At 39.1% G+C, this 288,358-nt stretch overlaps 1 protein-coding gene and 1 long non-coding RNA gene across 2 annotated transcripts; one reads left to right on the forward strand and one right to left on the reverse strand.

Moving 5' to 3' along the window:
* Nucleotides 1-43,445: 43,445 nt before the first annotated feature.
* P3H2 (prolyl 3-hydroxylase 2) lies at nt 43,446-194,082 on the reverse strand. Its single transcript, XM_047875443.1, has 15 exons — nt 193,430-194,082; nt 78,064-78,216; nt 76,944-77,133; nt 70,751-70,882; nt 68,533-68,675; nt 68,107-68,196; nt 65,814-65,854; nt 64,474-64,568; nt 57,946-58,073; nt 57,286-57,381; nt 56,669-56,819; nt 55,680-55,797; nt 54,610-54,685; nt 48,963-49,103; nt 43,446-44,463 (listed from the first exon to the last, which is right to left on the reverse strand). The coding sequence occupies exons 1-15, from the start codon at nt 193,904-193,906 to the stop codon at nt 44,371-44,373; spliced, it is 2,124 nt and encodes a 707-aa protein (XP_047731399.1). The 5' UTR covers nt 193,907-194,082; the 3' UTR covers nt 43,446-44,370.
* Nucleotides 63,258-97,417, forward strand: LOC125175132 (uncharacterized). The gene is made up of 3 exons (XR_007155663.1): nt 63,258-63,538; nt 96,895-96,968; nt 97,262-97,417. It is a non-coding gene; the product is annotated as an uncharacterized LOC125175132 (long non-coding RNA).
* Nucleotides 194,083-288,358: the final 94,276 nt, after the last annotated feature.

Below are 288,358 nucleotides of genomic sequence, written 5' to 3' on the forward strand. Positions count from 1 at the left end.
GGCACCCATTCTCGGTCAGTGTGTACATTCTGAGGGGTCTGTGCACATTCGGTATGGCTAGATAAATGGTTTGAATATCACCCCTGCTTCTATGGGTGTTACCACAATGTGGTTGTGGTTGTTGTTTGGGTTTTGGTGGCCATGTATCTCTTGAAAGTGTTTCCTGCACAGTGATCGTTTTACAGTTTTCTATCCCAACTTCTAAGTAAAGTGTTGAAAACATACTAAGTATTTGGGAAAGATTTGATGGATTTCTTTCAGTTATAATACACAGGAAAAACAGTTCTTATGTTGTTCTTTCCCTAAATGGCTTTCAGAATAAGGAAGGAAAAAGGTGAAGAGATTCAAAGCTACATGGCATATTCAAAGTTTATCTTCATACACATATTGAAGGTTGTCTTTTCAAACACACTACACAATGCAATAGCTACTGTTTGGCTCCTGTCTGTTATAGAAAGGAAAGAGCTGTGATGGTTGGGGGTTCCAATCCCCAGCTGGGGTATAACCCTCAGATTTCAGATCTCACCTGCTCTTTCCATCTTCCTCTGGATTTCTTCCCAGAGCTTGAAACTCCACTGACACCTACTCTAGCTTCTCCTTGATTGCCCATTGGCTTACCAGAGATATGCTTCCTATTAAGGAAAAAAAAAAATACTTAGTATCAACAGAGAATACCTTAAGCCTTATGGTGTGTATAGAAGTGAGCTTTATTTTTCTTTTTTAGCATACATAGTATTTGTACTTTTAAAGGTATGAAAAAATTTAAAAGTAGTGTGATACCTGTCCATGTAACTACACCACAGAAATTATGATTGTTAACATTTTTTTCATAATTGCTACAAACCACTGTGTGTGTATACTTATAAATCAAACATTTTAACAAAGTTAAGGCTCCCATGTTTACCTCTCATCTACAAACATCTTTCTCTATGACATATTCTCATTACCTTGGGCCAGGAAAAAAAAATCCATATCACAAATTTAGATCCAATCCATTTTTATATCACTTTCCACAGTACAGATAGGTGCATTCCATAGAGACAAATAATAGTCATAAACATAATCATAACATCGGCTACTATTTCTTGAGGCTTATTTTTACAACAGATATTTCTGCCCTCATGCAGTCCTGTCAAGTTAAGGGATGACATTGCCATGTTACGGGTTCAATTCGAATTTGTTACAGAGGTCTGAATATTTGAAATAATTTGAACAAGCCCATGCAGAGAGTAAGTAGAAGGACCAGGAGTGAAATACCACTTTCCTGACTCTAAAATCTTTGCTCTTTCCTCTGATTCTTGCTGCCTCTTCTGAAATGGTTGAATAAAACTGGTGTCAATGCTTGAAAGGCCATCATTTCTAATGTGTTCTGGGTTCAAGGATCAACATAGGTGTAAGACTTAGCCCTTGTCCTTCAGGTGCATATAGTCTAGAATTTAGGGAGAAGGTAGTTGAAGATGAAGAAACAAACAAATGTCAGTAAGGCTTTGCAGGGAGAGATTACGGTATGAATTACTTAGGAGAGTAGAGAGTAGAGAGATGCTTTTGATTAGAGAGACCTAAGGCATTGTTGGAGAAGCAGCATTTGGACTCTCTTGTGGGATACGTGTCACAAGCAAAATCGTAATAGCCTAATAATATAGGGAGACTGTCAATAAGTGGCTTTCATTAAGGGGTCCTGCAGGAACGGGTCCTGCAATGTCACATTTATATATGACCACGAAAGAGAGGCCACTATATCTACTTCAGGAAACTCTTGCCCCTAAAGGATAATAGAATTTTAGAAAAAGTCTGTTTTCCTGCTGCTCCATAGCTTAAACATTTAAAAATTGCTAATGGGAGAGCACCTGGCTGGCTCAGTCAGTAGAGCATGTGGCTCTTGATCCTGGGGTCATGAGTTTGAGCCCCACATTCAATGAAGAGCTTACTGTTTTAAATATTTTTTATGTGTATTTATTTTTGAGAGAGAGAGTGAGAAACAGAGTTTGAGCAAGGGAGAGGCCAAGAGAGAGGGAGACACAGAATCTGAAGCGGGCTCCAGGCTCAGAGCTGTCAGCACAGGGCCCAACATGGGGCTCAAACCCACAAACGGTGAGTCACCCAGGCACCCCCAATGTAGAGCTTACTTTAAAAAAAACATTGCCAATGGGGTAGCCATCCTTCAGAACATTTGGACAGTTGCTCAGTGACTCTTGGATCAGCTTGCAGTCTTTCCACTTTCCAAGATACGGGGCAAGGAGCAGGAAAGCTCTATGCCCTGGGGAGAATGCCACGTGAGGAATCACCAGTCTTCTGCACCAAGGCTAGCCGATACAGAAAACACCCAATGTCCGTACTAACACTGAATACCACTGAAAGAAAGACAAAATCATAGAAAACTGACAATGGTGAGCTGGTAGAGACCACCTCATTCTACAGTAGGGACACACCATTGCCCAGGTAACTTGAGTCAATCTCCCAAGGTCACACAACCAGTCAGTGATCAACCTAGAGCAACTTCCCAGGGGACTTCTTCATGTCCACTGCAGTACTCTTCCTATCACTCCATGGTAAGAGCATTCCTAACTACTTCTCTGACTTTCTTATGCAAAGCATGCCCCCATTTGGCTTAAGCCAAACAATGGTACTCTATCAAGACCCTGAGAATTACAACGCAGGGTATTAGATGAGGGCAATCTTTCCTCAGTGTTCCTGTCTTCCATGGTAAAGAGGCAAGTTTGTTCTTTCCTAAACTTTCTTGATGTTTGGGAACCCTATCTGGGCCTCAAGAGAGAAGGCCTAGCCCAGTTATCTGATGAAGTTAGCTTCTGTCACTGCATCCATATCCTGCTGCTCCTATATTTCGGTTGCAGGCACAGAGATGACACAGGAGAAGGTCAGTTCTATGGACCCAACTGGAAAGACAGTTCACTCAGAACTAGAAAATATCTGCATTGTTCAAAGGCTTTAAGTATTCATGCTGTTCTAATACAGCCAAAGGCCTGCCTTGAAAGGAGACCCAGAATGCTTTTTTGTAGCAAAGTTAATCCCACTGAAAGTTTCTTCAATTAAAGCAAGCTCTAAGGGCAAAGAAATAGGCAAGTGAATTAAGCCTCAGTGACTCAGCCCTTCTTTCCTCCCTGTACTTGTCTACTAGCCAGGAATGTGGGGAGGAAATGAGTTAGGTCAAATCTATGCTTGAGCTCCAGGAAGCAAAGAACTAGGATCTATACACGCCCAAGGTGATTCTTCTATAAAATGCTATTTCTTTACAGTGGATCTTCCCTAGCATTTGGCTCCAAGGAGTAAAAATCTCACCTTTACAAGTCTGGGAAGAACATGAGTGGTGAGAAAAGTATGGATGTCTAGGGAAAGGCAATTTAGGCGTGGCCAAAGTAGTCTCATTTGCACTAGGGGGGAATTGGGTGAATCACTATCTTAGGTTAGATTCTCTACTATCAGAGCCAGAACCGAAAAAATTTTAACATACGAGTGATTTGTTGACAAAGTGCTCCGAGGGAAAATGGCAAGAGAGTGGGAGAAGCAGGACAGGAAAGGGGAGAAAGCCAACCAGGCAAGGGTGCAGTATTGGGCAAAGTCTCAGGCAGAGCAGCTTTATCTTGAACTTGGAGGTGAACTCTGGAATGTTAGGTTGTCTCAAAGAGGTCCCAACCTGAGGCCATGGATTTTGAGTTTCATAATCGTGTACCTATCAGTTACTGGTAAAGGGCAATCCACGGAGTATATAAACTTCCAGGCCCTTCCAGCTACCATGTTTTCGAATTAAGGGCCCCATAATCAGACTAGTATTCCCAAAACGGCCACAGTTTCAGACTGTTGGAAGTGAAATATTCCAAAGGCCAGGGCATACATTTAAGAAAATAGGCATCTTTTTTTGAGTTTATTTATTTTGAGAGACAGAGTGCAAGTGGTGAAGGGGCAAAGAGATGGGGGGGAGAGAGAATCCCAAGAGGCTGCGCGCTGTCAGTGCAGGGCACAGTGTGGGGCTCAAACCCACAAACTGTGAGATCGTAACCTGAGCTGAAATCAAGAGTTGGAGCTTAACCCCCTGAGCCACCCTGGTGCTCCAAGAAAAAACGCATTTTTTTAAGTCTGCAAACAAACGACGAACAATAATGCTATATGTTAACTAGCTAGAATTTAAATAAAAACTTGAAGTATAAATGAAATAAAATACCATTGGTAATTCTGGGTGCCCAAAACAAAACAAAACAACAACAGCAAAACATTGTGCTTAGGGTATCGAGACCTTAAACCAATGGCATGCTGCCAGCTACATTCCCCAAAGTTTTCTTTTGACTTAGAGATTTTTGTCCAAGAGAGTTAGTTGCTTTCAGTTACTAATTTGCAGGCACTGAACTAATGCTCGCATACATACACTTGTACGGCATGGTGGTTCCCACATATAGCATATGATAAAACAAGATTACTGGAGCTTGGCAGTCCCGGGTTTAATTCTTGATTCATCCTTTTGCTAGCTGAGTAAGTTTACAAAAGTTACCTCACCACTAAGTGATTCAGGGACGAGGGAAGTGGTTATGAGGAATAACCAAGTACAGCATTTAATCACCCAGTCATAGCATGTGGGTAAGATCTCAGTCAATATTGGTTCTTAAGAATGATAGCAATAGTATAGAATTGTTGAGTTGCCATATTATACAACTGAAGCTAATATCACAATATATGGTAACTATACTGGAATTGGAATTTAAAAAGAAAACAGAATGATGATAGCAATAATGATATATTTTTCATTTATTTATTCATTTGTACAACAAGTACCAACAGGCGTCAGAGCGTCTTCCAGGCCAGGACTTAACAGAGGTGTTAGACAAAGGCTTTGACCTCACAGAGCTTACATTCTAGTAAGAGAAATTAATAAGAACACAAATAAGTTACTACTACAGTGTCAGTTACTAATCAATGCAATAAAAAATACTGAAGCTAGACAAAAATAAAGAGGAGTGGTGGGGTGGGAGATGGAGGTGATTATTTGATGCCGCGGTCAAGGAACATGTCTTGGGGAAGAACAATTGAGCAGGGAATGAGTCAAAGCGCTGAGCCGAAGAAAGATCTGAGGACAAGTGTTTTGGGAAGAGACCACAATAAGAGCAAAGTCCATGGATGGGAATATAGTTGTCTTGTTAAAGAAATAGGAAGAATCCAATGTGGCTGCAGTGGGGTGAAGCAGGCCAGCAGTACTAGGAAATCAAATCAGACAGTGGCAAGGACCAGGCCAGATCATATAGAGCCAAGTAACCCATGGTAAGAAGTGTGATTTTTATTTATTCTGACTGTAATAGGAAATCAGTGTAGGGTCACAGTGACACAGACAGTGACAAATCTGAGTTACATTTCTATTATTTTTTAATATTTTTACATTTTTATTTATTTTAGAGAGAGGCAGAGCACAAGCAGGGAAGGGGCAGAGAGAGAGGGAGACACAGAATCCAGAGCAGGCTCCAGGCTGTGACCTGTCAACATGTAGCCCCGACGCAGAGCTTGAACCCATGAACCGCGAGATCATGACCTGAGCTGAAGTGGGCAGCTTAACCGACTGAGCCACCCAGGCCCTCTCCTGATTTACATTTCTATAAGGGTACTCTTTTCTCCATACGCCCACATAGGGCACAGGAGCATCTATGCAAATCACTTCCTAGGGACAACACTGGACCTCACACAATCCCCAAGATCAGTGAGTAAACTAAACTCTAATTGTAAACATGGGTCACTCATTCATTCGCACGTTGCTATATTGCCTTTCAGACAATAATAGTAATGATGTGTAATATTTGCAAAGCAAGTCTACATAGACAATCTCTAACATCAAGTTAAGGCTGCACCATCAAAGCATCTTTAATGTTTAGCTTCTCTTATGTTTCTGGTTTCCAGCTTGTACCTCTAGTTTCTCTGCCTTTTTGGAGTATTGTCTCTCCTATCCAACTGCTTTAGTTTGATCTTATGTAATAAGGCTGTCTGGTTTGCTACAAGGAAAATTGCACACTGTTGGAAATTAATTTTTTAATGCATTCCATTTGACAGAAATTCCCTCTATCCAGACACTTGTGATGGCTCCTCACTGATTACAGATTGAAGTTCAGTCTTTAGCTGAGTGTTCTACACCTGGACCAGATGGATGTCTCCAATGTGCCTTAGCTAGCTATGTTCTAACACACCTGCCATAATATAGCTATTCTCCAGTTTCTCAAACACAACACACATAGTTTTACTACCACATCATTGTTTGTATCTATTATTTGTCTCAGTCTTATGCTTCTCTCATGGCCAATTTCAAGTCCCACCCCTCTGTTGTATGGCCTTTCCTGACAACCAACCTTCACTAGTTATTCCCTCATCTGAATTTCTGCAGTGGCTACACTTAGCATATAATCCCTTGGGTTACTTCTGATATTCTAAAGAACACACTTATCTCTATGGGCCATCTGTGATCTTCTTGAAGATGAGATCACATTTTACATGTCTTTGTACACCAAGCCCTCTGCGTATATCACTTGACTTTCCCACCAAACTCATCATGTTTCAGTCATGCTAATTTCACACCTCTTTCCACTGTCAGCACACCTGCACTTTTTTATTTTCCTTTTGTAGAATGTACGAATCTAAGCCCACAAACCTAAATGTGTAAGAAATTTATTTTCCTTTCTTGTTATTAAACTTTGACTTAATTTCTACTTCAAGCTCTACTTTTGCCAGTATAGAACAGTCTCAGACAATTCAGGCTCTGTTCTTCCTTTGCCTGGTGCTTAGTCTAAGTTGTATTGGTGGGGACGGGAAGGTGTGGTAGGTGCATTCAGTCAACTATCCAGTCAGATATTCACTAAGGATTCCATGATCCCATTTGGCCCTTAACCATCCATGAGTTACTTATGAGAGGTTTCTTTCTGTCATGCCAGTGTCCACCCCTGACCCTCAGCTATCTCCATACCAGGCTTAGAAACATGGTAACCTTTCTCATGCTGTTTAGGGCTCCACCTACCAGACTCATGCACAGCATTCATACTGAAGTCTTGCTACTTTTCCAGGGCTCTGTTCTTAGAGCAGGAAGTACAGCTCCTTTCTTCAGTGCCCACCAATGCCTATATTCTCATCTCTTGCACCTCATTAAGTATGATTGAGGAAAGCCTCTCAGGGAAGAACAATAGAATAGAGACTTGAATGAGTCGAAGGGCTGAGCCCCAGAGAGATCTGAGCAGTAGTGTTCTGGAAAGAAGCCATAGTCAGAGAAAAGGCTCTGGATGGGAATATATTCTTGATCTCTTGGTGAAGAAAACTGCTATGGTCTGAAGGAAGCCAAATCTTATTGTTTTTCAAATATTTTGTCCCTGTCCAAAATCTCTAAGTTACTCTTAGAGATTTATAACCCGAATCCAGGAAAACACTAACACATCATTTCTAATTCTACCTTGAAACTTCTCTATCTTAAGTCAGCAAGACTAGAAAACCTATTGTTTTGATTAGGTAGGTATGTGAACATATGGATGAACTGCTGGGAAAAAAAATGATTGTGGGTATAAAATGTTATGTTATCACAATTATTTTAATAAGTACAACACATTTATCTTCCACTTAACCCATCAATTTGGGAGTTAAGTTAGACTTTTTCCTCTTACCCATCAACATTGGTCTTGTGCATAAATCCAATACCAAAGATAGCTCTGTGGCCTAAAATTGGGTCCAATATTAACACTAAGCCCCAGAAGATTCTGCTTGAGAGAAAGGTGTGAATAATACATGTATTATACATGTACATAATTCAAAGTAGACGGAGATAAATTTTAAAGAGAGAAGACATAGTATGATCTAGACATTCATATGAGGAAGAAATTAATCCCGTAGCATAGCTTCTTGTCTTCTGTAAGGCAGACACAACTGCCTACATATTCAGTAGGCATTTGTTGTTCATGATGATAATGACCTTGGTGTCCATTTGAAGATGAACTTGTAATTTTCTGTTTTTTTCTTAAAGCAGGAATCTGGTGTTGTTTATAGTGCGGAGCATAGTATCTTTTCAAAAGCCCACTGCTTAGAGTTCTACAGATCGAGCACTGAACATGGGCACAGCATTCATATCCTTGTCTATAGATATCATACACCTGTATATTTTTCACAGCAATTGTAGACAGCGGGAAAAATAAAGTGCTTTTTAAAAAATGTTTTATTCTTATTTTTTATTTTAGAGAGAGAAAGAAAGACCACAAGCCGGGGAGGGGCAGAGAGGCAGAGAGAAAAAGAGAAAGAGAGAAGGAGAGAGAATCTTAAGCAGGCTCCACTCCACACTCAGCACAGGGCTTGATCCCATTATCCTGGGATCATGACCTGAGCCCTGGGATCATGACCTGAGCCCAAACAAGAGTTGGGCGCTCAACCAACTGAGTCACCCAGGCACCCCAAAAGGGCTTTGTTCTAACAAAACTCGCATATAATGATAATTCTTCAACAGGTAGAAGTAAAGCATCTTGAGAAAAGGACGGCATGTTATAATTTACACAGTTGCCGTATGGTCTGAGGGCTACTCTTCTTCCTAAGCATCAAAGCTCTCTAGTTTGACCCTCAAAATTTACTTTTAACAATCACCTGAGCTCTTGATTTTATTCCTACCAGCAGACATTAAGAATACACCATGAGCCATACTTTAGTTATAAATTAAAAACTAACAGAAACAGACACCAGGGACCCCTCACTTTTTCTCTCCTTCCACAATCATATATTAATCTATTTAAGTGGCGCCTGGGTGACTCAGAAGCTCAAGCATCTGACTCTTGATTTCGGCTCAGGTCATCTCACAGTTTGTGAGTTTGAGCCCCACATGGGGCTCTGCTCTGACAGTGTGGAGCCTACTTGGGATTGGATTCTCTCTCTCTCTCCCTCTTTCTCTGCCTATCCCCTGCTTGCACTCTATCTCTAAATAAATAAAAAAAATAAAATAAAATAAAATAAATAAAATAAAATAGAATTATACAAAACATGGTATTAGGTAACTACCCAAAGGAGCCAAAGTGAGATTCTAGAACTGCATCAGACCTTGTATTCACTCCCAGAACATTCATAATCTGATTTACAAAATAACCAAAGACAAATAGAGCACTATGTGATGAAAGGAATAACTAGTACAGACTGCTTGGGAAGCACCGGGAAAGAAGTGACTAGCTCTGCCTGAGGAGGTGGGAGAAAGCTTTGGTAAGGAAGTCACATTTGCCCTAGATACTATGGAATGAGTGGGGACTTTCCAGGCAAAAAAGGGAGGGAATGCTTCCCAGAAGAAAACAGAACCTGCCTCTCTCAGGGAAGTGAATGTTGCCGCGACAAACACTAACTGAGGCTGGATCTTGGGGTGCGTGGGTGTGGACAAGAGTGACAGAAGGCAAATCTGGTGAAGCTGGCTGAAGGCCGCTAAGATCACAGAGGGGCCTGTCCGCCAGGCCCTCGAATTTGCTATGAATAGAGAGCAGCGGAATGTAAGCCTGTAAGGGAGAAGCTTCGGAAGCTACTGGAAGGAGTGAGGCCCTCTTGGAGCCGAGTGTGAGAAATGTCTCTCTGACAGCCTTGTGGAGACAGAGTGGAGGAGAAGAGGGGACTGGTGAAGGTACTAGTCGAGGGGGGAGAAGAGGGACAAACCTAACTTCGGGAACCTCCTAAGAACCTCTGCCCTTGCAGGATGTGGTGGGAAAGCCCTAAGTGTCTTAAGAACAAGAATCTCACTCTGACCCCCGTTCTGTCCATAGCACCAAGCAGCTCGGGGTAACCGTTTCCTGTATGCCATCCACTTCTGATGTCCACAAACAGTAGAGATGTTTATGGCCCATCTCTTCGTTACTGGCTTTTGTAGGATTGTGCTTTTTTTTTTTTTCTTTCCAGCATTTTCCTCATATTTGGAATTATTCTTTCACAGGTGTGCTTATTTGACCACTGTCTAATGATCCTCCCTAGACTCTAATTTCAGCAAGATCAGCAGTTTGTGCCTGTATTTGGTCATCACTGTCTGTGCAGGTGAACAGGAAGCCTGGCATGTAGTAGACACTCAATAAATGTTTGTTGATAGAATATTGACTGAAATACTGAGAAACGGTTGAACTGACAGCATTCTGCTTGGGAACATGTTTGGCTTTTCTTGTTTTTCAAAATGTTAAGCAAAACATTCAGTCTGTGATTTAATTACTTTTTAATCAATTTTTCCCTTTCAGATCCCAAATTTCCTTTCAACACTGCATGTGAGCACTAGTTCAGTACATTAAATTCTCACTCTGAGACTCACTTGAAATGAGAAGCAAATTTGACCAAATTAATTTTATTCTCTGGACTTAAAATTCCCAAATAAAATTATACCAATGGCATAGCCTGCCTTTGATTATCAGTATTTCCTTTTCTTTCTTTCTTTTTTAATTTTATTTTCTTTTATAACTAAAGAGGACTTTTTTTTAACCTAGGGCAAGCAATTTTTCAATCATGACTTTAAATTTGATGAGGTTCCATTAAGAAACTCCATGCATGTCCTACATCTAACAGGCATACACATAAAGAGACAGTCAAAGCACTTCATTAAAGGCAGAAAGATTAAGGCAAAGGATTACACAACAAAACCACCCACATTCAGTTTTGCAAATCTAACAGCTTGAATCATCACCCGACAGCAGCCTGCATTCCGTTCCAACTCGTGGCTTCAGCTTACTGCTCAAGACCCAAGAAAGTAAAATATTAGTATTGGTGACCAAAAAGGCAGGTGTGTTTCTCTTTCCTTGGTTATTCTTAGCGCTGGAGGCACCGATTATTTCTTGTTTTTGATTTAGTAACACATCTCTTGGGAGGTAATTAAAGAACTGGCACTAATCTTAAGATCACCAAAGAAGAACACTCGATCCTATCGCTGGCTTAAGAGTCTCAGAAACGAGGGTTTCAACCAGCCTTACCCGACCCCGCTGACTTGAATCAACAGTACCCTCCACGATGTTCATCTCATTCTTTACCAGACTCTTCTCTCAAATACATTTTTCTCCTCTTCTACCTTTATTCATGTTGTTGCCTTAGCAGTGGTGCTCTCCTGGAAATCTAACTCGTTCTTTACCTGCTCCTTCAAATACTACCTTCGTGTTCTCCAATATCATTCTAGGCAAACTGTGTTATTCCTTTGTCTTCTTTCCTACAGCACATGGTTTATGCACTGTTAGCCAGTCTTCCTACTCTCAAGTATTCCACTCATCTGTTCGTTATTTACCTGCTATTAGACTGCAAGCCTCTTTAAGTCAGAAAAAGTCCATATGCATGGCCCTACCTACAATCCAGTTAGTGCCCTAAATAATGTTGATAGGTGATACTAAGTGATGAATGAATGGATTCTAAAAGATATTTGAGGGGCACCTGGGTGTCTCGGTTGAGTGTCCGACTTTGGCTCAGGTCATGATCTCGCAGTTTGTGAGCTCGAGCCCTGCATCGGGCTCTTTGCTGACAGCTCAGAGTCTGGAGCCTGCTTCAGATTCTGTGTTTCCCTCTCTCTCTGTCCCTCCCTGCTCATGCTCTGTCTCTCTCTCTCAAAAATAAATAAACATTAAAATTTTTTTTCTTAAAAAGTATTTGAGAATCTTTACAATACTAGATAAAAGTACAAGAAGATAATTAAATTAAAAACAAGAAATATTTGCTATAAGAAGAAATAAAATACAGAGCAAGGTCAATATAGTTATTGTACTTGAACATTAAGTGAACATGAACTTCCTGGTGACCAGTGGAAAAAGAGAACTAAGGATTACATTACTCACATGACTTGCTTAGGAGTCAGAGGAAATTGGAATTAGACCAGTCCTCACAAAGATTGAGATTGAGCCTCAAGTTATCACAATCCCTCAGAGACTTGAAATAATCTACCTAACATCTATCTATGAGCTAAAAGAAACTAAATACCCTTCAGAATAAAATATATATATACAGAGACACAATAATTTTAACACACAATGTCAAGCAATCAATTCAAAATTACTAGTCAGGCCAGGAATATGGTAAAATAATGGGGAGAGGGGGAAAAAAACACCGTAAAAAAATTGCCAACAGGTGAATCACATTTAAAAAAGTATTTTCTTAAAAAAATTAAAAAGATTAAAAAAGGATTTTCCAAAACTGACAAAAGGAATTAGCCACAAACTCAAAAAGCTCTGTTTTTTAGTCAGGATAAGTACAAAAAACAATCACCTTCAATCACATTAGAGGAAAACAACTAAAAAAAAACAAAAATCAGAAAGAAAATTTTAAGAGCTTCCAGACAAACAGACACATTTCTTTCAAAGAAGTAGAAAACTGATAAGGTAGCTCTTCAAAGGAAGTGAAGAAAGCCAGAAGACCAGAGAATGATTAGTACTGGAAACAAACTAACAGTCTAAAATTTTACACCAATGAAAGTACCTTTAAAAAGTACATTAAAAACAGAAAAAAATTCAAATAAATACTGTAAAAATTCACTGGCAGCAGACATGCACTAAAAGATACACTAACAGGCCTCCTGTGGGCAGAAGGAAAACAATCATAAACTCAAGTGCAGGAAGGAAATTATCCTAGACAGAAATGTCAAGAGGAGAAAATAAAAACACTGGGAAAAGTAACTATGTAGGTACGTAGAAATGAATACCATCATATAAAACAATACTGGTAATATAAGGCGGGGTTTAAAATATATTAAAATACTTAACATGTATATTTAAAAAGGCTTAGTGGGGAAAATAAAATGTTAGTGGCCTCAGTTTCTCACATTTTCTGGAAATGGACAAAACACAAATTTTGAGTAGGCACTAATAATTCAGAAGTTCATGTTGTACTCCCTAGGGTAAGCACTAAAAGAATAGAAAGGTAATTTGTAACTCAGAAGTTAATGGAGGAGAAAATAAAATGATAACTTTAAAAACGATTAATCAGAAAGAAGACAGGCAAAAAGAAAAAAAAAAGAACAGATGGGGCAAACAAAAAAACAAATAGCAAGATGGTAGATTTAAACTTAAAAATATCAGTGATAAATTGTCTGTAAACAAACCACATATTTCAGAGCTGATAAAAATAAAGATCCACATTCAATTTATGAGTCACACCTTACACATAAATATGTAGAGAGGTTAAAAATATAAAAAGTGGAAAAAGATATAGTATGCAAATATTAACCAAAATTTACCTAATCTTATTCTATTACTATCAGACAAATCAGGCTTTAAGGCAAAAAGCATTATTGGAAGTAATAAGACATAAAAATTGTAACAATTATACACCTGTCTGTACCCAAGAGCAGTAAGACTACAAACTACAAACTATAAAACTACCGTCAATGTGAAAGATTTAAAACCTTTTCTCAGTAACTGATAGATAAGCAGACAAAAGTCAGTCCAAATAGAGGTTTGAACCATATAATTAACAAACTTGACCTTAATATCTCAAAGTATTAAAATTATAATATAGGATATGTTCATTAGAAAAAGATACTGCATAGTATATGGTTCTATATTAATTGATGTCCTTCTCACACAACTCATGGACTAAATGAATAAATCATGATGTAAATTACAAAATTCTTTAATGGTGTACAAAAATTCAGCATATTACAACTTGTAGTATGCAGCTAACACTGACAAAAGAAAAAATTTGGCTTTAAAGGCATGAACTAAAAAAGAAGAAAGGCTGTACATCATAATTTAAATTTTCATCTTAGGACACTAGGAATATAACAATATTCCTAGTCATATAGGCATTCCTAGTCAACAATATTTGGATTCCTTGGCATCCAAATGCCAAGATGCCATATGAAAAGGGGTTTTCCCAGGAATAAAAGTTTGGTTGAATATATTTAATCAGTATAATTCATATTATACACAGAATAAATGAGAAAAGATTATCATTTAAACAGATTCAGAGGTAGCATTCAACAAATTCCACACCCATTCATGACAGACTCTTCTCAAATTAGCAATAGAAGACAATTTCTTTAATTTGATGAAGGGCGTCCAATGGAAATAGAAGATAATTTTATACTTTATGGTAAAGGAGAAACTGACAAAACTGTACTGGTTATAAAATATTTGAAGAAAACTTTTTTTTTTTAATTTCTGCATATAAATTGACAACAATGAGCTTCTGTTGTAGTTAAAGCCAAATGAACACTTTATCTACTTCACTGGGAATATAAACTGATGTAAATCAATCAGGAAATCAGCTAACCAACATGTTCGAGGAGACTGAAAATGATCATTCCCCTTGACCTAGAATTTTCACATCCTAGAATCTACTAGAGGATCTTATCATAGTTATAGGCAAATATTTATGTGTAGGAAAGTTCACTGAATCATTTGTTTTTATTCATAGAACCATATATTGAACCTGAACTTTAAAACCGTGGTAATTAAGGTTCCTTAAACTTCCCTTCAGAGAACACAATTTACCTCCAAAATTATTTAGAAACTCAGTTATTCCCTCCTCTTTCCACAGACAGAAAGGAAAGGTGTATAACAATTTTCTTACTTGTCATTTTGTTGTTGCTGTTGTTTATTTTTTTTTAATTTATTTAATATCATTTAGTGTCAAATTGGCTTTCATAAAACACCCAGTGCTCATCTTAACAAGTGCCCTCTGCCATGCCTATCACCCCCTTTCCACTCTCCCCCACCCCCCATCAACCCTCAGTTAGTTCTTTGTATTTAAGAGTCTCTTGAGGTTTGCCTCCCTCCCTCTCTGTAACTTTTTTTTACCCCTTCCCTTCCTCCATGGTCTTCTGTTAAGTTTCTTAAGATCCACATATGAGTGAAAATATATGATACCTGTCTTTCTCTGATTGACTTATTTCACTTAGCAAAATACCCTCCAGTTCCATCCTTAAACTGACAAAGTTCTCTCTAGGTGGCAAGACTGGTTCAGGGAGGCTCACAGCTCCTAAGCAGAAGGACAAGTATGCTTCTCCAGGAGTTTCAAAGAGAACCATCTTCTATGAAAGTAGAAGTAGCTTGGAGTAGCTTGATCAAAGTTTTTGTCCATTCAGTTCAGTTAAAGCATTGATGTGACAAGTGCTAACCAGAAGCTAAGATCTAGATTTTACCAGTTGCACTTTCTTGGTTAACATGAGGGTCCTTTTCTCTCCATATGCTCTTGGGACCATTTTGTCTCTCTTCTTTAAATTCTAGGCACTATCTCAACATAGTGGCTTACATTTTTAACTAATGATTTTCTTTCCGTCATCTTAGGGTGTTTACAGATATGTATAGTCTATTGAATAAAATAACTTTATAATTTTATAATATCAAATAATATATCACACACACGCTAATTTTATAGCATTGCTTATCACTTAATGTGAACTGTAGGCTCAAAGAACTCAGTATCTATCCTCGGAGGTATTAAAATTTTTCTGGAAATCTTACTCTAAAATTATAGCAACAACAAATGCTAGTAATCAAAATAGTTACTAAGGAGACGTTGGTCAAAATGCAGTATTATTGTAGAATAGAATATTTTTCATACAACAGTTATGTTTATGAACAAAGACTGGGAGAAATTTTCACTATTTTGTATGGTAGATGCTCAAAAATATTTGATTTCTTATTTCATGTATCTTCTAATATCAGCATAATACTACATATACAATTTGTATGCTGCTTTTTTCCATTAATCGCCTTGAGTATATCTGTAAACATTCTTTGAAAACATGACTGTCAAGGGACTATATGATATTTCATTATATGTTAGTAAAGAAATTCAGACTAACTACAATAAAATATATCATGCTGGTCTCAGGTTAAATATATAGCCAACGTTTTCCCAGATTCTACCATATTGTTAAAAAGTATCAAAAGGATTTTCTCTCAAAATTCACATCTGTCTTGAAAGAAAGAAAAAAAGAAAGAAAGAAAGAAAGAGAGAGAGAAAGGAAAAAAAACCCACTGGGAAACAAATCTCTAACTCTCCAAGGCCACCAAAGAAGACTCCACTGTCTCTATTATAAAATAATCATATTTGCACAGAATTAATTGTACAGAATGAATTTACAATGCCCTTTTCTACTGAGCATATTGTTAGAAACTTACAATAACCTTGTTTCATTGGTGTGATAATTAATCCCACTTTAGGAATGAAAAACTGAGATCAGAGAAGTGACTTACCCAAAGTCACATGGATAATTAATGGTAGAAACATGACTCCCTTCCTCTGACGATAAAATTCAATCGATGTTTTTTTTTTTTTCACTATTATCTTGTGATTTGCTATGGTATTGTTCTATATTAAATAGAAAACACCAATAATGGTTTTGCATAAGAAGCATAGAGCATTTCTTGACTATGCAGAACCAGTACTTGTATATCAACGTAAAGACTTACGGTTTTGAGGCAGTTCTGGTTTTTACCAAGTTTGTCTAGCTGATCCTCAGACATATTGAAATTCTAGGGGGAATATTTCTAATGCCTCAACTGCCATACATTCAGGAGTGTTGTAGGTTCTTGCTTTACAACAGAACTGGTAGAAAAGCTTTAACAGATTGCTGAATCGTATTCTAAGTCTCAGTGCAAGAAGTCACTACATTGCCAATCCGATGATGGACAGCACTTTGAAAATTACACTATGCGATGCTTCTCTAGCTTCAATGGCCATAAGAATCACCTTAAAGAGCTCTGAAATGCAGATTCAAATGTACCATCTCTGATTGACCATATCAGATTCTCTTCGGTTTGGGTTTAGAATCTGCATTTTAACAAGATCTCCAGATGGATTTAATGCAGGTACTCATTAGAAACAGTTCTCTGCTAGATTTATTTTTAATACGGAATGTTTGACAAAGTAGGAAAAAGGCTTCAGAGTTCAAGCATTCACCCACAAAGATTAACTTCCGCATAATCATGTCCTTTTAAGCATGGACACCACTGTCTAACTGCTGTCCATCATTCACCTCAGGGAGAGCATTAGCTTAAATAGAATAAGGTGTCCACTTAAAAAGAGGATGTTGGCTGCAGACTAGCTGTGTGACCTTGATACCTTCAGTAAAATGAAGGGAATCATCTACCTGGACCAGTGCACACAGCAGTTATGGCAATGAGATTGGATATAGAAGTGAAAAAGCTTTGAAAACTAATTCCTACAATGAAAGGTTATTCATTGAATTAGTTCTCAAACTCTGCTTCAACCTGGGAAATCTTTCAGTTTCTGGCGTGTAGGCATTAGCAATTTTTAAAAAGTCCCTAGGTGGTTTCAAAGTGCAGCCAAGATCAAGGAGAGTAGATTAGATCAATCTTGCATTTTTACCTTCTTGCACGGTTCAAATTCATTAGAAATTATCAAGCATTGATAAATTACTGCTATAAAATCAATTCATTGGATTCTTGGGACCAACTCCATTCTTACCACAAATCAGCGATGTTTTATGATGGGCACGGGCACAGCTGCCAAACAGCCCATTTTCTCATTGTCTTTTCTCATAGTTTTAGGTACTGACTGAAGTTGGATTAAGGAAATTGGCAACCAAGTCAGTGGAGTCTTAGGAAAACAGCTGCCATACTGTATATTGCCACAGGGGAGAAGATCAACCCTTCATTTCTGGGAACGCTTAGTCACAAACCACATGTCATCAGCCTTACCAACCGCTCAGTTCCATTTCCCTTCAGGTGAGACTGAGTCACTTTTCTAGAATGATGACAGCAATAGAAGATGGCGGTAAGAAGAAATGTGTTACCAACACGAGGATAAGGATAGCTTATCTCATTTAATTTATTCCATGTACATGCCTCTGGGTACAATTAGTTCAGAAAACCATTAAATTATTCAGGCACCAGCCTAGATAAGGTCCTTTACCTCATAAAAGATTCATTTAAGTTTAAAGGAGGGAATGGTTTGTTTCTGATAGAGATCAACACATAATCCCCAGCCCTATCTTGAAATTAAAAAGAAGCACCATGTGACTGAAGGAGCGTGTCCAACCAGAATGACCTGGCAGGAGAATTTGGTCAGCCTTCTGAGAGTTTCAAAGACCACTAGGACTTGCAGCATTGCTCCAACCTCCTTTGTGTTCACCCCCACCAGAGCATCAATTTTACAATCCACCACCCTTGCTGTTCTGGAAGCTTGCAAACATCCCCAACCCCCTCTTCACCACCACCACCACCATTAATTTGCATTGCAGCATCACAAAATGGCCACTTTCTTTTCCATATTCTCTTAAAATTTAATTCCTTACTAGGAATGTGAAGAGCTGACATTGAGTATAGTCTTAATCCAGCTACATAACTGTTAGTAGTTTACATGTTGTCTCTGAGTCTCATTTTCCTCATCTGTAAAATGGACCCAGCAATTCTGATTCAGTAAGGTATTGGGAGCCTTGACTGTCATGCTAAAGTGAGGAAGCCACTTTCTAAACAATAAAACTGTTCCAAATGAGCTGATTATTATCACTATCAAGACATCCAGATGCCCAAGGAGTTTCTCTCTCCATTTGGAATATTATCCTTTCATCTTGTCTCCTAAAGAGGCCCCAGTGTGTCAGGATCTGAAATAGAATGACACTTGTCTTCAGAACGCTATGGCCTCTTTCGTGCAAGGTGAAGTTAGTGCCCTGTAGAACAAGAACTTTGGATAATGTCAGAAGATCTGTGGCTTACTCTTTGTTGTTATTACTAATTTAAGTTTTCTGACTTCCTATCTTCTCACCTGAGAAAATGGGGATTAAAAGATCTATCTGAACCACCTGTTTTAGGATTTACATGGGAAAATGTATATGAAAGTGCTCATAAATAATATTTTAAAACTATGCAAACATCAGATTACCATGCAGGATAATGGTTCTTAAGCATGATGATTCTGCTTAAGGATGACCAGACCAATCTCTGACATAATCATTTCAACTATTTGGATTTGGGTGATTATAATATTGAAGTTTTAGGATCCAGATCTGGGGTGGTGTAGAATCAAAGTCAGTCACCCTTGAATAGTTCCAAACCCGCCTTCATGGACTGACATGCATACCTTCTGTCTTCACCAAGTCTGGGTTTCTCCTTCTTTCCTTGCTTCTAAGACACACTCCTCATTCTCCATCATCTGTGTTAATCTCTTCTTCTCTGACATTATTTTTGTTTTTTCTCCATGAAAGTAATTTTTAACACAAGCTTTTGTCTTTAATCTTTTTATTCTTCTCTTTCTACACCTTTTTTTAATTTTTTTTTTAATGTTTATTTATCTTTGACAGAGAGACAGAGCATGAGCAGGGGAGGGGCAGGGAGAGAGGGAGACACAGAATCTGAAACAGGCTCCAGGCTCTGAGCTGTCAACACAGAGCCCGACGCGGGGCTCGAACTCACACTCACAGACTGCGAGATCATGACCTGAGCCGAAGTCGGATGCTCAACCAACTGAGCCACCCAGGCGCCCCTCTACACTTTTGAAAAAGAGATGCTTACTTAGTTTCATAGCTTTGACCAAATATGCATCTATTAGGAAGATAACAGCCCTTGTGCAATACACAAGTAACTTCTAAATCCCTGTCTTTAGTATTTTAATTTCTCCTTATTTCTACTCCCACAATTTAAACTCCCTGGTAGACATCTAGAATTTCTGTTAGCACTAAAATAAATAAGTAAATGAAAGTGTAAAACAACGCTCAGGATGCCTAACCCGAATCTTCTCCCACCCTGACTTTTTTCACCTCTTGCTCTTCTGTTAATGCTCCTACAGTTTTCCAGGCTGTAAATGCATTTTTAATTTAAGTGGTTGCCAAATTTTGACAATGTCTCCTCCATGATATTTCCCAGACACATTCTTTCCTCTGTACTCCCCCTGGAAAAAACTTAATTATATCATCGCTACCTCTCCCTCAGATTACTGCATAGACACAGTTAGATCTCCCTGGCTCCAGAATCTTTCCATCTTATTCATCCTAGCCAGATGCTGTCAGAGCACTGTTCACAGCAAACTGGGGATAAAAGTATGATGATTTGATTTGCTGATATTATCTCGAAATTTTTTGCATCTTCGTTCATGAATTTTAACTACCTTTTGATACATAAATTTGAAACTGCAGTTGTAACTATACCACGAAATTATTTCAAGTAGTTTGCAACTCATTGTGGATGTGTTTATCCACTAGCCTGTGAATAACTCGGGAAATTAACTCTCATGCTTGTTTTGGATTACTCCAGAATGCAGCAAAATGTGTGACGTAGAGTAATACATTAATAGATATTCATTCAGTCAATTGACCAACTGAATGATTTATCATATTATAATTAAGTACATTTAGACCTCATTCTATGCCTAGAACTGGGTTAGCTAATGGGGACTCAAAGGTGAATAAATCTGGACTCTGTCCTAATGGACATCACCTGATATTGTATGAGTCACAATAACTTAGAATTATTATAAATGTGAAAAATATCCTAATTTCAGAGTATTATAAAAACATGCCAATCAGCAAAATCCTTGTTTCAAAGCTAATCCTCTACAATAAAATAGCAAGTTTTCCAGTAGGTATTCAGGTTATTCAAATAGCACAAATTATAAGTGATTATATGTATCTACTACAGAAATAAAAGGATTAGAGAGTGAAGTTAGTGGGGGAAATGAGTGTGGGATTTTTCTTTACATTTGTCATCACTCATTTCAATTTAGTTCTTTCCCAATCTTCCCACTTCACCACTGACTTTCCTCTGAACTCTATAGGAAACAATGACAGGGATACTCACAATATGGGTAAAGTTCTGATAAGTATTTGCAGCAACAAAGGTATGACAAATGTCCATTGTTGGTTTTTGTAATTCAAGGGAAATAAAGAGCCTTGTCACGGAAATCTGAAGAATAGAAGCAGAAAGAAAGTAGTTACTTAAGAATTAAAAAGATAATGGGTGGAGCTAGCTGGTTATAAAGATATGCCTTCATTCAGGATGTCATTTGCCGAACAAATGTTTACCAACTTCTTAGTGTGTGCTAGGCCTTATGCTAAGTACATCAGAGATGAATAAACCATGGCCTTCATGCCTTCATGGAACACACAGTCAGTGGAAAAGTGTAGGTATACACATAGACAGCTAGCAGTATCTAGCATCACAGAGGTGCTCTGTCAATACTTATTGATTGAGCATCCGTCACTTGCCAGATACTGTTCTAGGTGCTTGGGATATAGCATTAAAGCAAACAGACAAAAGTCCCAGCCTCCAAATTACTTCTCTTCTGACAGGGGAGAATTTTAATGGTACTGAGAGAGAGAAATTCTAATGCAGATAAAATGGGAAATACAGGTAAAATATTACTCGTGTCCTAGGAATGAGAGCGCAGTTACGTTGAATTAGGGAGAGTCAAGGAGGATGAGCCAGCAGTTACAGTCCCAATTTGTGTTGTTTTCTTTTCTTTCTTGGAGATTCAAAGGAAATGCAATTCAAGCAGAAAAGAACAGTGAGTCACAGCCTCCATGAGGCAGGCAGGTGCGTGTGTCGAGGATTGTCAAGCCTTTATTGTGGCTGGGTGGGTTGGGTATGTGGCTGGGAATATGGAGACACAAAGTTGCAGAGTTACCTGAGAACCTAGGGACATGAAGTGCATGACTATATAGCTTGGATTTTGTCTTAAAGGCAGAAGAAGGCTATCACTTCTCGGCCTTTTGACTAAGGACAAGTGTAAAGGCAGAAGAAAGCTAATGGAGATTTTGAAACAGAAAAATGATGTTATCAGAATAGTGTTTTTAGGGGGCGCCTGGGTGGCGCAGTCGGTTAAGCGTCCGACTTCAGCCAGGTCACGATCTCGCGGTCCGTGAGTTCGAGCCCCGCGTCGGGCTCTGGGCTGATGGCTCAGAGCCTGGAGCTTGTTTCCGATTCTGTGTCTCCCTCTCTCTCTGCCCCTCCCCCGTTCATGCTCTGTCTCTCTCTGTCCCAAAAATAAATAAATGTTGAAAAAAAAAAATTAAAAAAAAAAAAAAAAAAAGAAAGATGGATATGCTATTGTCACTGAGAACAAGAGAAAGGAATTGGAAGCCAAGGTATCTTTCTGTTCATTTAAAACACCAAAGGGGTGCCTGGGGGGCTCAGTCAGTTAAGCGTCCGACTTTGGCTCAGGTCATGATCTCACAGTTCATGGGTTCGAGCCCCGCATCAGGCTCTGTGCTGACAGCTTAGAGCCTGGAGACTGCTTCAGATTCTGTGTCTCCCTCTCTTTCTGCCCCTCCCCCACTCTGTCTCTCTCTCCAAAAATAAATAAACATTAAAAAAAATAAAATAAAACAGTGAATAAACGTGTATGTGGGCCTGTTCTAATCTAAGAACCAAAGTTGATGTTGGCCTCCATGGGCTATGCCTCAAAGCTTGTGATCTTGGAAAAGGCACCAAGATACTGGAGAAGAATATTCTGGAAAAGCATCAACGCCTACTTTGACCTTTATAAAGTTCTACTTTCTCTAGGCAATAAAGTAATCATTTAGGAGGATGACTTCAGAGTCCCCACCGTCTACTGAGTCATGGGCAGCAATGGGTCCATGCCCAGAAGAATGTGTTAATATGATGACTCTACCTCTCTGCTCATATCTGCCTCAGAGAAAAGGGAGGGCATTGTGGTCTCCCAAGTATCTAGCTCCTTTTCATCTCAGCAGTTGTTTCTGCACCTTATTATTATTATTTTTTATCTCTTTAGGCTGAAAAAATAAGAGGGAAGCATGGGGAATGAGTAGAAGAGATCACAACTCTGCTCATGATGGTTATTCTCAGGAGAGAGAGAAATGGAATGGAGGGAATATAGACAAAGTAGTGACAAGCATTTAACTATCTCCCAAGATGGCAAACAGGAAAGTTTACACCTCCTTACATACGCAAGGCCAGAGTAAGTGGGGAAATAAGAAAAACAAAAACAAAAGATAAAACACAAAGAATAACAACATTAAAAAACACACAAACACACAGATGGCTGTTGAGTGGTTCCCAGCCAGCGTAGTGTAAAACTCTACCAAATAATTAAGTTGGCAGATGGAGTGGAAGAATCACCCAAAGCCAGCTTAGGCTAGGCTTCTGACAGCCTTGAAGAAAGAGCATTCTAGAGCCTTGACTGAAAGGATATGGATGGAGTTTTTTGGGGGGGTACCTCATATTGTTCAACTCCTACTTTTCCCCCCTTTCTTTCTCTCAGTTCACTGGACTACTTTACGAATACCACTCTTCCGGTGGGGTTTAGGTGCAGAGAAACTTCCATGACAATTTTAGAGAATGAGATGGCTATGGAGTGCTATAGACTATTTAAGAAACAGTAGTAACTTTCAAAAGCTGGATCATGTACTCTTTGTTGTTCCTATCAATTTATGCACATTTGTCTTTCTGGTATGCTTTTCAGTGTGTGGTGAACTTATAGTCATTCTGTTAAGACCCAGTTCAGCTTTAACTCCCATGTGAAGTTTTCCTTTTTGCTCTCAGCCTAAACCTCCTCTGATGTTGTAATTCCATGACTTTTGTATATATTTTCATTTCTAAAATTGTAAGGCATTTTACTATTTTATGGTCTATCTTTCCCTCTAACTAGACCTGAGGGCTAGGGCTATCTGATTCATCTCTGTTTTCCCCATAACAAATAACACAGCCCTTGATACATTAGGGGCAGACAATATACACTAATAAAATAAACAAATGAGTAAATGAGCTGATTGATCTCTTCCCTTCTCTTTCTGTCACTGTACATGTAACTAGTACTTTCTTGAGCGCTTTGAGGACCTGCCACTCCCGTGCACTATTTTTGTGGCTGGTCCCGTGGGAATTGGCCTGGCCCTTGCCAGATGCATCTTCCCTTTATTTTTTTGGCTGGAGAGTGATCAGACCTGGGTGTTGGAAGTCAGCTCTACCACTGAGTCACAATGCCTCTGGGCACTGTGGTTCTACTCCGTGTGAAAGGTCTTTCTGCAGCATTCTTACAAGGTGAGTTTTCTAATTAGCTTTCCCTTATAAGGTGCCAGAGGGGACGATTGGTCAGCATTGGGGCCCACAGATGGAGAAACAGTGGCCAACAGACTTTGCCTGAGGCTAATGGGTGGGCTGAGGCCTCGCAGTTAACATGTGGTGAGAATGGAATGACTCAGTGCTCTGTTTCCCACCCTGGGTGTCCTCACCCAGGAGCTCTCTTCATTTGGCCAGGCCTGAACCTCAGGAACATGGAACAGAGTGATGTGAGTCTATGACTGAGCTGTTGGCTACATTCTGCATTGGTACAGGGATACGCAGGCTAAATGACTTTGTCTTTAAATGGCTAGAAGGGTACAGGATGCTTCACTGAGTAGCCTCTGAGTCCCCTAAATTCTTTGCTTGGGACTACTCCCCAGGAAAAGGGTACCGCAAGGCCTAAGAATCTATAAAATGGTAGAGAAGCTGAGTAATAACTGAATAATGTAACTATTGTTATAGCACAACTCTTATGCATTATACAGCCTTATGAAATATGATGTTTAACTAATATCTCTTTAGCATAAAATTAATAAGTTGTTTGGAGTGTCTGGGTGGCTCAGTCAGTTAAGTGTCTGACTCTGGACTTCAGCTCAGGTCATGATCTCATGGTTGGTGAGTTCAAGCCTTGAGTCAGGCTCTGCGCTGGCAGTCAGGAGCCTGCTTATGATTCTCTCTCCCTCTCTCTCTCTCTCTGTCCCTGCCTTGCTCATGCTCTCTCTCTCTTTCTCTCTCTCTTTGTCAAAATAAATAAAGTTAAAAAAATACGTTGTTTTGTGCTAAAAACTGCAAAACATGAAAAAAAAAACAAAAAATAAGTTTACTTATAATCCCACCATTTAAAAATAACTACTGATGGAAGCCAAATTGGCCCGGTTGTTTCAGTATCTGACTCTTGATTTTGGCTCAGGTCATGATCCCAGGGTTGTAGGATTGAGCCTCGAGTCAGGCTCTGCACTGAGCATGGAACCTGCTTAAGATTCTCTCTCCCTTTGCCCCTTTCCCCTACTCTCTCTAAAATAAAATAAAATAAAATAAAATAAAATAAAATAAAATAAAATAAAAAACTACTGTTCAGTTTAGAGATTTCTACTTTAGATATTTTTGGCGTATTTCTTCATAGCATAGAAAATGGATAATTATAATCTTCATTTTATGGGTGAGGAACTAAGCCTGTAAGGTCCCTGGAAGAGTAGTTTAAGAATGGAAAGATTAAGTCATGTGATTATTTACTGTGATACTGGCTATATCTGAAAATTTCTTTTGATCCTCAGTTTTTCTCTCCAAAGAAGATAAGAGATTTCAAAGCCAATGTCAGTACTAGCTCAAAGCCCTAAGATGAAAGCTGATTTTTATTTTTTTAATATTTATTTATTTTGAGAGAGAGAGGGGGAGGGAGGGAGGGGCAGAGAGAGAGAGGGAGAGAGAATCCTAAGCAGGCTCTGAGCTATCAGCACAGAGCCTGATGCAGGCCTTAATCTCATGAACTGTGAGGTCATGACCTGAGCTGATACCAAAAGTTGGACACTTCACCAATTAAGCCACCCAGGCATCCTGGAAAGTTGATCTTTAAATTCTGAATATTAGTGTGATGGAAAGTTCATATATATTCAATGGACAAAGACACAAGCTAAATTCATCTTTAACTTTAGACATGTTACCAGGGAACCTATGAATTAGGGGGTTGTTTTATGGATTAATTATTTATCTGATCCACGTCTTTTTTTCATTTGGTCCCAAATTTTTAGATCTAAAAAGAGGAGGCAGGAGGTACCTCAAAAGAAAGTGAAAGGAGGGTATCAGCTATCATTTTGATCCAGGAAATAGCCAATGAATGGATCATGACATCATTAGCCCCGCACTAATACCTCCAGTGTTAAAGGTAGTTTTCTGCATTCAAATGACCTGACATCTCATGACTTGAACCCCCGTATTCTGTGGGGCTCACACCCTCTCCTCTGATGCCCAGACATCATTGCAAAGGAACACCCCCTGAAATAGGCGAAGTGTTAAGGAGATAGGAGGATGTCCACTCTCAGTCAGAGGAATGACGCCCAACTTCAGTGCATAGGTCTCCAGACTGGGAAAGTGGCAGACGTAGGAAAAGAAGAGGATTCCCATTCTCTTCTTTTCATTGCTGGTCTGTGATCTCTTGAGATTTTTTTTTTTCTTTCACCAAGTATTTATTTTGGCTAGAAGTTGCATCCTATTTAGGAGGAGCTTTGATTCTGAGGTTGGGGTAGTGGTGGGGTGGGGGCGCAGAAGAACCAGGGTAGGATGTGGAAGCAGAGGGCCAAGCCTGGCAGTGTTGGCTTTGTCCCGGGCTCTGGGCTCTGGGCTCAGGGAGAGAGAAAACTTTTCCATCTACTACTTGGTGTACATCCAAGTTTAAGGTGAAACGCCACAGGCTCTCAGGGCAGAAGTTCCATTCAGTAATAAAGGCCAGGCGTTAGCTGGGACGTTCCTCGTGTTGTATCATATTGCGGATTGGTAGCAAAAGACCGAGAACACATCAAGTATATAATTTATAAAAATACCCAAACACCGATGTTTTAAACCAAACTCTGTGTAGGAACAGTGACGATGATGATGGGGGTGATTATAATTACTACTATCCAGCGTGTTCTGTATGCACTTGACATGCACTATTCTGTCTACAGCCTTACAAGGATCAGTATCACTTATACTGTTGCACAGGGGAGGAAGATGATGTTCATAGAGAAGGTGAGCAACTCTTCCAAGATCACCCAGCCAGCAGGTAACTTGGCCAGAAGGTCGGGTTTTCATAGTCCGTGAATTTCCTTCCATTACTTGCTGTCCCTGGTTTTGTGTGTGAGCCTAGCGTTTTGGTCTGTTGCTGCTGGAGCCTCTCAGCAGAGAACACAGGGTGCAAAGGCTGGGGTCTCTGGAGGCTTCCACACCTAAAGCACCAGGGCTACTTATCTCCAAAGCCCTCAGGAGCAGATCCAGCTTCACTGGGTGGCAGAGATGGATGGCGTTTTGCAGCACAGGCTTGCAGCCTGAGGGAGAGCAGGAGCCCCAGTAAATTACAAATTATTTCCTAAGGTATCCAGGGAGGGAAGAAAGGCAGGGGCGGGGTCCCAGACTGAAGGGAAGAAGTTGGTGGGGGAGGGGGGGCTGGGTTAAATGCTGGAGGCCCACAGCTATTTCCTGTATCTGTCAGGGCAGATCAGAACTCACTTATCTTCCTTCAGCCCAAAACAAGTACTTGTTCTATTATTATTTAGAAAAGAGATTATCTTTAGACAAAAGTGGCACCAATATCCTGCCACCCTGATTAAAAGCAGGATGAACATGAAATGATTTCTCGATCCCTTAGGTCCCATGAAGCCAGCGTCCCCCAGGGAAATGGCCCTCTCCCAGCTGTAGTCCAGCTCTCCGCTTTTGAAGCCGCCTCTAAACCTGTTTGCATTCAGAGCTCCAGCAAGATGCGTGCCCACGCCGCAGGCTGGCCCAGGGAGGCCGCTCAAGCTGAGACCGTGGCTGGCTTCCCAGGGGCACAACCGCGACAGTTAATTACATCAGCCCAATTAGCAGCGGCACCCACCTTGTGCAAGCAAGGCTCACCTGCAGTCCGATCCATGTCTGGAAAAGGGCCCTGGGGCCTTGGTGGGGAGGTAAATGTTTAGCAGTGACCTTCCCTCAGAACCCTCTTGTCTTGGAGATAAGTGAGGGAACTGGAAAAAGACCAATCTCTTACACCACAGTCGGCTAAGCAGCCTGCTGATCATAATGGTTTTCAGATCATTCCATTGGGTAGGAACACAGTCTTCCCTCAGAACCTACTGAATGATCAGAGGTGGAGCTTTATCAGATTTCTGCCTTCTGTAATGAGGCCATGTTTGCCCTGCCTCCGTGGAACACGGACCAAGGACAGGGCCCTGTCGGTGGAGGTGGGAGTTGGGCCAGGGAATAGCACAGCTGTTTTCCTTGGAGCCGAGCTTTCGCTTTCCACCCTCACAGGGAATCAGAATCCTGGGCTCAAAGACAAAACCTAATCGCCCACTAGCTGCTCACTTTGAGTGAGTTGCTTCAATTCTCGGATTTTAAGCAAACTACAATGATGGAGAACACAGCCGGGCTTGGCTGGGAGCTGGAGGGGTGTGCGGTGGGGAGGGCATGGGAGGGCCTTGGAACAGTTCTGTATCGCAATGGAGGTGGCAGCGGTAGAACCCGATGCATTTGTCAGGACCCATAGAACTGTACGCTGAAACGAGTGTGTAAATTGACAACATACATTAATTTCTTTTTTTAAGTTTTTACTTACTTTTGAGAGAGAGTGAGACAGAGCGCGAGTGGGGGAGGGGCAGAGAGAGAAGGAGACACAGGATCTGAAGCAGGCTCCAGGCTCTGAGCTGTCAGCACAGATCCCAACGTGGGGCTCAAATTCAGGAACTAGGAGATCATGACCTGAGCCAAAGTTGGATGCTTAACTGACTGCGCCCCCCAGGCACCCCAACATAAATTTTAAAAATGTGATGAACTCTTCACAGGTCAGGTGCGAGGATAAAAATGATAAAAGTTTTGAGAGTACCTAGCACAATGAATGGCCCATATACATTCTAAATATATATAGCGGGTTTTTTTTCTCTTCTTTCAGAGGATTTTTTTTCCTCATCCATAAAATGGGAATTAAAATATTACTTCTTATAAACCTAACAAGTCTTTTCTTCTTCATAAGTCTGGTGCCATGATAATATTTATGAATGCAAATACTTTGCCAAGGCTCAAGATATAGCAATTCATTCATTAATTCATTCCTTCCTTTACATTTTTTAAATTTATTTATTTATTTGAGAGATATAGAGAGAGAGGGGGTGGTGCAGAGAAAAAGAATCCCAAGCAGCTTCTGTGCGGTCAGCACAGAACCCAATGCGGGGCTCAATCTCATGATCATGACACGAGTTGAAATCGAGTTGGATGCTTAACTGCCTGAGCCACCCAGGCGCCCCCATTCATATTTTGTAAAGCCTTTGTTGTGCTAGGTCCTGTTGGAGGTACTGCTAGATCAGCATAATAGAGCCAATCCCTGTCCTCATGTAGTTCACAGTCTAGGGAGGGAGACAGAGATGAAAACATCCGTGTAGTGAGTGCTACATGTGTGAAATTCCAGTGGCTGTGGAAACATTTCTAAAGGACATCTAATACAGACCTTACTTAAATATTTTCTGAGATGAGATTTGGAAGACAAGAAGGAGATGGGCCCAAGAAGCATCAGGGGAAGAGGAGGGGAACTGTAGGCTGAGGAGACTATACGTAGAAAGATCTGGAAGTGAGGGAAACCAAGGCCCATTTAGGAACAGCGCATCTTTCAGTCTGGCTGGGGCTGGTCCAGTTTGAAGATTCAAGTCTGGGCCCAGGGATGGGGCGGGGGTGGGGAGCACTAGATGACTATTAAGGAGACTTCTAATCCCATGAGTATATGTTTCTATGACCATCTTTGGCTCCCTCTTTGCACCCACTTGTAGGCAACCAGGGCCTTCATCCCCTTTTCCCTTTAGGCATCTGGATCAGAACCTAAGAGAAGTATCTCCCTTGAGGAGTATGACATTGTAGTTTCCCTGCATCTGCCTTTGCATATCATGAGCTCCCAGCCGGAGGTTTTCACCACCAGGTGGGAGGTGGAAGGAGTCATGGGAGGGATTCAAATCCTCTAAGGCTGCAAGATGATGTCAACCCAATTACCAGAGATGGCACTATCTGCTTGGAGGTGGCCCTCAGGTATCTGCACCTGTGTGGATCTGGGTGGAATGCTTTGATGTGACACTTGGCTGGCAGAAGTTCTGTTCCTCTCTGCCTCTTCTTTCCTCTCCTGGAAAGGAAAGCAGCATCAGCACTGGGACAAAGTCACAGTTACCTTAATAGCAGCTGCAAGGAAATCGTGCAGCTTTGGGTATTCTGCTGAATTAATGCATGAAGGCAAGGACTGTTGTTCCGCTATGTTGTACCATGATGGATAGACTACTCGATAAATAATTCTGGGTCATTTGTAAGAAGCCACTTCCCCCAGCCCAGCCCCTAGACCATCTCAAACTTCGCTGCCCTGGTGCCCTCAATCCTTCCTCTAGAACCCCTGTGGCAGCCTCACAGTCTAACAACTGATGAGTTAAAAGTTGCCATGGTGGGCCTCCCTCAGACCCTGTCCCAGCATGTTATTTGTTCTGATTGCTTAAGGGACACTAGTTGCCATATATTGTAAATGTCACCTCTCTAAAAGACAAGACAACTGGACAAGTGACTGACTGACTTCCCTGGGCAAATCATTTCTTCTTTCTGGGCTTCTTTCTGGGCTTTAAATAAAACAAAAAATTATTATCCTATTATTAGGTATGTGGGGTTTTTAGACTTGCTGATTTCTATGCTTTTCCCTCTATGACATTCTATGCTTTTGTAAACTTATGTAAACTCCTGAAGAAATTCAGCATCCTGTATCTGTGGTCTAGCTAGTTGCAGTAGTCGTCCAGAGGAAGGAGTTGATAGTCTGCCTCTGATCTGAGTAGGAACTTCTCAGAATCATAGATTCATAGCACTTTCAAGCTGGGGGCAACTTGGAGTTCACCCAGAAGGCTATTTGGAATGTGCCCCACACAGTTTTAGGGAGACCACAGAGGAGGATGAGGGGGGCAGGTGGACAGGGCTCCAAAGTCCAGACTCCTGCTTCAACCCAAGAAGCCTGATTTTTCCTGTTTTATGCAGTCATGTTCCTCTTAAGATTTTATTTTTATTTTACCTCATACAATTTTAAATTGTATCAAGGCAGTCCTGGGTGGATCAGTCAGTTAAGCATCCAACTCTTGATTTCGGCTCAGGTTGTGATCCCAGTTGTCGGGGGACTGAGCCCCGTGTCAGGTTCCATGCTCAGTATGAAGCCTGCTTAGGATTCTCTCTCTCTATCCCTCTGTCCTTCTCTCCTGCTGGTGTTCTCTATTTCTCTCTCTCTCTCTCTCTCTATCTCTCTCTCTCTCTCTCTCTCAAAAAAAAAAATGTTTCCATGTCTAGGGAACAAATCCTAAAATCCTTAACTCCAGGCTTAGCAAACTGCTCTCACTATGGTTTTAACCTCTTTGAGCCTCAATTTCCTTGTCTGTAAAATGGAACTAAAGGTACTAGCTTAAAAAGTTTGAGAGCACAAGGAAACATTCAACACAATCTCTGGCATTATCTATCGGTTGGATATAAATCCAATCCACGTTTACTTCCTTGAGGTGGAATCCAAGTTCCCAGACTGCTCTGAGAAGACTGAGGAGAATGGTAGATACACACACACACACACACACACACACACACACCACATAGAGGTACACCACCAGGAACTGCCAAGAGGGCATTTCAGAAGTAATAATTACACTTGCAACACTTGCTATCTCGGTGTTACCAAACAAGATGACAACAGCAAAATCTTATTCAACCACAACTGCAGAGGGCGATCCTGCTGATAAGCACCGCAACATGGTGGGTTCAGTTACTGCAGAATAACTGGCTGACCTTCCTGGGTTCAGGTTTGTATCCACAAGGTACAGGAGAAGCTGAATAACCGGTCTGGTCCCCCACACGCAGGGTGTGGCGGCTGTAGCACTCTAAGTGTCTCCTTTACATGAACTGCTCCAGCCCTTTCCATCGTCTTTCCAAGTGCCCTAAGATGGCGGCCCACTTGTTTGTCCCACCCAAGGCAGTGTAGCAATAGAGAGAAAATATGTGCATCTTGAATTACTTCCCATTTCTGAAGGGCTGATGCATTTGAAAATGGAACAGCCTAGAACCTCCTAGAATCCCTCTTCTGTTAAACCCTCTGTTCTCATATGACTAATTTGAGAATCCACCCACTCTGGGGGCCATTTGGTGGGTGTGAGGAAAGATTTGCAAGCAGTGCTCTAATCACAAATTGTATCAGTGCCGGGCTTTGTAATCTCATGGGGATTGGCCTGCCCTTGGTGTCATTTTCCAGGCTGCTAGGGCAATTTGTCCCTGGGGTGAGGTACAATGCTAGCCCCATAATAAATTGTCTGTGTCAGCTCAGCTCCATCATTCGTCTTCTTGACAATTTCCTCATGTATGGAATCCTCCTGTCTCTCGTATATATATTTTTATCACTTGTAACGTGCACAACGCTTCTGTTTGCCTGTTAATGTTTCCTTGCTTTCAAGCCCAGGTTGATAACAACATTGGAGTCTGCTGCTTCCCTAGCACTGACTGGTAGGTTGGGAGAATACCACTATTTGTGGTGTCCTTAAAGAGCACCGAGTCCAAATCCTTCATTCCACAGTTGGAGAAAATAAGAGCTAGAGGGAAAAAGCACCCAAACCCAGAGTGGCTACACTAAAACTCTGAGGCTCCGTCAGCTGCCCTCTCCACTGTGTTCATTGACTCCTTCACTGAATCACGTATGCACGCTTTCAATAAATATTTCTCAAGTTCTGCTCTGTGCCACATACTATTTTAAAGTCTGGAAGTACCGTAACGAATACAGTTCCCGCCCTAGAAACTACATTTGGAGAGGAGGGAGATAGGCAGATAAATTAAATGAGGTGAAATGTAAATAGGTTGTAAGTGCTGTGAAAACAAACCAGAGAGGGGATTTCAGCTGTAGGAATTCAAGCATAAAGCAAGGTCATGGAACACCTCCCTAAGAACATGAGCTTTGATCCTGATTGCTGGACATGAAGGATGAGCCCTGTGAACACCTGAAGGGAGAAAGGTACAAGCATCAACAATGTATGCAAAGGCCCTGAGGCAGGAGCATCCCAGGCACGGTCTAGGACAGTAAGGGGGCCAGTGCCACTGAAGCTAAGTAAGCAGGGAGTGTAAAGGAGGTGAGGGCAGAGAGGTAACTGGCTCAGTCTTGTGGGCCATTGTAAAGGCTCAGCCAGTGAGATGAAAAACAAGTGAAAGATTTGGAGCAGAGGAGAGACACAATCTGGCTTACGTTTTGAAAGGATGACTGGTTTTTTCATGGCGAATACACTGACAGGGGGACAATGGTGGAAGTAGGGAAGTAGTGGGAGTTAGGAAGCTGCTGTATTCCTTCAGCGGAGAGACAAAAGTTGCTTGGACCAGTGCGGGGAGAGACGAGGTGGCACTAAGACAGCCTCTGTGGAAAGCAGGGAAGATGGCCACTTAGTAATTAGGAAAGTGAGAAGGCAACAAAGGTCAGAGCCGGACTCCTCAGCAGGGAGACTGAACTTAGCCCAGGGCTATGGCAGGTCAGAGGAGGCTTCCTGGAGGAAGAAGCATCCAACATTAGAGCAGACTGTCCAGGTTTCTCTGGGGCCATCCTGGTTTTAGCCTCAGCTTCTCCCCCAGGAACGGGTGACACTGACCCACAGTGAGAGTTTCCTGGTGAAGCTGGGGGAGTTGGGAGCTTGAGAGTGCTCCGTGTAGAGAGAAAAGATGGCAAACATCTCAGAGGCAAAGGGGGGGACTGTATTTGGGACGAGATAACCAGGAAGAGAGGGTGTAGACAGGGGCCCCGATGTGCACAGTTCTGTGAGCCCTAAGAATAAAAAGGCCATAGGCTTTGTTTTGATGTCAGCAGAAGGGTTTTGCACAAGGAGTGGTAACACTAATAACTTGACAGTTCTATCCCTCACTTCCCTACTTGTAAAAGACTTATTTAAAAAAAATCATTTCTAAGTTTTTACTCAAAAGTGAAAAGCAATGGGGCGCCTGTGTGGCTCAGTTCGTTAAGCATCCGACTTCAGCTCAAATCACGATCCCACGGCTCAGGAGTTCGAGCCCCGTGTCGGGCTCTGTGCTGACAGCTCAGAGCCTGGAGCCTGCTTCAGATTCTGTGTCTCCCCCTCTCTCTGCCCCTCCCCTGCCTGTGCTCTGTCTGTGTCTCAAAAATAAATAAACATTAGAAAAATTTAAAAAAAAAGTGAAAAGCAAGAAATCAATAAACAGAGTAGGAAATAAGTTTGTACTCAGCTGAGTGTCCAGCAGCTACTAGGAGTCCTCATGTCCAGTAAGGTCATGCTCTCTATGGAACCAGTTTACTTTTCCCCCTCATCTCTCTATTTGCATCAATGGCATTCTTTTCCTAGGCTCGAGAGCTCAGACTCATGATTTTAATCTTCTTTCTTTGGTGACTCTGTTAGCCACCAAGTCCTTATTTCTTTTTTCTTCAATATGTTCTCCTTAGTCATTTTCCCTCTTGTCCCATGGTCCCCAGCCTGATTGGGGCTGTCCTCGTGGTATGCCTTGGCAGTAATGGGCTCAGGTGTGTGTGTGTGTGTGTGTGTGGTAGAGGGGAGTGGGATTAGACCTCTCTGGGTGCAGGGAGTAAGGGGACATGTTGTCTACAGGGAATTCAAAACCACCATTTTAAAGTCAGTCTGCTTTGTTTTACTTCTACAAGAGAGGAATTAATGACAATGACAAAATCTCCCCGCTGGAACAGAGCACTGCCATTTACTCCCCAGCCCCAGCCTTGATTTCTGTAACAGTTTCTTCGCTCGTCTCCCTGATTCCTGTCCTTTTTCTTCCATTGCCTCGTATGCAGCTGCAGCGTGTAATACCCGTGTCTAGCTTCCCCAAACCTCAGAATCCTTCCTGAGGTTTACAGGATCAGCCCCACACCACACAGTCTAGTCTAGCTCTTGGTCAAGCCCTCAGTAACCCGAACCCAGACTGACAGCTGAAACTGATCTGCTCTGCGTCCCAAGCTCTCTCTGCTGTGATGGCCTGTGTCACAAGAGCCTTGGTTTTCTGCTTCATGAGCTGGGATGCAATCCAGTTTGGGATCCCAGCACTGCCAGAGGCTGCTGTGTGACTTTAAGCAAGTCACTTTCCCTCTGAGGGACTCAATTTTCTTATTAATCAAATTAGGATAACAACGTGGGTAAAGCTAAAGTCATAGGATTGCAGTAAGAGTCAAATGGCATCATGGTTGTGAGAGTGGCCACCCATGTGAGCCATGAGGATTTCGTTTTTTCTTTTTTTCTTATATCTTTTTAATATTTTTATTTGAGAGGGGGAGGGAGGAGAGGGGCAGAGGGAGAGAGAGGATCTCAGGCAGGCTCCATGCTCAGCACAGAGTCTGACACAGCGTTCGATCCCACAACCCTGGGATCATGACCTGGACTGAAATCAAGAGTTGGTTCCTCAACTAACTGAGCCACCCAGGCGCCCTGAGCCATGAGGATTTCTGTAAGCCATAGGGTCAGACTTGGGACAGTAGCTGCCAGGGATACAGTGCTGTTGATGGTCAGGACAGCGGGTAACTCTGCTTTGACAGTTTGTTTCACGTACCCCCTTTCATTTTTGCCATTCTATATTCTACTCATCCTTGAAGGAACGGCTCTAGACCAATTCCCTCAAAAAATTCTACCTTTGCTGTTTAAGCCTGCCGCCATCTTGTTCTCTTCAAAAACCACCAGAACATACATCCTCTGTGTTCACACAGGTCCCCTGCGTATCCTCTCATATCACATCGTCTTCCCCCCGAACTTTAAGGGCCACCTCTTAGGTTTGTTTAGCATCCCTCTCAATATTGAACACATATTCGATGTTAAATTGATACTTGTCAAAATGAATGAATGAATGAATGAGTGAAGGCATCCTACTTTTTTTCTTTTCTTTTTTTTTTTTTTTTTTTTTTTACCCCTTAATGCAAAGTATGCTGATAGTGCCATCTGCTGCTAAGCTTTGATTCTGTGTTTTCTACACCATGGAAATGAAAGTGAGAGAATGCTTAGTAAAAGGACTAGAAAAAAAATTGTGCCTTCCAACGAGCTGGAACAAGGACAACTAAGAAACGTTGCTGAAATATCCCAGTGCATGAGGCTAGGGCATCAGAGGACCAGATGAGGTGGGCAGGGAAGCCAGGATCTCCTTCTAGACTGGGGGCTGACAACTAGTTTGGAATTAAAACAGCCTCTCGATATTGTATAACCAGTTTCTCCTCCCCTGTGCCCCTGCCCCCAGCAAGAAGCGTGCTGTTCATGGCCAGAGATAATTTTTAAATCTAACTGTATGAAAATTAACTTAGAAGATTTCGAGATGCTTCATGGGAGCATGCATTAAAAAAAAATCATGAGAACTGAAAAAGCACTGCTAGAGAAATTATAATCATATTCATTTTTCTTCTTTTTACAAAACTGTTCTCCTGTAGTAAAAACAACGGTTACCTTTTAACGTTTGCCTGCTGTGTGTTTGACATTTTCCTTCTATTGTCCCAATTAAATCTGATCACTCAACAGATCGTTATTACTACTTCTTTTATGGATGAAGGCATCGAATATGAGGGGACAAGAAATGTGTCCATAATCAGAGAGCTGGTAAAAGGCTGCAAATATTCCAAGTCTGGGTGGCACAAAGCCTGCGTTCTTCCCAGCTATTCTCCCCTGACTCTGTTGAGAGTGCTCTGGATGGACCAGGAGTCAGGCGACCTGGGTTTAAGTCCAGTTTCTACCAGCAGCTTTTGGAGTAAAGTCGGATAAATCAATTTCTTCTCTAGGCCTCAGATTCCCCAACTCTGAAAGAAGGGGTGTAGGACCAGATGCTCTCCAAACCCCTTCCAACCTGGAGCCGGCTATTTGCAGGGGCCTTTATTTGCTGAATTATAAATACAGAACTTTATTGTGTCTGTGATTCTCCCTTGAGTTTCCACCACAGGCTTGCTTGATCTTCCCAGTCTAAATAGCTCTGGACAGTTCAATGTGGACTTGAGAAAAACAATGACCCAAAGAACTCTGTGCTGAGCTTTGCAGGCCACTCCAATCTCAGTCTCATTTTCTGTAGTTTGTAAATCACGCTGCATGTAAATGACACTTTTCTCCCCGCACAGAGTTCGAAGCATGATGTACATTCTATGCTTATTCTGAAGGCAGTGCAGTTTGAAGCTTTCAGTATGCCAATTTGTCACCTGTGACATATTTGACAACCGGTCTTTAGTTGTAAGTGCCTCGGTAGGCAATGTGTCCCAGGTTGATGGGCACACCTCGACAGAGCAGAGTCCCCAGGAACAGAATCTCCGCATGGTGCCGAGCCTTTGAAGTGTCTCACTGGTGCTTCAAAGCAAAGTTCATGGTACAGGGAGCAGCATCTGATGTACTTGTATTACCTGTAGAGACAAAAATCATTACACAGATGCCAAATGTCTGGAAGAGAAATCTGTACCCTGTGCTCAGCCCTGCGGCCTGGAAGTTCAGAGGAGGCTCAAAGAGCTCCCTGCGAGGAACCCAGAGCATGTCTGAGCAGAGCTTTCATCACACCTGGCACACTCAGAGTAGTCGTGGCAACCATCTGGCTGAGGACAGTAGCCTCCTTCCAGATTCCCACTGGGGTGTGAGGAGCGGTGAGTCCTGGGGTCAGATAGGCTCCTTACAATTCCGCCTCCCTCCCACCTCTTCAAAAGAATGGCCAGAACTGCAGCGTGTCCTTAGAGAATCCAACCACTTAGTTTTCACTCGGGAAGCTGACATCTTTGTGACTTTGACTTAAGGCAAAGTATTCATCTATTCCGGGCTTCCTTTTCCCTGTATGTGAATAACGACCTTGTCTACTGGGATGTTGCAAAACAGTGACCACAATGCTATAAACGATGAAGGAAAATGGAACATTCCTCCAGGAATCCAGTCAAGGGAGGTCCAACAATGCCTTCATGCCTGTTTTTCACTTGTACAAAGTACCTAAAAGCAGAATACATTTCAAACGAAGACCACTCAGAACCCAATTTGCTAAAACATATTGTCACATCTTTATCTTAGATGGGGGGGGGGATAGTTTTTATTTACTTACCAATATGAACTTTAAAGAAGTATAATTCTAATTCATATGATCTTGTGAGAATATCATGTCCTGAAACTCTCAACTTCAAATCCAGTAGAAATACTGGTGTCTGTTCAGTAAATGTGGCTAAACACTGGAGTATCAGGAGACCCCAGCATATTCCTCTGACCAGAAGCCTTGAAGTTAGCTTCTAAGCCTCGGGGCTCTATAATTTATTTTAAATCTAAGCAGTATAATTACCTAAGACCTTCAAAGGCATTTGCAAAGGTGAATAAACCAAAAACAGGTACAGAGAACAAACACAGTAAGTATGATTGAACACTTATTGAAGGAGGTCCTATTGCAGCCCTTGGGTTTGAAATGAGGCAAATAGGTCCCATTAACTCCTGTTGGAAATGATTTGCTTCCAAGGATTCCCAAAGCCTCTGAAACCCTGTGCCCTGCTTGTCATTGGAAGAGATGTCCTTACTAAAGCATTGCACAGCTTTCTGGTTTTGCTAACACCTTGACTAATTTTACCAAATGCTTGAGGCTTTTCAGACAACACACCTGACTGTCCTCAGGTGGGCTGGGATATGCTCATTATTCCCATTTCTAAGATGAAAGGTTAAGAATTTGAGTGAGTGGATTGGCTCCAGGGCATGTGAGATCAGATGCATGGGAGTCCAGATTCGTGGACTCATGGGCAGAAGGAAAGGCCACTGGAAGAGCTCACTGAAGGAGGGGGTTTACTTCAGCTCCCCCTGACACTCACTGCTCCTCTGCTTTTCAGGAAGAGGCATGGTCCTAGGCGGCTTCACCCCACCCACTTAAATATACCTCCTCACAGGGTAATAAGAAACAACTTTCTTATAAAGTGGTATTTATTCAGATTTTCACAGCATTCATTAAAGTGCTTTCCCAGGGCAAACTGCAATAAAGATCCCATTCCGCGCCCCCTCCAGAACACCAGCTTTTACGTGAACTCTTTTTCTGACAGTTTAACATTTCAGAACCCAAGAAATCATCCGGGCGACACCCTGTGCTTTTTCAGTGGAGGATACTGTGCTGTGATGAGAGGTCACGTGGTTCATTTCTGCTTATTGGTGGCAGAGTCAGTGTCCTCTGAACTGGTGCCTTTATGGTGAAAAAAGGTCTCTGCAACCACTCCCTTCTCTCAACTCACATGGCCTTTTTTGTCCCTGTTTCTATTGAAACTTTTTATCTTATTTTCTGTTTTTAATGTTTATTTATTTTTGAGAGACAGAGAGAGACAGAGCACAAGCTGGGGAGGGGCAGAGAAAGAGAGGGAGACACAGAATCTGAAACAGGCTCTGAGCTATCAGCACAGAGCCCGACGCAGGACTCAAACCCACGAACTGTGAGATCATGACCTGAGCCAAAGTTGGAGGCTCAACCAACTGAGCCACCCAGGTGCCCTCTATTGTAACTCTTTATCACAGCACTTCCTTCATTTTGCATTGTTTCATTTGTTTACATCTTTTTTTTTTTCCACTTTGCTTTGAAATCCTTAAAGGAAGGGATGAGATCTTAGTAAATTTTTTTGAATAACTCCTTAAACCCACCATGGAGCAGCCACTCAAAACTGTCTGATTAATGAATTCAGGGGCGACCAGAGCTCTACTCCAACCCTCCCCCGCAACTGTTCATTTTCCCTGTTTACAAAATGAAGATTGCACTGATGTGTCTCTCAAGATAATTGTGTAGTTATGTATGATTGCCAAGTGCTTCGAGTCCATAAAAAAGCTTTATAAATGCCAGCCATGATTACAACCCTTTGAAACAATGGCATATGTGATTTACAAGTGGAAAAAGATGAGACATAGCAGGTAATGTGTCTTCCTCAGTCCTCTTTTCTACCCCCGCCCACCATGAGGTAGTAATTCCGAGGTCGAAGCACCAACTTGGGAGAAGAAGGGAAGGTTTAACTAGAAGCTGAATAGGGTTTCCAAAGCCTAGGCCATCACACTACCATCGAGAAAGGAGGCACCTAAATCTAACCAAAGGGGTCAAGGGCAAGAGTCCCCAGATAGATGAATGACACCCAGTTCATTGTTGGAGACTGGAATGAAGAAAGCAGGTGGGTGGCCCTTCCAGAACAGACGCCTGAGGAGAAGGACAGATAGAGTGGAAAGGCTGTTAAAGTCTGCTCTTGTTACCTTCGGTTCCCCTTCCTCTCAGGTGTATCCTATCAAGTGGCTAGAAAAGGTATGTTGTAGAGTGAATGAAAGGAGCATTCAGACATTCCTCCTGGCAAATATGTGACAGGAAAAGAGAGGGCAGGGACATCTTGTTTGGTTATTTTTCTTGTGGGCCCTTAACAAGATTTTTGAGGGCAGAGGTGACTCCCATGCCAACTTTTCACATGGCTGATGCCATCCATTGCAAAGCAAGCCAAGATCCATGATCAGATTGTTCCAGACTTGACGTTGTTTGGCTTCAAAGGTCGATAGGGGGCACAGAGAACGTGGTGATTTTCCATGGATAGGCTGTAAGGGGAAGCTCTGACAGCATCAGTCTGCAGCTCCAACCCAGCAGTGAGCTCAAAGAGTGCTTGACGTTACCTGTCTCAGTGGGTCTGGGGAAATCAACCAGGTTGATCAACCAAACAAACAGCCCTATGTCTCATGCGGGAAACATCAAATTATCTGGGAGTAGGGGATTTGTGGGTGGGCTGTGGGACTAGGTGGGGAGGTCACTTCACATTGCAGGCTTCTTGGCAAGAGGAAGAGAGGGATTGTTACCATGGGCCCAATCTAACCTGTGGTCTGGAGTGTTTGCCAAATGGCTCCTGTTTCCCTGAAGAGTTCTGGATGTGGGAACATTTCAACTTTCTCCCACTTCTCAGCCACACCACCGTCAGTCACCCCAGAATGTTTAATTATTTGGCAGAAGGGACTGGTGAGGTGGCCCCCATCATCTCCTTCCTTGACGTCAGTTCTTCCCTGTGGCGGTCTTATGTGAAATCATTCAGCATTTGTACTTCAATTAAAATTCACAGGTATATATTATTAAACGGTAGTGACTCATTCTGTGGCTTTTCCTCAGCTGAATAAGCGCCAAAAAGTGCTATGTACGCAGTAATGATGAAGACTGCGTTAACACTAAAATTTCTTGTCAAATAATTTTTATTCAGGGCTCTGAAGAAAGCACCTTGCACATCCAAGAATATCGCTCTGTCTCGTGTCAGTGTTTTCTCAAGAAGAAATTGACCTTCCAGGTTCTTTGTGCCTTGGAGGAAGAGGAAAATGACCCCTGACTGAAAGAACCCTCTCTGTGAGCTTCATGAAGGCAGTGCCTGGTACATAGTGTTTTTTTCAAAAGTGGGGCTGATCTAATCGAATTATGCAACCTGCACTCGATGTATCTCTGAGGAGAGAAGGGGAACATACATCGCTCAGCAGGAAAATAGGAGAGGAGCAAAAGTTCAGATTTTCTAAACATCTTACTTTTCACGCTAATGTATTATTTTATATTTAATACACCTGGAAGAATGGCCAAGGGAGCAAACAACCCCGTTAATTTTTCTCCCCTACTGTTCAATTTTTTTAATGTTTATTTATTTATTTTAAAAAAATTTTTTGACTTATTTTTGAAGGAGAGAGAGAGAGAGGCAGGGGAGGAGCAGAGAGAGAGGGAGACACAGAATCTGAAGCAGGCTCCAGGCTCCAAGCCATCAGCCCAGAGCCCGACGCAGGGCTCGAACCCACGAACTGCGAGATCATGACCTGAGCTGAAGCCAGACGCTCAACCGACTGAGCCACCCAGGCGCCCCAATGTTTATTTATATTTGTGAGAGAGAGAGACAGAGTGTGAGTGGGGGCGAGCAGAGAGAGAGGGAGACACAGAATCTGAAGCAGGCTCCAGGCTCCGAGCTGTCAGCACAGAGCCTGACACAGGGCTCGAACTCACGAACAGCGAGATCGCGACCTGAGCCGAAGTAGGACACTTGCCCAACTGAGCCACCCAGGCGCCCCTCTCCCCTCCGGTTCAAAAGGCTGTGCTTCTACCTGAGACACAGACATTCCAAGCTAAGTGATCACAGCCTCCAGTTTCCCTCCACTGCCGTCCATTTCCTCATCTGGGAAGTGGCATAATGATCTGTACCCAGAACACGTCCTGGGGTGCTAGTGTGTGAGCAAGCTCTGCTTAGAAGCATCCAATGCAATAATACGGTGAAAATAAAAGCTTTGTGAAACTGCAGGCTTTTCACCCAAAGGAGGCATGGTCATCAGACCAGTGGTAGTTCCCCAAGAGGTATAGCCGCAGAGGCCCGGACATGAGGTCATAATAAGTGGGCGGGCCTTCCAGCTGGGGCTGTCTCCAGCACATACAGCATTTCTGAGTGAATCAGAAAAAGGCACCGCTTCTAGATCGACACAGCCGTCCAGGTCCATAGACTGAGGAGTAAGTACCATCTCGGGCTAAATCGAAAAAGGCACCCCTCCCTGTAGTGGACGCCATCCAGTGCCAGCATTCAAGAGTCCGCACGCCCTGGCCGGGCATCCTCACATCACTTGACTCAGCAGCCCCGGCTCAGGTTTGTCTCAAGTCATCTGATGACACTCCCTAACTATCTGAAGAAAATCGTGTATGATTTGATGCGGAGCAGATTAAACAGTAAACGCTTTAGTGGATACATGATGTCCCAGGTGTAAAACGACATGGGCAACCTGAAAAACAGGAATCACTCCTCCGTGCAGTCAGCACATGGCTGGAGACGTGGATCCACACGACATCTATGGAGGCCATCACCCACTTTTTGCAGGGCCGCGTCTCAGCATCAGCGCCCAAGTCCCTGCCCCTCCTGGGGCTCCCGCAGCACCCAGGAAGTGGGAACTACGAGGAGCCAAAGACTGTTTTCTTTGTTGATGCCTTGTTGCCAGAAAACAGAAATTAGATCTTGCCCAGATTCTCCTATCAGCAAATCAGAGTGCCAGCACATGCTTCTCAGCGAGACAGCAAGCAAACAGAAATCTACCTTTTCAAAGCTCAGGACGTTTTAGCCCTAAAGTTGGGTTTAAAGTTCTTGAAATCAGATGTGTACATAATGAACCCATTCCCGATTCTCCGAGTGTTTATCGAAGTGAATCTGATTGTATTTGCACACATTTCTAAGATCGTCTTGTTTTTGTCTTTTATCTGCTTTGTAGTTTGAGTGAGAGGGTGGAGGGCATTTGGAAATGATTATAACCAATTATGTCGCTGTCAGAAAAGGCAACTGAGGCCCAGAAAGGGAAAGACAGTAGCTCTAGGTCACACAGGCATACTTGATCCAGCTGGGATTATAATCTAATGCTCCTTGGGCTCTCCCAACTGGAGCTTAGGTGGGAAACAGACGGCACATAACTCACTATGACTCAGTTTTTCAGTCTCAAAGGATGAATATGCTTATTGTCAACCACGATCATAAACGGCGAAAGAGTAAATGTGATTTTCAGAAAACGTTTTGATCTGCTGGCTCACTTAAGAACTACTCCTCTACCAGTGCCCATCACAGGGGCAGAGAATCTCCCACTGGTTAGCGGCACAGGCTCCCCTAGGCCGGAACCACCCAGGGGTCCACCCCAAACAGTGTCTCTGAAGAGCTTCCCAAGAATTCTGGCCGCGGACCAGTGGTTCTCCGGACTAACACCGCTGCTAACCATTTCTGTTCCTTCAAAAATAGTGCTTCCACTTTCCTTGGGGCCCCAAAGCACCTGCCAGCACAACTAGTCATGGCCCAATGGTGTCCCTGGGCTGTCCGCAAAGCCACAAAGCCATTCCATGAAGACAAACCAAACATTTGGGAGAAGACAAATAAATGCCAGATGTTAGAATAAGGCTCCCTGTATTAAACAATCAGACACAAGCACAAATCTGTGAACTGGATAGCAGCAAAGATGAGGGGACACCAAAATACATGCAGGTGAATATTGGAATCAGTCAGAAATCCATCTTTCTTACGAAATGCCCCTTCTGGCCAAAGGACCCCACACTCAGGCAATGTGTGGGCGGTGCCCTGATTCAGGCAGGATTGAAGATTTTCTTCCTAAGTCACCGGGGTGAAGAGTCCTTCTACTTCAACCCACTGAACCACCTTTTAAAAGACGCAAATCTGAGGGCAGTCCTTTCTGGAGCACTGTGGAGGATGAATCGAAGCTTCCAGTGTCACTTTGTTCTCAGGTGAAAATACCAGAGCCAATTAACTCCACCAAGGCCCTGCGAAGGCTGGGGCCCTCCGTCTTCTGCCGTGCTTTTCAGAGCCAATCAGTGACGCATGAGGCAGTGCAGACCCCATTGGGGGCTCCTCAGACTCCAGCTCATGGCTGCCAGGACCGGGAGAGGGTGTTGCTCAAGGGCACAGGGCCAGAAAGGCTTCGCGTCCAAATCACACGCTAACTTTAGAACTGGAGCACGCATGAGAGGTGTAGTCTCGCCAAGAATGCGCTTATTCTTTCTGCTTCAGCTTTCGCATGTGCAACAAACGAGGTGCGTGTGTGTATGCACATGTGTGGGGGGTTGGGGTGGGGGAGGGTTGATGACCCGATGAAAAACCAAGATAGACAGACGGAGGGAGGCAAAGCAAGCATCCTCGAGAACAAAAGGGGGCTCTGGTGACTCGGATTAACCTGTTAATTTATACCATGGCTCTGTACAAAAATAAAAAGGTTCTCATAAGATTAACAATTTAAATAAATATCTGATAGAACTTTTTCTTTCCTCATTTTTATAGCTCATCTTTGGGGTTGATATTCAGTTCATGCTTCCCATGTTGTTCTTGATCCAGAATTGCGATCACTTCATCGGCCTGTATTCGCTCCTACAAAAAAAAGATAATTTACACATTTCTATTACAAGAATCAGAATCAGCCCCAGTGGCAGGTGCTTCCCAAACACTTCCAGGCATCCATCTGTGCATAGATTGGTGCTAGATCCAGTTAAAGACTAAACCTCATCTCTGTCCCTTGACTGGTGCCTTCTGCTGACTGCCTCATGCCCTAAGCAATTACTTTCCAAGATTTCTCTTTGGCCAAGAAGTCTTGTGTATTCAACTGATCCATACCCTTTCTACTTTGTGGTTCCATAGATGTCTCCCACTCAGTTCTCAATCCAGTGTTCAGGCTGGGTCAGCGTTTTCTGCCCCACACACCTATGCTGGTCCTCCACACAAGTTCTCTCTGTCAGTAAAGACTGCCCCTCCTCACCATTTGCCCTAAAAGCCCAGCCATGGTTCCTTGGATCTGATAAATCACCTACTCCCCTCTGTTCTACCTCCTGTTTCCACTCCTTTTCAGTGCACATTACTGCTGCCTTAGTTTAGAGCAGGATTTCTCAACTGTGGCACTCCTGACATTTTGGAGCAGATGATTCTTTGGTGGTGGTGGTAGGCTTGTGCCCTGTAGAATGTTTAGCAGCATCCCTGGCCTCTGCCCACTCCAGGTACCCAGCAGCACCTCCCTCCCGTCTCTAGACATTGCTGAATGTGCCCTGGGAGGCAAAATTGCTCCCACCTCAGAACCACAGGTTTAGGCTCTCTTCATCGAACTCAGCTTCCAAATCATATTCCCATTTCACACTCACTCACACATGCTTCTAATGGGCCTTCTGCACTTTAATTCAGACCCTGTCACTATCTGGTTCACAGCTCACATTTACTTGGGTTCTTTTTACTTGAATTTTCAGGCCTAATCTTCTTGATGTGCTTATAAGGAGTTGCCCGAGTCAGAACTTTCTCTCTTCATTGGTTCTCCTTGCCTTCTCTTTTCACCTCACCTTGTTCTGTAACTTCCTGAGTTACCTCAAAGTCCCCGAATGCAGCACTCTCCAAGAAATCCCTTGCCCTAGTCTAGGTTAAAGGTATTTCTGGATGCTTCCATCATATCCTAGGCATTCCCTTCCCCATCCATTAAACCGTCAGCAGGCCCAGTTGGTATACTTCCAAATGGCACCTGCAGCCTTCCATGTTCATTCACCTTCTCTATCACTATTCTAGCCCACAACATGTAGGCCAGATGCTTCCTTTCTTGTACGTACTAGAGTATGACAATGTCTTTCCTATTCTGTAACTTCCTAGGTTGGGGGGTAAGTGGGGAGCAGAGGAGGGCACATGGCTTCCCCACCCCAGTTAGAATAGAATTCATGATTCTTAACTAGTTTGTCCTGACTCCTCCTCCTCTGTGTCCCCTTTTCACACCACTGTCCATCTTGCATTTGCCTACCATGTTCTGGCCACTCTGGATTTCTTGGTGTGTTAACCACTCCAAGCCATCTCTGATCTCTGGGCCTTTGCAACCTGGTCTCTACCTGGAATACTCTTCCCAGGACCTTTATCACAGTTGGCTTCTTCTTGTCACTCAGATGCCAACTCACATGTCACTTGTCTGGAGCACCCTCACGACTTGTCACCTCCCCTTTAGTCTCAAACCAGTTACCTTGCTCCCTCTTCCACACATCATTTATCACCACCTGGACATCTCTCAATTATTTCCTCTTTTCCTTATTTTCTTTTTCCACTAGAAGTTAAGTGCCATGAAAGCAGGAGAGCTCGTCTTTTTGGTCATTCTTGTATTTCAGGTGCCCAGAAAACCCACTTACATTTGGCAAGGGCTCCGCTATATTTGATGAGTAAACACGTGAGTGGATGAAGGGTCCCTTCTCTGCTTCAAGTATGTCTCTCTCAGCTGCATGCTAAATGCCATCTTTTCAACGAAGCTTTTCTCGTTTCCTCTTTATGTCCCCTAACATGTGCAACTGCCCCTAATAATTCTTACTGAACTTTACCTGGTGTTTTAATTACTTTAGCTCTTGCACTCAATCTTCATTCTGACCTCCAGCTCCTTGAAAACAGGAGTATGTCTTATGTAGTCCACGTTGCCTATTGCTGGCCCCTAGCACAACGCCTTGCGCAGCAAGTTACGGGAAAACTATTTGGTGGCTTGAAAACAAAGCCCTTTTTCCATTCAAGACCTCCGAATTGAAAATGACGCTTACATGAAGTCAACCCAAAGGACCCAATGTACTAAATAACAGACACTAAACCGCTGTGATGCTAAGATGCCTGAGCGCTACTTCATGAACGTGGTAACAATAACTTGCTGCTTAACAAACTGATGTACAAAAATGGCACAGACTCTCAAATCTGACTGCCACTAGAGACATCCCAAATTATATCTCTCCTGAACAGAAAGAAGTTCGTGAGCTGGAACTGCGTGTACAGGGAACTGAAGCTTCTGATATTGTACATCCTTAAGAATTTATGATGCTATCCACTCCTTGGGAATTGATACCTTCAAAACAACCTAGAGCACGTGCAGAGATCTGCAAGCTCTGACGACTCCTCCATAGGCTCTCCCTGCTCGGGGATTTAGTCTGAGAAGACACACCGAACTCAGGACTCTCAAACTTTGTTGCATGTTAGAATTGCCCGGGGAGTTTTAAAGCTCCCCGCCCCAGATCACATTCTGTATCAGTAAACGATCCCCAGATCCCCAGAATGTCTGAGGATGGAAGACAGATGCCAGTAGTTTGTAAAGCTCTCCGGGTGGTTCCAGTGCGGAGCACAGCCTGAGAATCCCCTAGGCTCAAGAGGTTCTGGTCATTCCCTCCTGTGACCACTAGATGCCGCTACTGCCTGGGTTCTGGAGAAGTTTCCCAAAGCTCTCTGGGTTAGGAAGGAGCCACAAGAATTTTCTTTGTATTAGTTTATTTTGATAGAAAATACCTTGGAAGAGAGGGCTGGGATACTCAGGAATGAAACAGACTGAATGTCTGTTCAATTGAACACTAAAGAAAGGAAGGAGTATGATGATGTTCCAATAACATATGACCCTCCCTGAGTAGGGATGACTGAGTAGTCATCTGTCTAGATTCCCTGGTGCAGGAGTCTAGTGGCGGTGGAGTGAGGGGGGGTGGGGGGGGTGGTGTTGGCATTTCGGAGTGGAGAAGCATGAGCAAAGAATCACACCTGAGGGAGACTGTTCGGTGCCCCCTTGTAGTCTTCAGAACTATGTGCTCTGCCCCCCAACCCTGTCAGGACCACTCTTTTTCCTTTCAGTGCCTGGCTGATGGCTATCATCTTGGTCAGGAGTAAGCTTCTTGATGCCCCCTACAAAACCCACACTGCTGTCTTCAATCTACTTCCTTGTTGACTTCTCCAAGCTCCTCACGGTCACAGACTATGTTCTGTCACCCTTGCACCCCCAGGGCCCCTAACAGAGTTTCCCGGGCACAAAGTAGATCTTCTGTAAATGAAGTATGTGAAAGAACGCTTACAGAATGTGGCCTAAAAACCGTGTGAGTCAGACTTGATGGCAAAAAAGTATGAGGCAGAGGAATTAATTTTAAACAGTTTCTGACTAAAGTGGATCCAAGCAAGGTCTCTAAAGAGAAAGTTGGACAGAATGCCATTTTAAAGACTAGAATTTCAGAGCTTGTCAGTACTCGGGGCTGGAGGGGATGGAAGACTACGAAGTTTCTGTTTCCATTTCAGCATCCCATGGCAAGCTGTTGCCGAGGCTTGGGCTGGAGCCAGTTAGTGACAAGGAGCTTAGTGCTTCCGAAGCATGCGACTCCACCAAAAGGTCGTGACAATTTGAAAGTCATTCCTATGTTGAGCCAACATTTTCCTCTCATGGGCTTTTACCCATTGGTCTCATTCCTCTGAAGCCTCACAGATAGAGACTATTACCTCTGGTCAGGGCATCCAGAAGGACGGGATCACGGTCCCTTATTCAGATTGTCTCCTTCCAATGTAATAATAATATTTTAATAGGTAATGTTTAAGTTAATAGTAAATAATAATAAACTTCCAGGTTCACTCATCATCTTCCACACGTCTCATAAATTATTCAGTGCTCTTTTTAACGATTTGTTGAGAAAACAAATCAGTTTTCTGGTGCCCAGCAGAAAGCAGTTCCTTTCTCCTGAAGCCACAGTTTGTAACTAAGCTCAAGACAAACTAGAGACTGCCAGCTATCACTCTGATGTCTATTTCCACAAACATTCACTTATTAGAACCCATCTGATCAAGAAATGCCTTCCGAGCCCCTCATCTTTCTCTCAACCTCACACTACAGGCATCGGAGGTATAATTGCTTCGTCATGGATCTGAACAAGAAAATTTGAGCTTGCTTGGAAAACAGAGGCAGTGTTGGAAACCAGAAATAAAGGACTCTGTAATAACCTGGTTGGTTGATTGATTTTTATGATCTCTAAGATCCCTAATGGGTATGGAACAATGAAAGGACTTTCCTGAGAAACCAATCCAGGAAGCAGGTCTTCGGGCATCTAATTGGCCTTCTGAGTGGATCACATACTCACCAATTCTCTATAAAGTGGATCCAAGGTAAACCACAGAGCCACAGCGCACCTCTGGCCCTTGGTGACTGCCTTCACTCCATGCGGATTCTCTCCTCCGGAAGAGAAACTGATCATACGCCCACACTTTGGTTTGATAGAGGCCTGAGTAGGAAAGTGAAAATTAGACTCTCAGTTCCGTATCATGGGAATTCTACGACCCCTTTCTCTACCCTTCTATGGGATTATTTAGGTCAAGTTTTGCATCAAAGTAATGGAATCCTGGGGTTGAAATAGACATGGATTGGTTCAATTTCCTCATCTATAAAGCAAAGATGAGTTCAAAATAATATCTAATTGAGTCACAAAATTATTCAGGGAGAATGGCTGGCATACTCCATGGCACAGAGCAAGTGTTCAATACATGCTATCCTATGGCCGGCAAACTCCACGAAAACAAAGTCTCTTTTATTCCTCCCCACCCCTACCCCCACCCCGCACCCCCGCCTTGAGTGCTAGCACAGTATCTGGCATAACGTAGATGTCTATTTCATATTTGTGGAATTGTTGGATGACAAAAACAAATCAAGGGGACATCTAGAGTGTGGTAGATTTTTATTATTGATCTAGGTAGGCTTTCCACAGGTGCGCTCCTCCTCTGTCCTTAATTGTACATTAATGGTTTGTGAACTTTTCACAATACAAAGATTTTTAAAAGGGAAGTCTAATTTCATATGATGCTTTAATTGCCATTACAATATGCCTGTCCAATGGTCCTCAGCACGTGCTTTAATCTTTCCAGTGATGAGAACACTCTGCCCCTTGAGGACACCTAGTCCATGGCCTCCAGGGCTCTGAAATGATCGACACAGTCCTTCCAAGCTTGTGCGTCACTCAGGTGAAACTGTTCACTAATGTTTAAGTAGAAGAGGGTAGGGAGAAAAGGGACACTGCTAGGGGAGCCTAAATGTTAGATCAAATGAGCAGGCTCTCCAAATCGAGTGAACTTAACCAACACAATATAAGGGGCTTTGCTTCTGTATTTTAAGAAGTGCCTGATGTCAGTAGAATTCATTTTTCTTTTTTGAGAAACACAGAAACATTACTTATTCCATACTACAGCTTAGAAAAGTAAAGTAGGGGTGCCTGGGTGGCTCAGCAGTCAGTTAAGTGTCTGACATTGGCTCAGATCATGATCTCATGATTCACGAGTTCGAGCCCCACATCGGCCTCTGTGCTGACATCTCAGAGCCTGGAGCCTGCTTCAGATTCTGTGTCTCCCTCTCTCTCTCTCTCTCTGCCCCTCCTCCACTCTCTCTCTCTCTCTCTCTCTCAAAAATAAATTAAAAAAAAACATTAAAAAAATTAAAGTAAAAGAAAAAAATGTTACCATTCTACTATTGGATAAGAGGGGCTCATTTTAACTAGTTATTTTCTGAATACATGCCCATTAGAAGAACTTTTGGTTTCCTTCACCTTAAAATGGGAGGCTATATTTTTTCACTGCCAGCTTCAGGAGGAATATTTGCAAAATTTCCTGAATTCCTTGGATACTACCTAACACAGGTACCCCTAAACTATAACCTACATATGAAAAGGTGGAGGGAGGTGTATTAAGGAGTCAGAAAGTCTGAGATATGTGTGTGTGTGTGTGTGTGTGTGTGTGTGTGTGTGTGTGTGTTAAAGGGGAGAGCAGAGAAAAGCAGTTGCTGGTTACTCTTCTATTCACAGTAATTGAGGAGTGATTTGTTTTTTCCTGGAGAGAGTTGATTTCGTAAAATGCATTAAATTTTTTTTTTTAATATTTATTTTGAGAGAGGAGAGAGAGAGAGAGAGAGGGAGAAGGCGAGCAGAGGAGGGGCGGAGAGAGAGAGAGATACAGAATCCGAAGCGGGCTCCAGGCTCCAAGCTGTCAGCACAGAGCCCAGCCTGACATCAGGCTCAAAGTCACAAACTGTGAGATCATGATCTGAGCCGAAGTTGGACACTCAACTGACTGAGCCACCCAGTCGCCCCTAGAGAGTTGATTCCTTATGCAGCTTCATCAAGGTGACTTTTCTGAGGTAAATCTAGAGAGTTTGCTAGGTATTGGTGCCCTTGGCATCAACCTGATTTCATTTTTCTGGAGAAAGAATGTGTTTTACATTTCCACATAGAAACAGCAACATAAATGATACTTGGAACATATGAAGTCCAGTGGAAAGCCTTTGTAGACACACCGCTTTGAGATCTAGTTTCCAGTTTTCTGAGTGGCTTATGCCCTGGCGCTGGTAAGGATTCACTCAACCACACGTGGTCCCAATGCTTCTGTGTGATTATCAAATGTCAGCAGTAACATTTTACAATATTGAAGAAAGTGTGTGGGGACAATTTAATGCTTTCTCCCTGATGGAATGGGGTGAATTGAAAGTACTTTTATACATGAAGAACTTGGGAAAGTGTAGGAAAAGAAGCTATCAGCTGCCTGAAGCATTTGGAATTGATTATAGGCGTGTAGGCTCACAGAAGTCTCTACAACTAATTTTATCAAATGGAGAGCGTCACCTGTTACATATCAGCCACGTAAAGGAATAAACAATTTTCATTTGTGACATTACTTTTACAGGTAAATATGTTCAGAAATTTAGATGACTGTAAACATACTTCTGGCACACAGTTTCATATTGAATTTAACTTTTCACGAAGCAAATAGAACTGATTAAATTTCATCTCTTTCAAACTTGCAGAGAAACCCAAATCCCAAAATACTCATGTTTTACAAACATGCTGCTGTTGAAAATAATCCATGTATCTTCCAAGTATGATAAAAGAAAATGCCTTTTGCTTTCCATCTAACTGATGATTAAAAGTCAGAGAAGCCTTTGTGTTGTGCTTGTAGATGTAAATCTTTAGCCACCATTTAGTTATTCATGCAGTTCCCAGACTTTTCCAAAGTAAAAAACTTAGAAGACTTTTCTTCCTTATAAAGCCCTAAGTTGGGCCATTTCTCTGCTTCAGTTTTCCCTTCAGAGTCAAAGAAACGAAAAGTAACACTATCCATTTCTCTTTATTTGAGCTGATTACCTAAGAATTTTAATTACTCACAAAATGCCTTAAAAACTCCACCATATGTGTTCATCTGAAGTAGAGTTAATCTGTGAAAATGAATCTGTCAACTTGGAGCTTTTGAACCAAAACATTGTTTAAATCGATTTCTATTCTTTTTTGGGGGGTAGTGGTGGTTAGATTCAGTACTTTTTAAAATAGTTACAACTTTCTGTTAAAAGTATAGCTACATTAAACAGCAGTATTATCTGCTTTCACATCTTTAAAAGGCAGAATTACAGGGGCGCCTGGGTGGCTCAGTCAGTTGAGTGTCCAACTTCAGCTCAGGTCATGATCTTGCGGTCTGTGAGTTCAAGCCCCACGTCGGGCTCTGTGCTGACAGCTCAGAGCCTGGAGCCTGCTTCGGATTCTGTGTCTCCCTCTCTCTCTGCCCCTCCCCTGCTCATGCTCTGTCTCTCTCTCTGTCCAAAGTAAATAAAAATTAATTTTTTTTTAAAAAAGGGCAGAATTACAGTTAACCTTGCATTCGATAATTAATGAATGACTGATTCTCACATTGTAGTCCAGGCATCACTTACTTTCAAACATTGAGCATTTCCAAATATGGCCACTAGATGGAGGAGAAGTAAAGAAATCTTTTCAACCACCTGTCTGATGTTCTTTCCAACTGTGTGAGATGCAAGCAAGCATTTAAAAATTTGTTTTAGTGTTAGCAGAGCTCAGAAAACAAATGCTTTCTGCACAGAAGCTTTTCAAAAAAAAAAGATAATTTTGTGTCAGGATTATAAACAACCCGGATCATCAATTTTGATTTAATTTCCCAGATCATGAAGCATTAAAATACTCTGTTGATACTTAAGCTGTTACAAAAAAGTGTGAGTCATGATAGCCTTTTAGATATACATCATTGCATGAAACTGCATGAAATAATTTTTCTTAATTATTCCAATGTTTCTGGACAACCTTAACCACAATTTCCATAGGGTTCCCCCTCATCTGCTTATACCCCAGTAGGTATGCCATGAATGATATATGGATGTTTCACTATGAGTAAAGGGTACAAAATAGGAAAGGAAAAACATAAAATTCAGAAAAAGTTGTGGAAATAGCTTGAATAATGCAAAATCCTTGAAGTTTGTCAGATACATGCCTCAACTATTTAGATTTTGTATGGAAGAAAGATATCATTTACATAATCCATTTACAATTCAATTATCTCTTCCCTTGGAAAACATGTTTTCCTACCATGGTGTATGTGCTCTGGCTTAAAGTCCAAAGGATGCTGGCTATATGGCCTATTAACTCAGTAGACTGGTTTTCCAGAGGCATTGATTTGCTTAGGAAGATGGTGATGGAAATTAACTGTTGATTTTTACCTATGAAGGCGTATTTAGAATCTCATCCAAAGTGTGTGTGTATGAATGTATATATATATATCAATTTTCAGGTATAGGTTTACTTACAATCATATATATACATATGTGTGTGTGTACACACACACTCACACACACACACACACACACACACACACACACACACATTTTGATAACTAAAGGTCTAGAGCCCAATGCTCAATCCAAGCATATAGAACACCACGTTGCTTGAAAGCTATTCTGTAGAATCATTTGTCTAGCCCTAGGCATGGATGACTTAGAAATTGGTGTTTTTTGGGGCACCTGGGTGGCTCAGTTGGTTAAGCGTCCGACTTTGGCTCAGGTCATGATCCCACCGCTTGTGAGTTCAAGCCCCATGTGGGGCTTTGTGCTGACAGGTCAGCCTGGAGCCTGCTTCAGATTCTGTGTCTCCCTCTCTCTTGGCCACTCCCTCACTCATGCTCTCTCTCTCTCTCTCTCAAGAATAAATAAAACATTAAAAAATTAAAAAAAAAGAAATAGGTGTTTTTATGCTTCCATCAGACTAATATATATAATATATATACTATCTATATACATATATATGTATACTATATGTATACTATATATGTATACTATATATATACATATGTATATATGTATACTATATATGTATATATGTATATATATGTATATAATATACTATATATGTATACTATATATACATATATATACATATATGTATATAATATATATAGTATATATATGTGTATATATAATATATATGATATATATATATGTGTGTATATATATCTTCTAGTCCATTTTACAGATGGGCAATTTAAAGAATATATATGATTGGTGATTCCATTTCTTTTTTTTTATTAAAAATTTTTCTGAAATATTTTTATTTATTTTTGAGACAGATGGAGACAGAGCATGAGCAGGGGAGGGGTAGAGAGAGAGGGAGACAAAGAATCTGAAGCAGGCTCCAGGCTCTGAGCTGTCAGCATGGAGCCTGACACGAGGCTCGAACTCATGAACTGTGAGATCATGACCTGAGCTGAAGTCAGATGCCCAACTGACTGAGCCACCCAGGCACCCCAGATGGTGATTCCATTTCTAACATTTTATGATGCATACATTTATTGGACCCCTTTATACCTCTTAAATTCTCAAGCTCAGATATTTGAAATCCAATAGTCTGTGAGTCCTCGGAAAATGGCAAGATTGAGATAAATGCTACATAAATTTGCCTGCATAGGTTTACTTACAGTCACAGTCTTGGCATCCATCTCAGTGAATATGAATTCTCCTCCTTCAAAGTCATCATTCATATATAGGAGAGCGCTATAAGAAAAAAAAAGAAAAAAATGTATACTATTATATGTTTACAAAAGCATCATCACAGAATATTGACAAATGGTTGTAAACTGACAAGCCTGATTGGTAAGTTTCTTTTGAACTATACATTGAAATGACCGACTTTCCTAACCCTAAAGAGTAAGTAAGGACAGATATAGTTTGGGCCCTACCCCCGAAGTATTTATTTGTTTCACTTATGCTAAAATTTTCATTCTATTTTAAACTTCAACTCACATTTCACTTTTTCCCAAGAACACCTAACTAGATTTAATCTACCCCTTTGCACCTGCCCACACTACTTACAACTCTCTTCTTCCCTTTTATGCTTGTAACTCTAAAGGATGCATTTTTCCCCTAAGTAGCTACAGAACTCCAGGAGGTGTGGTCTTGCCTTGAAGATAGGGGGTGCTCAAGAAATGTTTTTGTCTGGAGCACACTGCAGTTAATAATTAACACACTACTATATACATGAGGACTGTAACTCCTGACAATTCTCTTTACACACTTACATAACATCCCATTTCTTCCTCTGACTTTCCAGTTTCTTATGTATAAAAGGCTGACCTAGGTAAGTGGCATTGTAAGATCCCTTTGTGCATTGAGATAGCATATCCCTGTCTTCTCAGACTGAACTATACATACGACAAGGGATATGTTTCGGTGAAAGCCAAACGATCAAATAAACAAAACAAAACAAAACAAAACAAAACAAAAGAAAAACCCTTTAGTTTTTACATTAAAACAAAATAGGCACGTTGTGGATTAAGATGCAACAAAACGTGCTTGGAATTTTTTGGCAAAAATATGAGATGATCACGTCACTTTCTGGTTGTGGCAGCTGCTTCGGGAGCTTATTTGAGAATCTCTGCCTCACAGAGCTGGATATGATGACAAGCAAAACAGATCAGTTTTCTAGTTTCCATGGGTTTTTGATAACTGTTGGGCAGAAGCTTGCTTTAGAAGCTTGTGCTGGTTGTACCTGTAGTCCCGGAATGTGTAGGCGGGAGGCTCCTTCCAGCATTCATTGGCCTCAGGATCCAACAGGCAATTGTCAGCATGGATGGGATGACTGAGGTCAGTTCTTCTCTCCTGCTGACCTGCCAGAAAATGGAAGGAGAGAATGGCAGGAGAGCAGTAACCTCTAACAGCAGAGCTGACAACCGGACTGTCTTCTCCTATCGCTGGTGCCTTTTGGAAATTTTTGGAGACATAAGTAGACCCAGATAGATTTAAGAACCAGATAGGCAGTCAAGAGACTGGTCTTGGTTTGGTGTAAACTTGATGTAAAACCTTGGGCAAGTCGCATCTGCCTGTTCTGCTATAAAAGTTTCCTGACATAAACATACATAATTGAATTGCCCTGCATTCCATGGGTTGTACTTCATGTAGGGCAGAAAAAGGGGAGGGGTGAAATGAAAATGAAAAAAAAAAAAAAAAAGATCCAGCTGAAAGTTCATATGTTAAAGTCTTAAAGTCTTCTCCCATGACACTGTCCCTTCCCTCCTACTCAGGAGGGTGTGGAAGAGAAGATCTAGGGACGAAATAATGACAGCAGGGAGTGAGGCAGTCTCTGCCTTTTTAAGAACATATCTTTCAACAATCCCTTCATCTTCCATGCTTCTACTTAATGCTTTTGGATGCAAAGGGGGACCGTGATTTCCAGGTTCCTGATTCCCTGGAAGGTAAAGCCTAAAGCAGAAAAGTATTTCTCTGGGTGACTTTAAGCTACTTGCTTAAATGGACTTGAAAGGAAAGATAGGCAGAGCAATGGTCGTTTGGAACTTTAGGTGACCAAAAAGGAGTAAAAGAAGGAAGGGAAAAATAAGGATTAGCAAGCTTCTTCTGTTTTAGGAATTTGGAACTTTGCTAAACCATTAGTCTAAACTGTAATAGAGCTTTGTGTTACATTGTTTTCTTTCTCATGTCACTGTGGGTGGAAGAGAACAAGTTCACACTCTGGAATCTTACCAGACAGGGCTGTTCGGCAGACCATGTGTGTATAGGAAAAATACAGGGTTGAGTTCAGCATGAAATAGGATTCTACAATCTTTCGAGCCTTCTCGCTGATGTCATAAAACAGACGGGCACTCTTCAGTGGGACTCGGCCTTCATAACCAAACTGAAGAAAAATAAGAACACTAAATAGCACTGGGTTGATTGGAAGACTTGAGAAAAACAGACACCAGGTTTCAGTAAGGCAACAGAGGGATGGCATGTCTGTGTTGACTAGTGGGAATACGATTACATGCTTGTGGATTTGGGTTAGTAAAATGAGCCATTGAAAGTCACTCTTCCTAATCACAGAGGGAACACTGAAAGCTAATCTCTTCATCCTCTCTCCTTTAGAGAACTTTCCTCTTTCTCCCCAATGATGCCTATTGAGGTACAGGATAATCACGTGGTTCAGTATGATTTCACCATTGGACCAGGAGCTCCCTGAAGACAGGGGTATTGTATATTATCTGTCAGTTGCAAGTTGATGAGATATAAAGTTTGATAAATTTGTGACTACATGAAGGGATCTAAAACAGAAGGCCCTGGGTTGACACTTAGGAACCCAAGCCCAAAAGAAGCTATGACTGTACCTTGAGTGCTTTCAGGACAGTGGCACCTTCAAACTTTTCATTGGGCGTATGGGGTGAAGTTTTCCCTCTGTATCCATCACCAACGAGCATGATTCCCTGGAAGCAATACACAAGAAGATGCTTTATTAATAACAACTATGAATTAGTCAGGTCTCCATTTTTTTCCTTGACTGCCAGGAAGCTAAGGACCAAAGTCAATACTCAGAACCATCCCTATTTTGTACCACGATGCTGGTATCATTAATTCTTCCAATCAAAAGAGATATTTTTATTTAAACTTAACTCTACATTTTCCTTACAAAATATCACTTTTTGTAGAAATGGGTAGAATATAAATGATTAATATATTTGTTTATTATCGATTAAAATAAAGAGATTCTCCCAGTGACTTTATATGGTAGCCAGGGCATGTGCTGAATGGGTCTTGTTCTAGGTATGAAGCCACTAACTACCCCAGATCCATTCTGTGTTCAGATCTAGACAAAAGTAAGATAATTCCAAACAAGGCTATGAAAATGCTCCCACAGTCAATGTCCCTGTCCTAAAGAAAGTGGTATTTCAGATCTGGTTCCTGACTCCAAGTGAGCCCAGGACCAGACAACTCCAGGGCTCATGCCAGGCCAGCCCAATATCAGGCTCCCCTCCCTCTCTGGTCCTCACACTGGCCACGCTGTGGAGCTCCCGGCACTGTTCTTCCGACAGGACGTTATCCAGGAGAACCCGCTGGGTCCCGTTCAGCTGCTCTGAGTTATAGACAAACGTGATGTTCTCGTAGAGCAGAGGACCACCTGAAGGGACAGAACACATTGTCTTCTCTGTTACCTCTGTTCCCAAGGGGGTGAGCACACAGCATCCAACAGTTTTCAATGTGAAATTCATGAGACTCCATTTGCCCATGAATGCTTAAGAAGGCAAAGACAAATTGGAAGCCTGATAAATTCAATATGGATTCAGGAAAAAAGACAGATGTCCGACTGTTAGGCTTCTCCATGGCATCACAATAATATTAACACATTTGTTAGTATTTGGGGTTTGAGAAACCATCTTTTCACCTGATTCCAGTGATGAGCCTGTAAAGTAGATTCTGAATCTCACAGGATTCTCTGTGATGACTCTGAGAAGACCTTCCAGAATTCTCTGGGCAACAGCACCCACCCTTCTCCACAACCCTTGGTCCATAATTCTGTTACACCACATGCAATTACTTGATTACATGTTTGTGCACCCACACATGAGATACACACCTCAGTCTCACTTGTTTGTAGAGAAATGTCTTCACTCCACAACTCAGCTGGTAAATCCATCACCAGAACAGTCACACCCAAGCCAGCCAACTCCTTCCCCGTCTTCTTCCACCACTTAACTGACTCTAGATGGTCTTATTTTTGGAATATTTGCTTTTCTCTGTTCTCTGGGAAAATCTTTATATCATTTTCTTTGCACAGGAAGGTTTCCTATAGCCACCTGCTCTCTCCATGAATAGAGCCCACATCTTTATGAAATTAGTCCATATAGGCTTTTCAGAAGGTGATGCTCTGGGGTTATGTTTTAGGTGGTAACTTACAAAATCTAGACCTGACAAAGCCCTTTCCTCACAGACATTACGACTGAAGGACAAAGCCTCTGCTGGTGAGGAAATCTTCAGATGTATCAGAGTACAGCCCTCTTGACCAGAAAACCGAACAGAAAAGAAAAACAGGTTTTTGCTCTTTATAGTACTCCAAAGGGACCTGATGCAGGTGCTGTCAGTAACAACAGTTTGGCCTGGATGGAGGTACTGGGGGGTGGGGGAGGGGGGGCATGGCTTCTCCCTTCTTCCCCCAGTCAAGCAATGGTCACCAACACACTAAAACACATCAGTTAAAGAAGGAAGAAACCAGTCGAAGTTTCTGTCTATTCTATTTCTTGAAAACAAAACCAGTCAAAGTTGGGCAAACAACAAATTCATTAGTCTAGTTAGGATGAAAGAGTCCCCACAGCCCACAATTAGTGAAGAGACAGTGTTTCTCAATCTTCAGTAATACACAGTTATCTGTTAAGGAAACGTCCCCTAAGGAGGTGCAGGGCTGACACATTAGTTTGCCACAATTTTGCTTCCGTGCTTACAATATGATAGAACTATGAATGGTATATTTATCCTCAGAGTTTCCAATAACCATAATTCCAAAACTGATTCACAACATTAAATAAAAGCAAGACCATAAAACCAACTACATTCAAGTTAATGATCTTAATGAAACGGTTAGTGTTATTTTGCAGAAACAAGAAAGCTACCTTCCATGTGAATATTCTACTAACTGATCTGGCCCAGGTTCTTTTCAGCCAGCATTCTTCATAGTATTTTTGGTGTGTAATGACTCATTCCACTGCAACTTTTCTCTGTTGAAATTACTATGAAATTGTAGTGTTCCGTGATGAATTTGGGCCTTTATCTGGTCCTAATACATTACTTACCAGTTTGTTCTACTTCATTTCTCGTCAGCCTTCAACCACTGAAGTATTACGAACTGGTGTTGATGTAACAGTAACTGCCCCAAATGCGGTATGAAATCTCACGGTAGTACTTGGTTATAAGGTCATTATTTACATGACCCACTAGGGGCCACATCAAAACTTATAAATACAGAATTTCTTGGATTCCAGGAATATAACCACAAGTTATAATTTCAATACCAATCTTTTGGATGAGTTAAAAAAATATGCATACATACACAATTCAGTGCCTTTGTTTCGCAGAAAGTTTTTGATGAAAAAAGAGTTTCTTGATCAAATGTGTTTGGGAGCACTAGGTTACATAGGATTTAAGAGAAGTTCTTAGAACTTTTAGTATCTACACAGGCATTATGAATATCCTGAGTATCAAAACAATATGAAGCAGTTCTCACCATTAATCTTACCCTGCCTTCCTTCCCTCCCTCCCTCCCTCCCTCCCTCCTTTTCTTTCTCCCTTCCTCCCTCCCTCCTTTTCTTCCTTCCTTCCTTCCTTCCTTCCTTCCATCCTTCCTTCCTTTCTTCCTTTGTTCCTTCCTTCCTTCAGGCAGAAAGACTCTAAGATGGCCCCCTAATGATGACTGCCTCCAGGAATTCATGGGTTTGCATAATTTGCTTTCCTCAAGTGTGGGTGGGGCCTTGAACTTGCCTCTAAGCAACAGAATATAGAAAAAGTGATGGGATGTCACTTCTGTGATTGCATTGCATGAGAATGCAACTTCTATCCTGCTAGCAGACTCAGTTTATTGCCTTCTCCACTTGCAGTTTGATGAGGCATGTGGCTGCATTAGACAGACTCACGTGGCAAGGAATGAGGCAACCCCCAGTCAACAATCAACTAGGAACTGCACACCTCCATCCACTAAGACTTTCAGAACCAAATTCTATCATCTGAGCTTGGAAGATCATTCCCTAGTCAAGCCTTAAAGAGACCCCAGCCCTGATCAACTACTTGACAGACCCTATGACAGACCCTGAAGCAAGGGACCCAACTAGGCTATCCCCATATTCCTGACCTCAGAAACTGTGGGAACTATGGCATAGTTAATGCATGTTATTGTAAGCTGCTACATTTGTGTTATTTTTTTGTAGCAATAAAAAAACAGTAGACCCCCCACACTCCCCGGCAGAACCTCTTAACATAAAACACAGGTTGTTTGAGAAAGGCTGCTCCAATCTCTACAGCTAACATTTGTTGCCAAATTGAGGCAGTTTCTCAAATATCTGGGAAAGTAAATTGGATATTCCACTCCCATTTAGAAATTTAAAAGAGGGGCGCCTGGGTGGCTCAGTCGGTTAAGCGTCTGACTTCAGCTCAGGTCACGATCTTGCGGTCCGTGAGTTCAAGCCCCGCGTCGGGCTCTGGGCTGATGGCTCAGAGCCTGGAGCCTGTTTCCGAATCTGTTTCTCCCTCTCTCTCTGCCCCTCCCCCGTTCATGCTCTGTCTCTCTCTGTCTCAAAAATAAATAAATGTTAAAAAAATTTTTTTTAATTAAAAAAAAAGAAATTTAAGAGATGTTCTGTCAACAAGCAAGACAATATACTTGTAGGTTTGCTGAAAAGCATTTTCTGATATAAAACCCAAATAAAAATGGATGACTGAATAAGGGTTTAGTGAGCTCAGTTGCTTTGTACTTTGTCCTATTTTTTTTTCTTTTTCTATGCTGAGAGTGTATTACTTTAAATATAATTACCTTATTTTCAAATATGGCTTTAACAGTTACTAAAACTAAAACATTTAGAAAAATGTCCACCATTATCAAGTGCTCTATAAGTATTTGGTATTATTATGTTGATTATTATAGTATTATCATCAAATATGCCTGGTATATTGTGTTATGTTTTGACTGAGGCATCTTAATAAGCATAAAAGAGTATATTTTAAAAAGTGCTCCTGGGATATCGACAATTCACCCAGTCATGCCACGTGGAACACACAAAAATCAGGTGAAGAGACAAAATGCAGCATGGAGTCTTAACTCCCTACACACCAATAGGTTCAGGCAGAATCTGTTCTAGATATCTGCTTTTCATGTAGTTAATAGAATCGCCACTAAGCAGAGAGTTTTATACAGAGCTTTCCTACACATGCGTGTAACAGAAAAACAACCAACTACCCAACTATTAACCAAGAGGGAAAAAAATAGGCAAAACAAACCCTGCTATCCAAAAATGCACATCTAGCAGCCTACAAATGACTAGTAGCACACCAGACAGAGGAAAACATTGAAATAAAAATAAAAATGTGGTCCAATAAGTTGTGGTTCCTGGGGTCTGATTTGATGGCTTCAGCCAACTCTTAACCACAGCTCAAGGAGATTTAGTTAAACAACTTAATTCTCCTCTCATTCATAAAGTATGTGCCTGGCTCTGACTCTCCGGTTACAATAAAGAGGGATCGTCTAGGAAAATATTCCTTTGTGCTCACTGCCTGTGGCTCACATGGCAGGAAGAAGCATTTGACCGTAAATATTACAACATCATACAAGTCGCAACAGGGATGTGCTGAGTAACAAGCCCTTATATGAGCATAGCCCTTTACGGTTTACAAAAGACTTTTCACACTGGTCTTCTGCAAAATGTTGCAAGGCTTCTTTCACAGCCAAGGGTCATACAGCCCAGAGACACCAAGTCTTTAGTCATCCATCACAGCACAGCACATCAGACTAGTTGATCCTGGAAAGTGGGACTCCTGATTCCAAGTTCAGTGTTATTTCTACTATACTGACTGGGATTATTATGGAGCAAGACCTTTGGAGACTGGTATTGAAAGGAGAATGGGTAAGTGACAGATGGTTTTAGTGAGAGGAGAGGCACGTTCCATGGAGTGGTGTCACTCTGGGATGTCGTCCTGGGTCACTCCTGCAGTGCTTAACAGCCATCCAGTTGGAATACTACTAAAAACTGTTAGGTAACCAGAGTAGATGACGAGGGCTTTGTGGACGATGAGAAAAGCTGAAACGTATTCTACACGGTGAAGCATGCATCCTTTCTCGCCTCCCTGACATCTTTCAGCCAGACTAAGATATGTAAGTGTTTTCTGGTTGGGAACTTTGCCTTGCCTCTGTCTACCACTACCACTGATTTAGAAACTATTTAGATCTCCAGTGATTACACAGAAGGCTTTCCAGTGGTTTCCCAGAGAACATCATAAGAAGCGGTAGTCCGTTCAACTAAGCAAATTCTAGAGAAAGGACAGAATTTGGTAGCCCAGCCAATCACGGTCTCTCTCCATCCTTTACAGTCTCCCACTCTACTCTTTATACCAGCCTTCCTAGTCAGGTTCTGGACATCAGAGTCCCTGGTAGCCAGAAAAAAATGCTTTGAAGTTTGGCAACTATCCTGGAGGTTCCCAAACATCCACAGCAAAGTGCTGGCTTATTGGCATGTACTTCCTGGGTGATTTCTCAGCTTAAAAAGCAATGTGAACTCTGGCTGACCATGAAATTCTCTGGCATTTGTAAAACAGCTCGGGCTTTGTGGCTGCAAACTGAGGTCCAGGTCAGATTAGATGAGCATATTATCCTGTTTACTGCCTCAAACTGACTTGGAAGCTAAGGAAGGAAAGGGCTGGGAAATGTGAGAGCTAGAGAGAGCCAGAAATTTTCAAATCAGCTAGAGGAATGTGCTGACATACTCTCTGGTTGGGGAAAGGAGAACTGTACTTCTCAATGCAGGTTTTTGAAGCCTTCTTATCGTGCACGTATTTAATCAATAAAGGATACACTTTGGATATCTAGACACTTCTATGTTCCATCTCCAGGTAAGGAAGGGAAAATGGGCTTTGGGTTCAAATGCCTGGGTTCAAATGCCTCCTCAACCTGTTAAGAGCTGTTGAGACACCAGGCGAGTCACTGTATCTCTGTGAGCCTCAAGGCTCTGTGAGCCTTTTCTTGCCTGTGAAGTGAGGACACTTGTCTCACATGAGATGCTTTCAGTATTCAAACAAACGGTGGGTAAATTTGCTTGAAAAATTCTAAAATAGATAGCTATCATAATAATTGTTAAGGGTCACAACTGAGTACCATCACTGGGACCAATAACTTATTATTATAACAGTGTTTAGCTCCATTTATAAACTACTTTTGACAACACTCTATATATGTTTGCACTAATTTTGAACTGATATAAATAGGCATATGATGTTCTGCTCTATCTCTGTGCCTTTGTTCCACTTGTTTTCTCCAGCTGAACGGCCCCCTCCACACCTCTGTCAATTCACTAGAATCTACTTATCACTCAGAGCCCTGCTCAAGCATATGTGCCTCAGGCATCTTAGGTTAACTCTTGTATATCTATATGACCTGCCTCTTCAAGTTCCCCTGATGCAGTCTATTCTGCACTATCTAGCACTCACTCCCTGCACAACAGCAGGAAGCCCTGGGAACAGTCCAAGCCTCAGGTACTTAACCGAGGGTCCCAATGATCATTCAATCCCTGCCCAGCTCACAGGATTCCTGCGGGAAACAGATGAGGGAGTGACCTTGGAAGCACTTATATTGAAAACCAAAGGCAATGATACGCAAATCTGAGACAGTCTTGTTTTTAAGGCTTGCTTTCAGAATTTTATAAATGTCCTAGCTTAGTCCTAACTCGTTACTTTCCGGAAAAAGTGGGCTCTTCCTTAATTTTAGTAAGAACTAGCCAAGTCTCATCTCCTTTCCCTCCTGCTGTAAGTAAAAGTGCACAGATACTTACCCTCTCTTAAGTCTCGATCTATCTTGGGTGATGATTTTTTCCCCATTGACAATCCATGAACTTCTGCCCCCTCCACGTTCACTCCTGAAGGGACCCTGCCGTTAAAAACAGTTGGAATTGAATTTCTCACTGCATAAAGATGCTCAAAGACAAAAGCCACCTTACTCAGGTAGTCTGTGACTCCATATTGTGTATTTTTGTTTTGCACAAGTCCACCTGTTTTTCAGGATCAAATTAACTGCCACTGCCTCCATGAAGACCTCTATTTCCTCAAAGACTGTGCTCTATTTCACTTCTCTAAATCTCCTTAGCACCTTTTTTTTTTTTTACAGTTAATTGTATCCATAACTTTAGCCCCTTGGGATTAGACATTAAGTCTCAACAGAGAGAAAAGAATTATCGTGTGAATCTTTGTAATGTTCAGAGTGTTTTATTTTTGTCTGGAGCAGAGTGCATCACTGAACAATGAATGAATAGAAATAAACCGAGACCTAGTGTAGTGATTCTCGACTATTCCAAGAAAGAAGACACAAGTTTTAAACTTGGCAAACATCCAGATCATAGCAATGATGTCCTTTCAATATTCATGGATTGAATAAACCCAAATACGCAGGTGCACTCTTAGGTATCTTCTGATAATTTAGGCCACCCAGAGGTTGAGGCCTTGAAGCCTAGTGAAAGACCACAGAATTTTGAATAGGAAGATCTCAATCTGCCAGCCCCTTGCAGTGACACTCTGAGAGAGTCCTTTGCCTTGTCAGAACCTCAGTTTCTGAATTTGGAAATGAATAGGATAGACCATGTCATCTCAAACACGTAACTCCAACGTTCTAGGATTCCTTGAACTGTTCATAACATATACATTGACTTTTCACTTCTATCATTTAGAAAAACGAGGTCCCTTCACTTCTGGTAAGATTAGCTCCACCTAATATTTTAGCTTGCAGTGAAACTCTTTGAGCTTCTTGCTTTCAAATGCAGTAAGACAATTCAGCATTAACAAGAAAAAAATTAAGCTCAATTCTGTTAATAAATCACAAATAGCATCCAATTTTCTCTGATTTAGAATCACAGAATATTTCGCCTTCAGGAATGACCTGCTCCAACCCCTTAAACTGGAGGAAAAACACAAGACTGGGAAGGAAGATAAATCACTCAAGGTCACACAGAAGTACAGGAAGAGCTGGGACCAGAAGGCTGAGGAACTAATTCCCAGTGTGGAATCTTTTAATTATGTATTTTTGCCTATTCCATAGAGACAAGGTCCTTATACTGAGTATGAATCTAAGTGTTTCTCCTCATCAAAAATAAACAGATTGTGTTCTGAATGAAGAACTCACCGATTCTCATCCTGTCGTCCTCCATATCGGATCCAATAATTCTGTTTTAAGTTAAAAACAAAGAAACAAACATAAAAACCACTTCAGTAGCTTTATCACTAAAACATAACTCACAAAAATAAAATATACACTTAAAACACTCAAAAGACCTAAATCATTGGGAAACTTGCACACTGTATAAAGATCCAGTAAATAACTTAAACAGATTAATAATAAAAAAAAAACAGCTAAAGTTGATGCTATTTTGGCAAAGACAATATGCTGCACAAATGGATTTTTCAAAGTAGCATGGAATTAGCCTAAGTATTTATATTTTTTGTCCAAGAAATTATTTGGAATTTGGTGTCAGGAAGACAATTACATGATCATTTAGTCCAACTCCCTTATGTTTTTTGAACAAAACAAACACACAAAAATGTACAGCTTGATTAATCATCTGTGTAGGATCATAAAGTGACTTTTTCTGAAGTCTCTTGGGAGAATGAAATTTTAAGAAAATAGTAAGTAGGGCTGGTTATAAGCATGTTAAAAATGTTTATTAGAGGGGTGCCTGAGTGGCTCAGTCGGTTAAGTGCTGGGCTCTTGAAGTAGGCTCAGGTCATGATCTCATGGCTCCTGAGATCGAGTCCCATGTCGGGCTCTGCACTGACAGCGTGCAGAACCTGCTTGAGATTGTCTCTTCCTCTCTCTCCCTCTCGCTCTGCCCTTCTCCGACTTGTTCTTATTCTCTTACTCTCTCAAAATAAGAAAAATGTTTATTATATACCTTAAATTATCCTAATTTTTTTAATGTGCCAGTAAAAAATGACATAACAAAGACAGAAATGAAAAAAATATGTTACAAATAGGATATATTACTAATAGTGCTTTAAAATTTTTTTTAATGTTTATTTATTTTTGAGACAATGCAAGAGACAGAGTGTGAGTGGGGGAGGGGCAGACAGAGGGGCACACAGAATCTGAAGTGGGCTCCAGGCTCTGATCTGTCAGCACAGAGCCCATAATAGTGCTTTTTATAAACATATGATAATGTACATTATATAAAGAACTTATACGTAGTTAACCAACAGGTAAGCAAATAAAAAACAGGTATGCCCAGATAATTCAAATCAGAAGAAAAGTAATTAATAATAATATGTGAAAAATTTATTTTTGCTGGTCATCAAAGGAATACAAGTTAAAACAACAATGATATACCATTTTGTACCTAAGAAATATGAATGATTTTAAAATGTTATTTCCCATTGCTGAGATGTTTGTAGTAAACTAATACTTAAAAAAAAATTGAGAGAGATAGAACACAAGAGGGAGAGAGAGGCAGAGGGAGAGAAAGAGAGAGAATGAGGAAGAGAGAGAGAAAGAGAGAGAGGGAGAATCTTAAGCAGGCTACATGTTAAGTGTGGAGCCCAACAAGGGGATTGATCCCACAACCCTGGGATCATGACCTGAGCCAAAATCAAGAGTCGATGCTCAACTGACTGAGCCACCTACGCACCACAGTAAACTGGTACTTTTATGAATTGCTAGGACCAATGAAGGTATGAGAAAACTCTCTTAGAAAAGCAATTTCAACAACTTTAAAACTTCTCATATCCTTTGATGGCAGAATAATCCCACTCCTGGGAATTTATTCATAGTTCAATACAGAGAAAAATGCTTCCTGCATTAAATATGGTAGGAAAAAAGTCAGAAACAAAACAAACGCTCAGTCTCAAGAAAATCGTCATTCATTGCATGTCAATTCCACATATGCAGCTAAAAATGATTTAAAAAGGTATAAACATGTAGAAATTGCTTATGAAACCTTAAATAGAAATCAGAACAGAGATCTCTCTGTACCACAGTGCCGGTTCTGCAAAAAGCGTGTCTTCACATGCAGAATGACCGGAAGTGAACACGGACAAGTGGAGGAAAGTCAGCACAATGAATAGTACAATGGAGATGGATTTTGTTCTTCAGCAGGGATTGAAGTCTTTTAATGGTTAAAATGTATAAGAGAAATACAAAATGTTGCATCCAGAGTTCAATAAATAAAACCATCAGGTACAAAACACTTCTCCCCAGAAAAGTTTGCTTTTGACTTTGAGTCTCAGTGCTATGGAGATCTATTAAAGTCTTTTAACATTTAGCATACACATTGAATAAACATCCCCCCCCAACTCCCTGGGTTTTGTTAATGTAAGGCAAGAGATTAGAATTTTCAGTAATTGAAGCTGGGAAATAAAATCATAAATAAGAAGTCCCTCAAATAGTTCTCTAAAGAAAACATTTTCTTTTTCCTCTTTGCTCTTACTGGCTCTGTGTATGAAAATCCCAGACCCTCTGCAGCTGATTTTATTAGTTCCGATTCCAGTTTATGACGCTTCACAAACATTGCCAAATCCTAGAGGGAAAAAAAAATGAAAGAAAAGTTTATATTTAAATAACAGTTAAGAAATATGATAAATGTTCAAGTGGAAATATTTTTCATTAGACAGTGACATATGAGCTAAAAAAATATGCACAGCTACAAAAAAAAAGTCTCCATCTCAACAGATTTTCACAAGCTATCACATATGAGAAAAATATGCTCCTGGCATTAATAAGCAAAGTACAAAAGAACTGGATTCTACAACACTTACTGAATTGCTAGATAGCTTTAAGAGCGGTGCTACATTTTTACCAGTTCTGCCCAGTGCCTCTCACAGAATGCAGTTTCCTCTCAGGACATTGGTCTCACCTCTCTGGCCTCAATGGATGCTGGGTCACTGCTGTCATCTAGCAGGCTCTCATAGTAATCCACATTGTCTAATACATCCTCATCATCCGGATGGAGGAGAAGATAAGCTTTAGCACACTCCAAGGCTTTCACATATTCGCCAACTGAAACGCCAGAGAGCTGCAGCATTAGAGTTAGCCTACGTCCATCTAGAGGATTTTTAAGAAATCTAGAAACTGTTAGAGGTCAGCATTCAACATGAATAAGAGGGAAGACAAGGTAACGCTGGAGAGCACACACAAAAATAGTCACCAATTAAAACAGATTCTCAAATACAGACAACAAACTGATGGTTGTCAGAGGGGAGGTGAGGAGGGGGATGGGAGGAACAAATAAAGAGGATTAAAAGGTACAAACTTCCAGGTATACGATAAATAAATCACAGACTTGAAACGTACAGCACAGCAAATACAGTCAATAAGATTGTAATAATGTTGTTTGGTGACAGATGGTGACTACACTTATCATGATGAGCCCTGAGTAATGCACAGAATCGTTGTATGCCTGAAACTAATGTAACACCATATGTTAATTATATTTCAAAAAAAAAAAAATAGCCACAGACAAAAGGAAAGACATGATTTCAGGTGTTTAAAAGGTACTATCTTTGGTCTGCTTTGGTGCTAGATGTTTTGAATCAATTATTAAAAGTTTCCACCTGAAGATGTTTGCTACAACTTATATCATTTAATAGAGATAAACAGAGCAGAATTTTTGGGAGTTAATTCTGTGTTTGTACTGAGTTTGACAACATGATATCTAAAACCAATTTCAGCAACCATAAGTCTATTGATTGCTTTTAAACATAAGGAAAGATGCTCAGTCTCTCTTTCTCAATTAGATACATAGAAATTAAAACTAATTTGAGATAAAAAAAAATTTCACCTAATGGATTGGTGAAATATCTAAAATTTCCCCAGTATATTCTATTGATGGGCAATGAAAAATGTACTCCATATGGAAGAAAATGTGGCAACATCTATCAAAATTTTAAATGAATAAACCATTCAACACAGCAATTATACTGCTAGAAATTTGTCCTTTATATATATTTATGTGTGAATGTGAAATAACTTACATAAAATGTTATTCATTTGATCCTTGATTGAAATAGAAAGCTGTAACAAACAAAACAATGCCCATGAATAAGGAGACACATAAAATAAATTATAGGACAATGATATGCTGCTATAAAGAAAAATGAGTGAGGAAGATCTCCATGTACTGACACAATTAGGTCAAACCATATAATATTGCCAAAATTTGACCATTTTTGACTTAAGCAAATGGCAATTTCATAGGCCCAACTTACTAAAAAGCTTTAAAATCTGGTGTGTATATATATATATGTGTGTGTGTATATATATATATATATATATTTTTTTTTTTAATTTTATGTTTAAATAATCTCTACAGCCAATGTAGAGGGCTCAGACCTACAACCCCAAGATCAAGAGTCACATGTTCCACTGACTGAGCCGGCCAGACACCACCAATATATATTATTCAGTGAAGAAAACATCGTAAATAACAGTATAAATAATGTGCTACCTTCTATGTATAAGAGGGGGAAATAAGTTGGTGTGTGTGTGTGTGTGTGTGTATGTGTATTTCAAAGAGATAAATCAGAAACTGGGTCATAGGGCATGAAATTGGGTTCCAGGAAAAAGGAAGAGAAGGAGGCTTTTATGATATTTAGTCTTTGGACCTATGAATATATGACTTTTTTTAAGTTTATTTATTTATTTTGAGAGAAGTGCAAGTGGGGGAGGGTCAGAGAGAATCCCGAGCAGGCTCCACACAGTCAGAGCAGGGCCCAATGCAGGGCCTGATCTCAAGAACTGTGAGATCATGACTTGCGAGGAAATCAAGAGTTGGACGCTTAACTGACTGAGCCACCCAGGCGCTCCAATAAATTAAAATTAAGTAGAAAAATTCAATTTAAAAATCATGTAAAGTGTCAGCCTAGTATAACTTGCAGGGCATTATCACAGCATTTGCCCACTTGTGGTTTCACCTGCTCTCATTGGCCTGAGCTGCAGTGATGTGAGTTGAGAGCAAAAACATATTAATCCCCACTGCCTCAATGGTAAACTGAGAAATACAGAAGAAAATGCAATGTTTGTAATGGTGAGCAACACCCCTCCCTCAAAGGTCTTCAGGATAGTCCATGCTTTACCTCGATAGTAGGCAAACTGTAGGTAGTCATAATGCAGGGGAAGAAAGTTCTCAATTGGTGAGAGGCGGCCAGGGCGGGTGGCAAGCTCCCTGACACATTCGTGCTGACAAACCAGCACCTGCATATAGTGATCTGGAAGACAAGAGAAAGAGGTGGGTCCCTCCTGTCTGCCAGAGTGTCCAGACTTCAAGGTCAGAGCCACAGTTAATAATAGGGCATTCCTCACCTCACCACACTGCTAGAGTGACCTCATTATTATCTTCATTTTATGAGCAGAAATCGTTTTCACCAAGGAAGTAAGTGACTTGCCAAGGCCTCCTGATCAGTGATCACTAAAGTAACTAATAGTAGATTCCAAATCTTCTTGACCCTGATCTTTTCTCTGTACTGCACTCTCCCCTTCCGTGTATCTTTTTTCTACATCTCCTGAGAGTGACACAGGCCATCTCACCCCACCCATGCCCTGCTGCTGATGTATCTTTCCTGTTTAATAACTCTGAGGCCTCTCTTTGGATACTGGCTGGCCTGAAGTGTTCTGGGTGGAGATCGGATGTTCAGATCCTGGTCATGCTAAGGAACAGTTGAGAGGAAGTAATTGCCACACAGTTTGTGTACAGAAGAGAAGCAAAGATGCTTTTTCTCCTTAACATTTCCAAGAACTTTTCCTAAAGGGGAAATAGAATATATATATATATATATATATATATATATATATATATATAATTTACATCTATTAGTCAGGAACCTATTCCACTCACTTACAAAAGGCTCTATCACTTCAACATTGGAAATTCTAATACTATAGGGACTGGTAAAATAGGATAAGGAGGAAAACTAAAGAATTTGGATACACACTCTGACTCTTTGTTCCCCTTTATTTGCTCCCATCCTTCTCACTTACAAATAGGATTCTCCAGTGTAGACGTTGTCACACTCCCTCTAGCTCTAGGCTCTATCTCATCCAAGCATGAGCTGAGGAAACACAAGTGGCTAATGTCCCAGAGAAGCAAACATTTCCTACATTTTGCCCCAATTATTTTTGCAATGAAGATGGAGACAATCTTTTCCAGATAGAAGAGAGTTTATTCATGCTTGTGCAGAGCAGATTCTCATGAGAATGACGATAAAACCTTCTGACATTATGACTTTATATTTTATTACCACAAATATCTCCTTTCAAAAAGGTTCTCTGTTGGGTGGAGTTTGGCTTGTATCTTGATGACTTGAAGAGGGACCTCAGAACACAACAAAAAGGGTGTTTTCTGGTCTGTAGGAAAATGCACCAGTTTTTGCACAGTCTGGCTAACTCAACCCAACGTGGCACAGCAAACAGAATCCCTACAGCCCACTGGTTCTTAACTACAGTTGGAGGCTGGGAGGGAAAGAATGAGTTCTATTTGTTTAGCATCTTATAAATAAATAGCTATATAAAAATCCAATAAATAGTTGTTTTATTTCTTAGGAAAACAACAAACAACCTTCAACTGTTTTGTTCTTAGTTACTTGGCCATTGGCATGTCTCTTACCTTTTAATACCCACTCCTCCTAATTCCCAATGACAAGCAAAAGGGAGAGGTGGAAAACACACCCAACAAGAACTCCAAATCTGAATGGAGGTATTTTTCAATGTAAGATATAAATAGCAACAAAATGAGAGTGATGCAAGGATATTCTTTCGAGTTTCAACAAGCACAGTCATAAACAACTGCATTGAGAAGCCATTTGTATTTTTCTCCAATTTTTAAAGTTCTTCTAACTCTAAAAATTCAAATATTCTGACTTCCTAAATACATTCTGTATTTTAAAAGCCAGTTTCAGTCTTAATTTAGAACAGTTTTGAAGCAGGCAAGAATTTACATACAGCTATGCTGTATTTTATTAGTTGTATTTATTTTCTCCTTTTTATATCACATGTTATTATACAATTATTATGTTTTAATAAGTTTGAGACCTAAGTCACTTGTGTGGGAATACTTTTTAAAATTTCCTTCTCATAACAAATTGGATATGCATCGAATTTCCTAAAAGACTTACCATATTTCTGTAATATACAATATTTGATTGAGTTTTAGGAACCATGCCTTTTTAAATCACTTGTCTTTACTGGAAGTGGGGGTAATGTTGGTGATAGGTGTAGTAAGCATTAAGAGCCTACATTAGGAGATCTCTATTTTTTTCCAGCAACCAACATTTTATGATGACCTCGAGCAAATCATTAAATGTTTTTCTGTAAGTATCAGTTAGTTAATTTTCCTAGATCAGATGCAGGACATTTGTGAGACCTCTTCAGTAGCTATTAATGGAGGCAGGTGTAGAGGACATTGTGGGGGTGGAGACAGGATACATATCCTCCTTACACTACTATAATAAACTATAATAAAGGAAAAGGATTTCCAACAATTGAAATGTGAAACACATATAAAACTGACATTCAAATGAACAGTGCTCCTAGGTGTTGTATGGAAACCAATTTGTCAATAAATTTCATAAAAAAAAAAAAAAAGAAAGAAAGGAAATGCTGAGGGCAGGAGATTGAAGGATATGAGTGAACCTAGAGGCAAAGGAAGGTCAGCTTCAGGGGCTAAGAAGAGATGGGAGGGCTCTGCCATCAGATGTTAGCTCAGTCTCTACCTTTGTCTCTGAGACAAAACAGGCCAATTCCTCTAAAGCCACAAACTACCAAAACTCAACCCATACCAAATAACATTAAGTCGAGTAGCTCTAAAACTATTTATAAAATTTGAATTTATAGTTTAGAAACCTATCAAAAAAAATCTCCAGCATTCAGATGGTTTCACTGGAGAATTCTAGAAAACATATAAAGAACACCAAATCTGCACAATGTCTTCCAGAATATAGAGGGAATGCTTCCTGATTCACTTTATGAATGTAACATCAAAACCAGACAAAGACAGTAGCAAGCAAGCAAGCGAGAGAGAGTAAACAAACTATAGACCAGTATCAAAAATATAGATACAAAAACCCTTAACAAAATGTTAGGAAATAGAATTCGGCAGTATATAAAAAGAATTATACACCATGACCAAGAGGGATTTATTCTAGGATGAGAGCCTGGTTCAATATTTGAAAACAATCACTGCAGTCCCCCATATTGACAGGTAGTGTTGGTGGCATCCAGGGGACTCCACTAAGCAGTGCCTAGGATGTAGGTGGGGCCTAGCAATTTTGGGGAAGTGAAAAAATTAGTCTGTATGTACATGGCTTGTGTTCAAACAAAATAAAGTGCTACACTCCACATGCATAGGTGACTCCCAGGTTTCACACCTAATGCTTGTCTCTCTGAGAGCTGGGGCCACTGGAAGCACAGGGACAAACAGGAGAAAGGTTGGCTTGAGGCCCCAGGTGCTAAATGGGACAGTCCAATGGCCCCAAGAGGAGACTGATTCCAAGAGTAGAGTCCAGGAGTGAAGAAGAGGAAGAGAACTTGGAAAAAGTTGGCAACTGAAATATAAGAAAGCCCATTCTGGAATTTTTGCTTAGGAACTCTGTGTTTAAGCTTTGAACTGCATCCTTATAACTGAAATTTGAACTTGAAAACATTGGCCTGACACCATGCATAACATACCAAAGGTAGAATCAAGTCTGATAACTAATAAAGTTCATCTCCATATGAAAAAAAACCAAAAAAAAAAAAAAAACCAAAAAAAAAAACCAAATGAACAGTGCTCACAAAAATGTAGGCAGATGACTCTGCCAGAGGCCTAGCAAAACAAAACCTTTGGGGAAAAAAATCCTCAGTAATTCAGATATTTTTGATGATTTTAGGTGAATTGAGTTGGGTTTTGAGTAACTGATAATGAGGCAAAGAGTTCATCCAACAAATTGATTTCCAGTGTACTTCTTTTTTTCTTTCACTTTTTTTAATGTTTACTTATTTTTGAGAGAGAGAGAGAGAGAGAGAGAGAGAGAGAGACAGAGAGCGCACAAGTATGGAGGGCAGAGAGAGAGGGAGACACAGAATCTGAAGCAGACTCCAGGGTCTGGGCTGTCAGCACAGAGCTAGATACAGGGCTTGAACTCAGGAATCAGGAGATCACAACCTGAGCTGAAGTCAGACGCTTAACCAACTGAGCCACCCAGGCACCCCGATTTTCAGTCTACTTCTTAATCTGAATTTTAAAAGATGTTTCCTAAATGTCCCTCTCAAAGACCTTAACAATTTATGACCTACATGTTCAAAACATAGAGTATGAATAACCCTTTTAATCTGCACTGTGAAGATGGAAAGGTCATTTCCTTCTTTTCTCCCTCCCTTCCTTTTTCCCTCCCTCCCTCCCTTCCTTCCTTCCTTCCTTCCTTCCTTCTTTCCTTCACTCCTTCCCCACTTTTTCCCTTCCACTCATTGGTTTAAAAATATTTACTAAGCACCTACTATCTGCCAGTCAGTATACTTAGGTGCTGAGGACCAAGCAATTAACAATACAGAACATTAGGCAAGTAATAGAGGAAAACAACAAGTTTCAAAGTCTGTGAGTGAAAATGAACCTAGGAGTGGATCAAAGACAGAAAAAGAGAAAGGATGAAAATATACACAAGTGCACAACAATAAGGATGAATGTCCTTATTAAAGGTTTCGGATTTTATTTCAAGTACAATGGGAGTCTTTGGCAGGGGGGTTCTGTGAACATACTTTCATTTTTTAAGAAGACTGTTCCGTCTGCCTACTTTTATATATTTATAACTTGGAACACAATATGCACTCAACAGATATTTGTTAAACACTTATTATTGAATAAGTTATCCTTTGCCCATTTTTCAATTATGTAGACCTAAAACATATGAGTTCTAGAGTAAGATAAGCCTAGGTTTGATTCCCAACTTCACCTTTTTTGTTGTTAACATTTATTTATTTATTTTGAGAGAGAGAGAGAAAGGGAGAGAGAGAGAGCATGCACAAGCAAGGGAGAGGCAGAGAGAAAGAGAGAGAGAGAGAGAGAGAGAGAGAATCCCAAGCAGGCTCCATATTGTCAGTGCAGAGCCTGACTTGGGACTTGATCCTATGAACCATGAGATCATGACCTGAGCAGAAATCAAGGTCAGATGCTTAACCCGCTGAACCACCCGCTGAACCCAGCCACCCCAGATTTCTAGCTTCACCATAATCACATTGCTATGAGGTATAAATTCCTCAGACACCTACAAGAAGTTGTTTAGAGGATTAAAAGATATATAAATATGTAAAATGCTTTCTATATTGTAACTGCTATATAAATGTTGCTTATTATTATGACTGTCAAAAAATCAGAAATAAATTACCATTACTACTAATAATTTACAGGTTTTACTCAAATATTATGAATATTAACTATTTGCCTCTAAATATTTTGCAACTTTTTCCCCTTGTATTTGTAATTCAGCTTAATTTATTGTATCTCTTGTATTATAAATCTTATGTAAAGTCTGTCTTTTCATATTTCTTGTCTTTTGTCATGCTGAGAAGTGGTTTTCTTCTCCTTCCATTATAAAAATATTCTTCTGCATTTTGTTCAAATAGCTTTATTTTCATACTTACATTAACATAAATAGAATTTATTTTTGTGTTTTTGCATATGCTTCCCATCATAAATGGTTAACTAGCCAATCTCCCCAATTATAATTCATATTACCTATTTTAAAAGCCACTTGGTAATATATTAAATTTTCATATATAATGAAATGCTCTTTTAATTAATTGAAGAAAACTACACAAAAGTATTCACTAATACGCTGTTTACAATAATGAAAGCCTTCAACGTCCTTAATATTCATCAGTAAATGAACCAGTCAATTATGCTTTCCACATATATTGGAACATTAAACAGCCATTAAATACAACAAGGTAGATCTACATGTACTTACATGAGAAGAAGTCCACCTACATTGTTAAGCATAAAATAAAACAAAAAAAAAACAAATATGCTGAAAATCAGTACCCATAGTATTGTCTTATTTTTATAAAAAATGAACTAATAATTATCGATAAATACATAAACATTTACATATGCATCTGAAAAAGTTTGGGACCATAGTCAACAACATTTAAACTAGGTAGATTTATTTATTGGAGATAAGATGGGCTAAATATATCTTCCATTTTTTGCAACATATACTTCTGTATTATTAGAATAGTTTACAGATTGCATGTAGTATTTCCTATAATCAGGAAATAAATAAAGGGAAAAGTAAGCTTTACCTGCAATGGCTTCATAGAGGCCAGCTTTGTACCCTAAGTACTCATACTCTTCGAATCTCTGAGGCCCCTCACACAGGGCTCTGCACTCCGTATCTTCACTGAAATATTCTCTTAAAGCTTGTTCAAAGTACTTGATAGCTAGCTCAAAGTCATCAGCCTCATAATGTTTAACTCCTGCACTGTAACTCTCCTGCAAAGAAGCAGAAAAATATTGGGGTGCTTGAATAGCAGGATTTAGACAGATTCAGGATCATTTGGGCAGGGGGCACTACGCTCTTGTGCTGTGGAAGAATAATGAAGGGTTGTACTGGAAGACAAAAGGTAACTTTCATGGCTTCAAGTAATTGTAAATGAGATGGGAGTTACCAGCAAGCTGAATGCCGTGGCACCAGTCAATTTCATATTCTTCCTGAGCACGTGCAAGACAATAGTTTCTAACCCCACCTGCATGTAGCTATGGCCATGCACCAAAGGCCAGGGAGATTGATGTGGGTGGCTGTGACGCATCCACTTTCCAGGGCTGGACAAATTTAATAATAATAATAATGATGATGGTGATGGTGATGATAATAGGCTTCTGAAAATCTTCTCTTACCCTATTCTTCAATTATCTTGGAGGTCACATGTTGAGAATGGTGACATCTCCAGTTGAAAAAAAAAAAGCCTTCAACTTACTGTGATTTTAAGTAAGCTTTCACTTAAATGAATAATTACATAGCTTTAAAATAATCAGAATTTTAAAAGTATAGGTATGATGGAAAAGCACCTGGACTGGGAGCTGGGAAACCACAGTATGACCTGAACAATTCACACGGCTTCAACTCCCATATGTAAAATCAAAGGGTGGTGGGGGCACTGACGTTCAGAGAGGGTGACAGATGTTTATATCACATTCTACTTTTCATCATATCTTACTTATTTTCTAAAGGTATTTTCATTTTCTCTCAATTTTTTCAGCCCTGATAATGACAATATTTCATCTGAGAACTCTGAAAGTATAAAACTATCACTGTATTGGAAACCGAGACTCAACCTGAAACCCCCATGCACAGGAATCTGCTTTGAGTCAAATGAAACTTAGGAGCACCTTCTGATTAGGGCAATGGTCCCCAGCGCTCACCAGATGTGGTTTGGCTTCTCGGTCTACCAACTGGAGTACTTCAACACCGGCCATTGTTCTATAATTCTCGATGTTCTGCTGCATTTCCATGTGCTCAGGGTTGGCCATAAAAAACGTGTGGGCTGCTTCCACTGCCTTTTCCAGCTGGTTAAGCTACAGAGGGAAAAAAAAAAAAAGAACCAAATGAAGACAAACATTTCTAACCCAGCTCGGTACTAGCCCAAGGACTAACAGCTAAAGTGGCAGGGCCAGGTTCTAGTTCATATTCACTATACACAACCCCCATACTGACAAGTGAGAGGGTAATAAACAGGGCTCCTAAAATGAGATGTGGCAATCTGGGCTTTGGTGAAAATTGATACACATGCTCTATTCTAAGTTCATTCTTTTTCTGCTCTTTGCTGAGCCATCTGCATTTTCAGGGAAATTGAATCTTTATGCTTCTGTTTGTTTCATGATTGATCAAAACAGAAAGCTGCCAGGGCACCTGGATGGCTCAGTCAGTTGAACATCTGACTTCAGCTCAGGTCATGATCTCACGGTTTTTGAGTTCGAGCCCCACGTAGGGCTCTGTGGTGACAGCTCAGAGCCTAGAATCTGCCTTGATTCTGTGTCTCCGTCTCCCTCTCCCCCTCCCCCATTCATACTCTGTCTCTCTCTGTTTCAAAAATAAATAAAAACGTTAAAAAAAAAAACACGCAGAAAGCTGCCAATGTGGTGCCACCTCTAATTCATATTTTTGACATTTTTATCTTGTATTTTTCTCTTCTTTTCTTTTTGTTCCTTTTGCCTTTCAAACTGACAATGGGAGTATAAACAAACCTATGACTTTCCAGAGGATGGGAATGCATATACCTCTCACTCCATCAAATTTGTTATCCTGCTCTAGAATGTGAAGAATACAAAACTAAGAGTAGTAGAAACCAATGCATAAGAAATGTTGAATACAGCACATAAAACTTTCTACCACACTCCTTTTTGATTGAAATATTTCATTCCAGACATATAACTTTGATTCTCATTAATATAAAAGAAGAATTTTTAATAACCACTCCATAGACACCACAAAATCCTCTCCTAAACCACACAATACATTGCTCTCCATGAAACGCAATGATGCATTTTTTTCCAAGAAAATAGGATTAAATTTACTCAACCTGAGACATTTTGCCCTATGCTCTAGACACAGAGAATGTCTAGAGACAGATCTGTTTGTTCCATAACAGAAAAGTGAATATTCACATTAGCAGTCTTTTTCATGGCAAAATTCAAATTATGTTTGATCTGTTTTGGAGTATGGTGACATGAAAATGCATTGTTATTAAAAAGTACACAAAAAAATCACAGAACAACATATAAGATTCAATTGAGTCTGCTTTTGACAGTCTTGCTACACAGATATTACTAAAAAAGAAGTACTGAGTTCCCAAGTCCCCAGCTACTGCCGTTCCGTGACAGATAATCTTAGTCCTAACCACAGAAAACATAAACTGCCTTATTTTAAGACCTAAGATCCTTAATTTTGTCTAATAATAGTAAAATCTCTTTTCCTCTTGAATGTGCCTACTCTTAGCTATTGGCCTTCCTTCCAACAAATCTTGTCTTGTCTGCTTTCCCTGTCCCCTTTACCTTTGTCCTCAATTCTGTACTCACAGAATGATTTCGCTTGTCACTAATTTGGGATGTGGTTTCTTTCTTAATTTACATTTTCTCAACTTCTCACATACCAACACAGATAAATATGAATTGTATGGACATCTACACAGTGATGAGGATATAGATATAGAGGAGTAGGTTCTAAATTGGGTGTGGCTACACTTATTGGTCAAGTAAACCTGGAAAAAGTCATTTTAAATATTTGTGCCTTAGTTTTCCTTTAAGACAAACAAAGTTCTCCTGTAAGACAAAAACCCCATACCACCTTCTACTGCATAGGATTTTGGGAGGATTTAATTGTGTAATGTATATAAATGTGCTTCATAAATCACAAAAATCCTTAAAAAAAAAAAAAACAGGGGCGCCTGGGTGGCTCAGTCAGTTAAGCATCCGACTTCGGCTCAGGTCATGATCTCACGGTCTGTGAGTTCAAGCCCCGCGTCGGGCTCTGTGCTGACAGATCAGAGCCTGGAGCCTGTTTCAGATTCTGTGTCTCCCTCTCTCTCTTCCCCTCCCCCACTCACGCTCTGTCTCCCTCTGTTTCAAAAATAAATAAACGTTTAAAAAAAAGAAAAAAAAAAAAGAAAAAGAAACCAACAACAGAGAGGGAGGCAAACCATAACAGACTCTTAAATACAGAGAACAAACTGAGAGTTAATGGAGGGGAGGCGAGTGGCAGGATGGGCTAGATGGGTGATGTGATTAAGGAGGGCACCGGTTGGAATGAGCACTGGGTGTTATATATAAGTGATGAATCCCTGGGTTCGACTCCTGAAACCAATGCAACACTGTATGTTAAGTAACTTGAATTTGAATAAATAAATTTAAAACAAAAATACATATTTTAAAACAAAAATTAAAAAATAAATAAACAAAAATACAATTTATAGATGATCTGTTTCAAAGATATAAATATGTATTCAATAATGATGATATAATCTATAGCTCCCACGGACACATAATTTACGAGAATATAGTAAGGTCTTTGTGGTTCGTGGAAACTATCTTTAGTCAAGAGTCAAACTATAAATTATGAACAAAACAGATTAGCACTGACACACTCTGATTCTATATAGCACAAGCCATTGGAGTTGACAGAACATAAATAAATATTTATGATTTTTACTTTCCTACCTTCATCTTCGGCTCAGGCTATTCCACTGACTTAGAGAGTCTTCGTCCTTGGTCTTTTCTTACTGAAATCTAACAAATCCCATAAGGCCAAGCCTAAAACCTGTCTTCTCTAAGAGATCCTTTCTCAACATTCCAGCAACAGGCAAGTACAACAATATCATCTTATCCCTATTCCTCTACAAGCACTTATCAGACTCTTCTGTGCTTTGCGCCTGAGTATATTCGTTTTTTTTCTGGTAGAGCTCTTTGAGAATAGGGGTCATATGACTTCTTTTTGTTTGTTTGTTTTCCACCTACTTTACATATAGAGGATGTCTATGATATGTCTAAAAAAAAAAAGGAAAAAAAGAACTTCTAACAAGTCAATCTTTTACACACACATCAAAGAGTGTATTACATGTCAGTGTGCTTCCTAAGCTCTACTGTATTAAAAGGATGTCAGTTTAATAACATTTCTGAAGTCATCATTCACACTGAGAGCTTCAATACTGATTAACAACACTGAATATGATTCAGTAGCTCTGAAAAACTGATGTTGACAAATTGGTTCTTTTTCTTAAATTTTGCCACATTGTTGTTTTTGTTTTTTCCTGTTTGATGATTTCCCCATTTATAAGCCAGTATTGAGCATAATACCATCTTCACCAATATAAATATTAAGAAGATCTGGGATGCCTGGGTGGCTCAGTCGGTTGAGCACCCGACTTCAGCTCAGGTCATGATCTTGTGGTCCGTGAGTTCGAGGCCCTCATCGGGCTCTGTGCTGACAGCTCAGAGCCTGGAGCCTGCTTCAGATTCTGTGTCTCGCTCTCTCTGCCCCTCCCCTGCTCACGCTCTGTCTGTCTCTCTCTGTCTCAAAAATAAGTAAAACATTAAAAAAATTTATTTTTGAGACAGAGCATGAATGGGGATGGGGCAGAGAGAGAGGGAGACACAGAATCTGAAGCAGGCTCCAGGCTCTGAGCTGTCAGCACAGAGCCCGACGCAGGGCTTGAACTCACGAACTCACGAACTGTGAGATCATGACCTGGGCCAAAGTCGGACGCTCAACTGACTGAGCCACCTGGGCGCCCCTAAAAGAAAACTTTTAAAAAGACTTGATAACTTAAGGTTTAACCATAAAACTTATTCATGAACTGGCCATGACTTTTATTTTTTTTTTTTAATTTTTTTTTTTTTCAACGTTTATTTATTTTTGGGACAGAGAGAGAGCATGAACGGGGGAGGGGCAGAGAGAGAGGGAGACACAGAATCGGAAACAGGCTCCAAGCTCTGAGCCATCAGCCCAGAGCCTGACGCGGGGCTCGAACTCACGGGCCGCGAGATCGTGACCTGGCTGAAGTCGGACGCTTAACCGACTGCGCCACCCAGGCGCCCCTGGCCATGACTTTTAAATCATTGTGAACCAGTTCAGGAAACTGGAACTGGCTTCCAAAGTCTATAAAACAAGTCATTATTTTAACTGGAAGCTTGATATCTTTGTACTCAATTTTAGAAATTAGATATACACATCTGAAATGGTAGGAAAAGTCCAAGTGAATATGTGTGTGCTGCATATAATGCTGTATTTTGGGATGGAGATTATTATAAGGCCTTGTAAGTACTAGGTTTCAACTAAGGCATGATCGTCGAAACAAAGAAAAAGCAAACTGCCCTTAAAGGCTCCACATTGGACCTCCTTTAAGACCAAAATAAAATAAGCCACAGGAGAGGGTAACTCTATACATTAGGAAGAAAAAAAAAAAACCTGCAGAATAAAGAGCAACTGAGGAAAGGGGAATGATCTGACAACAAGATGGTACTTTTCAGGGAGCCGACCGCCCCACTAAGATATGAGAAATTCTGGCCAGAAATGCGTTCAGGACACACTGGGTCATTTCAACTCAGGCTGTGAAGTGAACATTTTCTCCTGCCAGCCCAGAAGCATGACTGTACGTGGCAGTCATTCTGTATGGAAAAAGAAATGAATGCTGATTAAATCAATGCCCTGCTGACATTCAGAAGTTACTCTGTCCACTGGTGAGTGAATGAAACTCTTTTGACTCACTAATGGTTTTCCATAGCTAGTAATAAAGAAGCATTTCAAAAGTATGCATTGACTATTTAGAAACCTTCAGTAGCTATCCATTGACCACAAAAGAGATTCCAGAAACTATGTACTATGACATTCAAAACCTCCAGGATTTGGCCCTAACTAAATTCCTAATATAACTTCCTCATCTCTGCCATATGTAAACTTTTCCCACCAAAGTTCTAGAGGAACTTCTAAATGTTTTATAATTTACCATCTTTCTATTCAAGAAAATACACAAAGGCAAAGCACTCCAGTCATTGCCAAATTCTTCATTTCATTCATTCACTTATTCAGCAAATATATGTTTTGCATTGAATCAGTGCTAGATGCTGTGATAGTTGATGAGAGTATCTAACAGGGTCAAAACAAAGACTCTGCTTTCTACGTACTTACAGCCTCATCCCAGGGGACGAGGCTAAAGTAAGTCATTAATGAACTTAAATTCACATTGTGCTGAATGCTATAAAGAAATAAATGAACAAACCATACTATAAGAGCTGCCTGGGGTTGGGATGGAAGCAGGACTCTATTAGATAAATTAGTCAAAGAAGGTCACTCTGCAATGGTATTTTTCAGTTGAGATCTAAATGTTGAGAAGCCAATCATGTGTAGAACAGGAGGAAGAAAATTCCAGGCAAAAGGAAGTGAACTGAAAGGGCCCTTTCCTGGCAAAAGAAAGTCAAGTGGAAAAGGTATTGACATGTTTTTAAAGCAGAGCAAAGACTAAAGAGAGACACTGGAAGAACTGGAGAAAGAGAGATCATGGGAGAGTTTATTCAAAGTGCAATAGGGAACCATTAAATAATTTTAAACAATATCTGAAACACATTTTAATATAACAATTCAGACTGATGTGTGGAGAATAGATCTTTGGTAATGAGCAAGAGAACATGCCAGTAATTCAGGTGAGAGATAATGCTTTTACTTTTAAAATAAAAAGAGGACAAGCATGGGTCAGTGCCCTGTCTTTTCCCCTTCCATTCCTTTCTCTCCCTCTCCATTTTGCCTATTCTTTCTATAGTGATGTTTTTCAATTCAGACACATAGAACAAAGCAAACCATTCTAAACTTCCCAAACATAGTTTAGGGGTCATATGTAAGCTCCCTGTCTTCTGAATTAGGAGATATATGAAGCTCAAATAGTTTGAATATGAAATTTAGGACAGCTTGTAAGACATATGCAAGAAAGGCAATTCTAAAGCACATTTTAAAAATGTAAGAATACTGTACTTCTGAGATAGACTATTTAGAATCGCTTTCTATCTTCTGAAGCCTTTTTATGCAACCGGGATAAATCAGCAAGCCCAAAATAAGTAATTTCCATTCTTCTACTCAAACATTCATATTTCAATAAAGAAGGGAACTCTCTCTCTGCTTTCACCACCCTAACTTTGGGAATGCATCCAACATCATGCATTTCATTCTGATGAAGTGCTATATTTTTTGCCTTGGCTCTTTACTTAAATTTCACAATATAGCAACTTTAGAGAATTTTTAACCCACTAGGAGGTTTCTTACCGAACGACAAGCAAGTAAGTTGACACTGAAGGCATTCTGTTTCTAGGTCACAGCAGAATTTTTAAGTTTGAGTTAGCAGCAGAAACACACTGGCTGGAGGGAAAGGAAGTCACTCGATAATAGCATGCACATCATGCTAAACACTGAAAATTCATTGGCTAAAAGGCATAAACATCCTTTTACAAAACAATAAGATGTTTTGTTTTGTTTTGTTTGTTTCATAATGGTGACACCAGACATTTTTGTAGCATTTGCTAATATCTCCAAATTTACCTCAAATTTTTGCCAACTCAAAGTTAATTTTTCTTTACAAAACCAACTTAGCAAACAAATAATTTTTTTTTAATTTTTTTTCAACGTTTTTTATTTATTTTTGGGACAGAGAGAGACAGAGCATGAACGGGGGAGGGGCAGAGAGAGAGAGGAAGACACAGAATTGGAAACAGGCTCCAGGCTCTGAGCCATCAGCCCAGAGCCCGACGCGGGGCTCGAACCCACAGACCGCGAGATCGTGACCTGGCTGAAGCCGGACGCTTAACCGACTGCGCCACCCAGGCGCCCCATAAATAATTTTAAAAATTGAACAACATATTAAGAGAATAGTCTTAAAGATCCATTAAGTTTTGAAACAAAATTCAAAAGCATTTTTTTAAGTACTGGATTAAACTAAATCCTATGGATTATAGTATTTCAAGTGTAAAGGCCAGGCTGTTTAATAAGAATTCAATTTTATTTTAGAAAATTCCTAAACATTTCCATATAATGTGGTCAGAATTTGAGAGATTCAAAAAACAGCTAGATGAAAAACCACTTTGGGGGCCCCTGGATGGCTCAGTCAGTTGTCAGTTAAGCGTCTGACTTCTGCTCAGGTCATGATCTCGAGGTTTATGGATTGGAGCCCCACACTGGGTTCTGTGCTGACAGCTCAAAGCCTGGAGCCTGCTTCAGATTCTGTGTCTCCCTCTCTCTGCCCTTAGGCTGCTCATGCTCTCTCTCTCTCTCTCAAAATAAGTAAACATTAAAAAAAAAAGAAAACCACTTTGCATTCTTATTTCACAGTTTCTGATGGTGTTACTATCCTTTATGTTGTTAATATAACTTGTAAAAATACCAATGTGTTGAATTATTTTTATACTTTAGTTTTTTATACTTCAGGAAGTAATTGCTTCCTTCTCTTGACAAATTTATAAAATTGATTTTACCGAGGCGCCTGGATGGCTCAGTCAGTTAAGCATCCGACTCTTGATTTCAGCTCAAGTCATCATCTCACTGTTCATGAGATCGAGACCCGTGTCAGGCTCTGCACTGAACACAGAGCCCACTTGGGATTCTCTTTCTCCCTCTCTCTCTGCCCCTCCCCTGCTCATGCACACATCCCCCGCCCCCCGCCTTTCTCAAAATAAGGAAATGTTTAAAATGAAAATAAAATAAATTTTACCAGATATTGAAGACTGTATAATATAGTGCATTGCCCTTTTTGTTCTGACTACTAAGAAGCTCTGAGCTTAATTTTATTCTCATATACAGTAACTGTATTATAGTGGGTTTCTAGTATATTGGACTGAAACTGGTATACTTCCCTTTTATCTTTGATTTTTTTTTGTTTTTATTCCATTTCAAAAATCTAATAATATAAATAATTACCTTAGGTAATTCAAAGTCCTTTTGGACACTGGAGAGGTATAAAAGATAAACCCCCATGGTAAGGGAAATTTCTAGTAATTAATTCTTCCCTACATCTTAATGTAGAAAATGTAGAAATTTCTAGCTTAAAAAAATACATATTAATTCACAGGTTAGGTGTTCATGCTAATGTAGAAAATGAACTTATCTCTGCATTTACAGAATGTGAGTTTAAAATGTAGTCATGGTTATAAGTAAATATTTATAGCTTTCAAAATGCTATTTGGTAAGGATTAGATGGGAAATGGCGTTTCTAAAGAGTAACGTTTTCTCTGTGGAGTAAGTTGGAAAGGAAGAATATGCATTTTTAAAGCATTTTCTTTTGCCAAACTGCTTATACTCTTTCCTTCAATTACTTATGGTCCTGGGCCTGATTAATAGACTCCAGCTCTTTCTGAACTCTGGTAAGTTTCAAGCTGATGTTTACAACTTAATGTTAAACACTGACTCTTGAGTAGCTACAGTCAAATGAGGTTGACCTCATGAGCCCAGGGCAACAACAGATCCTATCAGCTAAGTTTGCTAGAAGGTTTCTTATCTAAATAAAAACCATCTTTCAGGGTAAGGAAAACACTAAAGTGAAGAAGCAGTACTTTTAAACGTACCATTTCCGATTAGAAACTATTTAAAACAAAAAGCCCTCGAAGCTTTTGAAAAAGAAGAAAACCTCAAAATATTAGCCAAAAAATATGTGTGTGCTTAATTGGACAAAATCCCTCAAGCCATCTGTGTACTGTATTGTCTAACTCCCTAACAAGAGGATAGCCAAAGCTTGGATGCTCTCTGGGTAAGGAGAGAGTACTGTCTTAGGGATGGAATGTGTCACAGATCCAATGAAACTAGTGTGTGTGGCTTACTGGTATGTGCCTGTTGTTTTTTGTTCTAAACATTAGGACAGGGTAAGATTGAATAACTGGGCAGGATCTTAACCTCTGAAGTATTGTCCAGAAGTCTCCCTTGAGGTGTCAGAGGATGACTAATGGTTACCGAAAAGAAGGTTTTGGGCCAAGACCTCTCTGACATTTGCTTCCTGCTACTGTTTTTGGAATCACAGCTTTATTCCTCTTTAGAAATTTCTTTGGAAGGCAGATGTCACTCATTTCCTGTTCCAGTTTTGCCAACGTCTCATGGCTATTGCAGAAGTCATCATTTTAACTGGTAAAGAATCTTATTTGTGTCTTGATTATAAAAAAAAATAAAATAAACAGAAATCCAGTGTCCCCCTTTGTGAGCTCAGAACTGGATTCCGTTCCTCTAGGATCCCCATGTTGATAAGCACAATCTTGTTCATGAGGTTGTTAATAAGAATTTACCCTGTGTATTGTTGTATAGTTTACAAGGCACTTCACAATACTACTAATAAAAATAAAAGTAATAAAAATGATCATTTACTGTCTACCCAATTCCTATTGTGACATTCTTCAAAAAGCTAGAAGAGAAGCCTCCTACCTCACGTCGGGCCCAGGGAAGAAGTACCTGATCATTATTTACAAGCGCACATTATAATACAAACAATGAGCTGTAGCACCACATAGAAGCCAGTGCTGGGATAGACTGAGTTGCCCTTAATGAACTTCCTGGTACCAAAACAAATTTTGTTGTTCTAACAGTTCACTCATGCTTTGCTTCTGCCTGGTTTTCATTATGATAAATGGAGATGAATGTTGTCTTTCCCTAGTGACCCATTAAAAAAGCTCTCGCTGGCCATCACTTCCCTGGAGCCAACAGCCAGCTCCCTAATTGCTTACTACCAGAGTTATGTCTCTGCAATCAGCAGCAGCCGGAGCACATTCCCCCTCCCCAAACTGTACAAAGTTGCAAAACTTTGACTTCATTTGTCAAATACGATTGCAAACTGGCAATTAACTATGGATGTGGGCTTTGCCCTCGGAAGATAGGCTTTAAAGATCAGCAATAAAATAGCTTCATGTAGACTTGCCGCTGACCTTTCTGTTTTTGAGACTATGAAAAAAAAAAAAGAATTTCAAGACTTTTTGTGTGCTTGAAACATTGTTTTGTGGAATAACAAAGTGGGTATAAAATGCTTGTCATGGGCAAGGAGGGATGGGAGCCCCTAGGACTGAGAATCAAAACCCAGGTTTACTTCCTATTTCTCTCACAAGCAACTGCCTTTCCTGAGTGGATTGCGGGTGGAGGCATACAGTCAAGGAAAAGAAGTAATAAATTGGGCCTTGCTTTGTTAAAAAGTGTAACAGTACTAGGATAACATCGGAGATAGCCTGGCAAAACTGATGACTTGGGGAGAGCTTTAGAGTTTAGCGACCATATAGGAAAATGCTGGCATTGTAATTCCCAACATCTCCCTTCTACTTTGTGTTTATGAAACAAATTTAACATTCCACCCAAGCCACTCCACTGTAAGAAATATAAGAAAAGCAAACAAGCAAATCAAAAGCTTTTCCACTTGTACGTTTTTGGTATAACTATGCCACATTCCTCTTTGAAATACAAACTCTCTCTAGCCCCTATAAGGGTGGGGAGATTTACTTCAAAATGTATTTCAAAACCTTTACTTCACCTCATGTTAAGGAATGCACCATGGCTGAAAGCCAAAGGGAGTTTCACTCCAGAGACCCCTCTCGGAGGGCTCTTCAAGGGGAGACTAAGGTCCCTTCAGGTATTCAACCCATCAAGCTGACTAATGGGTGTTCCTAACCTGACAGGCCACATGTTCTTATTAAAGAGGTGGTTTTGATGATAGAGTCCTTTCAGTGTTCCATAAGTTCCTCTGGCATCACACCTGCACTTTTTAAAGCATTCAGCCACAGCAGTAACCTTCAGGCTGTATTGTAAATTAAATATCCCGGCCACATACACAAGCTAAATTATAAACACAAGCATTTTCTCTGTACCTCAGCCAACAGACTATACTGGAAAGAAGTTCCAGTCCATCTGAATGTCTGAGGAGGTTAAAGCTTGGAGAAGTTCACTTACTGACTGAACTTGTCAGGTAGCACCGTTTCTTCAGTTACTTTTGTGGTACTTGCATTGGTCTGTGGATATGAACTTCTATTAGCAATAGGTAAGCAGGGCCAGAAAGGCCCTTTAAATTATTTAGTACCACTGCCTCAAGTAGAAAAAGGTTGTGAATGGAAAACGAATGGCAAGACTGTGGTTAGAATCTCTTTTATTAAGATGTTCATAAACATGTGTTTGGGATTTTAATCCCTGTTATTTCAAAGTAGAGGCAAATTCATATATATCTGGTCTATGTAACAAGCGTTTGCTGATCACCCCTGCCATAGAAAGAACATGATAGGTGTTCTGTGAGGATATAAAATATTTTCAGTATGGTCCTTGATCTTTTATTAAATACAGTCCAGTAGGTTAAGAAGACATACACAGACTATTAATATCAAGAACTAAGTTTCTACAGGATTAGAGGGCAGAGTAAGTGGTAACTGGCAACACAGCACTAGAGAAATTGAGAGACATTTGAAATCATAGTTGCCTGGGAGGTTCAGGGAAGGCCTCATTGAGAAAGTGGGAATAAGGCTGGGTGATGAAGAATGAAAACCATGTGGATGTCTCAGATGCATCGCTAAACTGGCTCATGTGTAAGGTCTAGATTACAGAGTAATGGGAAAGAAAGGTGAACAGGGCTGTATTATGGGGCTTTCTGAACACTAAAGTGAGGTGTTTCGATTTTTACTGTTGGAAAAAGAGAAACAGATGTACCTATGTGTGTATGTATGTGAGTGTAGTTGTGAACATCTCCCCTGCCTCATTCCAAAAAGGATTTGAAAAATAAAAACCATATTTGAGGTAGCAATGGAAAACTTTTTCTTCATTTTTATTTTATTTTATTTTATTTTATTTTATTTTATTTTATTTATTTTATTTTTTTAAAGTAAGTTTAGGTTCACAGCAAAATTGAAAGGAAAGAATGGAGATTTCCAGTATCTCCCTTACCCCCACATGAAGATAGTCTCTCCCATTATCAACACCCCCGACCAGAGTGGTATATTCGTTACAACCAAGAAAAATACACTGACACATCATAATCACCCAAAGTCCACAGGACTCACTCTTGGTATTGTATACTCTGTGGAATTTGGAGAAATGTATAATGACAGGTATATATCATTACAGTACCGTACAGAGCAATTTTGTGCCCTAAAATCCTGTTCTCCATCTATTCATTTTCCCTGCCCCAACCCCTGATTTATCTACTTTCTCCACATAGCCTTGCCTTTTCCAGAATGTCATATAGTTGCAATCATATAGTAGCATGCTTTTTCAGATTGACTTCTTTCACTTAGTAATACACGTTTAAGGTTTCTCCATGTCTTTTCATGGTTTGACAGTTTATTTATTTTTACATTAAATAATATTCCATCATCTGGATGCACCACAGCTGATTTATCCATTCACCTACTGGAAAATATCTTGGTTGCTTCAAGATTTCATAATTGTGAATAAAGCTCCTAGAAACATCCACATGTAGCTTTTTGTGTGTACCCAAGTTTTCAACTCCTTTGGGCAAATACTAAGGAGCAACACTGCTAGATGAGTATACTAAGAACAGTGTAATTTTGCAAGACACTGCCAAACTTCTTCTGGAGTGGTCTCCCCATTTTGTATTCTCACCAGAAATGAATGAAAACTCTTGTTGCTCCATATCCTCACCAGCACTGATGTCAGTATTCTGGAACTGGGTCATTAACAAGGTGTATGGTGGTATAGCACGGTTGCTTTTTTTATTTCCATTCCCCTGATGACATATGATGTGGAGGATTTTTCCATGTACTCATTTATCATCTGTACATTTTATTCGGTGATATGTCTGCTAAGGTTTTTGGATCATTTTTAAATTGGGCTGTTTTCTTATTTTTGAATTTTAATAGTTATTTATATTTTGGATAACAACTGTTTATCTCAAATGTGCCTTTTGTGAATATTTTTTCCTAGTCTGTTGCTTGTCTTCTAATTTTCTTGACATTGTCTTTTGCAGAACAGAAGTTTTTTTTTTTTGTTTGTTTCTGTTTTGAATGAAGCTCAGCCCTAAAGTATTTCTTTCATGGATGGTGCCTTTAATGTTGTATCCAAAACTTACTGTCATACCCAAGTTCATGCAAGCTATCTTCTATAAGTTTTACCGTTTTGCATTTCACATTTAAGTCTATGATCAATTTTGAGTTAATATTTGTGAAGGACATAAATTCTGTATGTAGGGTCATTTTTCTTTTTTCTTTTTCTTTTTTTTTTTTTTGCATGTGAATGTCCAGTTGTTCCTGCACCACTTGTAGGAGACATTGTTCTATTGTACTGCCTTTGGTTCTCTGTCAAAATCCAGTGGGCTATTTATATATGGGTCTATTTCTAGGCTCTTTATTCTGTTCTATTGAGCTATTTTTCTATTCTTTTGCCATCCCACACTATTTTGAATATTGCAACTTTATAATAGATCTTGAGGTTTGGTAATGTCAGTCTTTCACTTTCGGTCTTCTCCATAAATATCGTGTTGGCTCTTCTGAGTCTTTTCCCCCTCCATATAAACTTTAGAATAAGTTTGTGGGTAATTGTAAAATAAACTAGGATTTTGATTGGGATTATATTGAATCTATAGAACTGACATCTTCTCCACTGACTGTCAATAGTGAATCTTCCTTTTCTATGGACCATGGAATCTGTTTAGTTCTTTGATTTCATTAATCAGACTTTTGTAGTTCTCATATATTTCTTGTACATATTTTGTTATAATTACACCAAAGTATTTCATTTTGTGGGGTGCTAATGTAAATGTTTTTGTGGTTTTTCTTAAAGTTCAAATACTACTTTATTCATTGGGGTATATAGGAAAGTGATTGACTTCTGTACATTAACTTTGTATCCTGTAACCTTGCTATAATCATTTATTAGTTCCAGGAGATTTTTTGTCAATGTTTTCATATTTTCCACTAAGATGATCATATCATCTGTGAATAGTTTTATCTCTTTCTTCCCAATCATATATCTTTTATTTCCTTTCCTTGCCTTATTGCATTAGCAAGCACTTCCTATTAGAAGCTGAAAATAAGTGGTGAGAGGGGGCATCCTTGTGATCCACCTGTTTACTTGTTCTTAGAGGGAAAGCTTCAAGTTTCTAACTGTAAAAATGATGTTAGTTGTAGGTTTTTGTTATATTGACTTTATTAAGTTGCAGAGGTTCCTCTCTCTTCCTAATTTACTGAGAATTTTTATCATGAATGGGTGTTGGATTTTGTCAAATGTTTTTCCATATCTATTATATATGATCATGTGATTTTTTTTCTTTTTTAGCTTGATGTAATAGATTATATTAATTGATTTTTGATTGTTGAGCCAGTGCTGCATACCTGAAATAAATTCCACTTGGTTAAATGATTAAGGTATCTTTATGTCCTGGAATGTGGTCTATCCTGGTGAATCATCCAAAGAGCTTGAGAAGAATTCTCCTGTTTTTGGATGAAGTAACATATGGATGCCCACTATATTTAGTGCACTGATAGTGGTATTGGGTTCTACTATGCCCTCACTGACTTTTCTACCTGATGCATCCGTCTGTTTCTATTAGAGGGGTGTTGAAGTCTCAAATATAATAGTAGATTCATCTATTTCTCTTTGCAGTTCTATCAACTTTTGGCTCATGAGTTAGATGCTCTGTTGTTAGGTACATACATGTTAAGGATTTTTATGTCTTCTTAGAGAATTAACCCCTTTAACATTAGGTAATCCCCCTTTATTATCTATAACGTCTTACTTTGAGGTCTGCTCCTCTTTTTAAACATTTTTTAATGTTAATTTATTGTTGAGAGAGAGAGAGAGAGAGCGAGCATGAGTGGGGCAGGGACAGACAGAGATGGAGACACAAAATCCAAAGTAGGCTCCAGGCTCTGAGCTGTCAGCCCAGAGCCCGATGCAGGGCTAGAACCCACAAACTTTGAGATCATGACCTGAGCCCAAGTCAGACGCTTAACCGACTGAACCACCTAGGTGCCCCAAGGTCTGCTCTTCTTGAAATTAATATGGCTACTCTTACTTTCTTTTAATTAATGCTAGCATTAATCCAGACATTTACTTTTAATTTATATGTGTCTCTAAATTTAAAGTGGATTTCTTGTAGACAACAGAGCACTTTTTTATTCACTCTGTCAGTCTCTGTCTTTTAATTGGTGCATTTGGACCATTAAAGTTGAAAGTGACTATTGATACAGGTTGATGAATATCCACAATATTTCTTGCCCTTTTGTTTTGTTCCTATTGTTCTCACAATACTGAGGGGGCTTCTATGACTGGGTCCCCCTGGACATTTTAACTCTCAGAATTGTCCACACTGAGCTTACAGCAATTGGTCAATTAGAGTTCAAGTTTCCCTACCCCAGCACTTGTTCCCACAGTGATTTCTACTTGTGAGCCATTGCTCTGTAAGCCATAACAACTTGTATTCACCTATCTCTTCAATCCTGAGGGCAGTGATTTGCCTTGTGTCCCCACCTCTTTTTTGGATCCTAGAATAGTTGTTGATTTCTCAGTCCGTTCAGCTTTTTACTTGTTGCTAGGATGTGATAGCAATATCCAAGCTCCTTCCTTACAGAACAAGAAGCTGTAAGTCTGAAATACTTTAAATTTCTCAGAAGGAAGAAGGGTATGAGAATAGGAGTATATTATCAACTTGATATCTTCTCTCTTTGAAAAGATTGGTCTGGTTGTTGCAGGATAAACTGGGAGTAAGGGAAGACTGGAAAAGAGGAAAAATTTTGGGGCAACATTATAATACTCTCTCACATAAAAAGAAGCAAGTTTATTATCCTAGTCAGCATGGGCTACCATAATGAAATATCATAGAATGGGTACCATAGACTACCATATTTGTTTTCTCACAGTTCTGGAGGCTAGAAAACTGAGATCAGTGTGCCAGCATGGTCAGGTTTTATCAAGAGCACTCTTATGGTCTGCAGATGGCTGCCTTTTCATTATGTCTTAACATGGCAGAGAGAGTGTGAAAACTCTCTTGTGTCTCTTCTATAGAGGCACTAATCCTACCATGACAGCCCCACTCTCATGGCCTCATCTAAACCTAATTATTTCCCAAAGGCCCTATCTCCAAATACCATCACACTGAGAGTTAAGGGTTCAACATATTAACTTGGGGAGACACAATTCAGTCTATGTATTAATCAAGAAAATATAAAAGTTAAGGATATCTTTAAAATTTCAAAGCCAGTCAATTAAGAACATGATAGAATAATAATGGAAATCACTATTTTTTAAAGGTGGTTCCAAAGTTTGATTATGGGATAGAGAAAATAATCATTTCATTTTGAACTAGGTTACGTGTATTATAATGCAAAAGAGTACATCTTAGCACTGAAGAAACTTGACTGGAGAACTGATGACTAGAGAGCAGTTGGAGTGAGCATTGGGCAAAGTCTACACTTGAGGCACACCGGAGGTCTTTGGCCCACATAAAGTGAGACTTCCAGACTTCCAAAAATGAGAGCATGAACAATTATTATAATTGGCTCATAACAACCTAGAAAGACAGGGGAAAATATCTGTGGGTTTGTAATTAATCTTTATCTTGTTAAGAAGTATATTATCCTCAATGGCCATAAGACTTATTTTTAAAAAAAAGCTTTTATAATTAACTAAGTGTAAGATAAACTATATTAAAAGCTAAACGTATTTATTTAGGGTAAGGCTTTTTAGACTTTCAACTACTATGATAGATAATTTCCATGAGTCAGATATCATATCCTACATTTTTCTAACTTTTTTGACCAAAGAACCATCCTTCTGCTTCAGTGTCTCAAAAGACTAATCAGCTCTCTGAGACTCTACTTTGTTGTATACATACACATGCATATGCCCACACACACGCTCTGGGCAAACTTTGTTAACTTTGATGAAAGAATGGCTTTAGTTGTAAAGTCATCATGTAAGTGATCCCACAATCTCAAAGTGCTAAGACTGAAATTGTCTTTAGACATAATTTGGTATAAGACTCCCCATTTTGCTATACTTCTATAAATAAGATAACTAAAATACAGAGTGAGATATTTTTCCTTTTTTAAAAAAAATGTTTATTTATTTATTATGAGGGCAAGAAGGAGCAGGGAGAGAGAGAGAGAGAGAGAGAGAGAGAGAGAGAGAGAGATTGAGCAAGAGCAAGAACCCCAAGCAGGCTCTGCGTTGTAAGCACAGAACCCCACATGGGGCTCAGTCCCACCAACCATGAGATCATGACCTGAGCCAAAATTAAGAGTCAGATGCTTAACCAACTGAGCCACCCAGGTGTCCCAAGTAAGAAATTTTTGTTAGGGCCACATGGATCCTAATAGAAGTGTTGAGCCCCACAACCTGGCCTTCTAAGTTACTGATTTTTCTAGTAAATTTCATTGTGTCTGAGACTGAGTGGCCAATCCTCCTCATTCAGCAGGAAAATAAAGAGTGTACCATTTTTGACAAGTGCATATAAAAAACTCACACCCAAAATATATCTCTCCAAAAATCATAAAAGGAATACCTTTCTCTATGCCACCCAGAATAAACTAAATTAATGCTGCAAAGTAGGTACTAATAAGTACAGAAGAGAACTATGAGACTGTGTTCAAATGAAGAGACTGGTTTGAATTGAACCACAGCCTAGAAAAATCATATCAAATAGACTGTAAAATTACATTCAGTGGTTTAAAAAACTCAGGCTTTCTGATTTTGACTTTACACATACTGTGGATTTACATTGGCTTCCTTCCCCTGGAAATGTTATATTGTAGTTTAGCAGCTGGATGTTTGGTATGTACTAGAAATAGAGGGCCACTATTATCTTCTATAAATGGAGTCCAATGTTCCCATTTTGTCTGCAGAGGGTACTATAAGCTTTGTATTTCTAGGAACTGTGAGGCTCAGGATACTCTACTTTGTCTTTCAGTTCAACCTGACCAACATTCAATTAGGGTCCTGTGCTCGGTATTGGGTAGGTGGGAATGGTGGACAGAAAACTGTGATAATTCTTGCTTTTTAGCAGCTAATCTGGGAGAAGGGGTGAGAAATCAGAGGGGAAAAAATACCTATAATTTGGGGTTGAGTAAGGGACCATAAAAAAAGTAAAAACAAACACTGTAAAGGTTCAAACTAGGAAAAAGCACCTCTAAATAGATGGTTTTGGATCTTGGAAGTCTTTATGGAAATCTTACAAATATGGCTTTTGTAATAGACCCTGAATGATGGATGGCATTTCAATAGGCATAGATGCCAGGAATGGCATACCAAAAAAAAAAAAGTGTTATTTGCGTGTGAGGATTAATTTGTTGGGAGTGCAAGTGTTCAAAGTGGGATTTGGAGTAGTCAAGAATACTTAAAAAGTAGGCTGGGGCCAAAGTGATGTGGGTTTGGAGCTAAGAACATATTGTGTCCCATTTGGGGGAGATTTGAAAACCTCAGAGCATTGGAATAGTCTGAATCTTTTGAAACGATCTTCCAGAAACATCACTATGTCACTGTAGAGGAGTAAGTCTACTTTACTAAGTTATATTAGTAACACAGGATGGTCTGCAGCCAGACAGATAGAGTTAATCAATCCTTCTGAGCTACAGGTGCCAGTACACCTGACTCCCTGCAATCCGATTTCCAGCTGGTCCTGAATCGTGAACATTATGGAACCAGACCACGTACTCACATGTCCAGAGTAGTTGTCAAGCATGCCAATAAAGTGCGAAACTGCCACATTTCCCATTTCTGGAAGACCCACTTTCTGTTAATCTAAAGGCTTTTATGTTTTACAGACTCCATAGCAAGTCCAGTTTTCAACCAGAAAGAAATCTCAGCCAAGTCATGACAAGGAACATATCTTCCATCCGTGAGTTGTCACCTCTGCAATCCGATTTCCACCTCTGCTCTTTCAACCCCGAAGAACATATGGACCTATTAGAAAATAATCTAAGCAGCTTTCATTCTTTTCATTTAAAAACATTCCCATGATGGAATTCTCACTTGCCTAGTGGAATTCTCACTTGCCTCTACCTGTAGACAGCAAGGCAGAGATAGTCTGTCACTTTCATTCCTCTTTGCCACCTCCCTCATGTCAGCAGAAGTCTCTATGGGAATGGCTATATGAACTGACAATTATTAACCTTGTGCTTTCCTCTTCAGGAGGAAAAGAAATCAATAAGAGATCAATCATGCTGAGATCAATAAGAGTAAAAGGGAGACCAATGGGAGCCTAACCCTTCCTACTGCCAGCTCTCATGGAAAAGAAGCTAAGAGCAAATGCCTGGATGTGACATGCATATTCTCAGAGGGAAGAAAGTATGTATGGATGTGTGTACCTAAAATAAACAACAGCCATCTACTGGTTATTTTACAAAGAAAGTTAACATAATTTATCTCAAGTCATTGTCATATATAGATTGGGCAGATATTAATATCCCATGAGAAAAAGGAAGCTCGGGGAAGCTAAATAATAATAGTTGAGCATATAGTATTCCAGAGACCTGAAATAAACATATATTACTACATGCTATAGACTGAATTGTACTCTCTAAAATTCATATGCCAAAACCCTAACCCCAAGTACCTTAGAATGTGACTGTATTTAGAGATCAGAACTCTAAAGAGGTAATTAAGTTAAACTGAGGCCTTTAGTGTGGACCCTAATCCAGTTTGACTGATGTCTTTATAAGAAAAGGAGACTAGGACATAGAGACACCAGTGTAACTGGCACACAGAGGAAAAGACCATGTGAGGACACAACCAGGTGGCAACCATCTGCAAGCCAAGGACAGAGGCCTCAGAAAAAAACAATCCTGCAGACAACGCTGATCTTGAACTTCTAGCCTCCAGAACCATGAAAAAATAAATGTCTGTTGTTCAAGCCATCCAGTCTGTGGTATTTTTTTTATAGCAGCTTTAGCAAACAAACACAGCACATTTTAAACATAAAAATAACAGTGAGGAAGAAGTCAATAACTTCATTTACAATTGAGAAAACTAAAAACCATAAGGAATTGAATCTGACTCTAAACCCAGTGATGGCTTATACCAGAACTCAGGCCCATAATCTCTCAGCTATATTCTCCCAAGTGATAAACTGATCAAGACAACACTAGCAACCTAACTAGGGTACTCTAATTTTTTTTTTTTTTAATTTTTTTTTCAACGTTTATTTATTTTTGGGACAGAGAGAGACAGAGCATGAACGGGGGAGGGGCAGAGAGAGAGGGAGACACAGAATCGGAAACAGGCTCCAGGCTCCGAGCCATCAGCCCAGAGCCTGACGCGGGGCTCGAACTCACGGACCGCGAGATCGTGACCTGGCTGAAGTCGGACGCTTAACCGACTGCGCCACCCAGGCGCCCCTAGGGTACTCTAACTTTTAATTCAGGTTCTCTCCACAAAAGTATCATGAAATTACCTCGGTAGACCCATTGGACATTAAAACAGGATGGGAAACAAGATTAAGAAAAATCAGAGTTCCAAATGAGAATTAAAATACATCGTTTCTTTTATTATTTCTCAGGATAAAACTAAAAATTTCAGGGCAAATTAATCTTCTCTCCTCAGCATTCTGGAGTGGTACATCTGTTTTTATTTATGGTACTTAAACCTCCATTTTGGCTTATTCCAAAAAGGAGTTTGATCAAGACTCTCTTCCTCTAAGCATCTCCTTTCATTTTATTGTTAGGTAAAAAGTTTCCTAACATAGAAAACTCCCAAAGGGAAGATACTTTCCTGGTATTATTTTAATGAGCTGGTAAAGTTCCTGAAAAATGCTAAAAACCCATAATACCAGAGAAGTCTGCCTGGGAAATGTCATCTTAATTTTGTGAAGCAGAATTTCTAAGATTCCATATAAACTGATCTGATCAAATTAACAGTGACGTTTGTAACAACAGGGATGGACTAAATTACAGCACAATCATATGGTAGAATATTATACGCCCACTGAGGATAATAAGGCACGCAAAGATGTTCATAATATACCCTTGAAAGAAAAAAGCAGACTGCATAGTAGTGTGTATGGTATGAATCCATTTATGTAACAGAAATTCACTAGAAAAATTTTATGGACCAAATGTTCATATTAGCTGTGTTCAAGCAGAGTCAGGGAACTTCATTTAGGGCTTAACAATTGTTATTTTTTATTTTGTTTTCTAATTTTCCAAAACAGGTACATGGTATATGGGTGTTTTGAAGGAAAAGAAATGAAAGTAGAATGAGAAGTAAGCAAAAGTCTAAGTTGATCGTGATTTTCTGAATAAAGAAATATTTCCTTCAAGGAAGGGTTTAATCTTGGAAGAAGGTGTGTTATTGTCACCACTGAATTTGATTTATATAATTTAAATAACAAATTCTGAAAAAGCTCTGTGTGTGTGCATGTACATGTGCGTGTGAGCGCATGCGTGCACATGTGCATAAAGGGCATAATGTCTAAATACACAAAGAACCATTAGCTGAGGGGAACATTCTTGTAAACTCCTAATCTCCTTAGTCTATTTACTACATCGAAGCCAGAATGATCCTTTCTAAAATACAAATCTGATCTTATCTTTCTCTGATTTAAATTTTCAAAGGCTCCTCCACTGGTATGAGGAGAAAGTTCAAATTCCTTAAGTGACTCATAAACTCCTGCCTGACTGGTCCTGGTTTACCTGCCCAGACTCACCTCACACTATTCTCTGTTACTTTCTAAACATGGGCCTGTTAACTTTTGTGTCAGTTCCATTCATCTCTCCTCTTTCTGGTTACAGTGCTCCTTTTCTTGGGAAATTCTTCTTCCAAATCTTTTTCTGATTAGTTCTTATTTATCTTTAGTGGCTTACTTAGACATTGTTTCCTCTGCTATGTCTTCCATGAATAACCAAATCTCACATGCCAGATAGATCCGTGAACTTGTCATAGTACTTCCCTTGTATAATCATAATTACCCATTGACATATTTGAGCACTCCATTGGTTCTCTGGAGGCAGAATTCTGAAGACTTTTTTTTTTTTTTAACCAGCATACAGAAGATTAAGAGATATTTCAAGGGGTGCCTGGGTGGCGCAGTCGGTTAAGCTTCCGACTTCAGCCAAGTCACGATCTCGCGGTCCATGAGTTCGAGCCCTGTGACGGGCTCTGGGCTGATGGCTCAGAGCCTGGAGCCTGTTTCTGATTCTGTGTCTCCCTCTCTCTCTGCCCCTCCCCCGTTCATGCTCTGTCTCTCTCTGTCCCAAAAATAAATAAACGTTGAAAAAAAAAAAGATATTTTAAGTGAAAGAAAGAAAGAAAGAAAAGAGAAGAGGAGAGAGGGAGAGAGAGAAAAGAGAAAGAGGGAGGGAGGAAGAAAGAATAAAGTCACTTGTAGAAAAACAAAACAGAACCATCTTCTCTTTTTTAATTTGAAGGGATGTTCAATTCACAAAAAGTTATGTTTCTGTCTCTCTGACTGGTTGTTGTATTCCTAGTGATTAAGCCTCCTTGGCACAGCTTAGGTTGTCAATAAGAACTTTATCAGAAGCTGTTCATGTAGTTTTCTACTCTTCAAACACTTATTGTCATTGTGGGCTAGCACTGATTACACCTTAGGCACACAGGGCACGAGTGTGTCTCTGCATATACATGTATATAATAAGAGACTATAGCATTGTGAGGGCTACAACCAGTAAATAAGCAGACAATAATCAGACATTGAGTTAAGTGCAAAAAAGAGTGATGTGGTAACACACAGAAAGAACACTTAACTCAAAATGGTGGCATTTATTAGGTCGACAAGTTTCTAAAATTATGGTAGCCTGTTAAAATTATAGCACTCTCCAGATAACTATTTTTCAAAAAGAGTTTGGTTATAAATTGGAACTAGTAGGTCGTTCTAAAGAATTTAAAAAAAAAATAAAAATAAACTAATGGTAACGTTGAGGATCTGTTAGCAAACCTTGATTAACTGAAAGACATCTACTTAAGTAGGCATAGACTTACAACCAGCTACGGAACGATGAATTCATCAGTGGGAAGACAAACAGATCTGTCTTCTAGCCACGTGGGATGGGGCAAGGGTGAGACATGTTATAAGAGAAAAATAGACAAATAAAATCTGCAAATTCCAAAGGGAAAACAGATTCTCCTTGTAAATATTTCCCCTCAGGACTTCTGACATCCTTTAGGGAAATGATAGTTTTAACAACCCTGGCTTTCATGCTGTTGCGTTTTCAAATATCTTTTCCAGAACCAGAGGGTAAATGGAATGGTCTTGGCTGCCAAATGCTGATGGCTTGAAATCTTTCATAGAGAAAAAAAAAAGAGTCAATTAAATCATCACCTCATAATTTTTGCATATGAAATATTACACAGAGAGACCAAGAATTTGGTGTGAGTAGGATATCAGCAAATCTGATTTGATCTTATTAAGAAAGGAAAAAATATATGTGCTATCTTTTCTTCATATTTTTCTCCAAGAAAAATACTCTTCTGGGGATTTACTCTCTACTGGGGGGATGGGGTAATGTTTGGTGGCAAAATATAGACAAAGCATAGCTGATTTATGAGAAGCATTTATTACTTACAGGTCAGGAATTAGGGAGAGATTCATGAAGACTATAATAGTTGTGCTGGTCTTTGGAAAAAAAAGATGTGATTTGGAAATGAGGAGTGGGTGCTCACATAATCAAAGGTTTATTAAACTAAATGAATGAATAAAGTAAGTCTACTATTATATAAAATGAAATAAAAAATGAATACCTATTTCATACTTTCATGAAGTTAGTGAATTCCTTGTATTTTCTTGTCATTGGAATTTCTCTAATTTTTATCCAAATTTTTATTATTTCTGAGAGAAAAGTAGACAGGGCACCAACAAGCATGGCTATGTGAGAAAGCATATCATTGGGGAAGGGGAAGTGAGACTGCATAAAGGAGGGGACATTTGGTTTTAATCTTGACAGACGGATAAGATTGACAGCTGAGGATGGATAGAAAAAGGCATTGTAGGTGAAGTAACCATGACTGAAAATAGCATGCTATGTATTGGGAAAGGAGTTTCAGTTGGCTGTAACTGAGGCTGACCATGGGAAAATGGGAAATTGGGCTAGAGAAGAGGTTTACATTGTGAACATACTTGAATGAACATAGACACCAACCCTGACCTGCAACATCTTTTGTGGCTTGAGTCAAAACGAGGGGCTCACTGTCTTCTCTGCCATTTTGGAAGGTCTTGTGGCATTTCCAAGGCCTTGGCCTTCTTTATATATCATTCTGATCTGCATCACTCTTTCCAATAGACAGCATCATGCCCTGAAGCTGATGTCTTCAGAGGTACAGAATATTCTTTACTAGACATATGAGGAAGGAGCTACCCATGTAATGAGGGAAATGTGAGACAAAAGCCATAGATTCTAGTTCTGGTTCTGCTGGCATCTTGCTGACCAATCAATATCTCTGAATCTGCTACTTCCTCTGCTGGGTGACTTCTGGCTTGCTATGTTTACATATCTAGATTATATAAATTCCAAGAATGATACAATCAAGTCAACCCATTTTAGATGCTAAATTAAAAAATTTTTAAAGGATGCTTCAGTATATAACAAGCCTTACCCAGACATCCTTTGGCTATCCCTACCTTGCTTCATTCACTGAAGAATAATTCATTCCTGTTCCAGGATCTTCCTCACATGTCAATAAGAGATTGTATTCTACAGCAGAAATAGCAGTGATCTAGAAGTCAATACTTCAATCTTTTGGATATTACTGGAATGAGCTAGGGTACAACCAGTACCTTTGGAAAACCCTTTGGTTAAGATTATGATTGCTATATTCTTGCCGGGCCTGAAACTCCGCCCCAAGGTTAAGTCTACAGATAAAAAGTCCACTGGAAGTAAGCAATTAGAAAAATTTGAATAGAGAAGTTTGTGTGTGTGTGTGTGTGTGTGTGTGTGTGTGTGTGTGTGTGGTGAGGGGAGGTGGGGTATTTGCATTCTGCTTCTTGATCGAATATTTTCCCTTAGAGTTCAGGCATGATGGTAGGTCTCTATGATATGCTCCTGCTCTCTACTTTGCTGGTCTTTCAATCCTCTGCCTCAGTCGCTGGTCACTACATGTATGGCTCATTTATCCTGAAGGGAGAAGAAATTCACAACATAGATCATTGATGGGATTTCATATTCTGTTGGATTCAGTATATGATAAATCCTAATCTGTCTTAATGTAATTGTCTCATGTGTACAAGGGGAATAATAGCAGTGCTTATTTTGTTATTATTTTATTTTAATTCTTAAATCCAGAATGTAATTTGTAGAAAAAATGACAAGTTTGTAAATTACAAATCTAATATATATTTAATACATTCCCACTGCTTTTTCCATTGAATCTCAGAGCTCAAAAAGATCTTAAGAGTCACCTGTCCAAATCTCCATCCTCTGTTCTGTTGCTTAAATCCTCTTCAAAGTTCCATCAATGGTCATGTGACTTCTGACTGAATACCTCAGTGACAGGAAATTCACTATCTTCCTGAGCAGCCCATTCTAGCTTTAGAAAGCTCTGGCCTTTCCAATGCCCTTGATTGTGCTAACTAGAATGTGTCTTAGAACTTCTAGCAACTGGTCTTCAATCCACTGGTCATGACCATTCCAAATAGGTGTAAGATAACCCTTCAAACATAGGCATATTGAATCAATGAGTCTTTTCAGTAGAAAATGTTGTTCCTTTAAGAATAGTTTCATCATGGGCTTCAGATGTCTTAGCTCTGAAGGCAGATAGGTGGCAGCACTCTCTCTCATGGAATCTGCCCCCATCTTCTCTCTGTGTGTCCCTTGCTTTGTTCTTTAGATCCTTTCCAGCTGTCCTGTCAGTCAGGAGTGGTCCCTCCATAGTCTAAAGAATTTTGTTCAAGGAAGTAGTGTATCATATGGCAATGTCATTTCTTGTTCCTTCATAAATCAGACAGCCATGACTGCAGCAGTGAAATTCTACTTAGTAGTATAAATTTAAGCCACCTCAGCTGCTCTCTCAGGAAAGAAAAAAATTTTTTTTACTGTTGCTTCTTTAGTTACAGAAGCTTGGGGATCATCCCAAAAAATATTTCAAAAAGAGGCATTATTTCCAAAGGCTAAATAGCACACACATGGGATGCGAAAGATCTGTTGATTCTGTAGAGCCAGCAACAGCATGGTAAATATATCTGATTCCTGACAATAACCAAAACAAGTCCCTAAGACAGCTTGGATAATGGGAAATAGATTTTAAAAGAAATTATCCTCTGGATTTCTCCTTAGCACATTCATTGCCAGCAGTACACAGTTATGTGTTTGTCATGGAGCCACATCTCTAAGCCATGATGCATTGTGCAGGTGGTATGAGATATTGTATGCTGAGGGTGCTATGGCCCCTGTTATTCTGGAACAGAAGGCACGTTTTGTTTGTGGATTCACAACCAAAAATTTAACATTATATCTCTCCAAAGCCTATTTCCTGAAAGGTTTCTCTCTTTGACTTGAATGATCTTGTCTTTGTGATTAAAGCCAAATGACTCAGGACATCGGAATGGTGCAAATTGGCCCTAAGAGAGCAGAAAAGTGCTTTAATGCCAGAGAAAACTTGCAAATGCCATAGACATGCAACCTCATTTATACACATACACATTAACCTAAGCACAACAGATTTGAACAAATCAGTGAAAATAAATGTGTTTAGCTTATCTTTCCTATGAATTGTCAGGGTGTGACAATACAGTGGTCAATTCTACAGATATTTATGGACTGACCCTCTTATTATTTCACATGTAGTTGTTCAATAATTATATGAAACTTTATCAGAAAATTTTCTACTCAGCAAAGAGAATTTCTAATAAGAGGGAAGCTACTTTAAGCAAGTTATGCCCTTAGACATTGTGGCCTGTCATACTGAACTATTCACATTTTCTCAGTTCAATATCACTTGCACACCGATGCAGATTTCTGCAATGTAATAACGATAATAAAATGGTTACCATGTATTGTACCACTGTGCTAAGCACTTTAAATAAATTGTCATGTTTAGCCTTCTTAATATCACTCTAAGGCAGGTGCTAATAATCTCATTTTGGGTGAGAAAACTCAAGCTTCGATAAGGATTTCAGGCCTTTCTAACACTACTCCTTCCCACTGCTAGTTTATTTTTATGTAAGCATAAGGAAGGAAAGAACTATAAATGGTTGTGGATATATGTCTTTATGTATCACTTGAGGTTGTTGCGTTCCTCTCTGTAAATTGTTCATTGTTTTAGGACAGAGTAAATATTTTTAACTTTTCCTCTAATACAGACATCTGCACACTTCTTATGTGGTAATGGGCCAGACTATTATAAAAATAGATGCAGAAACCTTAGTGCCACTGTGACTTATGTAGGAAGAAACTACTGGATTCTATACCACTCATCCCTATCCAAAACACACATGGGAGATTTGGAATACAGTTTGACCAAGTCCTCGCTTAAGAAAGCCAAGATAACTGTCATTCATTTCAATAACTGGGAAGATTCAACACAGTCACTTCTTTGACCTCACATTTAAGGAAAGGATAGTTAGACAAACAGAGGAGAGGAAAACCCAAGGGGCCTGGTCCTTCCAGTGCCTATGAACACAGACTCCTCTAAAACAACAGAGATCAATGGTACTGATGTTACTTTTAACCACATGTTCCCCTGGAATAAATACCAATTTTTAAGCCAAAATACTTAAGCCCAGAAGTACAATGTGAGTATTCTATATTCAGAATACTTGGAGAGGTTAAGCTTAGTTTCTAGAACTGAAAAATTGTCAAAATACTCAACAGTATTGGTTCAATGATTTATTGATTTATTCTTACATGAAAATGTTCCTCTATCCCTACATCCATACATATCGTGATGCTTACAGTCATTTACAATACTTTTAATTTGACACTTTGCAATAGTAAGCAGACAAATGACCTGAGTCTATCTTCTACTGGCAGAACCTCAGTCAAGTAGCTGTACTGCCCTCTTAGTTTTGATAACCCCATTGATGAAATAGCAATGATGATCCCTGCATGGTCTACCTCAAGGATTTCTGTAAGGAACAAATGGAAGATATTACTGAGAATGAACACACACACACACACAGACACACACACACACACGCATATCCACAAACCCACAACTAATGTTGCTATCATTATTTCTATTTAAGTATGTCTTCTCTCCTCTATGATGACAAGAACCTGTCATATCTTTCTTATTACCTTGAGTGTTTAGGAAGGGACGCATTCCCTGGATGTTAATGACAGTGACAAAAATAAAATTTAACATGCCTTGTCCAGTAGACACAATTCTGCGAGTAGTCACCATCACTGGCAGCAGGAGGTGGCAGAAACCTGCTGATTAGGGAAGGTTCACAGTTGGTCTACTTCCATAAAACAAGTAAGAAGCTACCAAGTCAGTTCAAAGTCTTTTCCATTAGCTGCCACCTCCAGAAAAGCTATGGCATTCAATACCAGGTTGCTGGTGAAAACAAAGGGAGTGATTTAGGAAGCCCGCATCAAGTATCTTGATAGCATTGGACATGAAATCAGCACACAAATGTGTCATCTTGATAATGAGAACGTCAAAGAGACTTAGGAAAAATTAAAATTAATTAAAATATTATTTGGGGGGAAGACCTGGAAAACTTTCTTAATAACTAACTAAGTTCGCCTCTTCTTTTTTCTAACTCATCCAAATCCTTCTTTAAAGCAACTTACTGGATTCCCAAATATAGCATGAGCAATAACTCTAAAGAAGCTGTGATGAGCCCATCAAGGACTTTCTCTCATAAGCATCATTTTTTAGAGCTGAGTAGGCCTGACCTCAGGTCTCATCTTAAAAGTCAGAGCTTTCCCCTTTCATGAAAGCCTGCTATGTCTGATCAGTCCCAGATACATAGCAAAGATAAATAAGGCCATAGTTAAGTATGGGTCTCTAGTGTGAAGTCCATCCAGGGGTGGGGTGATTTTTCCTGTGCGTGGTCTGGCTGGGCGGCTGCTACAAACACATGTTGATTATTTTAAGTCTGCTGAAGTGCCTGAAGCCTAACTGGCCTTTCAGAAAAGCGTTCTAAGGAATCATTTTCCAAGGAAGAGTGGACTGCGTCAAAAATGCAAGACAAAAGGAAGCAATGTCTACAAAATCCCAGTTAAAATGCTAGAGCAAAGATTGGCTGGTTATAAAACTGGAAGGAGTTTTAGGCATCATTTAGTCCAAATCCCTCAATTCTATAAAAGAAGAAACTGAGACCCAGAATGGGAGAATGATTTTCCTAAAGTCACTTGGAAACCTCAGTCCTCAAGACCCTAACTAGGGATCTTTGCCTTACACCAGGCTAGAATCCTCCAGATGGTTAGCCTAAACAATGCCAAACTACAGGCATCTGGAAACTGATGCTTACACAACACCCAACATGAAATGTTTCCAAATAATCAAAAGTTGCAGTTAAAAAGTTAACATAACAACAACAACAACAACAAAACACTTGGGTGATTTCAGAGATTTCATACCATTTTTGTAAATGCTTTAATCTGGTGGAGAAATAATCAGAAAAAAACAAGATTGATTTCCTTTCTTATGCATCTTTGCAGCTTATAAAATAATAATAATTTGCCTCTGGCTCTGTTTATTTTTTGGCATTTCTTAAGCCTGGAAAAGTAAAATTAAATTGGCCTATTTCACTTTGTTTTTAAACTCTTCCTTTTTTGAATTTTTTTGTTATTGTTTTATAACAATTAGATTTTCAACACTGTTTTAATGCCTGAATCCAAAGAAAACACATTTTCTCTTTTATAATTTCCTTTTTTAAAAAAAGTGGCTTTCTCTTCTTTGTAAAAATTTTATTCCTGCATTATGTATAAATCTTTCCCATCCACAGTTTTTAAAAATGAAGTCCATACTTAAAGCTCAAATTGTACAAATCTGTAATATTCATTCCAACAAATGTCTATCCCCTAGCTCTCCATCTGCTGCTTGTCCATCTCTCCATGCAGCCATTCATACATCCAACTGTTCATTAACTTTCTTTCTCTTAGCCTGTTTACTTAAAAATGAGATTCTTGAAAATTCTTGCCATTCTTTTCTCATAGTATTGTTATAACGAACTGAAATGAGAATAGCTCTGTAAACTGAACAGATCATATAGACATTCATTGTTCTATTATCTGGGTCTGGTTTTTCTTTTTCTTTCTCTTTTTTTTTGTTTTAATGTTTTTTATTTATTTTTGACAGAGAGAGAGAGAGAGAGAGAGAGCATGAGCAGGGGAGGGACAGAGAGAGGGAGACACAGGATCCGAAGCAGGCTCCAGGCTCTGAGCTGTCAGCACAGAGACCGACTGTGGGGCTCGAACTCACAGACCGTGAGATCATGACCTGAGCCGAAGTTGGACACTCAACTGACTGAGCCACCCAGGTGCCCCTGGGTCTGGTTTTTCAATCAGTGAAATGCATGTCCTTAGGAAAAGCTGAACGAATATTTGCCGGGTGTTTTAAACTGCAAAATGAAAAATGTCAGTGAGAAGAGAATCTCTAAATTTTTATTTCAAACATCAGTACTTTCCATAAGTCAAGCAGTGTTTTAGGTGATTTACAAGCACTAACTCATTTAATTCACATAACAATCTGATAAACTAGGGACTATTGCCAGTAGGTAATATTATCAATGCATCGTCATACCTATTTGGGGAAACTGAGGTGCCGAGCGCTGAAAAGAAATTGCCCAAGTTAATGGGGTTAGAAACAACAGAGTATAATTCAAATGCAGGCATTCTGGCTCAGAGGCATGTGATTTTTAAGCTATGATGCCTAACTAAACTCCTGCTACTTAGCTCTGGAGAGAGAAATGACCAAATAGGTAATACTTTACTAGAAGTAGGGATGAAATAAACGTGCCTTGTGGTATTATTCTTCTGTATTCTTCCATAAAGACAACCCCCCAAAAAACGGTATCACAACCAGCTAACCCCCCCCATGTAAAATACAATAATCCATCCTTAACCAATGTTGGGGAGAATGGCTGAGTACCTGAAAAGTATTCGAGTAAATAATTCATTCTGACCTTATAATGTAATATCAGGTTATATGAAGGAGGTCATTACTTGACCTATAAAAGTGCCTATAAGTATTAATGATATTTTCACTAAAATAAAATAGATCTCCATAGTAGGTACTGTTAATATTTAGTGAATCTTAAATGCACAATAGACTATACTACTAATTTCATCCATCATTCCTCTCAGGATTTGACTTTGCTGCTTTTCCCCCTCCCACTCTGATCCTTCTCCCCATGTTGGTACATGTGTTCTGCGCACAAGACATTCTCTGTGTTGGGTCTAAGCATCCACCCTCCAATCTGACATCACATAATACAGTTCTCAGACCAGGTTTCTTCCAACTTCTCTACCCACATTGTTCCCTGAGGCCCCTGTACTCTATTCCTTGCCTTTCATTTGAGGTGGCTTTTCTATTCCTGTCAGCAGGTTCCCTCTATTTGCATATATTTCTAGAAGAGTGAGTCATATTTCTCACAATTCCCATCATCTGGAACCCAGATTTACAGTACCATACCCAATAAGAGAGAAATGTTACCCCTATCCTCAGAGGGATAATTATCATATTTAGCAAGAAGAATTGGAAAGCCATCTCACCCAGGATACCCCAAAGCAAAAACAGGTGACTGGTATTCCCTTTGACTCCTATTCTTACAGAATGAAAAGTCAGAGTGAAGGACTTAATGCAAAGTCAGGATTTGGAAGAATGGAGATTCATATTTGAAGAGCTTTTCCAGCCAAGCTCTGGAATTCAGAAACCTCCATTTCTTCTTTCCAGTTGACACACCCAAAGGGGAATTTTCATTGCTCCATGTTTCCATGTTGAGACGTCCTCACAGTGAGTGGCGTACCCAAATGAGCAGTCACAGCTCAGACCAATGGTATTTTTGACCTAATCTTTGTAGGGCCCTGCATAAGGTTTGGTACTCAGTGAATACCTCCAGAATTCATTGAAATTCTATGATTCTTAGAATGGGGACCTTGTGTTCTGTTGCAATTTTATGGTGATTTTTATTTTTGTTTGGTTTTCTTTTAGTTTCCTTATAAAGCCTATTCTTTAAAAGCCCAAATGTATCTCTGCTGATATGAGAGAAGAAAATGATGATGTATCTGGACCTTGGCTAAGAATGTCTAGGGAGAGGAGGGAGGAAGCAAGAGAGAAATTTCCAGGAAGCAAAGAGGAAGGTAGAAAGCTTGAAATTACCACTTACTCATGAAGTCATTTACAGGCCTTTTAAATTTTTTAGGTTTTTGCACTAAAGTGCTGGCCTGTGCTTCATAAGTAAATATTTGATTATCTCTTAAGAGCCGGAGTGGGGGGCAGTTAATATTTATTGAATGTCCATGGTAAATGTGGCATCCTACAGGTATCTCATGTATATTATCTGACTTCATCGAGCTCTCAATATCTGAATAGGAATTCATGATCCCCATAGCTGGGATTCAATTCACTATGAAGTCCTTATACCAGAAGTAGACCTGTTATTTAATCTCTTACCAATAATTACAGAAAATAAAGTCTTAGATCAGAGAAACCCAGGAATTTTTAAAAACTGCATACTGTTGCCTGCATTTATTCTTAAATAACCCCAACCTGACAATTTCTTTTGATGAGGATTGTATATTCATGTGCCAAGTTGAGGTCAGTCTCTCACAGCTGAGAATCTTCTCAATTAAGTAGCTGTATAAAAAAGATAATTATATAAAAATACTTAGCTTTCTTCTATTCCTTTAATAAACATTTAAATATATAATAGGAAAAGAAAACCTCTACAGATGATACAGACAAAACTTTAAGACAATGACAATTTTAAGTTATGTGTTATGGCTACATGAAGAAAACTACAAAATTTCACGAAGAGAAAAGATTTAATAATTAGAAAAATACGATTCTCTTAGAACTTTACCAAGTGATTCTGATGTTCACATGAAAAAATGAAAAGGCAACACAGGCAACATTTGGAAAATAAAAAAGTAATGAGAGAGAATTTGCTATAATGAAGTCACAGTAGTTAATCGGAGTATCAGTGGAACAAACTAGATAGCCCATAAATAGAGTTTAGAACAGAAAGGACTTCATATAGGAAAAGTGAGGTAAAAATGCTCTCAAAAGATGAGAACAGTACCTGAAATTAATAAATGGTGTTAGGAAAATTGGTTTTAGGAAACATCACTTTGATCTTAGCCCTATATTATACTACTAATAAACTATGGATGGGTTAAAGGGTTACATGTTTTATCAAAATGTTTTATCATATTATATATTTTAAAAAGCTAGAATAAAACACGTATGAATATCTGATACCTGCCTAAAGATTATATCTTATGCTTAGACCTGATGGAAGACACTACAAGTAAACCATAAATCAATTAAAATACTAAATGCCCTAAAATAATCAAATTATAAAGCAACTAAAATAAAATATTTCTGATTTCTAGATAAGAGAGAATTTCTCATGTTTAAAATTAGAGAGGACATTACAAGGAAAAAGTCTGTCAATGTTAACACACATAATCTAATAAAATAAAGTCAAAATAAAGCCTTATATACATTGAATGACATACCCATGGTGGCAAAAATATTTTTAAGCAAGTATAATTTAATATCTTAAAATACAAGGGGATTTTATATGATCAGATAATTCACAAAGGACAAAACGCAGACGGGTATGAACATTCCCAATTTCAGCAAAGTTCAACCAGAAGTAACTGACCATTACTCATTACAAATGTCAAGGTCACTAAGGACAAGTGTTGACCGAGAAACTGTCACAGAATTGAGGAGGCTGAGGGGACACAACTAAATCTAATGTGGGGTCCTAGACTGGATCTTAAAGCAGAAACAAAATGACAAGAGTGGAAAAACAGTCACTGATGTTCTGGACACCTATGCCCAAAGTGATGGAGGATGTCTTTTGTCCCTACATTCTATTCTGAAGTGGATTTGTATAAATCATTCCTCATCTCTTCAATTCTAGAAATGTTTATGGTAGAACTTCCTGGTCCACATGGTTCATTCTTAAGGATAAAATAATTCTTTCGAGTCACTATAATCCTGTGGTCTGGTATCAAAATGCTGATTGATCTGCTCAAGTCCCTAACAGAATACGTGGATTGCCTTAAGATTCTGAGGAGATTCTAAATTCTTTTTCCTCAAGAAACATGTGAAGATTCCAGTTGCATAACTTCTGTGATATATCCTCAAGAAGTTCGGGATAAAAAATCAATATTAAATTTCTTGGTAACAGTGCAAAAAAATTTAAAAAAAAGGGAAGGGATGAAGGAAGGAAGGAAGGAAGGAAGGAAGGGAGGGAGGGAGGAAGGGAAGAGCATTGGCTCACATACACAGAAGTTAACATTGGATACTGACTTAGAAGCCACGAGAAAGAGTAGCATAACTTTAACATTTACATGGTACATTTGGAGCTTTGGATTTGCAAGATCAAAATTTTAGGCTTTCTTATTTCCTCCAAGAAACATTGTCTACAATTAGATTAATTGTCACCAGATTACAGAGGGCACCTAATTACTAAGACAGACTATTAAGTTTTCACTTTTTTTTGTAGATGTGATTTAACTGAGCTAGCAATATTGTGATATTTTCCTTTTATTAATTAAAATAATCAAAATATAAATCTTTATTAAAAATTAATATTAAATGTGTAAAGGCATACAGAAGAATTCATTAAAGAAAGTAAATATCTAGTCCAGTTTGGTAATTTTCTCATACTTCTTTATAGCAAATCACCTGGGTTTTTGTTTTGTTTTGTTTTGGTTTGGTTTGGTTTTGGTCTTTTAAAATCTTTTTTCTACTGGGGCTCCTGGGTGGCTCAGTAGGTTGAGGGTCTGACTTTGGCTCAGGTCATGATCTCACAGTCCGTGGGTTCGAGCCTGGCTTTGGACAGCTTGGAGCCTGGAGCCTGCTTTGGATTCTGTGTCTGTCTGTCTGTCTGTCTCTCTCTCTCTCTCTCTCTGCCTCTCTCTCTCTCTCTCAAAAATAAACATGAAAAATAATTTAAAATCTTTTTGCTATTGATGCAGAGAAAACCTAAGATGCTTTATCTCACTAGTTGCTGTGGTGCTTTTCAGTGCATGCTTTCTGGATCACCTGCATCCATTCTGTCTGTTTCTGGAAGGAAAATTTCAATTTTCATCTGCAAACCATCTCTCAATCCATGTTATTGGGATGTGGCACTTGGCTCTAACTCTGAAAGTTCCTGAGGAAGAAAAACTATTCTTATCGAGTTACCTACACCTGGTTTTCCTGCCTTTTAATTCCCATGGTTTAAGCAATTTACAAAAGACTGCAGAAACCATCTAGTCTGAAATCCCATGTTTTTGATGATTTTTCCAAGCAGAAGGGAGCAATATTACTATTCTATCACTCAAGATAAATAGGTCCTCTCCCTTTCAACAGTGTTGTTAGTTTATAGTCAAACATTCAGTAAACATGAATTTGAATACAATGCCTTAGCAACCAGAGAAGCTAGTATTTTCTGCCTTTGGATATATATTTACTTTCTTGACATAGGTCTCCCTACAATTTCAAGCTCATGTTTAAAAACACTTTCTGTAACAATATTCAAACTGAACACAATGTTCTAAAAAGGTTTAATATGGTCTCCTATCAAATGCCAGCCAACACAAGATTCAGCATGATGTAAAGGGATCTAAAAATTTTTATGGACCTCTTCTATAAATAAAATTGTGCAGAAGTCTGATTAAAGAGGTAGTTGGTATACCAAATTACATGTCAGTAATTATCCTCATAATTTCAATTTCAAGTCGGGTTTAGTAATGTTGGAGACACTCAAAGAAAGTGAGAGCCAAACTAACATTCTCAGTGCTGGTATTCCTTTAGGTATGTTAGGTACAGCCTATAAGTGATGTAATTTGAATACTGATTTGCTTCAGAAATTGGACATCAGGTTTCACAATAAACATAGGAATTCAGCAGTTTCTACAAGACTGCACAGTTCCAGATATAAATGTTAAAAATAGGGAAATAATCACATATTCTCCATGTGATTCCAATCACACATATAAAATATTTGAAAACAGAAAGAAGCCAGACTCAAAAACCTTCACACTCTTTGATTCCATTTATAGACATTCTGGAGTTGGCAAAACTTCAGGAACAAAGAGGAGATCAATGGTGATCAAGGGGGCTGGGGGCAAGAGAGGTGTAGACTATAAAAGGGCAGCATGAAGAAATTTTGAGGGGATGATGGAACTGCTCTGTCTCTTAATTCTGGTGCATTTGTTAAAAGTAACAGAACTCTACACCACAAGGTGCAATTTACTGCATGCAATTAACAATAAATAAATACACTCGGTGTTATATGTAAGTGATGAATCACTGGGTTCTACTCCTGAAACCAATACTACACTGTATGTTAACTATCTTGAATTTAAACAAATACAAAAAAAAAAAAAAAGATAAATAAATAAATAAATAATTTTTAAAGATTTGGAAATATCTGCCAGAATGACTATTTTTCCCTTGTTTTTAATGTGGTTCTTTGGCAATTAAGAATAGTTGGTAAAACAAAGCGCTTGGCATCAGAAGACAAACATTTGAGCCTTGGCTCCTGCATAATTTGTTGAATGACTTTAAGAAAATGTATTAACTCCTCTGGGTCATTATATATAAAACAGGTATCAGGATACTTGACACCCTACTCACCCCATTATATTTGGGAATTGGGTGAGTTACCCTATATAACATCCAATCATAGATAACATTAAAATTATCAAATACTATATGAATATAAAGTTTATTGAAGATATATAAAAAGTTTTAACTTTCTAAAGACTACAGAATCTTAAATCCTTAAAGAACATATTTTCTGTTTTGAACACTTGATTCAATTTGCAGGATATCGTTTGTGTCATTCTGTTTTGATCTACCAGTTACAATCCATGTTATCAATTTTTTGTCACCCACCAAGGATCCTATACATTTTCCTTTTATTTCTGCTATCTTACTGATGCTGTTTTCATGCCCTTTGCCTTAATTTACACTAAAAGACAGCAGGGTGGGAGTACTGAGCTATTGATAGCTCAAAGTTATCCCCATGTGAACAAAAGGCAAATGACCAAGAACCATCTGTTGAGCTTGAGGGGGTTTGGGGAATTGAAGCAAACCCGAATCTCACATTGGAATGTGTTATTGGACTTTTTCCCTTAACATGTGCTGCTAATTAGCAGTGAGATTTGGCGTGGGGGCAGGGAATGAAAGGTACAAACAGGATATATGCCCAACTGTTAGGTACTTTAGTTTAAGTAATATATAGTAAGCTGCAGTAAAGAGTCCCTGAAACTATCAGTGCTGTGACTATTTCCTGTTAATTATTTTATTCTTTTGCAATCACTGTCTGTCCTGTTCTATCTCTGAATCGGTTGGCTTCCTATTTTTCTACCTCCAGAACAAAATTTACTTCTGAAAGTCCTGGTTGTTGTCACCACCTCCCTTTTGCTGTTCTCAAATATTCACTGGTAGGTAGTTTCTGTTTTTTTACTCCATGACTCTCCCTTTTCTTCCAAACTCTTTCTCATTTTTTATTTTGTCTCTGATTTCTCATTTGAGAAGTTTGTTCTTAACTAATGATGCATCCTACATATTTAATGGATCCCCAAACAACAAATAGTAAATGATGTATATATATGTGTGTGTATATATATACATATATGTAAGTACTATATATATTTATACTACTTACACACATATATATACACATATGTTTATACTATATATTTACATGTAAATACTAGTGAAATCCCATCAGAACAAACTCCAAGGGAATGATCCAATTATTTTGCACTTTGGAATTGTGTTGAATGATTATTCTTTAATGACTAATAACATTTAAAGTGGTATATCATTTTGTAGTTGAGAAGTTGCATCCTGTAGATATAATTATTTCATGCTTAGTATATTCTATGAGATTATTCTTTTTTATCTCCACTTAAAAAACAGCAACATTGAGTCTCAGAAACAATTCTAGCAGTTTCTAGCAAATCTGCATGATTGCATGGAGACAAGGCAGAGAATTCAACTCATAACCTTATGTCAAATCACATTCATTTATTTTTTACTTCTTCCTCAGTCTCATTCTCTAAACCTATCTTTGATCTTTATTCAAAGAAAACAAAATTAGTTCTCCCAAATTCCCTTAGTAGCCTCTGCCACAGGTCAGGGATACCCTTTGCTCTGCCCTAGAGTTGTGGTCGACCTGACCCCACTGTCCCCACTATGATGTAGACCAGGCAATGACCATGGTATATTAGATACTTATATTGATTCATTTAAAGACAAAGGCCTCCAGATACATGGAAAACCTATGAGCTGAATAACAGTCATTGAAAAACTACATTGACAACATTGGCAAGATAGGAAGGATATATTTACTTGGTAATATAATGAAATTTTCAACTAACAAACAAAAGTTATCATGGATTAGCAGTTGTAGAAGCCCAAACAATTTAAGACAATAATAGTTATCTTTGTGTTGCATATTATTAATTATTTACTTCAGCCAACCATATACCCCACATCTTTTGACTCTCAGAAAGGGAGTATCCACAATTTTAGAGATAAAAATATTGTAGGTCACACACATGAGAGGTCACACTGCTAGAATGGAAAGAATTAAGGACTATAATTTACACTTTTCCATCCCAGTTCTAGGATCCTTCCACCAAACACTATCTTCCCTAAAAGGGAAGCTAATTATAAGCCAAAATTCGCATTAGCGATTCTTAATATTACTGGATTATTAATTTTAGAATCTATCGTAAGCTTTAGATTCTTCCCCATAAAAATGATCATGTATATACAAATGTGCATATAATTTGGGGGACTTCATAGATCCCTGAGCCTCAACAAAAATATTGACTCCAAGGAAGAATCACTACTCTGAATAGAGATTGTAGAAAATAATAAGATACTGAGAGCTCAGCTTTTAGCAAATGGACTTTTTTACTCTCTCTTAATCTTAATCCCTCAGTCTCAATACCTCAGTCTCCCACACCTATGGATCCTATTTGCATGATACTGCTTTCTTCATATAGTTATTAATCAGCATGGTTTTAAAGTTATTTTGGATGGCTGATGCTCATTAATCATTTGAAATATGAATGCTGATTCTATGGTAAGGCATTTTGTTAAGATCAAGTCATAGCAATCGAACTATGGATACTATGTCTACTCTTTTTTTTTTTTGCATCTGTTTTAGTGTCACATGTTGCACTCAATGTTTGTTCAATGAAATATGATTTTTCTTAAAAATTAAGACAATGGACTATTCCCATAGTAGTGTGAGGATCAATATCTGGGTTTAAATAATATCTATAAGTTGTTACCATTTATTTTCATAACGAAGCCATCTTCCAGTCTGTGCTAAGTTTATACTTCTCCACAGATCTCAAAGACCTCCAAATCTAAGAACACGCCTGAGAATAGTTAGTTCACACTGATGATAGAAACTATCCTTTTGGGAAATAGGAAAAATAAAACTGAATTAGAGTCGGTATTGAGATATGTCTAAACCCAAGAGCAAACTAGAGCAAATATTTATTGACAAACACTCCACAGTATGAATTTTATTCTTTTTAAATGTTTACTTATTTTGAGAGAGAGAGAAAGAGAGAGAGAGACAGCATGAGCACATAGCAGGGGAGGGGAAGAGGGAGAGGCAGACAGAGAATCCCAAGCAGGCTCCACACCCAATGCCGAACCCAACACGGAGTCCAATGCAGAATCCAACCTGGGGTTCAATCCCATGACTGCGAGATCACGACCTGAGCCGATATCACAAGCCAGGCACTTAACCAACTGAGCCACCCAGGCACCCTTCCACATTATGAATTTTAAAACTTCAAATACTCCTGCTGTTTCAACAAAACCACAGAGAGGATATGAACACTTGCCCAGGTGGCCAGGTGTACCAGTGTGATAAGACTCCCCTTGCCAAAAATTTCCCTTCTTGCCCTCCCCTGATTATGATATGGTGACATTCAAATACACCAATGAAATCCTTTTCTGCCTTCTGTTTATGTACTCCACCCTGACACCCAATAAAAGCACTTGCCCATGGGTCCTCGCTCTCTCCCTCCCTCTCCCCAACTACTTAATACAGTCAGCTTCCTTGGTGCTCCCCTCTCATTACAGGCAGTAGGTCTCTCTCTCTAGGATCTGTGAATACAACACTTTAGTTTCCTGAACCTCATCCTTGTCCCTTCTTATGGTTTTACTGGACTAACTGTCTCCTACAAGAATACAAAACACACCCAAACAGTTTCATAAGGTGCTCATCCCCTATACTAATGACAAGACCCAGCACTAATGTGGAATCCTGACTGGTCCCAAGTCTCTTAGAGGCTATGATGACATACAGAACCTGTTGGCACTAGAGCTGCTGAGGCCTCTCCTGACCCCCTGAGCATCCACTCCACCCCCAAACCCTAGTTATGGCCCTGCAGTATTTCAATGCCCTCTGGTGTCTTCTGGATAAAAATCTAGATATAAACAAGAAGAACTCACTCCAGAATGAGGAAAAGAAAAAGAAAAATGTGAAAGACACAAGCAGGAATAGAAGAAAAAAAAGTCATCCAAAATAAAAGCTAAATGTTTTTCAGTTTACATTCCATCTAAAACTCCAGGGATGAAATAAGGATAGTACCTGGCATTGTAGCCTAAAGAAAGTTGTTCCTCTAGGATGCGTTAATCACTGAAACCAGAATTGGAAGTAACTGAAAAGTCATTTATTTTTTCCTTAAGACAAGCCAGATACATACCGTATAGTTTCCTTCCCAAAGTACATACAGTATTTATCATACTCTGAATAGAACCATATGCCACAATAATTCACATTATATAGACAAGACAGAGGTTAAAAATTTAGAAAAATAAACTAAACTTAGTATGCTTCATTATAAGCTTTTTTTTTCCTTTTTTTTTTTTTTTTTTTTTTACAAATGAGCATTATAAGGAAGGAAAATTTTATGGTACATATGATGGTTGAATTCTCCACTAATTATAAGGCCTATCAGATTCCTTCAAACATCACTGCCAATTATACATCAGTGGCAACTCACAGTTAAATGAAAGCACATATTTAATTTTATTAGGAGTGATCCTTCACATTAGTATAGTGCTTCACAGTTTGCAACATTTAATGCCCCTAAATCTGATATTATAACTTTATAAGATATAGCATATATTATCTTCACTTCCTTACTTACAGATGAGGAAAAGGGACCCAGAGATACGAGATTACTAGCTAAAAGTCTTACAAATTTAGTGGAAGATACCCATTGGATCACTCCACTCATTCAGTTTAGAAATATGTTAATCTCATAATATGTCCCAAGAACTACAGTGGAAATCACGGATACAAAGATAAGAAGACACAGTTTTGCCTTCCAGATGTTCTGAGTCCACCAAAGAGCATAAAAGTAACACACATAAGACTCTCATGTAAAGTAGACTGTGGTAAACCACCCACCCCACCCCGCCAAAGACTTCCAAAATAGCATGGGAGTTACAGGAGAGAGGAATTGATATAAGAAATTATTTGAGGGGTGCCTGGGTGGCTCAGTCGGTTAAGCATCTGACTCTTTGGATTTCGCTCAGATCATGATCTTATGGTTCATGAGATGGAGCCCCACATCATTCTGAGCTGACAGTATGGAGCCTGACTGAGATTTTCTCCTTCTCTCTCTCTCTCTCTCTCTCTCTCTCTCTCTCTCTCTCCCCCCCTCTCTCTCTCTCAAAATAAGTAAAAAAAGAAATTATTTTGGTTGATTTTCTATTGAATTGGAACTTGTCAAGTATAGAAAATGAGACTTATTCATTCTTATTCCCCCAGAGTCTAGAACACTCTGTAGGTATTCAGCATAGGTTGGTTGGAAGGAGTAAATACAGTGAAGGCATGAAAGTTGTCTGCTTCCTGTATTTCATTCATATGATATAGCTAAAATGATTACTATGTGTTCTAGGAATAAGGAACAGGAACAAAAACTCACTGAACTACTGACAAATGAGAAGGGTGACCACAGTTGTATTAGATATTTTGTGAAGGGATATTCAGCCTTTTAATTCTTTCTACCTAATGATTCAATATGTGTGTCATAATGTTCACTGTAACTGGCACTGCAGAAATTTGTCTTGCAAAAGTGCATGTGACAGCATGTTTGGAGACTGCCAACTACAGAACAACTGCATGTTTGGCAGCATAGATTTCAGGGAGAGTTGAAAGTTCTGGGATGGGGCTGTTTGCAAAGAATTGCCAGAACATTTAAGTAGTTTTCATTGGGTCTATAAATGATTATGCTGTTCAACCTCGTACTCATAAAGGAGTTACTTCAGGCTTGTAAAAGAGAATGGCAACTAATGTTAGTGAATCTGTCCCTTGCAGAATAATTTTGGAAAAGTAGAGCTAAGATTCAATGTGGACCGTGGTCTCTTAAGACATGGTAACGATTCTGATTCCAGTTCCACTATGTGTGGTGGGGGAGAGAGGGGGTTTCCCTGCACCAGCAAGCATTGCTCTGACACCAGCTGGGTGTCTTACAGTTCAAATGAATCCCACAGGTTAAGGGATCAGCCCCACAAGACTGACCTCATTGTCCCCCATGTCAGACATCAGTTGTAAGCCCAGGTTATCACCTGTGCTTCTGACTTACAGTCTACATATCGGAGGTCCCAAAGACCGCCTCCTCAGGTTAGATTATTTTGCTAGAGTGGCTCTCAGAACTCAGAAGACAATTTTACTTACTAGAGTACTGGGTTATTACAAAAGGATATAACTCAGGAACAGCCAGATGGAAGAGATGTATGAGGCAAAGTGTGGCACTTTCATGCTCTCGGACTGTTCCACTCTCCCCAAATCTCCATGTGTGCATCAACCTGGAAGATCTCCAAACTCTATTCGTTGGGTTTTTATGGAGGCTTTATCTTATAAAGTTATAATATATAATAGGATTGATTCAGTGACTAGCCACTAATGACTGGTTCAACCTCTAGCCCCTTTCTCTTCCCAGAAATCAGGGGCATGGGACTAAAAGTTCCAGTCCTCTAACTAAGGTTGCTTCTCCTGGCAATCAGCCCCTGTCTTTAGGTGCTTTCCAGAAGTCATTTCATTAACATAAACTCAGTTTTGGTGGAAAGGGGCTTGTTATGAAAAGCAAGACACCCATTTCACCTTTATGGCTCTGAAGTGATTATAGGAACTGAGGAAAAGAGACCAACTATTATAACAAAAGATGCTCCCCTTGCTCTCATCAATCAGGAAATTCCAAGGGTTTTGGAGCCATGAGACAGGAACCATAGAGTAAGACCAAATATTTGAGAAATATATATTTGGTCATCTAGATAACCAAATATATATTTCTCATAAATCATAATATCACCAGTAGAATCTGATCTGAATGGTCATCTAAGGACACTCAATGTATGAAATAAACAAATTCATATCTATCCCTTATGAAGAGTCAATGCTTTCATCTTCCTGATCACGATAGGTAAAGTAGTATTTTTCTAGGAGTGGTGATGGTTTTGACTTAAGTCATCCACATTGTTTAGTTTTTTGTCCTTACATAAAGTGGCCCTGAGTTAGAACAAACTGAATTATTATCTGCGGAAAAGCTACTGGTCTTGTAGATAGATTGGATACATTTCCATTATACCACACACAAAAAGTGGGCTGACCAACATGTGACCCATTCAACAAATATTTATTGAGCATATACTACAAAGCTAATATGTCACAGTCATAAATTAAGTTCCATATGGTGGGTTATGTGACCTTTAGGTAAGCACTAAAATCTGTGCTCAACACAAGTTCTTCATTTGTTATTTTCATATCCTGTTTCCTTTAAGCTTTTTAAGAGTACATTTTCACAAAGAGGGTGGGAGTGAAGAGAAGAAAATTCTACTGCCTAATCAGCAAAATGTTTAAAATCTCAGTCCAATAACAGGTCCTAAGAGGTTCACAGCTGGCTTCAACTTAGTGCAATTACAGAATTAAAACCAGTACTTTTGTCAGAGCCTGCTCAAAACTTTCCATGCCTGACTTGCAAATGCTGAAAGCCACTAATAGCTATTCTGCAACCTGAAAGGCCCCAAAGACCTAGGTCAACAGCTCAACATCTGGTCTGGCCATTGTTTGCCCTCCATTAACATTTTAAAACTTAAATAATTTCTCTCAATTGCTTTTATGTGACTTTAGATGTCCCCAAGGACAGGGAGAGGGACAAACTGCCTTTATTGGCCACAAGGACAATTTTTAATTGTTAAGTGGAAAGCAGTACTGTAAACAGAACTTAAAAAATTCATGGTCATGGGAAGTTCAACTTTGTGATATTTCTCAACATGTAAGAAAGTAATTACCCCATTTTTCTTACCTGGTTTGGAATCTCCCTCTCTCTCTCTCTCTCTCTCTCTCTCTCTCTCTCACACACACACACACACACACACACACAAATACATTCCCCAGACGGAAATACCTTAATGATTAAAGTCTATAATTGCCTGTATCTTATCTGGCAATTAGCTGTTTTCAATATCTCAAACTGGCCCGTATTGTCTGAATGCAATGGTAGAGGAGTAGAGATGGGGAGGAAGAATTTTTTTTTATTTTGTTTAAGACCTAGCTGGAGTAGGATCCCCTGATGTCCTGCTAACCTGACAGGAATAGGAATCTCAGATTCTGCACCGTGTTGGTGGTTGTGGGTCATCAGCATGTTGGATGCTTTTTTTTTTTAATTGATCCAGTCCAGAGTTTGTTGCAAGTTTCCATGAAATTGCAGTGTAGACAGCAGAAAGAGCATGGTATTAGAAATCAGATGATGTGATTACAAAAATTTTTACTTGTTCACTCTGTATGTCCATGGTCAGGATGCCCTGCAAATGTCATTTTATTACATTGTATCATTGTTGCAATAATACTGTAATACTATGTTGTAATATTATTTTTATTATTATCATTATTATTATAAAAATGTAAGAAATTATTAGATTTGTGAGAGAAGATTTTAAAGATTAATTTAACCTCCTCCTTCAGAACAACAGTATGGACAAAAATGCCATATTTTCTATTTTGCACCATTTGCAGTTCCTAAACTAAATCTTTTGGCCCGAATTCAAAGGAATGGTTTTTATTTTACACTGGTGCAGTTACTGTTCCCTTTTAAGGGTAAGTGGGATTCCAGTACACTGACTGTCTTAGTAACAAGAAGCTGTGAAAATGCGTCCCCAGAGCTCCACATTCTGGAGAATACTGGTGAACCCTTGTATTTGTTTTTCACTCAAATAAAATAACACTTAGGTAGGAAGCCAGAGTAGGAAAGAAGGCTGATCGATTCTAACACTGAAAATGAAGGCAGATAGATATTTTCATTTGAAATGTATCCATTAGAGATGGTCATTACATTTTCCTTCCTAAAATAATCTCTAGTAATAGAATAGAGCTGGATACATAGCATATTAGCAAAAGGTTGTGCGAAAGTAAACATAGGAAAGTGCTTGAAAATATACAAAATGAAACAATTTCAAAACCATTCCTATATCATCACTATTATAAGAGAATAAACGTGTGTGTATATGTGTGTATGTGTATGTATATGTGTATGTGTGTGGGTTAAGATGTAGCATTACATTGATCACATTTCTATTAACGATAGTAAAACCTCATCTGAGTCCTACTGCAGATAATGGAAATGCAGGAAGTTTTCTTCCTCTAAGAACTAAAGCAGCAAATCAAAATTAAGGCACCAGCTCTCTATCATCCAGAAGGCCTGTGGAACTCACTGATGCCTGAGATGATGAAACCATAGTGATGAGTAAAACGGTGCTAGTTTGCTCTGGGTAATTCACAGGTCTCAGCATCGTCTTACTCTCCTTGAATGAGTTACTGTTTGATGTTGGTGGAAGGGAAGAAACCAGGATATAGGAAGCCTGGGAGAGCTTGGCCCAATTTAATTATGCAGGAATTTCCTATTGATTTTTAATAGGAAGGTATTATGCTTCTATCAAGCCCTTCTACTGTTCTTGATACTAAGCAGGTGCACGTCCACCATGATTCCGAATGAGAATGAGAATAATGGTACTCAATCTGGACAGGCTTCCACTAATCCTCAGTCAGGAGTGTCTCCCCAAGTCAAGTCGAGAATCCTGGACTTGCAGGAGGCACAGTGCCTGGGCTGAAAAGCAGTATAGAGGCCACAGAAGCCCATTCTTCTCATGGGGAACTACAGCTCAAAGATGAATGCCATGAGGGTGGGAGGTTTCTACAAGGTTCTTGAGGGTCAGTAGCAGAATCAGAGCTAAAACTCAGATTTTCTGACCCTTAGTAAAATGTTCTTTCCACTACACTCACAGTCCTCCTTTAGATCTCCAGCAAATGCAGAAGAGGAAGGAGTTAAGAATTTGACTGCTAATTAATCTAATTTGACTGCCAAGTCAGCAAGTTCATTTTAAAGGAAGAGGAAACAATAAAAGGAAATTAAAACAAACTAAGCTTTGAAGCCAACGAGACCTCGCACGGATTCCCAGTTCTATCAACTATTGGGCAAAATACTAAGCCTTTATAATCCTTACTTGCTTATCTAAAGTTTAACTAAAATATACATATCTGTTCCCTTTCTAGTTTCTTGGACATTTTGCTTTTGGTAAATAGTAAATAGCAGTGCCTGGGGAAGATGTGAAGCCTTAAAACAAATCTATGGCCTTGCAAATACTCCAGGCAATTTCCTCATGTCTGTTTGTACCTCCACTGCCACTGGACTGTCGAGGCTTTATGGGAACCCCTCCGGGGATAAGGTGTTCATTGGAGTAGATGTGGCTGTGTTGCATTGCAACCATGTAAAATCCTCTCACGGGTACTGGTTCTGACTTCTCCAGCTATTTCTAAGATGCCCCATCTCATTTCCACCTTACAGTCATTCCAGAACTCAAAGACAGTTCTCAAACCATATCATCATTCCTCCAAGTTGAACTTGTCCATTCCTTATAGCAAAATGAATTCTGTCTTTTTTCCCCCCTTTGGCAACTATTATGGTCTATGCTTAGTGTACAGTGTAGGTCCAGGATAAGCCACTGATGACACAAAGCCAACTCGGCATCCCACCAAACCATTGAGATGGGACACTTGGAGGGTAGTCAATAGATGGCAATTCGTTTACCCATCTGCCCAAATGCCCAGATGGCATTTGATTACCCAGAGGTAAGCCAAATATTTGTATAAATACCTGCTTGAATTTGCGCCTCCATTTGCAACAGCCCTCTCATTTACTATGTTAGGTTTACATTTACTAAACCAACTTCAGCTAGAGAAGATATTCCCTCTGTAATTTATGAGCATTAGCAAAGCTACTGACGGTGGGTCAAGGTCAACCACTTAAATAGTAAGCATATGTAAATAAATGAGTTGTCTGCTTTTATCTAAGTGATATCTGGTGATATTTCCAGAAAGAAACAAAATCCAGTCAACTAAATTATTTCATAATTCAAATAATACTGACAATGTAGGTGGTCTTAATGCCTTGAGATTCAGACAGAAAACTACATTCTTACAAGTGACTTCATAAAAGCAAATGACATTTGGGGAACCTTTCTCCTCTGAAACTAGAACATGCACATCTGAAGAAGGGAAGTCATAAATCACAAGTATTTATTGTTTGATAATCATGGAAGTGTCATGCTCTTGTTTGAGTTCTAATTTGCTCGGTGTCCACTCCCTGGCTTGTTGTACATCCTTTTATGTCTGTCGTAATGAGAGCTGGTGAAGTCTTCTGCCGTGTATTTCCAATCAGAAATATTCTTAAGACACAATTATTAATCCATTACCAAAAATTGCCCTAACAATATCCTGATAATGCACATAAGTTCATATCCTCCTAGCTGAGAGCAATGTAGACAACAGGGAAAACAGAGTACAAAGTTATTCCCTGCATGCTATGATATTCAAAGTTTGAAATTATAATCCGCCCATAAAATAGTGCTATATTTTGAACGCACACAAGGTGGAGGAAAAAACATACCTTAATTTTTTTTTCCTAGCAAATCTTCCTTAAAATCAGGTCTTTGTTATTAAAATAGGACTTTTGGAATGTTATCTGGCTGAATTCCAGGCAGAAATCCAATGAGAACAATAGAAATATCTTGCTTTACTGGACTTCCCAGGTAATAGTAAACACTGTGCAAACAAGTATAAAATTAAAAAGAAAATTGTGTTTTATTTTAATTTAGTTAGGATTTTGCACATCTGTTAAATAATACACAGGGTCAATCAAGTGTTTTCAAAATAAAAGTAGAACAAAAGTACCAATAAGGGAATGAATAGGTGTCCAACTCCATTCTCAAGATTTTGATAATTATCAGTTAATACTTCCACAGAATTAGGCAGAAGTAGAAGTTACCCCCCAGATACTCACTGCTTTCTCACCACACTTCATAATCCTAACATATGACATATTAGTTTCGGCTGAACCAGATGCCAAAAGGGAGAGATTTTACAGTACAGAAAAGTCAGTGCGGTGGAAAGATACAGAAAATCTCAGCCAAGGCACATTCTCTCGGCTCCCAATTCCCTTACAGCTGCCACACCTCTTCTTAGAATTCGTCACACACAGAATACAGTTCTGACATTTGTCTCCCTTGTGGTCCCTATAAGAATTCTAAGACATTGATACATTCTACTCAGGATTGGAGCATCAGACACCTCACCAGGGACACTTGATTAATTCTGCAAAGCCACACATTTATCAACAGAATATATACATACAACTTCCAAAAATAATATTATAAACTAGCTTAAAATAAAAATATATATAATGAGAAAATACAGTGTTAGGAGAAAGGTCAAAGAAAAGAATATACAGGGATGAGTAAATAATTGTATCTGAAAAGTAAATTGGGATGCATCCATTCATTCAATAAGAATGGTGTGCAGCTGGGGTGCCTAGGTGGCTCAGTCGGTTAAGTGTCTGACTTTGGCTCAGGTCATCAGGTCATGATCTCTCTGCTCATGAGTTCGAGCCCCAAGTTGGGCTCTGGACTGACAGCTCAGAGCCTGGAGCCTGCTTTGGATTTGGTTCCCATCTCTCTCTGCCTCTCCCTCACTCACACTCTGTCTCTCTCTCTTTCTCTTTCTCTCTCTCTAAAAAAAAAAAAAAAAAAAAAAAAAAGTTAAAAAAATTAAAAAAAAAGAAAGAAAGAATGGTGTAAAGCCTTACTAAATGTCAGATGAGGCTCCTGTCACTGTGATATAGTGGAAAACAAAAAGGGAGTCTTGGGGCACCTGGGTGGCTCAGTCAGTTAAGTGCCTGACTTTGGCTCAGGTCATGACCTTGTGGTCTGTGAGTTTGAGCCCCACATCAGGCTCTGTGCCAAAAGCTTGGAGTCTGGAGCCTGCTTCAGATTCTATGTCTCTCTCGCTCTCTGCCCCTCCCCAACTCATGCTCTGTCTCTCCCTCTCTCTGTCAAAAATAAACATTAAAAATTTTTTAAAAAGGGGTCTCTGTTTTCAAAAAGATCCAGATAGAGTTACATAACTAAGAAAACTGTTAAATCACTAAGATTATTACAGATATAACTCTTCAAAATAAAAATTAAAATTGGATAGTGAGATAGAGTAATTTGGGGAAGAGGGGATTCCTTAGGGTCCTTACTCCTCTCTGAGGAGGTAATAACTGAGATGGGACCTTAGTAACAAAGCCTGGAGACAGAAGACTTGGGAGAAAATATTCAAGGCAAAAGAAAAAGGATGCCTTTGACATCTTTGAGGAATACAAAAACTCTTCTGGTTTTTCCAGAACCTGATAATATATGGCTAAGCCTTGATAATCAAGCAAGGTCCAGAGCAGCAAAGGCATGTAGGCCAAGGTAAGAAACTTGGATTTACTTCTAAATGATAGGAAAATTAACGCAATTGGGCATCACAATTAGGTCTGAGCCTCCTGGGAGCCAAAACCTCTAAACTTGCTTCTTCCTCAACAAGGGAAAATAAGACTGTCATTGTAATAAAAGGCATCTGGAGAAAAAAAAAATCAACTCAAATTTTCTTCTTCCCATTATCTTGCTTTCCTGTTTACTGGATTGTATCCTTCCCCACCCCACCCCCAAATTCCTTCATACATTCTAGTTCTAATCACAGTGGAGAGAAAGAGAGACAGGGAGACAGTGACAGAGAGAGCTAATATAAACTAAATACCGAAGTGTCATGGCCAGTTTCATATGTCCACTTAGCTAGGCTACAGTCCCCACTCCAACCCGGACGTTTGTGAAGGTGTTTTGTAGATGTAATTAAATTCCACAACAGTTTAAGTAGATTATCCTAGATAACAAGTGAACCTGATTCAATAATTTGAAAGGCCGTAAGAAAATAATTCCTTCTTCCTTAAGGAAAAATAAGTTCCTTCTGTAGAAAGCAGCTTCAGCTCATGGCCAAGAGTTCAAGTCTGCCCTTCCTGATGGTCTGTCCTAAAGATTTCAGACTTGTCAGGATAGCACCCCCCCAATCATGTAAGCCATTTATTTGCAATAAACATCTCTTAATATACATCTGCTTCCATTTTTCTGGTTGAACCTGACCATACAAGATCACACTTATTTTAAAGTAATATCTTAAAGATAATCTGTGCCAAACACCAAAGACATAATGATAAACATACTCCTTCACTTCTGAGATCACAAAATATGGATTCAATTTTGTGGAAGATGGGCAAAGGAAGGCTAAACCCATGCCAACCATACACTTTCTCATACTATTCATCCCTTCCTTCCTTTTCTTCTTTCCCCTCTCTCCCTCCTTCCCTTCCTTTTTTTCCTTCCTTCCTTCCTTTTCTTCTTTCCCTCTCTCCCTCCCTCGCTGCCTTCTTTCCTTCTCTCTTTCTCTTTCCTAAAATCACAATCACTCAAGAGTTTTCATTTGAAAAATGGATTCAGTTAAGAAAAATGGTTTGAAAATAACACTAGATTTTGCTTCCTTTCATTAGAGATCCTTTTTACCTAGTAGATATGGGCTCTGACATTCATAACTAAATACATTAAAAAGAGAGAGAGACAGGAAAAGCTAAAATTTAAGCTTGGTACCAAGTCGTTGGCCTATTTTAAAGCTAGTACTTTTCATATCTTTGGCTAGCTGTACTGAGGTTTCTATATGTAATATTTACATAAAATATTCACACCAATATTCTCTTAGAGCAGCTTATTAGATTTGAAGACTTATAGTATCTGATTGGACTACAGGGACAAGAGCTGAAGATCAGCTACAATGTATTCTATATTCCAGAAGTGTTGTTGTGTTGCTGTTGTTGCTGTTGTTGTTGTTGTTGTTGTTGTTTTGATCAGCATAACATTCACAAGTTAAAAAAAAAAAACTTCTGTAAGAGACAGGAAAGGGATTCTCCTTGCTGCTTCCCAACTACATGTCATCCCATAGAAGCTTCCAGAGGAATAGGAAAAACAGCTTTGCAGGTGTGTGCATATGTGTGTGGATAGCATTTCAAGAGCCGAAAGGCTGCCTGTCACAGCTGTATTAGAATTTGCTTCAGATTCTGGTTTCAAATTACAGAAGACGTGAGTAAGGGCACGTCCGTGACTCAGTCCTCAACCCTTGCCAAAGTAGTAGTTTTCTAGAAAGAAAACTACAGGAAAAAAAAAACCCAGAAAGTCAGAAAACAGAAGAGGAAAAGAGAGGGCTATACACGTTCATCACTCCTGCTCATAACTAAATCCTGACGGTGTGATAATGGGCACAGGGTCAGAGCACTTAGGAAAGAGAAGCATGCATATACAAGGTCTACCCAATGTTTCAACAGACACACGGTTATTTTCAGTCACATTAATTAAGTTCTGTGCATGGTGCTTGCACAAAAATAAAACCAGATGTTTAAGATATGATTCAACCCTGTATTCTCTCACATCCCTCCCTGCCCTCCCTCACCACTTTCAAGAAATTGGCTTTTTGCCTAAATGGCAGAGAAGGGAAGGGGAGGAGAAAAAAATAATTCTGGGGTTACGGCCTTACTTTTCTGTTGATGAGCAGTTGATGATGTGTGGTGAATATATTTGGCTTTCATGACCTCTCTGAGGGAGAGTTAAGAATTGTAGCTTTCTTGAGGCATTTGGGATCCTTAAAGCATTATTTATTCATCATGCCATTAATTTACCAACCTTGACGAAAACTATGTTTCAAAATTGTCAGTTATATATAAACATGCCTTAAAACCCACCCTCTGATACACACACACACACACACACACACACACACACACACACTGATCAACACATGAATGTGTTAATAAATATGTAGAGAATAGTTTTCATGGAATCAAAGCCATCAGATCTACCTGCTTTAATTGTATTTCTCAATGTGTGTTCTGAGGATATCTGTTTCACAACATGTGGACATTTTTAGGACTTAAATAAATTTGAAACATGCTGGGTTAAACCAAGTAAATAGGTGTCTTCGTTGTGGGAATTTCAGAACAACTAATATGCTGACATCCATTGTGAATATCCATGGGAGCAATATTTTGTGTACTATCTCTCAAAGCTAGTTGACTAGCTGTGAGAAATGCTTATCTAAATGAACCCAAAGTGTTTGTACAGTCTCTGGTTGAATTTTTGTGTGTGAAGAAAATCACTACTTTCCAAAAAAGTCTACTCTATTCTACAAAAGATCTAAGTCAAAACATATTTTTTCTAAGGTTGAACCATAATCTCCCTCCCTATCACTACCACCACTGCCTCTGATTTTGCACCTTGGAAGAATGAAAAAAGAGTAATGTAATCCCTTTTTCCTGTGATAGCTCTTCAGACATATGAAGGCAGCAATTATATTCCCACACAGTCTTCTATTCTGCAGGAAGAAAAATCTCCAGTTCTTAAATGAATGTGTCAAATTACACATTCTAATCCTCTCTGTTTGTATGTCTTCTTTAAGAGAAGCTACCCAGAAGTGAACATGGAAATTCTAATATGCTTCTTCAGATCCAGTCCTAGATCTCATTAGTTTTTGTCTGGAGGACATGTCTTATCATTGATTCCCATTACTTTACTACAACTTTTGGGTCTTTCTCCTAAGCTTTGTAGCTAAGTGTGGTGTATATGTGAGTTTTTTGGAAAATGTTAGAAAAAGTTGGCTGGATTCCAATTGCCCTCCATCGCAGAGACTCTGCTGTACAATAAGTGGGCTCTCTTTTCTGTTATCTTACCGTTATTTCAGTTTTAGGCAAATGTTATCACTCTGGGCTACCCCAAAGCTTACTACTAGCTAGAGTCCTTCTTCTGGTTTAATAGTGACGCATTATTTGACACCCTTCAAGCAGTTACAAACCCACATGTAATACCAATCAGAAAACATTTCTCTAGCTGGTTATGAATATTAGAATATAATGAAGGACACTGTCAAACGTCTTTTGAAATTAAGATATTAATCGGTAGCAATTTCCTGACCTGCAAGCCCAAGTAAGCAGTTCATAGTTGTAGATAATGTCATTTATATTAATCCACATCTATGACATCAGTAATAATATCTTCATGTGACATGATATGCTATGAATGTTGTGGGTACAGGATGAAGGTAATCAAAACTGATGTAGGTGCAGATTGGGATCTGAAGGAAGCAGGCTGTCAGTAGCTGAGTGGTCACTTTGAATGACAGAAGAGCAAGGATGCTATGGAAGAAAATCACCTTAGTCAAGATGATAGGCAATCAGTACATAGCAAGGTTTTTGTTTTCGTTCTCTATAGTAAAGTGGGAAACGGGGGCAGGGGAATGACAGAATTTTATGGCATTAAAATTACAATGCCATTTCGCTCTTTGCTCAACTAATGCAATTTAATATGAAATAGGTTACATAATTTGCTTAACCTTCTTTACCACTAGACACACTTAAAAAAAATGGATACAAACTGTGGGTGTTCAGTAGCTGCACTAATGAGATGTTACCTAAATAAGAGCTGATTTTGAAAAATTATAGTTTGGACTATATTCTTTTAAAAAATTACAAGAAGCAAAAGAAATCTGCCACTTGGCAAATTCAAGTGCCTAATTGCCGCTGATAGGCAAAATCCCCAACAATTCAACTGAAACACAGAAAATAATAAAAATGTGCAATACTGGTTTGCCATTTTAAGAACAAATATTACTTTCAAATCATTTTCCCTCCCCAAGATTTAATCTGCCAGGTTTCAGCCCACAGTGAATTCTTGCAGCTGGGTTAGGATCCCTCAAGAAAGGGTGTTCAAAGCAGAAATGCTGAGGGAAGCATTTCAGCCAAGGGAGGCATTTCAGCTGTGGAGGAGGATGGAAAGTTTCTGAGCACAAGATTTTCCTTTCTCAGGCCTGGGAATGCCATCTGAAAGTCTTCTGCACCCATTTGTTCTAGTGAGTCTTCGACAAGAGTCCGATCTTGCAACCAACCAACACACCACACAAACAAAAAACAAATGAGAAGTTCTAAAAAAAAAATAGTTCATGAAGGAACACCGTTGTGTTCCTGGTAGTACAGATGCTCATAAAGATAAAGGGAAAATAAATGAGAGGTAGAATAAAATCAATAGACTCAAAATGATCACCACAGAGTAACAATCTTGGCTAATGTTTATTGAGCTCTTGCTCTGTGCTCAGCACTGTTGTTCTCCCCAGCAGGGAAGTAATATTATATCACTATTTTACACAAAATTAAACTGAGGGCAGAGAGGCTATTAATTAGACTAAGAATATACGGTTATGTATGTGTGAGTGTATGTAACTAAATTATCTGTGTGTATACACGCTTATATGAGTGTGTGTATGTACATATGTGTGTGGATGTGTGCATATGCAACCATACATATAGATCTTTACTAAGATATGACTGATGACTGATACATTGTACAAATTAAAGAATGCAATTTGATGAGTTTTGATACATGTATTCATTCATGAAAGAATACCACAATCGTGATAATGAATATATCCATTACCACTACAAGTTTCCTTGCACCTCTTTGTAAAATCCATCTCTCTCCCTTTGCTCATTCAGAGGCAACCACTGATCTGCTTCCTACATTTTTATGTTTTTTGAGGTTTCTTTTAATTCTATAAAATGAATTAAACAGTGTATACTTTTTTTTTTAGAGAAAGAGAGAGAGTGCAAGCAGAGGAAAGGGGAGTGGGAGAAAAAAAGAAAGAGAGCGAGAGATAGAGAGAGTCTTAAGCAGTCTCCATGCTGTCAGCACAGAGCCCGATGTGGGGCACGATCCCACAACCTTAGAATAATGACCTGACCTGAAATCAAGAGTTGGATGCTCAACCGACTGAGCCACCCAGGCGCACCCCAGCATATACGTTTTTATGTCTTCTTTCACTCAGAAAAATAGCTTGAGATTCAACCATGTTGTTGCACATCTCAGTAATTTATTTCTCTGTATTGCTGAGTAGTATCCCATTGTATGTCAATACTGTAATTTGTTTCACCATATACTTATTAATGGATATGTGTTTCTAATTTTTAGCAATTACAAATAATGCTGCTAAAAACATTCAGATAAAAGTCTTTAATTTCTCTGATGATAGTAAGCAACTTTTCATATACTTATTTGTTAACTATACATCATCTTTGGTGAAGTGTCAGTTTAAATCTTCTCCTGTTTTTTAAACTTGGTTTTCTTTTTACTCAGTTATAAGTGTTCTTTATATGTTGTAGATACATGTCCTTTGTCAGATAATATTTTGCAAATACCTTCCTCCAGTCCATGGCTGCCTTTTCATTTTTACAAGTGTCTTTTGAAGAGAAATCCTTTGAAATTTGATGGGGTCAAATTTCTTGCTTTTTTTTTTCCTTTTACATTTTGTGCATTTAATTCCCTATTTAAGAAATAATCACCAAATCTAAAATTACTAAGATTTTTCTACTATATTTTCTTACAGAAATTTTATATTTTCAATTCTTATACTTTACTCTGTAATCCATTTCAGTTAATTTTTTTTTTTTTTGAGACAGAGAGAGACAGAGCATGAGCAGGGGAGGGTCAGAGAGGGAGACACAGAATCTGAAGCAGGCTCCAGACTCTGAGCTGTCAGCACAGAGCCTGATGTAGGGCTTGAACTCACAGACCGTGAGATCATGACCTGAGCTGAAGTCAGACGCTTAACCGACTCAGTCACTCGGGTGCCCCAGTTTCAGTTAATTTTTGTATATGATGTGAGATAAAAGATTGAGTCTTTTTTTTTTGGGGGGGGCATATGGCTATCTAATCTTTCTGTCACCAAAAATCCTTTTTCCACTGAATTTCCTTGATACCTTAATTGAAAATCAATTGACCATGTATGCAGAGGGCTATAAATGGACTTCATTCTCTTATGTTCTCAACCACTAACACTACATTACACTCTGAAACCACTAATGCAAAAGTGAGTTCACTGAAATAATGCCTAATCGGAGTCCCTCATCCACACTTTAATTTCTAAATGTTTACTTTATTATCAAGAAAGCTATTTAGGTAATGAAAGAATCTGGCTTATATAATTATGGTGGTCTAAAGAAGATCAGAGTCAGAGGAACTACATTATGAATAATCTAAAAGTAGGCGCCTGTTCTCTGAGGATCTGGTGAAGTCATCACCTGCTACTCAGAATGACTTGAGAGCTCATCTCAGAAGGGACATCTGGCTGGCTTTGTCTTATCTTTGGGGTGTGTGTTTAAGGGTGGAGGAAAAATCATAGAATTGCAGCCCTGGGAGAGATGCTACTGACTCACAGTCAGCTGTTTGCACTAGGATCTTCTTTATCATGTATAATATCTTTACTCTTCATCAAGCTTGGATTGGATCCCTACAGTGAGGCCAACATCATTCCCTCCTCTACCCAAAGCAGCCCATTCATCTATGAACCCTGCTTCAAAACTGGTTCTCACATTGTACAATTTCTATGATCCTGAAATTTTCACCTATCAATCCAAGTTTTGTAGTCCCACAAGGATTCTTCTTGGCCACCAGGCATGTGGAGATACTCTCAGGTACTGCCCTAATTCCCCCATTCCACCCAGTATGATGGGTAAGAACCAAGAGAACTAAACTTAATAGTCTTCTCTCTTCACATGATAGAGCTATATGTCCCATACTATCTCATTCTCTAACTTGAATAGTTTTCCTTCTTCAATATCTACCTTAAATGGTTAGCCCAAAACCGAACACATTTCTCTAAGAGTGGTCCTGCAAGCAGTACAGCAGGAAAGTCAAATATAATGATATTCAGACTTTCCCAAGCCCTCTCCCCTTCCTCAGCAGTGGGGGGGGGGGGGGGGGGGGCATGGGGAATACACACCTTCCTTGCTTTCTGAAAGAGGGACCTCAGTCAGTCAGGGGATTCCATATGTTCCCCAGTAAAAACAGGATGTGTGACAGGAACATTACATGGTAAAGAGAACACAGACCTCTGTGCTCGTAAACAAGCCTTAATAGTGCATTTTAGAGTTAGGAATAATAACAAGGTGCACATAATATACAGTCTCATTTTTAGTAGTCTTCTTACTCATCCAAGTTTGTTTTGGTTTGGATAAAAACTAGAAATTTCTCAACTTGATTTTTCTTCAGCCAAAGAGTGACGTTATATTTAATTTTATAAAACCAAGTCTGAAAAACTGAAATTTTTTTTTAAGTCTTATTTTAGAGAGAGAGAGAGAGAGAGAGAATGAGAGAGAGAGAGAGAGAGAGAGAGAGAGAGAGAGAGAGAGAGAGCATGAGTGGAGAGCAGGGTAAAGGAAAGAGAGAATCTCAAGCAGGTTCCATGCTTAGTACAGAGCCCAACCTGGGGCTCAATCCCACAACCCTGGGATCATTACTTGAGCCGAAATCAAGAATTGAACACTCAACTGACTGAGCCACCGAAGCACCCCCATGTTACTGTGTTTTAAATTACACCCTTTTATTTGAATAACAACCATGATAACAAAAAGATTTTCAATTCATGTAAAGAAGACTTTAGATGATAAGCAAAATGTAAGAAAAATTTTGGGATAGGCACTCTTGCCAGATAGAAAATGTTATTTTTCCCATTCCTTAGTTTCACTAAAAACCAAAATGCCCAGTATTTACATATGGCTATATGGCCATATTACAACAGACATTTGTTTTCTTATAGTTATAGATGCCAGAAGTCATCTGTATTTACCCAGTATTACAAGCTATCTGTTACATTACATTTCAAGAGTCAGGCAATAGTCATATTTCACAAACCAGTCACATTCTCTTGAAGGAAGCTGAAGAATATTATGTGGACACTGGAGCAAGTATGAATAAAATAAACCCTGGTTTCCAAAAAGGCACACAGAATATACTATTATTCTCAATTTTATGTTCCTAGTTTTACTGATTTATATTCTGATGGATAAAATAATCTTTATAAACCAATTACATAGAATACAGCTCTAAAAAAAAGAGCCTCTATCTTGTTCCTTATTGTATGTACCATAGTGTGTAATTAGGTCTAATTTGTTTGTTTATATTGTAGACTAAAAGTTGGTGTTCTCCCCAAAATTCTTACATTGAAGCCCTAACCCCAAGGTGGCTCTATCTGGAGATAGGGTCTCTAAGGAAATAATTACAGTTAAATGAGATCTATAGGATTAGTGTCCTTATAAGAAGAGACATCAGAGAGTGTTCTCTCCCTCTCTGCCTCTCTCTCTCTCCTATCTCTAGCTCTATTCCTACCCCTATCTCTATCTATCTCTATCTCTATCATCTCTATCTCTATCTCTATCTCTCCCTTTGTGTATGCACTGAGGAAAGACCATTTGAGAACTGAAAGAAGGTAGCTGTGGGCAAGCCAGGAAGAGGGTTCTCAGCAGAAATGGAATGAAATGAAGCTTTGATCTTTGACTTCTGGCATCTATAACTATAAGAAAACAAATGTCTGTTGTTTAAGCCACCAGCCTACGGTATTTTGCTATGCAGCCCCCTACCCCCCCCCCCAATAGACCAATATGAATTGTTAAGTGGCTGTCTCCCCAACTAAAGTATAGGCAGTCCCATCAGGGCAGCTACCACCTCCCTTTGGTTATCAACTATATTCCCAAGTACTCAACACAGAGACTCCACATAGCAGTTGCTCAATAAATATCTACAAAAAATTATGTAACTTTAACTAGATTCTTCTCAAATGAAATTTGGAAATTTTAAAAATATTCTCATTCTATTTGATATTGGGACTCTATAAAATGGTTCTGCAACCAATTCTGACATTGGGATGGAGGGCTCCCCCATACCAACACATAATTCTTTAGACACCAACTTGGTGTCCTATAGTTCAACTCAATTCTGCCAGCATCTACCCAAAGACAGCATCAGATTCCACAGGTTAAGGGCTTAGTCCCTCAAGATTCCACCACCACCACCGTGCCCCGCCCCCCGACCACCACCCCATTTCAGACACTAATCTCAAGTTCAGGTGTTTACCTGTGCTTTTGCCCTACTGCCTATAGATTGGAGGTACCAATAATCCCCTCCTTGAGTACAATTATCTTGCTCGAGTGGCTCACAGAATTCAGGCAACCTGTTTACTTGCTAGATTACTGATTTATTATAAAGGATACAACTCAAGTATAGCCAGATGAAAGAGGGACATAGGGAAAAGTATGTAAGAATGGATATAGAGCTCTTATGCTCTCCCTAGGTATACCCACTCACCCCACACATCCATGCATTCAACAACCCAGAAACTCTAGAAACCCAGTCCTTTTTGGATTTTTTATAGGAGGCTTTAATACATAGACATAACTGATTAAATAATTGTCCATTGGCAATTGAACTCTTCTCCATTGACTTCAGACTCAATTATAGCGCCTCTCCCCCTCCCAAGGAGGTGAGATTAATTATTCCAACCCTCTACTCACAAGGTGGATTCTCCAGGCAACCAGTCCCCATCCTTAGATTACCAAAGGACTTCTAAAAGTCATCATATTAACATAACAGAAGACCATTTTGGCTTTTATCACAGGAAATTCCAAGGTTTTAGGAGCTATCAGCCAGGATCCTTGGACAAAGACCAAATATGTATGAGAAATATATTGTGGTCATCTGAATGACCAAATATATATTGCTTATAAATCACAATATTGGACACTGAAAGGCCAAATCTATAGGGAGCATAATTTCAAGAAGGCATGGATTAATTCATCTGGGTTAATTCATTCCTCTTTAAGAGACTTAAACTCTAACTAAACTTGTAGGTACCAACAGAAATGACAGAGACTTTTCTCTAGCAGCAGGCAACTGGGATGCCTGAAACATGCCAGAACAGAGTCTATTTCCACAGGTCCAGGAGACTGGATTAAAGAAACCCACACAGCTGCTCAGGCCCCCCCACTTTTCCTGCCCGGGGAATGTCCTCAAATCTGAGCTCTGCCCAGACTCTGCTCTATCTTACACAGGCTACACTTCCCAGGCCTCAACTGCTCAGACAGACCGCCCCCCCGCCCCCCCATCCTTCACCACAGACTAGAAACATGTCTTTGGAAAATGTGACCTCATCCCGGGTAACTTGGGTTCATTTATAGCAGAGAGGCCTGATGGAGCTGCCAACCTTCAGGCAAGGGAGGAGGGGGAGAGGGGAACTGGAGCAGAAAGAGATGGAATTCAGCACCACCTATAAATCAATTTTGAAAAGTTCGGACAATTTGACTTTATTAAACATCTTCTTATCCTGCTTCCTTTTACACGCTGATGGGTGGGTTAGAGTCTTGCTCCACAAAGAGTGTGATCCTCAGACCAGAAGCAAAAGCATCACCTGGGAACTTGGTAGAAATGCTAATCTCTGGCTCCACTCCAGAGCTCCTGAATTGAAACCACATCTGAACACAATCACCCAAGTGATGTGTATGCACAAGAGAGTCTGAGAAGCACTGGTTCTCAAGGTTCAGAGAGAGGCAGAGGAGGCTAAGTCCCTGGGGAAATATCTAAAACTCACCATTCAGGCCTTGCTGAGGCCTTTGCTCTCCCTCACAGTTCTCTCCAGGGGCCCCCTTCCTCAGAGCTGCCCCTTTTCTCTCCCCTGGGGGCAGAATCCTGTATCCTGCCTCCATCTGAAGCAAATGCTTGTTCTTTTAGGGGTTTCCTACAGGTGTCCTATAGTGGCCATTGATGTGGACACTGAAGAGGAAGAAAGAAGCTGCCACACTTTACCTCACAGGTCTCTCCCGTAGGAGACAAAGTTGTTGAAAGGTGGGCCAACCAGAGACCGTGTGGCGTGAGGTGTTTGTTTTAGGCAGAATTTTTCATTCATCTACATTTCAGTACAAAACCAAACTTCAGCTATTCAGATCACCTCAGCAGTTGCTGACTTAGAATCACTTAGGAGAGTGCATATTCTCCTACATGTACCCTTAAGGGGCCTGCACAACGCCTTGAACAAAGAAAATTTTAGGTCATGTCTGTCAATTGGCTTGTTGACCACCTAGTCCTTTTCCAATAAGATGATGGTAAGTGATATTCTGTGCACAAGTAGCACTTATCAAATTTCTTACGGATTTTTTTATTTTAACCAGAGAGTAAAGATCATGGATATTAATAATCCCCTAGAATGTAAAAGTATGCCTTGAACACAGGCCAAAACCGTCAGGACCCACAGGAACTGCAAGAGACAGACTCTTGGAGTTTCAAACATGGGTCAAAGTTCTGAGATGGAATGGGTGGTAAATGATCCCAAGAATGCTAGAAACAAGTTGGTAACACAGTTGGAGTGAGAAGAAGGGGTGTGGCAGGAATAGAAAGGGTGACATGATTATATCAACTTAAAAGAGCAAAAGAGACTTAATTGCCTCGACAGCTTCAACAACATGCTTGAAGCTGGGAGAAGACCCCTCCTCCTCCATATCCCCGCTTTACTGATACGGACAACAAGTTATAGGGAGGATGTAAAAGGGTCAGCAAAATCCAACCTTCATTTGAGCTGCTTCTGTTATTTTAACCTTGTGCAAAGGGTCAGAGTGTTCTTCCCCAATAATAAAAGGATGTTGAGAAAAGACCAGAGAAGGCACACATGCAAAGAAAACTCACCAAAGGTGAGATCTCTTTCAGGGAGAAATCTGGGTTTTACCAGAGAGTCTTTGTAGTGACATTCTGTGGCTTTCTCCTTCTCCTGCTGTGTTACTAGCTTAATGGATTTGGAAGGAGAGCATTTTTATTAGCTACCAATGAAGAACATCCAGTTGTGGAAGTTCTGTGTTGATAACCACCTCTCCGGATTGCTTGCTGGTATCCACCATTTCCCTGGGACAAAAGCTGAGCCAGAGAGGAAGCAGGCCCAGGCAGGTAGCACCTGCTTCCTGGCAGCTGGTGAGGCTGAAGTGGCTTCCTACCCCGTGCTTCTGTAGTCTTGTGGGCATGCCTCTCTCACCACCCCCCCCAAACATGCCACATTAGCATATTAACTGTCTTCATGGCTGCCTCTCCCCACTGACTGTGTGTCCTTTGAACAGCAGGTCTATGCCCTCTGCACGTTTATAAAGTTAATGCACACAGTAAGTGCTCAGTATGCGCTTGGCCAATGTATCAGGTAAAGACAATTTCCAGGAGTAAGGGACTCTCAGCCCAGCTGCACCAGGCAACACCAAAAGCATATACTGTCATCCAACACTAGAGAATGGAAAAGTGGAAAGGTCACTGTTCTCAGTCATGGAGGCCGTGTCCTCCCCTGTATCTCCAGCCATGGTGTCATCATGAAAGAAACAAAGACCAAGGGACTGAGAGAGCCATTGACTGCAAGAAACGGAAAAAAGTGACATTTTGTTATTCATCATTATGTCCTTATTTCACTGCTCTACTGCACTCCCAAGACCATTCACGTACACTGTATCACACCCTCCAACAACCCTGGCCACCTTCCATTAATGCTGATGTCCTTGTCCTGCTAGCACTGTAGGATGTGAAAAACAAACTGATGCCAACTACAAAACCAGGACAAATATATTCTTGAACTTCCTTTAGTATCCTGCTAGAGCCCTAACCACACTCCCTTTATCACATATTCTAGTTTGTAAGCCTAACTGACTTCTTTTCATACCATGAAAGTGCAGGTTTCTGCTCATCAACAGATTTTGTAAGGCCAAGGAATGCCATCATGATTCTAAGTTACATTGGTAAATTCTACAAGGCATGGTTCCATTTTTAAGAGCAAAGGTAAAGGTTTTTTTTTTTTTTTTTGACAGATCAATGAAGAAAAAATTCAAAGTAATAATCTTGGATTACTCAGATATTAAGGCTTTGGACAAAATCAAGAAACTTCTTTTAAAAACTGGGTATATATAAAATCTGTTTAGCTTCAGAGTTTTGAACATTTTGATGTGACCATTTTGCTGAAATAGAATCCAATGCCTGAAACAATGCCTGAGAAAACTACATGGGTTTTGTAAAAAAAAAAAAAAAAAAAAGCTGGAAATTTTTGCTCTTAAGCAGCTTTTGGAGGGAGGCATCAAATTCACTGAAATTCACTGCTTTTGAGGTTCTCCAAATGCCTGAAGGTTAAGGGAAAGAAGCAGCTATTTAAAAACTACAGTAACACTACCACTAATAAACTATAAAGCTAAATCCTAACCCAAGGCATCTATTTTTAAATTAGGCTTAAGATGTGTAAGGAAGTTCATATCTAACTTGTAAGTCATTCAACAACCAAAGCTGCCAAGTTTCTGAAAGTTACAAGTGAACACAAAATCTATTCAAGCTCACATATTAATTTTGTGGGAATTAGAGGTACCATGAATGCCAAATCAGAAAAATTTCCTGGATATTTTAAACAGTCAGTGAGTCATGGAAGTATTTCCCTCTCACTTGCTCTAATTCCAGCATTTTTTTTTTCGGTAGTTGTGCGTGCTTTTGGTCAAGACATCATTTCTCTGTTGTTAAGTAACTGAATGATACGTTGTACCTTAGTCACAATAGCCTAGTTTAGACTATGATCTCTATTTCCTGAGATGTAGTATATCCCCAAGGGACAAAGCAAAGATTTTACACCAAACTATAATTTGTGCCATTTTGTCCCTCTGTCTCACAAATGGGTGAATCTGATTATAAAAACTTGGGAGTTTTTTCAGAGTGGATCAGAAGCCAAAATCTACCTATTAACATGTTAGCAATGTAGGGAACAGGAGAGAGGGATGGCAGGAATGATTACCTGAACATCTTGATTTTCCTATGCTATACTGAGTTCCTGCTTCATTCCTAATGGTAGGACTCTTAGCACATCCAGTGCCAGTGTTTCTTTTTTTTAAATTTTTTTTAAGTTTATTTATTTTATTTTGAGAGAGAGAGAGAAAGAGCACAAACAGGGGAGAGCCAGAGAGAGGGAAGGAGAGAGAGAATCCAAAGCAGGCTCTGTACCATCAGTGCAGAGCCTAATGCAGGGCTCAAACACATGAGCCATAAGATCATGACCTGAGCTGAAACCAAGAGTCAGATGCCCAATGGACTGAGCCACCCCGGTGCCCCAGTGTCATTGTTTCTGACCATGAGGCATTCATAAAGGCATTGGGCTGGAATCAAAAACAAAACTAAAAAAGCTTCTTTCACTGCTTGCCTTTCTTCTTACTTCCCCAACAATTGCCTGACAATCCCTTATCCATTTTATTTCCTTAGGCCTTAGGACGGCACTCACATAGTATGCCGTGTTTGGGAATTTACTGTGTACAAATTTCAACTGAGGGAGATGTGATGTTTCAAAAGGACACATATTTCATTGAAAGGCTGATGAAAGGAGCTTATGGGTAGATTTCATTTAATGCAATATGGTTCTATGTCCTTAATGAAACACTCTGGTGATGAGGTGGGCGGGCAGGCAATGGCTCAAGGAAAGGTCAGGAATTAAAAAGACCAGCAGCAGGATGATAGGAATGCAGATCTAACCACAAAATTCAAAGACAGAAATAGATCACCCAGTTTATGTTTACCAACCCCTCCTACTGTACGTAAACAATACTAAGCCTTGCAAAGTCTAATTCCACAATGTCCTACAAACCATTTCTTGTTCTCCCATCTTCTACTTGAGGCCACCAGTACATCTTACTCTTGTCTCCTTCCTAATCATTGGGCAAAATAGTGCCTAATGAGTAAATATACTCATGTATTCTTCTCTTGAGAAATCTTTAAGGATTTCTTATTGCCTTTGGAAGAAACAGAGTATGATGGAATGAAAACAACATGTGTTAAGATTCATGCAAGTATGGATTTGAATCCTAGCATATCACCAATTGACCTTGGGCAAGATTCTTAGTCTGATAGGCTTCAATGTTTTTTTTCCTTTGGTAGAACAGAAAACAACAACTATTCATGGTTGTGAGAATTACATGACAAAAAAAAAAAAAAAAAAAAAGAAAAAAAAGAAAAATGTCAAAATGTCTGGTGTACTCAATAAATGGCAGACTTTCTTTTTCCTCAAGGTCCTCCATAATATGCCAATTTTCTTTTCCAATCTCAGCATACTTTTACTTCTCAATGTGCACTAAGAACAAAATGATGCTCTTTTCCGCAAAATTCTCTACCCCACCCACCCACCCCCTCCCTCTCCCCCTTCCCAACCCCTCCCTCTCCCCCTCCCCCACCCCCTGCCTGGAATGTCCTCCAATCCCTCATCACAGGGATCCTGTCAGTTGTATTCAAAAGCTTCTATCCTTCAAAGTTCAACTGAAATACTATCTTTTTATTCTGGAATCCTTCCTTATTTCCTTGAACCTTAACCTTTCCCTGTGAAGCTCATAGCTTCTTAGGTTTATCTGTCTTTTGGCACTTCCTAATTCTGTGTCCTATGCCATAAACATACGCACATGACATATCATATCTCCTCATGCCATAATCCTTGATACAAACGTCACCTTATTTAACTCTCTAGTCTCAAAATGTTTTACAGGCCATAACCCATTTAACAAATTCAAATGAATAAATAAAATAATTTCTCACTCCCAATAAGTAGCTCTAATACCTGAAACCCCACAAGCCATATATCACCCATTGTTCTATCACATTATGCAGAATAGCTATATTTGTATGCCATGGACTTGATAGGTTTCCAATAATACTTACTGATTAATGGTATGAGTATCATGTGTGAGCATTAAATTTTATTTTACTATTTTTAAATTTTTTTTTAATGTTTATTCATTTTTGAGAGAGAGAGAAACAGAGACTGATTGGCGGAGGGGCAGAGAGAGAAGGAGACAGAATCCGAAGCAGGCTCCAGGCTCCGAGCTGTCAGCATGGAGCCCAACGTGGGGCTTGAACCCATGAACCATGAAATCATGATCCGAGTCAAAATCGGATGCTTAACCAACTGAGCCACCCAGGTACCCCATGGGCATTGCATATTAAAGCAAAGCTAGACTATCTGTGTTGAAATCCCAGCCCTTCTGCTTACTATGTGGCTTTGGGCAAGTTACTTAATCAGTCTGTACTTTGTAATTTGTAAATTGGGGCTAATAATAGTATCTTGCTCCCAGTTGAGTCCTTATTTCCATTATTAATACCAACATCTCTTATATCTGTAAACCCTACCTTCCACCCCAACCATCAGCAATGACTTCAATAGGGAGCAAGACCCAGAAGGAATGTACTAGTGAGAAGAGAATACCAGCATGAGAGAATACCAGAATAGGTACGTGAAGGCAGGCATAGTTGGAACCATGTGCAAATCCTATTGCATAATTTTGTTTATGTTTAGTTCTGAGCTTCCATGAAGAGGATCCTTTATTTGTTTAAGGAAGTTATGTCAAGCTATTCTGTTAGGGTAATATATTGGTACTAAACCACATTCTCCAAGGGATGGTTTGTGAAATGGCTTATTTTAAAGTTAAGAGAACTACCTTTACAGATTGCTTCATAACCCATGAAAAATGTGCCATGTATGGAATGTAGCTACTGGTAAAGGACAGGCTGCTTCTAATTAGTCAGTGAGAGACAGTCTGCAGATAGCATGAGATGGGAAGTAGTCAAATGTAAAACAGTAATTCTGACATGAGAGACTCAGAATTAATCACTTCCATGTCTGAGCCTAGAATCCTACTTCGCGGGATGCCAAAGGCAAAAGCAAATGTTTTGGGGACAAAGGTATTTTGCTAAACTCTTGCTCTGGTCCGTGCATTTGACTAGTATATTGTAGTACTAACAGCTGTCCTCTAGCAGACACTGCTTGACGGAAAAAAAAAAAAAAGTTATTTTTAGAAGTCATATTTGCAGTTGCTTCCAGGCTTCTGTTTTGCATTTTTAAACTTGAAAAGTTCTGATGGCATGTTTAATGTTCTATTAAATACCAGGTATATGTTTTATTAGAGATTCAAATAATAACGTTCCATTAAAGTTTCCAACCTTGATGTTCAGTGACATACAAATGTGCCCAAGTCTCCTCCCATCCATTGTCATGATTGTTTTATTATAATTAGTATTACTCATGGAGTGAATGAAGCTTGTGTAGCGACCAGCAGACACTCTCTGAGCTGCCTCTAAAACTCAAGCCCCGTCACCCAAGGAGTGTAGGGAAAGAGACTGAGGAGAGAAAAGCAGAGACCTTAAAGAAGACTTAACTATTTTCTGCAAGGAAGGAAACTGAGGTGCCTCCATTCTTTTTTTTTTTTTTTGTGATGAGTTAGATTTGAGACTGCTTATATATTCAACTACACAGTTGACTTTAAATTTACACAATTAAGTTTAAACTGACCCTAAATAAACATTAAAACAAAATAAACTTAGAATAAACATTCTCAATAAGAAAATTCTAGGACACAATTAGGTCATTTGGTTTCTGATCCTTTCTGAGGTGTGAGTCACGAGACAAATCAATGCTAGATGAGCTGGATATGGATATTCAGAGAGGGGAACAGACAGTTTTAAACAGGCACATATTTTGTAGCTTGATATAAATACAATTAACAGCTCGTGTATATTTCTAGTCTTTGTGCATTCCCATATGTATATATTTATTTGACCTCTCTTTATTGAGATTCAGAGTGTGTCTGGCTCTCTGATAGGCACGAGGAATAGGTACAGGGCAAGCACATTCCCAGACTTCACTGAAGTAACCATCTAAATGTATATATTTTAAAAACACAAAGATTGTCCACATTTTAAAAAGATAAAATTCTGTACAGTTTTGTAAATCCCCATCCCCCTAAATTAACACAGTATCTTGAGCATGTTCTTGGCAGAGGGAAGTAATAGGATGCCCATGCCTAAAAACCCCTTGTCCCAGAATGCAAGATGTCCAAGGTTTCCAGAAGAGTATTATGGTCTCCATTACAGAATCCAATTTCTCCCAGGGTCAGCACAGATGTCAGTATTTCAGAGTTTGTCTAGTTGTTCACTAAACCTACATCCTTTTTACCCTGGGCACAAAGATAGAGTATATTTCTCAGCCCCTTTGAATTAATTGTGGCCACAAGACTGACTTAGACAATGAAATATGGATGCAGATGTTTTATGCCATTTCCAGCCCTGACCCAGAAAAGCCTCCCATGTAATTGTGGACTCTTTCTCCTCTCTTTACTGGCTGACAGATGTCAATACCCAGAATGACCTTGAAAGCCATTTGTTGAAGATGGCTGAGGAAAGTACTCCCCACGACCATCCACCACCACTTGAATTTTAAGTGAGAATAATTCTTGTTGTTTTAAACCACTGATATTTAGGAGTTTCTCTTTTATAACAGCCAGAGTTATATCAATAAAGACACAGAGATTATTTTTTCTGTACCTACGCCATTCTAACTGATGGCTTGCTCGTTCTTGCTCTCCCTCTCTTCAGCCAAAACCTTGGTCAACACAGCATTTGAAAAGAAATATTGTTTTTTTTTTATAATGCTATGTCCTTAATTTTATATAAAATGCCCACACAATATTTGATTGTCATATCTGCCTTTGTCACCAAAGGCAAAAGCCTTTTTGGGTTATTACAATAGCTTCCATCCATCTTCCATCAGTCTGTCCTCCTGCAATCAGTTTCACAAATCTGACAGTCAAATTCCTTTGCTTAAAATCATTTAAGACCTACCATCTATAATATAAAATTCTTAATATGCCGTTCAAACTCATTCACAATCTGGCTCCAACCTATATCTCTGGCTTTGTCTATTCAGAGCTTCCAAAAAACAAAAAAACAAAAAACAAAAAAACCATAGAGCCCCTCATCTGTGCTTTCGCTTATGGCATTCCACCTGTCTAGAATGTCTTCCAAATGCCTCCCCTTCTTACTTTTCAAGATCCAGTTCAAATGTCACTCTGGATAATGTTTTCTTTGACAGTCACTAACTGAAGAGTAATTCTCTCCACTATATTTTCAAGTAGTTTATCTTTACATTTAACTATAAAGTGTGTGAGTGTGTGTGGTGGGGGGGGGGGTTGTAGATGTCTCCATTATCAGATCCTTGGCTCTTAGTAGACATGATTGGAGTCTGAGCCATCTTTTCACCCAGCACAATGCCTAATATATGGCATTCAAGAAGTATTTATTGAACAAAAAGTAAAGGAAGAGAAAAGAGAAAGAAGAGAAGGAGGAAGAAGAAATACAAATTATTTTGAGGTTCTCTCTATATTCTAGAAACTTGAGGTCCATGTTTCTTCCACAGAAGCAAAGACACAAATACTTGTGTGACTCTATATCCTTTCACTAGTTATTTCCCTCACTACCCAAATAAATGAAAAAAGAAAGAATTAATGACACAAAAACTCCTAATGACAAATCCTCAGTATCCTTTCCATCATTCTGTCATTTCAATCTCTAGGGTTTTTCTTTTGGATAAGTAATGATTTTGCATTACTCTCTGATATTTAATGTTAGTCTACATGTGGGATGGACACATTTACCTACCATAAGTATATACTTATGATTCTTCCCACCCATAAGTATCTGATAAAAAGGTTTCTTTTTAACTATTTGTGAAAGATGTCTAAGATAAATTTTATAAATCACTTATAAAATCCTTTCTCAGAACTTGAAAGAGAATATACTGTCAGCAAACATTCTGAAAGATCTTTAAGAAGGAAATTAACCTAGTTGAACTGCAACAAGCAATTAAAAGTAAATCAACAGCTAAATAACAAGAATTGGAAAAAAAAACCAGCTAAATAACAAGAATTGACAACACTGTCCCATCCTCTGAAACATTATAAAACTCCAGATACCATAACCAACCCTACTGGTCACTCTGTGGGTCCCCTGTTGTTCTGCCCACACTGGGGTGTACTCTTCCCTGCTTGTCACTCTGTCGGTCCTCTGGTGTTCTAGCCACACTGGGACCCTGCTGGACACACACAGATGTTGATGGGAATTTAGCTTCATCTTTTTCTCACACAAAAGTTGTTTGGTCTTAGACATACCAGATTTGGTAAACTGGGCTCACTCTAAACCCTAACTGATGTCAAAACTGAACTAGTTCCTATTTTTTAGCATTTCTCAAGACCTGGCAAAGCCACATAGAGTAATACTATGTGCGAGATTAGTTTTCTTTGGAAATCTATTGCTTGATCAATACAATATTCCTGGAAGGAAGATACACAGACAGGGCTGTTTTATAATGGGCAGAGTTGCAATTTCCTGAATGAGAAGTCTCATCACTTAAAAGGATCACCTATGCCTGCAAAATGAAATAGAATAATAAATAAATAAATAAATAAATAAATAAATAAATAAATAAATGGGTTATCTATTTTGGTCAGGAGGATGACTGAAATTTGCTGATCTGAACAATGCATTATTTTTTCTTTAGCAACAATTTTCAGTTCTCCTACGTACTGATGCTTTCACATCCAAAAAATTGAAATTAAAGTATAATTTCTAAGACTTTTATCAGAAAAAGTTCCAAATATTTTTTTTTAAAAATCAACTGATTTAATCCTTTATTATGACTTTATAAACCCTTGCTATATATGCCATCCCATGCCCAATGGTATCCTGAGAAACTATGGAAAGAAGGTACTTCATGGTGAAGAGTTCAGTGGCACTTTAATTATTAGTTCCAACAAAAACTCCATTCTCTGGTATATTGCCTAAGACAGCTTAACCCATCAGTGCCTTCAACATAATAAAAGCTCAAAAAATATTTGGGTGAATTAAGGAATGAATATCAGCCTCAATGTGGTTTGGCCCCAGACCCTAGAGTAGTACCCTCTAGAGAAAATACACCAAGAAGAACAAGAAAGTCTACGGTGACACACTCTTGGCTTCTCTTCTGGCACATTGCTAAGACTTTGGTTTCCAATGAAAGGAAACTGCCACCCTCAAAATGGGGTTTAATTAGCTCACCAACCTCACTGAGTTAGCACCTTTTGACTTTCACCAATGTCAAGGCTAGAGAAAATTGAGGATACACAGTCCCTAGAAATCTGTTCCTACTCTCAAAGTAGCTATTACATACTTGATGGGACATTTTAAGCTCCTTCCATAAATAAATGTCCCCTTCACCTACCCTAAGCTCCAACCCGACAGAACTTCTTCCCTGTAAAATTTGCAACAAGTTCTTTCCTGCTTTGCCAGTCTTTATCCCTGTATGTTAAAATTCTGCGTCTCTAGAGGTGCCTGGGTGGCTCAGTTGGTTAAGCATCCGACTTCGGTTCAGGTCATGATCTCACGGTCTGTGAGTTCGAGCCCCACATCAGGCTCTGTGCTGACAGCTCAGAGCCTGGACCCTGCTTCAGATTCTGTGTCTCCCTCTCTCTCTGACCCATTCCCCACTCATGCTGTGTGTGTGTGTGTGTGTGTGTGTCTCAGAAATAAACAAACATTAAACAAAATTTCTAAATTAAAATAAAATTAAAAAATCTGTCTCTCTTTAATGACTGAAATGGTCTGGCACTTGCAACCCTCAGAGATCTAGCAAAAAAGAAGAGCCAACAAAGAAGATAGAAAACAGTCTGTCAAAAGAAGGAAATCTAGCAAGAATAAGAGAAGGGAAACCTAGAGAAGTTAGGGTTCCAGACACAAGATCATGAAAGTGAAACACTGCTGTCAGGTCAAGAAAGCTGGAGGCAGATAGCTGACCATTGGCTCTAGCTAGATGTGGACCACTGAGGACATTTATGAGCACCATTGCAGTGTGGTGGTGTAGCCAGAAACCCAATTAGGATGAGTTGTGGAGAAAAAGGGGGAAGAGGCAGAAGAGACATCAAGACCAGACAAGTTTTGAAAATTGTGATATTGGAGAAAAAAGTGAAGCCAAAGGAGGTTTATTGTTTCAAGATGGGTGCTTTAATGTAGGTTTATGAACTGATAGCAATCACCTTGTAGCTAGAAATATACTGATGATGCAGAAGTAAGTAAGTAAATAAATAAATAAATAAATAAATAAATAAATAAAATTGCAAGCATGAACTCCTTTGGAAAGCAACAGGGAAGAAGCTAGATCCAAGGTACTAGTCAAAATTTTAACCTATTAATCTTTATAGAGATTTATTTTACTTTATTGTCTTTTTTTCATATTACTATTACTACTACTACTATTATTATTATTATTGAGATAGAAAAGAAAGCAGCATGTCTATATACCTTCAGAAGCTAGTGGGCTGGAGGAATTGATGGTGAGAATATGAGATTACTCTCATCTGATGACATCTATCTCATTTTTTTAGAGGTCATCGTATATTACAAGCTGTAGAAGAGGTTCTGGAAGGTATCTGGTTCAATTTTTGTCTTGCATTTGGAATAACTAAGTCCTAGGAATATCAAGTTCCTAAAGTTACAAAAATTGAATGTGTCCTCTGAAAGAATATGCATGATTTGCCTTAGTCATGCTGCCTCCCCTATTCTTCTCCAGCATAATCAAGAGCTGTAACCAAGAGCACCCAATCCAAGGAGGGAGTGCTAACAGTTACAGCAAGGAGGCAAAAGTTTACAAGATAAAAAATCCTGATTATCTACATAGCCATTTCTCCTCCCCACATTAAACACTCTTTTTTCTAACAAGCCATATTAATAGCCAGTCTTCTCAAAAAAAGTTATCTTTAGTAAAAACACATTGCCTGAAGCAGGAATTTCCATCACCTCAAACTAGCCTCAAATTCCATGCTTTTGCTATAGCTTTATGTTTTACATTTGTATGTTGCCCTCACTTCTTTAACTTCTGTTAATTGAGTCTAAAATGCTCATTGTTAATCTGGCCAGAGCAGAATATCACAATCAAATTATGTATACACTGCTCAAGGTCTTTTTAAATGATTTAAAAGCAGAGTAAATTATATCAAGGAAAATAATTTATTGGAGAAACTTTAGAAAGTAAAATCATCTTGGCTCTAATTCTGGATTCTAGAACATTTTTTCCACTAGCTTCCAAGAGATACATCAAATCTAAGTACCTAATTTCCTCAGTAAATTCCAACATGTTCCACAATGACATATTTGCACTGAAATTCATGAACTAAGCAAAATCCCATGACACTGGCTTTAGCTATCGTGATTTGTTTTAGGCATCCAGACTGTATCCAAATGTTTACAAAGTAAATGCTGAAATAAGTGTCCTCTGAAGGGCTTATACTAATTTCTAAATCCTTCTATTATAAACCACAATAAACAGGCTTTTTTCGTACTAGTCCCTAAAAGGAATCTTACATCTAGAAATACTGAATTAAAATATTCAATAATTTTTTTTCCTGGCAAATCAGTTAAATCTACTTACAGTTCTAGGGACATATGAATCCAGTCTACTTCTATAATTCCTAACTAATCCTAATCAATGGGCAAATGTTGGTTGAAAGCTACTATGAATTTTTATTAGAAAAGTCAAAAATAGAATAATTTGATTTATTCCAAATTATCCCAATGAGAATTTTAAAAGCACTACTGGGCTATTTCACTACTTTCCATTCCAGGAAAGATTATAGTTATCATCTTCTTGTAGTATTCATGGGTCTTTCTAGGCACATAAATGTTGCAACAAACAGTTGCAAACCTGAAAAAGTTATCTGAGTGATTAAAAAGGTAATTTATTTTTCTAGTATTTAAAATTTATTTCAAATTAGTACTGGGTAAATCTTCTCATCTCAGATTTGAGTTTGGGTGATAATTTAAGGAACAATGGTGAATTAGGGAAAGTATGTGCAAGGTTAATATCCTTCGCCATAAAATAAATCCTATCATATAGCAATGAGAAAAATAATCAGGGGTTCCTGGGTGGCTCAGTCAGTTAAGCGTCCAACTCTTAGTTTTGGCTCAGGTCATGATCTCACAGTTTGTAAGTTTGAGCCCCACATCAGGCTCCTTGCTGACAGTGCAGTGCGGAACCTGCTTGAGATTTTGTCTCTCCCTCTCTCTCCCTCTGCCCCTTCCCCTCTCACTCTCTCTGTCTCTCTCTCAAAAATAAATAAATAAACTGAAACAACTGAAAAAATCAATACCTCAATAAAATGGACAAAAGACAGGAACAATGATCAATAAACATATTTAAACATTTTTTTTAACGTTTATTTATTTTTGAGACAGAGAGAGACAGAGCATGAATGGGGGAGGGTCAGAGAGAGGGAGACACAGAATCTGAAACAGGCTCCAGGCTCTGAGCTGTCAGCACAGAGCCCGACGCGGGGCTCGAACTCACAGACCGCGAGATCATGACCTGAGCTGAAGTCGGCCGCTTAACCGACTGAGCCACCCAGGCACCCCAATTTTTAAAGATTTTTCATATTGATAATCAAAAATGCATATTATGACAAGATGAATTTTTTTATCCATCAAATTATCCCAGTTTCTTTTACTTAAATATAATCTAGAAAGCTGGTAGTAATTCTAGGAAACATGTCTCAGCTGCTGCTGTTTAGAGTATTAAGTGGTACCAACTTCCTCAACAATGATTTGGCAATGTGTTTCAAATGCCTTAAAGTGTGTGTATTATTGATTTAGTAAGTCTACTCCTAGGAATGTACTTTAAGGAAATGATGAGAAATGAATATTTAAATAAACCAATGAGCATTAAGCAATATTTACGAGAGTGCAAAATTGTACACAGCTCAAAGTAGAGGAAGTGTTTGTTAAACACATTATAATACAGTCATATGATAGTTACATTACAGCCATTTAAAAACATAAAAGTTTCATTTTATACATTTTTAATTAATAAAAGTTAGAAAAAAACCACGCACCATATGATTCAAATTTTGTTTAAATGTACATATGTATTTAGTGGAAGTGTACCTAAAATGGTACATATTGAAGTGTTAGGAATGGTTAGGTATGGGAGATGATGTTGAGTGAGCATTGATTGCTTAATTTCTTATTTGTACTTTGCTTCTCTGTATTTTGCAGATTATCTGCAATGAACATGTATTATTCCAAAAAAAGTAAATATTATTCTTAAGCCACTATTGTAACAGTCTCATATCAGAGTGTCTTCCTGTACTATTTTTAAGCTGCACTTATATCACTCTGCAAACAGCAAGAACAAAATCACATCATATATACAGAGACAATATAAACAGTAGCTTATAATCAACCCTGTGGAAGGCTGATTATCAGAATTTCCATTAACACTACTGGAAAGAGAGATCTAGAGTTCTGAATGGAGCGTGGGTGATGGTAAATGGTCTTTGTTAAAAGGATGCATACGTTGCAACTTATGAGCTGTGCACTTTTCTGTGTGTACGTTATCCTTCAATGAAAAAGATTAAAAATATTTCCAGCCATTGAATGCTGGCTATTTCCATGCAGGCTCACAGAGAGTTAGAAGGAAGCCCACGAGGTCACTCACCCTAACCTCTCAGCCCACTTCTTCAGAGCTACAGAGAAGAGATGCCGCAAAGGCTTGGATGTCATTCCACTGTCAGATAGGTTTGATAAAACCTTATTTTTCACAATGAACCACAAACAATATGCCTTTTTTCAACTTCCAGTCAAGTCTGAGCTAATCAACTACAGACATGCTTGACTGTAGATGCTAAGAGGATCATCAAGTGCTGAGGCCCGGCATGCACTCCTTCATCTGGCCTGAGAACTGTCGCTGCCCCCACAGCTCTGGTGGCCGTGAATGAAGGACGATGACAGCAGCGTGGCCAGAAACTATGGTGTGGTCAAGAAAAGTAGGACACATGCAGAGTGGGGCCAGAATGTCTACAGCTTCGCTGATGGCAAACTGAATTTCTGTTTCAAAGCCAGTGGTGCAGTGGCATATGGATGCCCCACAAATGGGAGCGAAGGAAGAGGTGCTTGTGATAGTGGAAACACACCTCACATGAGCTACAAATAAGACTGTTTGGTGAATCGTATCTGCAGATGTAGGAACCTTGCCTGAACTTTTAAATTGACAAACAAAACTTACAGGGAATATTGTTGAGCACAGTTTACTCTTTGTGGATGGATCAGTTATTGAAACAGATCATAAAATGAATGTTTATCATTAAGTTAAGAAACACTACTGCACAGACAAAAGACAGGACACTTAACCTACAAGTTCGGACACTTGGGTTACTCTCGAATCTCCACAGAAAAGCTATGTTACTCGAACTAAAACATTCCATCTTCTACTGTTTCAATTTATTCATTAAAGTATAATTGGACCACTTCATCTTAAAATCTCACTCATTACAGGGAGTCCAAATCTAAATTTAAGCACTATGATTCTAAATTTATAATCTCACACTTATGGCTTCCTTTTAAAGAGAAAGAGATGTCTCATTTTTCCAAACACAATTTAACTCTCACATTTACAAGAGGTCTATCTGTATGAGTATTCTAGAACAATCACATCTCATTACAGCGACAGGGGAAAGATGAAAAGAGACAGTGGTGCACAACTGAAGGCAAGCTAGTGTCTCCCTAACCAGCATCTCTTTTGTCAACTCTTGTTCCATGTCTTTTTCTCTCCCTTCCTCACACACAGTCTTAGGACCCTTCTAAAATAAAGAAAGGAAAGATGTGAAAGTAAACAGAGAGACAAACGTACAAAGAGCATCAAACTCTCAGACAAGTAGAATGACTGATCACAATCACTTCCTTCTAAAACCTCCTCTCCTCTAATTTTGCACAAGCTACTCTCCACTCACACTGAATGAGGACACCAGACAAACAGCACTTCCTCCAGATACCGCTCATCCACTCCGCTATCACTTGTTAGTCCATAATGTGGGCGATCCTTTGACAAATACAGAGGTAAAACAGAGAGGGACTCTGTACCCAAGGACCTCACAACCTAGCAGTGAATACCAGAACGTGAAACAAGTTACTGTCATGCAAAGCAGAAAAAGAATCAATGCACTAAGAGGAGGACACAAAGGAAAGCATTCTTCCAACTTCAGGGGTCAGAGAAAGCTTCCTGAAGGGCCTTAAAGAAAAGGTAGGTAATTGAACAGATTTACCCATGTAGAGATGGAAGGGAGAGGCACCAGGAAGAGACAAGTAGGAGAGAGACTGGGCTGGTACTTAGGGTACCTGAAAAGAAGTAATGGAAGATCAGGCTGAATGATAGGATGGGTCAGACAAACTCGAGAGCCTTGAATTCCAGGCTAAGGCAGGCAGACTGTTTATGCTGTAGAGGGATTATTACAGATTTTGTATTAGAGGAACAATATGACTGAATATGCACTTTGCAATGATTCATAGTTTAACGTCTCCAAACTACTTATCAGCCACATTTCAGAGAAAATCCCCCAAGGATATTTAAACCCAGCTTAGTCTTATACTGCTTATGGTAGCGTCAACTGTTGCTCTGCATGGTATTAGATGTGAATTAAACAGATTTTATTTCATCTATTCAGTTCATATTTCTTGGACAACAGTGGTATCTTCCAACCATTTTAAGACATGAATTATATATATATATATATATATACACATATATATATGTGTGTGTGTGTATATATATGTATACATGTATATATACATATATATACACACACACACATATATATACACACACATACACACACATATATATGTATATATACACATATATACACACACATGTATATACACATACATATATATATATGTTAAAATTGAAGCAATTAAGGACAAGTGTCCTTAATTTTGAGATATTTATGTTCTTTGGAAGGAGCACACTCTGGATATCAACAGCCAAGTGCTCCCTGCTTCCTGGAATCTTGACAAGAAAGAGGATGTGTTTGACCACAAAGTATCAAAAGCCAGAACATTCCCTGAAGTTCTTTTCTGGCTCTAGAAAATGGAATGCTGGGCAATTCTAAAATATCGTGACGTGCTACATTAATCGTGCAAAGATGAGGTAGCTAACATAGCTCCAGCAACATCCACTAGAGCATGAAATAAGTTACTGCCATGCAAGGTAGAAAAGAATAAATTCACCAAGAGGGGTACACTCTTACAAAGTGACAGTGTCTGCTTACAGATCCACATAGTCTCCCATTTCAAGTTTACCTTGTCACCCACGTAGGTGGAATAAACAGAAGTTGTTCCAGGTTGCTGTCACCTGTCTGTGGTCCTGGAATCAAATAAAGCTGAATAATCCAAAAGGTGTTATAATCCACAATTTCTGTCCTCATGTGTCTGAGGAGAAAGGAAATTCACAGAAAAAAGATGACAAGCTCAAAGCTACACCAGCTGCTTGGTGCAAACACAGAAATCAGCAATGAGGTCTTTCGACTACAGGTAAGGACACACCATCCTGTCTTCTCTTGTAAACAGTGTGAGGAAACTTGACTTTGACTCAGCAGTGATGATTCATTTGATCAATAATTTCAACTACCTCAAAGGAACTCCAGAGACAAGCAAGCTAAAACTCCCCTTGGGCTTAGTATTTTTTTTTTCTCATTCTGAATGGTGGTTTAAAACACAGTACCATCTACATCCAAGAGGCACTAAAATTTTTGAAGCGTCCGATACCTACTGTGGAATCTTTAACCAGGAGTCTGTATCTGAAAAATATAAAAATTAAAGAGAGAGAGAGAGAGAGAGAGAGAGAGAGAGAAACAAAAAAAGAGGTAGGAAAACTTTCCTGACTGTTTTTAGCTCTGGTTGATTCTGACTCAGCCCCACTGGCATGCGTGATTGAACGTTTTGTGTATAACACAAATTCCAGCCCAGTGCCCTCCATCCGACATGTTCTCATTCCTGAGCCTGACAGCACAACTGGTCTCCTAGCAACTCTCAACATTTTCTTTGCCTAGTCATCTGTAGCAATTGGCTCTTTTTCATGGTTGTCCTTCTCTCATCTCCTGTCCAGACATAGGAAAAACTTTCTATGCCAGCAAAGGGGTCTTGAGGTCTGGATCCTGATCTGGAAAATCAGTTGAGATTGAATTTCTTCTCTCCCATCCTAGGTTTCTCTCTCTCTCCCCCTTTCTCCTTTCTCTCTTCTGTCACACACACACACACACACACACACACACACACACACACACACCAGCAAACAGAATGGTCTTGCAATCTTCCTGAGTGATGGCGATATTGTCTAGTACAAAAAACAAACAAACAAACAAACAAACAAAAAACAAGAAATATGGAATCCTCCTTGCCTAATGGGGAACTTAGGAATGCTGCCTCACTCTTTGGTTACTTCATCATGTAAAAGGGGATGTTATATACCCACCTCAGCTAGTTATTGTGAGGCTCAAAAGACATAAGGAATGATAAACGGTTTGAAATGATAGAGATTTCAGTTATTACATTAATGGTATTAATTTTAACACTAAGAAGAGGAGATACCCTTTAGACACACATTTAGAAAGAAAAATAGAGGGGGCCAGTAATTACTGGAAAACCAGTAATTGTTCACTTAAGGTTTGACTCCAGTCATAACATGATTAGAATTTATCCCTTCTTCATCATCCAAATTTCAAGTACTGATTGCATCTTACAGAAATAGGAGACCAGAAAAAACAAAATGTCATTCAATCTAACAATTTTCAAATGACTCAAAACTGCTCCTGTTGGCCCAAGGCAAATCAATCAAGGGTCCTTCCGATTGCCTCCAACATGGCTTAAAACCTCATGTGAGAACTGACAGAGAGATACTCTAAGTCCTCTCAATCCTCTTAAGATACAATAAAGTAGGGGAGCCTGGGTGGCTCAGTCAATTAATGTCTAACTCTTCATTTCAGTCCAGGTCATGATCTCATAGTTTGTGGGCTCAAACTCCACATTGGGCTCTATGGTGACAGCACAGAGCATGCTTGGGATTCTCTCTCTCTACGTCTCTCTCTGCCCCTCCCTTGCTCTCTCTCTTTCAAAATAAATAAATAAAAATTTAAAAAAGACATAATAAAGTATAACTGGAGTTTGTAGGTAGACAGAGTAGAGAAATACCTAAGGGGGAAAAGAACTTAGCAACTGTAACCTAGCTCCATGAATCCAGAGATCAAGGGTTCTTTTCTTTGTTTACATATATATTTTTTTTAAATTATCACTTTGTTTTCATTGCTTAGAATAGGCTCTACTACTTGGGAACATTTCAATAAACATTTATTGAAAGATGAAAAAATTCTGTAGTCAGGGAAGTCAAACTGCTCATTTTAGCAGTTTTGATTATATTTATGATGAGTTTGACAAAAACTAATGATTACTACTAGTAAACTAGAAAATACATGTCTATTATTTGGCACTTACAAGATCTCAGTAAATGGAACATGCTGTTGTTTCCTCTTCTACTACTCTCCAGTGCAACCATCATTCATTATCATCTACTTAAAGGCAAGTGGTTAGGGGGAATTATGTACAAGGAACTTTGTAATCTAGCAAAGGAGAACAACAAACAATAATAGCTCCATTTGACAGGGAAACTTATTTTAAGACCAGATGACATATGTTTTCACAGACTAGAAAGTACTATAGTAATTCCAAGTGTTACTCTCCTCATTCTTAATTTCACAGCGAGGAAAAATTGGGCTCAGTTCCTTCAGCTGTTGAGAGTATGCCCAAACTTCTCTTTGTTTTTATTTACTCTCGATAAGATCATCATTTTCTTCCTGCAAACTAAGACTCTGCTCTTTCAGACAAGCTGCAAAGAAAGCTGTAGGTACACATTAATGTTTATAGTCACAAGGTGCAAGAGTGGTCAGCCAGCTCCCGCGGGCCCTTTGCTGGGGGTTCAGGTGGGTGGGAGCACTGTTTGCATGGAGGCTGTTTGCACAGCGCTGGGGGGCATGGGCACTGGAGCCCGAATGTCCACCATTCTCCAGTCCTAGCTCAGTCACCCACAACCTATGGAACCACTGACATCAACCTAACCTTTCTGTGCCTCAATACTCCACATCTGTGCGGTGGGACATACTAGTACCTACCACAAGGGATTATTTTGAGAATTGAGTTAATACATAAATAATATACCATAAGTTAATGAACAATAAATGAGCAACTAATGAGCAATAAATATATTTAGATTTTGTTTTTAGTAGAATATGATTTGGTAGCATCCCTTTAGATGCCCACAGCTCATAATACCTTTCCTTGATAACTGATCTTCCTGAGATTGAGAGTCTACTAGTGTCTCAAAGACACAGAAACACTGCCCCAGTTTGCATTACACTTTCTACCTGCTTAACTGACTATCAATACCATACATGGGGCTGGGAACTGGTACACAGAAGTCAATAAGGCATTGAACTTCTTTTTTAATTCACTGACTTGAGGCAGTATGTTTTAATGGCAAAAAGCTTTGGCTTTAAAGCAGATAGATCTGAACTCAAAATACTGTCTGTCATTTACTAATTGTGTGACCTAGAGAATCAACCTACCAGGGTCTACTTTTCTTTCTTATCCATGGGGAAAGGGTGTTAATAGCAATTTTGGAGATTTATGAAAAGCCATCAAATAATGCATGAAAAGTAATTAGGACAGTGCTTAGACCATAAAACCATTCAGTTAACAACTTCACAATTATTACAATAGGGTAGGGAAAGGCAGGTTATATATTATGCTCAAAGTAAAGGCAGAAGAAACAAATAATAAGAGAATTCACAGCCATGGACAAATTAGGGAGGTGATTACACAATCTGGAAAATCAGTTCAGGGGATGGCATTAGGGCCTGCCAGGCAAAAAAAAAAAAAAAAAAAAAAAAAAAAAAAAAAAAAAGGACCATAAGTATTATCACAGATAAATAAGCGGGCAGAATGAATTCATGCAATGCCAATATTTTGATTAAGAGCATAAGGAGTAGGCAATGAGGCTACCAGTAAGCAAGGCTGCATTGTATGAAGGACCTTGGGTATCATAATAAGAGTTTTAGTCTTTATCTCATTGTCTCCAGATGATCTTGTTAGCAAAGGTGAAAGGGAATGAGATTTGGGCAAATTTTCTAATCCCTCCTTATGTGGTCTCTGTAAAACTTGAGGGGAAAATAATTGAAAAAAAAAAAAAGAACACTTCTCCAGGAGACTTCTGTGATGGAAAAATAAGAGAGAATGGAATAAAAATAATGGTTTTCCCCTCTGTTGAATTCACCAACACCTTCTAGAACCTCTTAATTAAAGCAAAAAGAAACATGCTGATGTTTCATCCCCACACAAACAATAATTTGCTTCAAAAGAAGTTCAGGGTTTACATTACCAACCTTACAGCTATGGCTAACATTAACACCCAGTTAAGACATCTAATGCTTACGGTGTCTCCAAGCAAACAGTTGGCGCTTACATGCCTCTGTTTCCCCTTCTCCATAATAGGCAAAGCATAAGTATTCCTGTCTTTTCCATAAAGCTACAGAAGTTGTCAAATAATATGATGAATAAAAATCAATCTGCAAATTATAAAACTTTTACATGTTTTATGGCATCATTTATTATTATTGAAAGTCCATGTATGTAAATTACTTTGACACATAATAGACTAGGAATAGAGATTATAGTAATATCCATTTAAATGAAGTCTTTAAGATTTTCTTACCTATTTTTCTTACTTTAATATATAATTAATATGTAAAAAAATACAGCTTCATGTTACCATCGACGTCAAAATAAGTGGCTATAATGTAAGGGCTTCCTATATTAAGTTGTATGTTGTATCTTTACAAAACTGAAACTGAATACAAATGGAATGAAAAAGAGTAATTTGGAGAAAGGGAAAGGCCTCAAATTTTTTCAGAAAAATGAGTCTGATTGCTAAAGTAAACTATCATCTACTTTGACCATTTTCTCCTCTTCAGGTCTCAGAGAGCAAGGGACCCCTTCTCAGTCCATGAGTCTAATCTAGAGGAGAGGCACTATTATACATCAGCCATATACCTGCCTGAGGTACCATCACCTTGCACTGTGTTATTTGCCTCAAGATCTTAAAATAACAAATTTACTTTAAGCCAACGCTATTTTAGAACATAAACTAAGTTTATAACATGAAATGCAGAAAAGCTGAAGTGATTCAAAGAGGCAATGATAGAACCAGCGCAGTAGGAAGAATAATGTGATGATAGGTCACTCACTCATGCCAACAAAATTACAGTTCATAGGGAACAAAAATGTTCTGAATTGCTAGGGCTTTGGAGACATCCAATTTAAGGCATTTAGCTGAAAGGCTAAACAACTAATGGCTGACACATTGACCTTGTGAGAGGAACCTGGATGCAAATCTTGAATTTGCTTTTTCTTAATTACATGACTATGCAGAAGGTAGTCTTGGTTTCCTCATCTATAAAAAGATGATAGTAAGAAGAAGAAGAATGGGTACATCAGGGTTCTTATGAGGAATAAATGAGTTTATACAGGAGATGTGCCTAGCAGAGTGCCTTACATAGAACAAATGCTCAATAACAACTAATTATCATTACTAATATCAATACATCATACAGGAAGATAGAGAATCACTTTTGAGAATAGGGCATATACTCACACATTTTAAAAACACAAATCGAAGTTTCACTGTAATCATATTTTAGTTAAAGAACATAACATTCCAAGTTTAAGTAAGTGAATATGTATATTTAACCAGAATCCCATAGTGCAGAGAATCATGGTACTTACCTGCATTCACCTGAAGTCATAAAAACTAACCAGTGAGTAAAGATGTCCAGGTCTTCCTCTTACGAAAAAAATGGACTTTCTAAAAATGTGAAAATCCAGTTATGAAAATAATTTATGGCCTTGCTTCTTCAGCATAACCCATCCAAGATCGTATTTGGCATGAGTAGGCACAAAACATCTTGTGTATTTTAAGGGAAAGACAGGGAGAAAAGATGGGACGCTCAGGGTAAAGTCCTAACAGCAGGAAACACTAAAATCATCAGAAGTGTTAGGGAGGAGGTGTGCCTCATCCACATCAAAGGAAGAAAACCCACACCCATTCTTTCTAACTTGGATGAGGAAAGGATTCAATTCCCTTGTGTGTCCTTTTCGACTAAAAACTACAGCCTACATAAATCTCCTCAAGAGTGAAAAAAAAAACTCAATGTGCCAAAAGGATCAAACCCTTTTTCAAAGGATTTTTAAATGGTAATCTTTCAACTGGGGAAAAATGAGGGGGTAGAAATTCTATCTGTCATCAAAGGATCCACCCATCTAAAAATGTGTAATTGTGGTGTGGCCTGCCCCATCACAGACATAAAAGAAGCTTTAAATAAAAGTTCTTTCTAAAATTAACTGAGTATAAAAATTCCCGAGGCACCCCTAGAGATCTAATCCATTCTCAAATCATGTATAGCCTTTCAGAAACATTTTGGATTAGCATCAAACCTTTCTTCCCCTTTGCCAATTGCACCCAAGAGCAATCCTGGGCTCCACACAAGAGAACCCTGCCTTCTGGCTTCCACTGGGCCTGTAGCAATGTTCAGACAAAACAGCTAATTAAACTTGTTTAAAGATGAACAAATAATAACTACAAACTTGGTTGGATTTTTACAATGAAAATTTGGATGTTTTTGTTATAGGAACAATTAATAGGTTAAGGGCCTATGTAGTGCCCCATGCTCATTATTTTGAAAAAAAGAATTTCTCTCAAATTCAATAGGCATTCGTCAAAGCAACTTGAGTTGTTAATGAAAAGGAGATATAAAGAGTGTTGTATTCTCTCAAAGACTTAGCCCAGGTCAAACAGCTATTAAAGAGCAGAGTTGGCATTTGAATCAACCCATGATAGGTTAGGACTCAAGTGAGTTGATTGTGTATACTATGCATTCGGTGTATATGGCTAGAATTCCTGAATATCCCCTCACCACTCACCTCCTTTATCCTACACCAAGACCTCTTCCATGTCTTTGCAGCTGACAAGCTTGAGAATAGGAAGAGAACAAAAATAAGAAGTCTCTTGCTACCAAAAAGGAATATGGATGGCAATTAATCTCATGAGCTTTTAACCAAACGTTCCCATCGTTTAAGATAGAGTTGCAGTTACATTTCATATATTTTGTGTCTAAATTATTTTGCGTCAAAATCATTTTATGTCTAAATTATTCAGAAAGCTGTCTTAATTTTCTCTATCTTTTGGCCAGAATGCCTAAGACTATAGTCTTAGTCACAGGATTTCCAAGTCCTGAAAGCATACTGGAAGGAGAAGGAAGCCCTACTGTGATGACCCTATAAAATCCAAATGTCAACTGAGTCAATGAATAGCCACAGATGCTAAAAGTAAAACTGTTATTCTGACCAGTGGTCTTGTAGTTTCAAAACTACATTAAATATTTTAAAAAATGTTAATATATAAAAATACGCCAACTCTATGAAATGCCTTTATTCCATTTCTTTATTTTTCTTTCCAGGAGACAATAGGAAACAATGCAAAGTACATAAAGTTTGGGGGTCAGACAGACCTCAGCTCTAATCTTCTCTCAATTGGACTTTTTGAGTCACAGTCTCCTCAATCCTGGAGCAGAAGTGAGATCACTCACAGCTTTAATTGAGATTAAAACAACAACAACAACAATGTAGCTTTTGGAGAAAACAATTAGGATTGCATTAACCACGAATGTTGCCTCAGACAGTATATGTGGGCTTGGTTTAAAGACGTTTTTGGAGTAGATGCTGGATTATTCTCATGATGCTCCTCATGAAATTCTCTCATTTCACAGAAGTCATGACTGAGGCCCAGAGAGAAATGGTGACTTTTTCTGGGTCACAGGGAGTCATGGGGAAGAGAAAGAGCTGGAACCCAGTGCTCTTTCTGCTGCACAGCACTATCTACTGGTGCAGTCACCTGTGATGTCTGCTGTTTTGACTGAGAGTTTTTAGTAGAAGCATGGTGTCAACCAAGAAGGCCATAATGAGGAAACACCTATGTTTGTCCATACAGACACACGTAAAGATAACTAAGCCCCTGAGATGCTACAAGTCTCTGGATATACAGGGTTAAATACACAGGCTCTGAATTGAGAACAGAAGTTTTGCCACAGCAGAAACATGACTGATTTCCCAATTGTTAAACAGGTGCCTAAGCACATTATCCGATCCTTTGCAGCTCCACACAGTCTAACAGATTCAACATGCTCCTTCCAAATGAATGACACTTTAGAATTACTCTTATTAGAGCTGACTACATTTTTCCTCATCGCAGAATATTTTTATTGTTTAATAGTAATTACTTTTAACTCTTTGTTTGAAACAGGTTAGAAAACCTCGGTGGAGGAAATAAGAATGTTTACGTACAAAATTAACTTTTGAATTATTGGCATATTCGATATGTTTGGGAATGTCCTCCTTGCATTCGTTAACATAGATTATAGAAATGCAGTGCACTTTTACTTTGTTGATAACTTCCTCTTTACCTTACTTTTGTCTTAAATTTAAAAGTCCACACGTTAATATATTCCCAGTAATTTTACAAAATCAATAACATGTAATGGCCTGATCTTTAAATGTCCAGGGTAATACTTTCCACTGGACAGGTAAAGAGAGATGAAAATTGTTCTGTTGAGGAAAGCAAAGTATACTGAAAAGATTTAATCAAACAAAATGTGTTATTCACTACAGCTTATTCTGATTGTTTGTGCCCCTCCCTGCCAAAAAAATTCCTATGGTGGAACCTGATTCATAATATGATGGTAAATGGAGGTGGTGCCTTTGGAGGGTGATTAGGTCACAAGGGTGGAGCCCTCATGAATGGTATTCTTGGTTCAGAAAAGAGACCCCAGAAAGCTCCCTTGCTGCTTCTACCACATGAGGACATAGCAAGAAGTGGGCTCTCACCAGATTCAGAATACGTCAGTGCCTCCACCTTGGGCTTACACACCCTCTAGACCTATGAGAAATAAATTTCTTTTCTTAAAAGCTATCCAGTCTATAGCACTGTTTTAGAAACCTGGACAGACTAAGACAATTAACCAAAACTAGCCTCACTAAGCTAACTCCCACACTCATCAGTCTACACTGTTTATTTTGACCAATGGAATCACTAACGACACCATCACCCAAGCAACAAATGTTGAGGTCATCTTCAACAACTCATCCCCCAAATTCAGACTAAATCTGTTTGACTCTGACCTTCATACATCTTGGACCCACTGTCTCCTCTTGTTCCTCAAAATCACTGTCTCATTTTCATACTTCATTATCTATGACATGGTGCTACTGAATATTCTCTCCCTGGAAGAGCAAAGCTCAGAGTGGAAATTTTGAAGAAAGAACCACAATATGAGGTGTTGGTGTCACTGGGTGCCCTTCTGGCTTCCGGATACCCGACTCTCCTTTCTACCTCCCAGCCTGCAGTGGTGCTCTGGGTTTCCTGAGCCTGCACACAGCCTGAGGGGATCCACTACTCCTGCTTCCACGGTAGAAACTTCAGAATTGACCCAGTCATTGACACAGAGACCTGGGGATGCAATGAGATTGCAGTGGGTAAAGACTCCACAGTTTTATAAAAGGTTAGGACGAGGGAAATCATGAGTCCAAACTCTTTTCTGCACAAAATCAAATGGGACCAAAGTACCTCAGTGAATGCCAGTCCAGGGGCTGGATCTGGAGAACTCCATGAGGATCTGGACAAAACTTCCCTGCTACCAAGAAGTCACATAAGCTCTCTCAAATATCCAGAAAGAAATTCTCTTGTCATGGAAAGGAGCATGGGGAAGAGACAGGACATCCAAAAAACTGAGTATTTTCCCAAAGAGATTGAGCCATTCAAAACAGAAAAAAAAAAAAAAAAAAAAAAAAAGAAACCAGGAAGGAATGAAATATAATTAACTGACAAATTAAAGTCCTGCTCCATAGTCCAGCCCCTGGCCCATCCATTTAGTAGGGCGGATATTTATGAAGGTTAAATCTGTAGAACATAAGCTTTAACTTATTCATGCATTTGAGTAGCAGTAAGTAAATCTGTAACCCTTATATGATAACCAGTGCTATTGACTCTATCTTGAAAACTTGATTTGCACACTCTTACCCATCTATCCAGACTCAGTTAAAGTCACTTCTTATGAGGTCACAGCTTTACAAATGCCACCAGGTAAAACAAATTCTTTCCTATGCATATTCTACAGCACTTTTTATTTACCTCTATACAAATACTTTTCAAATTCTATCACTGTTTAAACATTTGTATCACCTGCTTTAATGTAAGATCCTTCAGGGAAAGGTCAACGTGTTATCTATCAATTTAAACTCTTATTTAATGTAAATTAAAGATATTAGTACACACTGTAGGAACTCAATATTTGATTAAAAATAGATTAGTTATTCCAAATGCAGATCTATGAACTTCTATAATGCCCCCAATTTTCATGGGTTTTGTTTTATTTTTGATGACGATTTGTGGGTAGGGAATAAGGAGAAAGAAAGGGCAGGTAGGTAAAAGAAAGAAGACAAAGACAAACTTTGCTGGATTAATGTAAATTAAAGGCAAAGGTGACTACCTCACAGTTTCACTGATAACTAAGCTGAACGATGCCTTATTATATTTCACACATTTAACAAATATTAGAAATAAAAGTATCAGTCCAAGTGTTTAACAAGCTCTTCAAGTGAATGTCTGCTGACTCCTCAACACATGAATTATACAATGAAAGTTTCTCTTATCAAAACTTACATGCTAGGTTTCCAATTTGAGTTTATGCAAGGCAAGTTTAACAGAGACCAAACATAAAATTTCCTGTGGAACACATGGAAATAATCCTCATTTCAATAGATCTGAACTCTCACTTGATGAACATAAAATTTAATGCCATTTTTAAAGGAGTTCTTTCTTAGGTCCTTAAAATTAACATTTCCTTCAAAACCTTTTGGAATCACAAAAAATATTATTTCCTCAGATATAAAGATACTTAAAATTGCATCTGGATAATCATGCAGTGGGGTATAATCCTTTGGCAATACAGAGTGAAATGACTGTCCTGAACCACACCGAAAACTTTTGAGATGTCTTGGAAGGAAGGGAAAGATGGAAGATTATTCATTAAGCTCAAAAGGTCCATATTTCTTTGTTGATCTGAAAAGTGGTATGAACTAAGTCTGTGTTTCTTTGTACACTGCTGATGTCTAAAAAAAAAAAAAAAACAAACAAAAAAACGAAAAAAATGTGGGTCTCCCTTGTGACTGAATTGTAAACAAAATGAGTCAGAATTGGCAATGGAAGGATAAAAATTGTGTCTAATAACACATCTTTATCTTGGCTCTTACCTGATACCTGCAGTTTTAGGGTAAAACTCAGCACACCCCAAGAGACCAGATCAGAAGAGAGGTATAGGGAAGATTGGGTTTTCTTCCCTGAGTAATAACTATGGACCTGTAAGAACGTTAAACATTGATCCAAAGAAAAATCCCTGGGCTTGAATATTTTCTCACTTTTAGAAAAATAAGAAACTAAAAATATATATATAGTAATGAGATTCATTTTTATTAAAATGATAAATTTTACTTAGCATTTTTACATATGTGACTGGCATGAAAACAGTCCCTGTAATACTTGAAAACGTTCAGGAATGAACCTCCTTCCACCCATGGAATATATTTTTTAAGTTTATTTATTTATTTTGGGAAAAAGAGAGTGTACGAGCCGGGGAGGGGCAGAGAGAGAGAGAGAGAGAGAGAGGGAGAGAGACAGAGAGAGAGAAAGACAGAGAGAGAACCACAAACAGGCTCCAAGTTGTGACTGCAGAGCCTGATGTGGGGCTCGATCTCACGAACCGCAAGATCATACCTGAGCCAAAATCCCGAGTCAGACACGTAACCGACTGAACTACCCAGGCACCCCATATTTTTTGCTTTTGTTTTTGTTTTGAAATGTACAATATTTGACTCTCACCTATACCACCCTTTAGTTCCCCTACACTTAAAACACCCTGAGTACTCAGCATGCAGGAGAGCCAGAGGGAGCAAGAACTAGACCTATTTTAGTTAGAAGTCTTCCTCACACCCCCTACGGTGCCTCTAGGCAGATGTTAGGAGCCCCACAGTCACACAATGTGCTCTACCCCTTTATCTTCCAGGATCCCTGCCACCACCATTCATACAAAATGACTGAAGAAGCTTCCAACGGAGTGACTCAGATGTTGAGGTTAATTAAAAAATTCCAACGTAGCCATTTGAAACAAGAGCAATAGAGGATGGGCCTCCACGTCCTGAGGCCAGATTATTAAGAACTGCCTAATTTCTCCCTCCTTGTGACTTTCTGCTTCTGCCCTGCCAACCGAAGGCAGGACAAAGTAAATGGTCTCTCCCATTTCTAGGAGGCAGTCACAAGTGCTCCCCTTAGGCCCCATCCTCTACTGGCCTTGTTTCTGTATCTTATCAGGGCGAGGATGCAGTATTTACAGGAATAAGCCATGGAGGGCTTTGAGAGTGTGAGGAGAAGCACGTCAGAAACTAGGAGACAAGTGCTGGCTTTCAGGCTGGGCCTTACCAGCCCATGGCGTCATAATCATCTGGGCAGGACACGATGGGTGTCCAATTTGTGAGGTCTGTTAAAAAAGACTTGGAAACCACAAAGCTACCACCCTAGTGCAATTTGGGTTTTCAATCCCATATTTAGCTCTAGTATTGCCTGATACCACATCACATTTCAATCACAGAGTGAAGAAATGATGAATGGGGGCCTTTGTGGGGAAGGTTTTCTGGGCCTGGCAAAGTCTCAGTGGTTGGTGAGGTAAAGCCTGTGGTCAGTGTCTGTGCCATAAAGTGGAAAGAATGTCAAGTCAATGAATCCTCTCTGTAGGTAGATGATCCGGGACCCTGTGGGTGAGTCTTCAGAGCTGCTCCCTCCTCTGTGCCCCAACAGCATTTTTTCATTCCTCATTATGCATCAGGTCAAACCAGTTTCTTACTTAAATAAACATGGTTGTGTCCTCAAATCATTGGTCATTTATTTAGAAGAGAGCATTTATTTCCTTTTCATTTCTTTTTCCTTCTGGGGTCGATTAGATCATAGGCACTAAAAAAATGTCTTGAGTAAAGTGCTTCTTAAAAACAAAATATTAATCTGGTAAAAAGACAAACATTTTACAGATATACTTCTGCAATTCTCACTGGGCAGATTATGGACTCAAAAAATCTTTTCCACTATTACCTTAGAATAGGGACTACCCAGTAGAATTCTTTCCAAGCACTTCACCACCACCAAGTCTTTAACCAGGTTTCTCTTCCAATTTTGAAAGCCCCACCCTGTTTCCTCTGTCTGGGGGACTCTCATTCATTTGAAAGGCACAACTTCAATGTCAACTTCCCAGAGAAGTTTTTCTTGACTTAACCCAAGTTGTCCTTTCCCTGATCCACATTTTCATGGTCCTTTTCACAGACGATTTTTAAAACTTGACATATATGCCTGCCTACACGCCCCCAAAACTATAAACCTTTAAAACTGGGATTCTGTCATGTTTAGTATATGATGTTTGTTCTATACATGAATTAAATAATGAAGATAGTTTTTATGATACAAATGAAGAGGAATGTTGGCCACAAATAAATTTAAAAACAGGTAATCCAAAAATTATGCCTGTTGGCTTTCATAGTAATTCTGATGTGAAGACACAAATTTACCTTCTAGGTAAATTAGAGACAACATTAAGTTTAAATCTGTTGAATGCCTTCTGGTCTGAAATAGCTTTCAAGCTGATGGAACTAGTTCTAGGAGTCATAACTTCCAAGTGGAAACAAAAAATACACATAACAGTGACTTAACTTACTGAAGGCATACTCTCAGCTTCCTGCTTCTCCTTAATTCACAGTTAATGAAATAATATAATGGGCTGCCCAGGCTGATTCCTACTTTAAGAAAAGAAAGGAGATGTTATTATAACGTGTGCAGCAAGACTGACAACTTGGTTAGGAAAAGATACACGTTAAACAGGTATCTGGCAGTAGTTAGTATATGTGCCTTATGTACCTATGCCAGAAAGTTCTTTTCTTTTTTTTTTTAATGACAATCTATAAAAGTTTAAAAGGAAATATGGCAGATGCCAGACCCCTAGTATATACACTACTTGGATAATACTAAAAACATTTATACCAAATGAAGTGAAATGAAGTGTTTTTTTTTTTAATTTTGAGACACACACACACACACACACACACACAGTGTGAATGGGGAGGGGCAGAGAGAGAGAGGAAGAGAGAGAATTTCAAGCAGGTTCCACACTGTTAGTGCAGAGCCCGATATGGGCATGATGTGAGTGAAGCTTGAACTCACAAACTGTGAGATCATGACCACCGCTAAAATCAAGAGCTGGGAGGCCTAACCACCTGATGGCCACCCTGGCACCCCTACCAAATGAAGTTTTTAAAGAATCTATAGGCTGGCAGAGGAAAACAGCATTCTGACAGGATGAAAGCAAAGAGATGTTGGAAACTCAGTGTCTATTTCTTATGTTTTGACATTCTCTGTGAAGTGGAGAAGATGAGACACAGAGAGGCTAGAACATTAAGGAAAACACTGGAGAAAGGGGAGAGAGAACCTAACTTGAACTGTATGGTAGGAACCACCTGGATCCCTGGTGCTGCTAATGTATCACTAAGGACGTACAGTCGTGGTTTCCAGTAGGTCTTAGCCACACCATATTTCTATCAAAGAGGAAATGTTTCAGCTGAAATAGCATACAAGGGCCATGTAGATATTCCAGCCAAGCTCCTACTAGAATAATAACCCCAGTGCCATGTGTCACTTCCTCACCAATTCTGTCAATCTTTGACTTGCTAAAAAACAAAACCCTCGGAGCAAACAGTCAGCTTAGCAAAGGAGCTGGTGCTTAAGACAAGACATAAAATCTAGAAAATAGTCCCATTAAGAGCTGCATCTCACTTACATGGCTATTACAAAAAAAAAAAAGTAAGGGCAAAGGACTTATGGCATTTTCCCAAAGGCAGGATACTGTCCTAGTTATCTAACATTAGAGGGCTTAAAACGGACTTATTAAGAGGATTATTCTTTCTGGAAGCCAGGGCCTGAACCCTATTTGGTCTCTGGTATGTGCCCTTTTATTTTGAAGGCTCATTCATCTTAAGCAGTATTTTTTTTCTGTTTTATTTAAGGTAATTAAGCACAAATTAATTAAACTTTTAAAAGGCCAAAGAGGAACAGAAAGGCAAGGAAAATCACATCCTTCCCCTACTCTACTTTCTTTCCTATATTTCTTATTTTTGTTCATGAATCACAATCCATCAGTCACCTAGGCTCCAAACTGCTGGGTCAATTCTGATATTTCTCTTTTACCTTTACTTTATTTAAAAAAAAAAGATGCAAATGCCTATTAATTTCACCTTCTTAGGGACTCATATACATGGCCTCTCTTCTCCTTTCCCAACATACCATCCTAAATTCCATCCCTTATTAAAACATGACTTAGTAATGTAAGAAATAAAGTCATGCAGAGAATGAAGAATTACAGATCTGGGGACTCTAAAAGATTCTGAACATCAACTCTGACAAAAAAATATTGAGGAACAGCAGGAAACTCCCAAAAAACACTAAAACCCTAGCTGTGAGCCTGTGGTGACAATAAGTGGTAGATCCCAAAGGCATGGCTGTGTGACTTTCATCTTGCAATGTTCAAGGCTTAAATACTGCAAAGCTTGACAAGAGGGAAAGTTAAGGAAAAGAGAGAGAATCAATCTTTATTGTAATGCAAATGCCCATCTGCCTCTATACAAGTGAATAAAGAGGCCAGCCTTGGAGATGATTTGGACAGAATGGTAAATAAATATAGGAGGGGGGGCATCAAGGGAATTTCTCAAATACTAGATAACTAGTCAGGGCAAAATCAGATACAGAAATTTGAGCAGATTAAAGGGAAGCTGTCAAACCAATGTCTTCATGGTTGTTGAATTCGCAGAGGTTGGTAGTTGGAGAGCGAACAAAAAGCCAGGACCATGCCAAAGCTTCATGAACTGGAAGCTGAAGTCTTCAAAGAAGATGTCCAGGAGCCAGGAGGGGGATCAGTAGTGGCATTGGTCAGAATGTGACAGAGTATGGAAGTTAAAGTAAGCAGCTGTACAAAAGGAGTGTCTGTCTTTGTTTTGGTTTAGTTTAACACCATGTCACCAGAATAAATAGTAGATACACAGAAAATAATTGAAAAGCTCATGGCTTCTGTTTAAGTTTGGCAAAACTCACCATAATCATCTTTAATGATAATTCTAGGACAACTGAAGATTAAATATTATAAGTTTATATATGATTAAATATTATAAGTATACATATATATAAGTATATAAATATATATACTTATATATGTGTGTGTGTGTATATATATATATATATATATATATATATATACTTCACTGAAAGATCCCAATGTTATTTATGTTTCCTTTTACATGATAAAAATCTCATGTTCTTTCTCCATTATCATCTCTACTTAAGAAGAAACATGGTGCTACGTAGTATAAACCAAAGTAGTTTAGGTTAATTCTGAGAGTTTCACAAACATTGATACAGAGCAATGGCTAACAATCCAGTATACTGTATAACCAGAATTGAGAATGAGCTCATCTGGAAGATTAATTTCTGTTCTATTGCCTGCAACTCTGGGACTACATACATTACCAAAAATGCTAATCAACAATCTAATACTGATGCTATTCCTTCCACCCAGCAAAGCAAAATCATGGACCACATCCTCATGTCTATATCCACATCCGTTTTGAGTTAAAAGCAGGAAATCTCAAGCCTCAGGCTACATTTCCTATTTAGCTTTCTTCAGCACTGCCACTTGCCTTGGGATTCTTGCAGAAAACATTACTTTGGGAACTTATTTTCCGTTTCTCTTGCATATCTGATGTCCTTCAATTCTGTGATCCTGGTTACTGGTGGCAACAAGAACCATTCTAGACAGATATGTCCTAATTTATGAAACAGTAAGCCAAATTTAGCAGCCAAGCAAAACAGTCCACTGATTCACATTTTCCCTGCAATTTCCACGGGACCCAGGCACGGTTCCGTAAACACTGGGACAACGGTGGCCTTGGAAAGGTTGACTCAAGGTCAACATCCCGGATATTACAAATATTTTGGTTGCACTTGGATGCACAATATATCCACCACAATTGTTTGGTTATATCAAGCCAATTCTACCACCCAGGCCAAACCTAATCAATATTACAAGTGTGAAAACTTACTAAAAGAATAGAATCAGTATTTCCCAAAGTGTGATCCATTAGTTTTAACAGAAAAGCTAACATGTGTTTCATGCTTATGACTTGTTGGGCATATTTAAGCACTTTATATGAATTAGCTCACTTAATACTCATTATACTTCTAGAAGTTGTTCATTCAGACCAAAAAACCCAGATTTATTATTATGCTCATTTGCCAGATGATAAAACTGATTCATAAATACAGTAAATAAATTTCCCAAAGCTACAAAGATATACACAGGAGCTAGAAGTTGAACTGTGTCGCAGCCACCTGGCTGGCTTACTCAGTAGAGCATGCAGCTCTGGATCTCAGGGTCATGAGTTCAAACCCTATGCTGGATGTAGAGATTACATAAATAAATAAATAGTTGTGTCTCAAAGACAAACTCTCTCAAAGTCTATAAAATAGTAAGAATTACTCCATAGAATCATACAGTGTTCAACATATTATTTATAATTTCCCAATATGAAAGAACAAATCCCACCCAAAAGTTTAAGAGCTGAGATTTAAGTTGAAATTTCTCTTTGGCCACATAGTGGCAACAATAAGAGGGGGCTAAGTCCATGAAGATATGTCAACTTAGGGGAAAACTGAAAAAAAAAAAACAAGTTATAATCCTCACTCTGCAAGTCAAGGGAAAGACATGTAAATATAGAATAAAGGGCAAAAGAAAAAACAAAACAACAATAATAAAAACACATGTAATTGTAAACCATCTCTTTCAATGTACCATCTTAGATTCCAAAAATCCTATAGCCCTATCGCTGATCAGAGAATGGGATCTAACACTGTATATCAGTGCTTATATGAAGCACAAATAGGATGTTCAGAAATGGAACAAAAATATACACCAAGAGCTGGCCAATTAATTTAGTTCTATATAACTATGATTTCATTTATATGAAATGGACAATTGGGAGTATTACCCACAGGGCTCAAGAAACAAGGAGGGCGGTATGGATTCCATCTCTGATGGGAAAAACTTTTGGTGATCTGACATTCATTTGTGCCATCGTGCTAGCTGCTGGCGGGAAAGAGCATTCTCACACCCAGCCCCTCTCATGTTGTCATAGTTCAGTGAGTACAGACACCCAACAGGGGCCAAAAGCTCCCATATATTAAAGAGAGAGGCAAATGACTGAATTATAGTCTTTTTAGCTTGGAAATACTACATATCAGAAAAGATAAAGACACAGAAGAATGGCATCATGAGAGCCTTGGAATGGAAACTTTAATTAGAGTTTATAGCTTTGTGGCTACAAAGAATGCTTCAAATCTGAACAGACAGCAGCTGTGATATGCTGGCACAAGAACACTGGCCTTGGAGTGAGACAGCCTCTACTGAGTCTGTCTGTCCATTCTCTCAGTGTCTGACTGGACAGACCAGAGAATCTGGGCTTTCTCACATGGCTCCCACGAAAAAGTGAAGACATTTGTGTGAATGTACTTCACCAATTTCCAGGCATGATGCAAACAGGAGAGGCAATTCTCTTCATTTCCCCGGTAGTCCTCACCACTCAAAAGCAATGACAACCAGATCAGGAAGTTAAGCACTGCAAACTACCTATCACGCATGTCCTGACTCTGTCACTGATATTTTGCATGACTTCAAGGAAGGAATTGCTCTGATAATGATGCTGGTTTCTCACACACAGTTCAAGAAAAAAGCCAAGAAGGGAACGACTCATAAACCAAACAAGCTATTGATAAAAACAAACAAACAAAAAACCCTAAGAAGGCACAGCACTGAAATAACTTCAGCTCTAGGATCATGACAGTTATTGACCTGATAATTAATGACCCCCCCCAACACACACACACACACACACACACACACACACACACACACACACACACTTACTATACTATGGGGTCAAGGAGACCACACTCACAAGCTCACATTCTTTCATTTCTTTCTACCTCATGTATCACATCTAGAAGTCTCACTTGAAGGCCCAGTTCTTATTGCTGCTAGATCTCCCACACATTGCCAGATAATCTTTGGGAGCTAATGTTATCATAAGAATTCAAAACAAGAAGCTGTAAATATTCTAGCCACTGACCTTATCAAACTATTCCTGCTCCAAGTATTGTTTTAAGCAAAATCTTCCACTCCCCACTCCCCACCCCCCAGGGGTAAAGGCATGCATGGGTCTGGAATGTATTAAAGGAAGTCAGAGATCCTAATAATTGCAAGGACGAAAAGAAATCTCTACATATGTTCTCTTATGTCCACACTATCCACATTTGATTTATATAAGCTTGAAAGCATTTGGAAAAATACTTTTAGGCCATATTATTGAGCTTTATGACCAGTATGATACTGCCATTGTCCAAGTAAAAATGGGCAATTCAATTATGTATATATTAAAACAATTTTATAAACTGTATATATTCTTTTATGAATAAATAATGACCTTGCTGGTACATTTGTATAGAACTTGAACATTTTCAAAATACTTTACTCAACCATAAAAGTAAATCTGTTCCACAAATAGAATAATATTAGTAATATCCCCATTTCCCATTTTACACAAAGGGAAACTGAGTTTCAAAGATGTTAAAGTCTTTCTCAGGGATCTGTGGAATCTGTCTACTGCTTTATAGTCAGACTGTGTGCCATTTAAGGTTTTAAATGACACTAGGGTAGAGTTAATATCGTGCTACTAATCAACTGAAAATTATACATAAAATTGAATCTTAACTATTAGCGTACAAAATTTCAGAGGGAAGTCTATAGAACTGTGTAGCAAATACAACGTTTTTTGTTGTTTGTTTGTTTGTTTCTAACACTGAAGTTACAATTGAACTGAGTGATAAGGTCAAAGTATTTTTTCAGGACCCACAAAGGCCTATTTCTAGGATGCCAGAGGGGTTACACATTTGACTTTCCTTTCTAATATATTCAGCATTTTATGTTGCCAAAACCTACTATTTTAGTGACTAAATATCAAAATTTTTCATCCTGAGGGTAAAATGTTAGGATTTATAATGACCAAATCAAGGAGCAAACAACTTAATTGCTAAAAGTTTCACAATTTAATAAGTTAATGACGTTTTTAATAGGAGGAAATATTCTGCCATTTTATTTTATTTTATTTTATTTTAAGAGAGTGTGTGAGCACCAGAGAGGAGAAGAGGGAGAGAGAGAGAGAGAGAGAGAGAGAGAGAGAGAGAATATCTCAAATAGCTTCCACACTCATCACGGAGCCTGACGTGGGGCTCGATCCCACAACCCTGGGATCATGACCTGAGCTCAAACCAAGAGTCACTGACTGAGCCACTAGGCATGCCACCTCATTTTATAAATGAAGAAACTGAGACCAAGACAAGGGAAGTACATCATCATATAGCCACACAGAGTTAGTGACATATTATGATTAGAGCCACAATATTCTAACACCTTCCTCTAGTATTATTTCCAAAGTATCACACCCAATAACTAATATCTAGTATCTAGTATTTCCAAAGTATCACACCCAATAACCAATAACTAGTATCACACCTAATAACTTTCATGTTATTAATCTTTTTTTTTTCATGTTATTAATCTTAAAATGACTTATAAGGTTGGACCAAGTACAAAGAATCAAGTAGTGATATCAGCTATGTATCAATGTCAGGTCAAAGACTCACATGTAATAATCTGTAGAATGAAAGAGGTATTAATTATGGTAATGTAATATTTATTCTAGGACAATAGGAAAGAGAAAAGGGAATCATCATTTAGGAACATTTTTTTTTTCTTAAGTCCTATGTAAATTGGTTTCCCATGTATAACCTAGTAGGCAAATCTTTATTATGTGTCTTATTGGAAAGATGAACCAGGATTATCAAATATTTATGTATCTGTGAAGAGTTACATCATGGTGTTCCAGAGGGGTCTCCTCTATGGGTCCATAAACAAATGAAAGGGCAGGCTAGTGGCAACTCAGCAAAAGTGCTGGGACTTTTTTTATAAGTAGGACTTTTTAAATCAGGAGTAGGAAAGAATACTGTTAACAATGAACAGTGGCAAAATCCAGTTGATTTACGTAGGTTTGGTTTAGTGTTGGAGAGAGAAGCGTGACTGAGACTTTTGTTAGAGATCAGAAGGACTTTTCTGTAGCTTCTTGCAGTAAAGCATTGGTAATAGCTCTGCCAGAGTTTTGAAATTAGGTCCACTCCAAATTGTATTCATCATCATCATCATCATAATTTAAAGATAATTTAAAGAGTCTGCATGGAGACTTCTAGTCCTGAACAAGATAGAATAACTCATTTCTCCCTAGACCTCCTTTGAAGTACACCTAAAAACTCTGGACATACTACAACAGACAAAGACAGGAAGACTGAAAGGTGGCATGAAGGAGGTGGACTGGCTAGGTGGATTCCAACATAATAGTGAATGTTCTGGATTTTCTTTTTGTCTCCCAGATATCTCAGATAGGACTCTGGAGAAGCCTACAATATGGTAATACCAATGGTGGTATACAAAAAAGGCCCCCCAAAGCATGTTCTCTCTAATTAAAGGACCAGACAACTTAGTCATAACAGAATAGAGAGGATTGTGACAGTAAGTGTCCTGCTCCAGCCAAACACAAGGGAAAAAACCATGCTCAGCTGGTTGAGCAGAAGGCCTGGACCTCCACTCCCGTCTTCCCCAGGAGAAGCAGCCATGACTCTTCTTCCCATCTAGAGAGTAAGGCAGAAATTTCAGGGAGGAGGGAGGCAGATAAAGGGATTCTATAAATATTTATGAATTCTATAAATATAAAATCTATAAAATATAAAATTCTATAAATATAAAATCCTTTAAAGGATGTTAAATATTCTTAAATATGAAGTCCTGGGCAGACCCCCTAAAAACCTCCATAGGAAACTGACCAGGAATAACACTGGCAAAGGTTTAAGAACTGAAACTATAGTGTGGAATAAGGCCAGGTTTTCAGACCGGTCTCTGGATAGCACAGAAGTGACACAAATAAGAATAGCAGTGCAGAGGCTCCTGGGGTTGAGCTTCTGACTTTGGCTCAGGTTATGATCTCATGGGCTTGTGAGTTTGGGCCACACATCAGGCTTGCTGCTGTCAGCGCAGAGCCTGCTTAGAATCCTTTCTCCCTCCCCTGCTTGCGTTGTCTCTCAAAAATAAATAGACATTAAGAAAAAAATAGCAGTGCAAAGACTGTGTAAATGAAATTGGGTTTTCTGAGTATATGGTGATGCACTTGCTAAGAGAGGTATACCCCACCTTCCATTCTTAAGCATGGATGTTTTGATCCGTTGTATTACATCCAACTTAAAACGTTCAGTGGTACTCTGTAACCGCAACTCAATCCTTTTCAGATGTTACCTCGGAGACACAGAAACCAGAGGACTGATGTGGATTATACATGTGGATATTGTTACTGCTAAATATTCCATGAGTGTGTGTTCCCGTGAGGGTTTTAAGGCTTGGTACTGTGTTTTGGGTTTTTTGTTTTGTTTTGTTTTGTTTTCTCTCTCTCTCTTTTTACTTTTTCACATTTCTGTAAACTATTTACAGAGAATGTGCTGGTGACCCTGGTCTAAGATTATTTTAACCAGAATGAAGAAGCAGGACAGAGAGAGAGAGAGAGCTGTAGGACTTTTCTAATAAAAAAGTACTTAATGATTCCCCCATCTGAGGGTACAAGACAGATTTTCATTTCATAAGATCATGGAGTCTTATTAACTCTGGATTGTAAAAAAAATGTTAAATCTTATCTATCTCAATATCACTTTTGTGCTTGAAATTTAAATGCGGCCTCCCTGTGAAGCATTTGTCAGACTCATTTTCAAACACCTTCTTCTGGGGTTCCCAATTATATCTAAGTACCTCTTAGTATTAGGAAAAGTCTTCTGTGTTTGAGACGAGATCTTTGTTCTCTGTAACTTCTGTTAGTTGGTCTAAATTGTTCAGTTCCTCAATGCCATAAAGATCAAGAATAATTAATTGTCTCAGCTAATGATCTTTTTAAAACCTTGTTTCTTTAGTCTCTTCATCCCTATTTCAACTTTTATAAAACATAGTTTTGAGTCGTCTATCTCTTTGTCTTTCCTGCACATGCCCAAGTTTATCTAATACCTCTTAAGTTACCACCAAATGAATATTAGTGCAACCTTCTTTCAAGTTCTCCTTTGCAATGATTGACTATCCAAATGTGAGGACCAGCATCAGACACACTGGAAGTACTTCCTTTCTTGTGACCTTTCAAATGCCTTTTATCTCATTCTACTTTTTATTCCATTACAATCTCATCACTTTTTTCTTTTCCACAGGTAGATGGTTGAATCACTGTACCAGTCCACTAAAGTATTTTAGAATCTCTGGCTGGCAGAGATAAATGGGCTCTTATAAACCCTCTGGTCCAGTGTTTCCCTTGTCCAAAAGGACACCTTAAGGCCTAGAGAGAAAATTAGTGATAAAACCAGGGACAGAGCCTGAATTATTTGATCCTAGACTAATTACCCTCTACTTTGTTATTTGAGCTACTCGCCCATTTACCTGACTGTTATATAAGAAGCAGTCTAAATCACTGGTGTCTATGATAAAGAGATGTTTCTTGATTCCCAAACCTAGGCCATCCCCCAGGGATACTCAAGACCAGGGTGGGGAAGAGGCTTAAAGGGGTTTAAAATTCCCAAGATGTGTTGGTCTGTGGGAAGAGATTTTATCTACTAATAGGAAACAGAGAAAGTTTGGAATGTGTTTGAACAGAGTCCATTTTTTTTGGAAAATACAAAGAAGAGGCCACAATCTCAAGGAAATTGTGAAATCAGAGAGTCAGAAAACATAGTGGGGAAGAGAGCAAAAGGACTTTTTGCAGCACAATCCCAAGTGTCCAGTAAGAAGATGTTTTTTGTTTTAGCCCAATGGTGAAAGGAGGCTGGTAAGTCTGTGCTCCATTGTACACAGAATTGAACTTGAAGCCAGTAGCTCAAATTGAGCATGTCAGGTTCTGGTTTTTTTGCGTCTCTAAGCTTTTCTCTACCTTCTGCACATGTAATTATCTTCTCAGTTGATCATGATATGTTGGTTTAACTTTCCCTTTGCCTTTCACCTTCCTTCACAAGTTTGTCCTCTGCCCAGACACTCAAAGACAAAGAATGAGTACTTTTTTCCCCCTCTCTCTCTTTTTTCTTTTCTTTTCTTTTCTCTTTTCTTTTCTTTTCTTTTCTTTTCTTTCATTTTCTTTTCTTTTCTTTTCTTTCTTTCTTTCTTTCTTTCTTTCTTTCTTTCTTTCTTTCTTTTTTTTTTTCCCTGAGAGAGAGAGAGCATGATTAGGGGAGAGAGCAGAAGGAAAGAGAGAGAGAATCTGAAGCAGGCTCTCTGCTCAGCACAGACCCCAAGGCAGCGCTCCATCCCACAAACCTGGGATCACAACCTAAGCCAAAATCAAGTGTCAGACACTCAACCAACTGAACCATCCAGGCACCCCAAATAAGTACTTTTCTGTCAGTGCCAACCTAAGTGAGCCCACAAACTTTTCTTTAAAAACTTCTCACAAGAACCCAGTAGAGTAGGTATGACTACTCCCATTTGCCAGACAGAACTCAGGTTCAGGGGTGCCTGGGTGGTTTAATTGGTTGAGCAACCAACTCTTGATTTTGGCTCAGGTCATGATCTTGATGGAATTTTGGAAGAGTGGTGGTGGTTCGAAGATGACGGCCAAGAAAGAATTCTTAAAGATGTCTTTTGTGCAAAAAGGTGATTTTATTAAAGCCTGGGGTAAGGACCCATTGGCTGGAAGAGCTGCAATGGGGTTGTGAAGAGTGACTGGTTATGTACTATGGAGTTGGGGGGAGGGAGGTAAAGTCAAGAGGGAGTTTCTTAAAGGGATTTCCATATGCTAAAGAAGACTCACAGATTACTGGAGGCCTGGCTATTGTCAAACTAAGGTTGCTTTCCCCTCTAGCAAACCATTATCATTAAGACAGTAGGGAGTTCCTGGAGATTAAGCTATTGATAATAAGCCCTTTTCTTGTAATATTACTAAAATATGTGTAAACTGATGGAGACTTTCACTTTAACCATTTGTTCTCTGTCCTTTTGTTCTTGGGCAGCCAAGAGTGCCTGAGGAATGTCACACATATCCCACCTTGGAAGGGGGAGAGGCAGGTGAAGCATTGTGCTAATTTGTGTTTGGCTCTCAACTTGCCTTCTGGTCCCTCATCAATCTCACAGTTCATGAGTTTGAGCCTTGCATCAGCATGGAGCCCACCTGGGATTCTCTCTCTCTGCCTCTCCCCACTTTGTTCTCTCTCTCAAAATAAATAAATAAACTTAAAAAAGAAAAGACAAAAAGAGAAAGGAAAGGAAAGGAAGGCAAGGAAAGGCAAGGAAAGTAAAAGAAAAGAGAAAGAAAAGAAAAGAAAAGAAAAGAAAAGAAAAGAAAAGAAAAGAAAAGAAAAACGAAACTCAGGTTCATACAAGTGAGCTTTGAGAAGGTCCTACAGGGGTGCCTGGGTGGCGCAGTCGGTTAAGCGTCCAATTTCAGCCACGTCACGATCTCGCGGTCCGTGAGTTCGAGCCCCGCGTCAGGCTCTGGGCTGATGGCTCAGAGCCTGGAGCCTGTTTCCAATTCTGTGTCTCCCTCTCTCTCTGCCCCTCCCCTGTTCATGCTCTGTCTCTCTCTGTCCCAAAAATAAATAAACGTTGAGAAGGTCCTACAATGCATAAAAGGCAGGACTTTTTGAATACAGGTCTGTTTGATGCCAAAATGTAAGCCATGAGAAGTAATTGAGAACTCTGGCTTTGTCATCAGAAAAACCTGTGTTCAGATTTTGCTTCTGTTATGTCGTACTAGCTGTATGATCTCAGACATATTTTTGATGGTTTTTTTTGGTTTTTTTTTATTTTTGTTTGTTTTGTTTTTGTATTTATTTTTGAGACAGAGAGAAAGCATGAGTCAGGGAGGGGCACAAAGAGAAGGAGACAGAATCCGAAGCAGGCTCCAGGCTCTGAGCCATCAGCACATAGTCTGATGCGGGGCTCGAACTCACAAACCAAACCGTGAGATCATGACCTGAGTCAAAGTCAGATGCTTAGCCGACTGAGTCACCCAGACGCCCCAATCTCAGACATATTATTTAACCTTTTAAGCTTCAGTGTCCCTATAGCAAAATGACAAATTACCAATTAAATGACAATTAAATGATCAATGATCAACATTGGTTTGAGCTCTATGGGTCCACTTACACACAGATTTTTTTTTTTTTTTCAGGAAATACAGCACAGACTGTAAATGATCAACATTGGTTTGAGCTCTATGGGTCCACTTACACACAGATTTTTTTTTTTTCAGGAAATACAGCACAGACTGTAAATGTATTTCCTCTTCCTTCTAATTTCCTTACTAACATTTCCTTTCCTCTAGCCTCCTTTACATAAGAATATAGTAGATGACACATGTAAACATACAAAATATGTGTTGATGGACTGTTTATGCTATCAGTGATGCTTCAGGTCAAGTGTAAATTATTAACAGTTACATTGTTGGGGGATCAAAAGTTGTATGTGGAGTTTCAACTGTGTGGGGGTTGGTGCCCTTAACCCCTGTGTTGTTCAAGGGTCAGCTGTACTAAGATCTGTATCTTAGGGTTGTTATGAGAATTTGATGGGAAAATTTTTTTAAGGCTTTTAGCATAATACCTGAAACATAGTAATAGTAAATCAATAATATTTATAATTAGTAATAATTATAAAATATACTGCTTCAAATCTCAGTCCAAATGTGTGATTTCTGTGGAGTTTTTTTTAAGGTAATTTTATTATCTTTTCACAGAGATGGACACGGAGTCACAGAGATGGTTAGTAACCAGGCATGCCATAAAAGGAAAGATTGAGCTACTCCTACGATTTCAAAGAAACCTGAAGTAGCAAAATGGCATTTCTCTCAACAAACTGAAAGTCACTGAAACCACAATTCACTTGGACTGAGCTTTGAGGCAGTATATTTTATAACTCTAATTATCAGTAAAATTTCCTAAAAGGTAGCATTTCATATCTTACCATATGTTGATTTTTTTTAAGCCTCAAACATACGATAGAGCAAATGTACTCTTAAAACAACCTGCACTCTTGATTAATTCTTTGGCTTTTCCACCATCTCTGCTTCCAAAAGTTTTTCTTTTTTAGTCCTGTTTTCCTATCTCAAAGTTTAAAATTACCAGCATTCCAGCTAAAGGGCATTCCTCATATACTACAAATCTTTAAGACATGTCTTTTTTTCATACTTAATTCCATCACGTGGATACAGAACATCCCTGAACAGGGTCCACATAATCTCATAGGAGTTTCCTTCAATGAACCTATTTGAAGGTAGAAGAAATGCTTTATTCATCTTCACATTCCCAAAAGAGAATGTTACCCCTAAAAGTGCTCAGAAAATTCTTTAATTGCTGATTGAGAAAGCAGTGTAGTTTAATATAAATTAAAAGGGAACATTTTTACTAAGAATCTCTTTTTTGTTTGGTTTCCTGTGGCATTTATTTATTTATTGGAGGGGGATCATATCACTTGGTGGATATTCAGTGCTGTGCATATACAATCTCCCCCAAAAGGATTCCTTCCTTCTCTGTTTCACGGAGGAAACTGAGTGGCTCTCCTACCCCAGGCGTTCTCAAAGCAGAAACGTCTCTACTGAGAATAGGCCTGTGGCATTGGAGAGCTTTCAGAATGATCAACATCTGCTTCTGAATGATTGGCTTTATGACAGACATGGATGTCAGAGTGTGACATCCACGTGTTGCTTCATGAAACCTCCTTATACACATGGGACCTTGCCTGGCCTTTGATTTCATTGCCTTCGCTCTCCTTGTTTCTATCATCTCTCCATCGTTCTCCCTCTATTTCTGTATCTCTCTTTGGTAGGGTCAGAATGTTTGTGTCCCCCTGATATTCATATGCTGAAACCTAGTCCCCTAGGTGATAGTATTGGGAGGTGGGCATCTAGGAGGTGATTAGGTTGTGAAGGCAAAGCTCTCATGTATGGGATTGGGGACCTTATAAAAGAGGCCCTAGAAAGCTTCCTGGCCCCTTCTGCCATGTGAGGTTACAGCAAAGCAGGATTCTCACCAGACCCTGAAATCTACAGGTGCCATAATCTTGGCCTCACAGCCTCCAGAACTGTGAGGGATAAATGTTTGCTGTTTATAAGCCACCCAGCCTGTGGGTTCTGTGATAGCACCCAAATAGACTGAGATACCCTCTGACTCTCTCTCTATCTCTTTGTAATTTTTTCTTTCCTCTGAAACCCTTTTATTTATATTCCCTACTTTTAGGCTTCTATAAGTGGGTGTTTAAGGTTTGAGTCAAGCTGTTTTCTAAGATTACATATGACACAGAGCTAACCCCAAGAAAACTAACAGTTGCAGTGGGTAACTTTTACATGATTCAGTTTGGATACATTCCAAGTTGAAAGAGATATAAGTTGGTTCTGGAGTCTGAAGTTTAGAACCAAGAGTGTTAGTTTGTATTGCTAAAGTAACCTGCCCTATCACATTCAGTTGACAAGTGGAAGTAGAGAGAAGCCAGATCCCCCAGGCTTTCATACAAGCTAACTTAGCGCACCCACAAAGGAGGACCAGCTATAGGACATGAGCCCAGGGATCTGCATCTTGGAGAATGAAGCTCTACTTCCAACTTCCAATGGGTTTCCCCTTATAAAAGGTGTCACATTACAGCCAAACATTTGCATAAATATCATGGTTCATCAGTAAGCACATTGCTATCTAGAATATATTGTCAAAAACTTGATTTATACTTGTCTAAACGTGATGTCCAGTTATCTTAAATATGCCTAAATATTTAAATCACTGATTCTCATGTGCGGTGATTTTGACACCCAAGAAACATTTTGAAATGTCTGAAGACGTTTTTTGTTGTCACAGCTTGGAGTGGGGCTGAAGGTGTGGCTACTGCTATAAAGTGGGTATAGACCAGACATGCTGGTAACCATCATAACATGTACAGGACAGCCCATCACAACAGAGAATAATTCATCCCAAAATATCAATAAGCAAAAATTCGGACACTCCAGCTTAAGGCCTACTGACCTGAAAGCATGTAGACTTCACCGCATAATTGAGTCCTCGGTAATCCTATGGAAACAATGATTGACTATGAAAGTCTCTGTCCCTGGTGACTTTTCTAAATGCCATATTCTAGAATCAAATTCTAATTGTTGATCCTGGATTCAATCTAAAAACTATTATTAAGAAACAGCTCTTGCTTCAGTGGGGAAATAATTAGTAAGGTCTTCCGGATTAGTCTTTGATACTATAATTTGAGGTCATTCTTTTAAAAACAGCCAAATCTGGTTTTAAGGTAATTCACTGTGTCTGGAGTCCTAATTATGTGTTGATTTCTTCATGCAAGCCTCTTGATCTTGGCAGAGTAAAAGCTAAAAATTTAGCAGTGAAGCAGGAAAAATAAATCAAAATTGGCTCATTTAACATTTCTGTGATTGAGGGTTTGTTAACAGTTCCTCTGTTTTGCTTTGGATTTGTTTATTTCATTCTATCTCTTGCTTTTCTCCAGTCCCTTCCTGAGTTCCAGTATAATTACGCTGCAGTCCTCAGGAATATCCCATTACTTGTCCAAAACCTGAAATCCACTATTTGCAGATAATGAATTCCAGTAGGATCATTCTGATACCCCTAAACTTCTGGAAAATCTGACATCTTGGATCTCCCTCTCTCTGGCTCTACTCTTTCATTTCTCTTCCAAAGAAGATTCTTCGCCTCATTCATTTTCATCAGGCTTACTGGGGAACAGCAATAACCCAGGTTCCTATTCCTGAGTTTTTCCCAAAGTGGGCAGAATAGTAGCTCAGGGAATAGCATTGTATAAGGTAGCTTTTATCTTCAGGGTTTATTCCATTTAGCAAATAATGCGTTTCATTTAAATTGGGTTGAGTTCGTGTTTTTAGGGTGAGCCTTATAAACAAAGTGGTCATCTGCAATGTCACAAAGGTGGGACTCAGGGTTCTTGAATTCTAATCCTGGATTTTCCATTAAATTGCTGGATGAGTTTGGACAACTTGATTCTCCTTCAGGCTTTATTTTCCCATCTGTGAAATGAGATGGTTGGAACACTGATGTTCCATGAATGTGGTAGTTAGCAGCTGCAGAATGATGGGGAGCTGGGAGGGGAGGGGAACATCTTCCCACCATATGCCCAAGTCTTGCACAAGGCATATGGGCATATGGGGGAAAGGGACATTAAAAGAAGTCTCATAGAAGTAGATACCTATGTCTGTACACGAAATTAAACAAGAAGCTCTTATGGCCTTCATTTCATGAGAGCCAGAAATCTGACATTCCTTCTACCACTACCTGCTTTTCTCTCTCCTGTGTCGACCCCCTCAGCCCTCTCCTTTTCACATGTAATTGCACTGTGTGGGTCACCAGTGGGACCAGGAATCAAGGATGAGAGGAAGAAAGAGAGAAGTGAGTATAGAAAGCAAAGTAAAGCAGAAAGGGGTGTGGTCAAGTGAGACCAGCTTCTTCTGACAATGGTCTGCAACCTTCTTCCATCCTGAAAACCAAAAATCTTACACTCCAGCACTAAAGCATACCAAATCATTTTTTAAAGATGTGTTTGGGCCATTTGGCAAATGAGGGCTAGGCCTCATGGAAATTACATAGCTAGGAAGTCAGACGGCAGGAAAGGAGGGATGGATAAAAGGACAGAACAAGAATTATAGGAGAAAAGCTGAATGGAAAAAAAGACAGGAGAAATTATTTTTCCTAATGAGAAATGCAAAATTTTCCACCAGACAACTATGACTCTTGGCTGAGTGGCTTATGCATCATGTGAATGAAAATGCAGGGTGGGCAGGGCAGTTCAGGAAGCTCTGCCTTGTGTCTCCTCTGTCTCCGAAGGCAACAGGTCCCCTGCAGACCTCCTCCACACCACTGATTCACCAGACAGTCCTTCAGAAGGTAGCCATGGCCACTGCATAGAGTCTGGGAAAAGCACTGGCCAGAAAGTAGAACACCTACATTTTGAACTCAGCTTCATCTAGTGACCCCCCTCAAATTGTCATGGAAACTCTGAGGCCAGTCTCTTTAGCTAGTAAGTGACAGGGACGGACTTCATGATCACTGAGGATCCTTCAAGCTATAGCATCATTATAGTTGCAACCATTTTCACTTGTCGCCCTTGCTAGACCACATTTCATGAGCAAAATACTTCTCTCTCTCTCTCTCTCTCTCTCTCTCTCCCCCAGCTCTAAAATCTGTATGTGATTCTAAGAAATCCTGTTTTCTCAATTCCTCGGCAATACAGAAGAACCATTATTACAGCGAATCCCAGGACTTTTTGTTTTAGGTGAACCCAGCCATCTTTCAGAATGTATCAAGCCCCATCCATGAAGCAAGCTGACATTTTATTAAACATTCCCAGAGGAATTCCACACCGCTATCCCTCTGGAAATTATCAGGGAGCTAATGATATTAGTGACAGAATGCATTTATTTGATTCTCAGAGATGGAATCTGTGAAGAGAGACAAGCAGTGTATTGCTTTCCTTTATTAAAACCTGTAAAGGAATCCCTGATTCACCAGACTAGGAGAGGAGAAAAGCTTATAAGCAGTTCCTGCTCTCATCAAGCTGAATATTAAACCCTCTGTGGCACTTCCTATTTGTAATCGCAATGGATGACTAATAAAGACTTGAGCTCCATTTGGGAGGCCCCAAATGGACAGGCCCCCAGTGGAGACAACTGAGATTCTGATTCCTTGACTCATAGGACTGAAAAGCTCCTAGACAAAGAATCTCCAAGGTTTCCTCCCTAAGAAGTGGGACACAAAGATGCTACTAGTGGATTTTGATGATTCAGGCACAAAAAAGGCCCAGTTGTAACCAAAAAAAAAAAAAAAAAGCCATATCCCTGAGGAAATAATCACTAGGGCAATTTCAGAACAGCTATTTCAAGAAGACATAAAGTTAACTTCCTATATGAAATAATTTGGGGGAAAAATGTACACTGTCTACATAGAGCTAAAAAAGTTTTGAAAAAGGGACACAAAAAAGGTTTCTATTCTGAAGTAACAGTTCAGAAATAACTAGCAGTCATGACCTAGGCTTTCCATTTTTTGTTTGTTTTGTTTTGTTAAGGCATTCCTCTAGAAAGAGAAAGAAGTTGATAAAGCAGATTAAGAAAGTTCCTTGGGTTTACTTTTTTTTTTCTTTTCTAGAAACCCCTAATAAAATAGATTATGGTCAAGAGATGACTCCAGGAGGGAGATAGGATTGCCTAACTTAACTGCTATTTCCGTTTCCCCCCCCCCCCCCTTTAATCCTGAGAAGAAAAACAAAGGTCAAATGGCCCAAAGCACCAACTCAGAAACAAAACATGCAGGGGCAAGCTTTTTTTAAGTTAAAAAAATAAATAAGCAGCACTGGTCTTTTGCTTTTTGTTTTTGTTTTTTATTCAAAGGCTGGGAACAGTGGGAGAAAAACAGCTACTGTCAAAGTATTCCTGAATACAAAGCACAGAGATAAGGGGAAAAAAGTATCTCTCTTACGTTTGTTTAAATTCAACAAATATGCATAAAACAGGCACAATGTGTCAAAGATTTTCTGAAGCATAGCTTTAAGTAATAATTAAATAAGGAAAAAAAAAAAAAGATGGAGGAAAAAGAGACTGACGTTTGCAACACTAGCCAGAACTCACAAGCAGAAAAGAGTGAGAAGTCAAGGAATCTGCAGGCTTTCTGTAAGTTTCTGCTGCAACTGACCAGCCAAGAAACCAAATAACTAGTATGAGGATACCTCCGGCTGCCATACAAAGATCTTTCACAATAGTATCTCTACACAAGAAACCAAGCTATTATCATTCAACAAACATACACTGAGGGTTTATTGCTACTGCACTCTGTTTTTGATATTTGAGGGGGATACAGAAGCTGAGGACTCAACTGAGATCTATTATACCTAAATTTCTAATTTTAAATCATATTTTAATGCCTGTATGATTAATAATCATCCACCTAATAATCATCCAGATCTAGAAACTCCCACTTTAGGAGATGCAAAAATGACTAAGACAGTTCTTGATGTCAAGAAGCTCACATAAGTGACAGGCAAATAAAGGAATTTCTCAGAAAACAAAGCTAAAAATAAAACATGCTATGAGAGGGAGAAATTCTTTGCTGCGGACATTCAAAGGAAGGAGAAACTGTGTTCTCTTGGGGGCTCCAGACAGAAGGAAGGAGGGCCTCAGAGAAAGAGGTATATTTGTGTTAGGATAATTACCATTCGAACATGTACAGAAGAAGGAAAAATCTACTATTAAACTAGTAAGAAGAAGAAGTATGTTTATTTCTTCTATGTTTATATGTTTATTCTTATTATGTTATATCTCCAGTGTTTAGTGAGAAATAGGACACTTTACCTAAATCTTCTCTTAAACCTAGCCTAAACCAATCAGGTAAGTCCTATTATTTCCCCATGTTGCAGATGGGAAGAGCAAAGCTCAGAAAGTTTACATAATTTTCTCACAGTCAAGCAGCCCAAGACTGAGGAACTAAAAGTTCAATTCCAGATCTATCCCATTCTAGAACCTACCCACCACCTAGAGAATAAACAAAGCCCAGATGTGCAAAAGTATCAAATACACAAAACAAATACACAAAACATCCATTGCCCCCTCTAGCTGGAAGGAGGCAGAGAGGGGAATATAGGACCAGGAAGGTTAGGGAGGAGCCGGGCTATGGATACTGGATTCAACTATGTGGGCTTTATCAGGCAGCAAGGGGAAACCACTAAAGGTTTCTGAGCAGGGAATACTATAATGAAAGTTCTATGTTAGGCTTTGGGCTATGACTGATGAGTCGTATCTAACAATCTGAAATGATAAAAATCAAAGTTTGAAGAGTCTCACCCTGCATTTAAACAAAAAGGTGTGGCTAGACACCAAGTGGGACTACTGCCTCATAGCTGTCCAGACAAATTCCCAACATGCCAGTCCTTAAGGAACATTCTACAGAGCAGTGCTTAAGATAAATGCAGTGAGTGTCTGTTATACCACAGGACAAGGACCTACTCATCCCTGGAGCTGTCCAAATCTGGCAGAAGGATAGCCCTGGGGACTGCAGGATGCCGGGGGACCTAAGGCGACCCCAGCGGGCAGCAGGCACAACACAGGCATGGGCATTAGTTATCCACAAAGCCCAGACTCCTGATTCTCAGTCCTGTGCTCATTTCATCAAATCCTATTGCCTCTGCCATTAAATATGTAACACTTATGTGGGCCCCTTTCCCTCTGGGGTTCTCCCTTTCCCCAGCTGTGAAATGAAAAATTGGACTTGATGGGACTCAGATTTTGCAATTCTCAACCCAACTTCCTCTCCAACATACTGGTATAAAAAATCTGCTTCCATTAGTGGCTCACCAGCTGGGATATGGTAGAGGAACAGCAGCTCCTGAGAGCTTCTATAGTTGGTAAATCCTGACCTGAGAGGAACGGTACTTCCTTATCTCTAGGAAGCCCACTAGTTCTGACCATATTATAGGCTTCATGGTTCTCAAATCCTGGTTGTGAACTTGCCATTGAATTCAGTCTGGCCCAGGACTCTCCTTTTCAAGTGCAGCCTGGTTCACTGAAGTCAAAAATAATTCAACAACATGAAGGGCCACACTCATATCCAGGCACATGCAGAGAACTCCTCATTCTATCATCAGTGAGTAAGCACTTCTGGACCCACACTTGTCAGAGCCTGAGCATACTTTGTTATTATTTGAGGGTTTTGTTTTACTCTCAAAGGATGGCGTCTGCATGCATGGGTGCGTGCGTGTGTGCGTGCATGTGTTTATGATTACAATTCCCAGGAAGCCAAGCAGAGACTGAACTTGTGGAGTTCTTGGGAGAAGGGAGGGAGGAACCATGTTACACCTTATTACACATTCACAGAGACACCCCTACAAACTCCAGCCATCAAAAATGAATTTCCAAAGAAACACAAATATCTCCTCAAGAGATTATCAATTATGTAGATCCAAGAAACTTTGAGTAGAGGTGAATAGGGAGAAGATACGTGTTCCGTTCTCAGAAACACTGCTGATAAAACAGAAATTAGCACACAGGTTCATCTTTTTGAGAGAACTTCTTAAACTTCATTGGTTGATCCGTCACACCCAACAGTTCACCCACAGAGGTGCCCAGGAGTAGCTGATTCCTATGATCAATTCACCGCAAAAATGTGAGGCATGTCAAACCTATAGCTTCACCATTTTGACCCTCCAGCCAGGGGACTGAAGCAGAATGACTGCTAAACGTGACATTAACAGTGATGCAGGCTTCATTGGAGAACCAAAGAAACCGACATTTCAAAAGTTACCTCATGGTTATTTATTTTTATAGGAGACAAGTACGCGTTCCTTCTCCAGACATGAGAAAGGAAAATCTCCCCAAGGGTGTGACAGAAGTATCAACGGGACTGCCAACCTCACATCTGAGATTCCTGGGAAGACTGTGCTATGGGGACCAAACTGGACCACCCACATGTTCTATTCTGGGAACTGGCTCAGTTTATCTTCAGCTGTCAGGTACTTAAGGTCTCTTCCCTCTCTGCTATTGATTGATTTCTCTAAGACCACCAAAAATCATGCCATTCATCCGAAAGAAAGCAGATTTATACTTCATGCATGCTTTAGCAAATTCATCAAGAAGCACAAGCAAGCAGAAGACAAATCTTGGAAAGGATTCAGGCTTTATCCTTATTTCTTACCCAAGATATTAGTCTAGTGGACTCCAGCCCCTTAGCCACAGCACTGGTAAGTCTCAGTTGTGATTTCCTGAACTCCACAAACAACTGCAAATCTCCAGAGAGCCCTTCCCACAAGAGCACAGACCTTGTGGGATGGTGTTCACATGGATGTACATGGTGTCTATTTTTGCCACCCTAGAAATTCAGCCTGGTCTACCGGCTAACAGTCAGGGCCAGCCCACAAAGCTGTCACTTCAACAGGTGTAGAAGAGACACTGACACCTTGACATAAAAAGCCAGAAAGTGGGGGACGGAGGAGAAAAGTATAAGTTCAGAGTGTCATGGATGGTGTCCAGAAATAGACTAAATTCTCTGCTGAAGCGTCCGGATAGATCGTCAACATTGCGGATGTGGATAAAATGCCCACATACACCGTATACTGCCGACACTAACTTCAGGCAGGTTGAATACACACAAATAAAACCCGAAGGAGAGTACTGGGCATCTGACGTCAAATAACTCACTCCAGTGCTTACCTCCAGAAATCAGAAGCCCTCTGTAAAAGGAGAGTAAGTCAGCACTTTGGGTAGATACTTTTAGTCAGATTGCCTCACACAGATTCACCTCTTCAGTACCTGCTCTTTAACTTTTGATCTTTACTGCTTTGTAGGTGCAGGGGGAAATAGAAGAAAAGAAATTTGTTTCAGAGCAAGGCAACTTTTAACTCTGTTGTTCTGAGGTTGTTTTCTTTTAAACTTCAGAGAAAAGCTGCAGACTGGGTGTACTTGAGGGATGAGTGAGTGGCGATAGAAGAGAAATGGGGGTGAGGTTGGATCAAGAAACGAAGGGAGGGAAGACCTTATACTAGACCCGGCTGTGCCAAAGTCTCAAAAATTAGCGTGGGATGGGTCCTTGAAACCTCATCGTATCAATGCTGTCCTCTTTTGGAGAGACAAGTTGATGCCAGTGGAGCTAATGGCTTGCGCCCGGTTCATCCATCTAGTGTTGGTTACACACCCTGGGCCACCAGATACCTAGATGCACAAACAGAAGACAGACAGGCAAAAGGAGACGCGGGCAGAAAGGTTAAGAAGCAGAGAGCGCCGGCCAAGGGACAGGGGCCGTGGGGGAGGGCTCGAGAGAGCGTCCCGGAGCCGCAGGGGGCGTTAGGTGCGCGCTCTGGGTACCTTGATGTAGGCCCGCTGCAGGTAGTTGTAGGGCACTCTGCGCTGGAAGTCGCTGCGCACATCCTCGCTGACGCGGTGGCGGGACGCGGGGCCCCCGAGGCGCTGGGTCTGGCAGCTGCGGTAGCAGCGCGCCCGCTCCAGCAGCGCGCGGAAGAATGGCAGCTCGGCCGCGGGGCCGGCGCCGGGGGACGCGAGCGGGCGGCGCGCGGCGCAGTGGCGGGCGCAGCGCGCGCGGACCTCCCGCAGGCGCCGGTGGCTGCGCAGCGCCGCTTCCAAGTCGCGCACCGCTTGCTCGTAGTCTTCGCTGTAGTAGGCGGCCACTCCGCTGGCGTAGAGCAGGTCGAAGGGCTGCAGAGGCCCGGGCTCGCGCTGCGCCTCCGGGCGCGGGCTGTCCGGGGGGCCGCCCCACAGTGGCGGCGGGAGCAGCAGCAGCAGCAGCGGCAGCAGCGGCAGCGGCGCCCAGATGCGCTCCCGCATCCTCCGGCGCGGAGAGGCGCGGGACGGCCACGCTCACAGACGGCTCAGGCACCTGGCGTCAGGGCCCCGTCTCCCACCTCCGCGGTGAGAGCTCCGGCCCCGCCGCGATCCGGCTGCCCCGCGAGCCCCAGGTGGCCGCCGGCGCTCCGCCGACTGAGAGGCGGAGGCCGGGTCGGCCGGCCGCTCTTAAAGGGACGCCCACAGCTCACACGCTCCTCCTGCTGCCCGAGCCTCCGCGAGCCGCTCGCCGGCGCTCAGCGCGCGCCCTGCAGGCCCCGGCCGCCGCTGTCCGCAGGCCAGGTGCCGCACCGCCCAGTGCCAGCCAGGGAGCGGGCTCCGCTAGGGGCCGGTCCGTGACCGGTGCTTTCCACGTGAGCTCCCTTCTGCGTTGCAGAATGGATGGGAATGCTCCCTTTTTAGAGTGGAGGAAACCCCGGCTTAGGTTAGGACTCCAATCCTCTTCTGGAATTGGTGCATGGCCTCGCAGTTGGCAGAGCCCGTCACATTCAGGGGAAGCACTGAAGTTCCATCTCAGGCTGGGAGGAAAGCACCAGGGGACCAACTGGCTCAGGTGCGGAGGCTTGAGGAGAAAGGCAATGAGTTCAAATTTACAGAAGTGTGAAAAGGCAAAGGAAGGACTCAACCTTGGGCCAATGGTATCCGAGTTTCCTGCGCCTTCCCTTAGGGAGGGTCCGTCCCTTGCCTTTTCATCCCACTTTGCGTGGGTGTGTGTGTCTGCCTTGGAGCGGGGGTTGGGGGCAAGGGAGGAGCCAAATAGCCCACCTTTCTGTGCTCAGGTGGTATCACGGGACCTAGAGGACCATTGGAAAGGCGAAGCCGTTCTTAACATTCTGTCTGTGTACCACCCGTGTATCTTGTGCAATCAAGCCTCAGCTTCCTCATCTTCTGCAACAGGCAAATGTCCCAACACAGCCAATGGGTTTCAAATAGAAATTCTTACTGTAGGAGTTGAACAAAGAGGCAGTTTAAACTTCCAGTACCCCCAGGACTTAAGCCATGAGCATCCATCTAGGAATGAGAAAGCTGAAAGAAAGGGCTGGCTGCCAGACTCCAATACACTTTAGCTGGGGGCTTTCCTGTTCCTCTGCTTCTCCTCTCTCATAAATACCTTCTGAGTCAAGGTGTTCCCCTCTTTCCTGTTTGTTGGCTCCAAACTCTCCAAAGATTCCAGAGAGCTTACTCACTGGACCCTTGACTCCAACCTGCCTCCTGAAGGCATTCCTGTGTTCTCCTAGTGCCTGTGGCAATTTCTCCAAAGTCTCCTCCGCCACTGAGATGGTGAGCAAGAGGGAAGGGTGATGGAAAAGAACCACATGTATCATCTAATTAATGAATCTTCAAAAAAAAAGTCTTGTGTGTGGAATCCCCACTCTGCTGAGAAGGTTGCCAGAATTTTATGGTCCTTCCTTCATTCATCTTGCTGGGTGTGACCACTCTGACCATGAACAGCCTTGCCTTTGTAATTCCAAGGCGCCCCAAAGAATCATGCTGTTATTATTTTTCTCCACCAAACCTCTCTCATTCTGGCTCATTCCACTGATGGAAAAGCTCCAGTTTGGAGCTGAGTGTGTACTGAATGCTTTAAATGTTCAGTATGCCAGAATTTGCACTTGGGTCACCCACCCAGACTTTTTCTCTAGGGATTGACTCTCTTTTCAGATAAGACTCAGAGTCCAGAGTTAATCAATGCGCTTGTGGCAGGTTTTGAAGCATACTAGGTGAGGCAGTCCTGCTGTGTGGCTGGGGACAAAGTGCCAGGAGGCTTTGCTATAGATCATCCTTAGGTTCCATGTCATTCCCATGTCATTTTATAAATGTCCATTAAACTCCTGTCTTTGGATGCTTGCTCTCAATTCGGTATTCTGGGGAAAACAGCAGATGGATAAGCCAGGGTTCTTATTCCTGAAAGCTCACAATGTTGTATAGGACACAAACTTAATATATGACACTATAATACAAGGTAGAATGTGGTACATGTTAGATTCTAGTCAAAGTAGTGTAGAAATGAAGAGCCTGCAAAGGTGGCTTCTGGTAGAAGAATCTTGGAAAACCGTAGAGAAGAACTAGCACAGATTCAAAAGCTTAGAGTCTGTAGCCATACCAAACTTCCTCCTGATCCCCAAATCTGAGCAAGTGCTTTCGAATCTTCTGCATATCCTTCTGCTTTTATCTCCCTCTGTAAAAACCCTGTGTGTCTTTATAGAAAGCATTAATTGACATCTCAGAGGTGCTTGAACGTTGGAATCAACTGAAAAGGCAAAAAAGCTGATAATTGGCTCTCACTCAGAGAGATTCTGATTTAATTGGTCTGGGGTATGGCCTCAGCATTGAGATTTTTTTTTTTTTAAGTTTCCTAAGTGATTCTAAGATGAATCCAAGATTGAGAACTACCAGCCTAGTGTCAATGCCATAGCCCAAAGAGTAAGCCCATGGGTCAGGACTCCAGGTGCCATGGAGGATTCATGAGTCCGAGATGTGCCAGTCCTCATATCCTCAGATATCTGTTCCCCCAGAAGGACATTCTAATCTCCCCTTTTAGGCTGGATCAGAACAAATGTTCATGACCATATTGGGATAAGAGCCATGTAAGATGGAGAAATTGATACCAGGCAAGGCTGTAACTGATGGCATCTACGTGTGTTGAGGAAGGCAGTCCTCTCTGGGTCTCTCACACTCTGGAATGTCTTGGGTGTGCCAAGAATGCACTTTCTCTTTACCTGCGTCATATCTTCGACAACTGGGTGCCATGTCAGAGTTTTGGACTCACTAAGACTGGGATGGGGCTCCAAAATGTGTATTTCTAACAAGTCCCTTGGTGATTGGTTCTTTTCTTCCTTCCTTGAACCCTAATAAGTTCCTGAGGCTTTTTGTGCAAGGATCATACTTTGAGAATCACTTTGTTAATACAATTTCTTGTGGAGAGTGATTCTCAAATTCCATTGTGTATCCAAAAACTAGTAAAAGACACAGAGGCCCTGGCCTTTTGAAGTGGAATCATGTATGGACCTTAAAGTTTCTACCAGGTCCCCCAGGGGTTCTAGATCCACCAAAGTTTGAGAACCTCCGATTTAGTTAGTGCTATTCCCCCCCATCCCCAAGGAGACATTGTTGTCACAACTAGGGAAGAGTACAGTTGTACACCCGGCTTCTAATGGGTAGAGGCAGGGTGCGGTGCTAAGTATTTCATGATGACCAGGAGAGTCTCCTACAACAAGAATTACCCACCCTAATGTATCAACAGTGCACAAGTTGAAAAACCTTGGGCTAGAACATGGCTTAAGCACAGCAAATCTTATTCAGTTTCCTTACATTATGAATGAAGAAACTTAGGCCCATGGGTCACATACCTAGGCAGTGGCAGGAACAGCAGGATTCATTTGATATATTGACAGAGTAAAACATGCCTGCTGCATGTCTGGGACACTGGATGATAGTAGCTTTGTGAATTTTTTAAAAAGGGAAAAGAAACAAAAATGCATGAAAGTAAGACAAAATGAAGAGGTGGAAAAGGGACCCATTGGAAGTGACAGATGTTGGAGTTTCTGCTAAGATGGGCACTGGTAGAGTGCAATTTTGCTTTTGGTCCCCATTCCTTACAATTCAGAGTACAGCCAGAGCACAAGAGAATCCGTCCAAAAGCCTTAAAAGGGATTCCATCACTTCCTTTTTTATTATATTTGGAATGAATCTTGACAGAAGCTTGAATTTCCTTTTGACTTCTGTTTACAAGTTGACAGTATTATCGTACCCACTTCGTTTAGGAAACCCCCAGCAGGAAGGAATTCAGGAAAAAAGGAGATCTTCAAACGCTTCTTATTTTCCCCAAATCAGCTCAATTTTTCAAAGCTGACCTCTCTCTTTCCTGCAAAATCCTTATGGTACAATGAAAAGTGTACTCAGACTTCAGCAGCAGACTTAATCAACACTTTCCGTAAGCAAATCTCATAGTAGTTTGTTTTGATCATGTGTAACTGGGGCTCTCGCTTGCCCCAAACATTTTTGATTCCTTTAAAATGAAAGGAATAATTCTCACTATGCAACAACCCAACCCTGTTCAGCTGCTGTTGATGCTGGCGACAAGGGAGCTGTTTGGAATACTTTTTTTATTACACAAATAGGATCATCTGAAGACTTTTTTTTTCCTCCAAATAAGTTAATGCGAAAGGCAAACCACCAACAATCTATCACCATAAGAAAAAAAAAGTCCTCCATGGATGGAGAGGTGTTTTTTGTTTTTTTTTTTTTTAGAAAAATTAATATTTAACTTACATTTAAAACCAAGCAGGAGTTGCCACATTCCAGGACTCTCTGTTCCCTTCCAATTTCCTTAATAGCTCTGTCCCTGTGCTTACCTTAATTCCTAATCGAGCTCTACAATTCCAAATCAAACAAAAGACTGCAAACTCTCAGTCCCCACTCTCCTGTCATGGAGGCATTCTAAATTCATTCCTCCTGAGACTTGCATTTTAGTTGAATGAGAAAAAAGTGACATAAGAATGCTAATTATCCCCCAAATAATTTAAGCTAAAAACAGTTCAGAACAAGATCAAGAGAACTGGGTATATCCTCTGTGTTGGGTATTGTGCCAGAAACATGTAGTCATTTCACTTTCGAGTTCCTTTTTGGGAAAGACATTAGTCCTGTCATTTTACCAGTGAGAAAAACGAGACTTCTAAAAGAGGAACAATTTGCCAAAGGCTGCCAGTTTACAAGTTGCAGGCCCAGGGCTGAAGTCTGTTTCCTGTTTCTCTTGCTGTACTTAATGGCCACTCCCTACTCCTCAAATATCTTCAAAGCTCCTGTCAAAATTCTGCTTTGGTTAAATTTGTACGAAGCACATTTTTTTTTTTCAGTCACCAACTTTGTTTTATGTACCTCATTCAGCTAGAGTCACAGACTCACGATTTTTTTTTTTTTTTTGCAAAATAAATACGGACAAGGTGCATGTGTGTAAAACTATATGTATTAGCCAGAAGCTGAATATGACCCTGAACTCAACTTGATAGGTGACACAATGCATATAGCAAGAGTCATGACCATAAGTAAATAGGTCGTAATTCATTCCTACATAAGATATGCCAGATCACTGTGCATGGATGCAGAGAAAAACCTTACTCTTGAGAAACGCTGGGAGAGATTACTCTGTACGTATGGGTGATCCATTATTCTGAGATTACCCTCATGCTCTGCCTATCTTTGAGACCCCCTTTCCATCTCCCTCTCTGAGTTCTCCATAGCAGGGACTCCCTGACCTCACATTTCAGGCTCAGCCCTGCTGCAGGCTCTTGAGACCAAATCTGGGCCCAGTCACCTATTGGTTCAAGAAGGTTTCCTCCCACAGCAAACGCAGCTTCACTTTCTCCTACTGGCCTACTGCACTCTTGAAATCTGGTTTAGAAGCTGAACCCATCTCTTGTCCTATTAGAGTATTATGGCTGATAATTCATCAATTCTCCTTTCCAACTTTAATTTTAGAACCACTTGAGTGGATGCAGAAATTGAAGCAATGAATATCCAAGTATTACCTTTATCGTTAAAAAGCAGGTTTGGAAGCTGTGGTTTTGTTTTGTTTTGTTTTGTTTTAATGTTTATTTATTTTCGACAGAGAGAGAGACAGAGCATGAGTAGGGGAGAAGTAGAGAGAGAGGGAGACAAGAATCGGAAGCAGGCTCCAGGCTCCAAGCTCTCAGCACAGAGCCTGACACAGGGCTCAAACTCATAACTGTGAGATCATGACCTGAGCCGAAGTTGGACGCTCAACCGACTGAGCCACCCAGACGCCCCAGCTGCGGGTTTTTATATATAATAAGTGGTTTTTCTATCGCTTTGCCACTCACACCCTGAAATCAAACTTACCTGCCTACTCTCAGGCCAAGGTAGGGAACTTCTGAAGAACTACTCAAGAAGGTCCCACAGCAAGACATATAAGGAAAATGGGGGCTTACCTCCAACATTATACTAATCTAAATAGAATAATGATCATCCCACTTACTCTGGAATGGGGCCCACCTTGCTCCTTCTCTCTGTAACTGAGATTCTTCTTAAACCAAGCCCCTGTTTTCAGTTGTCTGACATCCCTAATGCCAGACAGTAAACTACCTAAATCAGCACCTAATTCTTGTTGGCAGAAACTGGGGACTGAGCTTCATTTTTCTGCCGTGGCACCCTCTGTCTCATCTTACAGCCACCCCGATGGGACTACTAGATGGAAAGCTGAATACAGAACACTTTGGAAGAAATGTAAAGATACTACTTGGCTAGGCTTCCTGGGTGGCTCAGTCGGTTAAGGATCCTACTTTTAACTACAGCTCAGGTCAGGATGTCACGATTCATGAGTTTGAGTTCCACATTAGGCTATGCACTGACAGTGTGGAGCCTGTTTGGGATTCCCTCTTTCCCTCTCTCTCTTCCCCTCCCCTGCTTGCTCTCTTGCTCTCTCAAAATAAATAAGTAAACTTTAAAAAAAATAGTAAAAAAAAAAGATATTACTTGGCAGGTAAAGAACTTACACTAAATTCCCTCACAGCATTGGACTTTCACTATTGTTCAAGTTCAAATAATAGCAATTGAGGATTCTGAGCTGGGTACATTTTGTAGTTTTATTTGATCTATGGCATTAGGAAATGGGGAAAAACTAAGGACATAATATTGTAAAAACTGTACAAATAAAGTAATTTGGGTAGAAGAAGTTGACTTTTTGTTGTTTTTGCTTGTTTAAAAGAAAAAAAAAGTCCACAGAGGAAATAAGTTATGGAGGCAGGATTTGAATATGAGTCCAGAGCCCATTTTCCTCATGATCCCTGATCATGGGGACCCTCATCAGGAATTCCAGACGTGATTTCCTTTCAGCACCTGCCACCAGATGCTTTGTTCTATCCAATTTCTCCAACCTTCTCCTGGCCTCCAGATCATCTTCTGTTGGGATCACAGGGAAATAAAAAGAGCCAAATATTAGGGCAGTAAGCCTAAGCTACGAAGAACCCCTAAATTCTAGAACTAGGTGCCTGTCTCTCTTATTATTCTAGTCTGTTTTGCCCACACTTATCACCATATCCTTCTTTTAGGACATTTCTAATGTTTCCATCATGGATGGTCAAACCTGTGGTACCCTGCATGCTAGCATCCCTGCTTCTCCAAATAGCATCTAGATGTCCCTCCACCAGGACTTTTGAGCCTCTTATGTTCTGTTCTCTAGTGCCTGATAAGTACTAGCAGCCCATCCAACCTGCTGTAGGGTGAGGTCTCTCCAAGTCTCAAGAAGATACATAGTCCTTCCCCTTCTTAGCCCCAGAAAACTCAGCATCTCATTAAGAGCCTTGCCTTGGCACATCTTCGACAAAATTGCTCTTGAGGTAAGAAAATTATAAATATAAATATAAATATAAATATAAATATAAATATATATATATAATTTAAATATATATGTATATAAATTAGTGCTTCGTCTTTTACCAAAATCTCACTTGTAGACACAGAGATTAACAACTCATATGATTTACTATCAGCTACAAAGTATGTGTGTGTGTGTGTGTGTGTGTGTGTGTGTGTGTGTGGAAAAGGTTGGAAAGAAAGAAAAATAATTTTGCTTCACTTTTGAATCAAGAAAAGTGTTCTCCACAGAAATTTTCAAACTCTTCAAAAAAACTTGGTGATCCAAATAAAACTATCAAAACTAAAATACCAAAAATATCTCTTTAAAATTGATTATTTTGCTTACCATTGTAATTTTAAGGAATTCATTCCAACAAATACATTGGCAGTACTCTTACAAAGCCCAACAATGTGCCGCTGCTGGAGAACTTGTCACTCATCATCGCTGAGTACTTTAGATTCTGACTTCACTACTCATTTTAACTCCCCTGAAAATAGATTCCAGCTTCCTGATTACCTGGCCACCTGTTCCTCCTCACCAACCTGGCTGGGGGCCTGTCCGCGGTTTTTTTAACCATGCTATACCATGTCCAGCCCACTTCTGCTGTGCTCACTTCCAAATTACCTTTCATATGCCCTACCTGGCTGTGTTCAGATCATCCAAATGGAAACTTACTCAAGGAGATATCTCATGATCATCATCCTCTTAGCCTCTTGGGAAGAAAGAGACTTACTAGATCTAAACACCATATCTGTGTTCTAGAAAATGCTATTTGGATGAGTGAACAAAATGAACCTGTATTTCAAAAGAGACATGCACATAAAATAACCCTGCACAGGAAATCAGAATACTCCCAATCTGTTCTGCCTCTGCCATGGACTAATTGTGATATCCCGGGCCTCTTTTACCCCCATCAGTGAAGGAAAGTGTAGAACAAAACTTCTGAAATCCCTCTCAGCTCTAAGTATGCTTGGATTCTTTCATGTTAAAAATACGATGTCATCACATTTTTTCATAGTCCCCTAAAGCATTACTTCCCCTCACCCACATCTATTTCTGGGATAAAGTTAAACTTTGGTTCCCAAGCAAATTTCCAAGCTCCCTGGGGGTCATTAAAAGTCTCAGCTTACTGAGAGCTTGTTGATTTTGCCTAGAAATATCAGCCAGCCTCAGCCAGTAGAGCGGGAGACTGGCGTTATTGTTTTGAGACAACCCGTAGCGTAGTAACGATTCCAGACACTGCAGAGTTGATCCATATGCCCCAGATCCCTGGGGAACCTCCCGCTCACTCTGTCCAGCATGTGTATTCTTCTGCCCTCTGTCTTTACCCACAGGAAGGAATCATGTAGAGAATCCAGGATCTAGGGAAAATAAGGAGTAGGTGTTTAGCTACCCTACTCTCCCACCCCACTTGATAAATGGAGAAGACACCTGCAGTGATGAAATAACTCAACAGAGAAAACAAGATAAATAAATAATTAGCCAAACTGATATTGTAACTCCTCTTTCTGCTGAATCTGTCTCCTTTGCCACCATGTACTTGGAAGAGTTCAGCATGTAAGTAGTAAACTGACCTGGACTTATTTACTTCTGGAGGATGGAACACTTTATATTTAAAAATTAACATTATCTTCAAACCACATTTAAATTTTTAATAATTACTTTTAAAGTACTGCAAAAATATGCATGTATATCTTTCAAAACTTTTTAGGCAACTCCTTCCTCTTACTTGATAATCCAAAATGTATAAATAAAATCTCCATTTTTCCCCTACTTCAATCTTTACATATCCACAAGAATACATGGACTGTTAACTTGACATTTGGAATCTGAAAGACTGCCAGACCTCAGGCTCTACCACATGTATATACCACAAAGTATAATCACATGTTGATTTGTTAAAATAAACATAAAAGAAATTGTATAGTCAGCTTCCTTCAAAGGCAACACCCTGGGATGCCACGCGCTGATCCCATTTAGGACACCAATGCTTTGGGAAGGATTTGCAGAGATATTTTGCATATCATTTTATAATCAAAACTGAATTTTTACCAAAAAAGAGCCTTCCTACACTTATTTCCCAGGATCAACTTCAGGTGGCATAGATGTTCCCTGAAGTCAAAAAGATAACGAATCTCCCTTCTCAAAAATATTGTAGGTACTGAAGCCAGTCTTTGAAGCAGTCAGAGGTGTTCCTTTTGATTCATGAATGGTGAATTATTTCATAGACAATAATAGTCATTGTTTTTCAGAATATAACATCACTTTGGGGTGCCTGGGTGGTTGAGTCAGTTAAGCTTCTGACTCTTGGTTTGGGGCCAGGTCTTGATCTCATGGTTTGTGGGTTCAAGCCCCACAATGGGCTCTGAACTGACAGCATGGAGACTTGGGATTCTCTTTCTCCCTCTCTCTCTGCCCCCCCCCCCCGCTAGCTCTTTCTGTCTAAATAAATAAATAAAAACTTTTATTAAAAAAATAACATCACTTTAATTTTTGTGGCACTTCATCATTTTGAAAGCCCTTCCATACATGTAAGATAATAGATGTTGTCTCCGCACCTGGTCTGGACTCCTGGGTATTCCCTGTACAAAGGGTTAAAGTTATACTGCAAAATGGAAGAGTCAAGATCTCACCACTAGCAAACCATAGACAATTTGCTCATCCATACCCAGGGACGAGATATTTCAAGCTAATTGGTCCCTCCTCTTGTTCAACAATCCCATCTGATATCCCTTAGGATGGAAGACTTTAGCGAGGCGGGAAACAATTTTATTAAAGCAATATACTTAACTTTCCAGAAGTATGGCTGCACTTTGAGAGATAAGCTATACCAAAATCCTTCTCAAAGTTGGGGATATATGAAAGAGTTTCTGTCGACTGCCCCTTTCTTCTATGTTTCCCCCCACCTCATTCCTCATACACCCACAAAGAAACAAGATCAACAAACTTCTACATGCTCCCTCAGAAAGACTGCCAGACCTCATATCCTATCGCACAAAATTTGAAATTCTCTAGAGATCTGTTTCTGTATTATTGTAGGCTAACAGAAAAGAACTCATGAAAACAGGAGTTTATCCTTGTATTACATTTGCCGCCTCATTTTTATTGGCAAAACTTATATCCCTTTCCATGGAAAATTATACTATAATACTAAGGCTTCTTGACAAGTCTCAAGGATATTAAGGGCCAGATATAGATGTTTTCATTCATTCATTTTTCTTCAGTGACATTGTTTTTAAGAGGGCTTCTCATCTGACATTCTAAAAACAGAACAATGAAGAGAAATTATGTATTTATTCATAATCTCCAATCTTTTTCCCATGAATGTAGATCAAAACTTCTCAAATTTTTCTGATAAGGAAACAGATCAAGACCCAAAGATTTGTGCTGTCGTCAATCCCACAGTAAACCTGGAACTAAGTCAGTGAATGAGATGCGTAACTAGCTTTCTGATGTGGTGAGCCAAATCACATATCCTCCTACTACCATGCATATCCAAACTTCCCACTACCTACAATCATATACTGACTTACCACTCAAAGGGAAGGCTGAAGAGGACACCATGAGCATGAATCAGAGACAACCTTGCATAGTTAAACTCATGGGATGTTTTAGGATGAGAGAACATTTTAAAATTCTCTAGTGCAGATCCCCAATTCAGCTGAAGACTTCCAGGCTTAGATTGGAAAGTGACTTGTCAGCATACAAGCATACAGTGATTTGGTGACTTAACTAGCATATAAACCACACTTTTGTAATAAAATCCTTTTTCTGGGGAGAATGACCTTATCAAATTTTAAACTCTTCCTTGCTGATTCCTTAATTGAAATGTAATCTGTGAAATCCTTGCAGGTGCTTTACAAACCCTGAGACCTTTTAGAAACCTGCTTCCACATCAGGCAAAGTTCTTGGATTTTATTTGCATATAATGCATTAGAAAAAAACAATGCATCTCTGTAATTTTGAAAAACCCTAACTTCAAATATACCACAGTTCCAACAAACATATTCTCAGGAAAGTCCAGCAAAGACCTGGGGAGAAGACATTCTTGAGAACAAAGAAAACGTACAAAATCTCTCAAGGTTCAAAGTTGAAAATACCAATATTGTTCAACTGCAAAAGATATTATAAGTGGCTTTGCTTTTATTTTCCATTTTATTTATGCTGTGCTCAGATTTCTGTAGAAGAGGATATTGTTTACTCTTAGGCTACATGTCAAGATGAGCAAAGGAAACAAACAGAGCTACTGTAATCAGATCTGAATCTGAATCCAGCAGGTCTGTAGAGTCTGAGATGGATCTAAACACAGTGGAAATTCAACAAAGGGTCAGAGAGAAACTCTGAAGAATAGTTTTATACACAGAGGGCAAATTGGAGAAACTTGAGACAGCAAAGACAGAGCCATTGGGTAGATCCCACCAAATTGCTTTGGGGACCCCAGAAACATGAGGAAGTGTCTCTTTATCTCAAGCCTTCCCCCTCAATCTCATTTGACTTTTCTAGTCTTCCCCATATTATGAAATCCAATATTCACCTGGTTGCTCAAACCAAAAACCTTAAAATTATTCTTGAGATCTGTTTTCCTTATACTAATAGCTAATCACTTACCCTTTTGCATTAAAAATTAAAAATATATCTCTATTCACTTTTTTTCTCTTTAGTACAGGCCACCACACTAAAGCAAAACCTCATAATCTTTCAGTTGGTAAATTGCAATAGCCTTCTTTCTGCTCTCCCAGCTTTCATGATTGTTTTCCTCCAATTTGTTCTCCATACAACAGTTAAAATAATCTATATTAAGATTATGTAAGTGTGATCATATCATTCCCCAGCCAAATATTCTTCAATGATTTCCCACTGTAGTTGAGATAAAATACAAAATTTTTGGCTTTTCTGCAAGGTAATGCATGATCTAGCCAATGCCAAACTCAGCCTTACCTCTTGAAAATTTCCTCCTACTTACTATTCTATTTTTACAGGACAACTTTTACTTTCTTAAACTTGTCCAGATCTCAGATGCTTTCCCCATAATTCTCTCTCTCTCTCTCTCTCTCTCTCTCTCTCTCTCTCTCATTGGAATTCTCCCTCATCCCTCAGTTATCAACTTAAATGTTACTTTCTCCCATGGATTTTTGTTGCCTTTTTAATATCAAATTCATGTCATAATCTATTGCACAGTGCATTGTCATTTTTCTTCATGACACTGGCCACAATAAATATGTATATGTTTGGATTTCATCTTTATTCTTTAGCAAAAAGAGATTCCTTTAGGAATCAGATATTTTGTTTACCACTGTATACCTAGAAACTAGAACAGTGTTTGATATATATCAATACTGTCAATTGACTAATTAATTGGAAGAACCAATAAATCAAACAATAAATAAAAATGTGACAAACATTCAGCTTATATATCCCTGAAAAATTCATGAAAAGCCCCTTCATCAATCTCCATGGCCCATGTAATTTACATCAATTTGTTCTCATCATCCCCTATGACAAGAGGAAAAAGTTAAATCCATTTACTTGACATCTCTGACAATATTTGAAAACAACTCTTGTTGTTTCTCAGTTCTTTCATCTTTAGCAAGATTCATAATTGCATGGATTTAATAGATTTCTTTTATGTGTCTGCTATGTGTAAAGTACTTGCTTGATTTAATGGAGAATGGAAGAATGAATAATGGACCTTGTGCCCCCAAAAGACAACCTAGGAGTTATAGAAGGAAACACAGTTCAAAGTAAAAGACGGCTTGTGTTTTAAGAAATTTCAAAAGACCATGTTATTTGCAGCTTAGGAGTTACAGAGAACTTCTTGAAAGAGAGAATAGTTGAGCTGCACTTTGTACAACAGACAGGATTTCAGTAGAGTGATATGAGGGAAAGATAACCTCATTCTAGGGAGATAAGAATGTAACAAGATGTACATGTTTAGCAAACATGGCATATTTTTTAGAAATAGAAAGGAGCCCAGTTTTCTTGGACCATATGTTATGAAAAGCAGTAAGGTATAGCTAAAAAGGAGAGATGATAGCAATTTTTGAGGCCACTGATTCTCAGGGTTTATATTCTATTCGTAGAGAATGGCCATCTATTGAACCTCTTGTGCATGGCAATTGTGCATTTAAAAGATAAGACTTGGGGAATACCTGGGGTTCTCAGTCAGTTAAGCATCTAACTTTGGCTCAGGTCATGATCTCATGGTTGGTGGGTTCAAGCCCCCCATTGGGGCTCTGTGCTGACAGCTCAGATCCTGGGGCCTGCTTCAGATTCTGTGTCTCCCTCTCTCTCTCTGCCCTTTCCCTACTTATGCTCTCTCTCTCTCTCTCTCTCAAAGATAAATAAACATTAAAAAATTAAAAAAATATATTAGACTAGGGCATAAAAAAACAATTGTATTAAGAACCCTGGGCCCCTGGAAGAGGGGATATTACTGAGATAGTTACTGCAGTTGCTTAGGAAATGGTACTTCAGACCAAAAGTAAGATGTGGTGAAGGAAAGGAAAGAGCAAAACTAGCTCTTGATTGTGATAAAGCTCAGGTATGTTCTCCATTTGTGAGATGTCCCCAGAAGAATTGAGCCTCCTCTGGCCACTGTAGCAATATGCTCCCTAACATGTCCTTCACTGGCTTCCTTTCCTTTTCTGTTTCCCTTCCCTACTTCCCTTCCAGTTCTTCCTGGAATCACCTCTCAAATATGCTACTTGCATTCACATCTTTGATTCAGAGACTATTTCTGGGAAAACTCAGCCTAAGTCAGATGATATTAATAATAATAATAGAAAACATAAAAATTAGAGCAAGCAGAAGGAAAGGATCAAAATTTATTTTTGACATTTTGAGTGGCATTGGAATTTTTATTATTATCCATACTTAATTGAATCAAATCCATGCATAAAGTATAATTTGAATTGATATGATAAACAAAGGCTTGTAACTGATGCCAAATTATGAGAATTTAACAACTGCAAATAATTTACATCTGTGCATTCAAGTTTTGTTGTTGATCACTCTTCTGTCCCCATTAAAGCTCAAACATCTGAGGGCTCTGGTATACACACATACCAATACAGCCTAATGTTGAATACAAAGATCTTCTGAAATAGCTCCATTTTTAACAGCAAAAGCAAGATTATAAAATCCCTTCTTTTTATTAAACATATGCCAAATAAAATTCCAACAGAATCACAGTTAAATATAAAACCTATAGTCATCAGGAGAACAAGAAAAAATAAAGGTGAGTATGTGATCAATAAGTAAGGAGGAATTTCAGAAACATAAAAGTAACTATGTTACAAAGTAAAAGATTAGTGGATTTAACTATATACTTTTAAATATTAAAATTAAATATTAAAATTATAATCAACTGTGAAAAATTTCAACATATATTAAAGTGTTATCTTTAATATCAAGATCTCTTGCATTAATATATTAATAATTAATATAAATATTAATTTAATAGAAAGTTTATCAATACAATGAATTCAACTGTAAAAGACTAAAAGACATTATAACAATACCAAAAGAAAGACAATGAAATAAATAGCATATAAGAAAAGTGTTGAAATTTTTAAAATATTCTATTTTTGTTTATCAAATTGTTAAATTTAAAAATAATACTGGCTAAAAATTCTATGAATTACTATACTCATTCACACTGTAAATGCATATCCATTGATACAGATCTGTAATCCTTTGTCTACACTTCCAAAGTTTAAAAGCTATTCATAGCTTATTTCGTAGCAAAACAGACTTAAACTGATGAGAGGCTACTTATAGTTTTTATTTATTCTTTTTAATAACAACAAATTCATTTTGCTAAGGAAATATTGTGTTTGATTGTGTTTGATTGGATGTGTTTCCTTATACCTGATTAAGGATTTTACCTGCTGTCTGGTTTATACAACCTATTTTTATTCCAAAATCCCTACATTTCTAAATTCCAACCTGGACTTTAATTTTGGGGAGGAGAAAAATGTGTCAGTATCTAGTATCTTAGAAAGAGTTTACATTCCCTTAATAGTAATACACTTAGGGACTTACTCTAAGGAAAGCTAGCCAGTAACATGTAACAATATTTATAAGTAAGGACATTCATTGAAGTGTTAAACCTAATATTAAGAAACTGAAAATAACTTGTATATTCATCAGGAGAAGAATGTAACATAAATGATGGATGTTAACATATGCTGGAATATCATGGTAAGAGCATGCTTTCAAGGAAATTGAATGACAGCTGCCAGAATTGAGGGAAGAGCAAAACACATAAGCATATTTGGAACAATAATACCAACTCTATATTTATAGAAAAACTACTTGAAGGAAATTATTATCTCTGAAAAATGAATTATGGGTTGTTTTAATTTTTCAAAACTTCGTTCCTGAGTTTCATGGATCTTCCTCAAATCGTGTGTTACCCTTACAAACAGAAGAAAGGGCATGCTATTTAGCCACAAAATTTGAAATCTTTTTAATGATTTGAGCTCAGAAAAGAGCTTTTGAAAACAGAGGCCCACGCTTAGACATTTGGACAAATATTTGCATGGCACAGACTTGATTAAGTCACAAATGGTATATCAGTCTTTGCAATTAAATGAAAATACTTTTCATTCAGACATTGTTGACTGGTCACTCAAGCATATATTTCAAGGTTTTTGCTATCATTTGTTATTTGCTATAATGGAATGTAAAAAGAGCCTTAGACAACATTTAAATCTCAAAATTAAAACTCGCAATATGGAGATGAAAAATAGAGCATAGGGAATATAGTCAATAATGTTGTAATAACGTTGTGTGGTGACATATGGCGACTACATTCATCCCGGTGAGCACTGTGTACCCTACAGAATTATCGGATCACTATATTGTGCACCTGAAACTAATATAACATTGTATGTCAACTATACTTATATAGTAAAAATGTTTTTTTTAAGTTACAATATATTTGGAACTTGCTGTACATTTTTAAAGCCTTTTGCAGTTTTCCCACAACTGTCACATCTGTTTTCTAATTCATTCTTCGTGTATATTTCTTGTGATTCTGGATTTTATAAAAAAAAGTTCCCCCCAAATCAAAAAAGTACAAAGAATAACAAACTTCTGAGTTCCCACAACCTGGTATTAATAACTGCTAACATTTTGTCATTTTTATAAAAAAAAAAAATGAACACCCTCTGGCTAAACTTAAGTCTTCTTTGACTATATTCCTTGTCTACATTCACACATGTATCTTGAATGTATGCACATTTCTGTATATACACATATTTCTCCATGAACAATACATAGTGTTCTTTTGTGTGTGGCGGGGAGATATTTTAATTTATACATAATTTTATATTATGTATATTGCCTTTTATTTTTATTTCAAATTATATTTAAAATTTTATCCATATTTGAACACATACACACACACGTTTGCACTGTGTAAACTACCAAATTTTATTCTCATTTGCTCTTCAAAATAATCCTATAAGGTAGGCAAAACAGTGATTTTTTTTCCTACCTTACAGATAAGATGTTGAGTTACCAAGAAGTACAACACAAGGCTTAACTGAAATTGCTCTAATCCTAGTTCAGTGTTCAGTATTCCTTCTCTGATGAAAAGCGTTTTTAGATAGAAAAGCCAGAACTTACGCAAAACATGGAAATTCATCAATAGTTATCATTTGATGTTGCCCTTGTGAACATCTGGAGATTTACCTCTTTTCCGGGGACCAGGAGAGTTGGAAACAATGACTTTAACTTTTACTAGTATCTCTTGCTTGTTGAACTCATGACGTAATGAGATATAACTGTATGTGTGTCTCCCACTATTCTCTGAATTTTAATCAGTGAAGTAAGTCTTCCTAGGCCCTGGAAGACACAGCTATAGGCCCTATGGCTTCAGTTCTTAGTTTATAATTTTATGGTTACTTTCAGTGTAAACAGTATGAATTCAGACACTGTAATGTCTGTCCAAGATACTAGCCAAATTCCTGCACCTGATACAGCAGCTAATTGTTCTCCTGGCCAAATTTGGTTCTACTTCAAGTTGCAGGCCTGCAGTGGGGAAGGGGATGAACTAAGGGTGCTAAGGTCCTTCTGCTCTGTCTCTTTCACTTACTCACTAGCTGTTTTTATGTTTCTTTTTCTACTGGAGTCTAAGAAAGAAAAAGAGAGAAAGAAAGAAAGAAAGAAAGAAAGCAAGAAAGAAAGAATGAGTAAGACATTTTTTACTTGATTGGGTGGCTTTCTGCTCCATGGATTTGAATGTTAAGAGTCAAATCTTTCTCTTGGTGATGTTTTTGTGAATTCTGTGGAGATTCTTTGCCGAATCACTCTCTTAAATTCCCTGGATACCTTTATTCCAGGTGGTTATCTGTAATCCTTTTTCCTGAACCTGGTTATCCAGGGTTACACATATAGTTTCTTGCCCCTCCCTCATCCAGGCAACCCTTTTGGAGAGGACCAAGAAGACTCTTTGCTGGCTTTGTCTCATGTGGCCCTTAATCTGACCCTTAGAAACATTCAAGCATCCTTTAGCCATTGGGCAGTGATGGATCACAGTGCAGAAGCCCTCTCCAGTCTCTATCCTAAACCCAGGCCTGCTTTTGTTCTTTAGAATTCCTAATTTACAGCCTGAAAAAGCTTTCTCAGGACAGAGACAGCCAGTGTTCTGTAATGCTCCATTTTTGAGAACACATGCTAAAGCTCTTTTAGTTACATTTTCTTGAAACCCCTCCCACTGTGTTTGCAGTTAGAAGTTAACAGCGTCCCTACACCAAATGGATGGGATAAAGATTTAGAGCATAACAACATGTTTCCAAAGAAAAGTCCCTGCAAATCCCATGATCACACCTTCTCTTCCAGTGTTTTTATTTTTGCTCTGTCCCAGAGATTCCATAGCCCAGGTATCATTTCATGTTTAAAAAAAAAAAAAAAAAAGAAAAAAGAAAAGAAAAGAAAAAAAAAGTTGGTAGGAAGGGTTTGTTTTATACTTTGGTAACTAATATTTATCTTATTGGCCTCTCAGTCAAAATGAAGCCAGGAAAATCCCATTCTAATTTCCTGTGGTACCTGACCAAGTGACCCAGGGCTGATTGTTTACCCACTCTGCCATCTCCCCACATTAAGATAAAGATTGAATGAGGTAATGAGTTAGCACTACTACTGAAATCATAGGTTGTTGAGATGATTCAATGAGTTAGTACATGCAAAGGCTTAAAACATATCTGGCTTGTCTTAAGAATTCAGTAAATTTCAGCTGTTATTATTCCTCTTTCCAACTTCCAGCTATAAAATAAATCAATAAGCCATGAGGATATAATGTATAGCATGTCGACTATAGTTCATAATACTGTATTGCATACTTGAAAGTTGCTTAGAGAGATCTTAAAAATTCTAGCCACAAGAAAATAAAAAGTTTTAACTATATGTTGTGATGTATGTTTACTAGACTTTGGTGATCATTTTGCAATATATACAAACATCAAATCATTTATGTTGTAGACATGAAACTAATATAATGTTCCATGTTAATGACACCTCAACAAAAAAAACAATAAACTACATAAAAGAAAAATTCAACTAGACTAACATTTCTCCAACAAGTTTTTCTTAATTTATCCTGTCAGTATTAAGCATGCCTTCCTCAGTATTTCCAAAATACTGTAGGTAAATTCTGTCTCTTTGTATTTTCAAATTCATGTATCACGTTCTTACAAATAGATGTTTATATGCATTTCTTCCCCTTTAACTCTTCAAGCCAGGGACTTTGATCATTTATTTTTGTTTCCTAAGCATGTTTGATGGATGAACAAATGGACAAGACTGAGAGGATGGCTAAACACTCAAAAATAAATAATGTCAGTAGATGATCAACTTTGCTGAGGTAGATGAATGAACGGATAAAACCTGAATAGCAAACAAGTCTCTGAACGCTTGAAAAGAGCACAGAAATATGCACAGTTTACACATGACTGCGCCAATATTTTCCTATTAAAGCCATAAGAATTTGTAACAAAAACAGACTAAGGAAACATTGGATTCTAGTAGACGTTTAATGATACCAGGCTGTGTTCAGAAAGAAAAGCAAATATCTTTATAACCTTTCCATGTAGGCAATTTATTGAAAGAATATCAGTCTAAATTTTTGTTTGTTTATTTTTGGCAGAGAGAGAGAGACGGAGCATGAGCTGGGGAGGGGCAGCAAGAGAGAGAGAGAGACACAGAATTTGAAGCAGGCTCCAGGCTCTGAGCTTTCAGCACAGAGCCCGATGTGGATCTCAGACTCATGAGATCATGACCTGAGTGGAGGTCAAGCACTCAACCCACTGAGCCACCCAGGTGCCCTGAAAGAATATCAGTCTAAAAAATAGAGGTAACCATTGCTCCCTATTGCTATTAGATTATTCTAGCTGATCATTATGCTCTAAACCCCAAAGAGAGAAAATAGAAATTCACAATTGATCATAGCTGCTAGATGATGAAACGGTTGAATATTAACACTGAAAGGTATGTTAAAATTAGAAATAATCTTCTATAATCACCTTATAGTACTTACAATGTCTATGGATAACAGGCTACAATAGAGTTAAACATAGTGCAATGACATTTATTTTTTCTTTTGATTCATAAAGAAGTTTTAGTATTAAATTAATTCTTTAAAAATAATATGACTATATATAACTATATATTATTATATATTATATATTAATTAATTATTATATTAATATATTTTTATTATATATAAATATACTATATATAAATGTATATTATTAATATATATATATTAATATAGTTAATTTGGGACTGAAAGGCACCCTAACAGAAAAAGAACTGATTTCCTTGACATTCAAAATCAACTCAATTATTTTTTCAAATGGATACTTTCTGCAGTTGTAGAGGCAGCTGCTAAAAACATTAGGAATCATTAAGAGAAAGTCATAGTGATGACGTTTTTCGCTTTTTTATTTGTTTTTACTATTTAAGCCAAAATATTCCATTTATTTAGTTGCATCAGATCTGAGACTTCGGGGATGTTTCGAGCCATGAAAAATAAACATGTTAACCCTCATAATTCCCCACGAATTCCTCTTTATAACATGGCTTTACAAACTGCCATAGGAGCCATGCTGGAACTTTGGATATATCCTTTTGTGAAACTGCTATCCTGTCTACTTCAATCCTTGTAAGATAAGCAGTCTTGAGAAGGTCTGGTTGATAACATGAGGACTGGGGAATTGGTTAAACTCATTTTGTCTTCACCTTGCTATCTGACTTTGGGCAAGTTATTTAAGCTAAGCTTTAGTAATAAAATGGGGCATCTGTTTAATTATTGGTAAATTGGAGATGAGTATACTTACTTCCTAGGGTTAATTTTTTTATGTTTACTTATTTATTTTGAGAGAAAGGTACAGAGAGAGAGGGAAAAAGAGAAGTCCAAGCTGGGGCTCAATACCAAGAGCTGTGAGATCATATCCTGAGCCAAAATCAAGAGTCTGATGCTTAACCAAGTGAGCTGCCCAGGTGACCCCACTTCCTAGGGTTATTTTAAAGCTTAAGGCCAATCTTTACTAAGGGCCTGAGAAATGTCTGCATATTCTATAACTATACAAGTAGTCTTCTAGTAATAGATTTTGATTGCAAGGAACAAAAACTAGTTTAAATAAAGGGGTAGGTGGGCAACAGTCTTCATGGTGGAAAGTAGTGGTTCCACTCTCCGTTTTCTCAGCTTGGGATATACTAATGCATTCGAGTCCAGCTCAGAGGTACTTACCCCTTGACTGAGCAAATATAGGCACACTTACTTGATATATGAAAACTTGAAGCTCTTTAATTCACTCACACTTTGGATGTTTGAATCAGAATTATAGGTGAGAAGCTGTTCTTCTTTACACAAGGGCAAGTTTTCCTAAGTGATCAACAGCTGGTCAAGATGTGGAGTTAGTTTGGTTGAAAACAGCCCTGATCAGTTAAATGTTCCTTCTCCAGGTCCTCAGGCCCTGATAGTTTATAAGCCACAGACCACCTATGGACCACTCGAAAGGCTGGAGGCCACAAAGCATCCAACCCCTTTTTCTGTTCCCGTGACCCATTTTCTTTATTTAGGCCTTCTCTTTTAGAAACTGTCCTCCAATTTCTTGTCCTGCATGGGCTTAACAACTAATCAGAATTTGCTTAATGGCCAACCAGGTGGAGCCTCATGATTTAGCAACACAAAATATGCTTTACATTCTCATTGAATGTATGGGGTCAAATCATTAGAGACACAACTGCTGTTCTTAGTCATCTGTGAGGAAGGAAGAGTGTTTTGTTTTTGTTTTTTCCTTATTGATACATCAATAGTTGACAATGAGAGCTTCATGATAAAGAAGCAAAAATCAGTAAATACATAAACAGGCAGTTACCTGCCCTGCCATAATACCACAAGCACTTAACCAGATTTCCAAGTGAGGAAATAAAGTAGTGTGCACACAGGCCTCACTCACAGCAGAATGGCATATACTGAGAAGACCATCTTTCAGAGGCCACACTCTTTTCCCCCATTGCTTTATCTCTCCGCATAATTTTGCTTATCAGCTTTATCCATTTATTCTTTAGTATCAGCTTTTTATCAGATCTCTTTATTACCAGCTTCTTCAACATATTCATCTTGCACATAATCTGCTAAAAACATGATTCTTGGCTATCCATCATCAGGTCTTTGGTCTGTCACCTACCTTCAGCTGACAATAGTCTTTGGGTGTCTAAGATTAGAGAGACAATTAGATTGCCCCAGATAGTGATCTGTCTACAGTCAACTTCTTGGAACTATCACCAAGATAACCTGTTGACCACCAAAATAACCTCTTGGAAAAAGAAAGCAGTGTTTATTACTTAACACAACAAGGGTAAGGGGCATATTTTGATGCCTCAGTAGCATCTAAAAGACAGAGAGGGCAAGGGTGGGATCTATATGAGGATTTGGGGGTATAGTTTAGGGTAAATGTTTCAATGCTGGAGCTAACTTGAGGTTGAATAAGTTTGTGACATAACAGTTTAGGGTTGGTGGATATAGAGGAGCAAGGATTTCTAAGAGTCTTGAATAAACAATCTTCTGATGAACTTATCAAAGTTACCTATTGTCCTAAGAAGGAGTAAGAAGAGCTAATTGAGTAGTCTGCTATTCATATAAACAGATTTGGGGGATAGTTATTGAAACAAACAATAAAGGCATTTGGAACTTCATCTTCCTGGCCTGGGTTTTCCTAAAATTATGTTAATTTAGACAATAAACTGTATGTTATAGATGGCTTTCTGTTCTCAGTTCTCAGTGCTGGTTGTCATTAGAGTCACTTGGTGGAGGAGGTTATTAAAAATATAAACTTTATCCCACATTGGGACATTAAATGTTTATCTTGAGGAAAGGTACTTGGGCATTGACAAATTTATAAAAAGTTTCCCAGGTGATTCTAATGTTCAGCCAGGGCAGTAAACCAATGACCTAGATGACCTTTTGAAAGCAGGCCACAGAAGTCTTATATATCTGTCCATCCAGTGGTTTTGCACGTTTGAGCAGATATCCATCTGTGATGGTGGGGGAGGAGAAGAAGAAGCCAGGAAATGTGAAATATAACATTGTTCCTTCTGGGGACTTTGGGTGGGGCAGGTAACTGGAGTCTCCTAGAGGTATTTGTCATGGGGAGTGCCTGATCAAAGACAAACCACAGTATGTGCACTCCACCCACATTTTTTATCCAGGTGTTAAAAAGCCAACACCCCTGGAAGTCATAGGAGTTTAAACTGCCAGGACGTGAGTGTGTCAGAAGCCTGTGTAGACTGGATATACCAAGAATCATGGTTGATATTGATGACTAAAAGTGGGTGGAGGCAGCAGAGGGAATTTTGTTGCGCCTGGGCCATGGCCCAGAGGTTCCAAAGAAAAGACACACTGAAAATATTATGAATAAACTAATCAGTGATGGAGTGCAAGATTATGGTCAGAAAAATCTATGGGAAACATCGGGGGACTGGAGAAGTGGGAGACTGGCTAGGCACCTGATAGGGCACAGAAGAAGTGTGACAGGAATCGAGACAGGCATCCCATGGTTCTCTTCGTGAGGAAAACAAGCAGAACAGGATCTGGAGATGAGGCACTAGGGAGAGCATCAGAAAAAAAAAATTCGGTCACATTTTAGCAGATAAAAAAAATAATCCAGTCCAGGGATAGATGCCGGTGGTATTTGATCTCAGGCCACTTGACAAAAGTAGAACTATAAAGATTATATATGATGACAATCACGGCTAGCCTGAAATAGAGGATTAGTAGCAGAAAATGCGAGGGGGTAATCCTTCAGTGTTACCAAGACAAAAAACAAAAACAAAACTTGTTGAGGCCAAATGAATAAAGAATACCTCAGAGAGTCATTATTCTCAGGGAGGGATCTGATGGCATCAGAATCATGGAGTTATTACTTATGGGCCAGGAAAGTTAGAAGGGAAGATATGCCATAATATTGACCAAAAATAAATAAAATGACAATAAAACAAATACTGATGTGGCAAGATTATAGAGACACAACTGTCATGTACTGCTGGTTTATAAAAATCCCCTTGAAGAGCAATTTGGCCTCAGAAAGTGACCTGAAAATTCCACTTCTAGGGATAACCCCTAGAGAAATTCTTGCATATATATACAGGAAGAAATTTACATGGATGCTCATTAAAATGTTGATTGTAAAAGCAAAAAGTTAGAAATAGCCCCAGTGTTTGAAGAATTACCAAATTAATCATGATACATTCATGTGAGGGAATACCATATGTCAAAATAAAAAATTAGACTCTAAGAATTGGTATTTATAGATAGTAAGTGAAAAAGCAAGTTGAAAGAGGATACATGCAATATGGTACTATTTATATATACTTTTAAAAACATATAAAAGAGTCATAGATTTCATTTATTGATGCATATATGTATTTAGAAAAGATATGAAAACATAAATTGCATATGCACCAAATCCATAAGAACAATTGCCTCTGGGAAGAAAATTGAGGTTTGGGATGGCATTACAATTTGATGTGTAGTATTTTTTTTTTTTAAATCTTAAGCATAGGGGCACCTGGCCAGTTCAGTCAGTCAAGCATCCAACTCTTGATTTCAGCTCAGGTCTTGATCTCAGGGCTGCATTGGGCTCTTCACTGGGCATGGAGCCTGCTTAAGATCCTCCCTCTCTCCTTCTAATGCTCATGCTTGCTCTGTCTCAAAAAGAAAAATTTGAAGCATATATGATAATTTATTATGAGTTTTGTAGGCTCGTGGGTGCTGTTAATACATATATTTTTGCTTCACTGATCTTAAACCAACCAAAAAATAAATATGCAAACAAAAAAGTTTAATCACAAGATGTTCTTCACAATACTTGGTGAATTTTACTAACTCAATTTATCAAATATCATATACAACATTGAGAATGTCAAAGACAACAAGACTTGGTTCATAGTCCCAAGGAGTACACAATATCTAAAGAACACACACACACACACACACACACACACATGCACACACACTTATTAAGGTAAGTGTAAACTCTTATGGAAATACATGTAAAGGAGATACAAAGGAAGATTGCTAAGGAAGGGGGGCAAAAAAACAAAACAAAACAAAAACAACCCCCCCCCAAAAAAAACATACAGTGTAGATAGGACCTTTTAGATTGGCCATTAGGAAGAGTAGTTTTTATAGCAGGCAAAGGAAGAAATAGTATTCAGGAAGGTAGAACAGGGTGAATAAAAAGGCATAAAGAACAAAAACCTGAGGGTAGTTTTAATAACAATGCTTAGTATTGTGTTATTGGGCCCTATGGATTGTAGAGGTAAATAGCAGTAAATGGACCTATAAATTGGGGCTACTTCATAAAGAGTTTAGAATTCCTTATTAAGAAGTTTGATGTACAAGGGTACATTTCAGTAAAATAATATTGATGCTATGGAAGATAGATTGAATTGACATTAATCTGGAGGAAGGATTGCAAGAATCCAAATAATAGATACTCACCATACATTACTGGATGATCAAGAGTATTTAGATAGACTCACTTCCAGGTCAGTCACTATAAATATAGCTTCAAAATTTCAGAGGTGAACTGAAAGTCAGAGGTGGAAAGATTAGTCTGCTCATGGCAACCCCAGCAAGAAGTCAACAGTGAGGCTCAAAATAACCAGAAAAGTAGAGCACAAAGTTGCTCTTCACCCAGTAGAGAAAGCTTTCTGTTGACTATTCCTCATTTATAATGAGTAAATAAAAAAAATTTGATCCACACTCTCTAGGCAAAAAGTTTTATTTGTTTGTGAAGCAAAACCAGATTTCTTGAATGGTTCTACTGTAAACAGGAGCCCTTTGTAACTGCACCCTTAAGATTCTGGTGAACCTGCCAAAGGGTGGGTCACCTTGGCTGGAGTAGAAACAAGATTGGCTCCTCCACAGGAAAACTGAGGATTTGAAATAAACAATCAAGGACCCTGAGAGCACTTGTTGAGTGGTATTGGTACTTGTTGGAGTATTTTGGCTGAGACAGATTTTTTTTTTCTTCAGCCCCCACCCTCTCTCCCTCCCCACACTGTAGAAAGAGCACCGCTCTGGGTGTCAGAGGCCTTTGAGCTTGCCTTAGTTACATTTTTTTATCCCATGAATTATTTATAAACCTGCTTCGCCTTTCTGGGTTCTGGGGCCCTCATCTAGAAATAGATTTTACCTCTCTAATTGTAACTTGGTCTGGGAGCATGGAATATGATATCCACAGTACTTAGTAGCTTGGTTTAACTTGCTGATTCGGTGTCCTTCTTCAAATCCCTTCCACTGATTCAAGCAAAGGGAGAGCAATGTTTTTGAGGGATCTCAAAAACACTCCTATATGCCTTCTAGCCTTGGAGGGGAATGATGATCCAAATGTGGTCTCTGATCTTCACAGGATTTGGCAGAGGGCAGCTGGTCAGGGTCCATTTAGACGAAGATGAGTGTAACTCAACTGATTCCAAAGGATCTGAGAACATGGCACCCGGTGACTCTCCCATCAGTCTATAGTGGACTCTCTGGCTTTTTCAGGCTTCCTGGAGAACTCCAGGGACAAGTTACATGCTCAGCTGCCCCCTGTTCTAACATCTGTTTGAACACATCTTTACAATAAGAATGTACACGCTACCTGCAAGCAATGGTTAGTAACGTCATCGTTAATCACAAAAACAGACCACTTTTCTGGCATTTTTATTTTGGGCTTCACCATTTAGAAAGAATTAAAAATAGAACGATTAAGCTACTTTTGTTGTTATTGTATTAACTACTCATTTTCTAATAGCGTATGGGTAAATTGCTTGTTAATGCCTAATAAAAAAAATGAGAAACAGAAAATGATTTGGGGACACCAATTATTAGAAATGGAAGTAGATTTATTTGCTTAATTCCCTCATTTAACTTATGTTTCCTCCATATCTTGGAGAGGTAGATGATTATCATGGACAGAAATGGAGCTAGAGTTGTTTTTAATTTCAGTCTGGTGATTTTTCTGTTCAGTAATACCTATGCCAACTAGAAATTTACAGACTATTTACACAGTAAAATAAGATTATTTTATATGTATTTCAGAGAAGACACCATAAAGGCATAAATATCCATACATTTTTGATTTCTTGAATGCTAGAGTATGTGAGCAACTTGATCTCTTGCATTTAGTCAAGAATATCTTTCCACTTTTTCTGCATTAAACACTAATGAGCAGATCCCTTTGGAAATTTGGCATTGCTTCCTGAACTAGAATTAAAGAAAGTTTTCTCCTGAAATAACTGGAAACATAGCACGTGTTCTATTCATTGCTTCGTACCAAAGCCAGCCTCATAATTCCTTTTCTGATTTTTGTCTGGACAGGTCCAAATTAGCTACTACATGACTAGCCTAGACAGCCTTTCATAATCAAAATTGGTTGGCAAACGGCAAAAACTTTGGCGAAAGATGTGTTTTCCTGTGCTCTTATGAATTGCTTAGTTTAGAGGGAAGTGAGAGTTAGACAATTGCTGTTTTTATAAAGAAGTGTCTTAGAATCATAAAGTGGTAGAGTGTATTAGAATAAAAATGCCTCTTTGGGGTCCATTTGGCCCTGCGTTTCTGTGGAAAGGACCAAGTTTTTGGTGTTTTCAACTCACTGCCCATTTGTCAAATACTGATACTCAGAAAAACAAAATCAAAATGAACTTCTGGAAACAAGGCCTACAAAATACAGGCACCACGTTTTATCATACTTCCAGAAGAAATGAAATCACTCTGCCAAAACGTTGTGCAATGTCTTTAAGCACTTGTTCTGTTTCTGTATTCATCACACAGCATTTTGACAGAGTAACAATGGCAATACCACTATCACCTTGAAGGCTGTAGAGGGCAGAGTGTGCTCATCTTAGCCGGGTACCTCAGGCCTTGAACTACTTACTTCCAATTAGCTGTAATTATTTAACAATTGTTCAAAGGTTTGTTTGGCCTCAAACCCTGTGCTCTTGTCACCATAAATTTCATAAAAACATATTTTCACATAATGGAGTTGATATGAAATAAATTCAAGTTACGTATCTTCTCTTAGTAATTTTGAACATGCCAGAGTCAATAGAATACTGGATGAAAAGTGATCCATTGGGAAAAGACAAGCTGGTGAACAGTAAAAAGCTCCTGAAGAGCTTAAAGAAGTCCACAAGTATGGAATAATTTTGTTTTTTCACAAAACTCTATTGGCTAATCTAGTTTTATTTATTTTTCAAGCCTTCTTGCTCTTGACACCTTCCTTCCCTACATAATAAAGGGTGAAATCAACTTTTCAGCAGATCAAGGCAGACTTACCAAAAAGCTAATGAACAAGGTAAACTTTCTGTAGACTCTTGTTGAGGCTTGGGAGGAGCCCTGGCCCTGTAACCCTATGGTCTTCCATTGCTATAAAGTTTCTAAAAATTTTATTTTCTCTCCAATTCCTTCTGTTACATTTCCATTCATGAAGTGTGTCCTTGGAGTTGTCACAGGGAATTTGAGTTGGGAGGGAACACATCTAATTTGGGTTCAGTGGAATATATTTATGTGGCATGCAATTACTTAAGTTAAAAGGGTTCAAGTGATATACACTATTAGCACTGAGCATACCCAGCACACAGATCTCAGCCTTTAATACCATCTCCACTGACAGGAATCAAGGATGCCAAAGTCATGGATGGACCAGTGTTGGAGCAGGTCAAAATGAGCTGGATGAACGATTTGTTAGTCCTGAGAGTAAAGTGCTAAAAAAAAGTATAAAGTCATGTACAAGAACACATAAGATTGTGGGTTCAAGAAATTCATGAGTTCACATGATGATAAATAAGTAAATGATTGGAGAAAAAGAGAGAAAGGCTGAAAAACAATAAAGCAAAAGGGATAAAATATTAACAATGAGGGAATTAGGGCATAGGTTATATGCAATTGTTCTTTTACAAGTTTAATTTTTGAAACTTCTCTGTAAATTTAGTTATTTCCAAATTCAAAGCTTTAAAGGAAAAAGTAGTCTAGTGATAATATTTTCCTAGGAATAATTTTCAGGCATACTCCTACAGCCATTGTGTCCATCCATCTCGCAATGGAGAATATAGATGCAGGACCAGAGCTCATATTGTCATAAAAATAGGTCCTGTGACAGCCAGCAAATGGCCTAAAGGTAATGGAAAGCAAAACAAGGTTTGAAATGCATTGATTCAGAAGATAGTGTGGAGGAAATTCTTCCAGACATCAAACATATAAACTATGACAGTCATTCAAGTTCTCATCAATACCTGAACAAAAGGAAACCTCTCCTTGCAGAAATAAACCTAATCTTAAAAAAAAGAAATATATCTAATATTATAGGATATGCAATTATAAACATCATCTTTCTTTAAAAATTCAGTTCAGAACTATGCAAAACAGAATGTGTCATATAATATCTGGATATTGTAGAATAAATCTGTAGCACTACTACAATAGTGAGTACATCTGTGAGTGAATATTCATGTCACATATCCCAACATATGGGAGCATGTCTTAGCATTTCTGTTTCACTTTGACCTCACAAGTCTGGAGCTTCCAGATGAAATAGCATGCAAAATTGCCTTTGACCCAGTGAAATGGACTGAAGCAAAAAGTATTCCTGTGACAAATCCCCTGCATTTTTCCATCAATAAGTCAGTATATGCAATATAGTAATTATGCGATCATACAATTATGTAACCCAGTATAACACATCAGGCAATTTCCAAAGCATTTGAATTTTTAATATGTGTTCACATATCCAATACTGAGTTGTAAGGTTGAAAAACATTTCTTAGAACTCAATAAAGAAGACAAAGTTTGATCAATCATGCTAGAAAAATGATTGGATTCTGCTTCTGGCCAGTATAGTTACAAAGTTTAAATTTACTTTTCCTCCCTCTACCATACACATCTGAGATAACTAAACATCTGTACAAAATGACAAAAAAAAATATTGAAACAATTGTTTTCAACACACTGGACCTCAGGCAACAAGGAGCAGCAATCACTTAGGGAGAAGCAAATGAGCATTACTATTGCTCTGGCTTACTGCCTTGAGAGAGTTTCTGGCCTATGACACAGGAGCCTTCAGACTCCATGACTGACAGACCCAACTGAAAGTCTGGGAAGACGTTGGCAGTACAGCCATGTTGCTGACAGCTATACACAGAGAGAACTCCAGAAATCTGCAGTCTCCCTCAAGTATTCAGGAGAGTACAAATAAATGAATGGTTATGAGAAAATGGCTTGAGGCCAGGGAAACAACCACCTGAAAGGATTAGCAATAATTGTACTTGAAGCTCACAGGAGGCAAAAAGAATGTATCTTTCTACACAGCCAGACTAGGAAAACTCCTAATTTATGGGGGCATTGGGTGGAATGCTCAGAAGACAAGTCTTGTCTCAGTAGCAAGGTAAAATTAGCTCTAGAGTAAGTACTGCTCTACTCTCTTAGAAGAGCTTAAAAGCAAGACTCAAAAGGATCAAACTGCTTCCAAGTCACTTAGCATTCCATACCAAAGCTCAAGAATCTTTACATGAATACAAAACACTGAGCACTATATTCATTTCCTAGAGCTTCCATAACAAAGTGCCAAAATGTGTGGCTTAAAACAATATTGTCTTATAGTTCCGGAGGCTAGAAGTCTGAAATCAAATCAGCAGGGCTGTGCTTTCTCTGAAGGTGATAGACAAGAAATTATTCCATGACTCTTTCTTCAATTCTGGTAGTCTTGAGTGTTCTTTGGCTTGTAGATGCATCACTTCAATCTGTCTTCATATGGTGTTCTCCCTGTGTGTCTTCACATTGTCTTTCCTCTGTGCATTTTTGTCTCTGTGCTCAAATTTCTTCTTTTTATAAGGACACCAGTCACATAACATTAGGGCTCACTCTGAAGACCTCATTTTAACTTGATTGCTACTGTAAATATTTTTCTAATAAGGTCACATTCTAAGGTACTAAGGATTAGAACTTCAACATATCCTTTTTGGGGAAGACAAACTCATAACATGCACTCAACGGTGTAAAATTTACAATGTCTGGCATCCAGTTAAAAATTGCCTGGCATGCAAAACAAAACAAAGCAGGAATATGTGACCTGTAATGAAGAGAAAAATTCACCAGTCAATACCAACCCAGAAAAGAAACAGGTTTTAAAATTATTAAAAAGTGCATTGAAATAATTATAATTGTGTTTTATATGTTCAAAAGTTAGAGGAAATCCTGGTTATATTAGTTAGAGTCAAAGAAGATATTTTTTAAAAACCCAAATTGAATTTCTAATGATTAAATTACAGTGCCTGAGATTTAAAAATAATACATTGTGTAGATTAATGACAGATCAGATATGGCAGAGGAAAATATTAGTGAACTTAAGGCTTAAGAATAGACACTATCAAAATAAAATGTAAAGAGAAAAAAAAGTAAAAAAAAAAAATTAAAAGGACACAGCATTAGTGGGCTGTAGGAGAATGTCAGGCTACTTAGTTGACATATAACTCAAAGCCCTAGAAGAGAAGAAAGGTAGGACAAACAAGAATATTTGCAGGGGTGCCTGCATGGTGCAGTCAGTTGGGCATCTGACTCTTGATTGGGCTCAGGTCATGACCTCATGGTTTGTGAGATCAAACCCTGAGTCAGGCTTTGTGCTGACAGTGTGGAGCCTGCTTGGGATTCTCTCTCTTCTTCTCTCTCTGCTCATCCTCACACTCTTTCTCTCTCTCCCAAAATAAATTTTAAGAAATATTTTAAAAAGAATATTTGCAAATATAACCAAAATTTTTCAAATTTGATGAAAACTATGAATTGACAAATTTAATAAACTCGGTGTACTTCAAACAGAAGAATCATGAAGACAGCTACACTGAGATACATAAAAATCAAACTGCACCAAACCAATCAAAAAAAAGAGAGTTTTCATAAAATACAGAGGAAAACGACAGTTTATGTACAGAGGAACAAAGAAGGATAACAGAAAATTTCTTGTAGGGAGCAATGCAAAAAGCACAACAATGATGTAGCATCTTGAATGTCTTCAAAAAAAATTTTTATTATTATGTTTATTTATTTTTTTTTAATTTTTTTTTTAAGTTTATTTATTTTTGAGACAGAGAGAGACAGAGCATGAACGGGGGAGGGTCAGAGAGAGGGAGACACAGAATCTGAAACAGGCTTCAGGCTCTGAGCTGTCAGCACAGAGCCCAACACAGGGCTCGAACTCACAGACTGCGAGATCATGACCTGAGCCGAGGTCGGCCGCTCAACCGACCGAGCCACCCAGGCACCCCTATGTTTATTTATTTTGAGAGAGAGAGAGACAGAGTACAAGTGAGGGAGGGGCAGAGAGGGAGGAAGACACAGAATTTGAAGGGAGGCTCCAGGCTCTGAGCTGTCAGCACACAGCCCGATGCGGGGCTCGAACCCATGAGTGTGAGACCATGACCTGAGTCGAAGTCAGATGCTCAACCGACAGCCACCCGGGTGCCCCACATCTTGAATGTATTTAGAGAAAAATGTCAACCTAAAATTTTATATTTATGAAAGTATCTTTCAAAATGAAGACAAATTAAAGCTTTTTGAAACATATAAAATCCTAAGGAATTCATTGCTAGTAGACTTGAACAAGAAGTGGTAAAGTAAGTTCTTCAAGAAGAAAAAAAAAATGATACTAGATTAAAAGAGAAGAATCAAGAAGCCTGGAAATCATAACTGTATGAGTTAAATACATGTGATTTTGTGAAATTATTTCTTAATTCTAGTTAAAAGATAATTAGCTGTTTAAACAAAAACATCACCAATGTAGGTTGGTGTTTATAATATGTATATAAGTAATGTGTATAGCAGCAATAACATAAATGCCAGGAGAGGAGAAATGAAAGTAATACTTTTATAAAGTTCTCACATATGAAATAGTATAACATCACTGAGAGGTGTAGATTGTGATAAGGTAAAGAAACTACTGTTATAACCAAAGTGTTGTAGTTAATAAGACAACGAATGAGAGAAAATGGAATCATAACAAATAAAAGAAGGTGGAAAAATAAAGGGAAAGAAATAAAGAACAGATGAGAAAACAGGGAACAAAAAGCAGATGGAAAAAAGCCTGAAAATATCAACAATCTCGTTAAATGTAAATAGTCTAAACACACCAATTAAAAGGCAAGATTTTCAAGTTGGATTAAAAAAAATACATGCCAGGGCACCTGGGTGGCTCAGTCAGTTAAGCATCTGACTTCGGCTAAGGTCATGATCTCACAGTTCATGAGTTTGAGCCCCGCATCCGGCTCTGTGCTGACGGCTTGGAGCCTGCTTCAAATTCTGTATCTCTCTCTCTCTGCTCCTCCCCCACTCATGCTCTGTCTCTCTTTCTCTTTCAAAAATAAATAAAAACATTAAAAAAATTTTTTTAATAAAAAAATACATGCCAATTATATGCTGCCAAAAAAAAAAAAAGCTTTTAAGTATAAAAACAGAGGTTATATTTGACCTCAGCCTGAGCAACTTCTTACTAGACACATCACTGAAGGCAAGGAAATAAAAACAAACATGAAGTATTGGGACTTCATCAAGATGAAAAACTTCTGCACAGCAAAGGAAACAATCAACAAAACTAAAAGGCAGCCTACAGAATGGGAGAGGTAATTTCAAATCACGTATCTGATAAAGTGTTAGTATCCAAAATGTATAAAGAACTCATCAAACTCAACAGCCAAAACACAAACAACTCAGTTAAAAAATGGGCAGAAGACATGAATAGACACTTTTCCAAAGAAGAAATCCATATGGCTAATAAACACATGAAAAGATGCTCAACATCACTCATCATTAGAGAAATACAAATCAAAATCACAATGAGATACCACCTTATGCCTGTTGGAATGACTAAAATTAACAACACAAGAAACATCAGGTGTTGGCGAGAATGCAGAGAAAGGGGAACTCTTGCACTGCTCATGCAGCTTCTCTTGAGAACAGTAATAAGGTTCTTCAAAAAACTAAAAATAGTACAACGCTACAATCAAGCAATTACACTGTTAGGTATTCGCCCAAAGGACACATAAACACAGATTCAAAGGGGTACATGCACCCCAATGTTTATAGTAGCATTATCAACAATAGCCAATCTATGGAGAAAGCCCAAATGTTCATCGACCAATGAATAAAGAAGATGTGGTATATATTTACAATGGAATATTACTCAGTGATCAAAAAATGAAATCTTGCAATTTACAACAACATGGATGGAGCTACAACGTATTTTGCTAAATAAAATAAGTCAGTCAGAAAAAGACAAATATCATATGATTTCACTCATCTGTGGAATTTAAGAAACAAAACAGATGAATATACTGAAAAGGAGCAGGAAAGAGAAAAATAAACCACAAGAGATTTTTAATGGTAGATAACAAACTGAAAGTTGATGGAGAGAGAAATGGGTGGGACATGGGCTAGATGGGTGATGGGTATTAAGAAGGACACTTGTGATGAAAACTGGACGTTGTATGTAAGTAATGAATCGCTTAATTCTACTTCTGAAACCAATATTGCACTGTATATTAGCTAAAATATAAATAATAATAATAATATTTTTTTTAAAAAGGTTAAAAACAAAATGATAGAAAAATATGTAACAAGCTAATACCAAATCTGAAGAAAGTTGTAATGGCTATATCAATACCAGACAAAGTAGATTTCAGAACAGAGAATATTATCAGGAAAAATGAAGGCCATTTCACAATGATAAAGGATTGAACTAATCAAGAGGACATAACAATCCTATACATTTATGTACCTAATAACATAGCTTCAAAATGAAAGAAAAAAAATGATAGAAAGGTAAAGGGAAATCAGCAAATTTACATTTAGCTGAAGATTTTAATTTTAATTCCCCTCTTTCAATAACCTATAGACACAAAGTGAGTAAACGTACATAAGACTTCAACAACAGTATCAAACAACTTGATCTAACTGACATTTGTTTTTGTTTTGTTTTGTTTATTTATTTTTGAGAGAGGGAGAGAGAGAGAAAGAGTGCAAGCAGGGGAGAGGCAGAGAGAGAGGGGGACAGAGGATCCAAAGTGGGCTCTGCACTGACAGAAGTGAGCCTGATGCAGGGCTTAAACTCACAAACTGAGATCACGGCCTGAGTCAGTGTCAGATGCTCAACCAACTGAGCCACCAAGGTGCCCCCGAAACGACATTTGTAGAATACTCTACTTAAAAAGGACAGAATGTGTTATGTGTTGTACACAAATATTTTCCAAGATAGACTATATTCTGGGTCATAAAACAAATATGAACAAATTTAAAAGGATGCAAGCCTTACAGTACATGTTAATATGGAATAAAATTAAAACTAATATGGAATTAAATTAGATATGAAAGAGTTTTGAAAGATATCTGCAAAAGTCCTTCGTATTTGGAAACCAAATAATGCATTTCTAAATAGCCTATCTGTGTCAAAGATTTCAAGAAGGAATTAGGAAGTATTTTGAATTGAATAAAAACAAAAACATCCTCAAATTTTACAAGATGTCACGAAAGCAATATTTAAAGGGAATTTTATAGCACTAAACACTCATGTTAGAAGGAAATATAAACATATAAGCTGGTGATGTTAGAAAGCCTTGGACACATTACTACTCACAAAGATCATTCACCTTCACACTCTACAATTAATGATAAGACCACACAGAAATGATCCAGGTGGTCTTAGTAAATGTTTAAACACATGACTATAGGGGTGCCTGGGTGGCTCAGTCGATTAAGCGTCTGACTTCAGCTCAGGTCACGATCTCACGGTTTGTGAGTTCGAGCCCTGCATTGGGCTCTGTGCTAACAGCTCAAAGCCTAGAGCCTGCTTCAGATTCCGTGTCTCCTCCTATCTCTGCCCCTCCCATGCTCATGCTCTGTCTCTCTCTGTCTCTCAAATAAATAAACGTTAAAAAAAAATAATAAAATAAATAAAATAAAATAAACACATGACTGTTTCAGAACTTCCCCGTTACTGTCAGATAAACATTTTCTTCCTAAATGCTCTTTCTGAATCAGTGAGAGATTACGGTCGAAAAATTTAACGCAAAGAGTTCAAGTAGATTTAAGGCCACACACTCTGTGAGCAGTGACCAACATCTATGACTTTGGAATTATAACCCAGTGTTTTGTTCTTATCTTAGACACAAGAAGCTCTGTATTACTCTGAAGCACGTATATGGCCATGCCATTGCACAGATGGTGTACTGCAAATGGTAGGAACCTGGCCAATTTCCCCCTGGGAGTTCTAGTACCACTACTCCCTTCCTCTTTATTATCTCCAGAACACACACTGTGGGGGAGGACAATGTGTTTATTGAAGAGCTTTACCGGGGACATGGCAAGGGACATTCGCAACAGAGACTTTTTACAAGGTTTGGCCAAAAGACTCCAGCGCATTTTCCATGTGATACTTTTTCTTTCACCAAAGATGTGGTTTGAGAATTTAATATCTCTCCGCAGTTCTTGCTTGTTAAACCACTTTATTTTGAAAGTCTATTTGAAAGACTTGTGGAATTAAGTTGCAATGGCTTCTGGTGAAATACAGAGTAGAGAAAAACAAACCGCTCAAAGTGGTTTAATACAGATTGGAGAAAAACACATTTTATTGTTTTAGTCAAGAATGCCATTGGCTGGAAGCAGATGACTTAAATGGATTGCTGTCTGCCAGACCACAGCATGTGGCAGACAAACAGAAAACAATGAGGTCATGCAGGAGTAACTCATTATCCCTAACACAGTATCAGTTTTAATAGAAGCCTGATTGGTGCTTGGTGTGATGTTTAAAGGCACTGGACTAGAAATCAAGACATGTTGATTCTAGTCCTGGTTTTACTGGTAACCAGATGTATGATTTTAGTCAATTCCTCTTTTTTGGTCTCTGGTTTCACTGTTGATTAATAAATAATAAATGGATAAGTTTAGATAACACTTAGAGCTTTTCCATCTTGGCAATCAATCCGTATTTATTTAGCACCAGCATGTACCAGGAACTTTATCATGTGCCGGGAATACATTAATAAACAAAATAAATTTGATTTCTCCCTTTATTTCAGCATGAGGAAAGAGCCAACAAATTGGTTTATAAGGCCTTCATGGGGCCTGCAATATTCTCGAGGAGCAGGAAAGCCCCAGGACTTCTCTCACTGTGCTTCAAGGGGGCTATATATTTGTATTCAAATTGAGATTTTACTCCCATTCCCCACTTTGTTTTCATTACTTATTGCTGGAACAAGAGCAATCCTCACTAGTCTCTTTGTCTCTACCCTCAGTCCATCCATATAGCCATGCAAAATGCTATTAGAAATTACTGTCAGTGTTCCAAGAAAATATTAATATTATTCTCCTTCTTAAAAAAATATTGTTTTCCCAGTGGCAAACATAAACATGAACAGGTTCCTTAAGATGAGATTCAAAGCCCTTCTCCTCTGGTCTGAAATTCCCTTTCTATTTTTGCCCATCATATACATCAGCCAAACTACTTATTTCAACAACCTCAGTCTGCGTCAGAAGCTCGGTTACCAGTGTCAGCTTCTGTCATACACCGGGAGCCCCAATGTGTATGCCAGTACTTGGTGGCACAGTAGACACTCCATAAATATTTGTGGAAGTGATTGGATACCTTTGGGTAGGATCTTGCCCTAATTGTTGTGTCTCTCACACTGTGAGCCCTTAATAAATAACTGTTGATTGTTGCCTAACCTGTTCTAGGCAATGCTCTGTGAACTCCTAGCATCAGCTTCACTTGAGAGCTTGCTAGAAATAAAAATTCACGAGGCATAGCCCAAGTATCTCTTAGTGTGCAGACTAGAGGATGTCCAGACTTCTCCAGAATTCTTAATGCATGCTAAAGTTTGAGAAGCATGTCGCTAAACCATTACCAGAAACTACTTTATAGACTCTGACTCACTTTTCATTTAATAAAAATTTGGCCAGGGGTTCCACAGGTTGATAACATCTAAAGACAAAGTCAGAGTAAAACCTGAGCATTGATGAAGTTGAGAGAAATGCCAAGAATCGCTTTTGAGCTGCTTTGTTCATCACAGCTCCAGTGTGGTCTTCAGCTCCACTCCCAATAAAAAACACAAAAAATAAACATTTGCAAAGGTTCCATTATGTGATCAAATTCCCCTATACTGTGATATTGATACGTAGTCAGCAAGGGCTAGGGAGGTGTCAATCCTCCTAGATATGTTAATCCTACTAGATTATATATATATATAACCAGTATAGTTTTAATTTACTGAGATCTCCATGATAGCAGCCCTTTATTTTTTCAACTAATATTTGTTGAAGGCCTACTATGTGCGATTATGCTATTGTGGAATCACACAAAGAATTAAAAGGCAGTCTTTGGACTCAAATTGCTGATAGTGTAATAAGATAAACAATGTGCAATTTTAAAACTATGCCATTTGTATTAACTAGGAGTAAACACCAGTTGTCAACCAGGCCAGCATATGAGCCCTAACTCAGCTAACAGAGTTTAGCAGGCTTTCTGAAGGAAATGGTATGTTGGCTGAGGCCAGAAGTACAAGAGTTATTCAGGCTAAAAGTGCAAAGAGAAGGAATTGAGTGGGGAATAGGATAAGAGGATATTCCAAGTAAAAGAAATTGCATTTCCATGAGCCAGGGAACAGGGCAGGACAGTAGCAAGGTGCTTGCATGGGACTCTAAGTTGTTCAGTCTGGAAGGAGCACAGAATATAAAAGGAGTGAGGAAAGATAAAGGTGATGAGAGACAGGGACAAATCACAAAGGCCTTCTGAGCCATATTAAGGTGTCTGAAATTTATCCTAGAAAATGGGTGAACGAAATTAGGGTGAAGAGGAGGATAGGAGGTGGGTGTCAGCCAGAAAGAGCTAAAGAGGTTTAAAGCATCAAAATGGCCACAGTCTTATTTCTGTTAGTCTGGCTGGCCTGTGGATCACTGATTGGAATGGGACAAGGCTGGAGGCAGGAAGGGCCAACAGAAGCACTGTGTCCTGAACCAAATCACAGAGGAGAATGAAGGAAGGATGGCTTCAAGGGGCTAAGTGCTGAGAAGCGGCAGGATTGATATAATATTGGCTGTAGGATGGAAAAAAAAAAGTCTAAGATGGTACCTAAGTTGGGTCTTGGAACAACCCGTGGGTGTGGGTTCGCTTAGAGGAAATGTAAGAGATGCCGTGTAATGGGGGTGGGGAGACAAAGAATGGTCAGCGGTGGGTGAAAGATATCAGTGATGGAGTTTTAGCTTCAATGTGGGGATTTGGTTTGAAGGCCGGGGGTCTGTTGCTCTTCAAAGGCATGCTGTGAGAGCACCAGCTCTGCTTGAATGTTCCACAGACATTTCTGTATGAACATGCTCCATTGCATAGCACAAGAGCCTGCAAGGCACAGTGGACTGAAGAGGAAGCATAGTCATAAAACAGCCCTTTGTTCCGTTATCCAGCTCAGTGAACCAAGGAAAGCTCTGAACACGAAGACTCTGCCCCTGAGTTGCTCTATAACCTCTGCATGTTTTTCTGAATTTGTGAAGTGGGAAAAATATTATGTTTTTTGTACAGCTTCTTTGTACAGCTTCCCTAAAGAATGTCCATTTAAAATATACATAATACATTATACAGATTGAACATAACCATGAATGCATAACAACAGACTTGCAAAACATAAAAAAAGAAAAAATTCCTAATCTGTGAAACTTCTCACCCGTTTGGAACTTCTTTGAAGCCGCAAGTCCTGAGTTTTACAAACTGAGTGTTTCCTACCTTATCCCTCAGCATAAAGCTCAGGGAGAATATAATATTTTTTCTTACGTAATTAAAAGCAAGTAAAATGTTAACCTTAGAAGGAACTAGAAACGAAACACAGAGCACTTTTCATGTCCTGATGAGCGTGTCTAAGCTTTTGGCCACCTGGTCCTCAGGACTACTCGGTTTAGGTGTTCTAATATCTCATTTCAATTTGAAAATAGTATTTTGAGGGGAAAAAACTTCCCAAGATTGGTATCAGAGAATTTGGACTTGAGCCCCTGATTTGATGCTTCCTAGCTGTTTAGCTGACCCTTGGGTAGGCCTCTGTGTCTGTTACAGCTCAATTACTTCATCCATTCTATGGAATGAAAATGGCACTTCTTGTTTTGCTTTCATCACTGGCATCACCAAACATTTATTTAGAAGGATTTACCTAGGGCTTATGACAGACAGGGCAGTCTGCTAGGTTTGGTGAAGCAGAAGGAGTTTGTAGTATTGCTGTGGAGATCCTTGTTTAATTGGAAACATTACTAAATAACACTGCACTTACTATTCATTTCTGTAAACAACTGTAGAAGGGCAAAGAAGAGAAAATCGAACATCCTCGGTGAATCAAGGAAGTCTGCATAAAGGAGGTCGTTTTCGAGCTACATCTTAAAGATCTGGTTGAGTAAATGGGTGGTTGAAGGCCTTTGTTTTCATTTGAAAACTTATTTCATTTCATCTTCATCATTTCATGTGATGAAGATACCGAGTCATGCTGGGGGATTGTGAGACATAATTATTACTATTAAGAGTCATTGCTATCTATAGGCACAAGCACAAATGAAGAAAAGAGTCAAGGCTTAGGTAATCGCTTCCATCAACAACACCTATACCTTTACCTCTCACTACCTTCTTTACCCAAACTATCCAGATATACCCTTGCAGTACCCCAGTGTGAGTGCTGCATTTGAACGTTGTGGTCAGAAATAAGGGCAAAGTTATTACCCAAAGAATATTACCCAAGGAATCCGAGAGCATTGAATTGGAAAGGTGGGTATGAGTCAAAGTCTGCAGAGTTCAACCAAGGACAAAGCCAAGGAATCCGAGTTCCCATGCCAGGTCCAAAGGGCAGGAGAGAGGTCACAAGATGGAAACGAAATCAAGGGTTAAGTGCAGAATGGAAAGTGGCCTAGCACCAGATCATGAAAGAAGAAAAGGTCCTGGAAACTACTATTGGAATATTGTACCTTTCTTTTATTGGTAATCGGGCACATGGAATAAATTGTAGATGGTCAGTTTTATTATTTTTCCTAATTCTGCTTTTGTATTTCCTCAATTCTGCTTCTTGCATTATTATATGATCTGTACTTGGTTTAAAAAGTTCTGGCTTTTATTCATTTTTTAAGTTTATTTCTTTATTTTGAGAGAGAAGCAGACAGAGAGGGAGAGAGAGAGAGAGAAAGAGAGAGAGGGAGAGAAAGAAAGAGAGAGGGTCCCAAGCAGGCTCTGTGCTGTCAGTGCAAACCCCAAGGCAGAGCTTGATCTCACGAACCACGAGATGGTGATATGAGCCCAAATCAAGAGTGAGATGCTCAACCGACAGAGGGCTGAGCCACCCAGGTGCCCCACAAAAGTTCTGGCTTTTAAATTCACCTTGAAATTCCTATCTATATTTACTTTCATTCTACCCACCCCATAAATTCATTCTGCAGATAGTCTAATCCTGTCCCTTTTTATTTCTCATAAGTTAACTGTTAGAGATATTTATCCAATTTCCTTCAAATACCTACTAATGAAAGAAATTAAACCATTTTTCTTGTCAGATTCCCCTCTTAATATTTGAGGTGCAGATTGAAAAATATAATACTCAGGATACGTGAAAACAGACACTTTCCCACTATTTGCAAAAGGGTGAGGAAAGATTTGTAAATATCTTATGAATGAAGGGTGTGAATATCCACTGACCAAATAGTTTTATTCACAACATTGAGCAAAATTCTTCAGGCTAAAAATCCATTTATTTTCAAAGAAATGCACAATACAATAGTAAGATTCTGTTTATATTCTAGTAGAATGTTAAAATTTAAAGAAAGATTTTTAATGTCCCATGTTGGCAAGGCAGTGAGGAAATGGACATTCTCTAGGACTGGTGAGACTTTAAAATAGTCAAAGCTTCCTAGTAATCAGTTTGACTACGTACATAAAACTCTAGTAAGTGTCTCAGATTCACTTCCAGACATTTAGTTTCTAGATGGAAAATATTATGGCCCCATGTTCTGACTGTCCCAGGAACTCATTTCACGGTGAAGGAGGTGCAGCACTAAACGTACATCCCTGGAATGGAAAGGTCTTTTAAAGTTGATTTTAAATACTTTCTGAACTTTAGGCTCTTCCTCTCTCTCTCATTAGAAAGAGAATTCTAGGGGCGCCTGGGTGGTTCAGTTGGTTGAGTGTCTGACTTCGTCTCAGGTCATGATCTCATGGTTTCATGGTTCATGGGTTTGAGCCCCTCATTGGGCTCTGTGCTGACAGCTCAGAGCTCGGAACCTGCTTCAGATTCTATGTCTCCCTCTCTGCCCCTCCCCTGCTTGAATGCTGTCTCTCTCTCTCAAAAATAAATAAACAAAAAAAAATTTTTTTTTTAAAAAAAGGAAGAATTCTAAATTCTAAACCACACTTTGTGCAAAGACTATATGTTGGGCATCTCTAACCCTGTGTTTGGCTCGTTATGTACTGTGAGCCCTCAAATCATGCTCCTCTTTTTTTTAATTACTAAGTTATATTTTTATTTGAGATTTAGCATACTTTTCAAAGGGGAATTTTCTTTCTGTTTTATTAGAAACTATAGGTGTTTACAATAAAATTTAGGTAGCTTAGAGCTTAAAAAACCAAGGTATTCCAAATACCAAAAAAAAAAACAAACATATATACTATTAAAAAGTTCAAACAAAATTAATCATTTCCTGTTTTAATAACATTGTTTATTGAGTTCCCTTGTCTGCAACTTATATTTTATGTATTATATTTTGTATACTACCTCATACGCATAGAACTTTTTACAGATGTAACATTTTTTTTTCCTTTCTCAAAACAACCTTATTAATAAGGTTCTAGTTCTGTCCATTTTACAGATGGTGAAACTAAGTCTCAGGTTGGTGAAGTGACCTGTGGAAGATTTTGGCTTATAGTTACCAGCTGGGCCTGAGAAGCATGTGTTCTGCCTCCAGGACTCAGGCTCTTTACACAACATAAGGTGCATTCCTGGTCTCTTGGAGACTTCCCAGAACCACCCTGGAACTTTTGGCAATGGCAATGTCTCCCTCTGTACTAGACATTTTTTCAAGTGTTTCGTTGTTGTTGTTGTTGTTGTTGTTTCCCCAATGAGATCCTTTCTGTGTCTGAGACGAGTACATTCTGTGGCCTCTAGGTGTCCTCTCTCCTGGACTCTTGATTCCAGGTCTTCCCCCCCTTGCTCACCTCAGTGTCCTACGTTACATCGTTCAACTTCACCAAGGCCACTTCTTGGTCCCTGTAGCTCTGGTTGTTGTGACCCTCTCACCCCCCTACGCACACACAAGCTGCTTGGCTGGACATCTACATAGCACAGTTTGGAAAATCCCAAAACATTTCTAAATTTAGTCTACTATTTATATTTCTTTTTGCACCCTAGAAATGTTATTCATCTACTAGACAGTTTTCTGGAGCCCAATTTCAAATCAAGCATACTTGGAAATTGAAGAAATATTTACACTGCTTCTGAATCAGTTGTGAAAATGACAGCATATAAATATATTGTTATTTATAAAAGCCTTATAGATACTGCCAGATGCAATAAAGTTTCTCAGAGAATATTGGCTCTTACTCTGGTGTCAAAGCAATAAAGAGTGATAATCTACATGGGATAGATCATCTATTAAATTTAGTAAGCCCTCTGATATTTAAGACCCACAACCAGACTGATTAAACTTGCATTTTGGTCTTTTGCATCAAATCTCAAGGCTCCAGCTAATATGAATTATTTGTTTTTTCTCAAGCATGACTTTTGGGCCATGACTTTCCTTATGTTGATCCTTTGACCTGGCAGAATAATAGTCCAGTTATTAATAAAAGCCTACATTTGCAAAAGCATCTCCATATATATTATTTTATATGGCTTTTACAATAGCCCATTGCCATTTTACAAGTGAAAACCAGTGGAAATTCCAGAGGGAAATGCCTTACTGAATGTCTCACCCCTGGAATGTTATAGATCTGAGATTTGAATCTAGGCTTCAAAGCTTCACTGTGCTATACTGCTGCTCCTGCTGTAATTTAATTGAAATTCAAAGAAAGGTGCTTTCAATAAATACAACCACATATTTATGTTATATATTAGCCAAATGCTATTAATGTCATTGGGCATAAAGATGAAATAAAATAGAAGAATTTAGACTTATAAACAGCAAAAAAAAAAAAAAAATAGACAGAGGCATCCTTCACACATTCAAATCTTCATTCCCTTCCTTTTTTTTTCTAATTCTTACTCATCATTAAGATTTTATCTTAAACATCACTTCCTGTAGGGAGCATTTTCTGACCACTCCCCCTTTGGAGACTAGAATAGATGATCTTGCCATGGGATCCTATGGCACTGTGATTTCTCGCCAAGGCAATTAATACAGTTTAGTATCTCTTGTTTAGTTTTTTTATCTTTGCTGTTAGAACAAAAGCACCATAGGAGGAAAAGACTGTATGTTTCCATTACCCTAGTGTATACCAGAACCATACATATCCCCTGGAACATGGTGGCCATTTGTATTTGATGAAAAAAAGAAAGAAGAGAGAGAGGAAGGAGAGAAAGGGGTTATAAAAAGCCCTTAGATTCTGGAGTCAGACCAAACTAAGCCATTGTGCATTTTTTACTTTGCGTAGTTACTCGACTTCTCTCAATCACAGCGTCTCATCAGTAAAAGGGTCCCTCTAGAGAGAATAACAGCTATTTATAAGAGATCTTATGAGGTTCCTGGAACATAATAAACATATGAAAAAAAAATTTTTTAATCAAATCACGCAACATGTTCTGAAAGTTACATTGTGACTGGAGAACCTCTGCTTTCAGTCTTTTGGTGGCAGTTCATCTGATGACTCTATCCGCATCCTAACCATGAAGAAAGAGCCCTTAGATATTTCAAAGTCAACCTCACAAACTTGAATTTGTTGTGTTTCCTCTCAAGACTTCTCTTCCCCCTTTATTCCCTTATTCTAGTTAAAGGCTTCCCTATCCACACAGAAGACAAAACCAAAGCCAAAACTCTTGTCTCCTACCCTCACCCCCTCCCATTGTTTTTCTTGGTCTATGTAGTGCTTCTCAGGTAGGTGTAATTTTGTCTTTCAGGGGACATTTGGTGATGTCTGGAGACACTTTTGGTTGTCACATTAGCGAGAAGGTGGTGGTATCTAGTGATCGAGGCCAAGGATGCTGCTAAACATTCTACAATACACAGTACAACCAACCCGCCCCCCCCCCCCAGCAAATAATTATTCGACTGAAAATCTCAGCAGCGCTAAGGTTGAAAAAATGCGTGTACAGTGAGGGGTTAGTAGACTTGCAAAACTGACATTCTAATTGTTGGTCTTTGAAACTCCTGGCAGTACTGTGCAATTTGCTGGTGGAAAAAGGGGCTGGCTTCCTCTAGAAAGTGCTGTAATTGTCCCAGATTTCAGTAGAATTGTGGCAAGTTTTCAGATGGAATCCAAGGGTGACTGTTCTGGAAGGAGTTGTATAGATTCTCTAGATTGTCTCCACAACAACAATCTCACAGTGTCTTCCAGGGAACCCTGGAAGCCCCGGAGACATTTTGAGGGAGTATTCAAGATTAAAACCATTTTTATGATAATATTAAGGTATTACTTGCCTTTTTTCACTCATTACTTTATGGGAATACAGTAAAGTTCTCTGGAGTCTACATGATGTACAATACTGCCACATATTAAATTCACAAGCAAGTATCCAGTACAAGAATCCAGCTGCTTTCTATTAAAGCAGACATTAAAGAGTTTTGCAAAAATGTATAACAATGCTACTTTACTCACAAGTCTTTGTTTTTTAAAAAAAATGTGCTTACTTTTTCATTAAAATGTGATATTTATGTTAACATAGAGTAAGTTGTTATTTCAAACTAATAAATAATTTCAAAAATACTCACTTTTCATTTGTAATATAGGAAATATCAATAGATAAAACCATAGAGACAAAAGTACTTTGGGATCCATAATATTTTAAGAGTGTAAAGGAGTCAACAGACCAAAAGATTGAGAATTGTCATTGTAGTACATTATTTCTCATACTTGTATTTGTGTATTAAATGTATGCATATACATTATATGTTAAAAGATATACTCTGGGTAAGTAGATGTGATGGTTAATTTTATGCATCAACTTGATGGGGCCCAGTAGTGGACAGGTATCTGGTCAAATACCCAATAATTCTGGCTGTATCTGTGAGGTTTTTCCAGATGTGATTAGCATTTGAATTCCTAGACTAGGCAAATCAGAGTGCCCTCCTTAATGTGAGTGGCCCTTATCCAATCACTTGAAAGTCTGAATAGAAAAAAAAGGCTGACGCTCCCTAGAGTAAGGGTGAACTCTTCCAGTCTTGACTGCCTTGAGCTGGGACATTGGTTTTTCCCGCCTTTTAACTCAGGGAAACATTGGTTCTTCCAAGCCTCAGCTTGTTGGCTTTTAGACTAGAACTGCACCATTGGGTAAGTGTCAGACTTCAGCTCAGGTCATATCTCGTGGTTCATGAGTTCAAGCCCTGTGTCGGGCTCTGTGTTGACAGGTCAGAGCCTGAAGTCAGCGTCAGATTCTGTGTCTCCCTCTCTGTCTGTCCCTCCCCTGTTGATGCCCTGTCTCTTTCTCTCTCTCTCTCTAAAATAAATAAACATTAAAAAAGAATTTTAAAAATATGCAAAAAACAAAAACAAAAACAAAAAAACTGCACCATTAGCTCTCTTGGTTCTCAGGCCTTTGGATTCATACTGGAACTATACCATTGACTTTCCTAGGTCTCCAGTTGGCTCACTGCATGTCTTAGAATCTGTCAGCCTCCAAAGTCACATGAGCTAATTACTTATAAATGAATCTATTTATCTGTATATTTCTCCTGTTGGTTCTGCTTCTCTGGCTAACTGTAATATAGTAGGTCAGGATGGGGTCTGAGATTCTGCATCCTAACATCCTTCTAGATGATTCTAATGCTACTGGTCCATGGACCACACTTCTAGTGGCAAGGGTCAAAGCATCAGCATCACCTGGGAATTTATTAGAAATATAGAATCCCAGACACTGCCTCAGATCTACAGAATCAGAATCATCATTTGAACAAGATTCCCAGGTGATTCATTTGCACATTCATATTTAAGAGACACTGCTCTAGTATGGTATTTCTCAACCCTGACCACATAGTACAATCACTTGAATAGCTTAAAAAAAAAAATGCCTGGAATCCACCCTGCTTAAATCAGACCAATTAAATCAAAATCTCAGTGAATACACCCTGAATCCTTCTGTTTTAAAAGTTACATGGAAAGGCACCTGGGTGGCTCAGTCAGTTGAGCGTCCATTTCTTGATTTTGGCTCAGGTCATGATCTCAAGGTTCCCGAGTTTGAACCCCATGTCAGGTTCTGCGCTGACAATGTGGAGTCTCCTTAGGATTCTCTCTGCCTCCCTGCCCCTCCTCCACCTGCACTCTCTTTCTAAAATAAATAAATAAACTTTCAAAAAATAAAAGCTACATAGTTAACATTAATATGCAATGATGAATGAAAGCCATTGGTCTAGAGAAAAGACTGAAGATCAACAATTGCAGTCTTTGAGTCTTTTAATATAATTTAATAATTAATTATCTGTCGATAATAATTAATAATTGATTAATTATTAATACTAATTAATAAAAATTAATTGTTGTGAGAGCAAAAGATGTCAATTTACTACCTAGCCTTTCTGAATATGGAGTCGATAGCTAATCAAGCAGCCAAATGCTTGAATAAGACACCAAAAGAAACCATGGTACTTCTGTCTGTCAGAAGCGACTATACAACTTCTTGTGTGTTTGCGATCTCTTCTGAGAATGGAGATTTAGCTTTGAGGGTTTACTGAGTATTCTAGGTCTAGGGTTGAATCGTTATGACTTGTACGGTCAAAGTAGATTCACAGAGCCAGAAGTGATCTTCCAGAACTGGATGTAGCCTAGATTATCTAGATTCATTTATACATGGGGAAATCGAAGCTCAGAGAGGACAATTCACTCACCATAGGAGGTAGTACAGTACAGTGGAGACAAAAGACGGGAGTTCACCTCAAAGCTCTTACCCCTTCTCTCTGGAGACATCCTCTGAAAAACAAGCCATACACTACAGCCAGCACTGTCAGAAGTCTAGAAGTACAGTGACCAGAATGCTTCCAATGAAATTTTGCTCAATGATTACTACCTATTTTATATATATTATTATATATATATATTTTTTTTCCATCATTCAACAACTGTTTCTTATGCCTCTGCCAAGTGGTGTCAGGAACTCAGTAGACCTCATTAAAAGTAGTGATTTTGTCATACTACAAGCATCGGTAGAGTTATTTAGCCAAGCCAGCAGTCCTGATTTCCACCTCAGTATTTACTTAATGGCATGTCATACTGACCTCCTTGGCAGATGCCGATGGCTGAAAAACTGAACTATTCACCCAGCTGGGAAAGTGGACCTGAGACCTTGATTCTGGACCCACAACACTGTTCTCTCTGCAAACAGACTGGGGCCTTAAGAGCAGACACTGACATTGGAAATCACTAACCACTAAAACCTCCTCCCAGCTTTTCCTCCATTCTCTGAAAATAGTACTTAAAGAGAGAGAGAGAGAAATAAAGGAAAGAAAAGAAAAGGCACACTGTTTGATGTACTGTATGTTGGAGGGTTCTGGAAAAATTTATAATGTGTTCTGAGCTCAGAGACAAAATTTTCCAAAAGGACATTTATACTATTTTCTTCCAAGAGTCTGCATCCTGTTATACTCTGGAAGAAGTGACCTCATGGTGTTTGTATTTGTCTCTCTCACAAAACCTCTTTTATAGTATTAATGCATGTGCAGATCTTAGGATACGTAATACATGAGGCTCTGAGTTGGGCAGGTCATTCAAAGAACAGGCCATTGCTTTTATAATGGCGTCATCTTGTTTTATAGTGGCAGAGAGGCTGGGAGGAGGAGAATTGGATAGGAGGAAGTTCTATGCCAAGTTACTTGGAAAATATATGCCACAGCAATCGAAGGAACCTAATAAAAGTGAGAGAATATTAACTAGTGATACATGTTATTAGTCTCAGAGGAACTGACAGTAATCACTATAATCCCTTACAGACTATTAGAATTATAAGGTGATTGCTTGCACATTACTTCATTTGTATAATACTTTACAGCTTATAAAAGTACTTCCTCATAGATCATCTTCATTGTTTCTTCCAACATCCATGTGAGATATGCAGCACCGCTATTATCCCAAATTTGTAGGTAAGAAAACTGAGGCTTTGCAAGAAATACAAATGGATAAATTCTTTTACATAGGATTTCACAACATCAAAAGCCCTTTTACAGACATGAATTCAATCGAACTCCACAAGTATCTGTAGCAAATAAAATCATTATTAATCTCATTTTGCATCTAAGGACACCAAGAGACAGAGTAAACGGCTTAACCCAGATTTCACAGTAATTTAAGTGGCAGAGTGAGAAGCTAGATCCAAAATGACTCCTTAAAAAGTGCCCTTTCCACTATGTAAAACTGCTTCTTTACATATAGAGCATGGGCTTTTGGAGTCAGCCAGACCTGAGTATAAATCTTGGCTCTTACACAGGCAAACTGTAAGATGAAGTCTGAGAAACCACTTAACCTCTCAAAGCACAACTTTCTAATCAACAAACTAGGGAAAGTAATCCCCACCTTGTGGAATTACTGTGAGGAAAAAAATGACCTCATATTTGTAAAATGTTTAGCATAGTGCTTGACACACAGAAAGGGCTGTTACTGCAATAAATTTTAATCTCTGGCCCCCACTGCCGCACAAGCCCAATGCTCTCCCAACTTTAGTCCCACTGGTGCGGCTCAAAAGCTTTGGAAAATGTTATTTTTCCCAACTGAAGCTGGGGACTCCTCTTGGAGCAGTGCAGGAAGATTCGCACTAGTCTCTGGAACAGAAGTCAAGATTTGAAGAGCCAATGCTTTCATCTTCCTCTTTTCACGGCTCCTAGAACTCCTGCAAGCACCCTCCCCCCCCCCCCCCCATTTCCAGCCCCTGTTCTCAGATAAAGTGAGAAGCACATTCAGAAGGAAAACAAACTGGAGCTCTGTCTGAACATCTGGTTAACATTCCAGAGCCCAGGACCCCACACTAAGAGGACCCTGACCCCCCCCCCCCACCTCTCTCTCTCTCTCTCTCTCTCTCTCTCTCTGGGGCGTCTCATCAACCTCAGCTGTCTCTGCTGCACCTCCAGGAAATCAAGCACCTGAAACTCAAGGCAGGTTTGAGGCAAAGCAATGCTTACAGTCAGGGAATAATGAAGACTTGTAGATATCAGCCCTGACCACTTGTTTGATAAACACATGGCTAATTCTCATGGGAAATGGATATTTCTCAAAGCTTTTCCCTCTTCTGGAAACGCGGCACTATATTAAGGTGGAGTGACAGGTATGACCGCCCCGGCCTGGCTTTACAGCCTCACATGCATCTTGCACCCACTCGTCCTGCACTGTGTTCGGGTCTCCAAACACACGCCGATCGCTTTTAGTGCCTTTGCACAAGTTGTTCTTTTTACCGAGACTTCGCACCCATTGCCGGAACTGTTGTTGCAAGGTGAGTTGCTATGTTTCACAAAGTTGTAGCTCAAGGAACTCTTCTTTGAAGAAATGCCTCCTGGTGGCCTCTGTCCCTGAGTAGCTGTCTGGGGTGAAGTTGGTGATTTTATCTTTCTCCGACCATCTTCATTACCACCTGAGCCCTCTATATATGCTTAACGTTCACACGCCTATTTCCTTCATAAATCTCTGAGCTCACTGGGGTAAGTTCTTCTGTTGACCCATGAAGCCCAGCGAGGGACATATGGTAGGCATTTAATGACTTTTTTGAAAGCTAGTATGGGAGTTTTTGAATCTTAATCATTTTTACATGCTGGATACCTTCGGCTACCTTGAACTCCAGGACTACTGTGATTTTTTTTTTTTTTTTTTGTCATCACTCATAGTTGATGACAGTGTTAAATTTTATTAAAGATTAGTATGAAAATGATTACTTTTTTCCCATCCAGGTTGATGGACGTTTTGAATTCTATCTCACATCCTTGACAACTCCTAGAAAAATGTGGAGTATTGAGAATCAGACTGAGAATCAAATTATCAACATCTCTCTAGGGAAAGTAAATTTGATCTTTTTGAGATTCCGTTTCAGATTGGTGTAATGCTTAGCTGTGTGTGAGGTGGCATGAGGGAAACAGACAATACCTAGGATGGCAGCTGACACATGGCCACTGCTCAATAAATGCTGAATGTTTTGAGTTGATTGACACTTCACAGCACAATGAAAGAAGCCCCAAACACACTGCATTTGAATCTTACCCTGCCTCTCACGTGATTGGGCCTCTTTACATGTCCATTTACTCATCTGCAATATGGAACCAATAATACCTTTTTGTGAAGCCTTTCACAAAAGGCTTGATGAAGCCTTTTTGTGACAAGGGATACAATAGGAGATATGGTTGCAGGGGCCTGAAAAATAAGAAATGTTCAATAAATGATAGATGGAGGGGCGCCTGGGTGGCTCCGTCAGTTAAGCATCTGACTTGAGCTCAGGTCATGATCTCACAGTCCATGAGTTCGAGCCCCGCGTCGGGCTCTGTGCTGACAGCTTGGAGCCTGGAGCCTGTTTCAGATTCTGTGTCTCCCTCTCTCTCTGCTCCTCCCCCACTCATTCTCTGTCTCTGTCTGTCTCAAAAATAAATAAAAACATTAAAAAAAATTTTTTTAAATAATAAACAATAGATTGAATAAATGATTGACATTTGAAAATATAATTAATTCTGCTTTTTTAGATCCAATTTCAGTTCCTAATGAGGTTAAAAATTCTCAAAATGATGGTACTGATTTTATCGACTTATTCAAAATCCGTTAAAGGTAATAATTTATTGATTTTTTAAACAGAAAAGTTAAAACTTAAAGATGAGGTGAACAATACTTTTTGTTTACAGACACCTTTATTTGGGGTGCCTGGGTGGCTCAGTCGGTTAAGCGCCCAGCTTCGGCTCAGGTCATGATCTTGCAGTTCGTGAGTTTAAGCCCGCGTCGGGTTCTGTGCTGACAGCTCCGAGCCTGGAGCTTGCCTCAGATTCCGTGTCTCCCTCTGTCTCTTCCCCTACCCTGTTCATGCTCTCTCTCTCTCAAAAATAAATAAACATTAAAACAATTTTACAGACACCTTTTTTATAGATGTCAACATTTTTTTGAAAATCTGAAGAAGGGAAATGGTTACATAAGCAAAACATATTTCAATTGACACATCAATGCAATTCTAAGAAGATAATTTTTTAAAGATTTTTTTTAATGTTTATTTATTTTTGAGAGAGACAGAGCACAAATGGGGGAGCAACAGAGAGAGAGAGAGGGAGACACAGAATCCGAAGCAGGCTCCAGGCTCTGACCTGTCAGCACAGAGCCCCAAGCAGGGCTCGAACTCACAAACTCTGAGAACATGACCAGCCTGAGCTGAAGTCGGACGCTCAACCGACTGAACCACCCAGGCGCTCCTAAGAAGATAAATTTTTAATAATTTTATTAAATAATTACTTATTTCTTAGAAACTATTTTTATAAATAAAGACATATTTTCACCTGTAATATAGGAACATATTGTTAAAATACTGGACATAAATACAAGTAAATCAGAAAGAGTTGGAAAAACAGCTAACGAAATATCTAAGTACTTAACAAATGTAAGGACTAAAGATTTATTGAACACAGGTGCCAGCCACATATGGAGAAGTCCTTTGACTAACTGCTCACTATTGCATTTCCTCATAGCTTCCCACCACTTCTCCAGAGTCTCAAAGGCCATGGCGGATGGCGTATGTGCACGTGAGCTGGCCACCCCAGAGAGCTCTGCCTAAGTTTCTAGCTGATGTTTTACATGAGAATAAAACATTAACAGATGCTGTGTCTTAACATTGCCTGCTGTCTCACTGGCTTTTCTGGTGGGTCCCTCTTGGTCGATGATCATCTGACGCCAATCCTGGAAAGCTGCCTGGGAAAGGGAAGGAGGTGGACATGGGTGGCTCAGTCAATTGAGTGTCCAAATTCGGCTCAGGTCATGAACTCGTGGTTTGTGGGTTCGAACCCTGTTTGGAGCTCTGTGCTGACAGCTCAGAGACTGGAGCCTGCTTCAGATTCTGTGCCTCCCTCTCTCTCCTCCCTGCTCACACTCTGACTCTCTCTGTCTCTCAAAAATGAATAAATGTTAAAATAAATAAATAAATACAGGGAAGGAGGGGGAAATGAAAGACAGTGAGAGAAAGAAGAGATTGTGTTGTGTGCTACTGGGAATCAAGATATCTGAATGCAGTTTCACTAAAGCCATTAACTTACTGAGGGAATTTGGGAAAGAGATATCTCCACCTCTCTGTGTCTTCCTTTCCTCATCTATAAAATGAAGTAATAAGATTAGATGGCCTAAAATCTTTTCTAGGGCTAGCTGTGGTATTCAGTGCTTAAATTGCAGTCTTTAATTACAATTAATCCTATGCATTTATAGCCTTACCAAAACAATAAAACCTCTATTAATAAGACCAACGTGGCCATTTGAGTAGGTAAGTTTTATCATTCCATCAATAAAAGGGGGAGGAAACTAACGATACGTTTACTATCTATCATGCACTTTCATACAGTTCTCCTTGCACATGATGCTAGTCCTGTAAGCTAGTCCTTCTCCATTTTAGGAAGAGTAAAATTAAGTCCTAGAGATTACTAGCTTAACTACTATCAGTATATTATTTAGCAAGTTCAGAATGTGACTGCTCCTATTTATTTACGCATTCCTTCAATAAATACAGTTGAGTAACATGCTCGGTACTGGATTAGATGTAGGGGTGTCATAGTGACAAAGTGTCTCCAAACATCTTATCTCTTTTTCTGCTACACTGAAGGCATATTCTTTCCAGAATATCTTGAGAATTTCAAGGAGCCAGATCATTTAAATTTTTCAAAATACATTAAATATTTGGGGGAAGACCTCAAAGTCACTTGAGAGTAGCTTTCCAATATTTAGGCTCTGATTCTTATTTTACATTTAAAACATGAACTTCATAGGTGCACCTGGGTGGCTCAGTCAGTTAAGTGTCTGACTTTGCCTCAGGTCATGATCTCACTATTTGTGAGTTCAAGCCCCACATTGGGTTCTGTGCTGACAGCTCAGAGCCTGGAGCCTGCTTCAAATTGTGTTTTCCTTTCTCTTTTCCCCTCCCTGCCCATGCTCATGCTCATGCTCTGTCTCTCTCTCTCTCTCAAAAATAAATAAACATTAAAATTTTTTTAAACATAAAGTTCATAATGAGAAAAAATGTATTTTATTAGTCTCGTCTCTATAAACACAAAGCATACATATATTTCTCTTTTTTTAAGGGAGTGACACTAATACCTCACAATTTTCACTACAAAATTGTAGAGTATTAACAGCACTTTTAGAAAATATTAATTCTCCAATATAAAAGGCAAATATAAGTACTTGAGGAATGTACTATTAAAAGATTAGTTAAATATAATGAATAATTAGAGAATAATAAGATAAAAAAGATTTCTCATAGGCATCCCTTATTACCGAGTGCATTCCACATGGTAGACATTAAGCTAGGTACTATGCAGGATCAAAAACTCAAAAGAATTCAGCTTTTAAAAAAAGGGGGAATTCAGATCATACCAAAGTGAATGAAAGATCCTGCTGAGTTTTTTCAGGATTGCTGCTGCTATCTCTACTACTACCAGCAAAAACAATAATTCACCTTTACTGTGTTCTCACTTTTTGCCAAACTCAGTGTTAAAGAGCTTTGAAAGCATCACATTAGTCTTCTCAATGCCTTTGTAACATGGGCACCATTCCTAGTGCATAGATAAGGAAGACAAAGAATTAGGGATGCTAAGTAACTTGCATAAAGACATAAGGAGAAAAAGTGGTAAAGCTGATATTCAAAGGCAGATTCTTTTAAGTCCAAAGGTAATGCTATTAACATCTATTCTAATAGTCATTTTAAGATCTCAAGCCTAAGTAATTACCAGAGAGATGAAACCGTTAATATTGTAAAACTCAAGGAGCGCCTGAGTGGCTCAGTCGGCTGAGTGTCTGGCTCTTGATTTTGGCTCAGGTCATGATCTCCTGGTGGTTCCTGGGTTTGGACCCTGCATCTGGCTCTGTGCTGGGAGTGTGGAGCCTGCAAGTGATTCTCTCTCTCTCTCTCTCTCTTTCTCTCTCTGTCACTTTCACACACTCTCTCAGAATAAATAAATACACTTAAAAAATTTAAAAATACTGTAAAAATCAAGATATTCATTGGGACAAATACAATGAGTTAAGATTCAAACGTGTTCACTTTTCACTGCCAGTAAGACATATAAGTGAATGTGAATGTCCAATGGGATTCGAGCACGAGTAGGTTTTAAACCTGCCCTTGCAAACAAGCCAGGCAAAGAGATAGCAGATGCTTAGAGGACAGCCTGCAAGAACGCTGAAGCTGATTATGGCAAAAGAGTGGAAGGAACCTGATGCCTGAGCACCTATGGACAGGCTGGGACTTTAGAAAGACTTTAGAAAGACTTCTAGGTATATTTCATGGTTCCATGCACCTGGAGATATAGTACAGGAGTTTAATATTTGTGCAAAGACTGAGGGTCTAGACACGAAGTGACCTGTTAAATTTCAGAAGGGGTAGCCTTGGGTTTCTCTATTATATTAGGTAAGGTAAAGTCTGAGAGATTCTAGTAGGATTTTTTTTCTTCTTCAAACTTTTTGGACTGTGACTCACAGTAAAAAATACATTTTAATCACAATCCAGTACTCACATTCCTATAGATGCATATACTTAGCTGACACAAATATCTGATAGAAGGAATATTTTCATTTACTATGTCATTATGTTTTGATAGTTTTCTTTTTTGTTTTTGTTTAAAATTTTTATTGACTTTTATTTATTTTTTGAGGGAGAAATAGAGAGAGAGTGAGCTGGGGAGGGACAGAGAGAGGGAGACACAGAATCTGAAGCAGGCTCCAGGCTCTGATCTATTAGCATGAGCCACCCAGGTCCCCATTATTTTTCTATTATATTTCATTTTTTATATTGCTAGATGCAATTAACTACATTAATTTCCCGACCCACTAATGGGCCACAACCTGCTGTTTGAAAAATATTTGCCAAGAGGTCACTGAGGGAAGGTAAGTACTAGCAACCTATCTTCCTTAGCCTATGAGACATGCTGGTCCATTATTAAGAATATGAGACCTGAGGGGCACCTGGGTAGCTCAGTCGGTTGAGCATCTGACTTTGGCTCAGGTCCTGATCTCACCGTTGATGGGTTCGAGCCCTGCATCGGGCTCTGTGCTGACAGCTCAAAGCCTGGAGCCTGCTTCAAATTCTATGTCTCCCTCTCTCTCTGCCCCTCTCCCACTTGCTCTCTCTCTCTCTCTCAAAAATAAATAAACATTAAAAAAAAGAATATGAGACCTGAGGATGAAAGCGAGTTCAGAGTCAAGAATGCAGTTTGGGGGTTTTGGGCACAGGTTGATGGTTGAAACAATTTGGTAGTTATCTGGAGGGAGAAAAAATTGAATTAAGGAGAAAGTAAAAAATTGACCTGTATAGAATACCCACAGCTCTGCACTGGATGCAGAAAGCTGAATGAAAGACCAAAAAAACACAATGTTGATTTGAGGACTTTAATAAAGTATAATTTATGGCAATTGTTTGGAGTCAGGGATTATTGATCTATTTTATGTTGTTTTTTTAAATAACTCACCAGTGTATGCTGGTGCACTGTGGGCTAAAAATAATTTATTCTCAGTGGGGTTGTGAATCAAGTTTCTTGTCGGAAAAGGTTTACAAGAGTACAGGAAAGACGGTTTGTTCTGCCATCTAGTGGACTGTTTTATTACACTGCCAGCTATAAATTGACAAGTACTGGATTGGAAAACCCAAAACATTTTAGCAAACACACTTTTTTTTGTTTGTTTTTTTGGAGATAGAGTGTGGGTTGGGGAGAAGGTGAGGGCAAGAGAATCTTAGGCAGGCTCCACACTCATCACAGAGCCCAACAAGGGCTCTTTCTCACAACCATGAGATCATGACCTGAGCCAAAATCAAGACTTGGATGCCTAACTGACTGAGACACCCAGGCACCCCATAAAGACACATTTTAATTACTCAGAATGCTATGTAATTGTATTGACTGAAAGCGAGTCAATAGGGCTGCGAATATGAAAATCTGATGTAGACTCTTAATGTTGAGATTGGCCACCTTTTCAAAATATCCCTTCTCACAAAATTCTAGGAAAAACCATACATTAACTAGGAATAAGCCTAACATAAAATGAGTAAGACTTTCATTAAGATAGTTCTAGAACCCTGTCAAGGAATACAGAAGAATGGAAAAGTATGCTGTGCTTATTGAAGGAAGATTCATTATTAGAAATATGCACACTTTTTTCAGATTAGGTATAAGTCAAATAAAATCCCAGGAAAATCCACCCGTTGGTTTTAATGTTTAAATGAAAGGGAAAATGTGAAACAGTAACCTCCCAAAAGATAAGATAAAAAACTTGTTTAAAATGTAAAAAGGTATCATAAAATAAGTTATTAAAATATGTAAAATTATGCCGAAAGAGACATATAGGCCAATTGAATAGGACACAGAGTCCAGAAACAGAATTATGAAAATATTGAAATTAAGCTGATGGTTAAAATGGCATTTCAAATTGGTGGGAAAAAAGAGCAAGTATTCAATGAATGGTGTTGCCAAAATGTGTTAAGCATTTGGAAAAAAATAGTTATTTTCAAGCCACATATCAGTATAAATTCCTTATGGCTTAGAGAGGTAAATTAAAAAAAAACAGAATTATAAAAGTGTTAAGGAGAAAATGCAGGGTAATTTTTCTAACCATATGGTGGGGAAAATCTAAGCAAAACACAACCCCAGAGCCAGAAAGAAAAGGTTTGACACACTTAACTACATAAAATTTTTTAATTTGTCTGTGCTGACAGACACTGTAAACAAAGTTGAACAACAAGTGACAGACAGGAAATTATATTCAGAATATAAAACTGCTTCTACATCTACACATTGATAAAAAAAACAGGTCAATAAAAACTGGGCCATTGGTGTGGACCAGGATTCACTGAAGAAATACAAATGGCCAATAAAGTGATAAAAATATGCTCACACTAACACTAATTAGAAAAATGCAAATCACAATCAAAATCAGATATTTTTACTTATTTTTAAAGTTTGGAAATACTAAGAATGTGTAATAATGCGAGGAAGTGAGCACTCTCAAACACTCTGGAAGGGTAATCAACTGTTGAAGCAGCTTTGGAAGGCAGTTTGGCAGAGTCTATAAAATTTCGAAATGTACATATTTTTGACATAGCAATTCTACTTCTGGAATGAATCCTCAGGAAATATTCACATATGTTCACAAACATGTATCTTCATTGCTTCATTTTTTAAAATAATAGTGAAAAATAGGAAGTACTTTAAAGCAAAATAATTTCTCTCGCTTTCCAAAACATCGTGCTCTCCTGGCTTTCTCCCTTCTTCCATTTTCACTCAGATTGGGTCTCCTTTCTTTATTCCTCTTCATCTCCTCTCAGTTCTCCTGTTTTAGGTCCCCAGGATTCAATCCTAAGACTTCTTTCCATCTATCCTCATTTCTTTGGTGACCTTCTCTGGCCTCTTGGATCTGGCCTCTTGGTTCTGATTTAACATCTACTGCTCTCCACTCCACACTTTCTTCCTCATACATTCCTCCTCTGACCTCCAGATGCCTGCTGGTGTCTCCTTTTCTGTATCTTGTATGCATCCCACACATAACATGCAAAAAAACCAAACCAAACCAAACAAAAACCCCCAAAACAAACAAACAAAAAAAACCCAAAAAACAAACCTCTCGATCGATCTCTTCCAAATCTGTTCCTGTCTCAATTTTCTAGATCTCAGTAAGTTGAAATTTCATCATTCCAGGAGCTCAGGCCAAAATTCTAGAAGGCATATTTGAAACCCCTTATCTCTATTTAATTTGCCAGAAATTTGTACAGCCCTATTTTGTCTATTTAGACAAAGTTTAGAGACATGAAAATTGTACTCATTGTTCACCTCCTCCATTCTAACTAACTACTCTGGTCTAAGCCACCACCATCTCCTACCTGAATGATTGAAACAGCCTCCTAACTGGTCTCCAGACTTCCACTCCCTCAGGTGGTCTACTTTTAATAGGCCAGATAGAGTGATTCTTTGAAAATGAAAATCAGATCCTGTCTGTCTCCTGCTTAGAATTCTTCACCGGCTTCCCCTCTCCCTCACAGCAAAAGCCAGTATTTTTACAATGTCATATAAACCTTACCTCAATATAATTTCCTCTCCTCCCAGTGCTCCCTCTCCTTGCCTTTCTCCCCTCCCCACCCACTGCCAACCAACACTCTCTCTTGGCTCACCCTACTCGAGACATTTTGCCATCCTTTCAAATCTTCTAACTCCAGACATAACGTTGGCATAGGGCCCATTCACTTCCTGTTCCCTCTGCCTGTAATTTATCACTTGTTCCCTGACCTATTTCAAGCCTTCACTCAAATGTCACTAAGCCTCTCCTGACTACCCTATATAAAAGGGCACACTTCATCATTATCATTTAACATAGTGTGTATTTTATTTTTTTATGAATTTGTGTATTTATTTCCTGCCTCCTCCAACATTGGTGTTTAAGTGTTTTTTTGTTTGGTTAGTTGGATAATTTTGTTAATTTATTATTCACTAATGTACCTCCAGCTCTTAAAATAAATTGTTGGGCACACAGTAGGTGTTCAGTAAGGATCTGCTGATTGAAGGAATGATAGAAGTCTATCAACAGGAGAGTATCATTAGACAATGATCTTTAAAATTTTCTTTACCTATTCTTCAAAAGGACTTTGAGAAACTATGACTTCAACTTTATTTTAATCACAATGTTTTATTGCAAAATATATGGTTTCTGATGTTTCTAATATTGTGCACATGATTTAAATATATTTTCATCCAAATCTAGGTGTTATAAATTCACTCATTCAATTTATGGAAAATGTCTGCCATATAATCCAAATAGCAAAGATAGTTCTTGCATTTGTGTCAAAAACATTTGACTTCATTTTCATACAAATAGCTGGGACAACCATGTCATTTCCAATTCTATGCTATTCCAATTGCCTGAATAAAATCAATGTTATCTCTCAATATGTTAAAACTTTCTGTCTCTTGTTCTTCCAGTCCCTTTGCTCAAGAAGCTATGCATTTTCCAACTGTCTTTTGATTTGCACCCCAAAATCATTTCTATCTTGAGGCAATTGAATCATAGTGAAAGATAAGGATTGGTGAGAGGTGTACTTCTCTGCTGTTAAATGGGTGAATGGTGATTGATCTGATTGATTGACTGATTATTTGATTGCAAATGTGGAGGGAGGAAAGGAGAACTTTCAGTCAATAGGATCATTCTCAGGCAAATCAATTTTAGGTAAAAGTTCATTTGAAAGTTGAAGATCTGGAAATCATTTCCTTTTTCCATTCCCATACATTCTTGGAAAGTCTAGGTATGAACAACCCTGGGCACTCAGACGCCCATGCCCAATTCTAAAGATAAATCTATTTTTGTGGAATTCTATTGTGGAATTCTATTACAATAGTGATTTAAAAAGATGATGAAAGAATGCAGATTTCTTCAAGAAATAATTGTGACTGAAAACAACCCACAAGCTGCTTGACAATGCTTCTTATGTATCTCTGAAATATGTATTGAATATATTTGCATATGTGCATCAATTCGTAGAAAGGGGCTATAAGAATTTGTACAAAGCCATCAATAGTGGGTACCTTTGAGGTGGGGTGGAGGAGTGGTGGCTGGGAGACATGGAATAAGGGATTCACAGTCTGCTCAGTTAATTTTGTATACTTAAATTCCTGGTTAAATTTTATACGTTAGTTAAGAAAAATTATTGAGGTAAGAAAAATTAATTAAGAGAAGTACTAGCAGACTCTGATATTATAGTGCTGATATCATCTTTTGTGTTTTTTCTTAGAGCAGTTTGTAAATATAGAATATTGCCAATAGCTTTACATAATGAAAGTCAGTTGAAGCAAACTTGCCTCTTCCCTTTATACAATTACTATTTTCTTATCCCATACTGTTGATAGTCACTTTCAACCTCATCACGTCACGTGTTCTGTTACAGCTCTTTGTACCTATATCTGTTCCTCTCCCTAGATGGTATTTTCCTTAAAGGGCTATACCATTTCGACTTAACAGTCCTCATACAATGCCTCGGATAGAATAGGCTCTCAATGACATTTTGAGTGAACTAATAAATGAATAAATGGATGGAAGTAAATGTTCTGTACCCTTGTCCTCCTCTTTATCTCAATGATTAAAAAACAAATAATTTTTTAAAAAAAAATTTTATCTTGCATGCCTAATGATCTATACGTATTGGACAGTGAGTTCTAGACTTTTAACACACTTACAGACATTATCTCATTTTTCTTCCCCATTTTGTTGTGAAGAACCATGGGTAGACCTAGACTCAGCTTATGCATAGAGAAGTAGAATATCACAGATAGAAAGTGTCTTTCTAAATACACAGCCACAAACACTGTGACGTTAGGTTGTAAGTGTTGATCTAGCAACATGAAGAGCCATGGATGAGTTTAGTACTTGGCCAATAGATCTTCTAACAGAACATCATGATATTTGAGATTCAGTAGATGTTTGAAAAGAAGTCTGAAACTGGGCTTTCTTTCCTTAGTACCTTAGATATAATTTATTAAAATATATTTTAGAAAGTTTCGTTAAGAGTATATAAAGTAGCCCTTAGCTGTACTTGAAATCTTTTTTAAAAATACCCGAAAGAGGGGCGCCTGGGTGGCGCAGTCGGTTAAGCGTCCGACTTCAGCCAGGTCACGATCTCGCGGTCCGTGAGTTCGAGCCCTGGGTCGGGCTCTGGGCTGATGGCTCAGAGACTGGAGCCTGTTTCCGATTCTGTGTCTTCCTCTCTCTCTGCCCCTCGCCCGTTCATGCTCTGTCTCTCTCTGTCCCAAAAATAAATAAACGTTGAAAAAAAAATTAAAAAAAAAATACCCGAAAGAGGCATCACAATATATTTGCCAAAGGAAAAAGGAGAATGGCTGTTTTTATGACATGGGTATGTGTTCATGCATGCACATTTATCAAAACGGAAATTTACAAAAACAGAGAAAATTTTTATTTGTGTTTGAATTCTGTCCTGCTTTTGATATTGAATATTAGTAGCAGCAGTAGTGAAAACAATGTCAACAAAAACAAAATAACAAAGTGAAGTAAGATAATCGGTCAGAGAAATCTGTACCCTTCTCCCTGCCTCCCTGGAGATAGAAAATTTCCTCTGCATAGAAGCAATAAAGCCATTTCTAGGTTAGAAAGAAATTATTACAAAGTTTTATGATGTGCAGAGTTAAGACAATATTCTACTTCTCTAATTGGTATGGTATTTTCCACATTTATTTAAAGTTAATACAGAAAGAAATGTAATAATTTCAGAGATAGGAATGAATAGAAGGTGAACTATTATACCTTCAGTATAGAACCCTTAGACTAACAGGTGTGGTCCAGTTCAAAAACAATATTATAGTTTTTCTTTAAAAAAAAAGACTGCATTACTCATTTGAAATATAATAATCAATTCCAAATTTTCCAGGAATACATCCTCCTATTCTAATAGAAAAGACCCAACAGGAGAAGCCAGAAAATTTAGGGGAAAAAATTGTGATAAATGGCAACTAAATACCAGAAATTTAACTGCTTTATACACCAATCAGATCTTCATATTAAGGACTGAGTGAAATGTTAAGGTCTTATAAAAATTTCACACTATCCTAATTATTGCAAATTTAAAATATGTCTTAAAAATTGTATTTACTCATCTTTTGCAATTACTTTTGTCTTTACCCTTACAGGATAAAGGAGGCTCTACTAAATCTGAAAGTAATAAATTAAATTAGCAAGTAAAAATATCACTCAATTTGGACAGACAATTGAAATATTGGTACCAAAACTTCATAGATAGTATTAAAAAGAAGACACAGCCTAGGAATGAATATTTGCATTGTATATGACAGGTGAAATGTTCATATAATCAAGACACAAAAGTCTCATTTATATCAATGAAAAATACTTTTTCTCTCCAAATGAATAATAAGCAAAAGATACAAACTCACAAAAAAAGAAATATGACATATCAATTCCCACGTGAAATAAAATTTCAATCTCTGTAATAATCAAAATTCAATAAAAATATCAAGATATTTTTTAACATAAAACATTGGAAACAATTTAAACTACTGAAGAAAATTACTTTGTAAATGTGATCAAAATTTAAACAATGGAGTTTATTTATTATCAATTATATGACTTAAAATGATAAAATATTTAAATGGCTTAAAGACCTTGTGAAACATTGGTATAATATAACATTGAATCCTCAGTAGAATAATAAATTTGAGGAATACTTAATGGCATAATTTTCAATACAGAATATTAAATGAAAAAAGCAAGATTTAAGTTGAAAATATTTTTTTTTATTTTTTTTTCAACGTTTATTTATTTTTGGGACAGAGAGAGACAGAGCATGAACGGGGAGGGGCAGAGAGAGAGGGAGACACAGAATCAGAAACAGGCTCCAGTCTCCGAGCCATCAGCCCAGAGCCTGACGCGGGGCTTGAACTCACGGACCGCGAGATCGTGACCTGGCTGAAGTCGGACGCTTAACCGACTGTGCCACCCAGGCACCCCGAAAATATTATTTTAATTTTATTTTAAAAATATAATGACAGTAATTACTTGAGACAGTCATTACTTTATGCTCTTGTACATGTAGCTCCCTTCCCCCCTCACACACACACACACACACACACACACTACTTCCTGTCCCATACCATTCTATCCTCTATCTTTACTTTAAAGGAAGTCACAAAGAAAGCTTTAAATAAAAAGCAATCATTCTGAAGTCCTCAGAATGCTATGTTCTTGATCTAATACCTTATTTTCTGAAAAACAGTCTCGGCTAATTTCAATATATCTCACATTCTTATTTATCTCAACACTAAAGTGTTGTCTCAGTATATGTTCTAAGAAGCTCAGGTGAAGACAGGTGTTTTGCCTGCCTCCTCTTAACCGTAACTTAAAGATTTATTCTTCCTTCTTCAAAAGCTCAGCTCTTCCCAAGTTTAAACCATCTGTCTGTGTCATTCACAAGGCTTCCACAAAACTATCACCTCCTGGCCTTATTCATGGAAATCTTTATCTTCTGGATCACTCTTTACCTTTCCATCTTTCCTGTGCTAGTAATTATCACCATCACCATCACCATCATCACATCATGCTCATTCTCATTATTATTGTCACAGATAATACCTGTAGCACTTAGTATGTAACAGACACTGCCCTAAGCATTTTATAGGTTTTAATGCAGTTCCCACAAAATCCAAAGAGGCAGAAATCATTATTATTCTCATTTTGAAAAGAAAAAATCAGACTGAGGTTAACCACTTGCTTCAAGTCTCATAGCTTGTAAGTGGCAAAATTGGCATTTGAACCCCTGTGGTCTAGCTCCAGAGCCTATGTTCTAAACTATTTACTTATCTTGTCTTTCAGTATAAAGACTTATTTTTGATGTCTTCCGTATCCAAGTAGACATTCAAAGCTCTCATCTGCCAGCTCCTTGACCACCTGTTGCTGGAGAAAAATCACAGAACCAAAGATAATGGTTTATTTTTAAATTAATTACTACATTCTGAGCCTGGGTTCTTCTAAAACCAGAGCCTGAGAAAAGGTAGATATGATGGCTAATTTTATGTGTCAGTTAGGGTAGGCTATAGTGCCAATTATTTGGTCAAGCACTAGTCTAGATATTGCTGTTAAGGTATTTTGTAGATGGTGGTTAACTTTTTTACGGTCAGTTGACTTTAAGGGAGATTATCCTTGATAATGTGTGTGGGCTTCACCCAATTAGTCAAAGGCCTTGAGTGAGCATAAACTGAGATTTCCCAAAGAAGAAATTCTGCCTCAATGAGACCTTAACAGGAACCCAGCTTGGGTCTCCATACTTCTGGCCTGTTCTACATTATACAAACTTGCCAACTCCCACAATTACGAAAGCAAATCTTTTAAATCTCTACTCTTCTTTCTCCCCTCTCCTTCTCCCCTCTCCTCTAGTATGTATGTCTACACACACACACACACACACACACATTTTATTGGCTATGTTTCTCTAGAGAACACTGATACAGTAGGTAGGAAAGAAATGTAAAACATGAGTTTATTACCAAGTTGGTTAACCATGTAACAAACACTTGAAAGATGAAAATGAGAAGAGACAGCTATGCAATGCTTTGTAGGGAATACTTAAGGTAAATGAAGTAACTAACCTATGGTTAGTTAATGATACTCCTTTTCAACCTAGTGAAAATTTGGGCCAGACAAAAAATATGTGGCTCTTGCCTACGAGGAGATGAGTGTATAGATATAAATTCAATAATTCTCACATGTAAATACTAAATGGATCATAAAATAGGTAAAAGTAAAATGTGATGGGAATATAAGAATTGAAAAACAAATGTTACTTCCTGAGTCTGACAATCAGGGAAAGGCTGTAATATATCAGAGCCTTGATGTATCATCATAATTTTCAGAGGCAGAAATGGGAGGAAAACATTTCAACCACTTTCAAGAAACTAAGGGGATTGCTTCTTCAACAGGAAATTCTTCAACTCTGTGTTGAAGTGTTGTGATACCTGAATCTCAGCTACAAATTTGCATTCAAATTAGTATAATGGTCTTTCTTTGTGTTTTGGTTTTGACATTTATTCATTTGAAAGGATGGCAATCTTTTAATTCTGCTCTATTCAAAGGATTAACTAATAAAAAATGGCTTCATAAAATCTTCATTCTATAGAAGATGTTATTTTGTTATAAATATTTATGGTTATTGGTTATTTCCAGCATAGCTGAAAATGGACTCCAAAGAAATCATAACAAAAATTGTATTTTAATATGGCCTCTAGAGCATGTGGTCTTGTTAAAATTTTATTACAGTGTCTCAATAATACAAGGCCTTTTAATGTAGCTCTTAAAACTAAAATCAGTAATGATTTCACAGATCTCCAATATTTATAAGCTAAGTAGCTCATCTCATTATTCAGGGCAGTGTGTAACACATTTTCCTAGAAGACTATAACCCTCTCAGCTCTGCTCCAAGGTTTAAACTGTCAGAATTCAACTGTCACTTGAAAGTCCTCAATGACTGAGGATCTGAAAAACAATCTTTATGCCTATAGGTGGAGCCACATGAACATAATTTTTAGAATTATTTCATTTAATTATTTATTTAACCTTAAATCATGCCTCAGGCAAATACACCTCTCTCTTCCTCTCTCTCTCTCCCCTTCCTCTCTCTCTCTCTCTCTCTTTTTTTCTCTTTAACAGAGAAGTCAATTCCTCTTTACCATTCTTTTGGTTATTTCTTTTTCTTTCTGTTTTGTCTTTCCTTGTTTCTTTCTACATATGTCCCTTCCTTCTTTCTCTCTCCCTTCTCCTTCAGAGTATTAAATGTATTGCTGAAATATATTTTTATGCTAAAATATGAGTCTGACTTTTATACTTGAAAGGATCCTTGTGATGCTCTACTCTAGTCCCTTCTGCCTGGATTTTTGAAACTAAAGTTTTGGTGATTTCAGGGTTCATCAGAAAATTTTCTTTCCCAATTGACTAGATATGTCACAGGATCCTAAGGGGAAAAAAAAAGTTTTATTTCTTTCCTTTATAAGCTGTACTGCTTCTTGCCCTCTCAAGAGAGTATTTTTCTTTTCATATTCAATATACTAAACACAACTTTACTTCTCAGTGCCATTACAGAAGACTCACCTTTTTGCAAAGGGGCAAAAAAAAATGGGGGATGGGGTGATGGTGATGGCAATTCAATTCTTTGCTCAGCAAATACCTCCTAAGCACCTTCAAGGTACTATCATTGTATGTTAAATGTTTCTCTCCTTTTCTCCACTAACAGCTATTAAGTCAGTGGGAAGGGGGGAAAAAAGTAACAAAGGATGACTATAGTAATGAGATAGGATAAAAAACAAATGTGCACATTTAAAGTAAAAGGAAAGATGAGGTCAAAAAATGGCCTTTCTCATGTAAGCTATCCAGATATCAGACCCCCAACATCACTTCTACTCTGGTTTTCATTCTATGAAATTTGTCACTTTGATTCCCTGTAGAAGTCATAGCTTTCTTTAGATCTCTCAACAGGAAAACAAAAACTTGAGTTTACATGTCCTGAGGGCTCTCATTGCAAAAGATACTGCATTCGATTTTGTGGCAAATTATTAAGGAAGTAGAAAACATCCGTTTTGTTCTTGAGGAACTTAAAACCAAAGTGAAGGTGGAACTCACCCCTTTGGAAAAAGAAGACAGAGGTTGTCGTAGAAACATCGCACACATCCTTTTACATTGTGACCACAGAGAGATAGACTCAGTCCATAGGACGCAGTCGAAAACCTTCATGGAAGAAGCCATTAGCAGTATTCAGAAGAAAAGTGGTTCAATCCATTGTCCAGGAATGTGGGCAGCAGGCCATGCAAAGGAGAAAAGATACATATGAGCTCCCTAGACAATTCCACTGCTTCATTTACATAGGAAGGTGAATAAGTCTGCTGGTCAGAATAAACAATAAGAGTTGGGGCAAAGCAAAGTATTTTGAGATATTTTGAGGGAAGTGGTAGGAGAAACACCTGTAGTTTTAGATTGATTCAAGTAGAAATTTAGAAACTTATGAAAAAGAATCATTCTTTTACATTTTACCAGAGACATTTTCAAACCTACATCAGAGTCAAGTGGTACCACGAACCTCCATGTGCCCATCATATGCCTGCCGATAAATATCAACATTTTGCCAAATATTTGAGTGGGTATTTGTTATTGCTACGGAACATGTGAATTATTTTGTCTCTTGTGAGTGGTAGTGTGTACTTGGATAGATTATCAGAAAGGAATTATGGATTTTCAAGCCAGAAAAGGTTTAAACATTCATGGTAAGTCAAATCAGTTCTGCTTTTAAACTAGCTTGCCATAGGCCAGAAACAGAAACAAAATGGCAAGTCCTTCAGAAGTCAGATTTCTGGTATGAAGGTCTTCCCCAGGGAGCTGACATAAGGTAGAGAGACCTTAATGGGGCCAGTGCCTCTCACTGGGCGTAGAAAGAAGTATAGTCTAAGTGTAACTAAAGAAGACAATATTCTTGCAGAGTGGAACCAGCAATAACAGCCAGATAGTAACTTTGTTTCAGATACTGGAAGGAGAAAGGATGTTTGATAAGAATTCTACAAATGCTATGTTAGGCATTTACCCATGTTATTCCATTTAAATATCACCAAAAAACCTCACAACACTTTAAAAAATGTCCCCAGGTTACATATAAATAACTGGGGCATAGAGCTGCTAAATCACTTAATTGCTGACACAGGACTGGCTGGAAAAGCAACCAGTTCAGTCTGATCCCCAACTGTGTTTGTTCCCCAACCAAACAACCAGAAAGAGAAAATGAGGTCTTGTTCAACATCGTGCTGCTCAGGGACCCAAGGCCAGAATGACTTCTAGTAGTGAGCAGTGTAGAATGTTCTGATATCTAGAAGAATATGCAGTACAGAAAAGAAAGTACCTACTTCAAACAGACTGTGGACGGGGCACAACCAAAACCCCATGCTTTTTAAAGTCTTTCCTTAATGTGTGTGTGTGTGTGTGTGTGTGTGTGTGTGTGTTTTATCTTGCATGCGTTTGGACATGAAAGGGAATTGTCCACATATAGCACACAGAAAAGGACTTTGAAAGATGATGGTGGTGGGAAATTCCAGAATGGAGTAGATGGGTAGACCTGGTGAGTTGGGCGGGTGTTGAAGGGGAACTGGGAGGTGGAAAGTGAGGACAGACACAGTGCTGGCTTCGTTCTCCCCTGGAATTTCCCTCACAGGCTGCCTTTGTCTTCTCTGTTATGGGGACAGGTTTGCTTGTAGAGCACCAGTAGCCTTTGGAAAACTTGTTTCCCAAAGTTTGATTGGGGTACAGGGTACAGGGATAGACGTTTTTAAGTTATGCTGTAAGTTTTGTGAGTATTAGGGGAAAAACTGGTCTTAAATTTGTGAACTGGTGGATGTGGTGAGTTAGAACATGGACAATGTATCATAGAGACCCAGTTTGAACTCTGGCCCCACCTGATCCACAAAGGACTATAAGCAACATACTTGATAATTGAGATCTTGATTTCTACAACATTGGAACAATGAAAAACTTATTGCCAGGTATATTTGAAGATTTCAAATAATGAAGATCATCCGTGTAGCTCCTGACACCTAGTAGGTATTAAATATGTGGCAACTGTCATTACATGAGTGGTGGGGTAAGAGAGGACAAGGGAATGTTATGGAATGGTCTCAGGACCAGAAACAGGAAGCATTTTGATGTGGTACCAACAGAAAGTGGTTAAGTAGGAAGGGAAGGGTGGGTTTGGGTTTTTAGAATCACTTTTGGAGAAGCTAGTAGGTATATGTTATGCTTATGTTAGCATCCCCATTCTGGAAAGTGAATCATTTTCCTCCCCATCATGCCATTTCTCTTAACATTCCCACCAAATACTGGGAATTTAAAAGATAATTTCCTAAGTGAAAGCTGAACTTCTAGGATCTGGGTTCCATGAAACTACAATGTTGACAGCTGTTAATGAACATTTTTGGCATCTGGATCATATCAGCTTTCCTTGAATCATAGATCTTTTATCTTTCCCACTTTTGCAAAAGCAAATTAATAATATCGTTTCCATGTGGCTATATTTCTTTGCATAGCAGGACATAAAAATGTGAACTGCCTCTGGGAGGAAGCCAATGCATTGTATATGACTGGTGGTGCCAGCTGACTCTTCCCTTTAGTGTACATTATCCTGAAAGTAAGTACAAACAGATTCTTTACATTTGTACAGCTCTTATGAGTTTGTAAGTTACTTTCACACAGATTATTTCATGTACTTTTTATGACAATAGTATGAGATAGGTACTAATAGTCTCATTTTCTACAAGAGGCGGCCAAAGTTCACAGTTCCAGCGTCTTTCTCAGCATTGCATAGCTAATGGGAAGTTGATCCACATGATCTGAATTCAAATTCAATGTAGGTTTCACCATGTATCTCCATTTCTTATTTTCAGCATTCAATACAAGATAAAATGTAAAAAAAAAAGTTTGTCCCTGCCCTCAAAGAAACCCCAGTTTCATTTGGCAAGGAAATACACACACACACACACACACACACACACACACATCCCTGAGTAAGACATCCCTACAGGCAAAATACCAGTATATGATGCCAAGTGCCTTACAAGTGTTACAACAGAGTTAATAATGAACAGGAAAAAGGAGTTTGAGATCACTAGGAGTTGGAGTGGTCAGGGGCATATCATAGAGAAGGTAAGAAGGATATTTTTGAAGAGTAGAAAGCCAAGCACCATTTGAGATGACTGTAATGATCAAGTTGTCCTCCACCCCTAGCACTTACAACTCTCATCTGTAAGCATTCCAAAATGAATAGGACATTGCATTCTTGGCTGGAAATGAAACAAGCAAATGAATCATCTGAAAATGCAGGGTTGGAGTAAGTTCTCATGCGATTAGTATGAGAGATACCCATGTTCCCGGGCTCCCTGCTGACAGTGTACCCACAGTAGCCAAATCCACGATGTCCAACACCTTTCACGTTCTGCTATCCAGAGCCTCACTCATAAGCAGAGTTCAACAAACCAAACCATAACTTTTTTGAGTCAGGGTGGTAAGCTCTGTGGACAGGGACACAAAGGAAAGAGCACTACACTAAGAATCAGAAGAAAGGGACTGTGTCTTAGTGCTGTAGCAACTGGCTGAGTATATCCTTGAGCAACTCGCTTCATCTCTCTGAGTTCTAGTTTCGTCATCCATAAAATAGGCCTAATGGTGTCTATCCATCCTACCATTTTCTGAAGCATAAATGAAGCCATATATGTGAAAGTGTCCTGAAAATGGTAAAATATTATATAAAATATTACACAAGTGTATAGATTATACAAATATACATGGTATACAAGTATGATAGGATTTACAAGGAATCTTTTCTATAAAATCCACTCCAAGTCTTTTTGTCAACTTTTCAAGCAATTGTGAAAAACATTTTTTATCCTTATCATAATTCCCAAATATCTGCTGTCTATGAAGATAACTGTGAATAATTCTACATAAATACTCTGTGAAAAACCAGTTTTCACCTAATCCTACTCTTCAGTGAAACTGTTGGTTATCATTCTGAGCAGGAATGGTATTAAGTGAGCATTTGTATGATTACTAGAGTGTAGGCTGATACGTAGGGTTGGGATAGGAGTTGGTGAAGATGGGGAAAAAATTAAAGTATAAAAACTAGAAATTATCCTTTTCAGAAAACTTGCTATAATGGGCTAAAAACAACCCATTATCATCTGATGCTTTACTCTCTACCACCGTGCTGTTCAAAGTGTGCTCTATGGACCAGCCTCATGGAACATCACCTGAGAACTTGGTAGAAATCCAGATTCCCCAGCCCTGCCTCAGAGCTACTAAATCAGAATCTGCATTTTAACAAGATTCTGGGTGATCTGTGTACATATTTATTTTGAGACTCACTGGCCTATGGGGCATTTTCAGATCCATTTGATTCTTGAGACTGTACTGTTACAAACAGTGTTAATCAATACCTTTCCCTCCCACACACCATTTTCCAATGAAACTCAGAGAAGTTAAGCCCTAGTAATGTGGCTAGGTGTGGTGGCTGAGGAGTTTCAATGTCAGCTTTCTGATTCTAAAGTCTGCTTCTTCCATCACAAACCTCTTCTGTTCCATCCTCACACTCACAAGTATATTGTAGGAGGACCCATGTTGAAACCAGCTCTGATCTCCAGGAATCCTTTCTGACTGACTTATATATCCAAGGTTCCACACTCACATGGCCCTGCCTGATGAAGGAAATATCACAGTATTAAAGGAAGAACTGCTTCCTTTTGTGGCACATTCAGACCCTTTGGGTCTGTGCCAACGAGATGATGGGAAATCCCCATTTTACATTCTTCTTCTTTTACTTAGATAATTGAGATCTTTAATGACATCAGACTTTCTGAGATCTTTCTGGGAGTTCATTCTTCACTGATTCCATCATCAGAATACCACTGTTATAAGGGAGTCACCCTGGAATTGCTCAAACCCAGTGGCTGACTGGGCTTCTTTCGGTTGCCTCAGGGTGGCTACTTGGACCATAGAGTCTGCTTACATCGTAAGGTGAAGGCCTAATTCAATTGCCTACTAGAAGTTCTTGAAATACGTGACTGGATGTCCTCCAGCTTTCTCTTTCTTAAAAGATTCCCATCCTTGTCATAGAAAGTATGTTTGGGATAGAAGTCAACAGGCAGTGGTTTGAAAAGTTTCATAAGCAGTGATTTATTTACAGCTGGGAACTGGAAAATTAGCTACATTTCACATAATGTAATATGCATATGTAGGCAAAACATTTAAAAAAGAAAACTCCCAAATGAAAAATCCAACAAATAATGAAGATAACAAGGGTGTGCTTTGAAGCTTCTTGGCATACCAATGGTGCAAACTGTAGTCCAACCCAGAGGGGAGGCTTTTATTGTGTTCCTTAAGAGTGAGCTCAATTGGATTTCCAGGGTGGGTAGACCTGGGCCTACAATATCTCACTCCCTTCCTATCTACCCTATGGAGGCAGCACAGAAAATAACAACAGTTTCTAGAGACCTTTAAACCAAGGTACCCTCCTCCCAAATCCTTACTGCATAGCTGGACTCAAAGTCATTCTTAAAATGAGAATTAATGGCCAGATGGTTGTTTCTCTTTAGTTCAGGTCAATAAGAAGTTCCATTTTAATCTCCACTAAGTCTTTCTATTCATCACTGGAGCCCCAGCAGCTCTAAAAGATGCATTTAACTCTTGCACTATTGCATTGTCTAGCTACAGATACACAAAGATCTTTGCTTACAGTGTTTTTTTAGCCTGAAATGTTCTTCACCAGTTCTACTTTTCAAATCCCAGGCACCATTCAAGACAATTCCTTTGTGAAGCCTCCTGTGATTATTCAAATCAAATGTAACCACAGCTCATAGCTTGTGTCTACTAGAACCCTTGGGTTTTCTGTCTGTTTCAGAGTTATTGGTGTACTGGTCAATCTTTCTTACTGGGCACATATCAGTCTGCTTTACTAGATTGTGCTTTTCTTTGGGTGATCTCACAAGCTCTTATAATACCTGTTTCTTACGCACTGTGAGAAGTGTGGGTACAATAATAAACCAACATTAACACTAAATCAGAACAATAACAAATCATAATGGGAATATCTCACTCAAGGTGAAACAAGAAATGTCAGGCTTTGCTCCTGCATTTTGGAATACCCAGGTCATGATTATGACCCTCAAACCCTGTGCTCCTTTGAGGCTGTCTGTGCACCCTCTGGGCTGTCTTCAAACCTGTAGGACTTGTTCTCCCGTCTCTGTGAAAAGAGCTCTTGACTTCAAAAAGAGGTTCCACCCTTTCTTATTTTATGAAACCTCATATCATGCTCTAACATAAAATAGATACGGGCATTAGACTTTTAAGAAGATGTTTTTTTATCTTTAAGAAATCACTATTGTGGCACAGGTGGCATAAGAAAAAAAATAAAAATTAAAAGAATAAATACAATTATAAATACTATTATTGTCCTAAATAATTTTGTCTTAAGTTCTTTTTTATATGCTATATAGATGAAAGCATTCCAAACAGTTCTGAACAAAACTAGCAGTTATTCCAGGATCAGGACTTACGAGAGAGTTGGCTTCTGAGAGGAAGTACAGAAAACACAAACCTCTTCTACATAAAGGTTCTGTAAAGGATTCTCAAAAGGGAGAAATGGAGGCATGTTCCTTGAAGAGGTCTCCAATACCCTGAGATTCAAAAAGTAGATGAAAAAAATTAGAAAGAGGAGCTTGAAATGACAAAATATTGCTGGTGGAGTAGCTGATCATAGGAGAGGTGATGCATGTGTGGGGCACAGGTGTGTGAAAACATCTCTGTACCTTCCACTTTGTTTTGCTGTGAATAAAAGTGCTCTAAAAAATTAAGTCTTGAAAAAAGAAATGTCTCTGGATACTGCCAAATGTCCCCTGGAAGGCAAAATCTCCCTGGTTGAGAACCACTTCCTTAAATTTGTTAGAAATGTAAACTGTGGGCTCCACCCCAAACCTACTGAGTCAGAAACTAGGAGGTAGGTGAGTTTCAACATGCCTTGTAATTCATTCTGATGTAGTTAAGTTTGAGAACAACACTGGTCTTCTCTACTCCTCAGGGCAAGTGTATCCCAGAGGTTACAGACTGGTATTCCTTAGTGCAGGGACCATGGATTACCTGCATCAGAATCACCTTTGTTGTTTGCTACCATAGCATCTGGGGGCCCACCCTAGAGTTCTTTAATCAGAATCTGAATGTGGATGGAGAAGATGAGAGTGAAGTGGGAAGCAGAGATCTAGTTTTCCCTTTTTTCTTTCTTTCTTCCTCTTTTTTTTTTTTTTAAATGTAAGCATATTCCAATGACTCTTATGTTTTCAGATGTTTGGATACAACTGACTGGTATTGTCTCTTTGTTTTTTGTTTTTTTTTTAATGTTTATTTATTTTTGAGGGGGGAAGGGGCAGAGAGAGAAAGAGGGAGACACAGAAACCAAAGAAGACTCCAGGCTCTGAGCTGTCAGCACAGAGCCCAATGTGGGGCTCAAACTCACTAGCCATGAGATCATGACCCCAGGGGAAGTGGGATGCTTAACCCACTGAGCCACCCAGGTGCCCCTGGTATTGTCACTTCTAACTCTCTTTTTTCATATCATTAACATCCCAAATTCTAATTTTATGTTTCCAAAACAACTTTCTGATAACAATTTGGCTTCTGGTTTGGACTTACCTACAGCAGTGTTTCCCAACCCTAGTAGCATTTTTGAACCACCTTGGGAGGTTTTAAAAAGTATCAGTGCCCAGTTTCACCCAAGTCCAATTAAATCAGAATCTATGGAGTAGTGTTTTTTTTAAGAGTACTAGATAATTCTAATATGTAAGTAGTCCCCCAAACCACTGCCTATAGGGAGAAATGTACCACTCTTACCAATGGTAATATTCTAGTAGGTTTAATGCTTACATATCTCATTACAAATAATAAAGGTAACATTCTGGTTTGTATTTCATTCCCTTTGTGTGTCTCTTTAAATCCTTTCAAGTTCTGAGGGCCATAGCTAAATACCAGATCCTGGAATGCAGTGATGTAATTGGGATATTCTTCCTTCTTCCCACACCACCTGCTAGCCTTTTCTGTTACTCTTTGTAAGTCAATTTCAAGGGTTTGTTCAATTACTTATAATAGAGAAATGGCGGAAAATTGATATCTTCAAAAATAGAGGCACTTTGACGTTAATGTAATCAAATCTTTAGCTGTTACTTTCAATTCATAAGAAATATGGAGGACAGAGGAAGAAAATTAAACACCAATAATGAAGGATTTGCATCAACATACAGGGTGGACTTTTAGAGAATAATTTGCCTGTATTTTCAACAGGTCAATATTTTGAAAATTAAAATAATAAGTAAACAGAAATAATATGTTATGACATTAAAAGAGGGAATATTTTAAACTAAAAGAGAGTTAAGAAACAACAGGCAATGTCTTGATTAGATCCCAGTTAGACAAACCAGCTATAAATGAAATTATTGCAGCCCTTGGAAGAATTGGAATATGATTTGGGTATTAGATGATGTTAAGGAATTATTCTAAATTTTGTTAGGTATGACAATAATATTGTGGTTACATAAGGGAATATACTTTTTCGTTTTTATAAATGTATCACAGAGACAAAAATGCTGTGCTATGAATGATTTACTTTAAACTAAAGTAAAAAAATTCATGATGTAAATGTAGCAAAATATTAACAAGTGTCCAGTCTAGATTATATGGACATAAAAGTATCCATTATACTGTACTTTCTTTTTTTTTTTCATTTGTTTGAAAATTTTTTAGCAAAAAATGGGGTGGCAAAAACGAAGAAAATAAGAGAATATATAAAGTCAGTTACATAGTGGAGAAACTTCTGGAATGGGAACAAAACCACCTGAATCTGCTCTTGACTTTGAGAAGTGCCCTCTCTGCCTCATTTGCTCCTACGCTAAATGAGGGGGTTAGACCAAAGTCTTTCCTGCTGCAATCCTGTGCTGAATGTCCTCCTACACAATTTTATTAGAATCAGATACAGTAACTAGACCCTTTAAAAGCAAGATACTGCCCTCAAATACAACTTAGAACATCTCTGGGTAATAGCAATTGTGGATGGAGAGGTTTTATTTGACAAAGATTTTCTATTAACATTTTAATATGAATAGTTTAGCATTTCTCTTTGAAGTGTATGGAAAACTGGAGTCCTATACCTATGGTGGGAAAGCCTGAGAACAAATTTCTTATATGGAATTCTTTGTAGCTGAGAATCCTGTCTAAAGTGCAATCCTGTGTAAAGTGTGAATAAGATTAGCATTTTGTTTTGTTCCAGACTTGACGATTGAAAGAAGAACATTATTCTAATGGGATGATGGTGCTTTATTAGGGAATCAGGAACAGGCTGTTCTTGGGATGCCTGGGTGGCTCAGTCAGTTAAGCACCCAGCTTAGGCTCAGGTTATGATCTCACAGTTCATGAGTTTGAGCCCTGCACTGGGCTCTGTGCTGACAGCTCAGAGCCTGGAGCCTCCTTCAGATTCTGTGTCTCCCTCTCTCTCTGCCCCTCTCCCACTTGCACTCTGTCGCTCAAAAATAAACATTAAAATGACAACAACAAAAGAACAGACCGTTCTAAAGTCCTCAAGTGGGAAACCATGCTAAAAAGGATTTCAGTCATTTGAGCACATCCTTGCTAAGCACCCCTGTGTGTATGTCAGTGCTGTTGGGGGGGACACACACAACAAATATTTGTGGGGCACCCACCATGTGTCAGGCACTCTTGTTAGTCTGGGGGCATTTTGAATTCAGCCTTTCAGGTGCTTATCAAAATGGAATCCCTAGACACCTGGCTGACTCAGTCTCTTGATGTGACTCTTAATCTCAGGATTCAGAGTTTGAATCCCACATTGGGTATAGAGAGTACTTAAAAATAAAACCTTTAAAAAAAAACTGAATCCCTGTCTTCTTGCAACATTTGTACATTCAAATGGGGGGATATGTTCTATAAACATGTAGATAAGTAAATAAGAAAACGTCAGCTACTGAGAAGTGTTGTTAGAAAAATAGAGTAATATGTAAGAGACTGAGGAGGGAGGTCTTTTAGGAGGCAGTGAGGGCTTCTTTGAGGAGGTGCTATTTTAAAATTTTAAAATTTAAACTTAAAAATTTTTTAAATTTAGAAAATCGAGACCTGAATAAGAGGAAGTCAGTGAGTGATACACAGATAATGTCTGAAGATAAACTACCTACTGTGTGCAAAGACTGTGAGCTCTCTACTTTTAACTAAGTTAAGCTTAATGGCAACCCTTAAGAAGGAGGGACTATTACTTATTATCTCCATATTAAAGGTGAGCCTACTGAAGCACAGAGACATGAAACCACTTGCCTGATGTGACAGACCTGAAATTTAAACGAGGAAGCCCAGACCAGAGCCTGTACTTTCATGCCATGGCGTCACTCAGTAAGCTGGGGCAGGAGTTTATTTCAGGAAGAAGAAATAGAAATTGCAAAGCTCTCAGCAGATAATCAGTGTGGTGTGTTTGAGAGACGAAAAGAAGGTCAATGTGGCTATTGCCAAGCAACCACAAGGGAGAAAAGAGGCAGGAGAGCTAGAGCAGACCTGATCATTCAGGGCCGTGTGGGACTTTTTTTCTGCTCGCAATGGGAAGCCTCAAAGATGTTGTAGTCAACAGTGTGACATAATCTGCCTTTTATTTTAATTTTTTTTATTAAAAAAATTTTTTTAACGTTTATGTATTTTTGAGACAGAGAGAGACAGAGCATGAACGGGGGAGGGTCACAGAGAGAGGGAGACACAGAATCTGAAACAGGCTCCAGGCTCTGAGCTGTCAGCACAGAGCCTGGCACAGGGCTCAAACCCACGGACCGTGAGATCTTGACCTGAGCCGAAGTCGGACGCTTAACCGACCGAGCCACCCAGGTGCCCCTGCCTTTTATTTTTAAATGGTCACACTGCCATGCAGAGAATGGACGCTTGGGAGCAAAAGTGACACATAGTTGGAGTAGGGTTTAATTTCAGGGACAGATACCACAACGTTCTTATATGTTGCATGTGGGATGCGAGAGGACAGAAATCAAGGTTGACTCTTGGGGTCCCTGAGAAACCAGATGGATGATAGTATGATTTAGACGACTGGGGAGTGTTATGTCAAGTTTGAGTTGGTCGTTAGAATCCGAGTCTAGGTTTTGAGTTTAGAAAAAGTTGACTTGGCTTATCGTAGCCTGAGAGAAAAAGAAACATTTTGATAAGCAGAGTCTCTTCTGAAATAAATTCAGTCTCGGCAGTAGAAAGAGGCATATGTGGCCAAGAATTTATCAGTCTGATCAAAAATTGCATACAGGTGGCCCAAGGATATGTTTTACTTGGAATTCAGAACGTTTTAAAACTTGGATCTCACATAAAAAATGCTTCTGGCTTCTCTTTAAAAATAGGAAGTCTAGGGAATACTGAGCCAACATTTCCATGTTTGGAGCTCTCTACTTTTCCACAGACTTTACTCTTCCTTGTTCTAGTGCTCCTGTTCAGACTTTATAGGAATTGGAAATCATGGCACTTGAACTAGGTTCTAGTCTTCACTCTGCCACTTATGACTGTTTGATACCTTGTGGTTATTTAACTTCTCTGAGCCTCAGGTCCTCAACCATAAAATGTGTGCTGTGACTAGCTCACAGAGTTCTTCTAAAAATCACATGAAATAATGGGGATGAAGGCATCTTATACCGATAATGAACTCTAAAACTGTGAAGTATTTTTTCCTTGGAAAAACAAGAGTTCTGGGGCACCTGGGTGGCTCAGTCAGTTATGTGCCCAACTCTTGATTTTGGCTTAGGTCATGGCCTCACAGTTTGTGTGATTGAGCCTGTGTCAGGCTCTGCGCTGACAGCGAGGAGCCTTCTTGGGATTCTCTCTCTCCCTCTCTCTCTGCCCCTTACCTACACTCATGCATGATGCTCTCCCTCTCTCTTGAAATAAACTTTAAAAAGTAAAAACTAAGAGTTCAGATTATCAATTCATATTGGTAAATTGACACTTATCAACTCATATTGATAAGTTCTCAATTTAATGACTTAGGTATTTTAAAAGTTTAAATTACTTCTATAATAAAGTCAAATTTAAAATGAAACAGAAATGGGGAGGAATTCATTTCCCAAATTGAGGAGAAGAAATTCTTTCAGGGAAGATGTATGCATAAACTACTGAGAATGCTAGACATTTCGGTGGGACAAGGAGTAAAAGAGAAAGCAGAAGAATGAAAGGGCAGAGAAACAGGAGTCAGAAACCACAGATTCTTGTTTTAGCTTCATAACTTCTCTGTGTCAACTTAACATGTAGTTATAAAAGGAGTTCATCCTTCAGGAGTGCTTTACATACATTATTTCACGTAGCACAACAATCCTATGAGACAGGTAGAACTATTGTCCCCATTTTATACAGGAGGAAATTAAGGCACAGATTAGTTCAGGAATCTGCCCATAGTTATGCAGCAAACAAGTGTGAGAGCTGGATGAGTCACATCACTTCTCAGTGTCTCATAATAAAATGTGAAGAGATGAAACTTTATTTTGTAAAGATTTTCCTAAAGCGCTATAGAGATGTATTCTGTAGACGCATGGATACGTATACATGCCTACATACATCAGTATGTACATACACACATGCATCAATACATACGATGCATACATACATCAAGAAGCTGTTTTAATTCCAGTAAGGTATTGCAGTTCTATATAATTCATTTAGAATGCCTATGATATCTTAGAGGCTGTTCTCATGTGATTTATCAAATCTTAGTTACAAACTAAGTCATGAGGTGGCAGTTTATGAAAATAGATGCACCACTAATGAGTTGTTTAATATTTTATTTTAAACTTATTAATGTATGCATCTACTGAAATATATATTCAAAATGTTTCCACAAATACATTTGGCTAACACAACCTATAATTTCTTTTTTTAAATTAATTTATTTTAAGAAAGGGAGAGGGCACAAGCGTGCATGTGGGGGAGGGATACATGCCCATCTTTATTTTAAGGGAGAGAGAGGCAGAGAGAGAGTCAAGCAGGTTCCACACTGTCAGCTTGGAGTCCCAGGCAGGTCTTGAACTCACGAACCATGAGATCACAACCTAAGCAAAAATCAAGAGTTGGAGGCTCAACCGACTGAGCCACCCAGGCACCCCCAACCTACAATTTCTATGCCCAGCACAGAGCTATGTAATTTGGCAATTTATGTGTCTTTGTTGTTGATGTTGAGGCTCCAAGCATGTTGTACAAATGAGATCTCACCTACTCAACCTCCCTGGCTTCCCCTTTAATGCTAATATGCCAATTCCTTTGGTAGTCCATAAATAAAACATGAGGCTGGGAGATATTGATCTGAGTTCTAAAACTTGCTCTCCTGCTTACCTACTAAGTGGACTTTGAAAAGTCAATATCTCTTTTGGGATCTTAGTTTGGCCACCTATAAAATGAGAGTTGGGCTAAGTGATGTCTACGTCCCTTTCTTCTTAAATTCTGGAATTTTTGAAAACTAGCTATAGAGTGAAATGGTGCCCTTTCATTGTTTTTGGCTAAGTATTGGTTGGATTCCTCATTAAAAATAAATGAGTCTCCAAGAGTTTCCAACAGGACTAGAAGAACAAAAATGAACCATAGGTTAGTCGTTCTTATTCCTGAAGTCCATGGCTTATGCTTGACTGCAGGTCTTACACATTTTAATAGCCCTGTAGTTCTTCACTTGAATTGCTAGACTGAATGCAGACCAGGGACTCTGGCTGTGCAGGGTGAACCTTGTCTGATTGCATCAGCAGGGTGGACTGGGATGCTCGATTCAGTTCAGAGTAGTCATTCAGCAGTTCAGTGACACATAGAAGGTCATGGACTTCAAAGAGAATGTTGAACGCAGAGATGAAGGCCTGTGCAGAATGGTCCAGTTAATGATCACACTTCATAATTTCACGGTGTGCTGACTCTCCCAGACTTTGGTGTTCAGCCTAACTTGTACTACTTTGGCTTGGGAATCAGGAGCCTTCACCTCCACATCCCTCACTGATTCCTTTGCATGTTTAACTGAGTATTTCCTTTACATAATTTTTTTTATGCTTAGCGAATTCAGCAAAAGAATGATCCACATTATGTTGGGGCACTTTGCTCCATGATTTGCAAGGTTCTTTTCACATCATTGGTCATTTCTCTGAGCCTGTGAGGTGCACAGGTCATACACAATGACTTAGACCTTACAAGTAGGGAAACAGAGTCAGAGAGGAAAGAACTTGCCCTGTATCACATGGCTGGTAAGTGGCACATTTACTTTACATCTTTTATGCACTATGGAGGAACGGGTATAATGTTTGCTTTTATAAGATACATTTCATGTCATTTAATAATGACCATTTCTTGCTCCCTTGTAGTATGACTGATGATATTATGATTAGTGTCCATCTGGTTTCCTTTTGTATACATTGGTTTTCAAGCCATGTTCTCCTACAGTGGGTTTCAATAGGTCTCTTAGGGACCATCAGAATGTGGTGATGGGGAGAGGGATAAATAGGTCAGTCATAAACATCATCTCCACTCCAACTGAAGCATCTTTGCCATTATTTTCTTTACATGGTGAACTCTCTACTCACAGAAAGCCAACCCCAAATTAGGTTAGTAAACACCTTATTTGTTGTCTTACTGAGGATGATAGCCTGGGAGACAGTCTTTCAGATTGCTGTAAAGAACTGCTCTGAAGCTTGTTAGCTACAGGGGATTATATGTATGAAAAGGGAAAGGTGTAAATGCTTGCACATCACATGATCTCATTTATTATGGTTGTAATCATTGTTCCATATAGACACAAGAAAGACCCTTAGGTCAGCTGAACACATTATATTTCTATCACTTCTGATTGTTTAAAAATATTGTTTGTGCCTCTAACTGGTTTTCTAATTCTTCCCTTTTTTTACTTCTCCTTGAGATCACTTGAGACAGTCACAGGAGGGTGACATCATCATCCACTGCAATTTTAGTGCACAGAACTTCTTCACTACATTGTGAACAAAGGCATCTCTAGACAAAATGTTTCAAAACCACAGAGTAATCATGTTCTTTTCAAAGGAGGCCATATTTTATTACAGCAACAAGCTCTAATTGGGTACCAGGAAAAAGCACCGGACTTTGGCTTCAGGAAGAGCTGTATTCAAGCTTCAACTCACTTGTTATAAATAAACCTGAAGAACCTCTTCAAGCCTTAGTTTCCTCTTGTGTGAAATAATAACAGGGAGGAAAAGAGGAAGAATTATCTCTGCACTTCCAGATCTTCTAGTTGGGCTAAGAATCAAATTGACAGGAGACAGATTAACAGGAGAAAATCAAATTTAATTTTGTACATACAGGGAATCAATCCATATAGACATGGAATTTCAAAGACAGTCAAGAAAAATGACAGGTCTTCTCTCTAAGTTCTTTTTAGACAGTTGTGGGGGCTGTAAAGAGCATTTCCTGAATCTGCTGTTTTTGTTTTTATTTTTATTTTTATTTTTATTTTTTAACGTTTATTCATTTTTGAGGCAGGGGGGCGGAGAGAGAAGGAGACACAGAATATGAAGCAGGCTCTAGGATCTGAGCTGTCAGCCCATAGCCTGACGCAGGGCTCAGACTCATGGGCTGTGAGATCATGACCTGAGCTGACGTTGGACACTTAATCGACTGAGCCACCCAGGAACCCCATGAATCTGCTGGGTTTTGATTGCTTTTAACTTAAAATGATCTTCATGCCACAGTGGCTCAACTTGGGGTGTTCTGCCCTTGTCTTCTACACCTTCTGTATTAGTTTGCTAGGACTGCAATAGCAAAGTACCACAAATAGTGGCTTTAACAACAGAGATTTACTACCTCACAGTTCTGGAGGCACGAGGTCAAAAATCAAGGTGTCAGGAGGACTGGTTCCTTCCAAGGGCTGTGAGAGAAGGCTCTGTTCCAAGTCTCTCCTTAGCTTAAAGATGGCTGTCCTCCCCCTGTGTCACCTCACATTGTCTTCCCTCTAAGAGTGTCTGGGACCAAATTTCTCCTTTTTATAAGAACACCAGTCGTATTGGATTAGGGTCCACTCAAAGGACCTCATTATAACTAATCACGTCTTCAACAACCCTATTTCCAAGTAAGATTCCATTCTGAACTGGGGTTAGGACCTCAACATGTGAATTTGGGAGGTTCAAAAACAACTCAATCTTCCTTACAAGAGTTAGATAAGATGCTACATTTAAAGTGCTTTCCCAAGGACCTAAGCCATAATATCTATTTAACAGGCACAAGTTTCCTTCCTTTTGTACAATGCTACCCCCATTGCTAACTTTTCTTCCAAACACTCCCTTCTGTTCCTCTTTGCTATAATCTTTTCTATTCTTACCTTTCCCCTTAGCCTCTATTATGACCTTTTAAGGCTACTCACCTCTACTCCTCATTTCTAGGAGAATTTCTGAATCCTAGGTTGAGGTTATATAGGTCCCAAGCTGCACCTTTCATGGGAGAGTATCCTAGGAATGAGCCCGAGACTAATTTTTCAAGATCATTATTGTTCTTCCGTTTTTCTTTTTAAAAGGTGGAGATTGACCACCTTGACCCCGATCACTGCAGCATCTGAGGGAGGCCCTGGGCAGCCAGAAGAGTTGTTGAGAATTCATTAAAATTTGGCTCATGGAAATGCTTCTGACAAAACTTCCCAGAGAGGTAACGTCAGAACTTTCTGAGAAAAGTTCATAAACATGTCTGAGCATGAGGGGGTGGTTTGAACAGCAGATGCCAGATTCTGAAGAAAGAACAGTGCTAATGGAACAAAAGTTCACTGGGGCAAACAAAGGAAAGGAAAATACAACTGCATTTTTTCAGTTCAAGTTTGTCTAAAACCAACATGTCAGAGGTACCTTCCACCAGTCTTTGGTTAGCTATGCCTCTCTTAGAATGTTGAAATATGGCTAACTCCCACAGCAACCTGGCATTCCCTCTGGCACCTGCACAGTGTTATTGACCAAGAGGATTGCTTTAAAGTGACACACTTTAAAAATTCTGTGGGTACTCATGGGTATAACTTCTCTCCAAAGAGCTGCACACACAACAAATTGAAACACGAAAATTAGAGTGCAGTGGTTGGGCAGATTGCGGGCCTGCTTCTGGTTTGCTGAATCCACCTGACACATGTCAAATAGCTAGACAGAAGCATATCATTAGGAGTGGAGGAATTTTTTTGTGTGCTCAATGCAAGCAAGGAGTCCCAGGACAGAAAGGCAGAAGTTGATTCTGGGGTAGGTGCATTTTCAAGGTGACTGAACTAACTACACTGACAAATGTAAGTCTCCTGCTCCTCAGGCTGCTGTTTGAGAAAACTGGGTCACTGGATTAGGGGTTCCTTTTGTAAACCTGTCCCTGGTGTCTTGATATCAGTGCATACATTTCTAGATGTCTGCGGATGGGATTGGGAGCTTTGGAATGTCAAGGGGAGCTCCTTTTGATGAAGGGATTGGGTGGGTGGAGTTGAAGCTGGAGGCTAATCTCTTTATGCAGGTGTGTGTGTTTATGTCTTGTGTGTGTATGTGTGCGTGTGTGTGTGTGTGTGTGTGCATGCTGACCTGGGCTTGGCTAGCTCAGCTGTTGTTTTAGAAGAGAAAACAACAGTTCTTAATTCCCTAGAGCACCATCAACCATCAGCTAATGTTCCAGCTCTGCGATAGAGGTGGTCTTGGGAATCACAGTAGACCACCCACACAGAAAAGAAATGAAAACAATACCTAGCCCCACAAGCAGGTTTGGCACTTTTAATCTCAAAACATTCAGAAGCAGGAAATCTTTTGCAGTTTATGATCGTGAAGTCCCTGGCACAGGCATCAGCAGTTGAGAAGGAGTGAAGCTAGGTCAACATGAGGCTTAATAATATCAATAGTGTACAGCAATAACAATGGTAATGTATACTTTCCATCTCTCTTTGAAGAATTCTGTTTCCCCATGGAACTTTCTTGAAGACAAAAATGCCCTCAGTTTGGAGTGACTTAAATTACTGTTTTGACTCTGGCATTAGCTCTATCACTTTGTGCAGTTACCTTTACTTCTCACAGCCATGTTTTCTCATCAGTAAAAATGAGGCTACACAGACACCTGGGTGGCTCAGTCATTTAAGCGTCCTACTTTGGCTCAGGTCATGGTCTCACAGCTCATGAGTTTTGAGCCCTGCATTGGGCTCTGTGCTGACAGCTCAGAGCCTGGAGCCTGCTTTGGATTCTGTCCTTCTCTCTCTGACCCTCCCCTACTTACACTCTGTCTCTCTCTCTCTCTCAAAAATAGATAAACATTTTAAAAAAAATGAGGCTACACAAGGAAGCCATCCTCACTGGCTAATTACACAGATGTATGGATGGGTAGATGGATAGAGAGATGACAGATAGATAGATGACAGATAGATAGATATAGATGATAGATACAGAAGAGTAATATCTCCCTTTTGCTTCAACTTTTGAAAATCAAGATTCTCCACTTTAATTTAATTTACAGGGTACTTTACTCAAATTACAATTGGGTCTTCATAATCAGCATTAACAAAACAACCACATTGGTGTATTTCACTGCACTAGGGCTTGGGGTAGTCACAAAGACATATGCAGATGGGCTCGCTAGAGAAGTAAGACCCACATCCAAGAGTCAGGCAGGAAGGAGCAATATTAATGTGTAAACTCACACTGATAATTTAAATATGAAGGTTCCTCACATATGTTATTGGACTCATTTCTAAACCCCCAAAGACACTATGCCCTCTTATGTCTCACTCCATAGACGTCTCCTTTTGTGCATTTCATAAAAGTTTTTGAGGAGTTGTGGTCTCTATATTACAGTACCTTCCTGACAAATCCAAATGATGATTTTTCTTCCTGGCATCTCTCTTTTCAGTAAACACTCCTCAATGGTTCCGTGAGGTTTATTCATTCTTTTCTTCATATTTTGGAGAAAGCACTATGGCAGGAATAGCCCAGGAGGACGGTAACAACATACTTGTAGAGACTTTGGAACAGGAAGAAGAGTTGCTATTTAAACATTTGTACAGCCTTCCTACAAAACAGAAAGTTCTGAGATTTTAAGTCTTCATGGATCCTCACTGTCTCTAAACATAAGGGATGGAAAATAGCAAAAGCTCTCCAGTTTCCAATTCCAAATACTTTATTCATGCCATCCTGTGCAGTATCAAAATAGCCAACGACAAACCCTTTGATGGCTATAAACCAAGTAAACACTGATCACAATCATAACTATGTGGCAGCACCCACATGTACGATGAAGCCAAAGCTTCTCCACACTCTTCCTTCACCTTTATAAAAGTGTTTGAGAAAGAAGATTGCAGAATGTAATTGTTTTCAAACCTTAGTGTTCCAAATGAAAACTTGTTCCAAATTTGGATGCCTGGGCCGTATCTCCGGGAATTCCCATTCAGTAGCTTTGGGAAAAGGCCCACGAAACTGATTTATGGACAGGTATCTTAGGTAGTCTCATGCACGTGGTCTGGACAGCACACTTAAAGAAATACCAACACAGCATCTAAGAGCTTAGGATTTCAAGTAAGAAAAGTGTAGATTTAAATCCCAGAGCCTGTTTTCCAGAGTGGCTGCACCAATTTGCCATCCCACCAACAGTCCAAGAGGGTTGCCGTTTCTCCACATCCTCTCCAGCATCTATAGTCTCCTGATATGTTCCTTTTGGCCACTCTGACTGGAGTGAGGTGATATCTGAGTGTGGTTTTGATTTGTATTTCCCTGATGAGGAGTGACGTTAAGCATCTTTTCACATGCCTATTGGCCATCCAGATGTCTTCTTTAGAGAAGTGTCTATTCATGTTTTCTGCCCATTTCTTCACTGGGTTATTTGATGGGGGGTGGGAGGGAGGGGAGGGTGGGTGATGGGTATTGAGGAGAGCACCTTTTGGGATTAGCACTGGGTGTTGTATGGAAACGAATTTGACAATAAACTTCATATATTGAAAAAAAGAAAGCAATTTAGCATCTAAAAAGAAAAAATCCCAGAGCCTGAAGTTCCTACACATCATTGGGAGTTGTTCAAACTGTTAAAGTTTTAGTTTTCTCAATGATAGAATAGAAATAATAACATTTAACTGAGAGTGGTCATTAACTCACCTTGAAGGGAGGTGATGTGTGCAGAGAACTTGGCTCAGTGACTGCCACATAGTAGGCACGAAATCAACAGTGGCTATTATTTGATATGACTCCTGGCCTAAACTCTGGCCACTTTTTAAAAAGTTTTGACTCCTTGAAGGATAACAAATTTATCCCCGAGTGGAAAACTAATAGTATTGGGGTGCCTGGATAGCTCAGTTAGTTAAGCATCTGACCTCAGCTCAGGTCATGATCTCCTGGTTCATGGGTTCAAGTCCCTTGATGGGACTTAGGATCCTCTCTCTCTCTCTCTCTCTCTCTCTGCCCCTCATCCACTCATGCCTGCTCTCTCTGTCTCTCAAAATAAATAAAGTTTAAAAAAAAAAGAAAATTCATAGTGTTATTTTTTTACTAAGATGGCAAAGTACAATAGCATGAGTTTATAATTTATTTATTTTTAATGTTTATTTATTTATTTTTGAGAGAGAGAAAGCACAAGCACAAGTGGGGGAGGTCCAGAAAGCGAGAATCCCAGACAGGCTCCACACTGTCAGTGTGTAGAGTCCAGTGCAGGGCTTGAACTCAGGAATCATGAGATCATCACGACCTGAGCTGAGATCAAAAGTCAGACACTTAATTGACTGGGCCACTCAGGTGCCCAGTTCTTCCCGCCCCGGTCAACTCTATACAACCACGTTAAAGAATATCAAGTTAATTTGAACATAAAGACATGATACATTTGTCCCTGAGGGATCTGTAATAGAAGCTGAGTGCTGACAAATGTCCTTTACACAGTCATCTGGGGGTATGTTGAAAAATATTTTGACAGTCATCATAGCATGAGGTAGTAAACAACGTAGAACTGGGGACCTGGGTGGCTGTTCTCCTGGGGACGTGGTGATAATACCAGTTCTGTCTTCTTCACAGTAATGTAAGAATCATATGAAGAAATGTAAATGAAAGCAATTTAAAAATTATGCAACATTAAGGTAATAGGATAGTTATGATGAGGTGTCTGCTCTAAAATCCAGAAAACATAACACACAGAATAAATAATGGACCATTTCATAAAGAGAGCCCAGTATTAAGGACTGATCATAAGTCTAGCCACATGCCACCCACTGTTGACTGACTGGAAGACCAGATGTCCACATGGTAGAAATGAAGAAGAGCTGATTCAAGAATCAGATAGGAGGCCCAGATTAGCTCATTTTAAAGTCGAGTGCAGATATCACAAGATTCTAAGAAACACCGCATCTAAATTAGACATTTAAGAAAATACAGAAGGAAAATTTATTCCAAATTTTGTAGTTAAGCTGGCAGACTTTCTAGAAATAAATTTATAGTGAAATATGTATTTTTTTAAAGGCTGTAATTTTAGGCAACAGCTCAATCAAGCGAGAAAACAAAGCCAAAATTACAGACCACGTTGTTTACTAAATGAAAATTCTAGCCTTTATTATGGCTGTGGGACTTGGATCTCTCAGAGCTATCACACCTGGCTTGTTGAGCAATAGATACCTGTGGCACCATGAGTCAGACGGTACTTTAACTGGCAAGTCAGGAAAATCAGGAACATACTCCTAAAATGACGTCTTTCCACCTGTATAGGAACCCTTGCTACCCAGGAACTACTGCAGCTTGATGTAGATAGGAACGGGGAGGGAGGAGGGGTTAAGGGGCCCAGGACTGGGAGCTTCTCTGAAGAAAATGTAATTTATATTGACAAACCTTCAGGCAATTTATCTCCACCTTCTGTGTTCCCTCAATACTTTATATTCATCTGTACAAACTCATTGGGTACTTGTTGTGATTCCCCCACGAGTCAGGGATATACCTGATTAATACAGTGGCATTGGGCCTAACACACAGAGCCCAGCATAAGGCTAATTGGGCACAATAGCATAGATTAAGAAGTATACCAGGTCCAGAAAATACCACCAGTTGGTGGTAGAACATATAAGGTTCAGTGGAAACCTCCAGAACAAAAATACACATTAAATTTAGGTACAAAAACCAGGGATCTTTTACAATAAAGGGCCATGCAATCTGATAGCAGAGACAGCATCAAGGTCTATAAAATCTGAAGGTCTCCCTGTGAGGTAAAGAGGAGTCATTCTGTGCTGGCAGGTCAAGGACACTGCTCCGGTCTTCCCAGTAACCCTACCCCAAAAGATAAGTGATAACACTTGCTAATACAAAAGGCAAGCCTCAGTCCCCAATTTACCACCTTGAATTCTGGCATCTGCAGGCACTGCTCTTTTAAGATGACTTCCAAATGTTTTTAGGGACCTCATTTGGTCAATTCTCAATCAGGAATTTCCTCAACCTATCTAGACAATTGGATTGTCGACTATTCGTTTCTTTCTGAAACCCAGAACTATGATATTTATGATGTTCTATGGCAGCATTCTCTTCCAGTCTTCTTCTACTTTACAGGCAAATTTGTTTGCAAGTTTTCTTCCTTCCTTCACCAACCCGTGATTATTTACCACAAAACTCAGCCTTTGACCCTCATCTTCTCTCTCTAAACAATTACCTTGTAAAGATTTAATTCACTGGCAGAACTTTAGCTACATCAGTGCTCAAGAGACTCCTTCACAATCTCTATCTCTGGCCCTGACTTGTACTCTAGTTGCAGATTTCCAAATGTTTGCAACACGTCTTTTCACAGATGCCCCATCGTCGACTCATTACCTCTCATTACCTCACACAAATTTGGGTGAGTCTCTCCGTTGGTTTTGGTTTCAACTTTCTCATGAGTTAAATAAAATGGTAGAAGAAATGTTTTTAGGTATTCAGTACAGCTTTCAAATTCATGGTGAATGTTTCTCCAAATGAAACCCACAAGTTTTCTAATGTCATTGCATTTTCTATCATTTTTATAATTGTATTCCTAATGCTCCGAGCTAAAAACACAATGGATATTCTTGCCAATATTCAAATTCTCAGACAAATCTTACTATTTTTACCCATTTCAGAATTTGAGTGGCTATGGTTGGACTAAACCAAGAGACATGAACATCAAGAGTCTCAGAAGGGAAAGTCTAGAGCATGTTATTACCAAATTGATTTAAAACTCTACCTGACATATTATTTCTTCATAGGAGTCCCCAACAAGAGTTGAGGTCCAAGAAGAAAAGATTGACATTTGATTTAATTCTAGTCTCATCTTCTAACTCAGTGCTCAATAAGTATTTGTCGAATTATTTCAGTTATCAAGTTCTAGGATGTTTACCTATTCATCCTCAATTAGTACAGCAGGAGATTGCTTAATTAGACAAGGATATGGAAGTTTATACTTTTCATAGGATTGTGATAGAAGGCAAAAGATCAAACTCAATGTCCAAGAGGCCACCACAGAGAAAAGGAAAGAAAAGATCCTTCCAGCCTCTAATGAAGCACAGACTAAAGAAAATAGGGCTGCAACTATTGCTGGAAGGGCAGGGTCCTTTTGTGGTCTCCCTTGTTTTATGATCCCTAATGAGAGTAACTGGGAAATGAGTCAGGGTTATTAGCCAGAAGCCAGAGAGTGGTTGAGGCAGAGAGCAAATCTTACCCTGGAGTTTTGACACATTCCATGAAATGTCTTTCTGACCTCCTTGCTATCAGAATTGTTCAAGCAGAAGCTAGACAAGTGTGGGGCAAGGATGCTGTAAGGGGAGTCTCAGATGTAGAGTCTTAGATGGAATTGAACTGGTGGCCTTTAAATCCTCATCTATTATACTTTTTTTCCCCAACTACTATATTTTTAAAATGAGGCATGTTATTTATTGAGCATTTCATCAGGTACTCTCTCTATATATACATAACTATAGCCAACACATAACATTTTACTATGCACTCAATAGAGTTCTTTGTGTATATGTATTCCATAAATCTTCATACAAGCCTATGGAGAAGGTATTGTTTTAAGTTCCATTCTACAAATGAGGAACTTGAGGCACATTGAGGGTCAGCAAATTTCACAAGGATATTCAGCCAGTAAGTAGCAGAGTTGGGATTTTAACCCACGAAGTCTGGTTTCTACTCATATACTCATATTCATTCTACTGCACTGCTGCTCTGAGCTTTACAGTAACTATGTGCCAGTGGAATTACTACTCTTTAGAGATGAGAAACAGGTACAGAGGTATACACCGTGTGCCTTTGATCACTATGGAGTCTTCTCCAACGTCCCTGGTTCCCCTACATGGTTTAGTGCTGCTCCCTCCATGCCAGAGAACCTGCAAAAGCTTTTTATCTCTACTTCCAACCTCTCCTCCTCCCACTCATCCTTCAAATTGCTGCCTGATGTCATTCAAGCATCACCATTGGCTCCTTGTTGTCTGTAGCATCATGTTCAAATATGTCAAACCTGTGTGGCTTTTCATGACCTGCTGCCCTTATGTCTTGCAAACTTTTCTCTGACTCTTTAAAGTATAGACTCAATTCTCCCTCTTATTTTATCATTGTTCCACTCATTTTGTAGGTCTGGTTTCCTAGAACCAATAACATGTCTTTGTTAAGGAATATATTTTGTTTACAAAGTCCTCAAATACAAGCTTCTTTTTCTGTCTCTGTCCAACATTCATTCTGGTCCCACGGTCTCTCTCTCTCTCCCTCTCAGTCTACTCTTCCTCAACGTCACTACAGTCTTAGTTCAGACCCTCCTCACCTTCGTATGAATTACTTCTACATTTCTTGCTTTCTTTAATGCCAGTCTTGTGTTCCTAAAAGCCACTGTCAACAAGGCTGATTAAAAAGCCTTTAATTTTTGGTAGATAATCATTTAGCTTACTGGGCCTTAAAAGCCAGGCTAGGGATCTGGATAAGGAAATTTTTCATGTGGTATAAAATAATATTTGAAAAACTCATGCTTTCTTCTAGACTGTATAACTAAGGAGTGTGTTGGACATGCAAAGGAAAAGCAAAGGTACTTGAGAAAGAGCCAGACAAGATGTTTGTTGTTGTAGCTTCCTTTATTCCTCATCCCTGCTATGATTCTGTCTCTGGAGAAGGTTGGTTTGGTAGTGAAAAGCCAAGGGGCAGCAGAGCAAAATGCTGTAGATGGCAGGTGTTTGCACAAACAAAGCTATAAAGCTTTGGTTTAACCTGTCCGGGCTGACCTTTAAGCATGATGAGAGCTTCTGACTGTTATTGTAGCAGGACGCTACAGCCATCCCGCTGCAAAAAAAAAAAAAAAATGCAGATTCTGGAATGGATTGAAAAATAGAGAAATCTTATGTGTCTTGATTCCATTTCCGATCTCTTATATTTTGTTTCTGTTTCATGAAGGCTCTTTGGCTTCCTCCACACCCTCAAAGTGGATCTTGACACTCTTCCTCAGATTTAAACTACTTGCCCTCTCTCTTACAGCTCCTGCTATTAAAATTATGCATGTGTTTCACCTTTTGTAATTACTCAGCAGTTTTTCTCTTTGCTTTGCAGTTTGAGAAGATTCTATCAATCTATCTGCAAGCTCACGGATTCTTTCCTCAACCTTGTCCAGTCTCTGATAGGACCATAAATGGCATTTTGATTTCTGTTATAACATTTTTTACTTCTATCATTTACTTTTGGTTCTTTAGAATTTCCATATTCCTGGGCTCCTGGGTGGCTCAGTGGGTTAAGCATCAAACTTCAGCTCAGGTCATGATCTTACAGTTCATGAGTTCAAGCCCTGCATCAGGCTCTGTGCTAACCGCTCAGAGCCTGGAACCTGCTTCGGATGCTGTGTCTCCCTCTCTCTCTGCCCCTCACTGCTTGAGCTCTCTCTCTCTCTCTCTCTCTCTCTCTCTCAAAAATAAAGATTAAAAAAATTAAAAAAAGAATTTTCATATTCCTGATTACATTATCCGTTTTTCTCATGTTGTCTGCTATTTCATTTCAAGTCCTAACATATTAATCATAGTTATTTTATTTTTTAATGTTTATTTATTTTTGAGATAGAGAAAGAGAGAGAGAGATACAGAGTATAAGCAGGGGAGGGACAGAGAGAGAGGGAGACACAGAATCTGAAGCAGGCTTCAGGCTCGGAATTGTCAGCACTGAGCCCAATGTGGGGCTCGAAATCACGCACTGTGAGATTATGGCCTGAGCTGAAGTTGGAAGCTTAACCAACTGAGCCATCCAGGTGCCCCAATCATAGTTTTTTAAAATTCTTTGATACTTCCAACATTGGTGTTGGAGTCTGGTTCTAATACTTGTTTTGCCTCTTTAGCCTGTATCTTTTCTTGCCTTTTGGCATATCTTATAATTTTTTACTTAAAGCTGGATATCATGAATCACATAACAGAAAGTGAGGTAAATAGTACTTTAGTATAAGGATTTATGTTAATCTGCCTAGGAAATGGACTCTTTAATGCTTGTTGCAGTTTTAAGTGCCAGAGACTTCTGATTCCAGTCCAGTCTTTGTTTTATCTCCTGTCTTGACTTTGAGCTTCCCTAAGTACTCTTCCTCAGAGATAGCATATGTCTTGTAGCTCTTTTAGCTGTAATCCACTGTTATTATGCTGGAGCTTATTGGTGGTAAAATATGGGGGAGGGAAATCATTCCATAATCCTGTGATTAGATTTCAGTCTTTTAATGGGTTTTTGTTTCTGGCCATGATCTTCAGGAGAGTTGCTTCCTCTCCCCACCCACTCAGGTGTTACAGGAAGGCTAGAGGGGACTGAAGTGGGAGGAGTGTTCTCCCTCAAGTAGAATAGTTTTAGTAGTCCTTTATTCTTGCGAGTAGGCCTTTGTTACTGGAGAATGCTTGTATATTTCACAATGATTATACTTCCCCTCCCCTGCCAGAGACAGAGCATCTTTCTTGGATCTTCGATTTAAGAACCCAATGGGGTACCTGGAAGTAAAACCTACAAAAATGTGGGAATTTATTGAAGACTGAAGCCCCTAGGAATTTCTCGTTCTCATGATAGTCTACACTCAGACTCTAGCATTTCATTAAAATCATCATTTAAGTGTTCCTATTAGCTTCATACCTTCCAA

This window comes from Prionailurus viverrinus, chromosome C2, assembly GCF_022837055.1.
Source record: "Prionailurus viverrinus isolate Anna chromosome C2, UM_Priviv_1.0, whole genome shotgun sequence".
NCBI lineage: Eukaryota > Metazoa > Chordata > Mammalia > Carnivora > Felidae > Prionailurus > Prionailurus viverrinus.

What these genes read in the sequence shown, in the direction of transcription:
- P3H2 (XM_047875443.1), bottom strand. Translation starts at nt 193,906, where the DNA reads ATGCGGGAGCGCATCTGGGCGCCGCTGCCGCTGCTGCCGCTGCTGCTG. An exon ending in GATTTTCATACACAGAGCCA is followed by an intron (nt 65,855 to 68,106) that starts GTAAGAGCAAAG and finishes AACTTAAAACAG; the next exon opens with AATTATTGGATCCGATATGG. An exon ending in ATCCACTTTATAGAGAATTG is followed by an intron (nt 44,464 to 48,962) that starts GTGAGTATGTGA and finishes TTTTTTTTGTAG; the next exon opens with GAGCGAATACAGGCCGATGA.